This window comes from Mustelus asterias, chromosome 9 (genome assembly GCF_964213995.1).
Source record: "Mustelus asterias chromosome 9, sMusAst1.hap1.1, whole genome shotgun sequence".
NCBI lineage: Eukaryota > Metazoa > Chordata > Chondrichthyes > Carcharhiniformes > Triakidae > Mustelus > Mustelus asterias.
Genome location: NC_135809.1, coordinates 109,242,248 through 109,502,863, shown reverse-complemented (window position 1 = coordinate 109,502,863; position 260,616 = coordinate 109,242,248). Strand labels below are relative to the sequence as shown.

At 43.6% G+C, this 260,616-nt stretch overlaps 4 protein-coding genes, 1 long non-coding RNA gene and 1 pseudogene across 8 annotated transcripts; 2 read left to right on the top strand and 4 right to left on the bottom strand.

Annotated features, from left to right (window-relative positions):
- Positions 1-63,010: 63,010 nt before the first annotated feature.
- Positions 63,011-93,862, bottom strand: LOC144498908 (uncharacterized). The gene is made up of 10 exons (XM_078220795.1): positions 93,724-93,862; positions 86,791-87,144; positions 84,810-85,136; positions 81,876-81,992; positions 78,409-78,828; positions 74,385-74,747; positions 70,698-71,006; positions 69,103-69,429; positions 66,217-66,531; positions 63,011-65,135 (listed from the first exon to the last, which is right to left on the bottom strand). The coding sequence occupies exons 1-10, from the start codon at positions 93,785-93,787 to the stop codon at positions 64,828-64,830; spliced, it is 2,904 nt and encodes a 967-aa protein (XP_078076921.1). The 5' UTR covers positions 93,788-93,862; the 3' UTR covers positions 63,011-64,827.
- A 12,161-nt stretch (positions 93,863-106,023) lies between these two features.
- LOC144498909 (uncharacterized) lies at positions 106,024-166,742 on the top strand. 3 transcript variants are annotated; one of them, XM_078220797.1, is made up of 8 exons: positions 106,024-106,532; positions 120,446-120,784; positions 130,533-130,862; positions 135,302-135,643; positions 155,993-156,418; positions 156,661-157,041; positions 157,278-157,765; positions 162,793-162,901. In XM_078220797.1, exons 1-7 carry the CDS (start codon positions 106,421-106,423, stop codon positions 157,634-157,636), a joined length of 2,289 nt encoding a protein of 762 aa, XP_078076923.1. In that variant the 5' UTR covers positions 106,024-106,420; the 3' UTR covers positions 157,637-157,765; positions 162,793-162,901. The 3 variants fall into 3 exon arrangements, with proteins under 3 accessions (XP_078076923.1, XP_078076922.1, XP_078076925.1); XM_078220796.1 differs by lacking the exon at positions 106,024-106,532 and adding an exon at positions 112,079-112,476; XM_078220799.1 differs by lacking the exons at positions 106,024-106,532; positions 157,278-157,765 and adding an exon at positions 112,079-112,476 and having other exon boundaries at positions 162,793-166,742.
- Positions 145,632-145,781, top strand: LOC144499397 (U2 spliceosomal RNA; annotated as a pseudogene).
- Positions 146,063-158,559, bottom strand: LOC144498911 (uncharacterized). Its single transcript, XR_013498775.1, has 3 exons — positions 158,277-158,559; positions 157,520-157,609; positions 146,063-146,843 (listed from the first exon to the last, which is right to left on the bottom strand). It is a non-coding gene; the product is annotated as an uncharacterized LOC144498911 (long non-coding RNA).
- Positions 166,743-170,284: 3,542 nt separating the features above from the next.
- LOC144498907 (uncharacterized) lies at positions 170,285-199,849 on the bottom strand. 2 transcript variants are annotated; one of them, XM_078220793.1, is made up of 9 exons: positions 199,730-199,849; positions 195,222-195,584; positions 191,915-192,235; positions 186,095-186,211; positions 184,085-184,516; positions 180,469-180,846; positions 178,755-179,066; positions 175,052-175,375; positions 170,285-173,007 (listed from the first exon to the last, which is right to left on the bottom strand). In XM_078220793.1, the coding sequence occupies exons 1-9, from the start codon at positions 199,794-199,796 to the stop codon at positions 173,000-173,002; spliced, it is 2,322 nt and encodes a 773-aa protein (XP_078076919.1). In that variant the 5' UTR covers positions 199,797-199,849; the 3' UTR covers positions 170,285-172,999. The 2 variants fall into 2 exon arrangements, with proteins under 2 accessions (XP_078076919.1, XP_078076920.1); XM_078220794.1 differs by having other exon boundaries at positions 199,608-199,827.
- A 16,122-nt stretch (positions 199,850-215,971) lies between these two features.
- LOC144498906 (uncharacterized) lies at positions 215,972-260,021 on the bottom strand. The gene is made up of 12 exons (XM_078220792.1): positions 259,600-260,021; positions 253,018-253,356; positions 248,033-248,365; positions 245,408-245,521; positions 239,228-239,653; positions 238,605-238,985; positions 237,365-237,673; positions 233,142-233,462; positions 230,034-230,345; positions 225,134-225,445; positions 221,128-221,175; positions 215,972-218,074 (listed from the first exon to the last, which is right to left on the bottom strand). The coding sequence occupies exons 1-12, from the start codon at positions 259,874-259,876 to the stop codon at positions 217,734-217,736; spliced, it is 3,513 nt and encodes a 1,170-aa protein (XP_078076918.1). The 5' UTR covers positions 259,877-260,021; the 3' UTR covers positions 215,972-217,733.
- Positions 260,022-260,616: the final 595 nt, after the last annotated feature.

Below are 260,616 nucleotides of genomic sequence, written 5' to 3'. Positions count from 1 at the left end.
CCTAACCCACACATCTTTGGACTGTGGGAGGAAACCGGAGCACCCGAAGGAAACCCACGCAGACACGAGGGGAATGTGCAAACTCCTCACAGACAGTGACCCAAGCCGGGAATCGAACCCAGGTCCCCGGAGCTGTGAAGCAGCAGTGCTAACCACTGTGCTATCATGCCGTCCAATGCTAACTACTGTGCCACCCACAAAATAGATGTAGGTAAAATTGCCATAGTCTCGGGCGAGAGGTAAGGTTGAGAAGGCAAGCCTCCAACATGCAAACTCCACACAGTCACCCAAGGCTGGAGTTGAACCAGGGTCCCTGGAACTGCGAGGCAGCAGTGCTAACCACTATACCACTGTGCTGCTCTTATCCTTCCAGAGTTTCAGACAGTTCTCCAAGTGAAGAGCTTAGAGATACAGACACAGGAGCGGTTACTCAGATATTGTGTTGTCTTCTGAAGCAGTCTTGTTCTACAAGCTGAGGTGGAGAACTCCATCTTCCCAGGAACACTCGGAGTCAGTGTCCACTAAAATAATGGCCTGGGTCGTCAGAGCTCTTGTCACTGGCAGAGTCCGTCTTACATTGGCTGCATCCGTTTGTGGAATCACCATCACTGACCATGACTCGAAGGCTTGTGTTGAAGCTTTGCCTCTTTAGCATGGAGAGTTTTCCATGTGCAGTGGTTTCCAGCCCTCAGCCATTCCATTGCACTCCCATCAGAATTTCAGTGGCTAAGCTATAGAAAGGGTGTTACTAAACTAGAAAGGTTTAGTAACTGAAAAAAGATTTACAAGAATGTTAATGGGACTGGAAGGTTTGAATTATAAGGAGAGGCTGGATAGAACCCATCTAATCCCTACAGTACAGAAGGAGGCCATTCGTGTTTCTTCGGAAGGAATTCTTCAAATGCAGACAATAGAAATATAACAAAACTTACTCCAACTTATAAATCAAAGCAAGGGTCTAATAAAGAAACTTCATTACTCCAAGCTTGGGGCCTCACCCTGGGTCACTCCAAGCTCACCACAATTCCCAACAGGTTCTTATTTATAGTGAGTCGGCTGGCCAGCTGACCATCACATCATTCTGTAATTGGTTCCATGGTTACTAGGTCAGCTGACCCTTACAGCATGTTACCATTGGTCACATTGCATCCAATATGAAGTTGTCACCGGTTACATTCTAACAATTCAGCCCATCGAGTCTGTACCGACCACAATCCCACCCAGAGCCTATTCCCGTAACCCCACACATTTACCCTGCTAATCCCCCTGACACTAAGGTCAATTTCAGCATGGCCAATCAACCTAACCCGCACATCTTTGGACTGTGGGAGGAAACCAGAGCACCCGGAGGAAAGCCACGCAGACACAGGGACAAAGTGCAAACTCCACGCAGACAGTGACCAAGGCCAGAATCGAACCCAGGTCCCTGGCGCTGTGAGGCAGCAGTGCTAATCACTTTGCCACTCTGCCGCTAAGGAGGATGAGGGGTGACCTTATAGAGGTTTATTAAATCATGAGGGGCCTAGATAAGGTGAATAGCAAGGTCTTTTCCTCAGGGTAGGGGAGTCTGAGGGCATAGGCTTAAGGTGAGAGGGGAAATATTTAAAAGGGACCTAAGGGGCAACTTTTTCACAAAGCGGGTGATGTGTATATGGAATGAGCTGCCAGAGGAGGTGGTAGAGGCGGGTACAGTTACAACATTTAAAAGACATTTGGACGGGTACATGGCTAGGAAAGGTTTAGAGGGATATGGGCCAAATGCAGGCAAATGGGACTCGTTCAATTTAGGAAACCTGGTCGGCATGGACGAGTTGGGCCGAAGGGCCTGTTTCCATGCTGTACATCCCTATAATTGTCCGAGGTGGGAAACTTGGCTTTTGTGCATCCGTACTGGAAATCTGGGCAAATGTGTATCCGAGACTGGAATCTCAGCAGTTGCTTATTTCTAATTACAGAACATAGTGAATTAAACTGGTACTAAACACATCAACGATCAGACTGAAACTCTGTTCCCACCGGAATTCAAGTCTTGGCTATTCAATTCAGGAATTTCAGTTTCAAAATAAAGTAATTGCGCAAGAATCCTAAAAAAAAAGTCTAATTGCGATCAGTAAAAGTGAGAAGCCTGAACATTAGGAGCTGGATGAATCGTTGTGGTCAGAAGTTGAGGTTGGTATAAGTGGGCCCCCACATAATCGTCAAAGCGTGGAGATAATTGCTTCAGTCAGTCTGGCCTCCAGCCACTCTGTCTCGATGTTTACTCGCTCTGCATGCAATGGAAAATTCCATTTCTTCAACTAAATATGTTTAAAGGCTGCAGTTCCCACTCCCTCTTTCCCACACACTCCAGGAGGAATACTGCTCCCAGATGCCACTAACCTCGGCAACATACAAATTAGGTTCCTTTTCCAGACCGACAGAGAGGGAGAGAGGGGGAGGAAGAGGAGAGGTGAGAGAAAGGGAAAAGGGCACGAGAGAACGAGAGGGAGACAGAGAGCTTGAAAAAGAAAGCGAGTGAGACAGGGAGAGAAGGAGTGCGAATAAGAGGAAGCGAAGAGGGAGGTAGAGGGAAAGTGAGACAAAGAGTTAAAGGGAGAGAGAGCGAGAGAGAGCGTGAAGGAAAGAGGGAGGGGGAAAGAGAGAGGAAGAAAGGGAAAGTGAATGGCTGAACCAGTTGTCTCCTATTTCCTTTCACACCTAGCTCATGTTGCTGAACTTGCAGTGATGCCTTGGCTCCATCAAGTGGCAAACTTTGGTTGGTGCAGGTAGCCAGGATTTCAGCTGCGACCAGCACTGACTAATTCCTGCAACTAAATAGTGCATGATCAATCTAAAAGCACGGCTGCACTGTAATTCTTGTAAACATGTTACACTATAGTACAGTTTTGCATATTGTATTTAATGGGTGGGTTTCCTCCGGGTGCTCCGGTTTTCTCCCACAGCCCAAAGATGTGCGGGTTAGGTTGATTGGCCATGCTAAATTGACCCTAGTGTCAGGGGGATTAGCAGGGTAAATATGTGGGGTGACAAGGATCGGGGCCTGGGTGGGATTGTGGTCGGTGCAGACTCGATGCTCCGAATGGCCTCCTTCTGCACTGTAGGATTCTATGATTTTTCTATGATTTGATGATGTGTTTTATTTTGTAATTTATTTCAGCTAAGAATACATATTGCTGCACATGTATGGTACAATATTTCAATTTGTGCATTGGTTTTGCCAGGCAAGAAATGCCTAAAGGAACCTAACTCTGGCTTTAAGATTAATTCCTTTGGGAACGCCATGATTCATTTAAAGTCATCCAACACTGCCTGCTGCCTTGGAAAAGCAGCCAGCATAATCAAGGACCCCATGCACTCAGACGTACTCTCTTCCACCTTCTTCCATTGTGAAAAAGATACCAAAAGAGGTCACGTACCAACCAACTCCAGAACAGCTTCTTCCCTGCTCCCATCAGACTTTTGAATGGGCCTACCTCCGATTAAGCTGATCTTTCTCTACATCCTGGCTATGAATGTAGCACTACATTCTGCACCCTCTCCTTTCCTTCTCTATGAACGGTGTGCTCTGTCTGCATAGCGCGCAAGAAACAATACCTTTCACTGTGTATTAATACATGTGGGAATAATAAATGAAAACAAATCATTTCACCTAAAGCTGCAATTTTCAGGAATACAACCACAGCTTTGATTGAGGATTCCCTGCACCGAGGGATTAGCCAGGGAAGAGAGGTGGTAATGGTTTTATTCGGGACTAGGAAATCAAAGATGGGGCAAGGGTGGAGATGAACAAAGCAGTAGCTGCAGAAATGACATGGTTTTTTTTCACGGGTTTTGGGCATGCTAAACAGCATTTATTGCCTCTTCCTAAATGCCCCTGGAAGGTGGTGGTGAGCTGCCTCCTTGAGCTGCTGCAGTCCATATGGTTTCGGAACACCAACAGTGCTGTTGGGGAGGGAGTTCCAGGATTTTGGCCCAGCGACAGTGAAGCAACAGCAAAATATTTCCAAGTCAGGATGCTGAGTGACTTGGAGGAAAACTTACTTCCTGGTGGTGGTTTTCCTGTGTTCTCTCCTCTGAGTTCTCTACCCCCTTGCCCTCATTAAATCTCTTTCTCCGGGTGAACTCCCCAACCCATCTCCACAGCCATCTCTTTGACCCTTTCATCTCTTTGATCTTACTACCCATTGTATTAATCACAGATAAGGCCATCACTAAATGGTGGGTTTGGAAGGTGCGATCTACCAAGCCTCGGTGAGTTCCTGCGGCACATTTTGTAGACAGTACACACAGCTGCCACTGTGCATCAGTGGCGAAGGGCGTGAATGTTTGTGGATGGGGGGCCAATCAAATGGGCTGCTTTGGTGTCAAAGGTCTTGAGTGTTATTGGAGCTGCACCCATCCAGGCAAGGGAAAATATTCCATCACACTCCTGACATGTGCCTTATAGACGGTGGACAGACTTTGGGGAGTCAGGAGGCGAGTTACTCACCGCTAGATTCCCAGCCTCTGACCTGCTCTTGTAGCCACTGTATTTATATGGTTAGTCCAGTTCAGTTTCTAGTCAATGATAACTCCCAGTATGTTGATAGAGAAAAAAGGCTAGACAGTTTTGAAAGTAATTAACTGCCCTCAGTCCCCACCCTTGTGAGGGTGGGGGTGGGGGGGAGGGGGGGGGGGGTGCTGCGTCATGTGGCCTGCTGAGGCTCAGAAGGGTCGAGACCCTTCTGTCCGGCAGAATTGAGAGGGCCAATTGTGGATGACTGGCCATTGTGTGAGAAGAGAAGGAGTGAGGCTTTCCCATGGGAGGATGCCCCATATCCTGAGAGGGCTATGGGTCAGCTCATTGTCAGGACTCCTCATTGCTCACTTTTAGGTTCTCTTCCTTTCAGTTATTGATTTGAGAGAATCATGGGGCCAGTCTATCTGGCAGTTCTGTTGATAGCTATGGACCAGCAGCAGAGATATCAGTGTGCGGCTGCACACCGCCAGAACCAGCACTCTGCAAAAGGGGGAGGCAGGGTCCACTGACCCACCCGGTGTAGGACCACAGATGGAGGTGGCTCAGAGCAGACACTATCACCCACGAGTCTACTTCCTACCTCCAGATGCCAGAGGTTCAGTGCCGGAGAAGGCTGCGTCTGTCACAGGGGACGGTGTACCACCTGTGCCGCAAGAGTTGGCACCACATGGACTGAAAGGTCACCCATTGCCTGTGGCCTTAAAAGTCACTGCCACTGTGAACCTTTATGCCAGCAGCGCGTTTCAGAGCTGCACGGATGATTTGTGTGGCGTCTCCCAATCTGCCACGCACAAGTGCATAAGGGAGGTCGCAGTTGTGCTTTTTGCGAGGGCCCAGCTATTCATCAACTTTGACCAGGACAAGGTGAGCCAGGACGCCAGGATCATGGACTTCACCCACATAGCAGACCTACCCCAGAAGCAGGGTGTCATCAACTGCACCCACGTGGCTTTGCATTCCCATGGCAGTATGGGGTGGTGTTTGTGAACTGTAAGGAATTCCACTCCCTCACTATTCAGATCGTGTCTGACCACGCCATGCACATGATTCAGGTGTGTGCCCGTTTTCTGGGGAGCGTCCTTGACAGCCACACCCTGGGACATTCACAGATCCCAGCTGTTTTTGAGGGAGAGCAGCAGCTGGAGGGATGGCTCCTTGAGGACAGGGGGTACCCCCTTAGGAGGTGGCTGATGACACCAGTGTGGAGGCCTCACTGAGGCTCACCACTACGAGGTTCATGCATCAACAAGTGTGCTGGTCGAGCAGGCAACTGACCTGCTCAAGATGCGGCTCCGGTGCCTGTTGTGGCCTAGGGATGCCCTCCAGTACAGCCCCCAGAGGATGTCCTACATCACAATGGTCTGCTGTGCCCTGCACAACCTGGCACTGCAGTGCGATGAGCAGCTGAACCAGAGCAGAGGAAGGAGTGCCACTTCTCCTTGGATGAGGAGGAGGGCGGTGAGGGGCAACCTGCAAAGGAGGTGGACGGAGAACATCAGACGATGGCCAGGGCCTACATGAGGTGCAGGTGTTGGGGTGCCCTCATTGTTGGTTTGGGGACGACCAGAACTAGGCCATTAAGATCTCTCCCAACATGGAACCCCACATCTTGTCACTACTGTGGGTCCTGTGGGAGGTCATCATCATGGTTGAACCATTCATAGGCAGGGTGTTAAGCAACTGACCACCTCTGCCTTTGCAGCTCCAGCAGCTCTGGGATGAGTGGACCCAGGGGCACAACATGGGCCAGAGGCCAGAAAAGTCCTCGCCTCCGACATCTCTCCAACTGCCGGTTCCCTGGGACGCCCCTTCCTCCTCCACCTTGCTGTTGATCTTCAGCTGTGAGGTGCTCACCAGCGAGAGACCCAGAAGCATGTCTACTCAGTGAACGCACCGAGGTGTGAGTATCTGAGCTGGGGTAGGGCGCGGGCAGGTGACAGGCGTGACGCCTCTTCAATGCTGGTCTCCGACATGTCTTCCAAAGAGCTGCTCCGGTCTGTGGTGTTCAGGGGACTGCGAGGATGAATTGGGTTGGTAAGCTGATAGATCTGCAATGGACATGAGACGGCATTAGCACGGGACAGTGGAACACTGAAAGGGAAGAGGTCACTCACGTGAGGCTTGCACAAGGCTAGACATGTTTAAGGTTCTCACTTGTGTCTCTTGCCCCCAGCTTGCCTTCTACATGGGTGTCGTCCTGTTCCTCACTGGCCAGCTCAAGGGTTCGTTTGTCAAATGGGATTAGCCATTCAGGCGGGTCCTAAACTCGGGCATCACTCTGGCCAGCTGTGCCTGCTCACACCAGTTGTGCTTGTGTTTGTCCTGCAATGAAACAGATGGGGAGAGCGTAGGCGGGAGACGTTCTCTGTCAGATAGGAATGGAGGGGTGAGGGAGAGCAGGGGTACTGGGGGGAGTACGGAGAGTGAGAAGGCGGGGGGGGGGGGGGGGGGGAGAGGGTGTGCATGACCAGTGCTGTGACTTCATGAGGTGGGTGAGAGTGAGATCACCATGGTGATGTGAGGGGTGTGTGAAGGGGTGCTGCAGGAGACATGAGGAGTCGGACTTATCCTGGCTGCATGAAGAAGATCAGAAAATTCTTCTGGCACTGCAGCCCCATCCTCATATAGAATGAGCTGGCACTCACTATCGTGTCCATAGCCTCCCAGCTGAGGTGGTCACTTTGCTGGCTGGGTGTCTGGTCACTCGTGGGTACACGGTTTCCCGCCTCTGCTGGACCCCATCCAGAATCTTGCTGAAGGCTCTCTTGGTAAAGTGGTGCAGTCTTTCTGTCAGTCATCCGCCCAAATCAATTTGGAACAATTGCTGGGAAGACATTTAAATGGTGTGCTCCATTGATTGTAGAGATTAGGCTGATTAATTCCTGAAAGAGGCTGAATACATGGCAAATTTTCTCACTCATGGCAGGATTATCTCTGTTTTGTTTTGCCGAGATCAACACTTAGCTGCTCTGGTGCATTCCTTACCACTAGATCTAATAGTGAATCTTTCCCTGTTGGATTTATTGGATATTGGATTGGAAAGGAGTCTGTACGCATTGTAGGAACTCGATTCCCTTATCCCCTTTACCTACTTTTGCTGTCCAATTAATATCAGCTGAAGTTCCCTCATGGCTATTATTCTATTTTTCACTCAATTCCCTAATGTGCACACATATCTCTTCCTCCACCGCTCATCTGCTATTACATAGAACATAGAACATTACAGTGCAGTACAGGCCCTTCGGCCCTCGATGTTGCGCTGACCAGTGAAACCAATCTAAAGCCCATCTAACCTACACTATTCCAATATCATCCATATGTTTATCCAATGACCATTTAAATGCCCTTAATGTTGGCGAGTCCACTACTGCTGCAGGCAGGGCATTCCACGCCCTTACTACTCTCTGAGTGAAGAACCTACCTCTGACATCTGGCCTATATCTATCACCCCTCAATTTAAAGCTATGTCCCCTCGTGCTAGCTATCACCATCCGAGGAAAAAGGCTCTCACTATCCACCCTATCTAATCCTCTGATCATCTTGTATGTCTCTATTAAGTAACCTCTTAACCTTCTTCTCTCTAACGAAAACAACCTCAAGTCCCTCAGTCTTTCCTCATAAGACCTTCCCACCATACCACGCAACATCCTAGTAAATCCCCTCTGCACCCTTTCCAATGCTTCCACATCCTTCCTATAATGCGGCGACCAGAACTGTACGCAATACTCCAAGTGCGGCCGCACCAGAGTTTTGTACAGCTGCAACATGACCTCCTGGCTCCGAAACTCAATCCCTCTACCAATAAAAGCTAACACTCCGTACGCCTTCTTAACAACCCTATCAACCTGGGTGCCAACTTTCAGGGATCTATGCACATGGACACCGAGATCTCTCTGTTCATCCATACTACCAAGTATCTTATAATTAGCCCAGTACTCTGTAATCCTGTTACTCCTTCCAAAGTGAATCACCTCACACTTTTCCGCATTGAACTCCATTTGCCACCTCTCAGCCTAGCTCTGCAGCTTATCTATGTCCCTCTGTAACCTGCAACAACCTTCGGCACTGTCCACAACTCCACCGACTTTAGTGTCATCCGCAAATTTACTAACCTATCCTTCTACGCCCTCATCCAGGTCATTTATAAAAATGACAAACAGCAGTGGCCCCAAAACAGATCCTTGCGGTACACCATTAGTGACTGAACTCCAGGATGAACATTTCCCATCAACCACCATCCTCTGTCTTCTCACAACTAGCCAATTCCTGATCCAAACCGCTAAATCACCCTCAATCCCATGCATCCGTATCTTCTGCAATAGTTTACCGTGGGGAACCTTATCAAACGCTTTACTGAAATCCATATACACTACATCAACTGCTTTACCCTCATCCACCTCTTTGGTCACCTTCTCAAAGAACTCAATAAGGTTTGTGAGGCACGACCTACCCTTCACAAAACCGTGTTGACTATCCCTAATCAAATTATTCCTTCTAGATGATTATAAATCCTATCTCTTTTAATCCTTTCCAAAACTTTGCCCACAACAGAAGTAAGGCTCACTGGTCTATAATTACCAGGGTTGTCTCTACTCCCCTTTTTGAACAAGAGGACAACATTTGCTATCCTCCAGTCTTCTGGCACTATTCCTGTAGTGGAGATGCCGGCGTTGGACTGGGGTAAACGCGATAAGAAGTTTAACAACACCGGGTTAAAGTCCAACAGGTTTATTTGGTAGCAAATGCCACTAGCTTTTGGGCCCCTGGGCAGCGCTCCGAAAGCTAGTGGCATTTGCGACCAAATAAACCTGTTGGACTTTAACCTGGTGTTGTTAAACTTCTTACACTATTCCTGTAGACAATGACGACGTAAAGATCAAAGCCAAAGGCTCTGCAATCTCCTCCCTAGCCTCCCAGAGAATCTTAGGATAAATCCCATCCGGCCCAGGGGACTTATCTATTTTCACACTTTCCAGAATTGCTAACACCTCCTCCTTATTAACCTCAATTCTGTCTAGTCCAATAGCCTGTATCCCTGTATTCTCCTCGACAACATTGTTTTTTTCCTGCGTGAATACTAACGAAAAATATTCATTTAGCGCCTCTCCTATCTCTTCAGACTCCACGCACAACTTCCCACTACTGTCCTTGACTGGCCCTAATCTTACCCTAGTCATTCTTTTATTCCTGACATACCTATAGAAAGCTTTAGGGTTTTCCTTGATCCTACCTGCCAAAGACTTCTCAAGTCCCCTCCTAGCTCTTCTTAACTCTCTATTTAGGTCCTTCCTGGCTAACTTGTAACTCTCAAGCGCCCTAACTGAGCCTTCACGTATCATCTTTACATAAGTCTCCTTCTTCCTCTTCACAAGAGATTCAACTTCTTAAGTAAACCACGGTTCCCTCGCTCGATCACTTCCTCCCTGCCTGACAGGTACATACTTATCAAGGACACGCAGTAGCTGTTCCATGAACAAGCTCCACATTTCAATTGTGCCCATCTCCTGCAGTTTCCTTCCCCAACTTATGCATCCTAAATCTTGCCTCATCGCATCATAATTTCCTTTCCCCCAGCTATAACTCTTGCCCTTCGGTATATACCTATCCCTTTCCATCGCTAAAGTAAACGTAACCGAATTGTGGTCACTATCACCAAAGTGCTCACCTACCTCCAAATCTAACACCTGGTCTGGTTCATTACCCAGTACCAAATCCAATGTGGCCTCGCCTCTTGTTGGCCTATCTACATACTGTGTCAGGAAACCCTCCTGCACACATTGGACAAAAACTGACCCCTCTAAAGTAATCGAACTATAGCTTTTCCATTCAATATTTGTCAAGTTAAAGTCCCCAATAACAACTACCCTGTTACTTTCGCTCCTATCCAGAATCATCTTTGCAATCCTTTCCTCTACATCGCTGGAACTTTTCGGAGGCCTATAGAAAACTCCCAACAGGGTGACCTCTCCTTTCCTGTTTCTAACCTCAGCCCATACTACCTCAGTAGACGAGTCCTCATCAAACGTCCTTTCTGCCACCGTAATACTGTCCTTGACTAAAGATGTTCTGTACACCACAGCTATTAGTTTGATTGATCCTTTATTGTATTTTATCTCTGTCCATTTGGATTCTATTTTGATAGCTGTGTCCCTTTTTTTCTACCGCCATTATGTTATCATGAATAATACAGCTTCTCCACCTTCCCACTTTATTTCTTATAAATGTTATACACTGCAATACAAATTTCCAAACTTGATTTTCTGCAGCCACATGTCATAAATCCCTACTGTGAATGGTTTCTCTCAGTATAATTGCCTCCAGCTCCTCCGTTTTATTACTATTACAGATATATTAACTCATTCTAAATGGAATTTCCTCTTACTTTATATTTAACCATCTTTTTAGACATGTGATCTATTAGTATATTTATTCCCTGTCATCTATGTCCTCCCTTACTTCATTCTTTCCTGCACTCCTACTGTATTATGTTCATATTTAAAGTGCTTACATTTCCTGTGGCTCCCTCTCCCCTTTCTAGTTTAAAGCCTTTGCCATCTCCCTGTTTACCCTTTCCACAAGGACACAAGTCTTATCCTGCCTCAGGTGGATCTTCCCCCATCGGTACAGCTCCTTCCTATTCCATAGCTCTTGTGTCAGTATCCCATATGCAGGATTCCCAATCAGCCACATGTTATTTCTCCTAATCTGTCTGCTCCTATTCCAAATTACATGTGATTCAGGCAAAAAAATTAAGATTATTAACCTTTTTAAGCCTCTGATTCCACTGAAAGTCAATGGACTTTGAGTTGTCCCACCACCTCCCCCCCAGTGGATCTTACCATGATGTGGTAGGAAAATCCTGGCCTTTATTTCTCCTTCTCACACAACCTCCCACCCACCCCCACTTCCCTCCAAGTTTCTACCCTCCCCAATAGCAATAGAAAACAGCCCCATGAGGATATTGGTCCCAGAACTGTTCAGGTGAAATCCATCCATCCTGCTCTTGTTCCATCTACCCCAAATCATTTCTGATGTCCCAGGAATCTAAAACTTTCCTTCCTGCACCATCCTTCCAGTCATGCATTCATCTATTTTATCCTCCTATTCCTATACATGTGGCACTGGGAATAATCCAGAGCTTCCGATCTTTGAGGTTCTGCTTGCTAGTTTCTTCCTAGTCCACTAAATTCTGCCTTCAGGGCCTCATTTCTCTTTCTACCTCAATGATTGGTATCAATATGGACCACAATCTCCAGTTGTTTACTTTTCATTTTCAGGGTGCTCTGCAGCCCTTCATTGATGTCCTTGATCCGAGCACCAAGGAGGCAACATACAATCCTGGATTTACATCTTTGGCCAAAAGTATGCCTGTCTGTTCCCCTGACTATACTACCCTAATACAATAGAACCCTATAATATCCCTATCACTATAGTACCCCATAATACCCCCCAGCACTATGGTACCCTATAATATCCCCAAGCACTATAGTATCCCATAATACTCCCAGCATATAATACCCTATAATACCCCTAATACTACAGTACCTTATAATACCCCCTATCATTATAGTATCCCATAGCAGGAATTCCTAAACTTTTATATGTCATGGCACACCACTATACTCGAAAAATGTTTTGTTTGTGTTCTTCCCTTAGTGGAAACTTCGTTTTAACTTCTCCCTGTCCCCTAACCTGTTTTTTTTTAACATGGATGGATCGAATTTACTGAAGACTGGCGCTTGTCATAGACCATAGAATCAGTGCAGAAGGCCATCCGGCCCATCGAGTCTGCACCAATCACAATCCCACCCAGGCCCTATCCCCATAATCCCATGCATTTACCCTAGCTACTTCCCCTTACACTAAAGGCAATTTAGTCTAGCCAATCCACCTAATCGGCGCACATCTTTGGACTGTGGGAGGAAACTGGAGCACCCAGAGGAAACTCACACAGACACAGGGAGAATGTGCAAACTCCACACAGACAGTGACCCCAGACGGGAATTGAACCTGGGTCCCTGGCGCTGTGAAGCAGCGGTGCTAACCGTTGTGCCACCGCGATGCTGGAGACCTCAGAAGGAGAGTGAGATAGCTTATCTACATAGCTCCTCTGGCTGAAGAGTGTTGCAAATGCTTCAGTCTTGTCAGTTGCACCAATGTTCTGGGCTCCCTCTTCACTGAGGGATTTAATTATCCACCAGCATTCCCGATTGGATGTGACAGGACTGAAGTGCTTTGATCGGATTAATTGGTTGTGTGAGTCCTTAGCTCTGCCTTTAGCATACTGTTTCAGCTGTCTAACACACATGTAATCCAGTGATGTAGCTTTGCCAGTTTGGCATCTAATTTTTAGGTATGTCTGGTGTTGCCTCCAGCATATGTTCTTGCACTTGACGTTGAACCTGGTTTGATGGTACAAGTAGAGAGAGGGATAGAAGTCATCGATTGTAATTGAATACAATTGAATCCGATGTCCGGTTTTGAACTGTTAGATATGTCGTGTCCCATTTAGCACAGAGGCGGTGCTACGCAACACAACACTTCCCATCCTCACCAACCACGAGTTACTATCAGATGAGCTAAACAGATGGCCATTAAAATGAATTCTTGGCAGGAATAATCAGTTGTAAAAGCTTTGCCACAGAGTCTAATACTTAATACAGTTGGAGAAATTCATGAACTGGTTCAGCTCCACTGCGAGCTGTTTCCCTATAATTGTCCTGCGTGGCTGGATTTTAAAACCAGCTGCAAGCAGTTTTCTCATCATTCTGAAACTTTCCAGATGTGAAGAGTTTTGTTTTTCCCCAAAATCTATGTCTCAGTTGGTGTCTGAACTTTACAATTTGACTGGTTTTGTCATGCTTTGGTCACAAGGGATGGTTAATAATGTGCCCCAGTGAAAGGTTTTGATTGACTTAAAATGTATTTTACAATTGGCTACGGCCCAGGAAAAGGAATATAGTTGTAGATTCCAGTAATTTCAAAGAAAGCTAACAGGAAGCTATTGTTGTCACGAGGGTTTAGATGCCAATTTCCTCCCACGCATCCCAATCGCTTACAGGCTTAGCAGTTTTTTAAAGCCAGTGCTTTATCGTGTTTCTGACTGTACTTTCAAAAAACTCCTTCCTGGGAAAGAAGTGTAACACTCTGTTTTCAAAAGAGAGGAGGAAGCAGAAAACAGGGAGCAACAGGCCGGTTAGCCTGACATCAGTTATCAAAGAAGTGCTGGGAGCTATCATTAGGACATCTTAATCATGCACTAAGGGAATCATAGAATGACCAGGCAAACTCAACATGGCTTTACAAAAGGTCTATGCGGAGAGCTTGGGACAGTGGGATTAACTTGGAATCATGGGAAGAGAATGGGGCACTGAGATTAGTTTGGGATTCATATAACAACATGGGAAGAGAGCAGGACACTGGGTTTGTTTTGGGATTGATATAGGGTTATGGAGAACGTGTACAGGCAGTGGGGTTAGTTTGGGGTTGATACAGAGTTATGGGGAGAGCATGCAGGGCAGTGGGGTTCGTTTGGAATTGATGTACGTTTATGGAGAAAGTGTGCAGGGCAGTGGGGTTAGTTTGAGGTTGATACAGGGTTATAGCAAGAACATGCAGGGCAATGGGGTTAGTTTGGGCTTGATACAGAGTTCTGGGGAGAGCATGCAGGGCAGTGGGGTTAGTTTGGAATTGATATAGGATTATGGGGAAAGTGTGCAGGGCAGTGGGTTTAGTTTGGGGTTGATGCAGGGTTATAGGAAGAATATGCAGGGCAGTGAGGTTAGTTTGGGGTTGATGTATGGTTATAGGAAGAACATGCAGGGCAGTGAGGTTAGTTTGGGGTTGATGTATGGTTATAGGAAGAGCATGCAGGGCAGTGGGGTTAGTTTGAAATTGATGTACGGTTATGGGGAAAGTGTGCAGGGCAGTGGGGTTAGTTTGGGGTTGATGTATGGTTATAGGAAGAACATGCAGGGCAGTGGGGTTAGTTTGGAATTGATGTACGGTTATGGGAAAAGTGTGCAGGGCAGTGGGGTTAGTTTGGGGTTGATGTACAGTTATGGGAAAAGTGTGCAGGGCAGTGGGGTTAGTTTGGGGTTGATGTATGGTTATAGGAAGAACATGCAGGGTAGTGGGGTTAGTTTGGGATGGATAGAGGATCATGGGGAACAGAGACGGACTTACACTTTTGTGGGCTCCGCACTCTGCCTCTATGTTGGGTCCCCCCATGACGTCAAGCCCCATCCCTCTGGTGACATGGCCCTTCCCTCGGTGATGTCAATCCTCACCCACCAGTGATGTCAAGGCCCGTCCCAAATGACATCAAACCCACCCCAAATGATGTCAAGCCCTGTCCCCAAATGACATGATTGCCTCCTGACCATGCCCAGCCTCAGCTCTCACAATGCAAGCTACAAAGATACAGAAAAGTACACAAATCACTGCTTTAGTGCTGTTTAACATATGAAAACAAGCCTGTAACTGATAAACTCAAGTCCACAATGCAAGTCACAGGAACCCAAAAAAGTACAAGTACACAAACCACTGCTCACTGCTTCAGTGCTTTGTAGCTGATGAAAACAAACCTGTAATTGATGAATTCAAATTCAAATCCACGATGCAAGCCACCAAAATAACAAAAAAATACACAGATGACAAATCACTGCTTAACTGCTTTAGTACTTTTTAACTTATGAAAACAAGCCTGTAATTGATCAATTAAAATCCAATCTAACCTGCTGTCAACATGATGGTAGAGATGGTTGATATTTCAATCTATATGTTTTGAGGCAAGCAAACATGGAACTGGCTAATGAGCAACGACATGGAGAAATCAGCCAATTTATATAATTGCGACACAGCACAGACCAGTGCAGGACAGAGTGAGCCAGAAAAGTCTGGTTCAGGACCAAATACTCCAACCAAGTGAAGTGCAATGAGTCTAAGTCCAATATCAATGGCTTTGCTGGCAACTGCCTAGCAGGATTCTGTTCTTTGTCTAAAAGAGACTTTCTGAAGGCCAGTGTTGAGAGTGATGGGGGAGGGTGTTTACTCATTGGTTATAACTGTTTGCATGTAACAGCCATGATACCCAGATGGGAAAATAGTGGTCCTGTTTGAAAAACAGAACTTAAACAAGAGAATATGGAAGAGGGACGTATTTTTAATATTTTCTTGCTTCATCAGTTGTTTGAAATCCATGGCAATTTAGGTAGGTTTTCTTCTGCACTTTTTCTTCACAAAATCATCAATAACATCATGATAGATAAAATCTTGTAAGGATGCGTTTTCAATCATCAGTATTGCTGAACTTGTTAAATGTCCCTGACTCATTGCATTTCACAGATAATTTTTCACTTTTTTTAATACAGGGAAAGAACATTCACCAGAAGCATTTGTGACAGGAGTTGGTAAAACTAATTTCACAATGGTTTCCACGTTTGGAAAGATTACCATCATGTATAAGCCAGTACAAATCAGCTGGTGCTCTCAAAGCACAGAGCTCATCATTATCAATGAAATGAACAAATTGTTTCACCTCATTTTCAAAAAGATTTATATCTTTATCCTCCCAGTAGAATTCAGTTAATTTCTTATTGCAATGGCGCTTAGCATTCTCATCCAAACTTCTGTCAAAAAGCACAGAAAATAATTCAGAGTTTTCTTCAGAGATTCACTTCCACTCTGCAATAGCACCATTATTATGGAACAAATAACATCAACTGTCTCAACGATGATCTTCTCTTTCCCTTTTAAAGTAACTTAATTATCTCTAGTTTCGTAACTTCCTGCATCTTGTATGCTTCTTATCATGAGAGGGACCTGTATTCTTTGTTAATGCTAATGTCTCTGCTTCCACTTTTGAACTTCCATGACAAAACTTCAAAAGCATTCAATAAAGGTATATCAATATTTTGCAACGATTTGCTGAGGATGCTGATTCTTTGAAGTAAACGGTTCCACAAAACAGTAAAAACTGCAATGTTGTACCTTGCAAACTTCTCTGCTAAGGATTTGCTCCAGTCTTCACAGATGGTTTCTCTGAATTTGATGTGGCTATGTCTGATAAACATTCCTTTATATGGACAAACTTCAGTTTCAAAGCCAAAACAGCATCTGCAAAAGCAGACCACCTGGTGTCACAAATTCTTTATCCATCAAATGTTTTCCATGGGCCTGCTCCAAGCGTGATTGCAGCATATTCCACCAATGCGTGGAAACCAAAAAAAAACGACATTGAAGTCTTGAACAAAGTCAAAAAAATGTACGGCAGCCTCACACTATTCAGTTGCGACATTGCAGATTAAATTCACGGAGTGGCTGTAATATGGGATGAATACTGCACTGTTGCATTGTTCAGTCTTGCTTGTAGACCTGATTCCTTTTCTGCCATATTTGCAGCATTATCGAAGATCTGCCCACAACAATTTTTGATGTCCAAACCTAAATTTGCAGTGATTTCCAAAGCCGTTGTCTCCAGATACTCAGGAACACTGGACAAAACAGAGAAATCAGTCTACAACTTCATCATCACTGGTGATATATCTTAAAATGAATGTTAATTGGCCCATATGGCACACATCTGGTGTTGAATCATCTATTATGGAATAGTGTTTGGCATCTTTTACTTCAGTAGTGAATTGATTTCTGAGCCGCTCTGCCATTATAGTGATAAATTCATTTTAGGTTCTATATGTTAAAAAATTGGTCTCATCATGTCCTCTTAAAGGAAATCCCAAGGAAGACAACAGTTTGATTGCAGCAACAACACATCTCAACATTTTCCTCCAGTGAGAACACTCCTTTTTAATCTGAGCTAACAACGCAAAACCAATTGTTCCTGATGATTTACCCATTTGAACGAACAAACACAGCCTTAATATGACTTTTGGAAGTTTCATGATCAGCAAGATCTCTACCAACATTTCTCCAGTTAGTCTGCACGTCGATGAATGCTTGTTTCCCTTTACTAGGGTCATGAAATAATTTGCAAAACATAACGGTAGACTGCCTTAGAGGTTTCTGAAAAAGAAATCAACCAATTTCTCCGTTCTGGCATGCCATTTCTTTTCACTTTCAGAAAATGGACTCACAAAGACTTCTAACCTGCTTTTGGACTCCAACATCAAACTTTTTTCTCATTTTTTTCAAATTAGCTATGTTCTCTGGTCTATTTATTACAAATTATTCAATCATACCCAGTGGGCCAGATTTTGGCTATGAGGCAATATCTTCAGGGTAGGTTCCTTTCCTCACTTCAGCTGCAGAAGAATGAGCTACAGCAGCATCGTATAGTTCCATTCCCATTTCAGAGTCAAAGAACAAAGAACAAAGAACAGTACAGCACAGGAAACAGGCCCTTCGGCCCTCCAAGCCAGTGCCACTCCTTGGTCCAACTAGACCAATCGTTTGTATCCCTCCATTCCCAGGCTGCTCATGTCCGCTGCTTCTTGTCCCTGAACTTCTTGTTCAACTTTTTCAGGCGATGTGGTATCTCCAGAAATCAGCAAGTTGAAGTCATCAGTTAATTCATCCATACTTCTGGTGGATGAGGATGAATGTGCAGTTTATGCTCTGTTCAATACTTTGAACTTTCTAATGTGAAATGACAAACTACCTTTTTGCCGAGCTTCAGCCTCTTATCTTGCCTTCAATATTCTGTGCTTTTTCCTGCCAGGTTGATAATGTCGCTTCATGTTGACTGATCTTTCTTGATTTTAATTGAATTTTCTGAAAGAGTGGGCTTCTTATGCCATCCTCGGCCCTGGGGCTCAAGTTGTCCAGGCTCGCTGATTGTCTGGCTATGGTATGGCCTCGGCCTTGCCCTCAGTTGCCAGGCCTCCTTAGCCTGCCTGGATTTCAGGTTGCCCCTGCTCACTCAATGACCTCGCTGTTCTGCTGGCTCACTGGCTGCCTGCCTTGATATGTTGTCTCCTCACCTAACTTCCAGCTCGTTGCCCAGCCCACCACAGCCCTGCTGGCCAGGTCGAGTCAACCGCTGCTCCCCTTGACAACCACCTTTGCCTCCTCAGTCCTTGCACCTCGCCTTTGCTCAACAATGACCGCGGGAAACATGCTGGCTTACTCACTGGCTGCCTCACCTGCTGCCTGTCCTGGCTTTTCCTCGCTTTTCCTCGCTTTTACCCTCGGTTCATTGCCCATCAGCCCTTCTCTGGGCTGGTCAAGTCACCCCGCTGCTCCCCTCGACAACCAGTGGCATCTCCTTGACCCTCGCACCTCACCTGTGTGCAATGATGACCTCGGGAAATGTGCAGGCTCACTCTCTCACGAGCTGCCTCACCTGCTGCCTGCCTGGCCTCCTCGCCTCAACTCACCTTCGGTTTGTTGTCCACCAGCCCCCTCAGCCTTCCTGCTGGCCCGGTTGAGTCACCCCACTGCTCCTCTTGATGACCCCTAGTGCTTCCTCCTTAGACCTTACACACGAGGCAAAATTACTGCTGGCTCAGGCTGCTCTGGCCTCATTGGACCCCTGGCCGTGATCAGAAATTGGCTTGCTGTTTTTTTATACTCTCCCACCCTCCTCAGCCCTGGTGTGGGTGTCGAGAGTTGCCCTGTTGCTCCCCCCAACAGCTGCCGGACAGCCCCTGCCCTCCTCGTTTGGCCCTTGCAAGCTCACATCCCCCCCAAGGTAAGCTCACGACCTCGCTGTTGGTTCAGCTGCCTGCCTGGCTATCTGGTCCTCTCAGCCCTGGTTACAAAACCTGAGCTGCTGCTGTTTTAAAAAAATATTGTTAAAGGTTCTCGTTACTGCTGCTCTCTCCCCCAAAGTCGCCAATCTCTCAACGACCTTGCGCACTGCTTTCCCGCTCTAAGGGGTCTCCACAAATCAGAGTCCAATGTTGCTCTGCATTGGTTGCTGATAAGATCAAGGAATACAAATGAGCCAATCAGCAAATTCAGAGCTCTGAGACTCTGATTAGTGCCCCACGCTCACTGGCCAGAATGGGACAGTAGTGCCAATGTGTGTTTTTTTCCCTTTTATTCCTATGTTTTCCTCTTTTCCCTTCATTATTTCTGCCTTTTGTTTCTAACCCAGCTTCCATCTCCTCTAACCCTTGCCCATCCCCTGCCATACTAGTTTAAAGCCTCCTCAACAGCACTAGCAAACACCCCTGCAAAGATGTTGGCTCAGGTTCTGTTGGAGTGTAACCCTTCCAGTTCGTACGCGTCCCATCTTCCCCAGATCGTGTCCCAATGGCTCAGGGATGTGAAACCCATCCTTCTACACCACCCTTCTAGCCACTCAGCCATCCTACCTATCCTCCAACTTCTGCTCTGCATGGCAACTGGGAGTAATCCTCACATTACCACTGTTACATATTGTAACCAATGAATCCCTGCGTAGTGTGTCACATGATTACATGGTGACATCATCAGAGGCATTTGGGAGATTTTCCCACTCTTCCATCAAGGACTGCAAACAAAGAACACCTATTTAATAAAGCTCCACAAACTGGTTAAGTAGCCCACTGTGTGACAACCTTTTCATTCTTTTATCTTTGCTGTTAAAGTGAGCTGACTGCTTTAGTACATAACAACTATGTTGGAGGTCCTGCTTCTTAACTAATCACCCAAATTCCGTATTCAGCTTTCAAGACCTTATCCCTTTTTTTATCCTATGTCATTAGTACTAATGTGTACCATGACTGCTGGCTCTTTGCCCACCCCCTCCATTCTGCAGCTGCTCTGTGACATCCTGGATCCTAGCACCAGGGAGGCAACATACCATCCACAGAAATACCTCTCTGTTCCCCTTACAATTGAATCACCTTTCACTATAAGCTACTTTTTCCTCCCTGTCTGTGCCGTTGAGCCACCCGTCATGTCACGGGCTTGGCTTTCATTGCATTTCCCCTGAAAAGTCATTACCTCCAACTGTATCCAAAGCAGCATATCTATTTGACAGGGGACTCCTGCACTACCTGTACTCTGTCTGGCAGTCACTCATTCCCTTTCTATCTTTGCAGACTTAACCTGGAGTGCGACCACCTCTCTGAACAGGCTATCCATGAAAATCACAGCCTCAACGGATGCTCCAGAGTGACTCCAGCTGTCTCTATAGCTCCATGGATTTCCAATAGCTGCAGGTGGATACTCTTCCTGCACACATGTTCATCCTGGACACTGGAAGTGTCCCTGACTTCCCACATAGCACAGGAGGAGCATTCCACCTGACCAACTTGTCATGACTTGCCCATCCATTGTTCCCCTTACTACTTCCAAGTTTGAGAATATTAATAATATTAGAACGGAGATGGGAAGGAATTTCTTTAGCCAGAGAGTGGTGAATCTATTGAATTCATTGACACAAAAGGCTGTGGAGGCCAGGTCATTGAGGATATTTAAGACAGAGATAGACATGTTCTTGATTGGTGAGAGGGTGGGGGGAAAGGCAGGAGAATGGGGGTGAGAAACATATCAGCTATGATTGAATGGTGGAGCAGACTTGATGGGCTAAATGGCCTAATTCTGCTCCTATATCTTGTAGTCTTATGGTCTAAATGTGCTCGGTGGCTGTTTCTTCCTGGCTGTTTTCTCTACTCACATGTGAAAAGAGTGAACCTTCACTGCAATGTTGCCTCTTTATTCTGGCAGATGGTTATAGTTCTCTAGACTGGGGACATATCAGTCTAGCTGGTGCTTACACTGATGACAACAGAAAGCACTGACAGAGTGTAATTGGATGGTCCTAGAAAATGCCAGGAAGAATCAATGGGGCAGCACGGTGGCACAGTGGTTAGCATTGCTGCCTCACAGCGCCAGATTCGACTCCTGGCTTCGGTCACTGTCTGTGCGGATTCTGCACGTTCTTCCCGTGTCTGCGTGGGTTTCCTCCGGGTGCTCTGGTTTCTGCCCACAGTCTGAAAGATGTGTTGGTTACGTGTATTGGCCATGCTAAATTCTCCCTCCGTGTACCCAAGCAGGCACCGGAGTGTGGCGACTGGAGGATTTTCGCAGTGACTTCATTGCAGTTTAACGTAAGCCTACTTGTGACTAATAAATAAACTTAAAAAAATACTTTAAACTTAGATGCCTGTGACCTGGGAGAGGCAGTCTCTGGAAAGGGAAATCAGATCAGGACTTCTGTCACAAAAAAAAAGGAGACCAGGATCAAAGCATCACAATATCTTACTGGAAAACAATGGATTTAAACCTGCCTCCGGATAATAGTGCACAGTCGCGTGAGGAAAAGTGATTATTTAGGAAAGACAATCTACCCTCTTCCTTCTATTTGGGTGAATTTGTTTTAACAGGTTTCTGATACAATTGGGCTGAACATTAAAAAAAATACAAAAAGAAAACACATCTGGAACCCTCTTGATTTGAAGGATGAAATCCAAGCAGGGATTGGCATTATGCCCGTGTATGGAACCGCTGCCAAGTAATTGTGGTGCCCTTTGCTCTACATGCAGTTTAGAAGAAAATGATCATATCATGGAATGTCTTTGCGTGACTGTGAACACTGAGAAAACAATTCAATCTGGGGAATGTGACAGGAAGATCTCATTTATTCATTCACATGTTCGTGTTGATTGCAAAGCCGGCATTCATTGCACATCCACAAGCGCTTTGAGATGTTATGTATTAATTTTGGCACATTCAATGGGCTATTCAGCCCATTGAATCCATGCCAGCTCTTTGTACAGCAATCCAGACAGTCCTATTACACTGCTTTATCCCCAGTCAGTCCTGCAAGTTTATTTTTCCAGAGTCTGTATGTTTTAGGGTTCAGAAGTTATAGGTTACCCAAAATAGATGGCCGAGAATTCATAAGGATTATGAGATAATTTAAGTTTATTAAGAACAACAGTTTAGATATGATACATGGGCTAAATAGACGGGCGTAGCAGTGACAAGCAGTGACAAGTAAGAGTGGAAGACGAACAGACAAATGGTGCGGAGTGTCTTGATCTCTGTTTCTTGTGGTGACAGCATTCTTTTCTCCAGCCAAAGTGTTAAGAAACCAGAGTCTTCCTCGCTGTTCCCCATCTTCCTCCATCTTCGCTGGTCCATCTTCCAGGACTGCCACCTGTCTCCGAACATAATGTCATTTCCAGGGACTGGTAGTTTACCCCATGTCAATCTCTTGTTCTAACCCTTCTGATCAATAAATGCAGGACAAGTATCCAGGATGTATCCAGTGTGGTCACCTCCCCTCTTGTCCATCACTTTAGCTGGATGTCACCTTTAGGTTACCTCCTGCTGAGGATCATCTGTTAGCCCTTACCAGACACTTGTATAGATCAGAGCATACAGGATGCAGTCCTGTCGATTTAGGAATGTCAGATGGAAGCCTGAACCAAGAGAACATGGCATTTCTAAGGGCTGTTTTTGTGTTTTCTCAGAGAGAAAGGAAATAATAATAATAAGCATTGCATAAGGCTAAGATGGTCTTATCCAATGCTTATCAACTCCATAAGAATTCTATCCTGATTCTGAAAAGTATCACTTATTAAAGTCTATCCAATTCCGCTTTGAAATCATTGATAGCAATTGCTTTCACAACACTCATAAGTCTTCACCACATGTTACATAATAAAGTCCTTCTTCACATCTTTGCAATTGAGAAAGCTGTAAATCTGTGTCTTCCTGGTCCTTATATCAGCAGCTAATGTAAGCTGCTGTTCTTTGTCTACCTAAACTAAAACTCATAATCTTGTGCATTTCTTGACACTGTCTCTCCCAGCACCACGGCTCACAGACATCACCCTCGCAGTGTATACCAGAGGCATTGCACAGGGCCTGAGCGAGGGGGTTATGCACAAGGTACAAATCACCAGGTCCTGGGGCTAGGCAGACCAAGGTTAGTCTTTGTAAATGGTGCCCCCTTCGTTGACCAGACCAAACAATGAGAGGTGATGCAGAGTGATTGGCAGCACATCTCTTCTCATCCAGCATCTCTCCTCCTCCTCTTCCATTGTCATTGTTACTGTTGCTCAGTCATCCTTCATTCAATCCGGTGATCTGATTGTATTTGCAGCACGTTGATGCATACATAAATCATAAACCAACAAGTGCAACTACCGTGCTTACAAATGTCACCATGCTGCATGTTTTCCTGTCAACACTGAACTTTGACCTCGAGGAGAGAAGTGAGGTAAAGCTATGAGCAAGCGCTTCTGCAAGGGCAACTAGCTGAACTTTCAAGTGGCTGGAAAATTCACACCTAGTCCAGAACTTTTTTTTTACCCCATGCTCAGAGTCCCAAGACTCAAGGTAAGGGAACTTTGTCGTCCATTGTTGGGTCAGAAAAGTTACATTAAAGCTACTCACTCAAGGGAAAGTCTCGCCTTGGAGAAATTCCCAGTCAATCAGATTGGCAGGTAGTCTTTCAGTCCCTCCATAAATAGCAGGAAGAGGTGGTGCAAGAAGATTCCTGAGCCAAGATCCAGGGAATGGGAGGCAAAGGTGTCAGGAATCCAGGTGCCAAGGTAGGGAAGCATCGTTTTTGCCAACCAAATAAACTAAATCAAATAAACGGAGGGACAAAGTAAAAGGGGCGGCCTCTTAAAAAGATGGAGAACCGCCCCAAACAAAATAAACCAAAGTGCAAAGGAAACTTTAAAAATCAAATCAAAACGAGATTAAAAGGTTCAATAATACACCCCAGCCCCTGCGGAGCCCAGCGGGCACGGAAGGCCTCAATGGTGCCCATGGACTTAGCATGCTCCCTCTCCGGAGATACCCCACTGCGAGTGTAGCCGTGATAGAGGGGCAGACAATTGGGTCGCTTGGCCCCGTCAGTCGCCTGCTGTCTGGACCTGTTTATGGCGAGTCTGGCCAGGCCCAGGAGCAGGTTCATGAGGAGGTCCTCTGCCTTCCCCACCCACCCGCCCTCCCCCCCTCCTCCACACCTGGTGTCCATTGATCAGGAGCCTGGGGCTGAAGCGCAAACAGAAAATGGATAAAAGGATTTTCAGGTAACAAAAAAGGGAGTGCAGCTTAAAACAGTGAACATGGACATGGTCCACAGTCTCCACAAGGCCGTAAAAAGGGCAGGTTTCTTGGGAGCCTGTGAACTGGTGCAGTTTAGGGTTGCATAGTACTGCTGTGTGCACTAGCCTCCACCCCAGGTCCCCGATGTATTGTGGGAGGGTCCCTCCATCGAGGGACCTCCACTGGGGACCTCCGCGCCGGATGGCAACAAGGCGCGCCAAGGCATATCTGGGCGACGGGCAAGGACACGGCAGTGGAAGGTGTGCAGCAGCAGCCCATACAGGAAATCTCTCCATACAGTGGCAAAGGGCACAGAGGGCATTTCCACGAGGCGGCTCAAACTGTGGGGCATTCGACCCAGAAAGGGGGGTCTGGGCTGAGGGCCAATGTGAAATTCTGTTCGAGTAGGGATACGCTCAGATGGGATCCCCCGCACAGTTAACTTCCTCAAGACCACGTATGATGTTGGGTCCGAACACGATCGTTCTAAGGACATGGATGGCATTGGTCGCGAGCTGAACGTCCATCGCCGCATGCTCAGCAAGCTCGTAGGGTACCATTCAGCCCACTGCTCCACCACCTAGCATGTCTCCCATCCTGGTCACCCCGGCAGCCACAGCCCTCCTCTCCATCAGCAACCTGAAATGGTATTGGTGGAGGTGCAGATGCCTGAGCTCCCGAACGACAGCCACTGCTTCAGAAGGGGAAGAGCTGCGGCGCGAGATGACTATGTCTCAGACTTTCAGAAGGTCCCAAGGTAGGGAAGGTCTGGACGTGTGCAAGGTGGGTAACCGGTGTCTTGGGGGATAGTGAGGCTGGCAGATCACTGGGTCATAAGGAGAGGGCACCCCCAGTCAGATAAGGACTTCTGATGCAGGTGCGCCACCCATTCCCACTAGGGATCTAACTCCCTTGCTTTCCAGCCTTCCCCCACTGAGCTATCAGCCACCCACCAGCCTAAAAACTGAGACTGGGCAGGAAAAGGCTCTTAAGTAGCAATTAAGTGGCCACTAGAGGGTTTCATTTGGGCAAGGGTGAGGTTCTTCTCCCAGGCCCTGCCTGCCACAGCGTAAAATCACTCCCAGGTTGGGGCAAGTGGAAACCCAGAGGGAATCCCCTCCATGCCTCAGACCCACCCGTGGGGTGGAGGGTGTAAAATTCTGGCATTTATCATTTGGACAGAAGCTGATCCTAATGGGACTTTATTTTGAATGGAGGGAAACATTGATCTTCATGGGATTTTAATCCAGTCAGGAACTGGAACTTGTTTTTCTGGTTTCCACATTAGGACAAGATGAAGCTCAGAGCGAGTAATTGAAATTGTGCATTATTGCTAATTTACACAAAGCTGTGTTAAATTCTTACGTTTCCTGGGTATATGAGGCATTTATTTCCCACTCTGTAGCGCAAACGAGGACATTCACAACAGGAAACTTTCTTCAGGGATTTGTAACATCTTTGCATTATTGCTAATTTACACAAAGCTGTGTTAAATTCTTACGTTTCCTGGGTATATGAGGCATTTATTTCCCACTCTGTAGCGCAAACGAGGACATTCACAACAGGAAACTTTCTTCAGGGATTTGTAACATCTTTGCAAGGTTTGTAGGAGCTGTTACTTTACCTGTGTTCACATCTATCTAATGCCAAATAAATAGGTTAAAATTTATAAAGATAGATTCAGTCCGAGCTGATTTATTTTTTAAAAACGAACCTATCGTGCGTACTGGTGAGAATTTATGCAGGAACTTTTAGCTGGCATGACATGGACCTTTGCAGTGGGTTTAATAGAGGCCTTGGCGTGTTTTCCTCTCTAACACTCCCTTCGAACCCCTCGCGCTACACCCTGGCTTTCTGTGACATCGCCTCCACCAACATCGCCCAGAATATTTCCAGTCAGAGTGGGCAACCCTAGCTGGATGGCCGGTTCCCCTCTCTCTCTCTCTCTCTCTTCAATCAATGCAACCCATGCCATCAGCCACACAAAGGCTAGTGAGAGCAAAGGAAGCAGCAAGCCACCTCAGTGACTGCTCCTTCCCAGGGAGGGAGGAAGGAGTTCAGGCAGCATCGAGTGAGTGGGACCATACCCTCCACTCCTCCCTCTCCTACCTCTCTCCCTGTTCCCTTCTACAGTTCTCCAACGATGTAACAGTGCCAGCTGCAAGATGGAGCCAACCTTTCCTTTCTCTACAAAGCAGCAAGTCAAATATACATGAAGCAAAATCTTATGAATCTTATTGAATCTTTCCCCCCCCCTTTTCTGATAAAAGGTCATCGACCTGAAACTTTAACTCTGTTGCTGTCCGTAGATTTTTCCAGCATTTTTTGTCTTTATTTCAAAGTTCCAGTATCTGTCACGTTTTGCTGATGAATTTACTGTCACCGTGTACGATGCAACGTACAGAACATGTTAACCAGTCATAGCCATCAGTGTTGACTTTTGCAGTATTATAAATAGCTAATGGGATATTCTACTGTCAAAGTAACAATATTGCACAATGCCGTTAAGATAAAACTTGTACCCCCCCGGTATGTTTAATTATTACAGTGGGATCCATGTAGGGCGCACAAAAACTAACACCACCCTTAATATTAATTGCTTATTATTGCTGCTCTTAATATTAATAACCTATGCTGCACATATCAGATATTATTTGTAACTCGATGTCAGCAATGGGTGTAACATTTTACTAGGACCTTTCTGTGATTCTTTGGTGAATTGGTCATGAACCTTGAAATGGGGAGAAAGTAACATGCATGTTTGAGGGCTTGGATTTCGGGAGGGTTCCAGGAATAAGGGAGCTGGAAACAGGAGAAGCACCGGGGCCATGATTCCTCTCCCTGGCCTTGTCTCCATTCCCCAATCTCCACTCTCAGTCCCCGATCCCCAGTCTTCAGGCCCTATTCTCCAATCTCCAGTACCCTGTGCCCAGCCTCCAGTCTGCCATTCCTTTCTCTAGTCCCCAGTCCCAAGTCCCTATTCTCCACTGTCTAGTACCCTTAGCCCAGTTGCCAATCTTCAACCCTAGTCTTTGTTCTCCAGTCTCCAGTTTCTAGAACCAATCCGCAAGCAATTTTACAGTTTCAGGATTTATCATCATTTCCTAAGGGCTAAAATTTTGATTCATTCTCAATTCCAGGTGAATATATTGACAATAGTTTGCAAGTGCAATTGAGTATTCACAAAGTCCAAAATGTCCAGAATAAAAGAGTTACAGGCAGAACATAAAACCATGGTATAAAAAATATTTTCACTGTGAATTTGCACAGTGGGTGCAGTTTGCTTTGAGTGCTGACTCAGTCACAGAAAGTTTGTTCGGCAGCAGAATCTGTGACTTCTATTTCGAAACGTTCTTCCTTCTGGGTTTTCCAAGTGTCTCTGGTCAGGGGGTGAAATGGGCCACAGTCACATACAGGTAATAGGCTACACCAGCCGCTAGCAGGATCAGGGAGAACAAGGTGGCAGCGATATTCAACCCCCTGGCAGTAGAAGCCAATTTTCTTGCTTTCCGCATGTTGTTAGCAACTTTGTAATCCCGAGCCTGGAAAGGACAAATGGAGAGGTTATGTGCTGTGAGAGATGATTTGCAAAACAAACGTAATACTTAGAAATTGTTAAAATATCATCTGTCATTTGAAAATTCCAAGGAACATAGAGGAACAAGTGGAAAGGAGCCTCCTTATGCCGATTATAATTACTCCTGTGTGAAGCAACGTGTAACATTTTGCTTCCTGCAAAGCCGCAATATAAAAGTCATTGCTGCCATTGGAGATGTTGTCACATTGATGGGTACAACAGAGGCTTAAACCCCTGATGGCAAACACTGAATGGTCAGAGAGTTTTTCAAGGACTTCGAAAAAAGGGATGAATAAACTGAGTGTGAAATTTCTGGGCCTGGTCTCCTTTTCTTTCTGTAGGGTTACTTTGATTCTCCTATTTCACATCAGTGTTCAGAGAAAAGTCCAACTCTCTGGAGTTTTTAGACAGTCAGTCAAAAATTTATGCCTCTACTAAATTGTGGGCGGCACGGTGGAAACAGTGGTTAGCACTGCTGCCTCACAGCGCCAGGGACCCAGGTTCAATTCCAGCCTCGGGTCACTGTCTGTGTGGAGTTTACACATTCTCCCCAGTGTCTGCGTGGGTTTCCTCCGGGTGCTCCGGTTTCCTCCCCCAGTCCAAAGATGTGCGGGTTAGGTTGATTGGCCATGCTAAATTGACCCTAGTGTCAGGGGATTAGCAGGGTAAATATGTGGGGTTACAGGAATGGGATCTGGGTGGGATTGTGGTCGGTGCAGACTCAATGGGCCGAATGGCCTCCTTCTGCATTGCAGGGATTCTATGATCTATAACATCACTTAAAACAGATGATATGCTCATTATCACATTCCATTTTTGGAAACTTGTGGTGTACAAATTGGTTGTCATGCTCCTCACATTACAACAGTGACTACAATTTATAAAATTGTTTGACTGGCTGTAAAATATTCTGTGACTTCCTGAGGTTGTGAAAAACACTGCAGAATGTAATCAGTGCAGCCTTGACAGCGACACACTCACCCTGGGTAAAGATTAAATACTTCATTATTTCCCAGCTGTATCTTTTTTTTCCTATTAAAATTTATTCTTGAAATGGATATGTCACCGAAAGACCAGCATGTATTGCCCCCTCCTAATTGCCCTTGAGAAGCTGGTGGTAAGCTGCCTTCTTGAACCGCTGCAGTTCATGTGGTGTAGGTACATCTATAGTAGGAAGGGTGTTCCTGGATTTTGGCCCAGTGATGATATTACCAAGTGATAGAGACAGAAACAGTCTTGCTGTGTCCCTTCCTTGTACTCACTTGGAATGCACAATGGAAAATTCCACTGTGTGTATGATTTCCAAGCGCTTGCATTCAGAAAGCAGCTTGACTGCAGGAAACATCCAAGGAGGTAGAGAGGGAGAGAGCGGGAGAGAGAGCGTGAAAAAGAGTGCGAGAAAGAAAGAGGGAAATGAAGAAAGAAAAAGAGTGAGAGAAAAAAGAGGGAGATAAAGAAAGAGAGAGAAAAATGAAGAAAGAGAGAAATGAAGAAAGGAAGAAAGAAAGAAGATGAGAGAGAAAGGGAGAGAAAAAAAGAGAGAGAGGAAGGGTGAGAGGCAGGGAATTTATTTGGACCACATAATAGCCTCGGGACATCGCAAAATGTTTAAGATTAATGATGACAGTATTGCTTTGCTGTTTATTTAGTTGCAGGAGATTGGAACTGTTTGTTACAGGGACACAATGGATGGATTGTGAGTGGTGCTACAACATTGGAGCTGAATGCACCTGTGGGTGAAGAAACAGAAGGGAAGTTTGTAAATGAGAAAACCAGGCAGGTGGCAGCTTGAAATTGAGGTTGTCAATGACTTGGGGGAATAGTTTTTTTCATGGGACCTATGCAAAAGAGTTAGAATGGGATAGTGTGGCAGTGTGGATGAGTAGCGATGCAAGTTTTACAAATAAATTTGTCGATTATCAAGATCGCAGGGTGTGGACCAAGGAGAGTATCCAAGTATTGCTGACAATGCAAGCAGCTGAGATATGAGAAAACATTGCAACGAGAGCAGTGAAGGAATGAAAGGTTATCTGGTAGAGGGATAAATGATTAACGAGAAAAGAGGAAATGCACAAAATGACTTGAAAGTAAAATGTGCAAAAGAGACAGGGATTCCTGCTAATATGAGGCAAATTCAGAAGAGATTTTCTCAGGGAAATTTTCTTCACAAAGTGATCAGTGCCAGGAACACTTGAACAAAACTCCTGGAATCATTAAAGAAAAATTAAATGCAGCAATGGGGGAGCCTCAGGGATCTTCTAAGAATGAACAAATGAAATTCCTTCCAACAGCACTTTGCACCGTCTCAGGACCTCCCAAAGTGCTTAAGAACCAATGAGGGAGTTTTGAAATATAGTCACTGTTACAAAGCAGGAAATACAGCACTCAAATTGCAAACAGCAAGCAACCTCAAACAATAGCCTGAAAACAAGCAGCTAATCTGTTTGACAGGTGTTAATTGAGGGACAAAGGTAAAAACTCCCTTGCTCTTCTTCAAAATGGTGCCATGGATCTTTTACAGCACCTAAGGGTGCAGACAGGACTCAAATTAAACTCTTGTCTGATAGGCAGATCCTTTGATATTCCCTCACTACTGTCCCCCAACAGTACAATGTCCCTCAGTATTGATCCCACCGACAGTGCAATGCTCCCTCATTACATGCTGTCCAACAGTGCACCACTCCTTCACTACTGACCATCCAACAGTGTAGTATCCAGTCCTTTGACAGTGCCGCACTTGCTAAGTACCGTTCCTCTAACTACATAGCACTTTATCAGTACTGCCCCTACAACAGTGCTGCTCTTGCTGGCCCTCCAAAAATACAGTACTCCCTCAGGACAATTTCTATAACAGTACCTCGGTCTATCTGTACAGTCCCTCTGAAAGTGCAGCACTTCCTCAGCACTGCCCCTCTGACAATGCATTACTCCCTCAGTGCTTTTCTTGCAACAAACAGCGCTCTCTCAGTACTGCCCAACCAACAATGCAGCATTTCCTCAGTAGTACACCTCTAATAATGCAGCACTTCCTCCATTCTCGCCCTGCAACAATGAAGCACTTCCCCTCTGACACTGAATCATTCCCTCACTACTGTCCCTCCATCAATGAAATGCAAACCTCCTTCAGTACTTGCCCTCCGAAAGTGCAGTGTTCCCTCAGCATTGTCCATCCAACAGTGCAGCACTGACATAGTCCTGTCCCTGTGAAAATGCAGTGCTTCCTCAGTCCTGAGAACAAGAGCACCATGTGTTCATGGTGTTGCAGTTTCTCGTAAAGATTCGTATATCATTAGACAATTCCATAGCTTTAGCCTCAGATTGTGTTGACCCAGGATCCAGTTTTAAATGACCACTTTCAATCACAGGATGCAAAGGGGTGAAAAAAAGGATCCTTTGTTTCACTTATTCGTGTCACATATAGGCGTACATTAACACTGCAATGAAGTTACTGTGAAAATCCTGATAAGACATTGACAGGTATCACTTCCTGCAGTGTAGGATTTTGACCATTGACCATTTATTGCAGGCAGAAGTACAACAGAAGGACAACTTACTCTGATTGAGAAGGTAAGTGCGAGGAATCCAAGACAGCAGGCATTCAAGTAGAAGGCATTGAACAGGGACCAGATGATGTGGTCGTGTGGAGGTCGGGACTGTGGACGAGGATGGGGTTGACCAGGAACTTTCATGTTCACGACGGTGCTATTGGATGGTTCAGGCTGGTTGGGCCCCATTGCCTCCTCGACTTTGGGCTGCAATGCCAAGTCCCCAGTCTCCATCTGAAGCTGTTAATCCGGAGCCGCAGAGTGAAGAAGAAACTCTGATTTGAACTGATCCATTTATATAAACCATGTTAAGGAGGAGTTCCATGATTCCATGCTTTAGTCTCTTCAAAAGTGGCACTTAGTTAGCAGCTGCTGTACATAATGTGGACTTACTATTATTGGAAAGAGACAAATATATGTTCTCTTGGGTAACTAAAAACATCTGCAGATTGCCTAGATGTGGATAATGATCTATGTGTGTATCAAAGCAATTCCTAATGACTAACGTTATGACATGGAACTTATCAGCAGCTTCTAATTTTGTAGATTTACGGCCACAGTCACTGCTGAACTGCATCGGTTAGTGTAGATTGAAGGAAGAACAGTAATACTCCGCTATTGTCTCATTCAGGTGTCTCACTTCGGATTTTCAATTATTTTCCACAAACAGGTTTGCAAAAGCTTTATTTTTCACACAATGTGGAATTTCGCGAGCTTTAAAAATAGATACTCAGTTGAAAGGGGTCGATACAGTGAACAGAAACTATTTTTCACAGACTTTAGACAAATTCTTAGCTTATTTGTGTATTCAGAGAGACTGAAACTCCTTTGACTTTGGTCTTTGAGAAACAGGAGGGGAACCTGGTCCTCATGTCTTCGACTGCACCTTCCAAACTTGGCGACTACTACAACCGAGAAGTAGGATACATCAGAACACCACCACCTCAGGTTCCCCTCAAGTCACACACCATCCTGACTTGGGACTATATTGCCATCATTCCTTCACTGTCACTGGGTCGAAGTCCTGGAACTCTCTCTCCAACAATATTGTAAGTGTATCTGCACAACATGGATTGCAACAGTTCAAGAAGATAGTGCACCACCAACTTCTCAGGGGCAATTAGGAATGGGCAATAAGTGTTGGCTTTGCCAGTGATGCCTTCATCTGAATAAAAAGAAGAGGCATTATGTTATGCGGAGAGATTGAGCAGACTAAGCCGATATTTAGAACAAAGAATAAAGAACATAGAACAATACAGCACAGAAACAGGCCCTTCGGCCCTCCAAGCCTGCGCCGCTCATGTGCCCAACTAGACCATTTGTTTGTATCCCTCTATTCCCAGACTGTTCATGTGGCTATCTAGATAAGTCTTAAACGATCCCAGCGTGTCCGCCTCAATTACCTTGGCAGTGCACTCCAGGCCCCCACCACCCTCTGTGTAAAATACGTCCCCCTGACATCTGTGCTGAACCTTGCCCCCCTCACCTTGAACCCGTGAGCCCTTGTGTTCATCACCTCCGACCTGGAAAAAGCTTCCCACTGTTCACCCTATCTATGCCCTTCATAATTTTATACACCTCTATCAGGTCGCCCCTCATCCTCCGTCTTTCCAGGGAGAACAACCCCAGTTTACCCAATCTCTCCTCATAGCTAAGGCCCTCCATACCAGGCAACATCCTGGTAAACCTTTTCTGTACTCTCCCCAAAGCCTCCACGTCCTTCTGGTAGTGTGGTGACCAGAACTGGACGCAGTATTCCAAATGTGGCCTAACCAACGTTCTATACAGCTGCAACATCATATTCCAACTTTTATATTCTATGCCCCGTCCAATAAAGGCAAGCATGCCATATGCCTTCTTCATCACCCTCTCCACCTGTGCTGCCACCTTTAAGGATCTGTGGACTTGTACACCCAGGTCCCTCTGTGTGTCTATACTCCTGATGGTTCTGCCATTTATTGTATAGCTCCCCCTTACATTAGATCTACCAAAATGCATCACTTCGCATTTATCTGGATTAAATTCCATCTGCCATTTCTCCGCCCAATGTTCCAGCCTATCTATATCCTGCTTTATTCTCTGACAATGTTCATCACTATCCGCAACTCCAGCAACCTTTGTGTCATCCAAACATACTGATCACACCAGCTACATTTTCCTCCAAATCATTTATATATATCACAAACAGCAGAGGTCCCAGTACAGAGCCCTGCGGGACACCACTAGTCACAGACCTCCAACCGGAAAAAGACGCCTCCACTGTTACCCTCTGTCTTCTATGGCTAAGCCAGTTCTCCACCCATATAGCTAGCTCACCTTTTATCCCCTGAGATTTAACCTTTTGCACCAGCCTGCCATGAGGGACCTTGTCAAACGCTTTACTAAAATCCATATAGATGACATCCGTGGCCCTTCCCTCGTCAATCGTTTTTGTCACCTCCTTAGAAAACTCAACCAAATTTGTGAGGCATGACCTCCCTCGTACAAAACCATGCTGTCTATCACTAATGAGATTATTCAGTTCCAAATGCGCATATATCCTATCTCTAAGAATCTTCTCCAACAATTTCCCTACCACGGACATCAAGCTCACCGGCCTATAATTACCCGGGTTATCCTTGCTACCCTTTTTAAATAACGGGACCACATTTGCTATCCTCCAATCCTCTGGGACCTCACCTGTGTCCAGTGAAGAGACAAAGATTTCTGTTTGAGCAATTTCATCTCTTGCCTCCCTGAGGAGTCTAGGATAGATGCCATCCGGCCCTGGAGATTTGTCTGTCTTAATGTTTCCTAAAAAACCTAACACTTCCTCCCTTGTACTTGAGATTTTTTCTGACGGGTCAACACATCTCTGAGACACTACCAGTCAACATGTCCCTCTCCTTTGTGAATACTGATGCAAAGTATTCGTTTAGATTCACTCCTACTTCCTTTGGTTCTAAGCATAATTCCCTTCCTTTATCCCTGAGAGGTCCGATTCTTTCCCTAACAACCCTCTTGTTCCTAACGTATGTATAAAATGCCTGAGGATTCTCCTTAATCCTGTCTGACAAGAACATTTCGTGACCCTTTTTGCCCTTCTAACTCCCTATTTGAGTTCTTTTCTACTTTCTCTGTATTCCTCCAGTGCTCCAACTGTTTTTAGCTGCCTGGACCTCATGTACGCCTCTTTTTTCTTTTCGATTGGACCCCATGTATGCCTCATTTTTCTTTTTGATTTCCTGGAGTTTAGAAGAACGAGAGGTGATCTCATTGGATTGTGTATGATTGTTCGAGTGCTTAATAGGGTATGGAGGTCATTTTAGTTCAGTTGGCTGGACAACTGATTAGTGATGCAGAGTGATGGCAACAGCATGGGTTCAATTCCTGTACCGGTTGAGGTTGTCCATGAAGGTTGTTCTTGTCAACCTTGCCCCTCACCTGAAGTGTGGTGAGTCTCAAGTTAAGTTACCACCAGTCAGCTCTCCCCCTCAAAGGGGAGAGCAGTCTATGGTTGTCTGGGACTATGGCAACTTTACTGATAGGGTATATGCTGAGAGGCTGTTTTCTGCTTTCCGAGAAGTCTAGAACCTGGTCTAAAATAAAGTCTAGAATAGTCCCACAAAAATGACTGAAATAAGGAAAATATTTTCAGTCAGATGGTTGTGAATCTTTGGAATTCTCTATCCCCAGGGAGCTGTGGATTCTTAATCATTGAGAATATTGAACTTAGAAATGAATAGAGATTTTCATGCTAAGGGAATGAAGAGGTGGAAGGATAAGGTGGGGAAGCATGGCTGAGGTAGAAGATCAGCAATGACTTTGAATGGTGGAGCAGGCTCCCAGAAGGAAAATCAGCTGCAACCAGTCAAAGACTGTAGCTGTGTTTAACTGGCCTCTAACTAAAATAATCAGCATGCATGTGGAGTAACCGGAATACCTGAGAAATCCAACCGGATATCACTCTTTGTCAGCCTACCTTGGCTGTGGCTTACTTGGCTGACGTCTTCACACAGTTGCTCTCTGTTTGATGCTGTGCATTCTTTATCTCACACATTTCTGATCCGACTAGTGCTGACTTGGGACCAAATTGCCATCATTCCTTCACTGTCACTGAGTCGAAGTCCTGGAATTCCCTCTCCAACAATATTGTAGGTGTATCTGCACCACATGGATTGCAACACATTCATGTGTGTTATCAAAAGGGCAGAGTTTGTAAACCCTTGCCCACATGCTGGTTATTGAATTTTGCCAGACAGTTCTGTGGCATCAGATTGCACAGTCTCATTCCTGAGCCTCCACCTGAGGTGACAAACCATCCTGTATTTTAGATCAATTGCACCTTCTTAAACTCCACCTATCTCCACGGGGTTCACTGAATCCTTTTCAACTAATTTAGCCCCAACTCCCAAACCAAAACCTCTCTCTGGACTGCGCCTCTTTGCAAACGGTATAGATATCACATCTCCAAGCTCTCCCGCTAACTAAGCCCACCTGCTGTTATATGGCTCCATCTCTTCTATCCTGATTCCATTATTTAAACAGGAATAATCGTCTGAACCGCCATTTTCTTTTAGGTGTTCTGGAAATTTCTAAAGCCCAGCAATTAGTGGCACAGCGGTTAGCACTGTTGCCTCACAGTGCCACGGACCCACGTTTGATTCCCGGTTTGGGTCACTGTCTGTGTGGAGTCTGCACATTCTCCCCGTGTCTGTGTGGGTTTTCTTTGGGCGCTCCGGTTTCCTCCCACAATCTGAAAGACGTGCTGGTTAGGTGCATTGACTCAAACAGGCGCCGGAGTGTGGCGACTCGGGGAATTTCACAATAACTTCATTGCAGTGTTAATGTAAGCCTTACTTGTGACTAATAAATAAACTTTTTAAACTTTAATTAATTACCTTACCTTCACAACGTTAAACTTCCCAGAAATAAATAGTAATTCTAAAATGTTAAAATGAGTCATGAACCGGATAATTATTACACTGTTTAGAATGGCACAGTCTTCACATGCTTTCATTTTAGTCCTCGAAGACTATTTAGTCTCTTCCCATTCCTATTTCCCTACGTTCTTCCTTCCAGGCAATGGATATTGACTCCTTTCTCCTTTCAACCCCTTGTAGAAACAACTCCAGTCTTGTTCAGAAGCAGGGGCTGGTGTGTGGGGTCTAGTCTGAAGTCAAGCAGGTAATAGTACTTCAGCTCTTTCAGTCAAAGAATCACCACAGCCATTCATGAGCAAAACCTCTTCCAAAGCTCTAACACTGCATTACGACAAAGAACCTCAAAGCAGCTCATTAAGGTCTGATAATACTCCCTAATTTCCCATGCGTCTACCAGAAGCAACCAGTCAGAAGGCTCAATTTTCACTACTGCTGTGGTCTTGCATGCAAATGAGAAGACAAGAGGTTCAGGACCAATCCATGGTTTTAGATGATCCCTGGATTATCTTCTTATCTAACAGATGGTGATCTCAGTGATGCACCGTCATTAGTAAAGGATTAGTGATGAATTGTATAATAGGGCAGTTACTAAGGTTTTCATACCTCCTACTCATAACACGATAGAGTTTTGCTGTGGCAGAAACAGCACTTACATAGTTGAACATCTCTGATTATTGATTTCTATGCTTGCAAATGAGGAATGGTCACTTGAGCAAGATACCGATGGTTGCTGAACTGTAGAATTGCACCTTCAGAAGGAAATGTTTCCAGTGGGATTCTGTAGGGGTCAGTACTGGGTCCCTTGCTGGCTGTGTTATGTATCAACGATGTAGTCGTAAATGCAAAAGGGACATGATTAAGAAGTTTGCCAATGATATCTAAACTGGAGAGTGGTTTATGAGACTAAAAGGCTGTTTCAAGTGTGGTTCCACAGAGTTCGGTGCTGTGTCCCTTGTTTTCTGTGGTGTTAAATCAACAATTTAGATTCAAATTTAGGTGGGATGATTAATTGAATTGAAGTAATTGAATTAATTAAATGATTAATTGAAACTCACAGAATACTGAGAGGCCTAAATATCCATGGAGCGGATATTTCCACTAGTGGGAGAGGCTAGAACACGAGGGCACAACCTCAAGTGAAGGGACGCTCATTTAAAACTGAGATGAGGAGGAATTTCTTTAACCAGAGGGTGGTGAATTTGTGGAACTCATTGCCTCAGAAGGCTGTGGAGGCCAAGTCATTGTGTGTCTTTAAGAGAGAAATAGATAGGTTCTTGATCAAGGAGAGAATCAAGGGTATGGGAAGAAGGCAGGAGAATGGAGATGAGAAAAATATCAGCCATGATTGAATGGCGGAGCAGACTCGATGGGCTGAATAGCCTAATTCTGCTTCTTTGTCTTATGGTCTTAAGATGTTTTCAGATGATAAGTGTGTGGTTGATAGTGAGGACAGATGCTGAAGACTATGGGAAGATATCAATGGACTGTTCAAGTGGGCAGAAAAGTGATCATGGAACTCAATCAGCAGAAATGTGAGGTAAGATATTTGGGGAGAACAAACAAGACATGGAAATAAACAATACATGTAGGATAGTTCATCAGACCGATACCTGGAATGAATGGGTTGTCTTATGAGGATAGGTTGGACAGGTTGGGTTTGTTTCCACTGGAGTTTAGAAGAGTGAAGGGTGACTTGATTGAAGTGTATAAGATCCTGAATGGTCTTGACAAGGTGCTCATGGAAAGGTTGTTTCCTTTTGTGTGTAGGTCCAGAATCAGGAGGCACTGTTTCAAAATTAGAGGTTGCCCTTTTAGGACAGAGATGAGGAGAATTATTTTCTCTCCGAGGGTTGTGTGACTTTGGAACTCTCTGCCTCAGAAGGCGGTGGAGGTGGGCTCATTGAATATTTTTAAGGCAGAGGTAGATAGATTCTTGTTAGGCAAGGAAATCAAAGGTTATTGGGGGTGGATGGGAATGCAGAATCAGAAATATAAATGGATCAGTCATGGGCCAGAATTGTCCGACCTCGCCAGCGGCTGGGATTATCCAGTCGTGCTGCTGGGAACAGAGTTTTGGATGAGTGCCAAATTCTCCATTCTCGCTGGCAGAGGTAGAGGGGCATGTAAGATCAGAGAATTCCAGTCTTGATCTTAATGAATGGAGAAGCAGGGTCAAGGGGCCAAATGACCTAGTTCTGATCCTATTTCATTGTGTGCATTGATAGGTGTAGAGGATCAGAGGGACCTTAGTGTGTGCTACCTGAAGGATAGGTCGATAAGGTGGGATCAGAAGGCTTATGGGATGCTTTCCGATATTAGTTGAATTAGTTGAAATTAGTGCAATAAAGTTATGTTTGAATACAGCACACTAGTTAGACCGCAGCTTGAGTACAGCATACAGGAAGAATATGATCGCACCAGAGAGTCTACAGAGAAGATTTACCAGGATGTGGCAAGAAATTAAGAATTTTAACTTGGAGGAAAGATTGGATAGATGGAATTGTGTTCTTCGGCTAAGGGGAGATTTAATTGAACTAATAAATGGGCGGTACGGTGGCACAGTGGTTATTACTGCTGCCTCACAGCGCCCAGGACCCAGGCTCAATTCCGGCCTCGGGTCACTGTCTTTGTGGAGTTTGCACATTTTATGATAAAATTACAAGGGGCCTTGATTGAATGTATAGGGAGGATTACTTCCCTTTGCAGAGAGGTCAATAACCACGGAGCATAGGTTTAAAGTAATTTGTAACAAGATTAAAGGGAAATTGAGGGGGACATTTTTCATGGTGAGGGCCTGGAATTCTCTGACTGAAAGGCTGGTGGTGCTTCATCGCAACTAAAACCTTACAGATTTTAGTTCTGTAAAACTAACCTTACAGATGGTAGAAAGTGGCTCCTGCTCTGACCAAGTCCCCAAGGAACTACAAATTGTTGTGAATGTGGCCCAGTCCATCACGCAAACCAGTCTCCCATCCATTGACTCAATCAATCATGACACCTCAGAAGAATAGCCAGTATAATTAAGGACCCTATGCACCCCGGACATACTCTCTTCCACTTTCTTCCATTGGGAAAAAGATACAAAAGTCTGAGAACACGTACCAACCGATTCAAGAACAGCTTCTTCCCAACTCCATCAGACTGCCACCAGGGTGGCACGGTGACACAATGGTTAGCACTGCTACCTCACAATACTAGGAATCCCAGTTAGATTCCCGGCTTGGTTCACTGTCTATGTGGAGTCTGCACGGTCTCCCCATGTCTGCGTGGGTTTCCTCCAGGTGCTCCAGTTTTCTTCCACTGTCCAAAAGACGTGCTGGTTAGATGCAATGGCCATTCTAAGTTCTCCCTCAGTGTACCCGAACAGGTTCCGGAGTGTGGCGACTGGGGGATTTTCACAGTAACTTCATTGCAGTGTTAATATAAGCCTACTTGTGACACTAATAAATAAACTTTAAACTTTTGAATGGACCTATCATATATTAAGCTGATCTTTCTCTTCACCCTATCTGTAACTGCAAGACTATATTCTGCACCCTATCCTTTCCTTGTCCTCTATGTGCTCTATGAACAGTATGTTTTGCCTGTATAACGTGCAAGAAACAATACTTTTCACTGTATTCCAATACATGTGTCAATAATAAATCAATTCAAATCAAAGTGGGATTGGGCTGGATAGCTCTTTTCAGGCTGACACAGGCACAATGAACAAAATGGCTTCCCTCTATCCCTCCTATGTTTCTATTAACGAAACATCATCCTATGTGCAAAGAACAATAATAAGTAGCAAGAATAGATCAAAAAACCTACGGGTTATTGAAACTTGAGCAATGGTCTATAATTCACTAGGATTCAGTCATAGAAATGAAATAACAGAAGACACTCCTCTGGTCCACTTTAATCCAGGCCAATAATGATTAGAAATTATCTTTTCTTTGAGAGTCATTTTATGTCTAGAAATCCTTAATGAGGCGCAGTCTCTGTTTTATTGAAAGAAGGTTTTTTTCTAAGAACTCATCTGAGGGTTAATTGATGTGGCATTAGTGAACCACACCAAGGGGTGGCTGCTTATAGTGAGCCTCTTGCAAAAACTGAAGGGAGAGGAAGGAAAGCCACGATGAATGGTTGCATTTTTCTGAGTGAAGTCAGATTACTGAAGTGGTTATGTTCTCCTGCACGGGAATATTTTGCATCAAGTGTAATTTTGGTATCCACTTTTATCCTTTCCTCGAAAAAAATCCGTGTTTTGCCAATGAAAAATGTGAGACTGCTTTATTCTAAGCGCCATTTACTTGTTTCAAGGTTGATAACTGGAATTGGGGAAATTAATGTTCCCCGGATCAGGGAGTCGGTGACAAGAAGTCATGAATTTGGAGACAACATCTGCATATAAAAGCTTGTTGGAGCCCCAAAGGTTTTGCCACGGCAAATGGTTGAAGTAAAGACCATTGCATTTCGCGAGGGAAAACTGGATAAATGTTTCAATTAGGGGATGGTAAAGGATTGAGAAGAGAAAGCAGGGATAGGGGAACCAATCGGGGATTGTTCTAGCACAGAGCTGGTTTGGAAATGATGGGCCGAAAGCTCTCCATCCATTCTGGAATATTTACAATACACAGAATAGCCCTTGTACAAGCTACTGTAAAGGCAAAACACCTATGTCGGAAATTCTAAATTAAAAAAACCTGAAAATCCTGGACATACTCAGCAGGTTGCACAAGGTTAAATCTCACGGGATCCAGGGTGAGGCATCTAAATGGATACAAAATTGGCTTCTTGACAGAAGCCAGAGGGTGGTTGCAGAGAATTGTTTTTCAAACTGGAGGCCTGTGACCCGCAGTGTGCCTCAGGGATCAGTGCTGGGCCCACTGTTATTTGTCATTTATATTAATGATTTGGATGAGAATATAGGAGGCATGGTTAGTAAGTTTGCAGATGACACTAAGATTGGTGGCATAGTGGACAGTGAAGAAAGTTATCTCTAATTGCAACGGGATCTTGATCAATTGGGCCAGTGGGCTGACGAATGGCAGATGGAGTTTAATTTAGACAAATGCGAGGTGATGTATTTTGGTAGATTGAACCAGGGCAGGACTTACTCAGTTAATGGTAGAGCGTTGGGGAGAGTTACAGAACAAAGAGATCTAGGAGTACATGTTCATAGTTCCTTGAAAATGGAGTCACAGGTGGACAGAGTGGTGAAGAAGGCATTTGGCATGCTTGGTTTCATCGGTCAGAACATTGAACACAGGAGTTGGAATGTCTTGTTGAAGTTGTACAAGACATTGGTAAGGCCACACTTGGAATACTGTGTGCAATTCTGGTCACCCTATTATAGAAAGGATATTTTTAAACTAGAAAGAGTGCAGAAAAGATTTACCAAAATGCTACCGGGACTTGTTGGATTGAGAGGCTGGATAGACCGGGACTTTTTTCTCTGGAGCGTAGGAGGCTGAGGGGTGATCTTATAGAGGTCTATAAAATAATGAGGGGCACAGATCAGCTAGATAGTCAATATCTTTTCCCAAAGGTAGGGGAGTCCAAAACTAGAGGGCATAGGTTTAAGGTGAGAGGGGAGAGATACAAAAGTGTCCAGAGGGGCAATTTTTTCACACAGAGGGTGGCGAGTGTCTGGAACAAGCTGCCAGAGGTAGTAATAGAGGCGGGTACAATTTTGTCTTTTAAAAAGTATTTAGATAGTTACATGGGTACGATGGGTATAGAGGGATATGGGCCAAATGCGGGCAATTGGGATTAGCTTTGGGGTTTTAAAAAAAAAAGGGCGGCATGGACAAGTTGGACCAAAGGGCCTGTTTCTATGCTGTAAACCTCTATGACTCTAGGTCATGTAGCCTCCCGAGTCCCAGCCTTCTCTCAAAATCCTGAAGATCCCCCAGGATCACAGCAGGGTTATGGGAGGGAAATTCCAGCTGTTGATAATAGGGCTAGTGTTTTGTCAGAGGTCCTCTCTCTCCAACCAATTTAATTGCCACACCACCTCTACATCTACTAAAATAAGTCAATATTTTTTCTTTATTTGAATCCACTAGAGCAACAGGCTTTAACCTGCATCCTCCATTGTTAACCTCATACAGCTGAACATATGCTCCAGTGCTATTCTTCCCTCACCTCCAACCTTTACTTAAAGTAATGGTGGACAACTTGCAGCTCAGGGGCCACATAAAGTTTTAAAGTTTAAAGTGTATTTTTAAGTGTCACAAGTAGGCTTACATTAACACTGCAATGAAGTTACTGTGAAAATCCCCTAGTCACCACTCTCCGGCGTCTGTTCGGGTACACTGAGGGAGAATTTAGCATGGTCAATGCACCGAACCAGCGCGTCTTTCGGACTGTTGGGAGGAAACTGGAGCACCCGGAGGAAACCCATGCAGACATGGGGAGAACGTGCAGACTCCGTACAGACAGTGACCCAAGCTGGGAACCGAACCGGGGCCCTGGCTCTGTGAGGCAGCAATGCTAACCACTGTGCCACCCTAGAGAGGGGGAGAAGAGAGAGAGGGGGGATAAGAGAGAGAGAGAGAAAGAGAGAGAGGGGAGAAGAGAGAGAGAGGGGGGGATAAGAGAGAGAGAGAGAAAGAGAGAGAGGGGAGAAGAGAGAGAGAGAGCGAGGGGGAGAGGAGAGAGAGGGGGAGAAGAGAGAGAGGGGGGATAAGAGAGAGAGAGAGAAAGAGAGAGAGGGGAGAAGAGAGAGAGAGGGGGGGATAAGAGAGAAAGAGAGAAAGAGAGAGAGGGGAGAAGAGAGAGAGAGCGAGGGGGAGAGGAGAGAGAGGGGGTGAAGAGAGAGAGAGGTGGGGAGAAGCAAGAGAGAGGGGAAGAGGGGAAGAAGAGAGAGAGGGGGAGAAGAGAGAGAAAGGTGGGGAGAAAAGAGAGGGGAGGAGAGAATGGGGGGGGAGCGCGAGAAGAGAGAGATTTGATTTGGATTTGGATTGTTTGTGGTCTGCAGAGGAGCAAGGACCACTGGCCTCAAAGAAAGCTATGCTGAGAGATCCAGTGATCGTCCTAGCTGGATTTTACATGGCCTTGCCATGCAGTGGGATGTAGCGTAGATTAATGGGGAGTTCAGGACTGCCAGCAAGTTGTCCAAGCAGCCAATCACATCAAACAATTCTCACAGACAACCAATCAGGAAATGAAAGGTACTAAAATCAAATTTCTTTATTTAAAAAAAAGTTACTGAATGCAAAATAAAGCTTGCATCATTGACATGGGGTGACAGTGGAAGGTGAAGTAACATGCAAAACGCTCTTTCAAAATTATGATTTTAAAAATGTAGTTTCAAAACATAGTAATCATAACGAGGACATTTATCGACACTCCACAATTATAAAATTCTGGTTTTCAACATTCATTATTTTTTGCATTGCCATTAAAAATCCAGTTACACCCGACTGGTTGCTGGTTTGGCAGGAGAGTGGGAGGAGAAGGGGGAGGGGGAGTACACAGCACAGCCTGTGATGGAGCAGCGAATGACAGGAGTGGAACTTCAGGATTCCTGCGTTAAATGTCAATGAATCAAATAGTGAAGTTACAGTCAGTTTCAGAGGGATGTGGATGGCGATTGTTGACAGTCTACCATCAAACCTCCCAGCAAAATCCAGACCATTGCATCTAGTTTAAAATTTTATCTTCTGCATTTTCACTTCATTTTCATTTCGTGAATGTGTGGTAATCAGACATATACCCAAAGATAAAGAACCTACAGCGTTAAGACTAGGATGTGGACGTATGTTCCCTATTAATTTCTCTTTGGTAAGTGTGGCCTATCTATTGCATTGCCTGTTCCTTTTAAGGTTTCCAAATGGCCACGCACACACACACACATCTTAAGGGTTTAGTATTATGGGTTGGTATCTGGGGTTAGTATTGTGAGGAGTGAGTAAACATTAGGGTTAATGTGTTAGTTTAGGTTTTGTATCAACTTTGGGATATCTGTGGCAGTTGCATTTAGGATAGGGGTTTAGGGTTAGGCATCATTTCACGCAGCAGATTTTGGGCACTTTGTTTTTAATTTTGGGTCTGAACAAGATATCTCCTCCTTTGTATTTGAGTAGAAGAAAGAAAAGAAGGAAATCAAATATTGTCACATGCATTAGCATACTGTGGAAAATATTGTTTCTTGTGCGTTGTGGAGACAAAGCATACCATTCATAGTGAAGGAAAGGAGAGAGTGCAGAATGTAGTGTTACAGTCATAGCTACGGTGTAGAGAAAGGTCAACTTAGTGCGAAGGAGAGCCATGAATTCTTGATGGGACCTTGTTTTTAAATGATTGTTTTAAAAACGCATTTTAACTGAAATGCTTTGGAACATGATGGCTGAACATCAGATGTGCATTTTTAGAGATGCCAGGTTGATTGCGGTAAATTGGAAAATAGCTTCTTTAATATGGTTAATATTTGGTAACAAACAAAGTCTGACGGCAGCAGGGAAGAAACTGTTCTTGGGTCGGTTGGATTGTGAGCTCAGACTTTTTTATCTTTTTCCTTTTGGAAGAAGGTGGAAGAGAGAATGTCCGGGGTACGTGGGGTCCTCAATTATGCTGGCTGCTTTTCCGAGGCAGCGGGAAGGGTAGACAGAGTCAATGGATGGGAGGCTTCTTTGCGTGATGGATTGGGCTACATTCACGATCTTTTGTAGTTCCTTGCGTTCTTGGTCAGATCAAGCTGTGATACATCCAGAAAGAATGCTTTCTATTGTGTATCTGTAAAGGTTGGTCAGAGTCATAGCTGACATGCCAAATTTCCTTAGTCTTCTGAGAAAGTAGAGGTGTCGGTGGGCTTTCTTAATTATAGTGTCGGCATGGGGGGAACCAGGATAGGTTTTTGGTGATCTGGACAACTAAAAACTTGAATCTCTCGACCATTTCTACTTCGTCCCCATTGATATAGACAGAGGCATGTCCTCCACTATGCTTCCTGAAGTCGATGGCTATCTCCTTCGATTTGTTGACATTGAGGGATGGATTATTGTCATCGCACCAGTTCACCAGATTCTCTATTTTATTCCTGTACTCTGTCTCATCATTGTTTGAGACCCGACCCACTATGTCATCAGCAAACTTGAAAATCAATGAGTGCCGTTTGGTAACTGGGTTTCTAAATTTGCAACCACTGGCTCTCACTCTCCTTTTGTTTAGTGATGTTGTCTGGTTCCTATTGGCTTCAAGCACCAGAATCTCCCATAGTGCATGAAATGCCTGACAAAGGCTTTGTCTTAATTTCCTTTATTAATTGCACTGATTTCCGCTGGTAATTCTGGACCTGAAAGAAAGGTCTGTTTGTCCTATATATATAAAACATGGCGTTGCAAGCATCAGATAGTGTAGATAACATTATATTGTTTACATGTCTATGTTTATTAAGGCTCCTGTTTTGTATCACTTGCTGAATTTTAAGTGTTTACACGCCATTGTGCAACTTTTTATGACTAATTAGCATTGCTGCGGCCCTGCTTCCTGGCTGCGGATCATCTAATTCCTTCGTGATACTTGACAGGCCTGAGCAATCATTTGGTGCATCTTCTCTCTCTCTTGGTGCAGTGAGAATGCTGGCAGATGTCTGGTTAAAGTCTTCAATCTTTGTGCATACGCAATGGAATCACACCAGCTGTGACTACACGAGCTGCTGGGAGGTGCGTTTAGGGTGGTGGCTTTTTCTGTGTAGAAATGTGTGTCAGTTGCTTTGAAAAATACTATAGCTGCTGGTTTATGATTGTCGATTTCATGTACTAATCTGAACACTGTGATATCCAGAAAATCAGTGTTTTCCTTGTGGAAATGTGGTGTTAAGTCTAACGGAAGCTGTTTCCCTGTTGTGAATGTTAGTTATTCTAATTCTGCTTTAGTGTGGCAGAGTTACTGTGTTCACCCCAGTCCAACGCTGGCATCTCCACATCATGAGTTACAGTTGGCAGGGCTGTGTTCAGCTTCACTTTTGCGCCCCACCCTGGCACCCGAAGGTCAAAGCCAAATTGATCAGAGCTTCTTCTCATGTTAAAATATACCTGCTTGAATAACCGCCTTTTCCGAACGGTTTACCTCTTCTGCGAATGCAAATTGGTAAATATTGCGAGTTCGATACTGCCAGAACAAGTAACACATTGCGTAGACCGCAAGTCGAGAAACAATGTTTTGCAATTAGAAAATATGTCATCTAGTTTTGCAAGCTGCTGACAACTGATAGACCCGCATTCCGGCATTGAGTGGGGGCTAGGAGAGTTCAAAAGTAATAAATGCAGCTTCTTCCAAAGAGACGCCATTCCCACTGCTCACTTACCCACAACACGTAAAAACTTGTTTACAAATGGGTATGGTGCCCATTTTCCTCATAATATAACCCAACTTTCAATTTTGCCAGCCGTACTATACACAGCATTATCAAATGCACAGCTGTGTATCACGATCCTTTCCCACATGCCCATATGAAAACACGTATTGTGGCTTGAAAATCAGAAATAAACTCGTTATACCTGAATGTAACTTTTGGAAGCTTAAGCAATCTGCACGTGATGCATCTGCTCATTTTCACAAATACACAACTAACAAATCAGACGATGCACCATCCGACTGAGCAACAATCAAAAATCATCTTTTATGGCTGCAAATTCCTTTAAAACGTAAGGGATTTCGGAGTCAATATAAAAAACAACACTTGGCTTTAATGGTCGGAAATGCAATTTCTACTGGTGAGGAGAAAGCGGACACCATGGTCTGGATGACTTTACCACACAACCAATATATCCATCAATCCCAATGTGTCTTGGAAGTTTCAGAGCAGCATCTATATCAAGACTCTGCACCAACCCTTCCCCAACTGCTTCCAGGGGGCAGTGCCCGGGATGGTGCGTGAGGGGAGGGGTGTGCTGGAGGGGGTTTTCTGGTAAACCATTGTGCACTGGGATGCCCTTTAAAGAAGGCTTTCAGCTGGGACTAAAGTATGGAACCAGCTTTTCAGGGGTGTGATGCTCCGTGGACTGTAACATGTACTTAGGCAAGGCATCCTGGGTGGAAGGGTCTTCATGGACAGTAGGAGATGAGGTAGGCAATGCACTGGTAGATTCGGTGAAGCTAAGTTCTGAATGCTGCTCAGCCACTATAAAAACATAGCTGGCTCCTCTAAATAGATAACAGAGATCTCATAAGGTGCATCTATCAATGGGATGTTTGGCTTTCTGGAGGGGCCATCTTAACAATGCTGTGAAAGATTGTTTGTCTATTGTTAGGGTGTCAGAGCAGGAAAACCAAAGTATGTTATGAAGCCCGACTGAAAAAGTAATAGAAAAAAATAGAAAAATTGTTGGGGTCTATCAGACCATTAGATATAGGAGCAGAACTAGGCCTTTCGGCCCATCAAATCTGTTCTGCCATTCAATCATGGCTGATAAGTTTCTCAACTCCATTCTCAAACCTTTTCTCCGTAACCTTTGATCCCCTCACCAATCAAGAACCTATCTATCCTATCTTAAATGCGCTCAATGATCTGGCCTCCACAGCCTTCTGTGGCAACGAATTCCATAGATTCACCACCTTCTGGCTGAAGAAATTTCTTCTCATCTCAGTTCTAAAGAGTCGTCCCTTTACTCTGGGACTGTGCCCTCGGATTCAAGTCTCGCCTACTAATGGAAACATCTTCCCCACGTCCACTCTATCCAGGCTTTTCAGTATTCTGTAAGTTTCAGTGAGATCCCCCTCATCGTTCTAAATTCCATCGAGTACAGACCCAGAGTTCTCAATTGCTCCTTATATGTCAAGCTCTTCATTCCAGGGATCATTCTCATGAACCTCCACTGGACCCTCTCCAAGGCTAGCACATCCTTCCTTAGATACAGGATCCAAAATTGCTCGCAATATTCTAAATGTGGTCTGACCAGAACCTTATAAAGCCTCAGCAGTACATTCCTGCTTCTGTTTGTAGTCCTCTCTCTCTTTCATATCCCTTGACATCCAGGGTTCTCTGGACTTATTGGTTCCACCCTTTACAGGAATGTATTGGCTTTGTACTCTATATCCTTTTTGGATGACTTCTACTGCTCTGACAAAGTAAAGTTTATTTATTAGTCACAAGTAAGACTTACATTAACACTGCAATTAAGTTACTGTGAAATTCCCCTAGTCGCCACAGTCCAGCAGCTGTTCGGGTCAATGCACCTAACTAGTCTTTTAGAATGTGGGAGGAAACTGGAGAACCCGGTGGAAACCCACGCAGACACGGGGAGAACGCGCAAACTCCACACAGATAGTGGCCCAAGCCAGGAATCAAGCCCAGGTCCCTGGCGCTGATAGGCAGCAGTGCTAACCACTGTGCCACCCGTGGATGTGGATTTTCCTACAAGTAGTTGTTCCCAGACCACTTTAGCCAGGTCCTGTTTTATCCGATTACAATTGGCGTTCCACCAGTTCAGAACCTTTATTGCCTCCCATCTTTGTCCTTTTCCATTACTACCTTGAACCTTACCGAGTTATGGTCACTATTTGTACTCTATATCCTTTTTGGATGACTTCCACTGCTCTAGATGATGGATGGTAACTGTTACAGCAAGAGTTTCAACTCATATATGTGTCAGAGATTGAACCCATATTGAACAAGTCTGCAGGAAGTCATGCAAGGCCCCATTCTCTGGGGGTGGAAAATGCCAGAAGAGGTTGGAAGGACGTTACTGTGGGGTACCCACCAGTGACAGTGGAAGCAAATCTTTCAGTTTGTTTGCTTACTTTGGCTAATTCTCTCTCTTTTGTTGTTGCTACAGCTTCGTCAAGGAGACAGGAGAGATACTTCTCAGAAATTTGGCTGGCTTTTCCATGTGTTATGTCAACATTGAAGGATTTTCATCTCCTCCCCCAAGCAAACCAACCGCCCTCTGACTTCAACAACAGGATCTTGGTCTGTTTTTCGGTTTGTGTTTTTTGCAATACAACACTGCCACCCACAGGATGTGGCAGGTACCTACAGGGTTGTACTTTCCCAAACTGCAAATGAGTGGCATTTTTAAAAAAATTGCTTGCCTATCTCAACACCTGGAACAATTAATTCATTGAAAATAGTATTTTACTCACTGCATTTTTATTTTCATTTTGGCACTCAGTGTGAATTGAAGTTCTGCCCCAGGATAAGAAGCAAAGGCATGTAGACCTAAGCAAGCATGTGAGCCTGAGATGATTCCCCAAAGTGAGTTAACATAGGCTGTTGTTTCCCTTCCTTCAGCTAATGGTGCACAACAAGGCAGACTTTCATCTGTTCCCACAGTGATGTCCTCCCCCACCCCCCGGGAATAGTTCACTAGCAGCTTATAGCTTGAGGAGCACCACTCCGCAAGCACGGCTGACAGGAGTCTCTCCCGCCCTTACCACCTGTTAGCGGCACATATTGGAAGGATTTTGGAGGTTGATACTCAACCTGTTGATCATATTATAAATGTACCTTCCTTGGCCATCAAGAATTGGGTGTCACTCGAAGCCACAGCTTCTGGCTCAGAGGCAAAGACGCCGCTACCCACTGCACCACAAGCCCTTCAGCACAATAGCTACAATGGGCCAAGTGGTTTCCTATTGTGCAATGAGTTCATATGATTATATTAGCCCTCATTTGATGGCACAAGATGTCCTTATGCATAATTGTAACGTAGGAAAAAGTACACATAATGCATAAAGATTCCAGCTCAGTGATCCACAGGCAATGAACATATATGTACATTCTCGAAAGTTGCTTATGGTGGGTGACTATTGCGCAACACCCCAAAACACTGGAAAACCATTGAGAGCTCAACTCCTTGTTTCAAGTCAGCGTTGATTTAGTTATTAAACAGTGGGAGCCAAAATGAATGAAGGCTAGTGATTGCAAAACTTTCTCTTCAATCCCTTATTCACACCCTTTGCAAAATGGGATTGGTCTTAAAACTAGACTCCAAGCAGAGTGAAATAAAACAAAAGTTGAGAGCTCATGGCATTCCTGTTGCAAGTTCCCCTCGAACACTTGAGGCTGGATAGCTTGCCATCTAGGCGGTACCTCAACCATCTTGGGGATTAATCAAACTTGGGGAATTTTGTGTGGTCCTTTTCCAAAGTGGTTCCCCTTCTTCCCATCCCTTCTTGTGGCACTAAGCTCTGCTCCTTCTTCAAGCCGGCTAAAAACTGCTCCAAAGCCCAGAAGAACCCAGGATGCACACCCAATCCTGCGCCCTCCGCACCAAACCTGGCTGACAACCACAATGGCAGCCGCGGGGCTCAGCACTGAGGCCAACCTCCACAGCTGCACTCACTCTGAAGAACCCCACAGAGGTCAGGGAGACAGCCCAACTCCCCCCACTACACTACTGACTCTTTAAAGGAAAATACCCTGGATGCTGGAATTCTGAAATGAGAACAGAAAATGCTGAAAACACCGAGGACAGCTCCACCTTCTCTTTCGAGTGTTATAGGTTGCAGCAACTGCTGGTGATTAACTCAGTTTTCACATTTCACCTTCTCTCAATACTTTATTTCTTCATTTGTCCTATTACCAGCCTCTATGGCCTTTCACCATAGTCCCTTTAATTATTTAACCCCTCCATTGCATTACTGAGTTTCCTTTTTATTCTTTTCCTCTTTCACTGTCTCAATACTTATTCCCTAAGCATACCAGCCCAAATCTTCCAGTCTCTGGATAGCCAGAGATCATAATGTGGAGATGCCGGTGTTGGACTGGGTTAACACAGTAAGAAGTCTCACAACACCAGGTTAAAGTCCAACAGGTTTATTTGGTAGCAAAAGCCACAGTGGCTTTTGCTACCAAACAAACCTGTTCGACTTTAACCTGGTGTTGTGAGACTTCTTACAGCCAGAGATCAGACATATCTTTCCCCTCCAAGATCCAGTAAGGGACCCCTCGGAAGTCCGCTGTGGGAATTGACTGGGAAGTTTGAACTTCAGGTGGGTAATTCCCCTGTTCCTCAGCACCCTCCGAGGAAGTATCAAACTCCGAGTTAGAGTCTGATGTACTTGTTTGAATACCTCCCCAGAAAACATTACACATAAATGACATTACACATTACACATAAACATTGCACATAAGCACATACACAAACATTGCACATAAATTCCTGGATGAGTACCTGGGACTTAATAGGATGGAGGGTTATAGGTAGGCCTAAAAGGTAGGGATATGTTCGGCACAACTTGTGGGGCCGAAGGGCCTGTTTTGTGCTGTAGTTTTTCTATGTTTCAATGTTTCTAAATCTGAGACTAACTCCTGGGTAATCAAATAACTGACCTCAAACTCCACCCTGATCTCTCGACTCACTCGCACCTGAAATGACCTCACCATTCACCAAAACCTCGACATCCCCCCAACTCAACCTCACCACCTTTACCTTCTTAAACTCTTACCTGCTCTCTCTGTAGCTTTGGGACATTTAAACACTTTACTTAATGGAATATGGCAGCTCATACAGTAAACAGGGGGACATGTCTTCTCCAGGGTTTTGCTTCACTGCTCCCTCCTACGTTTCCTCCACTGCGTCTATTTGGATGCATCCCCCATCAGAACAAAGAACAAAGAACAATACAGCACAGGAACAGGCCCTTCGGCCCTCCAAGCCCGCGCCGCTCCCCGGTCCAGGATTGAATCCTGAATCCAGGATCCCCGCCCAATTTTCCAGCCTATCTACATACTAATATCCTATCCACCGAGCTGTCCCTCACAGCTACGATGCTTTGTTCATCACAACCTATTAACTATCCCCCACCCCCCCATTTCAGACCATGTGATCTCCAGGGAGAGGCGAAAACCCAGAGTGAAAACCCCAGGGCCAATATGGGGAAAGAAAATCTGGGAAATTCCTCTCCGACCCCCTGAGGCGATCGAAACGAGTCCAGGAGATCACACTGGCCCTGATCGGAAAATGCTTCCCAACCCTAGTCATTTCCACTTCCACGAACACCATATGAATTCCCTGCCCCCGAGACAGGTTCCCAACTATCCGCAGTCTCGCTCTGTACTGGCACCAGCAAGATGATCATAGAATGAAGCCTTGAAACGAGAAACAAAGAACAATTAGCCCGCGCCGCTCCCTGGTCCAAACTAGACCACTCTTTTGTATCCCTCCATTCCCACTCCGTTCATATAGCTGTCTAGATAAGTCTTAAACGTTCCCAGTGTGTCCGCCTCCACCACCTTGCCCGGCAACACATTCCAGGCCCCCACGACCCTCTGTGTAAAATATGTCCTTCTGATATCTGTGTTAAACCTCCCCCCCTTCACCTTGAACCTATGACCCCTCGTGAACGTCACCACCGACCCGGGGAAAAGCTTCCCACCGTTCACCCTATCTATGCCTTTCATAATTTTATACACCTCTATTAAGTCTCCCCTCATCCTCCGTCTTTCCAAGGAGAACAACCCCAGTTTCCCCAATCTCTCCTCATAACCAAGCCCCTCCATACCAGGCAACATCCTGGTAAACCTCCTCTGTACTCTCTCCAAAGCCTCCACGTCCTTCTGGTAGTGTGGCGACCAGAACTGGACGCAGTATTCCAAATGCGGCTGAACCAACGTTCTATACATCTGCAACATCAGACCCCAACTTTTATACTCTATGCCCCGTCCTATAAAGGCAAGCATGCCATATGCCTTCTTCACCACCTTCTCCACCTGTGACGTCACCTTCAAAGATCTGTGGACTTGCACACCCAGGTCCCTCTGCGTCTTTACACCCTTTATGGTGTAGAAGTATTGCCCAGAAAAACCAGAGGAAGTTCGTGGGCATTTTTCTGCCTGACCAGGGTTGGAAATGGGGATTCCAATCCCAATCAGAGGTTCAGAGCTCAGTTTTAGTGCCTGGGGTTCACGGTTCAGGATTGGAGGTTAGGGTTCAAGACTACCCCAGAGACTTGAGCTTCCAGGTTGGGTTAGGTTAGAGTGAGGCTAGGGTTATGGGTAGGGCTGGCTGTATTGTGTTAGGATAATAGTTGGGGTTTGGGTTCGCAGACAGGAGATTGTATTGTCTTGTTTATAAATTCCCATTTGAGTTTAATAATCTATGGAATCTGCCACTTTTGGTTGTCTCATGTTTTCTATTGCCTTTTGTCCAGGTTAGTTTGCCATTATCCACCTCCAGATAAGGTGTTACTAAATGCTCAGACAAGTCAAAATATGCATGTAATTTTCTGCTGATGGGACAATCTGCCCTATCCTTTATCCATCTCAGAACTATACTGCTAATGTACATAGTCCCAAACACTTAAAGTTTTTGATAAGTTCTCACTTTAATTGTTTTTGGATCTAATTTAAATCACCTGGCCAAAAGGATGGGCCGTGGATGTCGTCTATATGGATTTCAGTAAGGCATTTGACAAAGTCCCACATGGCAGGTTGGTTAAGAAGGTTAAGGCTCATGGGATACAAGGAGAAGTGGTTAGATGGGTGGAGAACTGGCTTGGCCATAGGAGACAGAGGGTAGTGGTCGAAGGCTCTTTTTCCGGCTGGAGGTCTGTGACCAGTGGTGTTCCGCAGGGCTCTGTACTGGGACCTCTGCTATTTGTGATATATATAAATGATTTGGAAGAACGTGTAACTGGTGTAATCAGCAAGTTTGCGGATGACACGAAGATGGCTGGACTTGCGGATAGCGAAGAGCATTGTCGGGCAATACAGCAGGATATAAATAGGCTGGAAAATTGGGCGGAGAGGTGGCAGATGGAGTTTAATCCGGATAAATGCGAAGTGATGCATTTTGGAAGAAATAATGTAGGGAGGAGTTATACAATAAATGGCAGTCATCAGGAGTATAGAAACACAGAGGGACCTAGGTGTGCAAGTCCACAAATCCTTGAAGGTGGCAACACAGGTGGAGAAGGTGGTGAAGAAGGCATATGGTATGCTTGCCTTTATAGGACGGGGTATAGAGTATAAAAGCTGGAGTCTGATGATGCAGCTGTATAGAACGCTGGTTAGGCCACATTTGGAGTACTGCGTCCAGTTCTGGTCGCCGCACTACCAGAAGGACGTGGAGGCGTTAGAGAGAGTGCAGAGAAGGTTTACCAGGATGTTGCCTGGTATGGAGGGTCTTAGCTATGAGGAGAGATTGGGTAGACTGGGGTTGTTCTCCTTGGAAAGACGGAGAATGAGGGGAGACCTAATAGAGGTGTACAAGATTATGAAGGGTATAGATAGGGTGAACAGTGGGAAGCTTTTTCCCAGGTCGGAGGTGACGATCACGAGGGGTCACGGGCTCAAGCTGAGAGGGGCGAAGTATAACTCAGATATCAGAGGGACGTTTTTTACACAGAGGGTGGTGGGGGCCTGGAATGCGCTGCCAAGTAGGGTGGTGGAGGCAGGCATGCTGACATCGTTTAAGACTTACCTGGATAGTCACATGAGCAGCCTGGGAATGGAGGGATACAAACGATTGGTCTAGTTGGACCAAGGAGCGGCACAGGCTTGGAAGGCCGAAGGGCCTGTTTCCTGTGCTGTACTGCTCTTTGTTCTTTGTTGATGTTTGGGTTTAGGCTTAGAGTTGAGGTTAGAGACACAGCATTAGGGCTATTGTTGGTTTATGGTTAAAGTTTCTATTATTTTTTCATGGGGTGTGAGCGTTGCTGGCCAGTATTTGTCATTCATCCCCATTTGTCTTTGAGAAGGTGGGGGTGAATCACTTTCTCGAATTGCTGCTTTGAATCTGGTGTAGCTACATCCATAGGAAGACAGTTCCAAGATTTTGACCCGCTCACAGTAAAGAATTGGCTTTAAAGCTCCAAGTCAGTCTGGTGTGTGGCTTGGAGGGGGTCTCACAAGTGGTGGCATTCTCATGCAACTGCTACCCTTGTCCTATCCAGTAGAGATCATTGATTTGGAAGGTGCTATTGAAGGAGCCTTGGTGAGTTACTGCAGTGCATTTTGTAGATGGTGCACATCGCTGCTATTGTGCGTTAGGGGTCTAGCAAGTGAATGCCTAAAGTGGTGGATGGGGTGCCAATCAAGCGGGCTGCTGTACCCTGTTGAGCTTCTTGAGTGCTGTTGGAGCTGTACTCGCCTAGGCAAGTGGAGAGTAATTCATCACACTCCTGACTCATGTCTTGTAAATGGTGAACTGGCTTTCGGGGGTCAGGAGGTGAGTTACTCGCCACAGAATTCTCAACTTCTGATCGGCTCTGGTAGTTACAGTATTCATGTTACTGTGGGATAGCTACTCGTAACCACAAACATGGTGGTGTCTCTGGTGTAGGTTCAAAAATACTCCAGCGCAGTCTCCTGTTTTTTCTTCAAACCTGCTTAAAATTAAATGATAGATTTTCCCGTTATTTTAGCTTGGAATCAAATCCCATTAGTTTTCCTGTGAGCAGCACACGATCCGATGGAAGATGCCAGAAGAATCCTGGAAAAACTGACTCCTCCCATTTGTTGTGATAAGTGGAGAATTCACATCCCACACTCAAACCATTACATTTTAAATGTGTTATCGTCCATTTGTAAGCGTTTATGCATTCTGGCGACATTGAATAATCTTCCCACTTTTAGAAAGACACATCTGCCATCTAGTGGGTCTGTATGCTATCCATAGAAATCATAGAAACCCTACAGTGCAGAAGGAGGTCATTCGGCCCATCGAGTCTGCACCGACCACAATCCCACCCAGGCCATACCCCCACATATTTACCCGCTAATCCCTCTAACCTACACATCCCAGGACTCTAAGGGGCAATTTTTAACCTGGCCAATCAACCTAACCCGCACATCTTTGGACTGTGGGAGGAAACCGGAGCACCCGGAGGAAACCCACACAGACACGAGGAGAATGTGCAAACTCCACACAGACAGTGACCCGAACCGGGAATCGAACCCGGGACCCCGGAGCTGTGAAGCAGCAGTGCTAACCACAGTGCTACCGTGCCGCCCATACTATCCATACTATTTGTATATGTAAAAATTTAAAACCTTGAAATAAAATGATGTTTGAATACTTGTAAACTTCCTTTCTCAGCTACCTAACAATACTGCTAATGTTAAATTTAAAATTTTATTTATTTACTGCATTAATAGGAATTAGAGTAAGCAGTAATGCTAGGGTTAGTGTTTAGGATTTAAGGATAAGGTTAGGGCTTGGGCTTAACAGTTAGGGTTAGTGCATTGGAGTTAGGCTTATAGTTAGGATAGGGTATTAACAGACTCAGGGTGAGTAGTAAACTCTCACAATCAAATTCAAACTTATCTCAAGTACTAAACTTTTCTTCTCAAATTTTCACAGTTGAATTTACAACCGGAATCAAAATCCTGAAATAATTGTGGAGAATTGATTCCATTTGTGCTTCTTTTCAATAGGAGGACGTGCAGAAGATAATGAGTTCAGTTCTTACATAATTTATAGTATATAAAATAAATTGTCATGCAATTTAATAAAACTTCAGACATCTTTGAAAACAATTTTTTGTTCTTGTTTTGCATTTAACATGGGGCGGGGGGCGCTGGGGGAGAGGAAGGGGGCGATTCTCCCAGCCTGTTGCACTGCTTTAGGGAGGCACAAGTGGAAGCTATGTAGTGGACATCCCGCTGGGCGCCATGGCCTCCGTGAGTCTGCGGCTGCCGGATTTCCGGCGTCGTCAGCTCCACACCAGTAATCGGCATGGAGTTGTATAAATTACATACATGGGCATTTGGATGTCATTAGTGGGCCCTGGACTGAAGTCTCCGGGCCCGCTAACCTCCACCCCGCCACTGCCACCCCCAACCCCCCCTCCCCGCCCCGGACAGGAGCATTTCACTCCAGCAGGCTTTACAATAGGTCCCCATTAGCAGGGAAATGGTGGCCCGACCCCATTGGAGTGAATGGCAGGGGGGGGGGGGGGGGGGGCGGTGGGGGCTTCCAGAAGTCGGGGGTAAGGGGATGCCCCCTGGGCACTGCCAGCTTGTGGAGATGCTGGCGTTGGACTGGGGTAAACACAGTAAGAGTTTTAACAACACCAGGTTAAAGTCAAACAGGTTTATTTGGTAGCAAATGCCACTAGCTTTCGGAGCGCTCCTCCTTCGTCAGATGGAGTGGATTTCCACTCCATCTGACGAAGGAGCAGCGGTCCAAAAGCTAATGGCATTTGCTACCAAATAAACCTGTTGGACTTTAACCTGGTGGTGTTAAAACTCTTACGGCACTGCCAGCTTGGCAGTGCCAGCCTGGGGCCCAATCATTGCCCAAGGGGCAAAGTGCCAAAACTCAAGGGGCATCTTGGCACTTCCAACAGGCATCAGGCAGTGCCAAAGGGGTGGGATGTCCTGCTGCCACTCTGCACTCAGTAGTGACAGAGGAAGGGTGGACAGCGATCAGGGTTGGGCGGGAGGGGGGGGGAAAAAGAGGGGGTGGATGAGGCTGGCCTGGACATGTCCAGGAAGCCAGCGATCGGGCCGTGAGGAGGTCGGGGGGGGGGGGGGGGGGGGGGCAGAGATATAGAGGTTGCTGTGTGCTGGCCAGCGGTCTAGCTATCGGGAGGCCGGCACTGCGGGCCACTGCTCATGCCCTGATCTCGGCGCTAACAGATCGGCGCATGCAGTGGCCATCTCAGCTGCTGGCCTCTCCAGTGGGAATAAGCCCTGCCCACTGATCTTTCGTGATCCACAGTGCACAGAGTGTGGGAGTTTCATTTTGAAAATCTAGCATGGTTTACTCCATTTTTTTTTAACGCGAATTCGACACTTTGAATGTTTTGGGGAGAATCCCACCCAAAATGTCAGCTTGAGATTTTTATCAGATAATCAGAATTCAGTTTTTGCTGTCACTTTTTTAATATTACCAGAGGATAAAAGTTATGGTATAAGAAAATTATATTAAAACTTGAAAATTTTGATCATGTTTACTCTTAAGGCAATTTTCTGTTACAAACCAAAGCAAACTTGCATGTATTTTTTTTAAAAAGAGCCAGAGAGAACAAAGATCAGCATTTAAGATGTGAATTAAAACTAGTCTGTGGAATCTTGCAGCTTGTAGCTTCTTGCAAACCAATATAATGGAAATACCCAGGCCAACTAACTGTGCCAGCTTGAGAACAGCAGATTTTCAAACATGCAGCTTGCTGGTTTGATGATAAGGAATGGCATGTTGTGGACAGAGCTCTTTGATAACATAAAGCAAATAGAACTGTTTTGAAATGCACTGCGAGTTTTTTATATTCAAATCCAAATGCAATCATATAATAGTCTGTGAAAGTAAAGCGCTCTGGGACTATTACTTTTATGTAGCTTCACTTTTGTTGCCTTTCGCCTGTTTAAGTGTGACCGGGCTCCTGGGTTATACTACTGATTTTACTGGCGCCCAAGCTGTAAAGTCCTCAAACCTATCACAACAGTCTTCATTGATTGAAATACTAAAGTTCATTTCAGAAGGTTTAAAGTTTGAACTCTCCACAATCTGACCCTGAAGATCAGTTACTGAAACAGCAATGCAAACAAAACTGCTGCTAAAGTTTCACTTGCAATGCATGTTTGACTATCTTCTAGAATCAGGAACAAATACAATAAAATAATTTAACTGCGGGAGGAGTTACATTGTCAATGACAAAGCAAAGTCATACTGTGCCCTGTACTATAATTAACACTAATTTATAAATCTATACATTTTAAGCCTGTATGTTCAGTTCTCAAATTCTTAAAAACTATATTAAATGACAACTACAAAGTCACGAGTTGCTGTTTGAGACATCTTTATATTCCTTAAATCAGAGCACTGTACATAGAATTTGTATATAACAAAACACCAAAATATTAGTTTGGACATCTTTCATCAATTTACATTCATTCACAATATCTAATACATTTTGTAAAAACATCAGAAAATATAATTACATAGTTTACATGTTTGTGAATATACAACTTTAACACCTTGGCACGGTAGCACAGTGGTTAGCACAGTGGTTAGCACTGCTGCTTCACAGCTCCAGGGACCTGGGTTCGATTCCCGGCTTGGGTCACTGTCTGTGTGGAGTTTGCACATTCTCCTAGTGTCTGCGTGGGTTTCCTCCGGGTGCTCCAGTTTCCTCCCACAGTCCAAAGATGTGTGGGTTAGGTTGATTGGCCATGCTAAAATTGCCCTTAGTGTCCTGAGACGCGTAGGCTAGAGGGATTAGTGGGTAAATATGTAGGGATATGGGGGTAGGGCCTGGGTGGGATTGTGGTCGGTGCAGACTCGATGGGCCGAATGGCCTCTTTCTGTACTGTAGGGATTCTATAAGACATGACAGACATCAGAATCATTGTTGCTTAAAGTTTCAATGTTAAGAAACTTTGGAACAACGCCAAGTGTATTCAATCTAGGCAGATAGTAAAATAGAAAAGATAAAAGTTTTCTCATACTCTGAGTAAAGTTGTAAAATTACAAAACGCAACTTCTTCCACTGGACTTGCGGATAGCGATGAACATTGTCGGACAATACAGCAGGATATAGATAGGCTGGAAAATTGGGCGGAGAAATGGCAGATGGAATTTAATCCAGATAAATGCGAAGTGATGCATTTTGGAAGAACTAATGTAGGGAGGAGTTATACAATAAATGGCAGAGCCATCAGGAGTATAGACACACAGAGGGACCTAGGTGTGCAAGTCCACAAATCCTTGAAGGTGGCAACACAGGTGGAGAAGGTGGTGAAGAAGGCATATGGTATGCTTGCCTTTATAGGATGGGGTATAGAGTATAAAAGCTGGAGTCTGATGTTGCAGCTGCATAGAACGCTGGTTAGGCTACATTTGGAGTACTGCATCCAGTTCTGGTCGCCGCACTACCAGAAGGACGTGGAGGCTTTAGAGAGAGTGCAGAGAAGGTTTACCAGGATGTTGCCTGGTATGGAGGGTCTTAGCTATGAGGAGAGATTGGGTAAACTGGGCTTGTTCTCCCTGGAAAGACGGAGAATGAGGGGAGACCTAATAGAGGTGTACAAAATTATGAAGGGTATAGATAGGGAGAACAGTGGGAAGCTTTTTCCCAGGTCGGAGGTGACGGTCACGAGGGGTCACGTGCTCAAGGCGAGAGGGGTGAGGTATAACTCAGATATCAGAGGGATGTTTTTTTCCACAGAGAGTGGTGGGGGCCTGGAATGCGCTGCCAAGTAGGGTGGTGGAGGCATCTTTTAAGACTTACCTGGATAGTCACATGAGCAGTCTAGGAATGGAGGGATACAAACGAATGGTCTAGTTGGGCCAATGAGCGGCACAGGCTTGGAGGGCCGAAGGGCCTCTTTCCTGTGCTGTACTGTTCTTTGTCAAAAAACATACTTCCCAAAACCATTTAACTATTTACTCTTAACATATGATAGAAATTAATTAATTTCATTTCAGAAAATAAACTTATTGGGCTGTTAAAAAAATGATTTTTAGGAAACGTTATTCAAAAAGAGAAGATCATTCAGGTTATCAACAACTCCTAGTGTTCAGGAGAATTTTCAAAGTGGTTTTCTGATCAATTCAGTTCAGATCCTCTTTACCATAAATTGGAATACCTCACATCATGGTCATAATTCATGACAACTACCACCTAGAATGGCCCATTAGTATTGCAATATTCTACATTATGGCCAATTTCCAAATAGATCCATCAGCTCTAATGCTGGGCGGCTGCCAGTGTTAGAGAAGCATCTAGACATGACGGCGACCTCTTGCTCACGAGACCACATTTAATATCAATTCTTATTTTAATCTACTTGCCAGGCCACTTCAGAAGGTACTAAATGCATCGAGGGAATACTAAGTGATTAGAGAGACCAAAGATCTTCTGAGACCTGAAACTGTTAGTATGAGTCACCTAATGTGGGAATGCAGTCACATGGAGGCAAGGCTGATTCCCTGTTAATGTGGCAGCTTCTATGGTGGTGCTTCTTTTGGTGCAAGACTTAAATGATTAGATTTGTTGAATTAAATCTCATAGCTTGCATCATGACATTTACAGAATTCCTGCTGAATTGGGGTTTCAGGGGTTCGAAAGCATCACCCAGCCCAAGGTATTTCAGGAAAAAGGCATTCTTAAAATGCACACCTCAATGTAAGAACAAGCAGCCCATTTCACTACAGAGAATATCTTTCAAGTCGATGTGTGTGTCGGATAGAAAATATGTGAAAATAACATTGAGATGAGTTCATATTTTACATAAATAAACCACATTGGAGTAACTTTTCAAATTTTGTGAATAGAATAGTAAAGAAAGATTGATTCAATGTTGCAATAATAAAACTGCAAAAGTATATAAAATTATAGGAGGCAAGAGATTGTCTATAAAATTAATCCGGAAGTTTGGACTGCATCAATCCAAACGGATATGACCGACACCATTTCTTTTTAAGGCTTTCTCCTCAGATTGTGTTTCAGAAAAAAAAACTTGATGCTACATTATTATTCAGCTGTAGACAAATGTGAGAACAGCTCAGTGATGATTTTCCCTCAAAAGGGCTTCATTTCCTGTATGCAACAATTCACTTTTACACTGCTACCCAAGATCAACATCTTAGTGGAGGTGGATTTTCTGCACAGCATGAGATTCTATCTTCAAACCGCAAGTTTTAATGTATCTAATGCCATTTCACAAGAACACAAGAACTAGAAGCAGGAATAGGCCACCAGGCCCTTCAAGTCTGCCCCACCATTCAATACGTTCATGGCTGATCTATGCTGGCCTCAACTCCTTTTCTGTGCCATTTCCCTAGAGCCCTCTATCTATCCCTTGATCTATCAAATATTTATCCACCTCCACTTTAAATTCTTCTCATGACCCAACCTCCACTATCTTTGCGGCAGAGAATTCTGGAGATTCACCATCCTATGTGAGAAGAAATGTCTACGCACCTCAGTTTTAAGTGACCGGCCCTTTATCTTATAGCTATGTCCCCTTGTTCGAGACTCTCCCACTAATGAGAACATCTCACCATATACCCTGTCAAGCATGTTTGAATAAGGTCACTCCTCACTCATCTAAACTCAGAGGAATGAAGACCCAGACTTTTAGTCTCTATTGATAGTACAATCATCTCATCCCAATAATTAGCCTGGTGAATCTCCTTGGGACTGGCTCCAATGTTACAATATCCTTTTTTAGGTAAGGGGACCAAGATCGTCTGCAGTATTCCAGGTGAGGCCTCACCAACACCCTGTACAATTGCAACAAAGCCTCCCTATTTTTACACTCCAACCCCTTTGCAATAAAGACCAAAAATGCCATTTGCCTACTTATTGACTTGTTGGATCTGCTTGCTAGCTTTTTGGGATTCATGAACTAGAACACCTCGATCCCTCTGTACTTCACCCACTTGCAGTCTCCTCCATTTAGATGATAATCTGCTTTTTGATTCCTCCTAGTGAAGTGCGTGACCTCACATTTCCCCACATTACACTCCATTTGCCAGGTTTCCACCCAGTTACCCATCTATTTATATCCCGTTGCAGATTCACAATACCCTCACAACATGCCCTTTCATCCTCTTCGTATCATCGTCAAATTCGGAAACCTTTACCTCCCACCCACCCCACCCCCAGGTCATTAATGTTAATAGTGAACAATTACACACACCTAAAAGCTGTTGTATCTGTTAATTATATTACATTTTGTAATAGAGGAGACTTTTAAATTGGATGAAGACCACAGTGACAAAATCTTTTAGTGCTTTTGAACTAGTACCATGTTGTGCCTTTGTTTAAAAAGGGATGCAGGGAAAAGCCTGGGAACTACAGGCCAGTGAGCCTCACATCTGTGGTGGGTAAGTTGTTGGAAGGTATTTTGAGAGATAGGATCTACAGGCATTTAGAGATGCAAGGACTGATTAGGAACAGTCAGCATGGCTTTGTGGGTGGAAAATCATGTCTCTCAAATTTGATTGAGTTTTTTGAAGGGGTAACCATGAAGGTAGATGAGAGCAGTGCAGTTGATGTTGTCTACATGGACGTTAGTAAGGCCTCTGAAAAGGTACCGCATGGTAGGTTGTTGCACAAGGTTAAATCTCACGGGATCCAGGGTGAGGTATCTAAATGGGTACAAAATTGGCTTCTGAGGGTGGTTGTAGAGGGTTGTTTTTCAAACTGGAGGCCTGTGACCAGCTGTGTGCCTCAGGGATCAGTGCTGGGTCCACTGTTATTTGTCATTTATATTAATGATTTGGATGAGAATATAGGAGGCATGGTTAGTAAGTCTGCAGATGATACCAAGACTGGTGGCATAGTGGACAGTGAAGAAAGTCATCTCTGATTGCAACAGGATCTTGATCAATTGGGCCAATGGGCTGATGAATGGCAGATGGAGTTTAATTTAGATAAATGCGAGGTGATGCATTTTGGTAGACTGAACCAGGGCAGGACTTACTCAGTTAATGGTAGGGCGTTGGGGAGAGTTACAGAACAAAGAGATCTCGGGGTACATGTTCATAGCTCCTTGAAAGTGGAGTCACAGGTGGACTGAGTGGTGAAGAAGGCATTCAGCATGTTTGGTTTCATCAGTCAGAACATTGAATACAAGAATTGGGACGTCTTGTTGATGTTGTACAAGACATTGGTAAGGCCACACTTGGAATAATTTGTGTACAGTTCTGGTCACCCTATTATAGAAAGGATATTATTAAACTGGAAAGAGTGCAGAAAAGATTTACTAGGATGCTACCCGGACTTGATGGTTTGAGTTATAAGGAGAGGATGGATAGACTGGGACTTTTTTCTCTGGAGCATAGAAGGCTGAGGGTTGATCTTTTAGAGGTCTATAAAATAATGAGGGGCACAGATCAGCTTGATAGTCAATATCTTTTCCCAAAGGTAGGGGAGTCTAAAACTAGAGGGCATAGGTTTAAGGTGAGAGGGGAGAGATACAAAAGGGTCCAGAGAGGCAATTCTTTCACACAGAGGGTGATGGGTGTCTGGAACAAGCTGCCAGAGGTAGCAGTAGAGGCGGGTACAATTTTGTCTTTTAACTGCATTTAGACAGTTACATGGGTAAAATGGGTACAGAGGGATATGGGCCAAATGCGGGCAATTGGAATTAGCTTCGGGGTTCAAAAAAAGGGCGGCATGGACAAGTTGGGCTGAAGGGCCTGTTTCCATGCTGCAAACCTCTATGACTCTAGTAGTGCTTCAATGAGCTTCCGAGGTACACAATCATTATTGCTCTCCATCGCTGAAGAGTCACACCGACTCAAAAAGTGAACTGTTTCACTCCCCACAGGTGCTGCCAGACCTGCTGGGCTTTTCCAGCATTTTCTGTTTTTATTTCAGGTCTCCACCTCCTCAAGCTGGATCTATCTTGTTTAATTGTTCAAAAATGGCTAGTATTAAAAGCAAATTATTAAGGAGCACGGAAATTGCAGAACATACCTAAACATGCAGAATGAACATCTTCTCTATAATATCATTGGTTTTTGTGTGCCGAACTTCACAGCTGTACTCTGCTGAACCTGTATTTGCGACGATAGACAACTTCGTAACTGTGGAGTAAAGTCCCTTGCTGTCAATTCTGGGTGTTTCGACACTTTGCTTATCCTTGTATTCCGTCCATCCCTTGCTCCAAAGAATATGTATGTCCACTGGGCAAAAATGTTGAACCATGCAAGTAAGAGTAACATTTTCACCATTTTTGGGCCGAGCAGGATGACACTTGATTTCTGATACTTTGGGAGTCACAGCTGTGAAAAATGCAGAAACAAAATGTAACAAAAATATCAACTGCAATGAGACTCCTAAAAATACATTTATTTTTATGGTTTTAAGGACTTAAAAAGCTTTCTCAGTAACTATTCAAGTTGAACATTTATTTTAAGTTCCAAAGAGTGGTATAAAATAATAAAAATTCACTTGCACAAACAAATGTTATCTGTGATATCCTGCCCCTCCTTTGGCTTCGCCAATGGAATCTGCACAGAAATCACTATCACGGTGTAAGCCTTGAGTTCATTTATCCATTATTCTCACTTTAAAAATGAATGAAAAAGTTGGCCTGCTCAATCAGGATTAACCACAACTTTAACAGCCCTGAAAAATTAATTTTGACAAGTGTGGAGTCTCAGTCCTTCAGAAGAAATATGAAAATTTAATGATATTTTTATATAGCATTTCTGTTTTGTACATTTTTCATATTTCCATTGATCCCATGTGGTTTATTTAAGCTTCTTGTATGCTTTTAATGTGAATTATCTTTATTTTTGTTTTTACTTCCAGCTTTGATATCTGCATGCATCAGTGAAGAGTCTTCAATCTTGTTGAAGTCTGCAGGCTACTAGACCTGTTCACAGATGTCACAGATTCCCTGCTAATAAAGTCCATCTAAGATTATAGAATCATAGAAGCCCTACAGTGCAGAAGGAGGCCATTCAGCCCATCCAGCCTGCACCGACAACAATCCCACCCAGGCCCTATCGCCATAACCCCATGTATTTACCCTGCAATTCTCCCATTAGCCTGTTTTAGTTAATGGTGAGATTCTTCATTGTTGCTGAAGTGCACCCAAAGAGCTACACAGACAGATATTGCCCCAGCTTCATTTAAATTGGAGCAATTTAGATGAAGCTGGAAAAACTCTCCTGACAAACCCACTAAAGGTTTGTTCGCAACTGTACGTGAGGCGAACAATGAAAACGATTCCTTTGTTGTTCAGCAAAACAGGGTGATCATCTTCAATGCTGTATTATATATTTATTTTCATATGCATTATCAACAAAACCTGCTTTTCCAAACATATATAAAGATAAATGTATGAGATACACTCACCTTTAAGTGGCAGTTGAATACGTCTTTTGAATTCAGGTACATCAGTTTTAGAATTGTCTTTGTACAGAAAGTATAAATCTCTTTCAAAGTCTTCTGCAGTCACTGTAAACTCCAGATGACTATCTATTTTGTAAGTGTTTTCACTGCTAAGCACAGGATTTGAATTTTTGACATATTTAATACGCTCAGATGCTTTATACCATTCGACTGTAACATTGTTATGGGGAATTTCATACACTGAAGTCGACACAGATAAAGGCTGGCCATACAAAGGGTTCTCTGGCTTCATTTTGATCTTTGAAAATTTTGGCGAGCCTATAAACAGAGAAATAATATTTAATTAATACAAAAGACCAAACTAAGCCACATCCTATCTGCCAAGATGTCATTTTAATTATTTTTTGGATGGGTCTTACTGACAAGGCTGCCATTTGTTACTCACCTCTATTCACCCTCAGAGAGGTGATAAACTGCTGCATGCAGGTTCCCGTAGTGTTGTTGGGTAGGGAATTTCAGGAATTTGGCCTAGGTGTAGAAGGAATGGCATTATATGTCCAAATCATGTCCTTCCAGGTGCTGAAGATCACAGGTTTGGGAGGTTAAGCGGAAGATGTTTTGACAACTTGTTGCAGTGTTTCCTGTACATAGTTCACATTGCACCCACAGTACACCACAGGTGGAATAAGTGAACATTTATACCAGACAGGGTGTCAATTAAGGAGCCTACATTATTTAATGGTGAGATTCTTCATTGTTGCTGAAGTGCACCCAAAGAGCTACACAGACAGTAATCAATCACAGCTTTGTAGAAGTGGAAAGGCTCTGGTGATTCAAATGAGCCACTCATCACGGAGTGTCAACCTAACTTGCTCTAGTGGCTGAGACATTTATGTGGTTTATCCAATAGAGTTTCTGGCTATTGGTGACTCCAGGATATTGATGGTGGGGATTCAATGATGATAATGCCATTGAATATCAAGAGGATGTGCTCAGGTTTTCCTTCATACTGTTATGAAGATATGTTATCTAAAATATTAATCTATAACACGATCGGCTGAATTTTTTTTTCTAACCAAAGGATACTGGCTACAGCAGCCACTACGCTGAATTAGTGGAGGATAACAGCTGCTTTTGTAGAGACCCTGAATCTATGCAGCTCTCAGAGAGGGGTCACGTGTTCCAGCTCTTGGGTGAAAAAAATATGCTGGGTGTAAGATAGTTACCCCATCTCTCTTCTGAAACCTCTCTCAGAGTCATAGAGGTTTACAGCATGGAAACAGGCCCTTCTGCCCAACTTGTCCATGCCGCCCTTTTTTTAAAAACCCCTAAACTAATCCCAATTGCCCGCATTTGGCCCATAGCCCTCTATACTCATCGTACCCATGTAACTATCTAAATGCTTTTTAAAAGATAAAATTGTACCCGCCTCTACTACTACCTCTGACAGCTTGTTCCAGCCACTCACCACCCTCTGTGAAAATATTGCTCCTCTGGACACTTTTGATTCTCTCCCCTCTCACCTTAAACCTATGCCCTCCAGTTTTAGACTCCCCTACCTTTGGGAAAAAATATTGACTATCTACCTTGTCTATGCCCCTCATTATTTTATAGATCTCGATAAGGTCACCCCTCAGCCTCCTACGCTCCAAAGAAAAAAGTCCCAATCTATTTAGCCTCTCCTTATAACTCAATCTATCAAGTCCCGGTAGCATCCTAGTATGCAAACATACTAACCATGCCCCCTATATTCTCATCTAAATCATTAATGTAAATGACAAATAACAGTGGGCCCAGCACTGATCCCTGAGGCGCACGCTGGTCACAGGCCTCCAGTTTGAAAAACAACTCTCTACAACTACCCTCTGGCTTCTGTCAAGAAGTCAATTTTGTATCCATTTAGATACCTCACCCTGGATCCCGTGAGATTTAACTTTATGCCTACCATGCGGTACCTTGTCAAAGCTGAGCTGTTTGTAATTTGAGACTTTATTGCTACAAATGAAGAGTTCTCGAAGGAGAATTTGGAATCAACCAGCCATGATTGCAGGTGACTGCTCCAACGTGGAAAGGGACTCTTCAGCTCTAAAACAAAAGTCCTCTTGGACGATTTATGAATTTTTTTTTCTGACTTGCTACTTGGCCAATTTTATTTTAAGATCTGGCAGTTAGAATTTTTTCTCATTTTGTGCATGTTTGGAGTGTTTGTGTGTTGTTTTTGCAACAGGACTATTAAAACATATTTGCACATTTTAAAACTTTTGTGAATTTTTTTCCGCACGTTTACCTGATTAAGCTTCAGCAACTAAAAAACTAACTTCTGTAAACTTGAGGAACCTGGCTGGCTTATTTCTTGCACCGAGCTATACACAGTTAAATATATAATTGCATTGGCCACAACAGCTTCCGTTAAAATTCAAATTCCGTCACAACTAACTCAGGAATGGGATAAAGAAAGGAGTCAGTTCATTCCTGCTAACCTCATTGTAACAATATTCAAAAGTTAAACATAGTAAGCAGACCTTTCATTGTCGTACATGTTTATCTTAGGCTCCACAGGCCAAGATGAAGCAGAAAATGATACTAACATTGGCAAATTTTGTATAATTAGGAGCGGCCTCAAGGGGCCTACGCCTGCTCTTAATTTGTATGTTTGTACGTATATTTTTCAATAATGTTAATTAAACAGTGGCAAATCGAGCCACTCATTCAGAACAAATAAAATGGAAGGGAAGACATAATTGCACAATTAAGATGATGTTTTAGCATTTTAAATACATTTTTATGCATTTTTAACCTCCCACAGAGCAAGACACAAATCCTGTTATCATTAAGATCTTTGAAAAATTGCCAACACAGCTCGCTTCGCCAAACAGAAAAATAACTCACCTTTAAGAAATAGCTGGTAACATTGTTTGAAAGGTTTGGTTGAAGATTTGGAATGACAAACTTCAATTCTATACTCAGCTTGATGATCATCAGAACTTGGAGTCATGGTTACTGTGGAGATGTTGTTGTACAGACCATTTTCACATTGTGATGTTCCCTTAACTACTCCGTATTTTACATCGTCATTTATTCTCACCTCGTTTCTGAGCCATTCAACTTGAATATCCTCTGGATAAAAGTCACTTATCTTACAGGTTAAAGTCAATTCTCTCCCTAGTTCAGGGGTGGCAGGACTGCAGGTAATTTCAGAGACTTTAGGGAAAGATACTGAAATAAAAAGAAATACATCAGGAAAAACTGAAGTACATCGTTCCAATATTTGTTGCAGACATAAGTACCAAAAATTGTGTAACAAACTATGTTGAATTTATTCAGGGCCTGTAACTGGAAAGCAGCAAACAAGTAGGCTATTAACATTCAGTCCTATATTTAGATAGCCCCACATATGCAAACAAGTTTTATTTTAAATTAATGTTATTCTCTAGGTTAGTTTATCATTGCAAAACTCCACAGAAATACTCAGTCTTTCTTTCCAAAAAATAACTATGTTTTATCACTAGAACATTATGCAGATCAGGAAAATTGTAGCTTCAACTGAGAATAACTATCGTAAGATTGTCACTAGGATTTTGGTACATTACCTGAACTTGCAACAGAGTAATTGGGTTATATATAATTTCAAACACTGGGAATAAAGACAATGTAATAATCGTGCTGCTGATTTGTCATTCCACAGTAGAAATAGTTTGTTTTTCTAGTAAAATTTACAAAATCAAGGACTTAGGCCCTAATTTTACGGGCACACCCGCCTCGAAACCGGGGCGGGCGAGGCTCATAGAATGGCATTCTCCGTTGGCCTTGGGTGCGATCTTACGAGCCCCGGGCGGGCGTGCCGGTAAAATCAGGGCCTAATGTCTGGTCAAGCATAATTTCCTGAACACTGTTCATGTTTTTGAGAAATAAGACATTTTAATGGACAATACCATTTCACCAATACCAGATCTACTTTTAATATGCCTAGTAAGAATGTAACCCAATTTCTTGCACCCAGTTTTGTGCAGTTTCCTCTCCTCTTCACTTGGATTATTTTAAGTACAGCACGCCAAAAATTTATAAGGCCCGAGGAACAAAAAATTCCCGTCAATGCACCAATAACTTCAAAACTGAATTTCATTTTGATGACAGTAAGCTGATTTTACCACAGCCAAAATAAGATAGCTACCAGCATAACCTGTGTCTCAGCTGAAATCTGCCCTGAATAATTACATGTAGTAGTGAAATTCTCTTACAAACCTATTTGGGGTACTATGAGGTGCACTTAACCATTTTGTACCATTAGAGCACTTTTAAATTCCAGTAGTGCAAACAACAGAAACAGCTGACAACTACATTCAAGCATGAAAAGTGAAAGATTTTACCACCATTAATTTCCCTGAATCCATTTTGTGAAATTAGAATGCAAGATAATTTGATTATAAATAAGACATCCTCATTTTTATATTGTAGAAATGTTTTTAAACTAAGAATAAACATACCTAAGCTTTCAGTTATATATTCTGCAAACCTTGGATACATAAGACTCTCATGATGAACCTGGCATTTACATTTACTGTTTAGGTCTGATAATGTTGCAGTAAATGTGCATGAACTGGTAAGTTCATACAACACATTTTCAGAATTAACTATTTCAGATGTTTCTGTATCCGTAATAACATCTTCATTTTTCAGCCATCGAACAGTAATATCTTTAGGGTAAAATGAATGCACTTTGCAGGTCAAAGTCAATTGTTTTCCAATCACAGGATTCCTTGGCTCACTGATGATCGCATTAAGAGTAGGAAAAGCTGCAAAACATAAATCAGTAGATCATTAGTACAGGTACACATAAATTTACATATATATCTCCAATATTGGCAATATGGAACATTGGTCGAAGGTTGGTAAAACCCATCTGGTTTACTAACATTCTTTAGGGAAGGAAATCTGCCATCCTTACGTGACCTGGCCTACATGTGACTCCAGAGCCATAGCAATGTGGTTGACTCTCAACTGCCCTTGGGTAACTAGGGATGGGCTTGCCAGTCAGCAATGCCCATGTCCCACGAATGAATAAAAAAGAAAAGAGCTCTCCAGTTTCAATAATGGCCAGAACACTACCTTTCTACTTTGAAATAGAATAGTCTCTTTAACATCCACCTTAAGAAGAATGAAGCCTCGCTTAAATAGTCCATTCAAAAGAAGATGCGCCAGTAGTGCAGTACTCATTACTGTACTGAATCTCCAACATTCACTACCAACCAAGCCGAGAAGATATTGGAATAGGAAATGGTAAATTTGTATAAAATGTCAAACAGTGTCCATGGGCATGTGTAGAAAAGGTTAGTCATGGCACGGATCAACTCCGGCCTTCCAGAAAGTTAAAGTTTATTTGTTAGTCACAAGTAAGGCTTATATTAACACTGCAATGAAGGTACTGTGAAATTACCCTAGTTGCCACACTTCGGCACCTGTTCGGGTCAATGCACCTAACCAGCACGTCTTTGGACTGTGGGAGGAAACCGGAGCACCCGGGAGAAAATCCCCGCAGACACGGGGAGAGTGTGCAAACTCCACACAGACTGTGACCGAAACCAGGAATCGAAGCCGGGTCCCTGGTGCTGAGAGGCAGTAGTGCTAACCAATGTGTCACCGTGCCACCCAATTGACTGGATCCACTACAGTTAGTCTATCACTGCAATAGGTCCAAAGCAGACGCCATCTCCCTAGCCCTACACTCAACCCTGGTATACCTGGATAACAAGGACACTTATGTCTGACTCCTATTTGTTGACTACAGCTCAACCTTGAACATCATTATTCCTACAAAACACATCTCCAAATTCTGTGGCCTCGGGCTCAGCTCCTCCCTCTGCAACTGGATCCTAGACTTCCTAACTCACAGACAGTTGGGGGGGGGGGGGGTGCAGGAGGAGATAAATTATTATTCAGAATGGGAAAGGAATTTTTTTTCAAAGCATCAAAATGCTTTCCAACTGATTATTGTAACTGGGAAATACGGCAACCAATTTGTGCACAGCAAGTTCTCACAAACATCAATGCAATAAAGACTTGATGGTATGTTTTTAGTGATGTTGATAGAATAATTTACAACAAAACGTAAAAGAGATGGCATATTGGAATTGAAAGTAGAAAACACTAGGAATAAACAGCAGGTCCACTAGCAGCTGTGAAAAGAAGAGATGTGATTATTTCAGGTTTGGACTCTTAATGATGAAGGGAGTAGATTCTGCAATACCATTTTCCACTGTGTTCCATCAACATTAACCATTCTAAGTTAAGGTATAGAATCAACTCTATGTAAGGGCATTAGTTCCAACTCAATGAGCTTTCTTATCACAATTTTTCATTTTTTTCACTATTACTACTCTTGTATGACGAGGACAGCTTATAATGAGATGTCTGGTTTTACTATCCATTCTGTGGCTTCTGAGTGAAGAAATGAGATGCCTCCTGCAACAGATATTAGTGGAAAGGTTATTGCAATGCGTTCCATTGTCAGGAACTGATGGTCACAATCGCACCCCAGATTGCCCCTTATTGGGCACTCACAATGTTGAGTGCCATCCACTGTCTTGTTGGAGGTCGAAGCCAGTGACCTCTGCTGTTGGATCAGTGATGATATATGGGTTTATGTTGCACGCGCCCACAATTCTGTCCTTCAGGGTTGCACAACAACAGTTGCATGGATATTAGCTGCAGTTTCCCAGAAAGGTCAGCACACTTTTAACATTCTTTGATGTTTTTCAACTCCTTATGGATGGCAGGCTGAGCAATGTGAACTTAAATGTCCAAGATCACCGTGTACACAGCAAGTTCTCACAAATATCAATGCAATAAAGATCTGACGAAATGAAAGAAAGTAACTAATACTAAGAACAAGCCGTCAAAAAAGGAGCACAAGGCTAATGTATCTAATGGAACAGTGAAGACAGAAAGTGGAACCTCACCACGTGCAAGGAAAGCAAAAGCTTCATGAAGCTGGATTATTAAAAAAATGGGAAATCTGAATAGAAAAATATGTGATAGATAGTAGAATAAATTACAATAAATTGAAAAAGAGCTGCCTTACTGGAATTGGAATTTTGAGCAACTGCAGGGCCAGGAGGCAGAGCAGTATTCTGCAGCACTACCTTTTTCACATCTATACAGCGACATGCCTTCCACCAAATTCCAGGATGTCCATCTACATCCATGACATTTCACTGCTGATACAGACATCAGCACTGAAGGAAGCACGTAGGATACACACAAGCGACCTGCACATGCTGGAATGCCACTTCTGACCTCCACCACGAACAATCTGGCTTTCATCCTGGACAGAACTCTCACTTACCAACTTTTTCTCATCAACATCATCCTTTAAATAAAACTCTGGGTGCGCCTGTTGTGAAAATTCACTGCAACATCAATAGACGTTATTCTTAAGACTGTGATCCCTCGTTCTGGACTTCCCCAACATCGGGAACATTCTTACTGCATCTAGCCTGTTCAGTCCCATCAGGATGTTATATGTTTCTGTGAGAACCCCTCTTATTCTTCTAAATTTCAGTGAGTACAAGCTCAGTTGATCCAGTCTTGCTTCATATGTCAAGGGTAAACACTTCACACCCCAAGTGTAGCATCAGCCCTTTTCTTCCGATGATGTACAAAAGTACTCCATATGTTGTATTTACAAGGATAATTCTTTATGAAATTTGGACTAAATTTTTTAATAAACTTAGATTCATACAAATTTATGGAGGTTATCTGCAATCTAAAAGTCTAGAATACGGTAGTATCATGATTTAGCACATTATGCTTTCATCTCCGGATTTAAATACATTCAAAGAAAAAAACAGATGATCATCTCCCCCTTTTAATGCCCTATACATCCTACACAAGCAAAGTTGGAGTCAGCTCAACACCTGATGGTCTAGGATCCAAGGAATACTTTCTCACAGAAAGGCCACAGAAGGTTAACATAAGAAGTGGTCAAATTTGCAATAGTTGCTCACATCCATTCAATTAAACATTTGGAAATGCTTAATCCTGACAACAGATGCCCAGAATAGATGTTTGTTCTATCCCCTCATACTGAAATTCATCGTAGCAATGTTAGAGAAAGGAAGGCACCAATACATTATAAAAGAGAATCAGCAAATCAAGAACCGCGTTTCTGTTACCTTTTGCATTCAGTTGAACAAACTTCTCCACTGGATCTTTCAAACCAATGTGTCCAACTTCACAGGAATACTGACTGTTTTCATCTTCTTGGATTGTTGCAGTAAAGAGCAGCATGCTGCAGACACTGTGAGTGTAGTCAGGATAATCAAATTTAATCATTGAATGGGTATATTTGTTCAAATAGAAATTCTCTTCAGCTCCATTATTGTGCTTCAGCAAAGGGATTTTCTCTCCATCTATTATTTTATACCATATGATCTTCAGAGGATGTGGCTTGAAGAAATTTATCGGACAAGTCAGCATCACAGAATTGTTATGGTGCACGACTGGAGGTTTAATTATGTTCGCCAACTTAGGAGGAACTGAAAAAAAAACCACAAAGCATTCAGTTTTAATGGTACAACTTCTCAAGATAAATGTTATTGGTTCATCTTTTTATAATTAAAGGATATTATCTATTTATGTATTAAGCAATGTTGTGTCCATTATCTTAAGCGTTTTCAGTTTTCTGTAAGTTATACAAGTGATCAGCTCTCTGTTCTATCTTCTGCATCCTAACCCATGCTGCTGCTCTTGTTTGTTTTTACATGTACCAATCCCCCGACCCGCCACCAATGCTATTCCAAATTCAGGACAGGCATAACAAAAAGATAATGTCACTCAGAACGGAATTGGAAATATGGGACCAGCAACGTAAGCCTGTTCCACCATCCAATTAGATATCGGCGTTCTCCAGCTTAACTCCATATAGGAGAAGTTGGCCATTCAGCCCCTTAAGCCTGTTACGTTTCACATTTCATATTCCCATCTACGCCCAATAATCTTTGGTTTGATTTCCTTACCTAACAAAAATCTATCAACCTCCATCTTAAAGACATTCAATGACCCAGCTGTGGCTTTGGTACTCAAGTTGGTACTCAATGACTCTTCTGAAACAGAGTTCAAAAACACACAACCCTCAGAGAAACAAAATTCTCTTCATCTCACTCCTAGAAGGGCAACCCCTAATTTTAAAACTGTGCTCCCTAGTTCTAGACTCACCACAAGAGGAAACATGCTTTACACCAACACCTTGTCAAAACTGTTTAGAATCTTCAGCTCACTTCTCAATCTTCTAAATTCCAGGGGAATTAAGTCCAGTCCGTCTAAACGTTCCGAATTGCACATCCCACTCATTCCTGGTATCAATCTAGTAAACCTCCTCTGAACACATTAGTTGTGATGAGGTCTCATCAATATCCTTTACAGCTGAACCATAAAATCCTTATTTTGATGTTCAATTCCTCTTATAATAAAGGATATAATTCCATTAACATTCTTAATTTCTTGCTGTACCTGCATATTAATGTTTTGTGACTTATGTGCTAGAAAATCTAGATCCCTCTGTATCTCAGGATTTTGCAGCCATTTAAGTAATGAACGGGGTGGATTGGTGGCAAAGTGCTTAGCACTGCTGCCTCACAGCGCCAGGGACTTGGGTTCAATTCCTGGTTGGGTCACTATCTGTGAGGAGTCTGCACATTCTCCCGGTGTCTGCATGGGTTTCCTCCGGGCGCTCCAGTTTCCTCCCACAGTCCAAAAGACGTGGTTAGGTGCATTGGCCATGCTAAATTTTCCTTCAGTGTACTCGAATAGGCGCCGGAGCGTGGCGACTAGGGGATTTTCACAGTAACTTCACTGCAGTGTTAATGTAAGCCTACGTGTGACCTTAATAAATAAACTTTAAACTTAACTCTCTGTTTTTTCATTCTTTCTGTCATAGTGAACAACTTCACTTTTCACATAATATACTCCATCCACTTGTCTTGACTCCATAACTCATAACTACTACAGAGACTATAGTTCAATTGTACTTCATTGGTTGTAAAGAGCCTTGGCATGTCATGAGATTGTAAAGGACATTATTTAACAATGCTTTCTTTCAATAATCCTGCCCAACAAAAATCTATCAATCTCAACTCTGAAATATTCAAACCGACCTAGCCTCAACAGCTTTCCCAGCCCGAAATTGCTCCAAAATTCTAGACTCCTTTGCTAATGGGGAAAAGAATTGGTCAGAATCTCGTCTCTGACTCCAGGGCAGTGACAGAAACAGGAGATTGTAAGTGTGATGGAATACAAGGAGAGAAGGGTGAGGCAGGCAAAAAGGGGCAGTTCCAATAACTCAATTGCATTATTTGCTGAGAATCACCTCGAGCAGATTAAAATCAGATAAATAACCTCATATTCGTTTATATAAAACACCCAACAATCCAGTTATTTCCTAGTCTATCAATAAAATAGCTTTTTATTTATGGCTAAAAACCAAAGCCAATAGGTTTGAAAACGGACAGCGTGTCCAACTTGAGCACCAAAGCCACAGAAGGGAGCAAATTGAAGCCAAGGAGCCTTCATCCCATCCAAAGTGACACCAACGTCCTTGTGAAGAGGGTAAATAGATCAGCAGGAAGAATATAACAAGTATGTTGAGGAAGTGGTAAAAAAAATAAACTTGAGATTAGAGGGGGACAAGCTGTTGGAGTAGAAGTAGAAGGCTTAGTTGGGAAAATGCAATGATAAAACGTTAGACGAGAAAGGGACTTTGAGGTAATGAGAAGCAAAACGAATAAAAAGATAACAAAAACTTATAACTAGGAAAAAGAAAAAAGGCCAATAAACCAAGAGAAAATTGGACTCAAGATTGAGTGGTATGTAGACGAATGGACGAAGTGGTCAAAACAAACTGAATGAACTGGTAGCTTATGGATATGATATAGCAGCTATAATCAAAATAATTTAAGGTTTGGACAAACTGGGAACTTAATATTCCTGGTTAAACTTCTTCAGGAGAGATGCAGAAGGAACAAAGTGAGGTCAAGTGTGCATTAAGCATTCTATCCCACTGTTAAAATGCAAGGATATTTTAAAGGCTGAGGTTAGAACAAAATCTATATGGATACAGTTAAGGAAAGGAAGACAAATGCTTCTGTGTACTGATGTAGGCCACCAAATAGTAAAGATAAGCCAGCAGATGAAATATGTCAACATCTCAGAGAATTAAGAATAACTGGGTAATACGATGGTATGATTTTAAGTTGGTAAATAGATCAGCAGTGAAGATTTTTCAAAATGTTACATGAGGCTCAAAACAATGCAACAAAGGAAGGAGTGGAGGTAAAAGATAAACTGAAAAGGTGTATGACAAAACTAGAGTTAGAGTGTGATAGAAAATCAAAATATTTTTTAAATGAGCAGGTGAAAAGGGTGCAAGGGCCAGAAAAGCTGCAAAATGGTTACAAAATGATATTGAAGTCTATACTATTTCCTTTTAAAAATATATAATTAAAGGTAGAACACTCCTTTCCTAATTTGTGTCATTAATTAAAAAAATCATAATGCTATTAATGGAAAAAAATCTATAGGACTGTGTTTTGGCATTAGGGTTAGAAGAGTAAACATTGAACTATAAAGGGACTTGTTTTATACCATGTCTGTGTTAACTGTTGACTAAAGACTTTTCTTGAGGCCCCATTCTGTTCTCTGCTGAATTGCTATAATTCTCCCCCACTCCCTCCACAATCTTTCACAGCCTTGGTTCCAGATATATTCTAGTCTATTGATGCTATATTGAACATTTCAGTGCAGCTGTCCCTCCATTTTACCTTTTCAATTTCACACAGCTTTATTTCCTAAGTTAGTAATCATATAACTTAAAAACACTCGGACAGAATTCTAGATGGATAATTTTACAGCAACATGTAATTTTAACACTGTCATCTCTATGAGGAGGTCAAACTTTGTCAAGAGGCCCACTCTCAGGTAACTCACTGAAACACCATGGCAACATTCAACTCAAGAAGCATGTGGACATCCATAAAAGGTTGCTGCAAATATCATTAATCATTAATTTGAAAACTCAAAAGTGGCAGATCTAGGATACATGTCTTGGGCTTGCAACATTTAATATGATCACAAAACAGCGGAGGCTGGAAAGTGCCCAGATGTTCTACCTAACGGAATAGTGGATTTTGATTAAAAGCTTACCTCCCTTAATTTGTAAGTCAATCTTTCTAATGATGCCTTCACTGTCAGATGAATGCATCACTTTACATATGATTTGTGCATTATTGTCCACATTGATGTCAGGATAAACCTCAAGAACGCTGGAAATGCTGAATGTTCCATCATCATTTTTCTGAAAACTGACTGCCTTGACTTTCCATTCCACATCATTTTCATTCCTTTCACCAGTCCTTTCTCGTTTCCTGTCAGTGATGAAAGGGAAAAGGAATATGTCGTCTTCTTGCCATTCAGCGATCAACTTTTCACTGTCATTGCGTCTCTGCAAATACCAGCTGATAGTAATAACATTGGGTCGATATCCAGACACTTGGCATGCAAACTCTGCAAGTTCTTTGTGTACAACTTGCACAGGTCTTTGAATTTGTGACACGTTTGGTGCAACTAGGAATAAAGAAATAAAGCATTTTCAAGTTGGATCATTCAGAAAGGTTTTTCCAGCATTTTATTTCAGATTTCCAGCATCCACAGTATTTTGCTTTTATTTCAGAAGCTTCAAGATGTGGAGGATAAATTTAAAGAGCATCAGGAAAGGGTGCTAGACAGGCAGATCAGATCTCTGGTAATGGAGCACAGAGGAAATTTCAAAATATAATAGATCATTAAAGAACAAATGGGAAACAACAAAAATAATGATGGTCGCTGGCCAGGAGCATTGTTGTAAAGGCTTTTCATCTTGCACTCATCAGGTCTTGTTAATCTTTATGAAGGTGAAGTATTTATCGCGTATGCAGAAAATTCACTCAGGATTGGTCGCAGCAACTCACTTAACCATTTGGCCAATTCATGTTGTGCTGAACCAGTCAAGATAACGCATAAAGCTCTAAATCTCCTACTAACATTCTGGGGGTTGCAATTGACCAGAAACTAGAGTAGCCATTTAAATACAGTGACTTCAAGGGCAGGTCAGAAGCTAGGAATCCTGTGGCAAGTAACTCACCTCCTGACTCCCTAAAGTCTATTCAGCATCTACAAGACACAAGTTAGGAGTGTGATGGACTATCTCCACTTGCCTGATAAGTGCAGCTCCAACAACACTGAAGAAGCTGGACATCATCCAGGACAATGATTGGGATCCCTTCCACAAACATTCATTCCTGCCACCACCAACAGTGGCAGTGGTGTGTACCTTCTACAGGATGCACTGCAGAACACACCCAAGGTTCCTTAGGCAGCACTTTTCAAACTCACAACTGCTACCATCCATAAGGACAAGAGTGGCTGCCACATGGGAACATTGTCATCTGGAAGTTCCCCTCTAAATCACATCCCACCCCGACTTGGAAATATCACTGTTCTTTCACTGTAACTGGGGCAAAATCCTGGAATGTTCTCCCTAACAGCACTGTGGGTGTACCTACATCAGAGACTGCAGCGGTTCAAAAAGGCAACTCATCACCACCTTTTTGAAGACAATTAGAGATGGGAAATAAACACTGGGTTAGCCAAAGCTCACTTCCTATAAATGAATTTTTAGAAAATGCACAAGATTTTTGTGCATCTTGGGCAACCTATATAAACGTGGATGCAGTGAACCATGGGGAACAACGGTCACAGGATCATTTTTCACTAAAAAGATTTGTCCATGCAATGAAGCGAAAAATAGAAAAATTTCTCAAGAATCGTGCAGTCATCAAGACATATCTGAAGGTCAGAGATATTCAACTTATTAGATGGAATGTATCTCAAACTTAAAAATACATATTTATGAATTCAATAAAACCCCCACAACATTCATTGAACTTATAAACCCAGCCACTTGTGCATCTGAGTTCAACTTTATCACTTCCAGGCCCAGCTCTTGCTAACATTTTTGTTGGTTTCCAGGAGAAATGCTTCTTTAAGAGAATGACCCCTAACTATCTACCACATTCATACTTCTGAGAAGTAGATGATACATTTGCTATATTTGAAGCTGCAGGTAAGAATTTCCTTAAACATCTTAATGGGCTCCATGCCACACTCAAATACACCTTTAAAGTAGAACATTCTAATGAGCTTCCTTTCCTCGATTTTCTAATTGAGAAATCTGCCAAGAGTTGTCTACTACCTACTTTTACTACTACTTCTACAAGCGTACTTTCTCTGGTGAATATCCACGTTGATACACAACAGCTCTGGACCCTACAAGATTTGTCTTCTTGGCAACGTCAGTAATAAGTCCCAAGCCATGTGCTCAAGAAATCTTGATGCCAAGAAAGGCCACATCAAAGCTTTCCTGCAGGAAATTGGCTACCCTGATCACGTCATTGCTTGCTGACAAACTCATGAATAGGCCCCAGGGTTAACAATTCTGGTGCCCTGGAAGGACAAGGTATCGCAAGAATTTGAACAACAGGTGAAGCTAGCTGTTTCAAGCCACTACCATGCAGTAGCAACGAGTGGTATTCACCACTAACAGGATGCTGCCGTCAAGCCAAAAAGATCAATGAGTAATGTGACTTGAGTTCCTGTGCCAGTGAAATGCCAGGAATACAGGCCTTACATTCCAATATCTGGTGGATCATATCAAACAGCACATACCTTTGGCTGTTCTCAAAAGGCAGAGTATGGACTGCACTCAACCAGCCAGTGCTTGCAGGACTCAGAAAACAGGGTCGAACATTAAATATAATTCCGGAATCGGGCAGCACTTATTTAACAATCCAAACTGTGCTATTTCAACCATTCATAACAACCATTTCAAGGTTATCTGTTGGGGGGGGGGGGGGGTGGAGTTTACAATGGGGCTCACTTATGCTTACCAGAAACTACAGCTATTCACACAATCACAGAGGGTCATGTCCTCTGTAAACAAAAATAACATGTCCAGGCATTGCACTTTTTTCAACAAAAGAAAAGCTTGGGGGTGAGGGGTGCAACATTTCTCTGGGGTATTCTCATGGAAACGCCGTGAGCAGAATCAACTTGGCTAGTTTCAATTTAACTGAAAACTTGCAAACTGTTAATCGGTGCATTCTCCATGGCGACACATCCAACAATCAACATTCACCTGCCAATCAATCGGCACTCTTTCTTCATGATAAATTATAGTTCCCTTTGAAATTTGGCATTCTTGAGATTTTATCTTGATGAGTGCAAGACAAAAACCTTCAACAGTTTCTCTTTTCTTTGTAGCAATAGCGAAACAATTATGTATCTGTATTCCAAGCCTACGGAGTGATTTCAAAGCCAATGTGCCTGCAAACAAATTTGACTGGAACTGCCACAAGCGGAAGCAAAAAAAAATCCTAGCAAATTTGAGATACCATTGGTTAACCAGAAGATGCACAAATTTGTTGCAATAACAGCAACCAACCAGCAGTAAAAGTTCTCAACGCACAGCTTCCCTCCCCAGTCCATAACCCAAATTTCCTTTGGTGTCATCTTACTCTCAAGGTTATTCCCTAAACTGTCCAAAGTGGCACACAACCCCCAAAATGCAGCCTTACCTTTATATCTGAACCGCATAAAGAGGAAAATTATGAGTGCTATTACGGCAACAGAAATAATAATGCTTGCAATCACGCTTCCAACTATTGATGATGTTGACAGACGGATTTCTGCTTCTGTAAAAGAAAAGTTTCATATTTCTCACACAACTGGTTTCAATTGTACCACTACTCACCCCGTGTAATATTGTAGAATAGGATAAAGTATAGTAGATAAATACTTAGCACAGCTCTGGGTCAGCCAGTGCTCACAACTAATTGGCATTTATTTTCACACCCAAACATCTTGTATTGTTTGTACCCCAGTTGTGTTACTTAGAAAACTGGTTACTTGTAACATAAATGCAGTGCTCCACAAGGATGAGTGCTGAGACCACTGTTATTATCACTGTTATTCATAATTTACATTCATGTTTTGGGATTGGGAACAAATAACTTAAGATCAAAACTTGCAACTGATACCAAACATCGAGAGGGCAAAGCTAACACTGAAAAATACTGCAACATAATTAGAGAAGATATTGGAATATTTGCAGACCAGGTAGTTAAAAATAAACTTTAGCCTCAATAAATGAGGTACACTTGCGAAGAAAAAACAGAAACGTCATCCGCACTTTACAGTCATAGAAACACAATGGAATAGAAGTACAAGGGGATCTCAGGAAACAAATCGCTCAAAACAGCATTGCAACAAAAAGCATTTAAAAAGTAAGGAAAACTCTGGGATTTATTTCTAGAGGTACAGAATTTGTTAAACTTGTATAGGAACCTGGTCAGGTTGCATTCCGTGTACTGTGTACAGTTCTGGTCATGTACTAGTAAAAGAGACATACAATTATGGGAGAAAGTGTGGGGAAAAAAAGGTTTACAAGGATGGTACAGAACTAAGAGATTATCGGGGAAATATTGAATAGCTTGGGGGCCATCATCTTTGGAAACCGGAAGACTTATACGTGACCTGATAGAGGTCTTCAAAATTACAGATCAGTTGGACAAGGTAGAAATGGAGACACTGGGGGCAATTCTCCCACCCTGCCATGCTAATTTTCTAGCGCTGCGTGGTGGGAGAATCTCACATCAAGACATGTGTAGGATTCACGCATGCATTCCCGCCGCGTGCGCATCTCCCAGCGCTGGATTTCTGGCGCCATCTGATTCACACTGGAAACCGGCAGGAACACCAGGTAAATACTTTACATCTTATTTTAATGTCATTTTTATGCTATTAGAGGGCCCATTAGCATCTCCCACCCCACAAGAAGTATTTAAAGTTAAAGTTTTTTTTATTAGTCACAAGTAAGGCTTACATTAACACTGCAATGAAGTTACTGTGAAATTCTCCTCGTCGCTATATTACAGCATCTGCTCGGGTAAATGCACCCAACTAGCATATCTTTCAGACTGTGGGAGGAAACCGGAGCACCCGGAGGAAACCCATGCAGACACGGGGAGAACATGCAAACTCTACACAGTGACCCAAGCCGGGAATCGAACCCGGGTCCCTGGGGCAGCTAATCACTATACCACCCCAGTATTTCACTCCAGCAGGGTTCAGTCTAGCTCCCCACTTTCGGGGAACTGGCGGCCCAACCCCGCAGGAGGGAAGTGGGGGGCAACTGGGGCCCCCCCAGGGGGTCGGGTGGTGAGGGGTGGTGCCCCCTGGGTATGGGCACCCTGGCAATGCCAGCCTGTATTCCCTGGCACTGCCCAAGGGGCAAAGTGCCCATGGGAAACCTTGACACTGTCCACCAGACATCGGGCAGTGCCAAGGGGATAGGGCCTATAGGGGGGTGTGCCCTGGTGGGGGGTTCCGCTGCCACTCTGCATGGGGATTGATAGGGGCCGGAGGGAGGCCAGCGATCAAGACTGACTGGGGCAGGTCGGGACTGCTGGGGGGAGGTGGGGGTGAATTTGTTTTGGCGGGGGGGGGGGGGCTGGAGATCGGGCGGGCTGGGGGGTATTGACACTGCGGGTGGGGGGTTGGAGATCGGGGCCATCCAGGACGGGAAAGGGGTTCGAGGCTGGCCTGGGAATTGCCGGAGGGCCCACGATCGGGCCGTGGGGGGGGTTGGGGGGGCAGCACTGTGGGTTCCCAGGGCTGGCCAATGACTGAGCTGGCTCGCAACAGGAAGGCTGACAGTTTGGAGCCACTGCGCATGCGCAGAGGCACGCTGATTTCAGCCACTCAGGCGGGAATAGGCCCCGCGCCCTGAAATCTAATGATATTCACGCTGGTGGCCTCTGCATTGCACAAAGTGTGGGAGATTCTAGTGTGAACTCCCACTGAAAAAACCAGTGTGAATTACTCCAGTTTACAACCAGTGTGGTTATAAACACCAACGGAATAGTTGGCTGAATGGCCTCTTTCAGTGCTGTATATAATTTGCAACTTTATGTAAAAAATCTTAGGTAAGATTGGAGCCAAGTCTCGGAAACAATGGTCACAGGATCATTTTCCACTAAAAAGATTTGTTCAGGTAATGAAGGGGAAAATTGAAATCAATTAAACTTTCTCTAGATCATGCGGTCATCAAGACATATCTGACGGTCAGAAATAGATGCTTGGATGGAAAAAGTGTTCAACTCATTAGATGGAACGCTAATCTTATTTTTAAAAAATACATATTTATGAATTTGATAAACCTCCCAAATGCTTAGAACTGTAACAAAATATTCATAATATATAAGTAATCTAATTAGATCACATCAATAGAAAGAAGTTGATTGAGTTACATATTAACATTTTTGTAAAAATGTATCTTAATAAACACAAGAAATTTCAAAATTCATTAGCTGTCGTTATCAAACAAATCCACCTAAAAGTTTCTGATTTAGTTGTTTCCCCAAGAAGTAAAAACTGCAGTACATTGGATAACGCTGAAGTGTTTTTCAATAAAAAAAATGTTATACTTTGCATTTGTCATTGCAACTGACCTTTCAAAATCACCGAAGCTTTTACAGAGAGAGGCTCGGAAAACGTCTTATGTGTGACACGGCATTCGAAAGTGCTGCCAATGTCTTCTACACGAGGTTCCAACCTAACTTCAGTGGTTATGTTACATGTTCCATCAGGGTTTTTGACTGGCGGGGCAATGCAAATGTCCTTTAATAATTTTGGCTCTCCTTGTGATGGGGTTGTCTGAAACCATTCAGCACTGCTGTCACAAGGATAATAATCACTTAACTGGCAACCCAAGGCCATCTCTCCCCCTGTGCCAACTTCCACGATATTTTCTGAAATCACAGTCACTGTAGGACGTGCTGCCAAAATAAAGGATACAGTTAGTGTCACTAATAACTGTGGCTACACTTGAACAGTAATGCATTAGGTTGGATATGAGCGTGCTAAAATAAATTAGTGAAGAAATAGCAGAGGCACTGTTGGCTATGTATATTAAAAAAATAATTTGTAAATGGAATGTTGCCAGAGAAATAGAGCACAACTGGCGTGATTCCTATATTTAAAAAGAGAGTTGAACACACGGCCGAGCGGATGGCCAAAGAGAACATATTGTGTAGGGCTTAGGGGTAGCTAATCAGACTGGCAAAAGATGGGAAGTGGTGCTCGTCACTGCTGGGACCACTTTGTTCACCATTTACATTAACAATTTGGACTCTGGAACCAAAGTACAATTCCAAAACTTGCAGAAGGCAACAAAGTGGAAGCTGCAGACATCTCAGTGAAGAAGTGACAAAAATATATGACATCAATAAACTATTAACAAAATAGATCACTGAAATTAATTTGCCTGCAATAGTGGGAGCTGGTGCATTTTGGCAAGAAGAATAAGGGGGCCACATACTGGCTGGATAATAAGTGGAAATGAGGTAGAGAAGAAGGAATCTATGGGGTTCAGATACATTAATCACTAGAAGCAACTCTTATAAGGCTATTAAAAAAGGCAAATCCAGTACTGGGATTCATTTATAGAAGAATACAGTTGAAAAACAGTCTTAAACTTCCATAGAAATGTGATTATACCCCACCCAGAGTACCGTGCACCGTTCTGGTTTCCATATTATAAAATGGATATACAGCCATCAGAGAAGGTGTCAATACAATTCATAAGGATGGTACCAGAACTGCAAAATTATCAAGAAAGATTTAACAGGTTGGGCTTTTTTCTCTAGAAGCGAGAAGCTAAGGGTGATAGTTGTCTTCAACATAACAAAAAGGTTTCATGACCAGGTGGACCAAAAGGCCTGTTGTTATGTTGCAGACTCAACATAACTGAATGAATGACATCTTCCAGAAGTAAAAGGAACTATATAAATGTAAGCTCCTTCTTTCTTCATAAAGAGCAACATTGAAATTTCAGAGAAGCCTTACTATGTATGTGCAGGCTTTTAATCTGTTTCAGTTCCAATTGTGAAAAATACTTCAATGGCTCTTACAGATAATTAATCATATTTAACAGTAGTTAAGTGTTTATCCCTCGGCAACAATGTGCTTATTTGAGGCAAGTGCCACTTCCTCAACCAAACATACACTTGTTCTTTATTTCCTTCTCAAAATGCTGTCTTACACAGCCAATACTTCCAATTTTAACTTTTACTCTTGCTATTGATTCAACTAATTGATGTACAACATATTTAAATTACATAGCTTGATATCAACACGCATCAGGTCAGAAAGCATTAAACGCTAGGTAAAAATTATTTATTTTTTAAACCATTCTGATGAAAAGAACTCTGCTTCTCTCTCCACAGATTCCACCTGACCTGCTGATCATTTACAGCATTTTCGTTTCAGGATTTCCAACATCTGCAGCAGTTTGCTTTTATAACTAAGGGCATTCCCTCCACCAGATTACGTTTCCAAAAGCTATAAAGACAAACTTAAATGTGAAACTGCTGGCATTGGGTTACACTGCAAGTTATAAAAATTACAGTTACTGCACATAATTCAGCTTACCTAAAATCTCAAGCTTCACTATCTTAAAGGCCTTATCATTTGGTGGAATAACAACTTCACATTTATACTGTCCGGTGTGTTTAAATGTGACATGTCTTAGCAACAGTGACATGTTTCCATTTAGAATGGAGCTTTCCAAAAGCTCAGCTTCTGGCCATGCTTCCTTTATATTTCCAGAAGCGTAGGAAAAGGCTGTTGATGTTTCAGTGCCACGAGTGACTGTCCATAATACGCCCAAGTTCGTCGAGTTCAATGTCGCCCCAGTGAGTTTAGCGATTTCACACAGCAGGAGACCATTTTCATTATGATTTACTTCCACAGGACTTTGACTCACTCTCAATTCCAACTTGCTTTCTGCAGATTTAATAATAGAAGGTTGTTTTTGTTAGTGTCTACCAGACAAGACCGTGTCTACATTTATTTCAATGTACTAAAGAATGTAAAAAGACCATCCCAGCTTAACAGCTCTACATCAGCCTCTTCGCACATTGCTTCATCTAACCTCCTATTCCTTCCACCCTCATTTGCTTATCCAATGCTCTCTCCTGGTCATTCTCCCACCTCCCAACCTCCATAAACTTCAGCTCATTCTAAATTTCACTGCCCTTTTCCAATCCCGTTTACCCTTTGTCTCACCTGATCCCTGTGCTTGCTGACACTGGTTCAACAAGGCGAGGTATTCTCATTATTTTCAAATCCCACCAGGGCCTTCCTACCTCTCTGATCTTCTCCATCCCTGAAACCATCTGAGATCGATGCAGCCTGCCAGATCTGCCCGTTTGTTCAGCCCCAATTTTAATCACCCCATCAATGGTGGCCATGCTTTCAGCTGGCTAAGCTTTAAGCTCTGGAACTTCCTTCCTAAACCTCTTCTCTTTCCTTCTTTAGATGGTCCTACAAACCTGCATCTTTAGCCAAGCTTTTGGTCAACTGTCCTAACATCAACTAGCTGTTTGGCAGGACAGAACTTGAGTATCAATAAAGAGAGAGACATGTTGCTGAAGCTTTCTGTCTTGCACTCACAGGACAAACACAAGAATGGCACATTTCAAATAATAATCACAATTTATACTACAAGAGAATAGGGTGCTGATTGGTGGGCAAGTCGATGCTGCCATGCAGAAAGCAACCAGGGAAGCATTTTTGTCCTGAGCTTTTGGGCAATTCAATAAAGGCACAAGGCTTGACCATACTCCTCTGGGAGGAGTGGGTTTCGGTTCGTGGGGCACTGGCATCAGTACTGGGGAAAATAGGGCTGTACCATTGGAACAGCCTGCATCTGAACCGTGCTGGGACCAGTGTTCTTGCAAACCACATAACTAGGAAGGTAGAGAGGACATTAAACTAAATGTGTGCGCGCGGTGGGGTGGGGGGTCTGGGAAATCGTTCTGGATAAGGGAGGCTTACAAAGCAAAAGGAAATGGCAGCATCGCAAGGTTGCTATTTAGGTAATGATACCTAGAGTGGGACAGGAAGGGAGAGGACGTACAAACATAACAGCAGCAGCAAATAGGGTAAGGGGGGTGTGGGGTGGTAAAAAAAAGCAAAATTAATGGTTCTTTAGTTAAATGCATATAGTATTCATCACAAAATAATGAATGAATGGCACAAATTGAGGTTAATGGGTATGATCTTATATCCATTACAGATATGTGGTTACAAGGAGATCAAAGCTGGGAACTAAATAATCAGGGTATGTGACTTTTCATGAGGACAGACAGGAAGGAAAGCTTTGTTAGTATGAGATGGAATAAGTACAATAGCAAAAAACAGATCTTGGATCGGAAGATGTAGAATCCATGTGGGTGGAGGCAAGAAATAACAAGGGGAAGACAGTAGCTATAATGTAGGACTGAGAAAAATCAGAAGATAATGCAAAAAGGGTAGTACTTTAATCATAAGTGACTTTAATCTTCATGGGGATTGGGAAAATCAAATTGGCAGAGGTAGCCATGAGGAAGAATTCATAGAGTGTATTCGGGACAGTTTTGAAGAATATGTTGTGGATCCAAACAGGGATCAGAGTATTTTGGATCTGATGTGTAATGAGACAGGTTTAATAAACAATATCAGAGTAAAAGAACTCCTAAGAAACAGTGACCATAGCATGGTAGAATTTACCATTCAGTTTGAATGTGAGAAACTTGGGTCATAGAAACATATAAAGTAGATGCAGGAGTAGGCCATTCAGTCCTTTGAGCCTGTAGCACCATTCAATATGATCATGGCTGATCATGCACTCTCAGTATCTCATTCCCGCTTTCTCTCCATACCCCTTGATCCCTTAGCCGCAAGGGCCACATCCAGTTCCCTCCTGAACATATCTAACGAACTAGCCCCACCTGATTTCTGTGATAGAGAATTCCACAGGTTCAGAACTCTCAGAGTGAAGAAGTTCTTCCTCATCTCCGTCCTGAATGGCTTACCCCTTATTTTTAGACTGTGACCTCTAGTTCTGGACTTCCACAACATCAGGAACATTCTTCCCACATCTAGCCTATCCAGTCCCCTCAGGATTTTATATGTTTCAATGAGATCCCCTCTCATTCTTCTAAATTCCAGTGAGTACAAGCCTTGTCGATCCAGTCTTTCTTCATATGTCAGTCCTGCCATTCCAGGAATCAGTCTGGTGAACCTTTGCTGGACTCCCTCAATAGCAACAATTCCTCCGATTAGGAGACCAAAATTACACACAATATGCAAGGTATGGCCTCACCAAGGCCCTGTATAACTGCAGCAAGACATCCTTACTCCTATATTCAAATCCCCTTGCTTTGAAGGCGTGAAACAACTGTGCTAAATTTAAATAAGGGTAATTAACAAAGGAATAAGGGCAGAGTTAGTTGGAGCGGACTGGGAAAGGAGTTTGTCAGAAAAGACTGATCAGCAATGGCAGACATTTATGAAAATAGTTCGTGACTCGCAACAAATATAAGGAAGGAGGATTCTACGAAGGATATAAATCAGCTGTAGTTAACCAAGAAAGTTAAGAATAGCATTAAACTGAAAGAAAAAGCATGCAAAATGGCAAAGATTAGCGGTAAGTCAGAGGATTGGGAAAGTTTTAAAACAAACAAAAGATGATCAAAAAAAGAACAAAAAGGGAGAAGATAAACTATTAGGGTAAACTAACAAGTAATATAAAAATGGACAGTTAGAGCTTCTTTAAATATATTAAAAAGAAGAGAGAGACCAAAGTGATCATTGGCCCCTTAGAGAATTAGATTGGGGAAATAATAATGGGGAACCAGGATATATTCTGCATCAGTCTTCACGGTAGAAGACACTAATAGCATTCCAAAAATACTAGATGTCAAGGAGCAAAAGGGGTGGTGGAAATAAAAAAAAATAATGATCACTAGATAATTACTAAGGAAACTAATGGGGCTAAAGGCCAATAAATCCCCTGGACTTGATGGGTTGCATCCTAGGATATCATAGGAAGTAGCTACAGAGATAGTGGATGCACTGGTACTAGAATCTTTAAATTCTGGAAAAGTCCCAGGGGATTTGAAAACTGCCAACGAAAGCACCCTTATTCAAAAAGGTAGGACGATGACAACAGCTAACTATAGCTCGTTAGCTTAACATCTGCCATTGGCAAAATGTTAGAGTCCATCATAAAGGTTGTAATAGCAGAGCATTTAGGAATACGTAATATTATCAAGCAGAGTCAACATGGCTTCATGAGGGGGAAATCATGCCTGACAAATCTATTAGAATTCTTTGAGGTGGTATCAAGCAGGATAAATAAAGGGTAACCAGTAGATGTAATATACTTGAATTTCCAAAGACATTCAATAAGATACTGCACAAGAGGCTGTTTAATAAGGTAAAAGCCCATGACGTTGGGGGCAGTGTATTAGCATAGGTAGTGGGTTGGCTGACAGAAGACAGAGAGTTGGGATAAGAGGGACATTTTCAGGATGGCAACCTATAACTGGTGGAGTGTCACAGGGATCAGTGTGAGGCCATAATTATTTACAATATATATCAATGATTTGGACAAGGGAAGTGAAGGTACTATTGCCAAATTTGTCAATAACACAAAACTAGATGGGAAGGCAAGTGGTTAGGATGACAAAAAAAGTCTACAAAGGAATATAGATAGAGTCATAGAGGTTCAGAGATGTTTACAGGCCCTTCGGCCCAACTTGTCCATGCCGCCCTTTTTTTTTTAAAACCCCTAAACTAATCCCAATTGCCCGCATTTGGCCCATATCCCTCTATACCCATCGTACCCATGTAACTATCTAAATGCTTTTTGAAAGATAAAATTATACCCACCTCTACTACTACCTCAGACACTCACCACCCTGTGTGTGAAAAAATTGCCCCTCTGGACACTTTTGTATCTCGCCCCTCTCACCATAAATCTATGCCCTCTAGTTTTAGACTCCCCCACCTTTGGGAAAAGATATTGACTATCTACCTTGTCTATGCCCCTCATTATTTTATAGACCTCTATAAGGTCACCCCTCAGCATCCTACGCTCCAGAGAAAAAAATCACAGTCTATTCAGCCTCTCCTTATAACTCAATCCATCAAGTCCTGGTAGCATCCTAGTAAATCTTTTCTGCACTCTTTCTAGTTTAATAATATCTTTTCTATAATAGGGTGACCAAAATTGCACACAGTATTCCAAGTGTGGCCTTACCAATGTCTTGTACAACTTCAACAAGACGTCCCAACTCCTGTATTCAATGTTCTGACCGATGAAACCAAACATGCCGAATGCCTTCTTCACCACTCTGTCCACCTGTGACTCCACTTTCAAGGAGCTATGAACATGTACCCAGAGATCTCTTTGTTCTGTAACTCTCACCATTACCTCAGTAAATCCTGCCCTGGTTCAATCTACCAAAATGCATCACCTTGCATTTGTCCAAATTAAACTCCATCTGCCAATCGTCAGCCCACTGGTCCAACTGATCAAGATCCCGTTGCAATTGGAGATAACTTTCTTCACTGTCCACTATGCCACCAATCTTGGTGTCATCTGCAAACTTACTAACCATGCCTCCTATATTCTCATCCAAATCATTAATATAAATGACAAATAACAGTGGGCCCAGCACTGATCCCTGAGGCACACCGCTGGTCACAGGCCTCCAGTTTGAAAAACAACTCTCTACAACCACCCTCTGGCTTCTGTCAAGAAGCCAATTTTGTATCCATTTAGATACCTCACCCTGGATCCCATGAGATTTAACTTTATGCAACAACCTACCTTGCGATACCTTGTCAAAGGCCTTGCTAAAATCCATGCAGACAACATCAACTGCACTGCCCTCATCTACCTTCTTGGTTACCCCTTCAAAAAACTCAATTAAATTTGTGAGACATGATTTTCCACTCATAAAGTCACGCTGACTGTCCCTAATCAGTCCTTGCCTGTGGATTCTGTCTCTCAAAATACCTCCCAACAATTTACCCACCACAGATGTGAGGCTCACTGGCCTGTAGTTCCCAGGCTTTTCCCTGCAGTTCTTTTTAAACAAAGGCACAACATTTGTCACTCTCCAATCTTCAGGCACCTCACCCGTGACCATCGATGATTCAAATATCTCGGCTAGGGGACCCGCAATTTCCTCCCTAGCCTCCCACAACGTCCTGGGATATATTTCATCAGGTCCCGGGGATTTATCTACCTTGATGCGCTTTAAGACTTCCAGCACCTCCTTCTCTGTAATATGTACACTCCTCAAGACATCACTATTTATTTCCCCAAGTTCCCTAACATCCATGCTTTTCTCAACAGTAAATACTGATGAGAAATATTCATTTAGGATCTCACCCATCTCTTGTGGATCCGTACATAGATGACCTTGTTGATCCTTAAGTGGCCCTACTCTCTCCCTTGTTACTGTTTTGCCCTTTATGTGTTTAGATAGGTTAAGTGAGTGGGCAAAACACTTGGCAGATAGAATATAATGTAGGAAAATATGAAGTTACGTACTTTTGGTAGAAGATTAAAGGAGCTGAATATTATTTAAATGGAAAAAGACGACAGAAAGCTCCAGCTAGAGGGGGTCCTCATGCATAAATCACAAAAAGCTAGTACGCAAGTTCAACAGGTCATCGGGAAAGCATGTGGACTGTTGGCCTTTATTTCAAAAGGAGCAGAGTATAAAAATAGGAAGACTTGCAAGGCACTATACAAGACACTAGTTAGGCCACACCTGGAAAACTGTGAACAGTTTTAGTACCCTTATCTAAGGAAATAAATACTGGAATTTGAGGCAATACAGAGAAGGTTCACTCGGTTGATACCGAGGATTTTCTAATGGTCGGCGCTATACTCATTGTAGTTTTGACAGAGAGGCAACCTTACTGAGACATACAGGATTTCCATGGGGAAAAATCCAACATATCTCAGTACGGTTGCCTCTCAATGGGTGACCACCCACCCGATAACCTTTTAACACCCTTATAGATCAAAAGTCTATCTTACATTCAGTGACCTCCACTGCTTTGTGGGGAGGTCAAATTTACAACCCTTTTGGAAAGGGAAAAAACTCTGGGAATCCTCTTACTTTGAAACTGCAAACGACATTAAAGTTGACCCAATAATAACTGTCCAAAGGAAACTGGCTAAATAGTTGAATTGGGGAGGGGGGGGGGGGAAGTAGAACTCTGTTGGGAAAAGGGGCTAAATGGGTAGAGTGGGACTAACTGGAGGGGCTGTACCAGTCACGATGGGCCGAATGGCCCCCGATCAGGGTGAGCTCAACGTTTGTGGCTTTCACTTTAACCTCGTCGGCCGCTGTCCTCAACCTGCAGCCTCGGGGAATCATCAGCAAGAGGCCCGGGTACAAACCCCACCCTGGGCGGGCTGCGGTTCCTGATCGCCCCGCGCCAGGCCCGGCCTGAATTCGCCGGAATGTGCGCTCCCGCCCGTTCCCCGCCTCCGCCGCCCGTCTCGTCCTTCACCTGAAAGCTGTGCCAGAGTCACCAGCGCCACCACAAACGGCCACAAGTTCCCGGTCCGGCCCATTGCCCCTCACTCTCTCGGTCGCTCGGTTCCAGAAGCATTAAGCGTCTCAGCGAGGCCCAAGTTTCACTTTCCCCGGATGCCGGCCGCCTCTGCCACTGGAGGGCGCTGCTGTCACTTGTCCAATTCCGGGTGGGCGGAATGAGCAAAGATGCTTCTCTCCCAAACAAGTGGTTTGATTTATTATTATCACATGTATTGGGATACAGTGAAAAGTATTGCTTATTGTGCACTATATAGACAAAGCATACCGTTCATAGAGTACATAGGGGAGAAGGAAGGGAGAAGGTGCAGAATAGTGCTGGTGTTATAGTGATTTGATTTATTATTGTCACATGTATTAGGATACAGTGAATAGTGTTGTTTCTTGCATGCCATACAGACAAGGCACACCGTTCATAGAGAAGGAAAGGAGAGAGTGCAGAATATAGTGTCACAGTCATAAGATGTAGTGAAAGATCAACTTAGTGTGAGATAGGTCCATTCAAAAGTGGCACAGTGGTCAATACTGCTGCATCACAGTGCCAGGGCCCTGGATTCCATTCCTGGCTTGGGTCACCATCTGTATGGAGTCTGCACATTCTCCTCGTGTCTGCATGGGTTTCCTCCGAAAGCTTGTGTGGCTTTTGCTACCAAATAAACCTGTTGGACTTTAACCTAGTGTTGTTAAACTTCTTACTGGGTTTCCTCCCACAGTCCGAAAGATATGCTGGTTAAGTGCATTGGCCAAGCTAAATTCTCCCTCAGTGTAGCCGAACAGGTGCTGGAGTGTGGTGACTCGTGGATTTTCACAATAACTTCATTGCAGTGTTAATATAAGTCTACTTGTGACAATAATAAATAAACTTTAAACTTTAGGGGGCAGAGAAAGATCAACTTAATACATGGTGGGTCCATTCAAAAGTCTGATGGCAGCAGGGTAGAAACTGTTCTTGAGTCGGGTGGTAAGTGAGCTCAGGCTTTTGTATCTTTTTTCCCAACGGAAGAAGGGGGAAGAAATATGTCTGGGGTACGTGGGGTCCTTGATTATGCTGGCTGCTTTTCTGAGGCAGTGGCAACTGTAGACAGAGTTAATGGATGGCAGGCTTGTTTGCTTGATGGACTGGGCTACGTTCACAACCTTTTGTAGTTTTTTGCGGTCTTGGTCAGAGCAGGAGCCCTACCAAGCTGCGATACATCCAGAAAGGATGCTTTCTATAGTGTAACTGTAAAAGTTGGTGAGAGTTGTAGTGGACATATCAAATTTCCTTAGCTTCCTGAGAAATTGGAGGCATTGGTGGGCTTTCTGAGGATGATAAAGGTACACGAAAAACAAACACAGGCCAAGCTAATTCATTGATTCATAAAATTAAATACATAAATATCTCTCTAATTTATTATATATTTGCCCTCAATATTTGATTTATCTGATTTTATAACTTTTCCTTTAAAAATCACATAGGGTATACATTTAGAAGGGAACAGTTTGTTATTTGTTTAGCTATTCATGAAGGTCAATACCATATAGAAAAGATCAATCTAAATCAATCAGGAAATGCTGCACCTGTTGTAGGTATGGATTCTCAAAAAGCATTAAAAGGCACAACAGTTGTCAGCCTATCCACTTTGGTAGTGTAGAAAGTAGTGCATTCGCTAAATCATCCATAACAAGGACTTCCAACAATTCCTGAACTGAATAGCTATATTACAATATTTATGATCTGCCCGCACTCCTGCCACATGAAATCTTTTGTATGCCATTACGTTTTCACATGACCACTTGGTCTACATCTTTCCTGTTTAGTTGGTGGCATGAGATATAATAGTGAAATAGGAAATTACGTACAGAGCATTGTATTACATGCAATTAAACAAACTGACAATGCATGACTATTTACATATGTTGGAGGCATGGATTAAGCTGTAGCAACTAGTGCATAGCCAATCGCATCTCTACCTCTCTCCCATTTTTCTGTTGAAAGTAAATACTGAAATTCAAAAGTCTGCAGTAAAAAAGTCATGAAATCTTGTGTTCGGCTTGCTCAGGCTCCCCGAGTGTGTGATTACACCAGTTGGTGGTGCTGTTGTCTTTTTGTGAACAGCGTCCTCACTGTTAGCAACACAGGATGTTTTATCTGTGTGTTTATCAGGTGCAGGATTCACTGCATTGGCCTCTGCAGGAATCTACATATCCGCTTGATGCGCTATCAATAAGGCGAAAGACTACCGGTGTGCCAATACAAGTGTAGGCTTTTATTCACAACAGAATCAGGAGCAGATCCCAACAAATAACCGACCTGGACTGAACAAGGGGGAGGAGACAGCCACCTTTATACTAGGTGCCGAGGGGAGGAACCAAACCGGAAGGGGATGTGTCCAGGTATGACAAACACACACAACGGTGGTCCAAATAGGACAAAGGCACAACTGAGGTCCACCACACCACTGGTGCAGGGGGCTGGTGCCATAGGCCAGACGACTGAAGTGCTGTGCTACCCATTGGTGCTGATTGTACTACTTGCAGAATTGACCCCGATTGCATACATAGTGGGCATCATCTGAGACTACTTCGCAACTGTTCAGTTATGGGCACTACTGTGAATCCCTGCCAACTGGTGATGGCCACATGTAGACTGAATCCTGACCTTTTGACCTGGTGTTAGAGGACCAAGTCTGTAGGCTTCTCAATCTGCATTACAGGAGGGAATCATTCACATTGGTTTCAAGTTTAGACTGCAGCAGAGCTTTAACAATAGAAATCATGGTCCTGGTGTGCCTGTAAAAGTTTGTTGTGCTGATGAGAGTAGGCCCTGTCGTGGTAGATTTTGCAGGCTGTGGTGTGCAGCGTAGTAGTCTGTGAAATCCCGTACACATTTCTTTAGAAGATGCTTAGTGAGCTAACTGCCCATTCCACCAAATGGTTTAACTGTGAATAGGAGACTGTTCATGATATGTTCAAAGTTCCATGTGAGTGCAAAATTGCAAACTTCATCAGCGATGAATTATAAATCATAGAAAAACTCTACAATGCAGAAGGAGGCCATTTGGCCCATCAAGTCTGCATTGACAACAATCCCACCTAGCCTTATCCTCGCAAACCCCACATATTTACCCCTCAATCCCTCTAACCTACGCACCTCGGGACACTATGGGGCAATTTAGCAGGGCCAATGCACCTAGCCTGCAAATCTTTGGAGTGTGGGAGGAAACTGGAGCACCCGGAGGAAACCCACGTAGACACGGGGAGAACGTGCAAACTCCGCGCATACGGTGACCCAAGCCGGGAATCAAACCCAGGTCGCTGGAGCTGTGAGGCAGCAGTGCTAACCATTGTGCCACCATGCCGCCCCATATTGCCAACAATTGTCTGTCATGGGTCTGGGTAGGATACTGTGTGTGACAAAGCGTCTCTCAAGCTTGATTATTACTGCTTTGCTTGTCATGTTTGAGGGATTAAATTCCACCCTAAGTTGCTCTTCAATCATGAGATGTCCTTAACTCTGGCACCAAACAGGCAACATAACCTTGAGGATTCTCTCTCAGCTGCAGAGAAGAGTCTCTATCTTCCTAACTGTACAGTCAACAACTACTACATTCGTTTTCACTCTCCCATTTGAATGGCCAACCCTCAGTGCTTTGGGCAGCTGTTTGTGTTACCTGCAGTCCTTGTTCTCATCCACGCAGGCTGCTCTATCCCCCGTCAACACTTTGGCAAATCAAACCACAAAGCTGTGCTCCTGCTCCCAGCTTACAAGCAAAAAGTGAAGCAGGAGAATCTGATAAAGAAAGTCGTGCAATGTTGGTCTGAGGCAACGGATGATCTCCTATGGGCCTGCTTCCAATTAATGGACTGGTCAATATTCAAGAACTCAACGACCAACCTAAATGTGTATGCCACTACAGTAACAGACTTCATTAGTAAGTGTGTTGAAGACGGCCAAAGAAGCCAATCTGAGTGTTTCCCAACTGGAAAACATTAGCAGGGACATCTGAAGCATTCAAGTCGGGTGACCCTGACCGAGACAAGAAATCCTGATACGATCTACAGAGAACCATCAAAGATGCTAAGAGACAATACTGGAGCAAGCTAGAGTCCCAGGCTAGCCACACAAACACCCATCGATTGTGGCAAAGTTTACATGACATAACAGGCCACAAGGTGAAGACGAGTAGAATCACTGACAACAAGGCACCCCTCCCCGATGAGCTCAATGCATTCTATGCTCACTTTGAGCAGGAGGCCAGAGAGAGGATGTCACCTGCCCCGACAGCCTCCGTCAAACCGGTATCCAAGGTCACCATCACAGACATCAGATGTTAACCCACAAAAAGCGATTGGCCATGATGGGGGTCCCCGGACAAGAACTTAGCTCCTGCGTGGACCAGCAGACAGGAGTATTCTCCGACATCTTTAACCTTTCTTTACTCTAATCTGAGGTTCCTATCTGCTTCAAGAAAACGACCATAATTCCTATACCAAAGAAAAGCCAGGCAGCGTGCCTTACTGACTACCACCAAGTGGCTCTGCGATCCATCAATATGAAGTGCTTCAAAAGGTTAGTCACGGAATGCATCAACTCCGGTTTCCCAGATTGCCTGGATCCACCGCATTTTGCCTATCACTGTAACAGATCCACAGCAGACACCATCTCCCTGGCCCTGTACTCAACCCTGAAACACCTGGTTAACAAGGACACTTATGTCAGACTCCTGTTTATTGACTACAACTCAGCCTTCAACACCATTAATCCAACAAAACTTATCTGCAAACTCCGTGGCCTCGGGCTCTATTCCTCCCTCTGTGACTGGATCCTCAACTTCCTAACACATAGAACGCAATCAATGAAGATAGGTAACAACACCTCCTCCATGATTATCCTTAACATCGGTGCCCCACAAGGCTGTGTCCTCAGACCCTTCCATACTACTTGTACACCTATGACTGTGTGGCCAAATTCCCTTCCAACTCGATTTTCAAGTTTGCTGATGACACCACCGTAGTGAGTCGGTTCTCAAACAATGATGAGACAGAGTACAGGAAAGAGATAGAGAACCTAGTGAAATGGTACAATGACAATAATCTCTCCCTCAATGTCAGCAAAATGAAGGAGCTAGTCACCAACTTCAGGAAGCATAGAGGAGAACATGCCCTGTCTATTTTAACAGTGATGAAGTGGAGTTGGTCGAAAGCTTCAAGTTTCAAGGTTTTCAGATCACCAACAACTTGTCCTGGTCCCTCATACCATCGTTATTGTTAAGAAAGCTCAGCAATGCCTCTACTTCTCAGGAGGTTAAGGAAATTTGGCATATCCACGATGACTCTCACCAGATTTTTCAGATGCACCATAGAAAGCATCCTATCGAGATGTATCACAGCTTGGTATGGCTCCTGCTCTGATCAAGACCGCAAGAAACTACAAAAGGTTGTAAACGTAGCCCACTCCATCACGCAAACCAGTCTCCCAACCATTGACTCAATTTACACTTCCCACTGCCTTGGGAAAGCAGCCAACATAATCAAGGATCCCTTGCACCACGGACATACTCTCTTCCACCTTCTTCCATTGAGAAAAAGATACAAGAGTCTGAAAACACGTACCAACAGACTCAAGAACAGCTTCTTCCCTCTGCCATCGGACTTCTGAATGGTCCTATCATATATTAAGCTGATCTTTCTCTTCATTGTACCTGTAACTGCAACACTAAATTCTTCACGCTCTCCTCTCCTTCTCCTCTATGTACTCTATGAACGGTATGTTTTCTCTGTATAGCGCGCAAGAATCAATACTTTTCACTGTATCCCAATACATGCGACAATAATAAATCAAATCAAATCAAAGAATTTCAAACCTGTTAAAAAAGTGGCCTGAGGCTCCTTCGGTGCTACCGTCTGTATCCTGCCTCACCCAGTCACACCCTCCTATCCCTGACCGCAGACTTAACCGGATTTACTTAACACAAGGGTTCTGACTGCCTGTAGGAATAAAGTGCCCAGGTAAATCTCTCCCTCCCTCATGCATTGCAGTGCGTGATGCTCAGACTCTAGCTCATCGATTTTGAGCCAAATTTCCTCTGCAGTTGAAAGCCTGGGGCACAAAATGGTCACCATCAGCGGCAGGGTCCAAGACATGGCTGAGTCACAGCGGCCCATGGCCGACTTCCTGCGGGCCACAGCTGAGAGCCTCAGGACCCTTCTGAGTCACTGCGGTCCATGGCTGGAGGAGCTCAGGAGCATTCTGGAGACCCAGCCAGCCATGGCCAAAGGCCTCGAGAGCATGGCCCAGTCACCAGCGGAACATACTGAGAGGCTGTAGAGCTTTGCCCAATCTCAGGGGACACCTACTGTGTGCAGCGAGATGCTGGCCCAGACTCCGAGGGCCATCGTCGAGGACTTGCACGTTGGGGCTTCTGGAGTTCAGTCCAGCTGCTCCGACATCCCATGGAATGACCCAGGGGCCATTGGCACCCAGAGGGAGGAGGAAGGCTGGAGCCTGTGCCAGGGCCTTCCACCCAGGAGACTCAGGTCATCGCAAGACCTTACGAATCCCACTTTCTGACACTGGTGCATCTCAAGGGCAATGGGACGAAAAGGGTGGCATGGATATGTCCATGACACCAGAAAGTCGGTCGGGGTCCAACAGGTCCTGGCCCTTCAGGGGACGCTATCCAAAGGCATCACAGGCAGTAGGGTGTGGAACCCAGCTGACTGCCTCCACCTCTGATGTGAATCCTGGGGAGACAACATAGCGCTAGGCCACGTAAGATAAAGAAGTTGTAGGGTCACCAAGAGGGCATGGGTGAAGGACGGCGCCAGTTAGGTTAAGGAAGTTAGGCACTACCAATGATCACCTCCAACTGATTTATAGCACTGTTAACTATCAGAACCTCAAGTTATTGCACTGTTAGTTTCACCAATAAATGTTATTGCGCCCCACAGCTGTGATTAATATGTTTGTGATTATCCTCCAACAGGGATGACCGTACCCCAACCTGTTCCAGAGGGGCTCTGAACATCGTTATGCACGGGGGAGGCCCTTCGGCCCACCAGTAATGCGATCACCAAATCCAAGTGCCTGTGGTATATGCGTGACTGCTGTGGAATTCGAAGCACTCAGGACGAACAGTACCAGCTGCGGGTGCCCTGCACCCACTGGGTTGCACAAACTAGCATGGTATCTCCGGAACACTGTGGATTCTGGGACCACGCCACAACCCCCCAACTCCCACTGTGCCCCAACCCCCCCGCCATAGGCGCCAGTGTGCATGCAGAGATCAGGTAGGGGTCAGACTTGTTTTGCACCAGGGCAGCATCACACTGTGCCGCATAGCAAGTCGTCATCACACCCCTGCCTGGACCAGTAACTCACTAACATGGCCAACCGAGGCCCATCACCCTGGTGCTATCAGTGCAATGCATGGGAGAGTGAAAAGGGTTAGTGGGGGGAAAGGTTGCAGGCAATTGGAGGTGAAGGGGTGAGGTTTGCAACTGCAACACCCCACGCCCCATGGTCCGAGAACCTTGTGGCAATGAGCGCCTCCCTTGCCGCCCTGCCCTGCCAGACCCTTGCCGCTCGCCGCCTGTCCTCCTTTGGTTCCTCCTCAGCCTTCTGTTTTTCGTCCTCCTCCTTCACATCCCCCTGGGCTGCCTTCTCCCCAGGGCTGGTTGCCCTCCTCCTCCAAGAAGTCTCCCCGCTGCTGCGCCAAGTTTTGGAGCATGCAGCAGAACCATGATGCGGGAGACTGTCAGGGGACAGTACTGAAAGGCCCCACCAGAGTGGTCCAAGCAACAGAACTGCATCTTTAGGAGCCCAATGCATCGCTCCATAATAGGCCGGGTGGCAGCGTGTGCCTCATTGTATTGGGCCTCCAACTCGGTCTCAGGCCTCCGCACTGGTGTCATCAACCAAGTACTTAGCGGGTCACCCTTGTCCCCCAGGAACAATCAACAGCCTGGACTGGTTCTCAGAGCTCCCCAAGATGAAGCTGTCATGGATGCTGCCTGAGGATTGTGCACAAACATTCAGCTGATTTGTGACCAGAGAATATACATCATACATGTGTGAACCCCTTCCTGTTCACAAACCATGATACATGGCGTTGTGGAGACTACAGGGCGACATGCATGCAATTGATTAACCCCGACATATTTAGCATCTCGGTGATTGGGAGATCCCACAGAAGGACATGGTAACGTACAAGTTGAAGGCTGCCGTAACCTTCACCATGAGCGGGTATCCCCCTGTCCCTCAAGGTACCAAATCTACAAGGACATGGCACTGGTGCCACATCGTCTCCTGGCTGAGGCGGAGTCTACGGCGACACAAACTGTCAGTTGTTAGCTCATTGAAGGGCATGCATGCCCTGAACCGCCGGAGTCTCTGTCTCCTCTGTGCCCTCCTTCCCCACCTCCCCTCCCCCTCCCAGGCCGATGGGTACCCGACTTCTGCCCCCGATCAGCACCTCCCTCTCCTGCGGCATCCTCTGGCCTGGGTTGGCCTTGCAGTGCACATACTTCCTCCTTCTTCTCCTCCTCCTCTTCCACAGCAGCAGCCACAAGAATCACCACCAGGTCAATGGGCTCCCTGGTGAAATCCATCATTGTTCTGGAAGATGGGGGGGTGGCGGTGGGGTGGGGGGGGGGGGGGGGGGGGGGGTGGTGGTTGGGGGAAGAGAGAGAGAGAGAGAGAGAGATCAATTTCAACAGGTTCTCCATCCCAGAACCTTCATTCCCTCCCAGCAACCCTTGCCTCAACTGAGTGTGAATGGTGGCAAGCCAACATCTTGGACGGTGCCATGCTCCACCTGGACGGAATGGCAAGTGTCACTTTACCCTCGCAATGGGGGGCATGGAGGGAATACTGCTGACTGTGCGAGTGTACCCATTGGGAAGCCTTGAAGCATTGACATGAGTGCACCCACTTGGATGTCTGGTGCAGTGCCTTCCAGGAATGGCTAGCAGTTCATACAGATGGTGGAGGGGCACCCTCATGGGATGGGTTCCCATGGAGGACAGCACTGACGAGTCCATGCTATGTGAGGAGCCATGTTAACACTTGCACAGCTCCCTTGCTTGGAGCAGCAGCTCAGGGATCTGCTTGTTGTTTGTGTTAGTGGGGTTACCAGGATGAAATTACAGCAGTCAGCCACTGAGCCTGTGTAGCTGACAGTTGGAAGGGGTGGGGGGGTGGGGGGGGGTGGGGGGGTGGGGGGGGGGGGGGGGGGGGCGGGGGGGGGGAGTTGGTGTCTATACTCAGAGAGCGAGCCCTTGGAGGTTCGCTCAGCAGCCAGGGGGAATATGCTCAACACTAGCCAGTGACGACCCCAAGCTCTTTCCCCAGACAGGCCCAGCTCCCCCTCCACCCACGAGCTCTGCACCCCCAGACTGCCCCTAACCCCCAACCCACCTCCGGGCTCAGGAGCCCCAGACTGCCCCTAACCCTCATCCCACCCCCGGGTTCAGGAGCCCCAGACTGCCCCTAGCCCCTCCACCCCCCCCACCCCCACCCGCACATCCCTGGGCTCAGGACCCCCAGACTGCATCTACACCCCCCACCTTAAAAATCTTTCCAATACTCCACACTATTTTCCCCTTTTGTGAATGATGTTAAGTCAGGCATAATAGCAACCTACAGGACATAGGAAAAAACTTCAGTGAGTACACCAGGGAAAGAGCAAAAACAGGACAAATCAGGGAGTTGTAGAAATTATAGGGCAGTGGTTCCCAAAGGGTGTGGCGCGCCACACTGGTGCGGCAAGAGAGGATGGCAAGTGTGGCGGGAAGATTCAAGGATAATCGAAGAAACATTTAAACATGGATTAGATATTTTTCCAAAGTGATTGTTTTATACTTTCTGGATGTCCCATGATCATATTATAAAGTAGTTGTGTTCTATGTTATGAATCAAGCACTGCTAGGAGTTGTTTTTTTTTTGTTTTTGAAAGTATTTCTTATCAATAAAAATTTCGGTGTGGCGCGAGCAAATTTTTATTCCGAAAGTGTGGCCCAGTGAAAAAAGTTTGGGAACCACTGAGATAGGGAATACTCAGAGAAAGAGAAACTACAAGAAAATGTGCAGTGCAGGTAAGAGGGGCTGAATGTCCTACATCTGCTGATGTTTTATGTCCTCACCATCAGCACACTGACTGGAAGTAAAATGACCTGATCATATCAACACTGACTGCTAGAACAAGACAGACATTGAATACACTGATTGCTTACCTCACCCTTCAAATCCTCTCCACTACCGACAAGTTCAGCAGAGGGAAGGAAGGATGTTCTCGTCATTTGCCTGTCTGGTTGCAGTGATAACAATACACAAGAAGACAGGTCAGAGCAATTTGTTTGAACAATGTCCCTGCCATTGATCTCAATATCCACCCTCTCCATCACTGTTGCACCATGGTTACAATATGTATGATCTTTAAGATAAACTAAACAGTTATAGGCTACTTGCACCACAGCTGGGGAATACCTGACATAAAGTTTCTTTACAATCATATCTATGCTGACAGCATTCAGTGTTTTGTTACATATACATTTTATATCAGAAAATGCTCAAAAAGCTCGGAGGATCTGGCAGCATCTGTGGAGAGAGAAACAGAGTTAATGGGCCAGATTTCCCGGCCCCGCTGCTCCTGCGGCAGATTGTGCCGACCTTGGAAAATAGTGCATGTGGTGCCAAACGGTTTGCAATCGTCCTGGTCTCTTTCGACAGGCGCAAGCCAGATCGCGCCTATCGAAAGGGCTCAAGGTCGATTAGCATATTTAAATAGTATTTATAAATATGCTCAGCCCATTCGAAGCCGGATTCTCTCGACTCCCGGGATCTTCCAACCCTCGGGCACAGTGTGAGCCTGGTGAGAATCTCTACTGGTCTCCACTAGCAGAGACCAGGCATGATGGGCACACCAGGGGGCTCAGAGGCCATTGAGCCTTCAAGTGGTTGGGGACATGGATGGGCAGTGCCCACCTGACACATTGGCAGTGTGCAAGGGGCAGTATCAAGGAGGTGGGGCCTGGATGGAGCTATAATGGGAGGTGCTATGACGAGAGGGTTTGTAAAGGGGAGGGTCGTGATGGGAGTGTCATGAAGGGGTGGGGCATGAAGGGGTGGCATGTCGGAGGTCATGAAACGGAACCCATTAGGATGACCCCACTGCTCCAATGCTGGCAACCCATGTCAGCAAAGGGGTGGTGAAACGTGCTGCCGCCGATGGGGGGAGGGGGTCTTCCAGTACACTGAGGTTGGGGCGCACTTCCAAAATGGCGCATGATCGCTTTGCAGCTTTGTTCAACAGCGTGCTGATGCCCGTTCCAGAACCAGCACGCAACTCACCACTCCAAAAAAATGACTGTGTGTGGGACGCTTGCAGTCTGGACTGCGCCATGACACTTAGTCATTTTTTGGCTGCCAATACTTTGAGTCCGTATGACTGAATATTTCAGATTCTAGCACGTGGTATTTTGCTTTTACATTTTCTATCAGATTGGCCACCATCCTCAAGACATACTGCATCTCTTATCACCATTTAAAGCTTCCTTGAAGAGACACCTTGAGACCACTTGACCAAGCTTGTGAGTATCTGAGCCTCCTTTTGTGGCTCAGCATCAAGCTTTGTTTCAGAATACTCTTGTGAAGTGTCTTGAGACATTTTATTAAGGCAAAGCTAAGCTATATAAACAAGTTGATGTTGCTTAAAATCCATGGCATTGTTATAATATTGAGCCTTTTGTTGTATATGACATTCCACGCTGGTCCAAAAACAGCTTGATCTTCATGTGGTACCATTTTAGGATCATCACTCTACCAAGCGAATGCTTTTGGAAGTAAACTGATTCCTCTGTAGTCGCTGCATTTATTCCTGTCACTTTGGTTTTTAAAAATTAATTCATTGGGGGCTTGGGCCAACATTCATTGCCCATCCCTGAGGGCAGTTAAGAGTTAATCACTTTGCTGTGAATCAACAGACCTGGTAAGGACAGAAGATTTCCCTAAAAGAAAGAGGTAAGGACAGAAGATTTCTTTCCCCCATGGCTTTTTACGACAATCGTAACATTTAATTGTCTAATTTTTATTGAATTCAAATTTCATCATGTCATGGTTGGATTTGAACCAGGGGCTCCCCAGAGAATCACCATTGAGTACTTTTGGATTGGTTGCCCCGAGACAATACCACTGCCTCCCCATAATATCTGCTTCAGCCGCCTGCAACAACTCAGCAATTCACCCTCATCAACAATTCAAGGATTTCTGGTTCTTATGGTAGCAAACAAACTCTGAAATGCAACAGAAATAAAATGGCCTTGGTTATGATTAACAGACAAGAAATAGGATTGATTTCATGATGGTAAATGGAAATCCAGTGACATGTCCTTCACATCATTTGAGGCTCTGACCACAGGGTTGTTTTGGAGTATAGACAATGTTCTGGAGAATCTCTTCCTGAAACATCTTTGTTGCACTAAATACTATTCACCACCAAGAACATGTTAAGATCGCCGTTGCGAAACGGTGACAGAGCTTAAATTGTGGCGACAGGAATGAAATATTCAAACAGGAAAGGAATGAAATAGCGCAGCACTACGGCTGGAGGAACCACGTGAACAAGGAGGAAACAAAATCGAAACTAAAATCGTTATCTTCTTTATTTTGTGAAATGGCTGCCCCGAAGCTGCTGGATAAAATCCACGTCCAGTGGAGGTTTGGGGCTGGTGGCCGCTTCTTCCTGTTTGGGGCTCTGTTCACGGTGTGGTTTGTCTCTCTGACAGGTAAAGGAACAACCTGGTGTGCGGTTTCTGTTCTGTAAATTGTCTTGTTTCAAAAAGAAAAGCCGACCCACACAATGGAGGCTTGACAATTAAAGCAGAATGATGAACTCTTCTCCGGAACTGACTATTTTAAACAACTTTAAAACTTGTGTATGTGTGTATTTATTAGACATGATGTGGAGATGCCGGCGTTGGACTGGGGTGAACACAGTAAGAGTTTTAACAACACCAGGTTAAAGTCCAACAGGTTTATTTGGTAGCAAAATCCATAAGCTTTCGGAGCGCTGCTCCTTCGTCAGATGGAGTGGAAATGTGCATTTCCACTACATTTCCACTCCATCTGATGAAGGAGCAGTGCTCCAAAAGCTTATGGTATTTGCTACCAAATAAACCTGTTGGACTTTAACCTGGTGTTGTTAAAACTCTTACTGTGTATTTGTTAGAGTCAGCTCTTGTCATTGACAGTAGATCTGCTTGTGTGCAAAAGGTTACGAAATTATATCTTGTCCAGCCCCACCCATTGTCTTCTTGTGGGGCCGTTGTTTAGGTTTAAACAAAATGAGTTCAGGTTATTTTTAAAATTTGTTTTAAGTCAAAAGTGACTGTGAATGCCGTCATGAGAATATTTGCTGAATCCTTTAGTGAGAAAAGCCTGCCCCAGTCGGAGTTCCAGTCCTACCGTAAGTGTCATATCTGAAATGATCTAAAGCACTAATTCAGTTATTGGACCCGCCACCAAAGATAGTGAAGTAATTAGGATCAGCAGTAAATGCTGTTCTAGCTGCTGACAATCTCAATCTGCGAATTACTTGAAACCCTCTTTCAAATGAAATGCATGTGTTAAATTGTGTTAGGTTCTGTGCTTCCCAGAGTTCCAAAATATATCTCACTTTAGACACAAACTGTGCATCGTGTATAATTTCTCACATCACTTCATGAGAAGCAGAATATATATCTAATACAATGTATATTTGGTCCACATGCAGTAATAATGAGTTATGTGTCATTATGGATTATACAGTAATTTCTCGCTTAATGGTGTAAGATGCTTTCCTGAAAAGTGCAACTTTAAGTCAAACAACTTCGAGTGAAGATTTTTCCCATTGCAACCAGTGTAAAAACTGCAGTCAGGTTCTGTAGGACTATTTGTGTCAAAAAGAAGTTATACCCTGTAAGCTGAAATACTGTACAGTACATTCCTAAATTTGCAAATAAAATAACCTTCAAAATATAAAAGAAATAGGCTAACTTCTACTTGCCTCACGCAGACTGACTCCATCCCACAGGCTTCTCAAGCTTCCCCTAGACTCATCATCTCTCCTCATAGGATCATAGAAACCCTACAGTACAGAAAGAGGCCATTCGGCCCATCGAGTCTGCACCGACCACAATCCCACCCAGGCCCTACCCCCATATCCCTACATATTTGCCCATTAATCCCTCTAACTACGCATCTCAGGACACTAAGGGCAATTTTTAGCATAGCCAATCAACCTAACCCGCACATCTTTGGACTGTGGGAGGAAACCAGAGCACCTGGAGGAAACCAACGCAGACACGAGGAGAATGTGCAAACTCCACACAGACAGTCACCCAAGCCGGGAATCGAACCCAGGTCCCTGGAGCTGTGAAGCAGCAGTGCTAACCACTGTGCTACCATGCTGCCCCCTACTTGCCACTTCACTCTCCTCAACCTTTGCTGTGAGTGAGGACTCAGGAGAGGGTTGGTGAGATGGAAGGAGGGGGCAAGAGGGGCTCTGGATGGGAAAGTCAGGAAGGGAGGAGAAAAATGGGAGAGGGTTGGGCAAGAAAGTGGTGAGTGGGAGCGTCTGGATGAGGGAAGGAGAGTCACAGTGAGCGGGAGAGGCTGCTCATTGGGTCTCACCTGCCACTTCCACCAATACAGGTTCATGTGACTGGCAGAAGAGAGGGCTTGGACTGCCCAGGTGACCAGAGTGGGGGGAAAAACTAAACTGTGGAGGAGTGGCTGGATGTCACCAGAAGTGCCATGTGATGTGAGTCGGTCAATGTCCAGCTCACAGCCAAATCCCTCCGGAGTCTTAAAAACATGGTGCTCAGCCCCGACTGCACTTCTTGTGTCGAAGCGACTCTGGCATGTGAAACACATGTCTGAATTGACCCCATTTTGGACAGAACTTCTCATTGGCCTGGCCCAAATCTGCCCTTGGCGGCCATAGCCCCACAGTCTAAGCCATCTTTTAGAGGGGTTTACTGTATTGGCTGTCGCTGCGCAACCTCCACTTGCACTTACCAGCTGTCTGGACACATTGTGGTGTTCCATCCTGCCTCTAGAGGAGGCAGAGTCACAGCGGATGGCTTTCTACAAGGGAATCCTCCATTTCACCATCAGGGGAATGTTGTAACCAGCAACCCCATATAATGGAAAGTAAAATCAGTTCGTAAACTCCCAGTCTGCCTGCATTTTCTGTGGCCTTGTGGAGTCTGTGTTCCATGTTTATGTTGAGTTCAGAGGATGCAGCCCATTTTTCATTATCTGAAAGGGCTGCTCCGCAATTTTTGGTTGCGCTTCAATCCCATACTCCAGATCCTGGCCACACAGGAAAGGAGGGGCATTGGCATCTGCAAGAGGAATTTTCCAGGGTATCCACCGGGGGGCCTCTTGTACTCAGCTGAACTCACTCAACCAATGCAGAGACCATGAGAGACAACATGTAGTCAAGGAATGAAAGGAAGTTTCGTTTATTGCTAATGCATGCATCAGGAGAGAAAATAGTCAGTGAATGCTGACTATCCTCTCTGGCGTAACAGTACATGTGTGAGATTGATACACTCTGCTGAACACTTGATTGCCGCACCCAGCTTGTCACCCACACTGGAGGGTCCAATTACAATGTTACACATTATTACCTCAGCCAATAACGCTCTACCTGTCAGCAGGATTAGGAGATCATTGGTCCATTGCACCTGAAAGTTCTTCCCTCATTACTAGGAAACCTAACTACGTAAATGCAGCAAATTCAAGAATATTTTCTAACATCTGCAAATTTTAATTGGTAAGAGGAGTCATTCTCTTGCCAAATCCTCCTCGCTTATCAGCTTCAGAGACTACACCAGCCTCACCAACCATGGACCAATGTACTTCCATACATTCCAAGCTCTGATTAGCTTACAGCTGCCTCACTCAAGCTGATAAGCAAATTCCTTTGACCCAAAAGAATTTGGTCTGTCTCATACTGTCTATGTGCCATCATGCTGAGCGGTTAGTGTGCTTGTTGGCCAAGATTCACAAGAAACACGTTAATAATACAGTTTAATTTCATAATACTTGGTTAAATTGTGGTTATTCAGACAATACCTTTGCATATATTGTATTAGGCACATGGTGAATCCTTATTCTATATATAAGGCACCTTGTAATCTTCACAACCTAGTTTACTTATTATAATTTTAAAATGAGGGGCTTTTGTACTAAGAGTTTTATATAACCCTTCTTCAGTCCCTGCTTTTGGCCTTTGGCTAGCCCAAGATAAGGCCACTAAATAGAGGTGTCCGAACACTTGTTCCTACGTCCTGGAGGGCAACTGGTTCCTTCGTATTCTTTCTTGCTCAACTTAACTGCCGTCACTGATGCTATCGCACAGGCACACTTAACTACATTGACAAGTGCCATCAATGCCAAAATCACCATGAAAAATATTGCAATCAGTTGTAGGATTGATTTTCCACAGCACCCAGCCATCCTCACAGCCATTCACCCAAGGTAGACAATGGTGGTTGTTTAATTTTCTTCACCTCTTTTCTGATGTGAGCAGCCAGATTAGTTATGTTTCCTGAACTAGTTTTTCCTACGAGTGGAAATATCCTCTCCACGTCCACTCTACTCAGTCCTCGCAGTATCCTGTACGTTTCAATAAGATCCTCTAAACTCCAATAAGTACAAACCCAGAGTTTTCACTGTTCCTCATATGACAAGCTCTTCATTCCAGGGATCATTCTTGTGAACCTCTTCTGGACCCTTTCCAAGGCCAGCACATCCTTCCTTAGATACGGGGCCCAACACTGCTCACAATACTCCAAATGAAGTCTGACCAAAACTTTATACAGCCTCAGAAGTACATCACTGCTTTTGTATTCTAGCCCTCTCCGACATGAATGCCAACATTGCATTTGCCTTCCTAACTGCCGACTGAACCTGCATGTTAACCGTAAGAGAATCTTGAACAAGGACTCCCACTCCCAAAGGGAGAACACTCCCTTTGTGCTTCTGATTTCTTAAGCATTTCCCCATTGAGAAAATAGTCTGTCTCCATTCCTCCTTCCAAAGTACATTACCTTCCACTTTTCCATCTGCCATTTTTTTGACCACTCTCCTAGCCTGTTCAAGTATGTCTGTAGCCCCCCTGCTTCCTCAATACTACCTGTCCCTCTACATATCTTTGCATCATCTGCAAACTTAGCAACAGTGCCTTCAGTTCTGTTTTCCAAATCGTTAATGTATATTGTGAAAAGTTGTGGTCGAAACACTGACCCCTGAGGCACACCACTAGTCACTGGCTGCCATCCTGAAAAAGACCCCTTTATCCCCACTCTCTGCCTTCTGCCAGTTAGCCTATCCTCTATCCATGACAGCATCTTACCCTTAACACCATGGGCTCTTAACTTATTGAACAGTCTCCTATGCGGCACCTTGTCAAAGGCCTTCTGGAAATCTAAATAAATCACGTCCACTGGTTCTCCTTTATCTAACTTCCTTGTTACCTCCTCAAAGAACTCCAACAGATTTATCAAACATGACCTCCCTTTGACGAAGCCGTGCTGACTCAGTCCTATTTTATCATGCACTTCCAAGTACTCTGCGATCTCATCTTTAATAATGGACTCTAAAATCTTGCCAATAACCAAAGTCAGGCTAACCAGCCTATAATTTCCCATCTACTGCCTTCCTCTCTTCTCAAACAGCGGTGTTACATTATTTACTTTCCAGTCCTCTGGGATCCTCCCTGTTTCCAGTGATTCCTGAAAGATCACCACCAATGCCTCCACAATGTCCTCAGTTATTCCTGTTAGAACACTGGAGTGTATTCCATCCGGTCCAGGTCATTTATCCATCTTCAGACCTTTCAGTTTCCCCAGAACCTTCTCCTTGGTGATGGCCACTATACTCACCTGGCCCCCTGATTCTTCTGGAGCTGTTGCATCCCACTGGTGTCTTCCACCATGAAGACTGATGCAAAGTAACTATTCAGTTCCTCTGCCATTTCTTTGTTTCCTATTGTTACTTCTCTAGCCTCATTTTTCAGTGGTCCAATGTCTATTTTTGTTTCTCTCTTACCTTTTATATATTGAAAATCTCTTCCTATCTTCTTTTATGTACTAGTACGGTGACGTAATCTTCACCTTAACCTAGTCTACTTATTATAGTAAATTTAAAATGAGGGGCTTTTGTACTAAGAGTTTTATATAACCCTTCTTCAGTCGTCTGATCCTCACTCAGCCTCTCCGGAACCGGAGCTGTTCAGCACCATTTTGTGGCTCCTCAGCTCACTATCACTTCTGATCTCTCTCTCTCTGCGACACACAGCAAGCTGGCTGCCAGTTTCTTTTAATCCTTAACTCCCCTCATTGGTCTGTGGCTCTCCAGACCAACTAATTTCACTATGTGTCTCTCTCTCACCACCAAGAACATGTTAAGATTGCTGTTGCGAAGCGGTGACAGAGCTTATTGTGGCGACAGGATTGAAATGTTCAAACAGTAAAGGACTGAAATGGCGCAGCAGTTCATCTAGAGGAAGTACGTGAACAGGAAGGGCACAAAACTGAAACCAATACTTTTCTTCCTTATTTTGTGAAATGGCTGCCCCGAAGCAGCTGGATAAAATCCATGTCCAGTGGAGGTTTGGGACTGGTGGTCGCTTCTTCCTGTTTGGAGCTCTGTTCACGGTGTGGCTTGTCTCTCCGACAGGTAAAGGAACAACCTGGTGTGCGGCCTCTGTCCTGTAAATTGTCTTGTTTCAAAAGAAAAGCCGACCCACAAAATGGAGGCTTAACAATTAAAGCAGAATTATAAACTCTTCTCCGGAACTGACTATTTTAAACAACTTTAAAACTTGTGTATGTGTGTGTGTGTATTTGTTGCAGTCAGTTCTTGTCCTTGAGAGTATATCTACTTGTGTGGAAAAAGTTAGAAAATTATATTTTGTCCAGCCCCACCCATTGTCTTCCTGTTGGGCAATTGTTTAGTTTTAATCAAAATGAATTCAGGTTATTTTAAAACTTGGTTTAAGTCAAAAGTGACTGTGAATGCCGTCTTAAGAATATTTACTGAATCCTTTAATGAGGAAAGCCTGTCCCAGTCGAAATTCCAGTCCCGTAAGTGTCATATCTGAAATAATCTAAGCTACTAATTCAGTTATTGGACCCACCACCCAAGATAGTAAAGGTAATTAGGATCAGCAGTAAATGCTGTTCTAGTTCGTGACAATCTCAGTCTGCGAATGAATACTAAAACAAACTTGAAACCTTCTCTCAAATGAAATGGATACTTAATTAAATTGTGTTAGGTTCTGTGCTTCCCAGAGCTCCAAAATATATCACACTTTAGACACAAACTCTGCATCGTATATAATTTCTCACATCACTTCATGAGAAGCAGAATATATATCTAATACAATGTATATTTGGTCCACATGCAGCAATAATGAGTTATGTGTCATTATGGATTATACAGTAATTTCTCGCTTAATGGTGTAAGATGCTTTCCTGAAAAGTACAACTTTAAGTCAAACAACTTCGAGTGAAGATTTTTCCCATTGCAACCAGTGTAAAAACTGCAGTCAGGTTCTGTAGGACTATTCTTGTCAAAACTATGTATACCCTATAAGCTGAAATACTATACAGTACATTCCTAAATTCCTACATTTGCAAATAAATTATAAAAGAAATAGGCTAACTTCTACTTGCCTCACGCAGACTGACTCCATCCCACAGGCCACTTCCCTCTCAAGCTTCCCCCAGACTTACCTATACTCCTACTTGCCACTTCACTCTCCTCAAACTTTGCTGTGAGTGAGGACTCGGGAGAGGGTTGGTGAGATGGAAGGAGGGGACAAGAGGGGCTCTGGATGGGAGAGTCAGGAAGGGAAGTGACAAGTGGGAGAGGGTTGGGCAAGAAAATGGTGAGTGGAAGAGAGTCACAGTGAGCGGATGAGGCTGCTGCAGGACAGCACTAATTGAGTCTCTCATGCGACTTCCACCAATATAGTTTCATGTGACTAGCAGAAGAGAGGGTTTGGGGTGACAAGAGTGAGGGTATACTGGACTGCGGAGGAGTGGCTGGATGTCACCAGAAGTACCATGTGATGTGAGTCGGTCAATGTCCAGCTCACAGCCAAATCCCTCCGGAGCCTTAAAAACATGGTGCTCGGCCCCGACTGCACTTCTTGTGTCGAGGCGACTCTGGCATGTGAAACACTCATGTCTGAATTGACCCCATTTTGGACAGAACTTCTCATTGGCCTTGGGGTCCGTAGCCCCACAATCTAAGCCATCTTTCAGAGGGGTTTACTGTATTGGCTGTCGCTGCGCAACCTCCACTTGCCAGCTGTCTGGACACATTGTGGTGTTCCATCTTGCTGTCCAGGGGAGGTAGAACAATGACGGATGGCTCTCTACAAGGGAATGCTCCATTTGACCATCAGGGGAATGTTGTAACCAGCAGCCCCATCCAATGGAAAGTAAAATCAGTTGGCAAACTCCCAGTCTGCCTGCATTTTCTGTGGCCTTGTGGAGTCTGTGTTCCATGTTTATGTTGAGTTCAGAGGATGCAGCCCATTTTTCATTATCTGAAAGGGCTGCTCCGCAATTTTTGGTTGCGCTTCAATCCCATACTCCAGATCCTGGCCACACAGGAAAGGAGGGGCATTGGCATCTGCAAGAGGAATTTTCCAGGGTATCCACCGGGGGGCCTCTTGTACTCAGCTGAACTCACTCAACCAATGCAGAGACCATGAGAGACAACATGTAGTCAAGGAATGAAAGGAAGTTTCGTTTATTGCTAATGCATGCATCAGGAGAGAAAATAGTCAGTGAGTGCTGACTATCCTCTCTGGCATAACAGTACATGTGTGAGATTGATATACTCTTCTGAACATTTGAATTTCCCATCCAGCTTGTCACCCACATTGGAGGATCCAATTACAGTATTACACACTATTACCTGATCTAATAACGCGCTACCTGTCAGCAGGATTAGGAGATCATTGGTCCATTGCACCTTAAAGTTCTTCCCTCGTTACTACGAAATCTAACTACGTAAATGCAGTAAATTCAAGAATATTTTCTAACGCCCGCAAATTTTAATTGGTAAGAGGAGTCATTCTCTTGCCCAAATCCTCCTCGCTTATCAGCTTCAGAGACTACACCAGCCTCACCAACCATGGACCAATGTACTTCCATACATTCCAAGCTCTGATTAGCTTGCAGCTGCCTCGCTCAAGCTGATAAGCAAAATTGCTCCTCTATGCTCCTTTGTCCCAAAAGAATTTGGTCGGTCTCATACTGTCTATGTGCCATCATGCTGAGCGGTTAGTTCGCTTGTTGGCCAAGATTCACAGGAAACACAATAATACAGTTTAATTTACTAATACTTGGTTAAATTGTGGTTACCATGATGTGGAGATGTCGGCGTTGGACTGGGCTGAACACAGTAAGAAGTCTCACAACACCAGGTTAAAGTCCAACAGGTTTATTTGGTAGCAAATACCAGAAGCTTTTGGAGCACTGTTCCTTCGTCAGATGGAGTGGAAATGTGCTCTCAAACAGTGCACAGACACAAAATCAAGTTACAGAAAACCAAGTTACGTTCTGTAACTTGATTTTGTGTCTGTGCATTGTTTGAGAGCACATTTCCACTCCATCTGACGAAGGAGCAGCGCTCCGAAAGCTTATGGTATTTGCTACCAAATAAACCTGTTGGACTTTAACCTGGTGTTGTGAGACTTCTTACTAAATTGTGGTTATACAGACAATACCTTTGCATATATTGTATTAGGCACATGGTGAATCCTTATTCTATATATAAGGTGCCTTGTAATCTTCACCTTAACCTAGTTTACTTAAAGTAAATTTGAAATGTGGGCTTTTTATACTAAGAGTTTTATATTATCCTTCTTCAGCATCCAGTTTAGAGGACTTCCTCATTGGTTTGCTCTTGGGTCTGACCAAGGTGGCCATAATGGGTCTCGGTATTGGGCAGTTGAGAGCACTGTTTATTCTGACTGGCTTGCTAGTTTGGCAAGATGTAACAAAGAATTTGCCCCAGGGATCAGTGCTGGGACCTCAACCATTTAGAATTTAAATAAATTATTTGGATGACTGGATGGTTGCCAGATTTGCTGATGATACAATGATAGGTAGAAAAGCAAGTTGTGAGGATGACATAAGGAGGTTACAAATGGACATAGCAGATGTTTGCCGAGTGACTTAACATATCTAAATGTGGTGTAACATTGGAAAATGTGAAATGGTCCATTTTGGCAGGAAACATAAAAGAGAGGCGTATTATCTAAGTGGTGACAGATTGCAGAGCTCTGAAATGCAGAGGGACCTGGGTGTCTCAATGCACAAATCACAATAGGCTAGTATTCAGGTTCAGCAATTAATTAGAAAAGCTAATAGAATGTTTTGATTTGTTGAGAGGACAATTGAATACAAAAGTAGGGAGGTTATGCTTCATGTATACAGGGCACCAATGAGACCACGTCTGGAGTGCAGTGTGCGGTCTTGATTTCCTTATTAAAGCAGGCTAATGGAATGTGCATGTTGTCTTATAAGAGGAAGGGCTGGACAGGCTAGACCTATATCCATTGGAGTTTAGAAGAGTAAGAGGCAACTTGATTGAAACATACATGATCCTGAGCGGTCTGGACAGAATAGAAATGGAGAAGAGGGCGGGATATTTTGGCCGCACTCGCCCTAAGGCTGGAAAATCCCACCCGAAGTTAACAGCCATTTTCATGGTCAGTGTTTGATTTGATTTATTATTGTCACATGTATTAGTATACACTGAAAAGTATTGTTTCTTGCACGTTATACAGACAAAGCATACCGTTCATAGAGAAGGAAATGAGAGAGTGCAGAGTGTAGTGCTACAGTCATAGCTAGGGTGTAGAGAAAGATCAACTTAATGCAAGGTCGGTCCATTCAAAAGTCTGATGGCAGCAGGGAAGAAGCTATTCTCGAGTTGGTTGGTACGTGACCTCAGACTTTTGTATCTTTTTCCCGACGGGAGAAGGTGGAAGCGAGAATGTCTGGTGTGCGTGGGGTTCTTAATTATGCTGGCTGCTTTGCTGAGGCAGCGGGAAGTGTAGACAGAGTCAATGGATGGGAGGCTGGTTTGTGTGATGGATTGGGCTACATTCACAACCTTTTGTAGTTTCTTGCGGTCTTGGTCAGAGCAGGAGCCATAAAGAATCAGAAAGAATGCTTTCTATGGTGCATCTGTAAAAGTGGGAGAGAGTCATAGCTGACATGCCAATAGTTTTCTTAGTCTTCTGAGAAAGTAGAGACATTGGTGGGCTTTTTAAACTATAGTGTCAGCATGGGGGGGGGGCGGGGGGGGATGCCGCTACGATTCCTGTGGAGGGTGGAATGGGAATATTCCGCCCGATGTTTCTTCTTGTGGGAGAATCCAGAACTAGGAGTCAACTGTTTTAAAAATAAGGAGTTGCCCACTTAAAGTGGAGATGAGGTGAAATTTCTTCTGAGGATTGTGTGTCTTTGAAATCTCTTCCAGAAAAGGTGGCAGAAGCAGAGTCTTTGTATATTTTTAATGGCAGAAGTGGACAGATTCTTGGTAAACAAGGGATGATAGGTTATCAGGGGGAGGCAGGATATAGATTTGAGGTTACTATCAGATCAGCCACCATCTACAAGGCACAAGTCTAAAGTGTGATGGAATCAAAAGATAAAATGCAGGAAAATCTCAGCAGGTCTGGCAGCATCTGTAAGGAGAGAAAGGAGCTGACGTTGAGTCAGATGACCCTTTGTCAGCACTCCCCACTTGCCTGGATGGGTGCAACTCCAATGACACTCAAGAAGCTTGACACCATCCCGGACAAAGCAGGCCACTTAATTGGCACCACATCTACAACATTCAATCTCACTACCGTCGACGCTCAGTAGCAGCAGTGCGTACTATCTCCAAGATGCACTGCAGCAATTCACCAAAGATTCTTAAATAGTACCTTTCAAACCCATGACCATTTCCATCTAGAAGGGCAAGGGCAGTAGATACGTGGGAACATCACCACCTACAAGTTCCCCTCCAAGCCACTCACCTTCCTGACTTGGAAATATATCGCTGTTCCTTCACAGTCACTGGGTCAAAATCCTGGAATTCCCTCCCTAACGACATTGTGGGTCAACCCACAATGGACTGCAGCAATTCAAGAAAGCAGCTCACCACCACCTTCTCAAGGGCAACGAGGGATGGACAATAAATGCTGGCCAGCCAGCGACGCCCATGTCCCACAAATGAATTAAATAAAAGCCATGATCTTATTAAAAGGCGGAGCAGGTTCGAGGAACCAAATGGCCTACTCCTGCTCCTTGTTTGAATGTTCTCTCTTCTGTGGTTGCATTTTTGCCCAATCGTCGCTGGAGATGGTGCACAGGTTATCCACCAGTAAGCTGGCGGCACAGTGGTTAGCACTGCTGCCTCACAACGCCAAGCACCTGAGTTCGGTTCCTGGCTTGGGTCACTATCTGTGCGGAGTCGCACGGTCTCCCAGTGTCTGTGTGGGTTTCCTCCAGGGGTTCTGATTTCCTCCCACAGTCCGAAAGAACATGCTAGTTAAGTGCATTGGCCATGCTAAATTCTTCCGAACAGGTGTCAAGAGTGTGGCATCTGGGGAATATTCACAGTAACTTCATTGCAGTGTTAATGCAAGTCTACTTGTGGCAATAATAAATAAACTTTAAGCTTAAAAAGATGGAGGCCTTGCGTGACTGTTGGTGCTGGAGGGGCTAAAGAGCATCATCACTCCCAAAGTGCTATTTTAAGTTGCTAAGTTTCTGTTAAAGCTTAATTGGTTGCGTTGAAATAATGAAGATTACCCCATAAGGGGTCGATCAGAAATATATTTGTTTTACTCTCTAATTTATTTTTAAAGAGTATATAGAGAGACCTCTGGAACACTGGCAGGAACTTATTACATTGTATTCTGTAAATAATTCTATTAAATAAATCTAGTATTAAGTGAAAGATTGGCATCTGGTTTCCTGTTTCACCATTAGGCTTCCAAATGAACATTCCTTCCCCCCCCCACCCCCGCCGGCCCGCCCACCCACCAAAACTTGAGATGAGTGTGATTGCCCTTGACATCAAATCAACATTCAACTAACTGTGGCAAAATTGAAGTAAATGAAAATCGGGGAAAACATTCCACTGGTTGGAGTAACACCAAGATCCTGTTTTTGTTGTTGGAGTCTCAGGACATTGCGACAGGAATTCCTCAGGGTAATGTCTTAGGCTGTATCGAATTCAGTTTCCACATCAATGATCTTCCACCCACCCGGTGGTTAGAATTGGTGATGCTTGCTAATGATTGTGCAGTATTCAGTACCATTTGCAACACCTCCGCATCCATATGCAGCAAGATCTGGATGACGGTTTGGGATGATATTTGGCAAGTAATGTTTATGTCAGGTGTGCAATGCAATGGCCATCTCCAACAAGACAGAGTCTAATTATGTCCCCCTAACATTAAACAGTATTACCATCTCTGAATCCCCCCACTACCAACGTGCCGGAATTGCCATTGACCAGAAACTGAACTAGTCATATAAGTATTGTAACATCAAAGGGAAGTCAGAGGCTGGGAATTCTATAGTGGGTAACTCCTCTCCTGGCTCCTCATTTGCATCAGATCATAAGACGTAGGAGTAGATGTAGGCCATTTGGTCCATCAAGTCTGCTCTGGCATTGATTGACTGATCTAATGTGATAATCCTCAATCCCACTTTTCGACCTTACGACTCTTTGCGGTAAGTAAGTCTACAGATTCACTACCCTCTTGAGAAAAAAAAATTCCTCCTCATCGGTCTTAAAAGATGAATCACTCTTTCTGTGATTATGCCCTGTGGCCCTAGACTCTCCCACAGGGGGGAAAACAATCTCTCCTCCTCTACCCACTCAAGTCTTCTGAGAATCCTGTATGTCTCAATAAGGTCACCTCATTCTTCTAAACTCCAATGAGTACAGGCCCAAATTACTCAACCTCTCCACATAAGAAAATCCCTGCATGCTTGGGACCAACCTAGTGAACCTTCTTTGGATTACCTCCAATGCCAGCATATCTTTCCTTAGATAAGAGGACCAAAACTGTTTCCAGGAATTCCCTGCCCAGAGAGCTGTGCCATTGTATATATTCGAGGCTGAGTTATACATGGTTTTGACTGACAAGGAAATCAAAGTTTTGAGGTCAGGCAGGCAAGTGGAGTTAAGGCATGGCTTTCCAAACTGGAGGGGTTAAGAGTCGTGACCATGGGGTTGCAAGCTCTTCAGCAGCAATGCGTGCTGTCGAAACTATACCAGATCAAAATCCGTAAATCCTTCTCTCACAACATTATGGGTGTACCTACACCAGACACACTGCAACAATTCAAGAAGGTGACTGACCACCACTTTCTTGAGGGAAATTAGGTATAGGCAGCTAATGTTGTCTTTGCCAGGGATTTCCATATCCCATTAAAGTATTTCTTAAAAATCATGTTAGGGAATCATAGATACGATTTGCGTATAATTGCTTCATTGCAGTGTTTTGAAGATGAGTATCTGAAGTGCTACTGTTCCACTTTCAATCGTATATTTTGAATCTCCTTTATTTCTAGCTTTGACAATTGTACTAATATTTAATGCTCTGTTTATTTAGAAACTTTGGAAGTGACAATATTTGCAAACCCAAAGAGTGTCTTAGTGAATGAAGATATTTCCCTGGAATGTAAGTTTACTGGCTATGATGCAGCAGGCTTCAACCTAAACAATGTAGCTGTCAAGTGGACTGGGCCCAACGGTCAGGATATCTATGTCTTTAATGGAGGAAGTGCTTTTCCAAAAAGAAATGGAGCAAAAATGTCAAGAGCCAACTTACAGAAAGGAGATGCTTCACTTCATCTTCCGGACATACAGCTTACTGAAGAAGGGCAGTACACTTGTATTGTGTTTGTCACGCCTGAAAAGACAGAAAAGAAATCGGGATTGGAAGTCTCAGGTAAGACCCTTTATAATGCTATCTCTGGTGTTAGGGAAATGCTAAGCTAGAGCTGTAAAATAAGCAGGCTCCAATTGGATTCAGTGGTTCCTTGGATTGATACATTACCTTTTCATCTGTGAAGCCTGAGGGCATGATCTTATTGTCTCGCCACAATGATCAACCGCCGCAGTGAGCCAGTAAGATTGTGTGCAGGACGAAAAATCCAGTTTGTGCTGCCAATTTAAATATTAATAATCATTAACAAGTCCTGCACAGCATTGTCCCAGCTCACCAAAACTTAACCTCCTCACCGGTTGGTCCACATGCCGGCAACAATCATAGCTGGTCTCCACCAGTAGAGACCAGATGCCATGGCCTCACCGGGGGGAATCACGCGGCCATCTGAACACCCACGTAGTTGGGGCATGGCCAGGCACGGCCTGACGGGCACCCTGGCATTGCCCACCAGGGGTAGTGTCAAAGGGGTGGGGCAAGGGGGAGGGTTTTGTGGGGGGGGGAGGGGGTGGCTCGTTTGGTACTACTTTTGTAATATGTTTCTTTTGTAATATGGCGTCCTGAGTCTTAATGCAGCCCTCGCTGGTGGAATGATGCTCTGCTCCATCTCCTAGCAGTGTATGCGTGTGTGTGAGGAATTAATTTGAAGAGTCTTATTTTTGGTGTGGAATGACAATTTCACCTCTTACATCAGCAAAGTAGACAGTGTGGGAAAATGGAAACTCAGAATAGTGCAGTCGCGATATTTCTCTTAAGGTGAAAAGTGAGGTTGAATGTTAGTGGAGTGGACGAGTTTTATGTGGTAACAACACAAACTACAGCATCTGTTTGATGACACTAGATTAAAGCAATTGGAAAATCATCTGATGCCCGACTGTGATGAGCAATAAAATGCCCAAACGTTTCATCAAGCAGAGTACTCTGACAAATTTAACAGCTCAGAACAGAAAACATAGAAAATAGGTGCAGGAGTAGGCCATTCGGCCCTTTGAACCTGCACCACCTTTCAATATGATCATGGTTGATCATGCACTTTCAGTATCACACTCCCGCTTTCTCTCCATACCCCTTGATCTCTTTAGCCGCAAGGGCCATGTCCAGTTCCCTCTTGAACATCTCTAACGAACTGGCCCCAACAGCTTTCTGTGCTAGAGAATTCCACAGGTTCACAACTATGAGTGAAGAAGATCTTTCTCATCTCAGTCCTGAATGGCTCACCCCTTATTCTTAGACTGTGACCCCTAATTCTGCACCCCCAACATCGGGAACATCCTTCCCACATTTTGCCTGTCCAGTTCCATCAGGATTTTATATGTTTCTATGAGATCCCCTCTCATTCTTTTAAATTCCAGTGAGTACAAGCCTAGTCGATCCAGTCTCTCTTCCGATGTCAGCCTTGCCATTCCAGGAATCAGTCTAGTGAACCTTCGCTGGACTCCCTCAATGGCAAGAATGTCCTTCCTCAGACTAGGAGACCAAAACTGCACATAAAACTCAAGGTGTGGCCTCACCAAGGCCCTGAATAACTGCAGCAAGACATCCTTACTCCTATACTCAAATCCTCTTGCTATGAAGGCTTTCCTCACCACCTACTGTACCTGCATGCCAACCTTCAGCAACTGTTCCACCATGTTACCCAAGGCATGTCGCACTTCCCCTTTCCCTAAACTGTCACCATTCAGATCATAATCTTCCTTCCTGTTTTTGCCACCAAAGTGGATATCCTCACATTGATTCACATTATATTGCATTTGCCAAGTACTTGCCCACTCAGCCAGCCTGTCCGAGTCACCCTGCAGCCTCTGAGCATCCTCCTCACAGCACACACTGCCTCCCAGCTTAGAATCATCTGCAAATTTGGAGATATTGCATTCAGTTCCTTCATCCAAATCATTAATGTATATTGTGAATAGCTGGGATCCCAGCACTGAACTCTGCATTATCCCTCTAGTCACTGCCTGTCACTCTGAAAAAGACACATTTATTCCCATTCTCTGCTTCCTGTCTGCCAACCAGTTCTCTATCCATGTCAATACATTACCCCCAATACCATGAGCTTTAATTTTGCTCACTAATCTCTTGTGTGGGACCTTATCAAAAGCGTTCTGAAAGTCCAAGATACCCAACATCCACTGGTTCACCCTTGTCCACTCTACTGGTCAAAAAATTCCAGAAAATTTGTCAAGCACAATTTCCCTTTAGTGAATCCATGCTGACTTGGGCCGATCCTGCTCAATCATTACATCCTTAATAATTGACTTCAGCATTTTCCCCACCACCGATGTCAGGCTAACCGGCCTATACTTCCCCATTTTCTCTCTCCCTCCTTTTTTAAAAAGTGGGATTATGTTAGCCACCCTCCAATTCACTGGAAATGAATGCTGGAAAATGATCACCAATGCATCCACTGTTTCTAGGACCACTTCCTTGAGTACTCTGGGATGCAGAGCAGCAGGCCTTGAGGACTTATTGGGTTTTAATCCCAGCAATTTTCCCAATATAATTTCCTGACTAAGAAGAATGTCCTTCAGTTCCCCCTTCATGCTAAACCCTCTGTCCTAGTATTTCTGGAAGGTTATTTGTGTCCTCCTTAGTGAAGACAGATCCAAAGTATTTGTTCAGCTGGTCTGCCATCTCTTTATTGCCCATTATGAATTCACCTGATTCTAACTGTAAGGGACCTGTATTTGTCTTCACATGTCTATAGAAGCTTTTACAGTCAGTTTTTATGTTTTCTGCAAGCCCACTCTCATTTTCTATTTTCTCCTTTCGAATTAAACCCTTTGTACTCCTGTGCTGGATTTTACATTTCTCTCAGTACTCTGCTTTTTCGGGCCAGTTTATATGTCTCCTCTTTGGCTTTAAAACTATCCCTGCTTTCCCTTGTTAGCCATGAATGAGCCGCCTTCCCCATTTTATTCTTACACCAGACAGGGATGCACAGTTGTTGAAGTTCATTCATGTGTTCTTTAAATGTCTGCCATTGCCTATCCACTGTCAACCCCTTAAGTATCCTTTGCCAGCTTATCCTAACCAATACACATCTCATACCATCAAAGTTAGCTTTCCTCAAGTTCAGGACCTAGTCTCAGACTTAACTGTGTCACTCTCCATCTGAATGGAGAATTCTACCATATTATGGTCACTCTTCCCCAAAGGATCTCACATCACGAGGTTGCTAATTAATTCTCTCTCGTTACACAATACTCAGCCTAGAATGGCCTACTCTCTAGTTGGTTCTCCGACATATTTGTCAAGAAAACCATCCCTTTTACGTTCCAAGAAATGCTCCTCCATTGCAGTTTGGTGAGCCCAGTCAATATGCAGATTAAAGTCACCCATCATAACTGCTGTACCCTTACTGCACGCATCTCTAATTTCTTGCCTGATGCCATCCCCAACCTCACTACTGCTCTTTGTGGTCTGTACACAACTCCCACTGGTGTTTTTTGGTCCTTTGTTGTTTGGCAGCTCCACCCATACAGATTCTACATTGTCCAGGCTAATGTCCTTCCTTACTATTGTATTAATCTCCTCTTTAACCAGCAACACAACCCCAGCCCTCTTTCATTTCTGTCTATCTTTCCTGAATATTGGATACCCCTGGATGGTGAGTTCCCATCCCTGGTCACCCTGGAGCCAGGACTCCGTGATCCCAATTACATCATATCCATTAATAACTTCCTGCGCAGTTAGTTCATCCATCTTATTACAAATGGTCCTTGCATTGAGACAGAGCCTTCAAGCTTGTTTTTTAGGCATTTATTGCCCTCTTAGAATTAAGATGTAATGTGGACCTTTTTGATTTTTGTCTTTGGTTTTTCTGCCTTCCACTTTCCCCCTTACTGCCTTTTGTTTCTGTCCCCACTTTACTTCCCTCTGGTTTCCTGTATCGGTTCCCATCCCCCTGCCACATCTGTTTAAAACCTTCCCAACAGCACTGGCAAGCACTCCCCCAAGGACATTGGTTCCAGTCCTGCCAGGTGCAGACCATCCGATTTGTACTGGCCCCACCTCCCCCAGAACCGATTCCAATGTCCCAGGAATTTGAATCCCTCCATCTTGAACCATCCCTCACGCCACGTATTCATCTTGGCTATCCTGACATTCCTACTCTGACTAGCACGTGGCACTAGGCAATCCTGAGATGACTACCTTTTGAGGTTCTACTTTTTAGTTTAGCTCCTAATTTCCTAAATTCAGCTTGTAGGACCTAATCATGTTTTTTACCTATATTGTGGGTGCCTATATGCACCAAGACAGCTGGCTGTTCACCCTCCCCCTCCAGAATGCCCTGCAGCTGCTCCGAGACATCTTTGACCCTTGCACCAGAGAGGCAACATACCATCCTGAAGTCTCATTTGTGTCCACAGAAACGCCTGTCTATTCCCCTTACAATTGAATCCCCTATCACTATTGCTCTGCCACTATTTTGTTCTGCCCTCCTGTGTAGCAGAGGCAGCCACGGTGCCATGAACCTGGCTGCTGCCACCTTCCCCTTGTGAGCTATCTCCCCCTTCAGTATCTAAAACGGTATATCTTTTTGGAGGGAGATGACCGCAAGGGACCCCTGCAGTCCCTTCCCATTCTTCCTCTGTCTGGCCGTCACCCATTCCCTATCTCCCTCAGTAAATTTTATCTGCGGTGTGACCAGCTCACTGAATGTGCTATCCACAACTTCCTCGGCATTGCGGATGCTCCAAAGTGAATCCATCTGCAGTTCTAGAGCCGTCAAGCGGCCTAACAGGAGAAAAAGTAATACACAGCACAAGAAATGTCCTCGCACAGCTACAAAGGAACTGCAGCCAAGACAAACAATGAGAATACTGCTAATATTGAATAAATCAAGTGGGGAAAAATTGTAAGTTATGAACACAATTCCAAGAGTGTTACTATGAAACATAATTTTTAAAAGTTACTCAAGAAATTGATATTATGCTAGATATACTATTGGATATCTGAGGGGGTTTTTTTAACCACCACTCTCACTCACTCAGTGTGCATTCTTTCCATAACCCTGAAGAATCTGTGTTCACTGAAGGCAAATTTCTGCAGCAATTCTTTTCAAAATTCTATTTCATGAAGATATTGTCTACTTCCTGCTTGTCCAGGATTTAGAAAATGTCACTATGGAAAACTGCAAGGATCAGTGTTGGGGCCTTAGCTATTTACAATCTATGTTGATGGCTTAGATAAAGAGATGGTGAATAATGTATAAAGCTTTGCTGATTTTATAGAGCTAGGTTGGAATGCATGCTTTTTAAAAGGCATGAAACTTGACTTGAGTTTACTCGTATAGGTGACACAAAGCTAGCATGCAGATACAGTAAACAGTTAGGAAAGCAAACAGCATGTTGCCCTTTATTTCATGGAGAACTAGGAACAGGAGTAGGCCATCTGGCCCCTCGTGCCTGCTCCGCCATTCAATAAGATATTTCATGGAGATTGGAGTACAAGAATAACAGTCTTGTCACAATCGTACTTTGGAATACTTTGAACAGTTTCGGTCTCCGTACTTAAGGAATGATTTTCTTTCATTGGAGGTGGGACAGCATGTGAAAGGGTTAATAATCACATGAGTTTAAAAATCACATAAGCTGCTATGAGAAAAACCAGAAGTCTTTATAAAAGTCGACACAGATAAGCATCAAGGCCTTTAGTCTGAGAGAATTAATTAAATCAGATATCTGGACATGGGAAGAGGGAATGGTATCCACAGACACAAACTGGGACATCAATGATAACTTGTAACAATGACATCAGCTAACATTGATCAAGTCTTCACACTGATTGAATATTATAATTAAGTAGGCATGAATGATTGTGATTGGCTTTAATATCTGCATCTAATGTGTGATGAAACCTTAATCAATAGCTGTGAATGGATAGAGAGAACCCCTATACCTCGATTGGAATATGTTAATTACTTGTAATTGAATTTGAAAACTATAACTGCTTGTGTATTCCTGAATTCTGGCTACATACAGTCTGTGACCTATGACTTCACAGGGTCCTTGCTATAGCTTGAAATGAAAACAGCTGTTTCAGGGAATTATGTGACTTGATCTGGTTACTTGAAGGATCAAAGTTGTGATCAATTTAAAGGCTGAACATCAAAGCCCGCAACAACAAGGGTTCACTTGATTGTTCCCTATGATGAGAGGGTTGCCTATGATGTGAGGCTAAATACATTAGGTCTGTATTCTCTGGAAATACAAGAACTCAAGAGGGTGATATTGAAACATTGAAGATTATGAAGGGACTTAATAAAGACATAAGAACTAGGAACAGGAGTAGGCCATCTGGCCCCTCGTGCCTGCTCCGCCATTCAATAAGATAATGGCTGATCTTTTTGTGGACTCAGCTCCACTTACCCACCCGCTCACCGTAACCCTTAATTCCTTTACTGTTCAAAAATTTATCTATCCTTGCCTTAAAAACGTTCAATGAGGTAGCCTCAACTGCTTCACTGGGCAGAGAATTCCACAGATTCACAACCCTTTGTGTGAAGAGATTCCTTCTCAACTCAGTCCTAAATCTGCTTCCCCTTATTTTGAGGCCATGCCCCCTAGTTCTAGTTTCACCTGCCAATGGAAACAACTTCCCTGCTTCTATCTTATCTATTCCCTTCATAATCTTTTATGTTTCTATAAGATCTCCCCTCATTCTTCTGAATTCCAATGAGTATAGCCCCAGTCTACTCAGTCTCTCCTCATAAGCCAACCCCCTCAACTCCAGAATCAACTCAGTGAATCTCCTCTGCACCTCCAGTGCCAGTATATCCTTTCTCAAGTAAGGAGACCAAAACTGTACACAGTACTCCAGGTGTGGCCTCAGAAACACCTTATAGAGCTGCAACATAATCTTGCTGTTTTTAAACTCCATCCCTCAAGCAATAAAGGACAAAATTCCATTTGCCTTCTTAATTACCTGCTGCACCTGCAAACCAACTCCTTAAGTCTTGCACAAGGACACCCAGGTCCCTCTGCACAGCAGCATGCTGCAATTTTTTACCATTCAAATAATAGTCCATTTTGCTGTTATTCCTACCAAAATGGATGACCTCACATTTACTAACATTGTACTCCATCTGCCAGACCCTCGCCCACTCACTTAGATTATCTATATTCTTTTGCAGACTTTCAGCGTCCTCTGCACACTTTGCTCTGCCACCCATCTTAGTGTCATCTGCGAATTTTGACACACTACACTTGGTCCCCAACTCCAAATCATCTATGTAAATCGTAAACAATTGCAATCCCAACACTGATCCCTGAGGCACACCACTAGTCACTGATCGCCAACCAGAAAAACATCCATTTACCCCCACTCTTTGCTTTTTGTTAGTTAACCAATCCTTTATCCATGCATTACCCGTAACACCGTGCACCTTTATCTTATGTAGCAGTCTTTGGTCTGGCACCTCGTCAAATGCCTTCTGAAAATCTAGATACAACACACCCACAGGTTCCCCATTATCCACTGCACATGTAATGTTCTTAAAGAATTCCACCAAATTAGTCAAACGTGACCTTCCCTTCATGAACCAATGCTGCGTCTTACCAATGGGACAATTTATATCCAGATGTCTCGCTATTTCTTCCTGGATAGATTCAAGCATTTTCCCTACTACAGAAGTTAAACTAACTGGCGTATAGTTACCTGCCTTTTGTCTACCTCTTTTTTTAAAAACAGTGGCGTCACATTTGCTGTTTTCCAATCTATGGGAACCACCCCAGAGTCCAGCGAATTTTGGTAAATTACCACTGGTGCATTTGCTATTTCTCCCGCCATCTCTTTAAGTACCCTGTGATGCATTCCATCAGGACCAGAAGACTTGTCTACATTTAGCCCCTTTAATTTGCCCAACACTTCCTCTTTCGTGATAATAGTTTCTAGGTCCTCACCTGCCATAGCCTTCCTGTCATCAATTTTTGGCATGTTATTTGTGTCTTCCACTGTGAAGACCGACACAAAATACCTGTTCAATACCTCAGCCATTTTCTCATTTCCAGTTATTACATCCCCCTTCTCATCCTCTAAAGGACCAATGTTTACTTCCGCCACTCTTTTTTGTTTTATATATTTGTAGAAACCTTTGCTGTTTTTATATTCTGAGCTAGTTTACTCTCATAATCCATCTTCCTTTTCTTTATAGCTTTCTTCATGACTTTCTGTTGACCTTTAAAGATTTCCCAATCCTCTAGGTTGCCACTAATCTTTGCCACTTTGTATGCATTTTCTTTCAAATTTGATACCCTCCTTTATTTCCTTAGATATCCATGGCTGATCATCTCTTTTTCTACAGTCTTTCCTTATCACTGGTATATAAGTTTGCTGAGCACTGTGAAAGATCGCTTTGAAAGTCCTCCACTATTCCTCAATTGTCCCACCATAAAGTTTTTGCTCCCAGTCTACCTTAGCCAACTCCTCCCTCATCCCTTTGTAGTCTCCTTTGTTTAAGCTTGGCAGAATTGACACAGTTTTCTTTCCCCTGGTTGGGGATTTGGGAACGGGGGGGGGGGTACAATCTTGGGTAAAAGGGCGATTATTTAGAACAGAGATGAGGAGAGATTTCTTCATTCAAAGGGTTGTGGACCTTTGGAACTCCCTACCCCAGAGAGTTGTGATGCTCCATCATTGAATACGTTGAGGTGCACAGAGTTTTGGTGTCTCAGGGAACAAAGATACGAGGCGTGGGTAAGACAGTTAAGTTGAAGGAGCTTCAGCTATGATCATATTAGATGGCGGAGGGTGCTCGACAGGCCGGATCGTCTCCTCCTGCTCCTCTTACATTTCAAAAAAAAGCATTGTGCTACAAATAATTATAAACTATGGTTCCTAAATTTTAAATTGTTTAATAAACCCCTTTGTAATCTTGGCCTTCCATATCCCTGTAACCTCCTCCAGGCTTTACTAACCCCATCCAGAATACACCATTCCTTTGGCAGTGGCCTCCCCAATTCCAGCATTCCTTCAATAATCCAAATCCTTTTCTTTTGGTATTTCCTACCAAAGCATCTTACATGTGTTAATTCAGACTCATTTGAGCACTTTTATCTTTGTCAGAAGCTTGTGGTTTCGTGTCCCACTCCAGAACTTAAATCAAACAATTAAAAGCTGATACTGCATTGTGCATCACTGAGGGAGTTCTGTACTGTCAGAGGTGTGGTGTCTCGATGAGATACTAAACGAAGGCCCTGTCGATCTCTCGGAGATAGTGTTGTCCCATCTTTTAAATCCACCTGAGAAGAGTGGGAGAGTTACCTTTAAGAAAACTGATCTTCTGGTCATTGTCAATCACATTGTTTGCTGGCTGTGTGAAAATTGACTGCCATGATTCCTACATGACAACAGTTACACTTCAAAAGTACTTAATTGATTGTAAAAATCTTTGGGATGATCTTTGATTTTTAAAAGGTGATTTATAGACTGCATCTATTTTTTTCTTCCACTTTCTTTTCCTCCTTTTAGAGATTAGGTAAAGATGTTTTATCCCTCTTCTCCAATTTCTCCCCATCCTTGTTGGTGACGGATGAATCTGGAATGTTTCCATCCAAATTTGAGATTAATTTACTCTGGGTATAATTGTGCACCATCTTGTAGAAACCTGTATGAATGGAATAGCTGAAGAGAGACAAAGTGTTGTTTTTGGTACATGGTTGTATGGAATAACTTAGACCTGGGTTTAGATCTTTCTGGGAATGCCTTATACCTATCTGACCTATTCCCACATTTGTCTTTAATGCAGCTCGACCAGTGGTCAGTTTATCCAAAGAACACATCAACATTTTGATTGGATCTGAGGGAACCTTGAATTGTGATGTTACAGGATTTTACCCGAAGCAGCATGGACTCATCTGGCAAAAGATCCCAAACAAAGGATCTAAGGAACCAAAAAACCTAACAGATATCTGGACCACAGCCACAATTCTCAATAATAATGGAACCTTCAGTGTTTCCAGCAGAATAACAATTGTACCAACATTGGATGATGATGGAGATGTGTACAGATGTTTTGTGACTCACCGGTCAGCTCGTCCTGATGGCATTTCACAAGAAAGTACACTCACAGTGGAAGGTATGTTCCTTTCTTTGCAAAAGATTTTTCAGTGCGTTTTTATTAAAGCTTACAAACATTTAAGCCGATTTATTACCATTGGATTTCTACTTCAATTTGCATCTGACTTAAATCAGGAATTCATCCTTTATTATTCCACAATTAAATGACTATTGTATGCAATAATTATTCAAATTAACCAGACAAAATTTATCTGCGTTTAATAGTACCACATGTTGGAATTTTATTAAACTGCTGTCAACACTAGTTAAACAGTGTTATCTTCAAATAATCTGTACAGTGAAATTTGTTTGTGCCCAGATATGGTGACTTAATTTCCAATATTCTCAAATTGATTCAGAGAACAATGAATACCGTGAGATCCCACTTAATGGTTGCATTCCTGAAAATTCCGACTGTGAAACAACCTTGATTCCTATGGGAACCCATGATTCTCACAATGTTCAAGCTGGAGTTTGGTTTTTCTGGGTGAGAAGCTTTACCATACGTGTAGTGCTGTGCATTCCCAGCTGGAATTATTTGAAAAATAAAATAAATCACTGAATAGAACAGAAATATTGTACAAAATCAAATTAGAATCACTACAGTGCAAAAGGAGGCCATTTAGCCTATCGAGCCTGTACCAACAACAATCACACTCAGGTCTTATCCCCAGAACTCCACGTATTTACTCTGCTAATCTCCCTGGCACTAAAGGGCAATTTAGCATGGCCAAACAAGCTAACCTACACACCTTTTGGAGTGTGGGAGAAAACCAGAAATAACACTAAATCAACCAAACAAACCCTGGGTAACACAGCTTCCATGTCTCACCCACTGAAACGCAGATCAACTCTTTGCTTGCTTACCTTTTGCACACTGTCTCTGTCTCCTTTCCCATTCTGTTTGTCTCTCTCTCTCTCTCTCTCTCCTTTCTTAACCCCTGTCTCAATTCCATCTCACCCCCAACCCAGGGCAGTGCTCTGACTAACTCCCAGTCCAAGGCTGAAGCTGAGCCCACTGCTTGAACCTCTTCCTGACTATCTATATAGGCAAAGTCCTGGGCAATGGATTGAGCAAACCTTCCACCGTGACCACCCCCGTCCCCACCTAAGTTGTTGAATTGATAAGAAATCAACTGAAAGATGCACTGAAGGCTAGAAGCGCACATGATACTCTGGCTGATGGAGTTCCATGACCATCATCAAAAGTGGCTCGGTATCATCACTCAGCATTTGGCTTGCTCAGTCAGTAAAGACATAGCTGCTAGACTGAGTCAGCAGCAGGTGATGAGATAACCAACGAGGGAGAAAACAACTTCTTGACCTCTCACCAATCCACCTGTAACAGATGTCTCTGTCCAAAGTGTGGCATCAAGGATGCCCTAGCCAAACTGGAATCAATGGGTATCAGGGGGCAAACACTCCACAGGTTAGAGTCATACCTGGTGCATAAGATGGTTGTGGAGGGTCAGTAACCCCAGCTCCAGGACATCTCTGCAGGAGCTCGTCAGGGTAGTGTCCTAGGCCCAACAATCTTCAGCTGCTCTGACCTTCCCTCCATCATAAGGTCAGAAGTGGGGATGTTCATCGATGATTGTGTCCAGCATCATTCACGACTCCTCAGATACTGAAGCAGTCCATGGTTAAATGCAACAAGATCTGGACAATATCCAGGCTTGGGCTGACAAGTGGCAAGTAACATTCGTGCCACACAAATGCCAGGCAATGACCATCACCAATAAGCGACACTCTAACCACCGTCCTTTGACATGCAATGGTGTTATCATTACTGATTCCCCCACTGTCAACATTCTTGGGGTTACCATTGACCAGTAACTGAACTGGACTCACCACATAAACAAACACAGTAGCTACAAGAGCAAGTCAGAGGCTAAGAATACTGTGACGAGTAACTCACCTCCTGACCCCCCTACTGACCCCCCTAAGCCTATCCACCATCTACAAGGCACAAGTCAGGAGTGTGATGGAATACTCCCCACTTGCTTGGATGGGTGCAACTCCAACAACACTGAAGAAGCTTGACACCATCCAGGACAAAGCAGTCCGCTTAATTGGCACCACATCGATAAACATTGAATCTCTCCACCACCGACGCTCAGTAGTAGCAGTGTGTACTATCTACAAGATGCACTGCAGCAATTCACCAAAGATCCTTAGACAGCATCTTCCAAACCCATGGCCACTTCCATCCAGAAGGACAAGAGCAGCAGATACATGGGAACCTGCAAGTTCCACTCCAAGCCACTCACCATCCTGACTTGGAAATATGTCGCTGTTCCTTTGCAGTCACTGGGTCAAAATCCTGGAATTCCCTCCCTAATGGCATTGTGGGTCAATGTACAGCACATGAACTGCAGCGATTCAAGAAGGCAGCTCACCACCACCTTCAAGGGCAATTAGGGATGGGCAATAAATGCTGACCAGCCAGCGACGCCCGTGTCCAATAAATGAATTTTAAAAGAGACACTATTTGTAGGAGTGACCCCCACACAGTCATTGTAAAGATGAAGACAATAGGCTTTGCTGATTCAACACCAGAGATGGGGAGGGGGTGGTCATGTTGGGAGGTTTCCTTGTCCATGTTTGACCTGATGCCATGAAACTACATGAGGTCAGGAGGCTGTGTTGAGGATTCCCAGGGCAATTCCTTCCCGACTGTATACAGACACGTTGTCACCTCTGGTGGGTCTGTCCTGTCCTGATAGGACATACCCAGAATTGGTGATAGGGGTGTCTAAGACACCGCTGTAAGGTATGATTCTTTGAGAATGACCATGTCAGGCTGTTGCTCTACGAGTCTGAGAGACAGCTTTCCCAATTTTGGCACTAGCCCCCAGATGGTAGTAAGGAGGACTTTGCAGAGTCAACAGGGCTGGTTTTGCCATTGTCATTTCCAGTTCCTAGGTCAATACTGGGTGGTCCATCCGGTTTTGTTCCTTCTGTTCCATTTGCAGAAGTTAAATACAACTGAGTGGCTTGCTTGGCCTTTTCACTGGGCATTTAAGAGTCAACCACATTGCTGTGGATCTGAAGTCACATGTAGGCCAGACCAGGTAAGGATGGCAGGTTTCCTTCCCTAAACGACATTAGTGAACCAAATGGGTTTTTATGACAATGTTTTTATGGTCATTTTTGGACTTCTAATTCCAGTTACTTTTATTTCATTTTTAAATTCCACTCAGCTATAGTGGGATTCAAACCCAGGTCCCCAGAACATTGACCCTGGGTGTTCAGATTACTAGTCAAGTGACAATACCACTGCCACCACCTCCCTGAAGACTGGTGCTCCACAATTTGCCATGTCCCTAGCCAAGCTACTCAGTATAACAACAATTCTGGCATGGATGTCAATGTGATAAATTGCCCAGTTAAGTTCTATCCACAAAAACAGGACAAATCCAACCCAGTCAATTACTGCCCCAGTCTACCCTCAAAGATCAGCAAAGTAATGGAAAGTGTTGTGGTCAGTGCTATGAAGCACCACTTCACCCGCAAAAACTTGCTCACTGATGCTCAGTTTGGGTTCTACTGGGGATACTCCGCTCCCGACTGCATTACAGCTATAATTACTTCAATAAGGCACAGGAGGTTGGCCTTTTGGAGTAGGAACTCCCTGATTGAGGTCAGAATTGTCTGCCCAATCAGAGAGTCTCATGTGTGTATAAAACCGGGGGTGTCAGGTATTCTGGCACTCCGGATTCTGATTGTGTGCCAGAGGCACTCTATGAATGAAATAGAGTTTGTAAGTAAAGGGGAATCTGGTGAAGAGACGCCGGCCTCCGAGGAGATATTTCAACAGCCTCGGTCCAAGCATGAATAGCAGAATTGAAGTTGAGGGAAAGTGAGAGTGACCATCCTTGACATCCAGACTGCATTTGCCCAAAGTTCATCACCAAGAAACTCTGGGAAATCTGGGACGGGATTTTCCGGCCTCTTGGGCGAGAGTGGAAGATCCTGCCCGAGGTCAATGGAGATTTCTATTGTGGGACCCTTGTCTGCCCAGTTAGGGCCCTGAAGTCAATGGGAATCAAAGGGTGCAGGAAAGCTTTGCATGGGTCAGAGTCTAAGCAGTAACCATTGTGGTTGCGATTCTCCCAAAGGTGAAGAATTGGCGTGAAAACTGGTGTAAATCACGACTGTTTTTTTCAGTTCAACTTCAGACTCGAATCTCCCACACTGTGCAATGCAGAGGTCACAATCGTGGATCTGATTAAAAGCATATGAGGCGAGGCCTATTCACGTCAGAGTCAGACAGTTCCAGGCCTCTGCGCCTGCGCAGTGGCCCCAATCTGTCAGTCTCCATGTTTCCTGGCCAGCTCCCCCTTCCTGGAACGCCCCGATCTCCAGCACCACCACCACACACGCCGCCCCCCACCGCGTCCGCCCGCCCCGGCAATTTTAGTCTAAATGCTTCTGTATTTCTTTTTCAACTTTCAGAATCTGGGGAATATTCAGTAGCAGCAGTAGCAGCAGTAGCAGCAGCAGTAGTAGCAGCAGTAGTAGCAGGAGCAGCAGTAGCAGCAGCAGCAGCAGCAGCAGCAGGAGCAGGAGCAGGAGCAGGAGCAGCAGCAGCAGGAGCAGCAGCAGGAGCAGCAGCAGGAGCAGGAGCAGGAGCAGGAGCAGCAGGAGCAGCAGCAGGAGCAGGAGCAGGAGCAGGAGCAGCAGCAGCAGCAGCAGCAGCAGCAGGAGCAGTAGCAGGAGGAGCAGCAGCAGGAATTTTAATGGTTATACTGCTGACATACGCACTCGCATCTTTCATTTGGCGCAGACGTAAAGGAGGTAATGTATATACTGGTGAAACCTTTTTATTGTGCAGTGACTATGTATTTGTGTGAACCTTGTTCTTGTCATTAGACTGCTAACTGCGAGCACTCTGTGTCCTGCAGTTAGAGTTTGGAAAGAAAGGGATTTTTGTGAAGGGACTTCTGCCTCCCTGGCAGTTTTGGAGGAAAAACTATCGCCCCCAACCTTCAGCCACTGGGGAGTGCTCGCTCCTTGGGAGAGAGAGGAGGAGAGGAGAGGGAAAGAGAAAGGCCCAGAAGACAGGAGGTCTTGGGCCTGGAAGCTCAGGGTCCAGCTCCCAGCTGCAGGAGGGTGGACAGATACCATCGAGGAGAGGAAGGGAAAAAAGGGGCTGCTGCCCCAACCCACCAAGGTCTGTGACTGAAAAAGGAGGCGGAGGGGGGGTGAAAAAGAAATAATTTCCATCTACCGGAGTGGGAGGTGAAAATATACCTGGACTTTTTGTTGGGCCCAGATTAAAGATTAAAGTCCCCCCACCCCCCCGGACAGGGCACCAGCCCACCTCAATGCCCTGTCCCTTGTCCTCCCTCCTGCTCCTCCGTCCCCCTCTCTGACACCAGGGGAAGAGAGCACCTGGACCCCGACCTTTCCTCTGTCCCCCAACAACAGGAAGGAGTCTAACAACACCAGGTTAAAGTCCAACAGGTTAAATTGGTAGCAAATGCCACCAGCTTTCGGAGAGCTGCTCCTTCGGCAGGCAAGTGGGAGACCTGCTCATAAACAGCAAACAGGGCATATACAGACAAACTCAATTTACTGAATAATGATTGGAATGCGAGTCTTTACAGCTAATCAAATCTTAAAGGTACAGACAATGCGAGTGGAGAGAGCATTAGCACAGGTTAAAGAGGTGTATTGTCTCCAGACAGGACAGCCAGTGAGATTTTGCAAGTCCAGGCAAGTTGTGGGGGTTACAGATAGTGTGACATGAACCCAATATCCCGGTTGAGGCCATCCTCATGTGTGCGGAACTTTGCTATCAGTTTCTGCTCAGCAACCCTGCGTTGTTGTGTGTCGTGAAGGCCGCCTTGGAGAATGCTTACCCGAATATCAGAGGCCAAATGCCCGTGACCGCTGAAGTGCTCCCCAACAGGAAGAGAACAGTCTTGCCTGGTGATTGTCAAACGGTGTTCATTCATCCGTTGTCATAGCGTCTGCATGGTCTCCCCAATGTACCATGCCTCGGGACATCCTTTCCTGCAGTGTATCAGGTAGACAACGTTGGCCGAGTTGCAAGAGTATGTACCGTGTACCTGGTGGATGGTGTTCTCACGTGAGATGATGGCATCCATGTCGATGATCCGACACGTCTTGCAGTGGTTGCTGTGGCAGGGTTGTGTGGTGTTGTGGTCACTGTTCTCCTGAAGGCTGGGTAGTTTGCTGCGGACAATGGTCTGTTTGAGGTTGTGCGGTTGTTTGAAGGCAAGAAGTGGGGGTGTGGGGATGGCCTTGGCGAGATGTTCGTCTTCATCAAATGACATGTTGAAGGCTCCGGAGAAGATGTCGTAGCTTCTCCGCTCTGGGGAAGTACTGGACGACGAAGGGTACTCTGTCCACTGTGTCCCGTGTTTGTCTTCTGAGGAGGTCGGTGCGGTTTTTCACTGTGGCGCGTCGGAACTGTCGATCGATGAGTCGAGCCCCATATACTGTTCTTATGAGGGCATCTTTCAGCGTCTGGAGCTGTCTGTTGCGATCCTCCTCATACACATCGGATGAGGATCGCAACAGACACCTCCAGCTTGGAGGAAAAGTCCACCTCCGACCCCCCCTCCAACACCATCTACCTGGCCCGTGGGCACCTCAGCGCCATGTGCAGGGCCCGGTGTTGCGGGTGCCCAGGTCCGGGCGTGGGGGGCTACGTGACCCCGAGCCGGCAGACATAACACCTCCCGGGGTGGAAAAAGAGAAGCCCAAGGGGTGGGACAGGAAGGAGAGGGGCAGAGTGCGAGGGGCATTCCCTGCCAGGGGGTTGCCTCTCAAGAAGAGGCGCTACACCTCAGGGGTGGGGGAATCTGGGTCCTGTGGGGCTCCCCACACCCCCTCCCCTAGCTGCGGAGGTGGTGGCGCCCACACCCCCTCCCAATTTGTGCCATCCCCTGCCCTGCCCCCACCCATCTTCGTGCCTTGCCCCCAAATCGGAGGCAACAGCGCGAAGAAAAAGACAGAAGAAAAACGTGCTGCCGCGGTCCTCCAAGTGGAACTCCCCCGGGGCCGGGTGAGCGCGGGGCCCCCGTCGATCTGTTCCACCCGGTGCAATTTAGCACCCCGGAGGAGTTCCTTTTCAGCCTGCTGGAGGACTGCGGAAACACCCCGTCATTTGGATCCTTGGGTGGTAGTGGAGAGGAGGGCCCCCCTCTCTGTCCAGACCTTTGATGCTGGGCGCCCCCCACATCGGACCGGAGGATTCTCTAGACCTGTGGGATGCCTAGGCATCTGAGGCAGAGCGGGGGACTGAGCTGGTGCCACCCTCGGGCCCAGAAACCAGGCAGGTGCCCGGGAGGAACCCCTCCTCCGCCGATCCTGGGGGTGGGCAGTTTGGACTAGTTGGCGGCTCCATGTCACCTGCTGTACCCCCTGCGGCAGGAGACTCGGAGTCGCAGGATGACTGCCCTCAGGAGGTAGGCTGCTCGGTGGTGGACACGGGGACAATTTAAGAGTCCTACACGGTCCCGGGCAGGTCGATGCACGACAACTTACATCTCGTCCAGGACCTAATCCATCATTCCCAGAGGGCTGGTCTGTCGAGCGCCTTCAGGAGACGGCGTTCGACAGGGTGGAGCACGAGTACCTACCCCGACCCCCACTACCCCAGTCACCCCAGCAGCCGGCTCAGGGAGAAAATCTACCTCCGGCCCCCCCATCAACACCATCTACCGGGCCAATGGGGGGGGGGGGACACGTGACCTCGACCTGGCAACAGAGACACCTCCCGGGGAAGGGAAAGCCGAAGGGGCAGGGCAGGAAGGAGAGGGACCGAGCGCGAGGGGCATCGCCTGCCAGGGGCTGGCCCTCAAGAAGAGGCGCTACACCTTAGGGGAGGGGGGGACTTGACACCTGTGGGACTCCCCACACCCCCTCCCCTTGCTTGGAGGTTGTGGCACCACGCTCCTCTCCCAATTCATACCATCCCCTGCCCCGCGCCCAGTACGGGGGCAAGGGAAAGAAAAAGGGAAAAAATAAACATGTGCTGCCGCGGTTCTCCGCACCCCCAACTCAGACTGGAGGATTCTCTGGACCTGTGGGGTGCCCAGCTGTCTGGGGCAGGGCGGGGGACTGAGCCGTTGCCACCCTCTGACCCAGAAACTAGGGAGGAGCGGGACAGGACCCCAGCTCCGCCGATCCTGGGGGTGGGAGAGTCCAGACTAGTTGGCGGCTCTATGCCGCCCGCCATACGCCCTGTGGCGGGGGACTCTTAGTCTGACTGCCGTGAAGAGGCAAGTTGCTCGGTAGTGGGCATGGGGACAATTTCGGAGTCTGCCTGGAGCGAGGCGGGGGACTGCCTCGTGCCCCCAACTGAGTCGCCCTCATCCCCTCTGGGGAACTTGGGGCCTTTATCAAAGGCCACTCTGGTCACCCCAACAGCGTCCAACTAGCCCTTGACCATTGGTCGGACCTGGCGCTGCTCGTCCGGTCCACACAGGCCGCGTCAGGCCTGGCTGGAAAAGTGGCGTTGGGAACAGAAGGTCCTCTGGGCTCATGGGGGAAGTGGACTGGCGCGTCTTGCGCCAGCGCTCCCCCACACTTAAAGTGGTGACGGTGGCACTAAGCTACTGACATGACGGTCAGCCTCAACATCAACAGCAGCAGTGAGCCACTCCACAGGTTCCAGAACTTCTTGGTCCTCCGGGACGGGAAGTATGCGGTGCGTTTCCTGCATTCCAGGAGATGACGCCCGATGGCTCCTGGAGTGGCGAGGGGGGGGGGGGGGGGGGTCTACATGAGCCACTTCACGCTCGCTTCTAGTGGGGTGGCTATCTTGTTGGCCCCGCATTTTCAGCCAAAGATCTTGGGGGTTAAGGACCCTGTGCCAGGCTGCTTGCTGCACTTGATGGTCCGCGAGGGGGGCGTGGTTACTCACTTGCTGAACGTCAATGCCCCGACCGCAGCAAATGACTTTCTACAAGAAAGCATCCGCTTGTCTCGACACCATCAATGGGGGCGAATGCATCATCCTCGGGGGTGGGGGGGTATTTCAACTGTACCCTCGAGGCACGGGTCTGCACCGGCTCCTGGCTGCGCACCCTGGCGGTGGTAAAGTTGCGGGACCTGCTCGGGATCCACGACTTGGTGGACGTCTGGAGACATCTCCATCCTGGCTCCAGAATTTTCACTTGCGTGAAGCCTGGAGGCGGAGCGTCCAGACTCGACCGCCTTTACATTGAGTGCGCACGTGTCCAGCGTCCCGTCAGCCTCCATGCGGCAGGTGCCGTGCATGGACCACCACCTGGTGAGGGCGGAATTTGTTCCGTCTCGCGTCCGGGGGCGTCCGCGTACTGGCACTTCAACAACACGCTGCTGGAGGACGGAGCGCTTCCTGGATTTGTTTCGTCGATTCTGGGCCAGCTGGAGAAGGAAGCGGGGAGGCTATCCCTCCTGGAGGCTATTGTGGGATGTGGGCAAGACTCACATCCGTACCTTCTGTCAGGAGTACACGAGGGGGTCGACAAAGAAGCGGAAAGCCAGGCTCGAGGAGTTAGAGAAAGAGGTTTGACCTGGAGGCACGCCTCAGTCAGCCCGACGCGGACCCGGCCCTGCGGCTGGAGTACAGGGAGAAGAGCGCGCTGCGGGACGACGACGGTTCCCCCGTCTCGGATCCGGAGGGCATCCGGGCTATTGCCCATGATTATTATACTACCCACTTCTCTCCGGATCCGTCCAGCGAGGATGCCTGCAGAGTTTTGTGGGAGGACCTGCTGCAGGTCAGCCCGGAGGACGTCGGCATGCTTGAAGCCCCAACATGCCTGGCTGAGCTGACCGGTGCCCTCGACGGCCTCCAATGGGGCAAGGCGGGCTGACCGTGGAGCTCTTCAGGGCGCTCTGGGACTTCCTGGGGAACGACTACGCGGTGGTGCTGGGGGAGAGCATAGCCACTGGGGAGATGCCCCTTTCATGGCGCAAGGCCATTATTGCCTTGTTGCCAAAGGGGGATCTCCGCCATCTCAAGAATTGGCGCCCGGTCTCCCTCCTCAGCACAGACTACAAAATCTTCGCCACGGCAATGGCTTCACACCTTGGCTCCATGCTGGACCACATGACCACGCTGACCAGTCTTACACGGTCCCGGGCAGGTTGATACACGACAATTTACATCTCGTCCGGGAACTTATCCACCATTCCCAGAGGGCTGGTCTGTCGAGCGCCTTCTTATCACTCGATGAGGAGAAGGCGTTCAACAGGATGGAGCACGAGTACCTACTTGGAACTCTGCAGGCATTGGTGTTTGGGACACATTTTGCCGCCGGGATCCGATTACTGTATTCTGCCGCAGAGTGTCTAATTAAGGTTAATGGGTCCCTGACAGCGCCCTTTCGATTTGGGAGAGGAGTACGGCAGGGCTGCCCTTTGTCCGGCCAGCTGTATTCGATTTGCGTGGAGCTATTCCTGTACCTCTTGGAGGAGGTAGTCAGGTTTGGCTCTGCGCAGCCTGGGCATCCGGGTGGTCCTGTCCGCTTACACCGATGACGTGCTCCTCATGTTCATGGACCCGACTGACCTGCGGAGGATACGAGAATGCCAGGCGGCGTACTCCACCGCTTCCTCCGCCGGGATTAACTGGGCCAAGTGCTCTGGACTCCTGGTCGGTCCGTGGGAAATGGACCCTCTTCTGGAGGAGCTCAGGCCTTTTACCTGGAGCAGGACGAACCTCCTCTACTTGGGGTTCCATCTCTGTCCAGCTGAGGAATCCTGGCCGGCGAACTGGCAGGAGTAGGAGGCCAAAGTCTCCGCTCGCCTGAGTCGTTGGACAGGACTGCTCCAAGTGCTGTCCTACAGGGTGCGAGTTCTCGTCATAAACCAGCTGCTCACCTGCATGTTGTTGTACAGGCTGGTCACTTTGACCCCTCCCCCTGGCTTTGTCACCAATATCCGGAAAACCCTCGTGCAGCTCTTCTGGGACAACCGACTGCACTGGGTTTCTGCGTCTCCCGCTCGGGGAGGGAGGTCAAGGTCTGGTGTGCCTCCGCACAGATAGTGACCTTTCGCCTCCAGAATGCTGTGCCCTGGTGATGTCTTTCTTCCGCCAGTTACACGGCCTGAATTATGACATGCAGCTCCTGCATATAAATCTGGGGTGTGTTCCACCCTCCTTGCAGGCATTGCCCGTCTTTTACCAGGACCTTCTCAGTCTCAAACACGGTCGCCTCGCAACGCAGCTCTCCGCTGTCAGGAGTAGCAGCTCTCGTGCGACAGCCGTTGCTCAGGAATCCAGCCGTACAACTTCAGGTGGCTGGCGGAGAGGAGGGCCATGGACGCCGGGGTGATCAGGATCGGGGACGTGCTGGATGGTGGAGGAGTGGGTTGGATGAGCCCCCATGTGCTGGCTGAGCGCGCGCGGGGATGGCCATCCGGCGCGTGGCCAAAGCCATCCAAGACCTTAGGATGGTCGTGCTCGGCCCCGAGTGCACACGCGGTCTCGAGGCGGCACAGGCATGCAGTGGGATCCCGCCGAGCAATCCCCTGCTCGGATGGAATTTCACATCGGCCCAAAGCCTAGACCCTCCCTCCTCCTCCCCCCCCCCCCCCCCCCTCACCCCGTCAGGTGCCCCTCAGCATGAGCCGCCTCATGCGAATGTCCTCTGTGTCCTTTTCCACTGCACGGAGGCGTTTCCTCCACTGTTGTGGCACGTCTTCCACTACCGCATCCTCGCCTGTCACCCAGATACACCTTGGCGGGCCTTGTTGCTGCCGGAGGTCCACAGTTGAGGTCCAAATACGGAGGGATCTCCCCCAATTATCTTGGGGACCTGGGGTGGAGGGTGCTGCATGCAGCAGTCCCGTACAACCATAGGTTCTTTCGGTTCACGGGCTCCCAAGCTTGCCCCTTCTGTGGTCTTGGAGTCCGTGGACCATGTCTACATTTTGTGTCTTAGGTTGCATTCCCTTTTTGCTTACCTGAAAAACCTTTTACTGATGTTTTGTTTGCACTTCAGTCCCACGCTCCTGATCTACAGGCACCTGGTGCGGAGGGGGGGGCGGGTTGGGATGGCGACCTCATTGTGAACCTGCTCCTGGGCCTGGCGATGCGAGGCGAGCCATCAAGAGTTCCAGGGGCGATCGACAGGGTCGTCCATCCTGACTGTCTGCCCCTCTGCTGCGGCTATATTCACAGCCAGGTGTCCCTGGAGAGGGAGCATGTGGTGTCCATGGGCACAGATGATGTCTTCCATACCCGCTGGGCACCGCAGGGGCTGGGGTGTATTATAAACACTGAAAATCATATTATGATTTAATGTTTTAAGTATCCTTTCGACTTTGTTTTTTGTTTGGGCTGTTCCCCCCTCCTTTTGGAGAGCTGCCCCTTTTAATTTGTCCCGAAGTTAATTTGAGTTTGTTTATTTGGTTGGGGAGCAAAAAAAAGAGTTCCCTGATTGAGGTCAGAATTGTCTGCCCAATCAGAGAGTCTCATGTGTGTATAAAACCGGGGGTGTCAGGTGTTCTGGCACTCCGGATTCTGATTGTGTGCCAGAGGCACTCTATGAATGAAATAGAGTTTGTAAGTAAAGGGGAATCTGGTGAAGAGACACCGGCCTCTGAGGAGATATTTCAACAGCCTCGGTCCAAGCATGAATAGCAGAATTGAAGTTGAGGGAAAGTGAGTGTGACCATCCTTGACATCCAGACAGCATTTGCCCAAAGTTCATCGCCAAGAAGCTCTGGGAATCCTGGGACGGGATTTTACGGCCTCTTGGACAAGACTAAGATCCTGCCCGAGGTCAATGGAGATTTCTATTGTGGGACCCTTGTCTGCCCAGTTAGGGCCCTGAAGTCAATGGGAACTAACGGGTGCAGGAAAGCTTTGCATGGGTCAGAGTCTAAGCAGTAACCATTGTGGTCGCGATTCTCCCAAAAGTGAAGAATTGGCGTGAAAACTGGTGCAAATCACGACTGTTTTTTCAGTTCAACTTCAGACTCTAATCTCCCAAACTCTACATTGCACAGAGGCCACAATCGTGAATCTCATGAAAAGCATGTGGGGCGAGGCCTATTCACATCAGAGTCAGACAGTTCCAGCCCTCTGATCATGCGCAGTGGCCCCAATCTGTCAGTCTCCCAGTTTGCTGGCCAGCTCAATCGCTGGCCAGCCCGGGACCCTTGTACTGCGGCCCACACAACCATCCCACTTCCTGGAACGTCCCGATCTCCAGCACCCCACCCCACCCCCAACCAAGCAGTAGCGATTCCCACAGCAGACCACTCCCCGGGAGACAAACTCCCCCCACCCCGATCACTGGCCTCCCTCCAGTCCCGACCAATCCCAATGCAGAGTGGTAGCTGGACCCCTCACCTCCACTGATTGCCCCTAGGTCCTGTCCATTATAGGCTCCGTCCCTTGGCCCCACCCCTCCCCAGGCCCCTCCCCCCAAGCCCCGCCCTGTTGGGGCTGCCACTTGCCCTCTCGGTCACACCCCTAAGCCCCACTGGGCAGTGCCATGATGCCTCCTGGACAGTGCCAGAGGGCACAGGCTGGCACAGCCAGGGTGTCCATGCCCAGAGGGCACCATCCCCCCACTGCCCGACCCCCGGGGGGGCCCCCCAATTGCCCCCCCCCCTTCACTCTTCCGGGGTCTCCCGCTAGTTCCCCGCACGTGGGGAACTACTCTAAGCCCTGGTGGGGTGGGAGATGCTATCCCGGAGAATTCTGTGTCGGGCCCGATAATCACATTTAAAATACATTAAAAATAGATTGAAATTACTTACCTCTCTTCCCGCCGGTTTCCAGCACGCTCTCGACTGCGCCTGTTCTCCGGCTGTGGGAGACACGCATGCATTCGCGAATCCTGCAAAAAGGCAGTCCGTCGCACGATTCTCCCATCCCAATGCGCCAAAATCATGCGAGCTGCTTCAGTTAACCCTAGATGTTCAATATGGGACCTGTCTGCACCTCCGCCCCACCCACCCTACCCTACCCTGCATGAAAATGCCACATTTGGGGGCAATATTTTCAGATCAGGAAGAAAGGATCTCTGTCACTGTGCAAGTTCAGGCCGAAGTTGACCATAGTTCCTTATTTGCCTGCTGCAGTCTTTGGTTAAAACTGTCTTTTAAAAATCTTTACTCTAATTTCCATTATTCTTATTTTCACCACTCCAATATGCATGCAAATGAACTGACCTATGAAATTACAGTAAATACCTCTCTGGGTCATGGGTAATTGCAGCTTATTTTCATTGGTGCTAAAGGAGTGTGGTTCACCGCATTTCTGGGCTATTTAGAGAGTTTGTTAACAGCACAGGTCTGTCATTTCAGATTCCTTAAAGACTCGAGTATCTTAAATTATGATTTAAAAGAAATGGAGCAAACCAGACCACGTTTTGTGCAAGTGACAGTTTATTGTGGCAATTTTAGTCTAAATGCTTCTGTATTTCTTTTTCAACTTTCAGAGCCTGAGGAATATTCAGCAGTTGTTATAAGTATAATTGATACACTGCATCGCTTCTCGGCCTTTTGGCTAAGATCAAGTGTAGCATGGAGAGGATGCTGCACTTGGTTGAGGTCATTAGGTTACGCTGAGGCTTCATATGTTTCATATGAAGCAATTTTTAAAAGCTAAGATGCAAATGAGCCCAAGTCTTGGAGGAGGAACCAATCAGCTTGGCTCATGTAGATCGGGCCCAGGACAGGGTGGTTTAGTCGCCCGCCCTGTCTTGTCAGCCTGGATCGGAAATGTCTCAACTTGTTGAGACTCTGAATTGGATTTGATTTGATTGAATTGGAAAAGTATTAAAAAAAAATAATTGATACACTGCTGGCTTCTTGGCCTTTTGGCTAAGATCAAGTGTAGTATCGACATGCTGTACTTGGTTGAAGTCGTTTGAAGCAATTTTTAAAAGCGGCATCTCGGCCTTTTGGCTAAGATGCAAATGAGATCAAGCCTTCACAGAATCACAGAAACCCTACAGTGCAGAAGGAGGCCATTCGGCCCATCGAGTCTGCACCGACCACAATCCCACCCAGGCCCTACCCCCACATATTTACCCACTAATCCCTCTAACCTAAGCATCTCAGGACTCTAAGGGGCAATTTTTAACCTGGCCAATCAACCTAACCCGCACATCTTTGGACAGTGGGAGGAAACTGGAGCACCCGGAGGAAACCCACGCAGACACGAGGAGAATGTGCAAACTCCACACAGACAGTGACCCGAGCCGGGAATCGAACCCGGGACCCTGGAGCCTTGGAGGAGGTGCAATGCCTACCCCAATCAGCTTGGATCATGTAGATCAAGCCCAAGACAGGAGGTGAGAGCCCTGCCTTGTCAGCTTGGATCAGGAATGTCTCACTTGTTGAGACTCTGAATTGGACTTGATTGGATTAAAAAATAATAATTGGTACACTGCACACATGTACCCTGTTTCTCACTGCAATTTGCTGTTGGCACAAATTTCGACAAGGTAATGTATATACTGGTGAAACCTTTTTATTGTTCAGTGACTATGTATTTGAGTGGACCTTGTTCTCGTCATTCTTTGGCTGCTTATTGCATGTTTTTCCCGTAATAATCCTTGTGTTTGTGTACCCAGCACGTTGTCCAGCACAGTTAGAAAAAGTAACCTGGAGTTAACATTTAGCTCTGATGGGCAATCTGGCTGCAAATCACACCCCAGTGTTCTGACAGTAATGAATTTTCATATTGTCAAATGTAAAGCGCTGTCATTAACCAGCACAGTTTGGCTTTAATATTCCTTCATGTTACGCATAGTAGTTTAGCAACACCACTAACAGGATGCTGCCATCAAGTCAAAGAGACATTCTGCCCATCACAAATGAATATCATGGTATATGAATTTCTGTGCCAGTGCAGTGGTGCTTGGCAGTCACCATTAACTGATGCATTCTCCATGGAAGTGTCTCTACCGGTCAAGAGTCCACTTGTCAACCAATCAGCATCTCATCTCATTGTGGTTCACTTTACATTTGGTATTCTTGAAAATTATCCTGATGAGTGCAAGATGAAAATCTTCAGTAAAAATGTATTTCTTTTTCAGCAACATGGAAGTTCAGTACTGCCAAATGACTAACTTAATTATAAAATGGTTACAATATAGAAAAGATCTGGCTTATCGGGTCCATTCTGGGTCTCTACAGGAGATAGTTCCACTCCCTGCTCTTGCCCCTTGAGCCCATTCAGTACCATCATGTCTGGTCTGATTGTGGCTTGAAAACCCATCACATAAATTGGTATAGAATGCATCACTATAAACTGAGTTTCAGGTGCCTAAGATTCCCCAAAGATGGGAACCTGAAAACACACTCCTGCATTTTAGTTTGGCCAACGTTTTGTTTGCTCTCATTATGTCTTCCACCATAGGGAGATTCATTTTGATACTCAACTCTAGGACATCAAAACTAAATGTCCAGTCTGGTCTGACTACCTAGCCAATTCAGTTGCCCAAACTTCGGAGCTCCTCTTTCCATTTTAGAAACCACCATATCCTTTTGTGAAGCCCTACTGCCACTAATTGCAATTGGGCTGATACTCTCCAAATAAGATTGCTAACGTAAAGTCTCACCTGACTCAGTCTGTCCAATTTCCAGCCCAATATATCTGAAAGCCCTTGAAACCTGACTTCCAACCTTGGATTCCTTCCTCAGCCCAGAAATCACAATAGCTTCTAAAATCACTACTACTACCACCCCACAAAAAAAAAAATCGACATGCATCATAAAGATACCAGAAAGCTTTCCTCCATAGTGCCAGTAAAACATCGCAGGGTCTGTTTTCAGCCTAACTTTAACAAAACTGACTGTACCAAAAAATATACACATCTATTTAACTTCCAGAGTATCCCTTCAGTGTTAGCTGCCTCTTTGGGAGGATGGAGAAAAATGTCTCTCTGAAGCTGCTGCCCCTGCTAAAAGGCAACTTTGATATCAATAGATTTGCATTCCCAGGCCTTTGTAGCTAACAGAGCCAAGAAGATCTTTAAAATAACCTTTCCTACCATGGATGAAGCCATCCTTATCTCCTGGTCTAAATTTTCTTCAAATCCCCTTGCTACAAGCCTGGCCTTTTGCCTTACAAGCTCCATCAGGAAGCAGCTTTTCCATGCAAATCCATCTGTGAGATAGAGCTCTTTGTCCCCTGTTACGATGTGGAGATGATTTTTTCCCCTCTGCACAATTTTAGAACCACCCAAAGGGATATACCTCGCCTCGTAATCTTGTACATGTATGTGTGAGGTAGTAGGAAGTTATTTGTTTTGGTAAATTAAAGCAGGATCTGATACTCTACGAACAATTAACAGGTCTTTATTTTTAAAGCTGGTGACAACCTTAAAACAAATTAACAAATGGAATAAAATCCCAATAGAATGCTGTTCAGGCACAAGACTCCCTCAGCAACAATGAAATAAATCGTTACAGAATTCAGTCACTCAACTAAAATACAAACAAGCGTCTTTTAGAAGTACAAACTTTCTCCGGTAATGCTCACATCTAGAATACTTTGAGTTGGTCTCTCTCTCTCTATTTAGATAATTTTGTGAAGACATATGAAACTGCAGGATTTACATGCCAGTTTTGCCTACCCTCCTTCTGACTCAGTAGGTAGCAAGCATACTCTGACAGTTACCCCTCTTGTCTGGGTTTATATGCCTGGAATTACCCCAGTATTCCTGTGATCTGAGTGGCTTGAGGCTGTCAATTCTCACATTTGAATTCCATTGGTTGTGTCACTATGTGCTTGCTTTAAATTCATTGGTCCAATTCAAAAGCCTGTTTTGGTTAGGTTGGAACCCTGACTGCGAGGTTTTGATACAATTGTTGCAACGACCTGCTTCTGCAGCCTGCAATTTAAAATCCACTCAAAAGATACCATTTTTTTTAAAAAAGGTGACAATGCTATATGATTCCTTCTTTTGATTTTAGCATTTCTTTTCACTATTTACATTTGTCAAACACCACATTTTAACCTTACATATGCAACTTCACAACACCCCTATCTGGTATCTCCGTGTATACCCTAAATTCACTCCAACTATGCAGTTCAACATAGTTTGAAACATTTTCATACAATTTATTGGAAGCCACCAAAACCTCACGAGCATGCGGGCTTCTACTCCTAGTAGCGTTCGTAGTCTTACCCATACTCCAAGACCTTGTCAAGCTATGTCCCCTATCCTTCTTGATATCGCGTTCTGAACTACCACTGCTTGATCTTTCCCTCCTGTTGAGAGGTTCTCAATCTCTTCCTGTGATCACATTCACTATCGTCTGAACTGACACTACGTTTCTATGCATTCCATTTTTGAACTTAGTGTTCCCAATCCATGGTCCTGACATCCTCCCCTGTATTCTGTACATTCAGCCAATGTTTATACTTTCCAGTGGTCTTCCCTGCTCTACTAATCACAGTTGCATCCTTCCATTGACTGAACCCTTCAGGCAAGTATGTCACTTTTGCACCAACTTTTGGAAGTTGTCCTTTAGGAAAAATGGCCGGTTCTATTTCATCAGAAGTATTGTGTTCCTCTACAGATAGCCTGTCTGTTTCAGCTAACTTACACTCATGTTACAGAATTATGTATCAGATGATCCTGGTTCCTCATCATGTTGGCCTACTCTTTCTAAATTTGCCAATTTGTAATCTGTACCCATTATTCTTGATGAATGTACCCCAATAGTTTGATTACCATGTTGCAAAACAATTGTTTTGCTATCTATTGTTATGGGCATAGATTTCCATTCATTGAAATTATCCCTTATAGTATACTATGTCCCCTTGCTGAAAAACAGTGTTTGATGCCCATACATTGTGCCTTGATGCTCTGCAAATTCTTTCAGAGACTTCTGCTTCCAAAAATGCTCTTCTACTTGTATGCAGTTCATTTAAATGCTCAGCAAAGGCAGAGCTAATTGTAATCCCTTCCCAAGCTGGAGGCTGGTCATTCAAAATAGATGGAATTTTCGGACTTCTACCAACCACTAATTGATACGGACTATAACCCCCAGCCATCTGCAACAAATTCTTTGCATGTACCTCTCATGCCAAGGCTGAATTTAACTTGCAATTTGGTCTATCTGCCAAAATTTTCCAGAGCATGGTGGATAGTCATATCCTGACACTTTTACTCTAGGTTCAGTCATTTTGTTGTCTCCCAGTCACTCCTTCATTAATTGGAATGCTGAGTCAAGGCTTTCTTTTCCCTTGAGAATGTCAGAACTTGCAGCCCTTTACTTGGAACCAGCAACCATTCTCTGCTACCAATGTTGAGCCTCTCACTTGCAGTCCAGTAAAAGAAAATGCAAGTCCTGCTTCTTCATAAACTAACTTTATTTTCTGATTCAACTCCACATACACATCCAATATCCAGTGCCACCTGTAACCCCCTTTATATATCCCAGTGACTACTATTAAACAATTAACATACAAATTAGGTCTCAAGTGGAAGCTTGCTGTTAACCCATTCCTAACACTGACAATTATACATTGTTCATTCGTCATTAGGGGTACTTCAAGCAATAAAACTAACTTCAGAAAGTAAATGAAAGAAAAAAGTTTAATAAAGAAACTTCAACACTTGGGGCCACACCATCTTCCCACAATTCCCATCTGCTTCTTATTTATATTGGGTCAGCTGACCACATCATTTTGTTATTCCACATTATGACAGATTCCCCTTTTTTTCCCCTTCTCAAATTAATTTAAAGTAACCATCCTCCTGTATCCCTAACAACTTTCCAGCACCTGCACCTCTTAGTAAAACAGTCGGATAACTGTAGATTTGCACCAACCCAGTTGAGATTTGAAACCTTCTTGTTTAATGCTGGCCAAATCAATTCTCAGTCACTTTTCTGTTCCATTTTTTGTTCAGTCAACATTGTCCACATAACACTCAATTGGCACCTTTTTTTCCCAATGTTGCCATGAAAAATAACTCTTAATGTGTCAGACAAATATATCCCCATATCCAACACCTCCACTAACACGTACAACATACTTTTGTCGACCCTTTTTATTTTCTTTACTTCCCAGGCCAAGGGGCAACATTTTCCTTCGTTACCTACGAAGAATATTATGAATCTGGCACTGCTCGAATGTCCATCTGGTGGATTGGCAGGTGAAGCATCATCAAACACAACTAACTTTATGTCCTCTGGTTCTCCCAGGGCTGGGAATTTAATTACACATTCCTCAAAGCTTTATTTGCCTGCAAGATGTCTCGGACTGAAGTGTGCCTCAACATATTACTTAGCTCTAGGACATTATAGCTTCCATCCATTCTTGTCTGTGTGCGTTGCCAATTTAACTGTCCTCAACAATTCTGTTTCTTTTTCATTGGCCGGTTCCTATTTTTCCATTGACCTTTCTCTGGTTATGGGAATAGGATCAGTCCCTAATGATTCTTCATTAACTCAGATTTGCTTTGTCAGACATCAAGACTGAGATATCGAAAAGCACCAGCTGCTGGACTCCCTACTTTAAATTCTGTCTTCAGCCTATTAATTACCCTTTTTTCAAACTCTTCTGTGCCACCCCATTGGAAGACATCAATACGCATCACAAGAATTCCAGCCACTTTTCCTTCATACTTCCAATAGAACATTGCAGGATCTGCTTTTAGCTGGACACAGCCAGTTTTCAGCAGTGCAGATCGTACACAAAAATACCAAACCCTTGATGCATCACTTAATTCATATGTGCATTTATTCAGTATCCACAACCATCCCTGTGTATTACCTGCTTCTTTGGGTGGCTTCAAAAAACTTTTCCTTGAAATGTTTCACTCTGCAGAAATGCTGCTTTGGTCAGTGTCACTTTCCCTGCTGTGGGTGAATCAATCCTAATCTTTCCTCTCCAAGTGTTCCTCATACCCACAGGCTACTAATCTGGCTTTTGCTTTATAAGTCCCATCTTGCAAAATTCTCTGTCCAAACCCACCAATGGATAAAGTAGACTGCACTTCATCTGGTACCTTGGTGTACACCCCAAACTCTTTCCAACTGTCCAATTCTCTTTGGCCTCGTATTTCCATGAGCTCCATTTTATTGGCAGCCACCAACACTTCTCTATCATGGGGACTTTTGCTCGTATTACTGTTATTGTTTGATTCCTAGCCTTCCTCATTAAGCTCCAGCCTCTACTATAGTGTCTGTCCCTGTCAGGGCTGCTACTCTTCAGGCCGCCATTCTCTGTGAACACAACTTCCGTCACAGATTCGTGACTCTTTCCTGGGTTTACAAGTGCTCACTGTCTCATACTCAGAACTTAAATCTCACTTTTCTGGCTTCCATCTTTCCAAACTATAGCTTTCACTTTTTGCCTTTGCTCTTGGATGTTGCACCAATGTTTATACTTTCCTGCTCTTCTGATTATGGTGGCATCCCTCCACTCACTTGACCCTTTGGGTATGTATGATACCATTGTGCCCACTTTGGGTAACTGAACCTTTGAAGTAACCGCTTCATCCTCTGCTTCACTGTTACTTAGCTGATCATCAGATTCCTCCTCATCTATAGCCGTCTGATCATCATAGTTGCTCAAGGTGTGTGTATGTGAGGTACAAGGTACTTCTTGTATTTCCACATCTTGTTCAGATGCTCCAAATTCATAATCAATTTCTACTACTCTCAAAGAGTGGGTTTGCACGTCTGGTTACCATGTTGTAGTATGACTACCTTGCCATCCATCCCTATCACTTTCCTTTGCCCATTCCACTCTTTTAGGCCCTCTCTCTTTTATAGTAGACCATATCACCTTTTTCAAACTGTACCCCCAACGGTCTTATGCGATGCCTTAGGACTCGTCTTATCCATTCTGAAACCTCAACCTTAATGAAGGCCTTTCTCTCTGCGTGCATGGCATTCAGATGTGTAGAGAAAATGGAGCTAATGCTTGTCATGAATCCTTAGACATTTTCAGTTCACGTAAGGGAAGGCAATTGTGACCTGATCTCGTAAAATGTAGATCTACACATCTTCCAAATACCACAGCTTTGTCATGCTTCAAATCAATGCTACCACTGATCATCCAGCAATAGGGGTACTTCAGTTGCAAGCAATAAAAGAACTAACTTCAGAAAATAAATCAAAGAAAAAGGTTTAATAAAGAAACTTCATTACTGTAACACTTGGGGCCACACCCTGGATCATACAAGCTTCCCACAATTCCCATCAGCTTCTTATTTATACTGGGTCAGCTGGTCATATCATTCTGTCATTGGTTACAATGTCTACCTGGTCAGCTGACCCTCACAGCATGTTACCATTGGTTACATTATAACAGATCCAATGTTATCACTGGCTGCATTATAACAAGAGCACCTCCATTCCTTTCATCAATCCTCTCCGTCTTCGCCTCAAAATAAGTTAGTTAAACCGTAATTTGCCTTTACCAATTCCGTGTTAGTTTTTCTTGATTAATCCACATTTATCCAACAGTTTTTGTCTTGGAAAATAATTTCTAAAAGTTTCCTTATCACTCTGGTTGAACTGACTAGACTGCAATTGCAGCATTTATCCGTACACCTTTTTATTGACCAAGGGCATATCATTTGCAAATCCTCTGTTCTCTAGCACCACTTTCATATTTCAGGATATAACTAGGAAACTTACTGCAGTTCATGTAATTACAGCTGTCTGCTGTGAATTTCAAAAAAATATGTATTTTTAACGTGTCCTGCAACTGAAATGATTTGAAATAACTGAAAAATACTTTTAAAACATACAGAACTGTTTGCTAGTTTTATTGATGTACAGTAATTGTTTACATAGACGATAGGAGCAAGAGGAGGCCATTTGGCCCTTCGAGCCTGCTGCGCCATTCACTAAGATCATGGCTGATCATCCAACTCAGTAACCTAATCCTGCTTTTTCCCCATAACCTTTGATCCCATTTGCCCCAGGTGCTATCTCCAGCCGCCTCTTGAATGCATTCAATGTTTTGGCATCAACTACTTCTTGTGGTAATGAATTCCAAAGGCTCGCCACTCTTTAGGTAAAGAAATGTCTCCTCACCTCCATCCTGAATCCTCAGACTATGACCCCTGGTTCTGGGCTCCCCCACCATCGGGAACACCCTCCCTGCGTCCATCGTGTCTAGACCTGTTAGAATTTTATAAGTCTTTATCAGATCCCCACTCATTCATCTGAACTCCAAGGAAAACAATCCTAACCTAGTCAATCTCTCCTCATACATCAGTCCTACCATCCCCAGAATCAGGCTGGTAAACCTTTGCTGTACTCCTCCGAGAGCAGGAACATCCTTCCTCAGGAATGGAGACCAAAACTGCACACAATACTCTAGGTGTGGCCTCACCAAGGCCCTGTATAGTTGCAACAGCACATCCCTGCTCCTGTACTCAAAACCTCTTGCAATGAAGGGCAATATGCCATTTGCCCACTTTGCCGCCTGCTGCACCCGCATGCTTGCCTTCAGTGACTGGTGCACAAGGACACCCAGGTCCCACTGCACTCCCCTCTCCCAATTTACAGTCATTCAGATAGTAATCTGCCTTCTTGTTTTTGCTTCCAAGGTGAATAACCTCACACTTCATCCAAATTATACTGCATCTGCCATTGATTAGCCCACTCACCCAACCTGTCCAGATCATTCTGAAGGATCTCTGCATCCTCGTTATAGTTCACCCTCCCACCCAACTTGGTATCATCTGCAAACTTTGAGATGTTACATTTTGTCACCTCATCCAAATCATTAATATATATTGTGAATAGCTGGGGTCCCAGCATCGATCCCTGTGGCACCCCACTAATTACTGCCTGCCAATTTGAAAAGCAACCATAATTCCTACTCTTTGTTTCCTCTCTGCCAACCAGTTTTCTATCCATCTCAATACACTTCCTCCAATCCCATGTGTTTTAATCGTGCACGATAATCTCTTTTGTGAGACTTTGTCAAACGCTTTTTGAAAGTCCAAATATACCACATCTACTGGTTCCCCCTTGTCAACTCTACTAGTTGCATCTTCAAAGAATTCGAACAGATTTGTCAAGCATGATTTCTCCTTCATAAATCCATGCTGACTCTGTCTGATCCTTGATAAAGGATTTGAGAATTTCCCCCACTACCGATGTTAAGCTTACTGGTCTATAATTCCCTGTTTTCTCTTTACCTCCCTTTTTGAATATTGGAATGACATTTGCTACCCTCCAATCTGCAGGGACTGTTCCAGAGTCTATAGAATCCTGGAAGATGACCACTAATGCATCCACTATTTCTAGAGCCACTTCCTTAAGTACTCTGGGATGTAGATTATCAGGCCCTGGGGATTTATCCGCCTTCGATACCTTCAACTTTCCTAGTACCATTTCTCTACTAATTTTGATCTCCCCCTTATTAAATTAAAATAAAAATACTATTCAAAACTTTTAAAATGTGACTATTGGTGTTCTTGTGGCAAAATAAGGCTAATTTTAAAAGAAAAGCAATATACTGTGGATGCTGGAAGTAGAAACATTAAAATGCTGGAAACTCTCAGCAGATCTGGCTGATTTGGAGGGATCACTGACCTGAGGCACTGACTCTCCCTCCACAGATGCTGCAGGACCTGTTGAGTTTCTATTTATTCTTAATTTTAAGATCTTCCTTGAAGCCAAACAGATGACTGGTAGTAGCGGAGCTTGGGTGCGGTGATTAACTTGATCTTGGGCCATAGCCAATTTTGTGCCTGGGGCCAGCTTTAACACATAACTTTCTGAACGAGCACAAAAAGGTCACAGAAATTCAATTTCCACTGATTGCAATTTGCACGGCTTTGGTCGTCTTTGGCTGAAATGCCTTACAGGGTAGGGGTGTAATAAAGCAGCACAACCTAACTGAAATCCCTGTCCTGTGTAGATATGATGTGGAGATGCCGGCGTTGGACTGGGGTAGGTCCAGAAAGAAGTCTCACAACACCAGTTAAAGTCCAACAGGTTTATTTGGAATCACGAGCTTGAGTACCACTCACCTGATGAAGGGGCAATGCTCCGAAAGCTCGTGATTCCAAATAAACCTGTTGGACTTTAACCTGGTGTTGTGAGACTTCTTACTGTGTAGATACACAAAGTATAATGTCTTCTATATATACTTCACTCAGCCTGTGGCCGAGCAAGAAAATAAGAGTCAACAAATGAGTGTTTAAATTAAGTTTTATTTTGTTTTATTAGATCCTCCAGAAATTATTATGAGCAAACCTTCCATCATTCGCCATTCAGAAGAAGTCATCACCAGTTACCTAATTCATCGATTTAAACCTCGGAACATTGCAATTCATTTATTCGTGAAGAGGATGGGGGATCAAACAGAAAAAAAGATTTTTGAATGGCATAGCCCAGAGAACAGAACCAGTTCAGCACCCAGAGATACAACCAATGAAGTGCAGCTTCTTATCAATGGCAAAGAAGAAGACCCATCCTTTCGGCCATTGCAGCCAGTATTTTCTGATAACGGAGATGGAACCTTCCAAGTACAGGGCGATATCAAAATGTATCCTGATGTATTCAGAGATAATGGGGCTGAATTAATTTTCCACGTTCACCATAAAACCTGTGCACAACCTGCTGTGAAATCTGTAACACTGGATGTTAGAGGAGGTAAATCATGAACATTATTATTAATGCTCTTTGAATCCAGTCTGGATTTATTTTGTTAACTTGTGTCTTTGAATATATGAAGTGACATGTGCTGAATAGTAATAAGGCAGATCTGCCATCTGTGGTCTCCAAATTATGGAGGATTTCACCTGTGAAATAGTATTTTCTCACTCTTATTAATGCTGAAAATTATTTTGGATTAAATAGTTGACTGTTTTCTGTTTTGTTTTTTGTTCCCAAAGTCCCACCAAAAGTTTCAAACATTGTGGTGCCACTGCACACTCATCATAATGAACTTATCTCCTTGGCTTGTTCAGTCATTGGATTTAAACCAAAACCATTAACGATAATATGGCAACAAATGAGGATGAATGGTGAGTTGAAAGAAATTGTTCGTTTGGATCAGAACAACAGAACAATAGTTGCTCCTGACCATGGGATGATGCGGAAGTGTGACCATCAAATAAGTGAGGTTGAATATGAAGACAAATCATATGGCATCACCAGTATCCTAACTATTATGCCAGATATACTTCAAGACCAGGGCACAAAGTATATCTGTGAAGTACAACACGAATGCACTAAGAGTGTGGAGAAGAAAGAAATAACTCTAGACATTACTGGTATGTAATATTTTCAACATCTTTAATGAATGAAGTGTCCTGAGCATGATGTTTCTCTAATTGAGCTTACTGTGTAACTTTTTATTTTACACTTAGCCCCATTCTGAATTTTCAGAACACAATGGATTAAATTATGTGGCCATTGGCTACAGATAGGGTAGAATCTAGACCCCAATATCTCTAATCTGCCTCCGTTAAAACCTACAGTAAGTTTGTTTTTCCTGTTTCTTATTCAGCCCCTCCAAAACTGGACATAATAACATGTACAGAAAAAATAATGGCCGGAGAACCCATGACTTTATACTGTCGAATACATTCTTTCTACCCCAAGATCATCAGAGTTACTTGGCTCAAAAGTGGTGAAATAATGACAGAAGAATCTGAAGAAAGTGAGCCAACTCTGGGAAGTGATGGACTCTATTGCTTGACAAGTAGTGTGAAGAGTCTACCTACCAGGGCTGATGTTGAGAAGACGTACACGTGCCAAGTAGAACATGAAAGCCTAATAAAGCCATCGGAAGTTAACTGGGTGCTCGATCGACTGGATAAGCAACCATTACCACAATCCCTGTGGGGAAACCACAAATCAAAATAACCATGTTTACTGGATGAAAATCAAATGAGAAAATGACCCATGATTATACTTTTGTAGCTTTCTCTTTATCATGAATCAGAGCCAACACAAATCGCACATTAATTAACAAGTAAATGATATGACTAATAGGTAAATTTTACTTTAGACAGTAGTGGCGGAACTCTACTACCTCCCCTGCCACGGAATTGGAGCTGGCGGGGTTCCAACAATGAAAATCTCCGTTGACCTCAAGTGGGAATTTCTGGCCTCGCTCGAGTGAGGCCACATAATCCCCCCCTCGATCTTGCACAACGACAAGCATTGATTTTCACTCTCTCATAAAAGTGACACTGCATAGCTGCACAGTTCCACAAAATGTTGTCCTTTATTAATACAGGGTAAGCCAGGAGTCCTATCTGACAACAGCTTTCGCCTTCATGTTTCATGAATATCAGCACCAACTCATATGTCTATGAACCCTCTCCGGTCATGACAGCCCTGATGGTGTAGCTTTCCAGATGCCAGAATTCCCTTTCAACTGACCAACTTATACCACTTAGCAGTTTGGCCACTTCTGGGAAAACATTCAGTACTTAAGCATCCCCAAGCTATTTGCACAGCTTTCCAGGATTTGGACACTCTTAGAAAGTTTGCACAGTACCTCCGAAGAGCTCCCATCTCCTTTGTCCTGTGAAACAAGAACAATTGATCTTTTCCTTGGGGTGATTTGCTTCTTCTCTGCACAAGAAATCACTTGTGTTCCTCTTTCTGTGTCTGTCTTTTTTCTCTTTGTTTGCATCCATACACCAATCACATTCACCCTCCAACTCATCTGCTTGCAGCTCTCCTTTGAACCCAGCTGTCAGCCACACAATTTGTTTATTAACTTCCTTCCTCTTAGTACTGCTTCCAGGTCAAGGGTTGCCAGGTCACATGGACCTGCATTTCTTATTATCGAAGGAAATTTCAATGAATTCTTTTACAACTGATGCAGCTATTTAAAACTCTTGAAAACAATTACAGATTCCACATAATTTTCAAGGAATTACAATTTTGTTTTGTGTTCTGCTTCTGTGTCAAAGGTCTGTTTGAAAAATAGCAGAGCATCTGACAGGCATTAGTTTGAAGTGTTCTTGCTCATTCAGGGATTTATATTGTTTGTGTGGCAGGTTTCTGTGAGCTGATAACAATAGCCTTGTTTATTAGTCACAAGTGGGTTTACATTAACACTGCAATGAAGTTACTCTGAAAATCTCCTAGATGCCACACTCCGGCGTCTGTTCGGGTACACTGAGGGAGAATTTAGCATGGCCAATGCACCTAACCAGCATGTCTTTGGACCGTGGGAGGAAACCAGAGCACCCGGAGGAAATCCACGCAGACACAGGGAGAATGTGCAAACTCCATACAGACAGTGACCCAAGCCAGGAATCGAACCCGGGTCCCTGGCAGCAGTGCTAACCAGAGAAAATCTGGTGCCTGAATGTGCAGGAAATGCAGTTATTTATCTCCTTAGCTTTTAACAAATTGAAGGTTTTTCACTTGTTCACAAGACGTGAGTGTCACTGAACAAGGTCAACAAAAGTCCATCCCTCATTGCCCTTCAGAAGGTGGTGAGCCACCTTCTTTAACAGCTGCAATTTGGGCTAGGTAGGTACTCCCACAGTGCCATTGGGCAGAAATTCCAGTAATCGAATGGCAATGTATTTCCAGGTCAGGATGGGAGAGTCATTTGGAGGGGAAATTGTGTAGTGTATTTCCATGCACCTGTTTTTTTTTATATACTTTTCCAATTCAATCAAATCAAATCCAATTCAGAGTCTCAACAAGTTGAGACATTTCAGATCCAGGCTGACAAGACAGGGCGAGCGACCAACCAAACCACCCTGTCCTGGGCCTGATCTACGTGAGCCAAGCTGATTGGAGAAGGGAGAGGTTCCTCCTCCAAGACCCGAGCTCATCTGCATCTCAGCCAAAAGGCCGAGATGCCGCCCCCAAAAATTGCTTCATATGAAACACACGAAGCCCCAGCGCAACCTAATGACCTCGACCAAGTGCGGCCGACCATGGGCTGCCGTCCATACACTTGATCTTAGCCAAAAGGCCGAGAAGCGATTTCCATGCACCTGTTACTTTTCTACAGGCAGGTTTGGGGGTTATTATTGAATGAGCCTTGGTAGTTGCTGCAGTACCTCCTATAGGAAGTACACATTACTGTCACTGTGCGCTGGCAGTGGAGGGAGTGAATATTTAAGAATAGGGTATCAAATAAACAGGCTGTTTTGTTGTGGATGGTGTTGAACTCATTGAATATTGTTGGAGATGCACTTATCCAGGCAAGTGGAGGTTATTCCATTATTATCCTGTCTTGTGCCTTGTAGGAGATGTAAAGACTTTAGGGAGACAGAGTAATGAACTTTTAACCAGTTCCTGTCACCACAGCATTTTTGTGGCTGGCCTGTTAAATAACCAAACACAAATATGATTAAAGCTTTGCAAAATCCTTATTTCTTCAGTAATTTAGTATTTTTGTTTGCCGTTCCTAATGATTCATTCTCTGCCATTTGCCTTCAGACAAGACAGGACATACATTTCTAATTCGTATGCTCCCTGGAAGGGAAGGGAAATCAGGCTGGTGAGATTGCGCTGGAAGCTCTTGACATCTACCCATTAGTAGCCCACACTTGAGGATTTATTGGAGCAGCAGCCTAGGCATGCGGATAAAATAGAGCTCAGCGATTTCCTAGCTGCAGAGCATATTTCTGCCACATTAAGATAAAACTGCCACATCTGGTCATTGCACAAACTTTTCCCTGAGTGCATCAACTAATAGGATGAAGAAAAACTATCTAATCAAATCCAATTTCAACACATCTTTAGTGCAACCATATTTTTAATCAAAATGTGAATAGTGTGTGTGCACATAGCTTGTGATTTTCTTAGGTGCCTTCTAATTGACAAGATGATATGAGTTGACTGGATCTTGTGCCATTTCCTCAAGGCAGGAGAGGTGGACCTGCTGTTGGCTGCTGAGAGCCTGCACTCTTTCCTTCTTTATGCTGGCAACTGGGGCTATCTTTGCACATAAAAATGATTACATTGAGATAAACAAAGAGCCATGAGACATTCCTCCTCAGTCTGACACACAGTCTATGGCGGCAGCTGGAGAAACTTTGAACGAACTGCTGACTATTCTCGTGGCCTCCGATGGGTTGTCCCCTATTCAAACGTTCGAAGGTGGATTACAGTGCACAGAGTGGACTCCAGTTTATCCATCAATTTCTGACTGTTCTTGGTTCTGTATATAATTAAAAACAGAAACCTTAAATCATAATGTCACTGTTTGAGAATGGGCAATGCATCTTGATCCTTCAGTCAGCAACTTGTTTTACTGCATCTCATCAGTATTACATTATTCATGTACCAACCCTTTGGGCGTGTGTGCGCTCACATCTCTGTCCTGGTCGTTGGGAGGGGAGAGAATGAGTGCTAGTTCTCACTCTACAAGACTGGATGCACTGAGCACAGCCTCACTGCATTCAGACACACTTAGAAAAAGAAGAGAAATAAAGCTTAGAATAGAAATTCAGGAATGGAGCTTATGTTAATTTTAATTGAAATAGTAATCAGGATCTCATGCTGTGTTTCACTGAAGATTAATGAAAGGTTCCACAGGACAAACCCTATGTGGCAAATACCTTTTCTGATTTCCTGTCTGTATCACCCAAAGTGCTTGCCTCAATCCACATGGCTCTCTCCACATTGAAATGTTATGTTTCAGTTTTGGGGTCTACCAAAAGTTGCCATCTTCTGATTTTAAGACTTCTTCCTTGCAGAAATCATGCAAAAAGTGCAAACGATCTGTTGTCCTTATGCACAGGAAACCTGATATATCAGAATGCAGACAATAGTGGATACAAGGGCAACCTTTGCATCATTCAGACACCGGCCCCTGCCTGAGCTTGGCATTCCCCAACTTAGCTTTGCTTCACCTGGGCAGGCAGCCCTCGACACATTCGCCACCACCGGTGATCGCTGCTCCTGCACTGTTTCTCTCCCTCATTTGCTTCTGATCACTTATCAGCAACAGATATGGGAATAGAATGGCCTGTGATTGGAAGATCAGCCCTTTGCAAAATCTTGAATTTCATTTGCCTGCATTTGAACTGACCGGCCTGTGTGCCAGCTTTTGAGCAGTAGCTTTGGGGACCACATAAAAGGCCTGCAGCCCATGGACCTTCAGTTGATGAAGCCTGGTAGCAGACAGTCAATAATGCACTGGCTTCTTGAATCTTAGTAAGAGTTTTAACAACACCAGGTTAATGTCCAAAAGGTTTATTTGGTAGCAAACACCATTAGCTTTCAGAGCGCTGCTCCTTCGTCAGATGGAGTGGAAATGTGCTCTCAAACAGGGCACAGAGACACAGAAATCAAGTTACAGAATACTGATTAGAATGCGAATCCCTACAGCCAGCCAGATCTTAAAGTTACCAGATCTGCTACGGTGTTCAAGCTTTTTGTAATATGGAGTGACTTGGTGCTTAATAGTTGATGTCATGCTAACTGTTCCACTTATCTCCTGTGGCTCTCCCTTTGCCAGTTGCCAGGATGTGATATGTTTCATAATTGTTTCAACTTTAGTAAATACCTCTGAACTGGAAACATGCCCATTCTGATAGTGCACAAATATTTGCCCAGAAATGAATAAATTGTATCAATTTGGCTTTTCTGTGTAACTGGTATATAAATTACTAGTATATAAACTATAAAACCTTTTAGTATTTGTGTATAGCACTTTAATCTCGCAGTCAAAGTTCCCGGTGTGAAGAATAGAATTCCTCCTTGTATCTCACTCTTGAATATTTTTGTTTCTTTTATGGCTCCATTTCCATTATTCCTTTAACTCCACATACACTCAATTGAGACAGAGGATGGCTAGACTGTCTCTGGCTGTTGTCCTGCTTATTTCATTTCAAGGCTCGTGATTCATGCAGGGACTTGGTGACAAATGCCTCACTTCTTGTAGAATATTAGAAGCAGTTGAGACTAAAATGAAAAGGCCCCTAGTGTAGGAGTGCAGAGCTCTACTGCTAGAATTTTCCTTGTATTAATAGAATTAAATCTATATCTATGTCACATTTTTAAGAGTTTTATTGTTATTAATTTTATTCCAACAGATAATTTCCAGGAGGTATCACAGATCACTTGCCGGACTGAATGTCCTAAAGCTGGCCAGCCTGTGACGGTTTCCTGCACAATTACAGGATCCACCATAGAAGACACCCACATCACTTGGTCCAGAGAGGTTTACCCTTTTGAAGATATGATCTGCATTACCAATACACCGTTTAAAACTGGTGTAGGTTTCACCACTGCACTAACTTATGTACCAAAGCAAGAGGATGGCAATTGTAAACTCCAAATTGAAGTGATCACTGAGATGGACCCAATTTGCCGAGACTTCCAACTGAAATTAAGTGGAGTTGGTATTTCAGGAACAGGAAGCAGCTCATTGTGATTTTGATGTGAAAGATGGAAGCAACCCCATTGTTTTTATCTTGCATTACCTATTCCATTGGTGAATGAAATTTCATCATTTATGGTCTAACGTTTTCTACTCACTAACACATTTATCCTTTATCTTTGTAAGATATGTGTATCTAAGATAATCAATAATACAGACAGCTGAATGATTAATGGAACCAAAAGAGAAAATGCTGGTCTGGCAGCATCTGTAAGGAGAGAAAAGAGCTGACGTTTCGAGTCCAGATGCTCCTTTGTCAAGGCTAAAAGGCGTAGAAAGTGGGAGATATTTATACTGTAGGGTGAGGGAATGAAAGATGAGTCATAGCCATAAAAACAAGGGGAAAGGCTGCTAATGGCAGTCCATAGAGGGAATAGGAAGTGTGAATGGCCAAATGGCAGAGAAGCTGAAATCAGAGGGCAAACTGTGACAGATGAAGATGTGGGGGGGAGGGGGAAGATGGGTGGGAGGAGGTAATATTGAGAAAAAGAGGGGAAAAGGGTAAGAGAAGGGGATAAAATAGGGGGAAAGAAAAATAAAGAAATAAAAGGCAGAGAACAATTAAAAATTAAATGATTAATGGATTTTCCCCATGTTTCTAATTAGCTATTTATATAGAAATTGAAAGAATGAGCATTGAGGACAGGCCTTCAAATGCACTGTTTGTGAAAACAGAATAACTGCATAAAATAGAGGAACAAGGGATATAAGTGAGGGAAGAGAGGAGATAATGAATTAACTGCTAAAATGATCTCTACACACTATTGTGCTGGCTGCATAGGGTGAGAATGAGAGGACACAGTGTCATCTCCTGTGTTGTCACTCTTCAAGATCATAACTGGCCCCATTCCTGTAATGTTCCATATGTTCTCTTTGTGTGGGGTAAAGGTATGCAGGTGGCCTCCAGTGTCTATAGTCACCATCTTCTGCCTAACCTGTGTGGAACCTTTTCCTGCAGGATAAAGTGTGACAACCAGAATGTGCTTGTTGTGACTGAATAGTTATGGTGTTACATGAGTAAGTGAGGGGTGCATGTGTGGAGAAAGATGGAGTGGTGTTGTGATTGTAGGAAGTGAAGGAAATCAGTGGAGGATAGTGCCTGTGTGCTTGCAGGAACGGACCATTGAGATGAGAGGTAAAATTCTTGGGAACATTGAGGACGCTCTTCAGGATTGCAGCCATTTCCTGTGAACTAAGTTAGCATTGACCTCCTTGGTCACCTCTTCCCACTGACTATAAAAGAGTTACCTGGTGAGCTTTCTGTTGTCTGTTTCAGCTTAATTGTTTGGAACATGAGGGCAAAATTCTTTGTATTTTCTTTCTTTGGTTCATGGCGATTGAGTAACTTGCTTGATTTATAAACTGGCAACACGTATGAAAGTCCAAGTGGTTTTGTTTTCATCCCATGGCCATGAATTTGAGAAGTAAATATGCTTTGTGTATCGTACAAAGTCTGTTAAACAGATGCATTTTATCTATTTTTAAAGGAAGAACCAGACTGATAAATTTAGCAGACTCCGAGGTGCTGAGGTTTTCTACAAATGCCATAATTGAAAATCCAACTCCCTGTCATTGCAACATGTACATCTGACACTGTAGGATTACAGAATTCCTTCCCCACCCCTAATATTTTATTCCTTTCATTATCACTTAAAACAAGTAAGCAAAATACATCTGCTTTATAACAAGATTGTTGTATCTGCTTTAAACTGGAGTCAGTTTGTTTTATTTGAAGGCTGCTATTTCTTCTGTGTATATTTATAAAGCAGAAGAATATTAATATTGGTTTCAAATTTGGAAGATATCTTTACCAACTTTTATAATTTGACAAAACATTTTGTTAACTATGTAAGTTTTCTTTTAACAAATGAGTGCAGGAATAGTTATTTCTAATTCACTCCACAGCATACATTATTTCTTAGTTGGAAAGATACTTCAGAAACACTTTTCAGCCTTGACCCAGAGGTGGCTCTCATTCCTCTTAAATGTTTAGAATGCTGTCATTTGTATGACATATGAAGTGGAGACCCCACTTGCTCTCTTGGTTAGACATAAAAGATTCTGTGACTCTTCAAAGAAGAGCAGGGAAGTTCTCTCCATGTGTTACACCATAATTTTCCCTTTAACTGAAACACTCCTCATTTCTTCCCTTTTTTTCTCCACTTTCCCTCAAGTTAGTACTGTCTTTCCCTACGTTCAATAGAATTGTTGCTGAGATGAGAAGATGGCCTTATGAGGTGCGGTTGAGTCAATTAGGCTAGTATTCTCTGGAGTCTAGAAGAATGAGATGTAGTCTCGTTGAAACAGACACGATTCTGATAAGATAAACTCTGAGAGATTGTTCCCCTTGGATGGGGAATCTAGAACATGGGGGCACAGTCCCACGATAAAGAGGACAATCATTTCAGACTGAGGTAAGGACAAATGTTTTCATTTTGGAGGGTTGTGCGCCTCTGGAATTCTCAATTCCAGAGGGTTGTGGATGCTCCACCATTGAATCTACTCAAGGCCAGATGTGATAGATATAGATAGATAATTTTTTAGTCTCAGAGAGTGGAAGGATTTAGGGAGCTTGCAGGAAAGTGGAGTTGCCTCATTCAGTGCCAGCTTGAAGGGCCATACAGTCTTTATGTTATTTACATACATTTACCAGAGACTCTTAGTCAACAATCTCATGTGAATTCAGAAATCTGTGAACTTTATGCACTTGAGCGTAATGATGGGCAACCTAGGCAAGTGAGTGGGCCACAACCTCCTCCATCTCAGTGGGCCGCAAGATTGAAATCAGGCTTGTTCACTAACCATGACCTCATTAATAAGATTAAACACATTTAATACGTGCCAATATTTCATAATGATGTTATAGAAAATGCTTAATCGTGTATATTAATGGAATTATCATCAACTTCAAATGGAAAAAAGCAAATTGTTTACATTTTTGACATAGTGGGAGCACATGTCTTACAATCAATGTGTGCAAACAACAAGCATCACATTTCATTTGCCCTTGCTTTACGTGCGCATCACTTCAGTCATACCGGCAGGAAAAAAACCTATGCAGATGGAAATCAGTGGATTGTGGCAACCCTCTGCATGGGAAGTGGTCAATAAAATGTTTCATGGGCCACACATAGCACCCAGATGGATGTCATGTGCCCCCCCCCCCCCCCAGCCACAGGATGCCCACCACTGTTTTGATGCTGCATATCCTATGTAAATCTATGTATAGGAAAGCATATTACTATTTCATTCATTTTTTAACCTGATGCAGGATTTCTTGGTTCAGTTTGTTTTGTAATCATAAAATTGCACATTTATGATCTCACAATCCAAAGAATTTTAATTGAGATGGCCCTATTGTAATAAATGTTAAACATTTGGGATTTTTACTAAGTACAATTGAGAGATTTAACTGTCAAGAATTTCCCTGTATATTCATGTTTTACTTACAAATGTTTTCTTTTTAAAAGGTGAATTGTATCTCTTCTGGTATCAACATAGTTCTGTATTTGATCAGCAAATGAAGTTATTCTGTTGTAGCAACTTTGTTTATTTCTACATACCAAAGGAACATGTAATAAAGATTTTGTATATTGGTTTAAACATGTATGAATTGCTCCTAATCTTTCAAACACTGGATGATCTTGTGTTGTTGCTTAAGGTGAGATTGGAAGATATTGAGTTAGAATCTGGATAACTTGATTTTTGGATGTGGTGATGGTGATTCTTGACCTGCCTGCACCCATTCTGATTGAGATGAGTATCACGCAAAATTACTGTTCCCAATTAATTGTAGCACAAGCCAGCACCCCACACCAACACCACTATCTGCTCATGAGTGCTGTTGGCGAGCTGTGTGTACAGCAGCAGGCCTTAGCAGCATTGTTTGTAGACAGCATGGTATAGCCAACTTGCTCTTTTTGAAGACACGTTGCACACTGCACAGTGACTGCAGCGTGTAACATCTAAAAGATAGGCTGCAGCATCTCACCAAGCTTCCTTCAACAGCTTCTTCCAAGCCCGCAACCTCTAACACTTAGAAGGACAAGCAGATGCATGGGAATTCGCCTGCAAATTTCCCTCCAAGCCACACAGCATCCTGACTTGCAACTATATTGCTGCTCCTTCACTGACAACAGGTCAAAGTGTCAGAACTCCCTCCTCAATAGATAAAAGAAAAAACTGGATTACGGAGCTCTGACGAAGGGTCATCCAGACTTGAAGGGTCGGCTCTATTCTCTCTCCACAGATGCTGTTGAACCTGCTGAGATTTGTTTTAGCATTTTCTGTTTTTGGTCCCTCCTCAGTAGTGCTGTTGATGTATCTACACCACATGGACTGCCACAGTTCAAGAAGATGGCTCACCGCCACCTTCTCAAAAGTAATTAGAAGACCAATGCTCATTTTATCCATCCTCAGGAAATAAACAAAGAACTCAGTGGGTAAGGTGGAATTTATTTGGGTTGGACAGCCATAAAAGGATTGACGAGGAGAGCAAATAGGTGGATCAGCAAGCACTTTGGACAGGTAAGTGAACAGGTGGACCATGAAACACTAGGGTGTGAGACATGCTGAGAAACACCTAGTTTGGTGAACAGGTGACAAAAATGTGAGGCACATAGCTGAGTTTGTGAGCTAGGAAGCATGCTGGCAGTGAGCATGCTGGTGGGCAAATAGCAGAAATGGAATACACTGCGACTAGGACAGTGGAGAAGTATTCTGGACAAGTGAATGAGTAGGCAAATTAGAAACATTCAGGTTGGCAAATGAATAATCTTGCAAAGAAAAAGTTTTTTTAGGTGAGGGACTTTCACAGTTTAGTCTTCCTGCTTCAACATGAATAGAATCATTTCCAACTCAATACTATGTTTGTGGTACCGTCATCATATTAATAGCATTGGTTGGGGGATAGGGGCAGTCTGGGGTTGCTGAGCTTGGGTGTGGGTCATGTAGGAGCTGTCTGGAGGTACAGAGCTCAGGATGGGGAGGGTAATGGCAGTTTGGGGGTGCAGAGCTCGGGGGTCAGGGGGTATCGGCAGTTTGGGGATCCAAACTTCAGGGGTGGCTGGCAACAGCAGCCTGGGGTTGCAGGGCTCGGGGGTGGGTAGGGTTGTCTTAGGGTGCTGAGCTCGGTGATGGGGGAGGATAAAGGCAGTGTAGGTCCAGCCCCTACACCCCTACCCCCACCCTCACCCTCAAGCTCAGCACCCCCAGACTGCTCATACTCCCCACCTCAGCACCCCCAGACTACTTATTCCCCCCACCCCCAAGTTCAAACCCCCAGACTGTCCCTCCCCCTCCCCACACCAGTAGCAGCTTCCCCATCCCCCCACTGCTGGCCCCAACCAGTGCTGAGCCCAGCAACCACATGACCAGCATCACCCCCCCCCCACCCCCACCCCCACCCCGGAAGAAAAACCACCCATGCAGCCACCCAACAAGGAAGCCAGTGGTCAGAGCAACTTACCTCCTCACTCCCCTTCGCTACTGCGGCACCTGCAGCAATCTTTTATGGAGCAGATGTTTATCTCACTGGCCTGATGTCTCTCTGACGAGGTTATAAAGGTGAAAGGGAACGAGTACCGTGTTAATGATATTGAAATTGTGTTATTTCAAGAAGAAATTAGATAGAACTCGTGGGGCTGAAGAGATCAAGGGATATGGGAGAGGCACTGGGGTTTGTAACACTGTTTCTTCACTGTCACTGGATCAAAAAACTTCTTTCCTAACCGACTGTAGGTGTACTTGTACCAAATAGACTGCAGAGGTTCAAGGCAGCAGCTCACAAGTCTTCTCAAGGGCAATTAATAACGGGGATGGACAATGGTCTTGCCAGTGATGTCCATATACCAGGAAAGCATTAAAAAATCTGAGATAGCAGAAGGGGGTGACTAAAAGCTTCGAGAAATAATATGTTAAGGAGGGTCTTAAGAGGGAGATGAAGAGGTTTAGAGAGGGGAAGATGTTTGAGTAGAGAATTCTGAGCTTAGGGTCAAAGTGGATGAAGTCACAGCTGCTAATAGTGGGGGAAAGAAATGGAGGAAAATGCAAGAGGTCAAAACTGAAGGAGCAAAATCATATGAGGATTCATATATAGTGACAGGGAATAGTCGATATGAAGAGATATGACCTGTCCGATGGGAATATTTCAAATTGAAGATATTGGGAATCAGGAGCTAAATAGGTCAGAAAGCACACAAATGAAATGTGATGGGGATCAGTGAAGAATAGAATATAGCAGCAGAGTTTTGGAAACACATGAAATTTATTGACAATCCTACATAGGTCAACCAGGAGAGATTGGAATAACTAAGTCTGTGGGTGGCACTAACACAAAGTGAGGCTCAGCAGTTGATGGACTGAGGCAGGGATAGATTTTCCATGGAGTTGAAATGGGTTCAGAAGCTCAAGTCCAGATAAATAAGGCACAATGAATCATATTGAACCTGTCTGGTTGCTGGAGATGGGATGGAATCAGTGGAAAAGGATTTTGGTTTCTACTGGGGAGGGGGCATAAGAGGACAACTTTGGTTTTCCCAACATTCTACATGAGGGAGTGGTAACCCCTCCAGGAGATGGATGTTAGGATAGGCAATCTAATGACACAGAGGCAATGGAGGGATTCAGTGCATTGGTGAGGTAGAGCTGTGCTACATGTGAAGTTTGACTTTGGATGATGTTGTCAGGAGGTAACAGGCAGATGAGGAAGAGCAGATAGATCCCCTTGGCAGACTGCATAAGTAATTTAGTCAGAAATATGAAGAAATATATTCCGATTGATAAAACTTTACTTCAGATTCTCCACTTAATCCCTTTTAATCGGATGTATAAATTGTTAAAATTGAAAGCCAAAAGTTAAAAAGAGGATAATAAGAAACCAGGAAAGCACTTATAAATAGATACTGCATAAAAAGCAAAGTTGATGCAAAACCAATGCAAGGCATTGTATAAACCATAAGTGTAATAGTGTCCAGTTTTGGCTGCCTTATTTTAGGAAAAGCGACACAACCATGACTAGGATGCAGACAAAATACACGAGGAGAACCAGTTTACCCAACATTTGGTGATTCTAAAGACAATTATAATTACATCTCTGAAGTGGCTCTGGAGGCACACAAACAGTTGTCAAGAAAGTATGCCAGTAATGAAGCAAATTTAATATTTATTAGTGAGAAAGACTTTACTTACACATCACTGTTTACCACATTTATATTTCAGCTCATTGTGATACAATCACTAGTTTAATTACGGAGATTTACAAACAGTACAATTTTGTATTTACTGTCTTGCGTATATAGTAGAAAATTAAGCTCCAATAACAATTCACCAGTTTATAAATATGATATGGGAAGCATTGCAACATTAAGTACAGTGGCATTTAAGTTGGGCAATAGTAAAGCATTCACATAATTAATACTGAAAATAACGGAAATGCACAATAGACTGATCAGTGTCTGAAAGAAGTGCAGATGTATTCCCACCATTTTTTGATTTAATTTCTGGTTTTCAGCATTTACAACACTTGAAAAAATTCTTACAGATAAAATAGATAATTTATTTTGAGTCACCATTCAAAGAGAGCATTAAATTGAGGTGGAGCATTTTCTGACCAATGCTGAATAAACATGGGTGACTAAAGGAAACAATGGAAGGAAGGAAGAAATTTTTAAAAGTCTGCCATTGTGCTGAATTCTGGCTATAATTTTCAAGTTGGTGAATCTCGAGCATCTTATGATTAACACAAATTATTGCATAAGGCAATAATTAAGTTCCAAAGTCCACGGATGCAGTGGAAAATGAGATTGCACCTGCAGCTAATTTTAAATCGTAATTTTAAAAAATTTGTTCATGGGATGCGGCCGTTGCTGCCTGGGCCAGCATTTATTGGCCATCCCTTAAAAGTCAACCGCATTGCTATGGATCTGGAGTCACATGCAGGCCAGACTGGGTAAGGACTGCAGATTTCCTTCCCTAAGGGGCATTAGTGAACCAGGTGGGCTTTTATGGCAATCGCCAGTGGTTTCATGGTCATTGTTAAACGTTTACTTAAGATTTTTATTGAACTCAAATTCCAGCATCTGCCATGGATTCGAACCCGGGATCCCAGAGCAATACCCTGGGTCTTTGAATTACTAGTCGAGTGACAATATCAGTAGGCCACTGCCTCCCCTCATTTGGTTGCATTCCACCACGCTAAATAAAAAAAATGACTCAAGTAATGTACGTTAAACATTTTTTTTTTTACAAGCAATAGTTATTAGAAGCATTCCATCATGATCATAATTGAGATTTGATCTCATACAATAATTATCCTTAGTGACATCAAGGACATGACCTGATACATTGGGAGCCAGGACTTGATTGGATATGCCAAGTAGAAGAAAAATTAACACATGCGATACCGTGAGCTAGATGTTTTACTTTGCAGAATTGGGATGTGCCCAGTGCCTGGTGAGACTTCTGTCCAGCATGATGTCTCCCAGACCTCTGCTAATCTTCAGGCTTCTTTTAATCTCCTGGATAAACCCCTCTAACTGGGCCGTAGGGCCTTTTCTGCATTGAGCGACCAAATTGGACTTGGGAGCCTGCCTGGTGTAGCTCAGAGATTAGTTACAGAAGGCTTCCAAATCCACTTACATTCAACAAAGTTTCTTTCTTTCAAATCTGGCACTTAATGCTTACAGGTTTTTGAGGCACTTTAATTTTAAATGGCCCCGATGCTGCTATTGGAACAATGTAGCATTTAGCACTCATCTGATGAAGGGGCAATGCTCCGAAAGCTCGTGCTACCAAATAAACCTGTTGGACTTTAATCTGGTGTTGTGAGACTACTTACTGTGCCCACCCCAGTCCAACGCCAGCATCTCCACATCATGGTGCATGTTTTGCACTCATTCTGGTAGTGACTGTTGGTCGACTTACTTGCTGAACGGCAGACCTATTCTTATGCAACAGAACTGTTTAATTATCTCCATTCAGCAGGCACGAACTTAAGCTCGTCTATTTAAAACGTGGTGAACGAGATCCCAAAATGTTTGTCCTAATTGATATAAAATCCTTATATTCATCAAAATCTTAAAATCCCACCTCAGGGAAGATTATTGATACTGGTTCCTCTCAAAATCTATATTTAATCTGAATCTATGTTGTGTTCCCAGGAGGGCAGTCATATATTCTCTTCATATATCTGAGTGGAACGATCAAACCATTTACAATAATTATTGAATCGCAACCAAAGTGTGTGCTACCACTTTAATCCAAGGTGCTATCTTAATGTTCAGACTAAAGTTAACCAATGTCTCGGACCTCCAACCTCAGGTATTTTTTCTTTAACTTCTGCATTCCGTTCTCGCAACAGATGAAAGTCAGTTGAAGGAATTAATCCAGTGTATCAGTTCCATCAGATGTTCAGGCAATGGGGAAAATATCTTATCCAGATCTGCTCATGTACTCAGGTAAGTGTTCCTTCACACCATGCCCAATAATGATGCCTAACTGCAGAGGTTGTACAGACTGCGCAAAGTGCATGTCCACATCTGTACTGACAGGGTGGGGCTCAAACAAAAGGTACCTGAATCAATCGGGCAAGTCAGATTACTATATAGACATTCTTGGAGGTCGTGGTTATATAGTATTCACCTTTCCCTTCGTAAGCTGAATGTACAGGAAATTCTCTTCCTCAGTGGCCATCATAATGCAGTTAGGTTCTTTTTGGTCCCAGGTATATCCACAAGTTTGTGTTGAGGAAAATGTGGTATCAGGTCTGAGAATTGTGCAACAAAATCTTTAACATAAACAGTGGTCAGGGACAGGTGGATCGATAATAGTATCAGGCAGGGTTCCACATTTTACACCTTCTTTCAGTGGTCTGTAAGACAAGAACAGTATTTAGTTTTATAGTTTTCAGCTGATAAGATACCACTTTGGCTTTGTTACATTTTCCAATGGCTTTGTCAAGTACTTCAATAAGGTAGACTGCTGGGTTCAACTTGTCCATTTCATGGTATGGTCCCTTCCATTTGTGTTCAAAATAGTGTTTGTTCTTACCCATAATTCATGATCATGGCCTGATCACCTGCTTGGTATTCTGCAAGGTGTACCTTTCTGTCAAATTGCTTTTCAATCTGTTTTCACTTTTCCAAATTCTTTACTGCAATCCTGTTCAGTGTCTATGTGCCGTAGCAATTGTTCAAGCCAATTCATGGGTTGAAGCACTGAAGTCAAGGTTAAATGACGTGAAATTCTGATCAATCTGCCTGGCATGGCTTCATAGGGGGACACTTGTGTAGTGTGGTGTGGACTGAATCAGTATGAAACACAAATGTTGGGTGGCACAGACAGGATGGGCTGAAGGTCCTCTTTCTGTGCTGTAAAGCTCTATGACAAAGATAACATGTTGATCCAGTGAACGAACAGACAGAGACACATACACACACACACCTTGCAGGGAGTACAGTGTAGGTTTACCTGAATTCCAGGGGTTACAATGAAACAAGAATACATGAATTAGGGCAGTGTCCATTGGAATCTGTTCCAATAATAATCTTGTCTGATTGGGGTCTATGCTTATAAATATTCATTCTCTTCTGTTGCTGTTCTTGCAAATGCTTTGATTCAAATACATTTAATCAATTTGAATTATAAGTATTAAAATTTCAAAATAGTTCTAAATTCAACTAAGATGCCATGTCATGCTAATTGTAATCTACTTTTTAAAAAAAGAGACCAGATACAGGAAATATTAGCACTACGTATTTGTTTTTCATACGCAAGGACACATCAGCGCTTTCTAGTGAAATTTATTTTGATACAACACATTTTTCATAAATGTACGTTTGTTTGGTATTTGTTGGTTTTTAAGGATGTAAAAATACAACATTTGAAAATTTGGCATTGCTGGCTCACAGCACCAGAGCTCAGGGTTCATTGCAGCCTAGGATCACTGTCTGTGTGGAGTTTGCACATTTTGCCGGCGTCTGCATGGGTTTCCTCCAGATTCCCCAGTTTCCTCCCACATTCCAAAGATGTACAGATTAGGTGGATTGACCATGCTAAATTACCCCTTCGGTGTCCAATGGTGTGTAGGCTAGGTGGATTAGACAAAGTAAATGCATGGGGTTACGGGGATGGGGTCTGGGTAAGATGTTCTTTCAGATAATCAGTGCAGACCTGATGGGCTGAATGGCCACCTTTAGCACTGTAGGGACTCAATGGGGGCAATTCTCCCATACCGACCTGCTAACTTTTTGGCGTGTCGAATCGGGAAATGCGTGCGTGTGCCAATTCGCGCATGTGTTCCCGATGCATGCACGTCTCCCACTGCCAGAAATCCGCGCGGTCAGGATCACGCAGGAAACCGGTGGGAAGACCAGTTAAGTAATTTTAATCTATTTTTAATGTTATTTGAATGTCATTATCAGGACCGGGACTGAATTCTCCGGGCCCGATAGCATCTCCCATCCCGGCAGTATAAATTTACTCCGGCAGGGTTTACAGTAGCTTCCCACTTTCGGGTAACTAGCGGGAGACCCCGCTAAAGTAGAGGACAGAGGCATGTCTACGAAGTGCCTTGGATTGGTCCAGTCATGTCTAGATGCGGAGTTGGAAAGAGCCCTGTACCTGTTGGGGTGGGAGGAGGGGTGGGGGGGGGGGGGGGGGGAGAAGAGTCTGTACAATAGTTACTTGACAGTTATCAGTGATTTTATTTCTTCTAACCTTCTCTGTGTAACTATTGGTGTAACCCTATCGTAACTATCTGAAGTTTGAGATTTAAATCGCATTTTACGGCCCATGTTACAAAGATGTGCTTTGTCTGTATAGTGTGCAAGAAACAATACTTTTCACTGTACATTAATACATGTGACAATAATAAATCAAATCAAGTATAGGGAAAATATGCACTAAATTCATACCTCTAAGTTGCATGGTAAAACAGGCCCTCGAAGGCCTGTGTGAGGTTGGGAAATGAAGAACCTCAGTCTTGAATGCCATCTGATCATATTCTGGCTTAATTAACAATTTCCATTGGCTTTCACAGTAGAAGAAGCCAGTCGTTTCATCCAATTGGGAATCAGTAGAAGTAATTCCTGGATCATCTGTTCTTTCATCATCTTTGAACCACATGAACGTTGTTTCCTTTGGAAAGAAGCCATGTGCTCGGCATACAATCACTGCTTCTTCTCCTACCTTTGGGAATTCTGGTTCGCATCTTATGTATTTTACTAATGGAGGAGATACTGTAACAATGCAAACAAAAAGTTAGATGGAGTATCATCTTGCAAGTTACTTCAATAACTGACAGAAAATAAAGTTTAAGAAAGCTAGTAAAGTTATTCGTCACAAGCATTTGGCTACAGGATGAGGTTACACTAAATCTCAAATTTTGATCATTCAAATTCTATCATACAACTTCTAATTTAGTGAATACAATGTGTGCCAAAATTATATATAATGCACAAATTCAGACGTTTAAAAAGTTTACAGAATCTGTAGTTTGTTTGCATCAAAACGTTATGCACAAAAATAATTAAATTGATGGCCTGAAAAATACATTACCAGCAGAATTGTGAGATAAGTCAATGAATGGGACGATGCAGTGATTTTACCAGGCTTTGGCACGAATGTACTTCTAAACCCTCAGCATAGGCAATACATTGGGCAAACAAATGTTTGTATTACGACAAATTATACTATAAACCATATTTTACATTGTGCAATAACAGAAATGAAAGTACCAAACATGTTAATATATGATTACAACAACTTATATTTATGTAACACCTTCCCGACCATACAATGTACCCTAAAGCACTTCAAGAACATTGTTAAACAAAATTTGACACCGAGTGACATAAGGAGGTATTCAGGCAGATTGATTAAAGAGATAGGGTTTAAAGGAGCATTTTAAAGCAAATAAGATGGGTAGTGAGATCGAAAAAGGGGATTCAAGAGTTTAGGCCCTCAGTAGCTGCAGACAGGGCTATAACTGATGGGAGTAGACAAAATCAAACCATAATCAGAGGGGTTCCATTATCTCTGTTGTAGAAACGACACAAAATATGCATTTCAGTAAAATCCAATTGATGACACAAGTCTCCCCAGTTCACAGGCACTTTTCCTTTCCCTCACATATCTACAGCCTAACGAGGGGCTCTTTCTACATACCCACTCCGTGGCTAGCCACAGGTCACAAATACACTTACTCTTCCCCTTTAATTTCAGAGGTACTCCTTTACTCCCTCTACTTCACAGAAGCATTTTTGTCTCTCCTCAGGTACTGGTTAACATGAGCTATATTGTAGGTCAGGAGTACAGATCAAGATGTAATAAGGACTTGCAACAAAAAAAAGTCCTGCAATAATCATGGGCAACTTTGATCTTCACATAGATTGGACAATTCAAATTGGCAAAGAGAGCCTTCAGGATTTCATACAAGTCTATTCAGGACAGTTTATTAGAAAACTATGTTGTAAACCAGGGAATGGTCTATTTTAAGATCTAGCAATATGTATTAGACAGAATTAATTAATGATCTGATCCATGGCTAAAACAAACGTTGATCCCTTGGAGAATGAGATGGGGAATTATTAATGGAAAATTAGAAAATGGCAGACTTTGAACAAATATTTTATGTTGGCCTTCATGGAATAAGACATGATAAATATCCCAACAATAGGAGAAAATTAGGAGGCAAAACGAAAGGACGAATTTAAAACAATTGTTACTGGTGGAAAAAGTACTAAGCAAATTGATGGGATTAAAGGCTGAAAGGTCTCCTGGACCTGCATCCTAGGGTCTTAAAAATATGGCTACAGAGATAGTAGATGCACGGGTGGTAATCTTCCAAAATTCTCTAGATTCTGAGGCAGAATTATCAGGATGGGAGCACTCAGGGCTCGACATCCCGAGAGTTAGCGTACAACACATTCCCACCAACTCTCAGAAGCCCACTACCTTTTCACGCTCACTTGAGGTCCAATTGACAAGTTGAGAGAATTCCATTCACCCTTGGAAGGAAGTCCAGCCTCGGCCAATCTGATAGCTCCCTAACCCATTCAGGCACAGCGCTGCAATGGCCAGAAGAGTTACTGCAATGCTCTACCTGGAACTAAGTCCAGGGAGTGTTCTTATGGTAAGTCCCAGGGGTCGGGGGGGAAGGATCGGAACTTGCAAATCCCAGAGGGGAGGGGGCCCCAAATCTGAAGGGGCCTTAAGTGGCCACTTAATAGGGGAAAGACAGGCCTCTCACCAAGGCTGCCTGGCCCACTGTGAAATTGCATCTAGGTCAGGGCAGGAAGGCAGAATTCCAGAGGGAATCAAATCCATGCAATTTCATATTCACCCTACCTCAGAACCCACCTAGGGGATGGGGGCAGGGTGGGGTAGGGTGCGTGAGCTTAAAATTCTGCCCCTGGAAAAGTCCCAATGAATTGGAGAAACCCCTAATTCAAGAAATGAGGGAAGCAGAGAGTAGGAAATGATTGGTCAGTTAGTCTAACATTATTAAGAAAGTTGTAGCAGGAGATTAAGAAAAGCAGATTCAACATAGTTCTATGAAAGGCGAAATTGTGTTCAATAAATTTATTAGACTATTTTGAGAGTGCATGGAACAGGGTGGATAAAGGGAGATGAGCAGATGTGGTGCATTTGGATTTCCAATAGGTATTCAACAAAGTGACACATAAAAGGCTACCACACAAGATCAAACCTCATTTTGTTAGAGCCAATACATCAACACAGGCAGAGACTGATAGAAAACAGTTGTAAAAATGGGTATTCAAGGTAAAAGTGCGAAGGATGAAATTGATTTTTCCAACTTAGTCTCCGGTGTCAACATCAAATATTCCCAAGTCAAGTCTAGTAAAGCCAGCTACTGAGCAAACCTCATTCAATCTGTCCCGGATTGTAGTTTGAGCCTCAACATCAGTGGGCAGTATGAATTTTTCTGCTTTCATAGAATCATAGAAACCTTACAGTGCAGAAGGAGGCCATTCGGCCCATCGAGTCTGCACCGACCACAATCCCACCCACGCCCTATCCCCACATATTTTACCTGCTAATCCCTCTAACCGACGCATCTCAGGACTCTAAGGGGCAATTTTTAACCTGGCCAATCAACCTAACCCGCACATCTTTGGACTGTGGGAGAAAACCGGAGCACCCGGAGGAAACCCACGCAGACACGAGGAGAATGTGCAAACTCCACACAGACAGTGACCCGAGCCGGGAATCGAACCCAGGACCCTGGAGCTGTGAAGCAGCAGTGCTAACCACTGTGCTACCGTGCCGCCCATGTTCATTCTGGCATTTCTGGCTAGATTTCCGATTTTGTAATGAATCATTTTGAGGGCTAATTTTACACTGATGTCAACTAAAAACTGGCTGAACTTTCCCAACAAGGGAAAGGAGATGTTCATTTCATTAATCTGGCCAAAATTGAACCACGATCTAGGGATTAAATACAGGTCACGAACCCAGTATCTTATCCATTTCATCAAGTTGGGGTTTTTTTTGCAAAAGGTTAACAAATTCCACTATATATGGTGTTGCTGTTCTAAGGTGAACATTAGAATATTTGAAAATAGTACATTAACAAATATAAAACATCTTTCTTACTCAATGGAGCCAGTGAACAAGCAGTTTTTCTGCATTTTTTGATACTTTCATGTTGGAATTCACAAGTTAATATCTTCCCAAAATCTTCCCTCACAGGAATGAATTTCAAACGACTGGTGAAACACCAAAGACCATCCCTTCCAAAGACTGCTTCAGAATCAGCATTCATTTTCTCCAGTATGATGCCATCCTTTCTCCAAATAACTTCCAGATTTTTTGGAAAGAAGGAATATATTCTACATGATGCATACGTAAGTTCATCTACTATTGGAACTTCTGGTGACAGTCTTATGTTATCACATTTTGGGATAGCTGAGGAAAAATGAGAAAATAAATTGTGGAACTTTGATAGCAATGACAATAGTGAAACAGACCACAACAATTTTTTAAACTGATTTTAGATTGAATCATTTAAAAGGATACAGATAATCGCTAATTGTTAAAACAGAAGCCAATTTCAGCTCGGTAACTTTGATACAAACCTATGACTTTAATTATGCATCTGCATTGCTGGCTCTTCACAGAACGCAACAAAGCAAAATAAAAACAGAAGGCTACTATCCATTCTAACCCTGGATAGGTCCATTAGCTATCGCTCCTGATCTTTTCTGAAATGTACCCTGACTGGAAAGGATATACTAATTTCACAGCCCTGGTCTGCATGCTTTGAAATTCTCTCCCTCAGTTCCTATCTCCATCTCCTTTTGTTCTTTCAAGTTCTCCTTATCTTCCCAATGTCTACATCTCTGACTTGTTCTGATTAAGCCTTTATGAAGCACCTTTTCTTCAATATAGACACCACAATATCCACAAGGGGAATTGGAGACTAGAAAAGGTGTAAATAACCATAGAACCACGACAGTGCAGAAAGAGGCCATTCTGCCCATTGAGTTTGCACCGACTCTCCAAAAGAGCAGGCCCTCCCTTCCTGCCCTATTCACTTCACACCGCATATTTACCTTGGTTAATCCACCTAATCTACACATATTTGGACCCTTAAGGGGCAATTTAGTGTGACCAATCCACCTAACCTGTACATCTTTGGACTGTGGGAGGAAACTGAAGCACTCAGACAAAACCTACGTAGACACAGGGAGAATGTGCAAACTCCACACTGTCACCCAAGGCTGGAATCAAACCCAGGTCCCCGGCGCAGTGAGGCAACAGTACTAACTACTGTGCCAGAAAAGAAGTCAGGAGAAAGTAACTCCTGTCACAAAGTCAGCCTGATATCAAAGTAAAATTCAGCATAATTTGAAGCTAAAACAGATTAGCTCCAAATCTAAACAGAAATTCAGTAAATTAAAATCAACATAAAAAGGACCCACTATATTTAATAACCAGAAGCTCTTGGTGACAATTTTCCTTTCTTCACTTGATTACTTTATTGCAGAAAGATAATCTACGAGAAGTACTTCACATTGTAGCAAATCTCCTTCTCGCCCCCAGGGCGAAATGTTGCACTGTTCTAGGTTATTCCACCCATCACCTTATCCAAGATCTTAAGGGGCAATCAGTCCTGGGTTTGCATCGCCAGCCATATTAGGTAATCAATCTTATTGCTAATCAACTACTTATCCAACCCAATATTCTTTTTACCTCTTCAGAAATGCATTTCAATTATTGATTCAATGCTGATTTTAAGAGAACTTAAATATTGCAGCTAAATTTGTAGAAAAGCATCTTAACTAAAATGGAGAAATGCCGACAATACCTTTTACATTTAAGATAACCTCTTTATATATTGTGGAATCTGTGGCTGGATGTTTTACTTCACAACCATATGTTGCTTCATGGTCTTCCGCAATGGTTGGTATAAAATGCAGAACGCTGGCAACACTGTACGTCTTGTCTTCATATTCGAGCTCAGTTATACTGTGAGCATATTTGGGCTGCTCTGTTTTGCTCCCTTCAATGAACTCTGCTTTCTCTGGTTCAAGTTTCACAATTTCTTTTATTACATTGTCCTTCCATTTGTACCAAGTGATAGCCAGCGGTCGCGGTTTAAATCCATTAATTGGGCAGGTCACGGCCAGCACTTCTTCATGAATAATACAAGGAGGTATCACTATATCAGTTATCCTCGGTACAACTTTTTGTTAGGAAAAAAAAAGGGAAAAATAGAATGTTTTAAAAGTTCTTAGAATGTGTAGAAGAAAGACTACCTTAAACCTGAACGTTTATGATACCTACGACCTTATTAACAGATATAACAGGCACTTCTGCAATGCTGACAATGAAAAGTTGTTAATTCTACAGCGCAAGGTTCAAACTGTGTGCTGGCAGACTTGTAGCATCTGACAAGGCCAGAAACACTCGGAATATAATTTTAAAACTTCAGGCTTATTCAAAAAATGTAACTATGGGAGGTCATTCGAAAGGGGAGGCGGTGGCATAGTGGCATTGTCAGTGGATTAATAACCCAGAGACCAGTACAATGCTCTGGGGACCTGGGTTCAAATCCCACCACGGCCGATGGTAAAATTTGAATTCAATAAAAATCTGGAATTAAAAATCTAATGACTACAACAAAACTATTGCTGATTGCCGTAAAAACCTGTCTGGTTCAGTAATGCCCTTCAGGGAAGGTAATCTGTTGTCCTTATCTGGTTTGGCCTATGCGTGACTCCAAATTCACAGCAAAGACTTTTAAATGCCCTCAGGGCAATAAATACTGGCCCAGACAGCCAGTATTATTGCCCACATCCCATGAACAAATTAATAACAAAAATGCAACTGTGCAGTTTTTAGGCTCAGATGTTCAAAAACCACTGGTTTTTAAACATGTTAAGCTTTACTAGTGTAGACAGAGGTAAAAAGCAAGAGTTAATCTGTAGGATCCAAGAACAAATGTGGACGAAGACTTCAAAGAGTCTCATGAGCTAAGTGATCCCAACAGTACCATATATCTGCAAAACAGCCCAAGGTTCCAAGTCAAGATGGTAAAATGGGTATAGAGGGATATGGGCCAAATGCGGGCAATTGGATTAGTTTAGGGATTTTAAAAAAAAGGGCGGCATGGACAAGTTGGGCCAAAAGGGCCTGTTTCCATGCTGTAAACCTCTATGACTCTCAAAGCGTTGTGCTATGCAATCCAGTACAAAAGGAGATTGTTTGTTTTTAGATTAGATACAGGGATGAGCAGTGGGTGTAAACGTTGAGTGGACTGTTGACTTGATCTCCCATTAGGAGATATGTATGTTGTAAGGTGTCTGCAACTTCCCTTTTTGTAGATGATACAGCCCTAGAACTGATCATTTGCGAGATTGTGTGCCATGGTGAATATAATGATCTGATTCCCACTGATCCCTGGTCATGATGTATTTTGTCTGTCAGTTCATTCAAAAAAAATAGCACATGTAAGATAATCAGTTCAACATTACAAATAGTATAGAGAGTGGGCTCCCAGAAATTGCCCTAAAATGGGTAATTAAACATTCCCATAACATGGAATCAAAAATGGTCCCATCTGCAACCAAAAGCCCTTTGCTTGCATCTTGCTCTTATTCTCATCAGTTCAGAAAAGGAAAATGAGCAAATCTAGCATAAAAGTTACAGAATTATGTCTGATGCTTGTTTAAATATTCTTCCATTAAACCTTGGGCATAAATGACACTAGGACATAAAATCTGCACAAGTACTTCCTCTGTCTAAATTGGGGATTTGGCTCTGGAACCACATGTGGCTGATTAACGTCTCATTGTCAGCTCCCAATCCTTGTCAGATTAATGAAATTAACATTTTTTAAAAAGCCTTAAAACGTCAGGAAAATGACAAATCAAAGAGTTAGAAAGCAAAATAATGTTCCATTGAGTAGTTCATTTGATTAATCAAGAATTTAGATTTTCGGGTTTCAAAATGGCATCTTTAGAAATTATTCCGGAAACTATATGGTAATTGCCATCTTAAAAATAACATGCTCAAACTATCTTAAAATTGTGGTCTCCAAGTTGTTGACTGTTTATCTCATAATTCAATTCTGAAATGTTAACAACATTAGCATTCACAAGTATTTAATGCTGGAATTTACTGAACTTTACAAATATCAGGAGAAATAGCATTCTTAGGGAATTTGTCTTGTTTGCTGAAGAGCCATTTTTTAAAGATGGGGATTAAAAGTTAATTAGGCTGTACCTTATGGTTTCAAATAATCATTTTAACAAAACCCAACACTGTGCTCTAAATAAACTGTGTGGTATAGCTACAACTGCATGATGCTTTTGATTCGAGGAACTGGTTTTATGGTTGCTATCATTATTGTTTCGAGCATAGGTAAAATAATAAATTAAATGACCTGTTGGTTTTTTATCATTAAAATCAAGAGCTTTCGGAGCGCTGCTCCTTCATCATCACTCACCTGAGGGAGGAGCAGCGCTCCAAAAGCTCGTGATTCCAAATAAACCTGTTGGACTTTAATCTGGTGTTGAGAGACTTCTTACTGTGCCCACCCCAGTCCAACGCCGGCATCTCCACATCATTAAAATCAATAACTCAGGGGAAAGAAAAAGTTGTTGCAATGCTATGTGAAGAGAAACATACACTATGATTCTCTAGGAAATTACTGACAAAGTTGAAGGCAAATGTAAGATCTGTGTAGCATTAAGATTCAACTTTGAAGGCAAAAATAACTTTTTAACCTATCCGAGGGACATAAGAACTGGATTTTTGCCCGACTGGATTGAATTTATTTGAAATTTGTATAGTAATTATCATTCTTATAAGCATCAGAGAGAGATTAAAGCAAATTATTCTTACAGCATCAAATATGCAGATAATATTCCCTAGCTTCTGAAGGAACAACTATTTTCCTCTAAAAGGTATGGTTATGCCTTTACTCCATTGTTTTTGTTTTGTCCCAATAGTTTGAATTTTTTTTTGAAAATGTTCTTCAGCTCAACAAAATTTGCCAACCCCTGATTTAAATGCACAAGATTGATGAATTACAGACCTATGAGAAACGATAAAGTACCTGCTCTCCAAATGTTGCAACACTGTTGCATGCATTTCACAACTGCACCTAATGTAAAGTTAATTCTAAACACAGGGGCTGTGGAATTGAAGGGCGAAGTGTAAAATTTACAGAAGGACTTAGATAAAATGGACATAGCAATTTGTGGCTTAATATTCCGGTGACATGTGTAGTTGTGGATCATTTTATCCATATAATTCTGGAAACCATTCTTTAACAAGGTAGCTTAATCTGTGTCAAACAAAAAAAGATGCACTTCATAAACAAGATTTCTTTAGTTATGTTCGCTTGGCATCATTGGTACCTCTTTGTGTACCAACCAATTAAACAAAATCAAATTAACTGAGGGATTTATACTTACTTCCTTCAACTTTCAGCTTGATTTTCTTAATTATAGGCTTTCCGAGAGTACTATGGTCGATTTGAACCTGAAGAATAGCTCCATCATCTTTATACATGTCAGGCCAGAACATGGCTTTGCAATTGACACTGGAGCTACCATCACTGTTGCACTCAACAGCAGGCTCCTCAAATTTGAAGGATTCATCGTGTTCACCATATTGAGGTTCACATGTTGAAATAAGATTCTGGCGGACAACTGATGCAGGATCCTGCATGTTGCTAAGGGTATGGGTCCACTGAAAAATCACATTTGGTTTCTTGTCTTTTCGTTGTAGGCACCACTTAACAGAAATATTCTCAGGCCTATACCCAGAAATCTGACAATTCAGAAGAGCTTCTTGCAAATGTACAATCCGTGGAGGTTTGCTGATGTCTGAAACTTTCGGAGGGACTTTAAAACAAAAACATTTAGCACTTTATCCATTCTTTATCACAGGGTCTGTCATTTCAAACAAATAACAGCACAAATCCATCCTATGACTGACTATTATTACTGGAATAATAAATAGTAACAATAATAGAACAGGAAGATTAATATTTAGCCAAAATAAAATCAAATGAGGACATGTTTCTTATTGAAACAAATTTGCCTGGACTAAAATGATTAGCATCCCCAGGTTAAAATAAAGAGAGAGAGAGAGAGACAGCCAGAGACAAATTACACAGCAAGTATGAAACTAAGGCAAAATTACTGAAACATCAGGACACAAGGACAGAAAGCAGCAATTAAACAAAACAGCAGAGGTCAGTAATGCATGAAATAAACTAGCATTCCGCATTATAGTGAGGAACATCAGCAAAGAAGAGGCTACACCCAAACAGAACACAGATCTGGGAGAAAGATCAGTGGACATAAAAAGAGCAGGCAACCACCATAATGAGTGTCAAAAGAAGGGAGGGAGATGGCAAAATAGACACACGGGATGTGTGCAAAAGACAGGCAGAGTATGGTGGACTAACACAGATCAGCACAATCAAATCAAAAGCAAAGACAAAGGAGAAGAAATCAGAACACACTATCAGCAACATCACAGGAGATCCAAAACAGGTTTTTAAAAACTTGCATGTGCAAACATGCTGCCTGCCCTTTGACTTCCTGCTATCACTATATTATTGCTATACCCAGGTTTAAATTGGTTGTGCTGATGTAACCAAGTCATTCTGTGAAATATGGGAACTAAGTTCCCACAAATAACTCAAAATAATTTGGAAAATAGTTTTTTGCATCCAATTACAAAGTAAGGGTTTAAATGAGATGTATAAATCTTTTTAATTACATACATAATTTCAATATTATTTAAATTCATGTCTTTTAATGAATTTATTAAAGTTTTTACTAAAAGCCTCCACATCTCCCAAAGCCTTGTTTTCGAATTGATGCGTTTGCTTCAAGCTGTGACTTTAAGCTGAATTTATTCTTTGCTGTTTCGACTGTGTGGGGCGCAGAGTTTCTCCAGATACATCAGTACCAATTAGCTGCATGATTTTCATGAGCTTCTGGCACATAGACCCATAACTATTTTTCAGAGGAAATTAACTAGTGTAAATTTCAAAGAAGTGCGGTAAGACACTTAGGTATGGTCAGGGGGGTTGGGAATCCTGTGCAGGGTCTGGGCATTTAAAATGATTACGCTGAAGTTATTTCTTCTAACTCTTTCAGAGGAACTTTTAGCATAACACTGGCAGAACCATCCAAAGTTAGCAATTAAAATCGTTTCGTCAGACAGGGTCCCAGCGCAATTGCCCAGAGGAAGTTAGCGTTTCTGGACAATTGCCGAGTCAACCTTTACCTGGAAACTTCCCAGAGGGATTCCCCAGTACATCTTTGTGCTACCCCCAAAAACCGGCACTGGGGAGCCAAGAAGCTATGGGCCAAATCTCCAACAGTGATGAGCCATCACAGTACAGATCAAGAATAATCTGACAGTTTATATATACTTCCTGTCAAGTAATTTGAAAGCTATTTTACCTTTCCTGAGATACTTCAAATACATAAAAAATCCAATGCCAATGATCGCTGTACATATCAGTATGCTCAGAATTACACATCCAGTTATTATCCCCACTGGTACAACCACCTCAGGCTCTGTAGATAAAATAAACATTTGTTTCAATGGCAAATAGCAAAATGGAGCAATATCTGCAAATTGAGACTTATTCCAGGGCAATGGCTTATATTAAACAGTAAAACATTACAAATGGACAGCAAGTTAGTGGAGAATTTTTAACATTTCACATTAAAGGTTGCTCAGCAGTCTGATTAACATTAACTTCCACCTCTGAAAAGTTAGTCAGCCTTTGCAGCATTACAGCATTCCTCAATTTTACTTGAGCCCCAGAATTACAGTGGTTAGCACTGCTGCCTCACAGCGCCAGGAACCCAGGTTCGATTCCCAGCTTGGGTCACTGTCTGTGTGGAGTTTGCACATTCTCCGTGTCTGCGTGGGTTTCCTCCGGATGCTCCGGTTTCCTCCCACAGTCCAAAAGATGTGCAGGTTGGGCGAATTGACTATGCTAAATTCTCCCTCGGTGTACCCGAACAGGCGCCAGAAGGTGGCGACTAGGGGATTTTCACAGTAACTTCATTGCAGTATGCATGTAAGCCTACTTGTGACTAATAAATAAACTTTAACTTAAAGTTTTGAAAAAATCTTTCACAATATTTATGTGAAATGAAAATGTTACTATGATGTAACTTTCTTAGCTCATTATACATGGCACAACAGTAAATCACAATGAAAAGAAAACAGATACTAGAAATTGGAAACAGGAAACACTACAAGCATTCTGCTAGTCAGGTGATATCTGTGGAGAGAAAGCAAAAGTTAATTTTTTGGATGCTGAATCAAAATAAAAGCAGACAGAGCTATTTGTATAATTAGATGGAATGGGGAAAACATTTTTAAACAGCTGCCAAACCCATTAATGAATCATAAATTCAAAAGATCATAGAATCATAGAATGCCTGTAGTGCAGAAAGAGGCTATTCGGCCCATCGAGTCTGCACCGACAACAATCTCACCTTGGCCCTATCCCCGTAACCCCACGTATTTACCCTGTTAATCCACCTGACACTAAAGGGCAATTTAGCATGGCCAATCAACCTAACCCACACTTCTTTGGAGTGTGGGAGGAAACCAGAGCACCCGGAGGAACACATGCAGATTTGGGGAAAACATGCAGACTCTGCACAGGCAGTCACCCGAGGCCGGAATTGAACCCAGGCCCCTGGCACTGAGAGGCAGCAGCGCAAACCACTGTGCCGCCCCAATCATAAATCATAGAACTGGATTACAACATTAAAGAAATAAAGAATGTGACAAATGAACAGCATTTGAAAAGGAGCATCTAAAAATGCAACAAAAGGAAACCCAAGATATATGTATATAAAAAAAAACAAGGAATATACATCACATAGAGTATATTTAAACAGCTGAGGCATGGTGGCACAATGGTTAGCACTGCTGCCTCATAGCACCAGGGATCCGGGTTGGATTTCAATCTTGGGTGACCGTGTGGATTTTGCACGTTCACCTGGTGTCTCTGTGGGTTTCCTCCCACAGTCCAAACATGTGCAGGTTAGGTGGATTGGCCATGGTAAATGCACAGGGTTACAGGATAGGGCAGACGGGAAGACCTGGATAGGATGCTCTTTCAGAGAGTAGGTGCAGACTGGATGGCCTCTTTCAGAACTGTAGGATTCTACGGTTCTGCGGGAGGTTAGGCAGATAGAATTACAGCACAGAAAACTGACAAAGTGGGGTAAAGTCCAGGAACCCTAGAACCTGGGAAAAGAATAAAAGCAGGTTAACACCAAGGATGTAGGCTGCTTGTTAACAGCATTTTCTAAGCTGATAGCACAAATGCATCGAACCCAATCACCATTAGCTCCTACCAGAGACAAAGTGGCAGCCAAGTTTATAAAGTCAATATTAAAATTAAAAGATCGAACAGTACTTAATAGAAAGGTAAAGTGCTGTACCTGGAGCTGATCTTGAGCTTCACTAGAATGATACAGAAGGTTGGAGACAGGAAGGTCAGTGTGGAAATAGAATGGAGAAAGAAAGTAACAAGCAATAGGAAATTTAGAGCCACATCTGTAGGCAGATTGGTGGTGTTCAGCAAAATGATCACCAAATCTGATGCTGGTTCTGAGGGAAAAGGAGGAAGATCATCAACTGAATGTGGAACTTTCCACTATGAGAGATGTTGGGTCATACAGTGGGACTTTAGTTTATTTATTAGTGTCACAAGTAGGCTTACATTAACACTGCAATGAAGTCACTGTGAAAATCCCGCATTCCGGCACCTGTTCAGGTGAATGTGCAGACTCCACACAGACACTGACCCAAGCCAGGAATTGAACATGGTTCCGTGAGGCAGCGGTGCTAACCACTGTGCCACCATGCTGCCCATGAGTGGGTCCAGCAAGGCTTAAGAGAGGAGGAGCAAAAGCAGATTCAAAATCTAAATTTGAATTTTTCAAAGCATTTGCACCGGAGCTAAAGGAGAACTGATAAAATTCAAATTAAATACACGCTTTACTGGTTGCTCCTTTCAACTTTGGATAAGTACTGAACATCGGAACTTGAAAACTGTCTTAAAGGAGAAAAAGTGGAAACGAGATTTTTGAAAGATTCTGGTTCTTTTCTACGGTTGGTCTGTATGGTTAGGGTGCTGTCTTTTTAACTCTTTTAGTTTTAAAATCTTGGTTGCACCAAAAAAATCATCTTGGGTGGGAAACTTCCCAGAAAATGCTAAAAGATCAAAATCTAACTGTTTCAAAACCAGAGGACTTGACAGGGTAGACACAGAACTGTTTTCCCAGGCTGGGGAACCGAGAACACTGAAACACAAGTCACAGAATACCACAGCTATATGGTTAACATTAAAGTTACATCTAAGTATTAAATCCAGGTTAGATTAAGTTCGGCTAGACAACGCATGACCAGTCACTTAGTATCTGTTTAAAAGTAACAGCAGAAGTTATTCTAATGATAACCACCATGAGAAAGCCCATTTGAAAAGACCAAGAGATTGTCTACTTTCTTGCGGAGTGCGCCTTTGCAAAGAAAGCCCAGAGAAAGATGCAACGGTTTATGTAGAGCTTTTTCCCCAAGCAGATCCATGACACAGGACTTGGTGCTCTATGGCAGTGGTTCCCAACCTTTTCAGTAATACAGCACACTTCAGTGAGACAAACAATTCTACTGCATACCCAATTTATTTCAGTAGAATCAATTGCTCATAAACATCATATTTACTATGGTCACAGTCTTACCAGAGAGGTTTACAACATAGTGCATACAAGGTAAACGAGAATCAAATGCATTTATGTTTCAGATCCACCACAGAATACACCATCTTTGACAGTGAGCATAGGCACATTTTCAAAATCTGCTCAACTCAACTATTTCTAACTATTCATAGCCCTAAATCTGTTCCCCACACAGCATTCAATTCAGGTGCCTGAATTTCATCTTTTTGCTTTATGAACTGAGTAAGCAGAGGAATCAAACTGATCCATTACTTCTTAGATCAAGGGATATAAAATTGATCCGGTAAAGAAATGCGGATATGGCTAATTTTGCCGTGTCTGTTAGCTTTTTTGGTCTTGTTTTACCATCAATAAAAAAAGCACGCAAACGGCATTGCTTGGTTTCTATGGTGACTAGTAAAAACTATCACGTCATCTCAATTTCACCATTTGGCCACTGCGTTTAGAATGTCCACATTTTAGAATTGAAAGACTGATTCCTCACTCTTGAAGTATTTTACGATAAATTTTCACGAGCTTTACAAGTTGTAGCTTTTGTTGGATTGAATATTATTTAAGATGAAACAATACGCTTGGTTTACATTGATTTTCATTACCTTTGTACATAATTTCACGGCACACTTGGACAGTTCTGATGGCACATCAATGTGCTGCTGCAGCACACCGGTTGAAAACCACTGTTCTATGGCCGGTTTCCAGCAACACACACACACAACTGCAAGACCATCAACTTGGTGAAAGACCCTCATTGGTCTGCCCAAAATTTGCTGTCTTTCAGTTCAAAGAGTGGTCGTCAATCAAGTATTGCAGGCTGCACAATCTAAGGCCCAGGACTATGAGCTTGGATCAGCCGTTACACAGACACAGTGGGAAAAGGCTGCTGTCTAGGGCCTTTCAGCCATAGTACACTGAGGGGCTGGAAACTATGTCGAATTTCTCAGGTTGCATGTCTGACAAATAAACCATTATGAACATCAGGTGCATTGAAATTGTATTGAGGGACCACAGAGTGGAACATGCAGCACCGAGAAAAGTTGAATTCTATTTCACTTTAAATTTGTAATGTTTTGCCTCAAAGCTGAATTCTTGACATGGAATATATATTATAAATATCAAGAGTATTACTACTGTGTAGAGGCACCCAAGAATAGAATATGCAAAGATGAACTTTATCACACTTTCTGTAATTTCCAAGTCAAAATGTTTTGTAATATACTTCTACCAATTATATGAATAAAGTATATTCTGGGGAAAAAAAATCTGTAAAGCCATTGGACCAGCTGTAAGACAGCCAAGGTGAAACGGCAATACTTTGAAAGAGGGGAAAGGAATCTCCCTCTAAACCTTCCCATCTTCAAGTTCACCAGACAACTGACCTCCTGGCAATTCAACTGTAAGAACTGCACAGATTATTGAGAATCCTCTGCTTTTATCCAAACTCCAGTCCAGCTACAGATCAATTCAGCTAAGAAATTACAGACCTGCTACAAAAGTGACTGAAATCATTATAACTTGCAATTGTGCTGTTTTTATCCATGCCCTGTCTGTTGTGTGTGTGTGATAGCGTGAGAGATATTGGCCAGAATTCTCCAGCAGTTTGCTCGTGGCTGATTCTCTTGTCCTGCTGGGCGTGCACCCCCCCCCCCAACAGGTTTCCGGTGGCGTTGAGTGGGGACAATGGGAAATCCCATTTACAGCGGCAGGACCAACTGATCCCACGCTAGCTAACAGCGTGCCACGTTTCGCTCCAGAGAAATCCATTGATGGGAGGCCAGAGAACTCCAGCCATTGTGTTAAAACCTCAGGGTAAGAGTAAGCTAGTAAATAATCTTTAAATTTACAAAAACTTGCTGCTGGAAATTATTTAAACTAAGACAATTCACTGAGTATAAACAATGCACACACCTCACAAATAAAAGTCACTTTGATCACCGGCAACAATAAAACACAAATTTTGTCTGTGAATTAATATAATCAGAATTATTGAACTGCTCTGCACACTTAGTTTTTTTCCCTCCTCAAGTTTGTACAGAAAGTTCCACAGGCTCTAGTTATCATCTAATGCATCAGTAAAGCAGCCATTGCTGATATGACAAACTTGACACTCAGTTTGGATCGGCTGTTTAATTGTGGAGAACTTCAGTCAGACTCGATACTGCCATCAAACTCCAGAAGCACAAACCTTCAACAGAGCTCATTTAGTTCAGATTAGTAACTGTGATAGGAGCCCAAAACAATCGGGGCATTGTATTTTCAGTTTAGAATATATGAACAAAAAAACGCTTCCGCCTGAAGTTAAGGCAATAAATACTTATTACATTCATCTAAAATTCGCATCTGCCATTTTCACCAGCATCATTCAACCCAAAATATAGAAGAGTCTCTGATTAATACGTTAAACTTAAATGTACATTTCGATGATCTGAGTAAAATTTTAGCGTTCATTTTGTATCTGAACTTTTCAATACAAAGCATAGTTCATGTGCAAGTACTTAAAAACATTTAACTTACCTTTGACAGTCAGTTGAGTCGTCAATTGCAAAGCTTCACTAAGTGATCGGTGGTTTACGTAGCATATATATGTATTGCCATTGTCTTGGAGAGTTGGACGCAACCTCAAGCGACTAGAAACACTGTAGGTCCCATCATCATTTCTAACTGGGGATTCTGTACAGATGTGTTTTGAAAGGATTTGCTCCCCATCTTTTGTTTTCTGTTTCCAATTCATTTCAATTAAGACAGGATAAAAACCAAAACTGACACACTTCACTGACTTCTCTGTACCATTCTCAATTGTGATTGCAGTTGAGGATAAGTTCACCTTTGGTAGGGCTGTGAAGATCAATATAACAGATGTTTAACGCAGGCATATTTTTTCACTCTTTCACATAATATGGCCATGTAATGACTGCACACATTGAAATAAACAAAGTTGCAAATGTCCTTTCCTCACAAAAGGAGAGAAACGCAATGTGTGGGGAAAAGCAGTACCTCGACAAAGCGTAGGATATTTAGGGCTCTCTACCCTAAGAAAACCCAACACTTCATAATGCTCCCATTTCATTGTTTTATTCAAAAGAAAAATAATGCAGTAAAACAGTGCACAGCATGTCGCTGTTAATTAACAAGCTTTCTCTTTCCATGTTATGCTCAATTTAACTATTTGCATGCAACCATTATGTATGAGGATAACATTTTTCTAACCTGCAGTAAGAAGTCATTTTATTTCCCATGCATGAATGAAAACACGATTATTTCGCTACTTGACCTCAATTCACACAATGTCCTCTCAAAATCCTTTGGAGGATCTTGTGCACCCCTTTCCCTCTGTATCAAAGTACCTCTAAATCAGCAATATGGGTAGCCTGCTGGTGCATTAATAGTTTTGCTAAATAAACTTAATGACAGAACACACCAAGTTTGAAATGCTACCTTGATTTTAGAACTGAGCATGTTGACATATGAACAATTTTGGACAGGAAAAACCCCATTAGCCCATCAGCCAGTCTCATCCGGTTATGGTGCCTTGTGTATCACAATATATAACAGTCCCCAATCCACACAAATTCATGGAATCTCCTGGGAGAGTTGAGAACTCACAAAAATCCTCTCCAATCTTCTTGCACAATTGAAAATAACCGTGCAGACCACCTTGGCCCCGATAAAATTTATGCTGTATGCTTTTGTATAAGGCGGTCTTCATTCTAGCCAAAAACAAGTCCTGTCTCACTTGAAGAAATTCAACACATTGGCTGAGTATATTTAGGAGTGCATTTAGCTTCAGGATGATGGTGCCAAATCTGGGGGTGGGTGGTGATGCAGAGGGGAGGAGGGAAAGGAAGGTGCTCACAACACATAACAGTTGCATCTATAGGTGTGGGGGTTGTATCGTATTGTTTCAACATGGGTTCCTCAAATATCCATACAAATAATTCAAGTTCCATTTTTAGCAATCAAACAGCAAAAGATCTGATCCAATTAAAAGTGTGGCATTTTTGTTAATGCTGATGCAATAGTTTTGTTTCTTTCTAATTAGTAAATTGAATGACTTTTTCAAAAAAAATTAAGTGCAGTGATTCCAGTAGATCAATATTGTCCAAACGAATTTTGGTGTTTGCCAAACTTGTGACGATCAGATCACTATATTTGAAAATTGTATATTTCATATACAAAATATACACAGCAACAATATTAACCAAATGCATAATCTTTTGAAAACAGGCTTCAAATTTTAAACCATCAGCAATCAAGGCCAAGTTAGGTACTGTCAAAGCCAGGGAAATAGCATTGAAATCTTTTGCAATCCAATTGCTCTGCAAAGCAAGTTTCCTTCGTGACAATGACAGTGATCTGTTTCTGACAATATGCTCCAGTTTACTTAAAAAAAAGAAACATTTTTTCAATAGTAAACAGTATCTATCTTATTGGAATTGATATTTTAGGAGACTCAGTGGCGAAATAAATTCAACAAATCTCCATGTATTGGTTTCTGTGCTGACTCTTGCCTTGCTTATGCCATTTCTGCCATTTCTGAACACAGCATCTGACATTGAATAGATCTTTGGTTCATCGCCAGATTCCTGCAATCTCTCCTTATACTCTAATAGCAGCCTATTCTTTTCAATCACACATTTCAACAGATCTATTAACATGAAGGCGGAACACATTTGATGATTGCGGCACCACCTCAGCTTGCCAAAATTGCACATTTCAATCAACATTGGTAGCCATGCAGTGCTATGTGTCAGTCACAATGCAATCGTTCTGTAAATCTTCCAGAATCTAAACACCAGTTAGCATCCAGCTTTACGATTCCCAAAGAAAATTTCACGAGGAATCAGGTTGTTTTTCTTCCTAAGTTGGCCCTACTTTCAAAGCACTATAGATCTGAATGTATTGGCATTTAGGAGGCATGATGCGGAGATGCCGGCGTTGGACTGGGGTAAACACAGTAAGAAGTCTCACAACACCAGGTTAAAGTCCAACAGGTTTATTTGGTAGCAAATACCAAATGGACGAAGGGGCATCGCTCCGAAAGCTTATGGCATTTGCTACCAAATAAACCTGTTGGACTTTAACCTGGTGTTGTGAGACTTCTTACTGTATTTAGGAGGCACCCAGAGAGAATAGAACCAATGAAGGTAACAAATGGCCAATGATTTTACTCATTTCCTTGAGCAATTGGTCCTTCAGTTTCCAGGTCACTAGAAATCCAACCTGCATCAAAACTGGCACCCAGGAGCTGTGCTGAAACAGGCCTTAGTGTCTTTGCAGCTACCAATAGAAGGTCTAATTCCTATTTTATGCTCCCCCTTCCCTTTTTTCAATTGGTTTGCCCCGAAGGCAGCAACCAAGGACGACACACAGCTTAAACAACAGTCTTTAAAAGAGACCAGTCAGCCTCTACCAAAAAAATGTAAAAATGTATACAAAACCAGGAGGTGAAGGAGTATTGTGAAAACACAGGCTGCCGTTGGCCACTGGCTGTCCCCATTTCTGACCGCTACCTTCTTGGTTACTATACCCATTTCCAGGCTACCCCTAGTCTGCCAACACCTGCTTGAGAGTCACAGTCGCTCGCATTTAAAAGTCTTTGCCGAGCCGCTTGTGGGTACCCCCAGCATGCACAGTTTGACTACTTGTCCAGGAAAGCCTGAAATCCCATAGTCTCAATCCCAGAGCTGCTGGATTTTGGATATCACACCAGTGTGTGTGGAATGTTATTGACTATTCTTGGCTGACCGGTATTAACTTTAATGCAGTCGCAATTCAACAGATTACACGAACAAAGAAAGAAATCATTGTTAGTGACTCCTACCTGAAACAGTCATTGATGATTTTCCACTTCCGGTATCTGGGGTTATAAAAACAACACAAGTGTAATCTCCTTCTTCAGCAAACTGCACGCTTGGAAGAAAAAGGGAAGCAATTCCCTTCTTCAGCTCATCATCAAATATTATTGCTCCTTTTCTATACGGCGTATGTTTTCCACTGGTGAATTGATATACCTCTCTTTTTTGCATATCCGGAGCACCTAATCTTTGGTAGAACCACTGGACTCCCACATTTTTAAGGTCAATTTCTCTCGTGTAACCAGACACTCGGCATTCGAGAAGAACATCTTTATTTACGATAGCTTTCTCACTTCTCGAATTCATTGACACAATCAAGTCCCCTTGCTCTGCAATAATTAAGACCAAAGTTATCAATATATAAAATTCATAACAGTAGGGCAAAACAAAATCAAAATGATCACTTGTTCAGTTGTTGTAAATCAGTGACGCTGAAGTTATTCCTTTCATAAACACACATATCATTCTAAAGAAGTGTATCCTTAACTGACTAAACAACTCCATTGGGAGATTTCCTAATATTTACTTAAGAACATAGGAATTAGGGGTAGGAGTAGGCAATTCAGCCCTTCGAACCTGTCCCACCATTCAATCAGATCATGGCTGATCTCTTCCTGGTCTCAAATTCACCTCCCCACATCCCTTTAACCCATTTTTTAAATGAAGATCTTGATAAAGATGCTATGGATCTTTAATATTTAGTCTTGCACATAACACTCACGAGCAAAGCACTTCCTGTCACTTCAGCCATCCTAACACCATCTAGCATTTATCCCATAATTCCTACAGTACAGAAGGAGGCCATTCAGCCCATTGAGTCTGCACTGACACTCTGACAGGATACCGTACCCAAGTCCTATCCCTGTAATCCCATGCATTTACCCCACTAATCTACCTAACCTACCATCTTTAGACAGTAAGGGCCAATTTAGCATAGCCAATCCACCTAACCTGCACAGGAAATCGAAGCACCTGAAGGAAACCCATGCAGACAAGGGGAGAATGTGCAAACTCCACACAGACAGTCACCCAAGGCTGTTATCGAACCTGGTCCCTAGTGCTGTGAGGCAACAGTGCTAACCAAAATTATATAACACCTTCAAAGCAGTACAGCATTCCAAGTGCTTCACAGTAGCAATATCAAAATTTAATCCAAGACAAAGAGGAGATATTTGATAGGGTGAACAAAAGCAGTAGGTTTTCACAAGCTATTTAAAAGGCGAGAAAGCGCAAGGAGTTCAGGCGCAGGAAGCACATTCTAGAAGCAAGGGCTTAAAGAACTGAAGATTCAGTTGCCAACAGTAGGGCAAAAAGAGTGGCGGGTGCACAAGGGCAAAATTGGAGGGACACAGAATTGTCTAAAGGTTTTAGGTTAGAGAGTTGAGGAGGGGTGACACTATGAAGGATCTGATGAACAGGAATTGCAAATTAAGGGTTTTGGGGAGCCAAGGACCAAAGTAGGTCAGTGAGCATAAGGATAATTAGTTATCTGGATTTGGTGGTAGAGGACGCGATGGCCGAGTGGTATTACTGCTAAATATTAATCAGGAAACTCAACTAATGTTCTGAGGACCTGGGACCATGGCAGATGGTGGAATTTGAATTCAAATAAAAAAATATCTGGAATTAAAATCTACTGATAACCATGAAGCCATTGTTGATTGTCGGAAAAATCCATCTGGTTCACTAATGCCCTTTAGGGAAGGAAATCTGCCATTCTCACCTGGTCTGGCCTACATGTGACTCCAGAGCCACAGCAGTGTGGTTCAACTCTCAACTGCCCTCCAGGGGCAACCAAGGATGGGCAATAAATGCTGGCCAGCCAGCGATGCCCATGTCCCACGAATGAATTTTTTTAAAAGTTGGATTATGGGCAACAGAGCTTTCAATGAGCTGTGAGCAGATAAGGAGTGTTTTTAGAATAGTTGAGTATGGAAATTGACAAAAGCATGGTTGAGGCTTTTGATAACAAATGACACTCAGTTAGAGATGGGGAATATTACAGGTATAGAAGTAGGCAGTCTTTGGAATGAAAAGATGTGGGTCCGAAGTTCAGCTGAGAATAAAATAGGATACTGCAATTATGAACAGTCTGATTCAACCCAAAACAGAAGGTGTAAAGAAGATTCAATTGAGATAAATGTACCTCCGCATGGTTTTACTGATGTCCAATTTGAACAAACTGCAACCTATCCCTGACTAGATGTGAGACAAGCATGCTGACAGCGACAGTGCAAGAGTTCAGAGAAGTGGTGGTGGTGTACAGCTGGTTGTCATTGGTGTACATGTAGACAAAAACATGTCCTTAAATGGCATTGCTTAGGCAACATATAGATGAGGAAAAGATTGTGCCCAGGATAGATGGAGTAACTCCAGAGGTAATGGTGCACAAGATATCATGTTTTAATATATTTAATGACTATTTTGAGCCGAATTCTTGGTGACAGATATTTGCTAAAATACATAAAGAGGTGCTTAAATGCGAAAGGTGGTTGCTTTCCCAACAGACAGTAGACAATAAGAAATGAACAGAATTCAATAAACATCTGGCAAAAATTGCACTTGGCATTGTCAAGTCCAGATCACATGACAAGGGAACTGGCAGGCTTTCCCTTCATGGAGAGACAAAAATCAAAACAAAAATCATGCATCTCGTCCAGCAAAGGATGCGGGATGTTACTTTGTAGTGAAGTATTTGATTTTGCTTAAGCCAAGTAAAATGATATAATGATGTGAGGAAAAATAGTGCATTTATTATTTTGTTTTACGCAAAGGCAAGTGAAAACAACTGTTCTGTGTTTATTTTACAGCTTAATTATTTGCATCTAATCCTCATCTCAGCAACTGTTTGCTTCAATCCCTCCAAAAATGGACTGAATGTACATGCAAAGATAAATTATAAATCATAGGATACTTTCGCCAAATCCATGTCCCAAGCCATCATATGGCTAGATACCGAGCAGACATGCCTCTAAACACAAGCCACTCCGACCACAGGTTTGAGATTGTGTAAAGGAATTTTAAAGGCCTAAATTCTAGATTAAGGAGCAGAGCTGCAGAGTTTTACTTCCTCAATTACCCCTAGTACCATGCATTAAACCAGCCAAACTACAAAGTATTTTGATTGTCAATGTGTTACTGAGGGAAAGTTTTCTGATTACTTTAGCATGATGCTTCATTTGTAAAGCCTTGGTCAAAACCAATATGGAGTACTGTGGTCAGTTTTGAGTGCTGAATCTCAGGGAAAGTAAATTGACTTTGTAAGGGGTTCAATCAGATCATCAGAATGATACAAAGACAAAGGTTTAAGTAAAGTGAATTGTTTGTACTAACCTGATTTGTACTCCCTTGAAATTAAAAAGGTGTTAAAAATGGCAGTTTCACTAGGGTAGATAATTCTACTTTTCTAGTTGGCAAACCCAGAATAAGAGCTTTTTTTAAAAAAAAGATTTAAAGTTGAAGTTTATTTATTAGTGTCACAAGTAGACTTAACACGGCAATGAAGTTACTGTGAAAATCCCGTAATCGCCACACTCCGGCACCTGTTCGGGTTCACGGAGGGAGAATTTAGTATGGCCAATGAACCTAACCAGCACGTCTTTCGGACTGTGGGAGGAAACCGGAGCACCCAGAGGAAGCCCACACAGACATGGGGAGGACATGCAGACTCTGCACAGACAGTGACCCAAGTCGGGAATCGAACCTGGGGCCCAGGTGTTGGGAGGTAGCAATGCTAACCATTGTGCTGCCTTTTGTGAGTTAACCAAGGCAGCAATATGGAGTTAAAATCCAAATAAGCCAAGAGCTGACTGAATCCCAAAATAGGATCAAGGCTGAATGGTGTATTTCCATTCCTATGTTCCAAAAAGTAAACAGCAAAACAGGCCCGTGCCTGGTGCAAGTTTTACTTGATTGGAAGTGGAACTGTATCTGTGCAGCTTTGCCTGGTGAAACTCGAGACTTTCACAAGCAGTACAAATGCTGAGCCTCGCCGGGCTAAATAGTTTGGTGAAAAAAATTAACGAGAAAATTAAAAGGAGGGAAAGAAAGCAATTCATTAACTTGGTTGCCTTCCATCTTTGTGGCCGTGGCCCTGACACAGGCTGTGTTGAGTTAGCCAATGCCACCTGGTCCAACCACTGGGACACCACATCATCACCCATTGCTCACCCAGGGAGACCAGATAGGACTTTCAGACACTACCCAACTGCCAAACTGACCCCTAGGCAGTCAACATTTGGGCGCAGTAACACAATATAGTTAAAATCCATACAATTTCAACGCAAGTAACAAAATAAAAGTGGAAGTCAGGAATAATTAATGTACGTTTTTTTTAAATTGCGCTAACTTACAATCCAAAAGGCAACACCAGTTACAGTCTGTTCCAATGTCACTCCAAACCCCCAGAAAATCCACAGTCAAAATACAACCCCAGTTTGGAATCGGCGGAATGAGAGCCCGTCTGGTCCTTTACCTGAAAGCGGTGCCAGAGTCACCAGCACTGCCACCAAGGGTGGCCACAGGTTCCCTGTCCGGCCCATAGCCCCGACTCCGTCTCTCTCTCTCGATCCCAGAAGCAGGAAGTCTCTCCTCCGCCCGGGTTTCACTTTCGCCGGATGCCGGCCGCCTGAAGCTGAGCGCACCCTCTGTCGGCAGCCTGGAGACTGACTACTTGTTCAATGTGAATCCCTCCACATCAATCCCCCCCAAAACACATCAAACATATTCAGATACACTGTTGCAATAAGGAAATGTACAGTTGTCTAAAACTCCCCCCGGGGTAAAACAACTTAATTTAAACCCACTAAAACAAAATGACAACTCCAACCTAAAAGAAGTCCTTCAAGCTCATTTTGTCCCGCATCGTTTCAGACCATCTGTACTTGCGCTCATATCATACTCCTTACAAGGTGATTTACTCCTGACAGTGCAATGGTTACACCTGACAGCAGAGGCAACACTAGAATCATAGAAAGCACAGAAAGAGGCCAGCCACTTGGCTCATGGAACCAGAGAATCCCAACTGTGCCATTCGGCCCAACGAGTAAGCACCGATTCTCCGAAACAGCACCGCACCCAAGCCCTGCCCATCCTGTTAAGAGAACAAGGGTGTTAAAGCCAAGTCATGCTATGTTCTTTTAGAAAATAGTTTGAATCTTGACTGCGTACAGGACACCACCCATTACCTATAATGTTATGACGGTCTCTGATTCAGAGAAGCTTGGCCATGTGAGAGACAGTAAGCTCATTCTGGAGTGCTAGGATGGAACTTCAATTATTGGGTTTAGATTTGTTGAATTTTTGTTTATCTAAATAGCAGATTCTTCCCCAAAATGGTTTCAGTCTATATTCAATTGCAACAAGCTCCTTCTTACATTTTAGTTCCTCCCATCATCGTACTGGAGTTTGGCATGTGGCACAGTGGGTAGCACTACTGCCTCACAGTGCAAGAGACCTGGGTTCTATTCCCAGCTTGGATCACTGTGCAGGTTTCCTCCGGGTACTCCGCTTTCTTCCCACACTCCAAAGATGTGCAGGTTAGATTGATTGGCTATGCTAAATTGATCCTTAGTGGTCAGGGAGATTAGCAGGATAAATATGTGGGGTTACAGGGATAGGACCTGGGTGGGATTGTTGTCCCAGCTGGCTTGATGGGTCAAATGGCCTCCTTATGCATTGTAGGGATTCTATGCCCTTCCTGGCATCATACCCAATGAACTTTGAATCATTCCCATAAAGTCATTTTTCATCCACAGTTTTGTCAGCTGAAATTAGTTGTCCCAAAGTAACTGATATTTAAAGATGTGACCACAAGCTGTCATCAAATACAATTGGAAAGTCAAATGCTATTAACATGATGACAATATCACGAATGAGGCAAAAAAAGTTGGAAATGATTCTACTCATGTTGAAGCAGGAAGACTAAACTGTGAAAGTCCCTCACCTGAAAAGTTTTTTCTTTGCAAGACTATTCATTTGCCAACCTGAATGTTTCTAATTTGCCTACTCATTCACTTGTCCAGAATACTTCTCCACTGTCCTAGTCGCAGTGTATTCCATTTCTGCTATTTGCCCACCAGCATGTTCACCTGCTTTGCCAGCATGCTTCCTAGCTCACAAACCCAGCTATGTGCCTCACATTTTTGTCACACATTCACCAAACTAAGTGTTTCTCAGCATGCCTCACTGCCCCGGTGTTTCTTGGTTCACCTGTTCACTTACCTGTCCAAAGTGCTTGCTGATCCACCTATTTGCTCTTCTGGTGAATCCTTTTATGGCTGTCCAACCCAAATGAATTCCACCTTACCCACTGAGTTCTTTGGTTTTTATCCATCCTCAGGATCTAAACATTGCTGGCAAGATGAGCATTGGTCTTCCAATTACTCTTGAAAAGGTGGTGCTGAGCCATCTTCTTGAACTGTGGCAGCCCACGTGGTGTAGGTACATCAACAGCACTACTGAGGAGGGACCAAAAACAGAAAATGCTAAAAAATCTCAGCAGGTTCGACAGCATCTGTGAAGAGAGAATAGAGCCAATAGAGTCAAGTCTGGATGACTCTTCATCAGAGCTCCATAATCCACAGTATTTTGCTTTTATCCAAAGAGCAGGGATTTCTGGCATTTTGACCTATTGTCAGTGAAGGACCAGCAATATAGTTTCAAGTCAGGATGCTGTGTGGCTTGAAGGGGAACTTGCAGGTAGTGGTGTTCCCATGCATCTGCTGCCCTCGAACGTCTTGGTGTTTGAGGGTGCAGGTTTGGAAGAAGCTGTCAAAGGAAGCTTGGTGAGATGCTGCAGTCTATCTTTTAGATATTACACACTGCAGTCACTGTGCATTGGTGGTGCAGGGAGGAAATGTTGTGGTGGAGATATCAATTAAGTAGTCTGATGATGTCAAGCTTCTTGTGTGTTGGAGCTGCATTCAACCAGGCAAATGAAGATGGTTGGATTCCCTCTTGTGGGAAGTGGTCATTGCCTGACACTTGGAGATGTTACCTGCCACTTATCAGCCCAAGCTTGAAAGTTGTCCAGATCTTGTTACATATGGGCACAGACTGAACAAAGAACAAAGAACAGTACAGCACAGGAAACAGGCCCTTCGGCCCTCCAAGCCTGTGCCGCTCATTGGTCCAATGAGATACTGCTGCCATATCTACAGATTATTGAATGGTACTGAACATTGCAATCATCAGCAAACTTCCTGAGACCTTATGATATAGGGAAAGTCATGGATGAAGCAGCTGAAGATGTTTGAACCTAAGACCCTTCCCTGAGGAACTCCTTCAGCAAGACCTGAGACCAAAATGGTTGGCTTCCAACAACAACCTCACCTTCTTTTGTATGAGGTATGTCTCTGATAACTTTCCCCTGATTCAATTTACTTCAATTTTGCTAGGGTGCCTTGATGTCATGCTCTGTCAGATACTGTCTTGATGTCACAATTGATCACTCTCACCTCAGCTCTGGAACTTAACTCTCCTGTCCCTGTTTGGGTCACGGCTGTAATGGGTTCTGGAGCCAAATACATCTTGAGTGGAATCCATAATTGATGAACAGGCTATTGCCAAACAGGTGCCACTATTTTGCACTGTCAATGGCACCTTCTATTATTTTGACCATGCCTGAGACTAGGCTGAAGGCAATTGGCTGGGTTGGATTTGTCCTGCTTTTTGTGGACAGGAGATACCAGACAATTTTCCACATTGGCTAATAGATGCCATTGTTGTAGCTCCACTGGAACAGCTTGGCTTCAAGCACGGCTGGTTCTGGACAACAAATCTTCTGTACTAAACCCAGGATGTTGCCAGACCCATAGCTCTTGCTATATCCATGAACTGGTTATTGCCAAATCAGTGCTACTTGATAGCATTGCCAATTACACCTTTTCGAACTTTATTGATAATTGAGTGTATACTGATGGAGCAGTGTTTGGCCATCTGACCAAAAAGTGCTGCTTATAATTAACACCAACTGGAAATGATGGACATGCTGAATAATGTCAGTATTTATAGTGGTCTGTAATCTGGACATTCTGAGGGCACTAAAATCGGAAAGAGAAATAACCTGCTCAATAATGCTCATTTTGGGTTCCACCAGGTCCACAAAGCTCCTGGCCTCTTTACAGCCTTGGTACAAACACGGACAAAGTAGCCAAGCTCAAAAGGTGAGGTGAGAATGACTGCCCATGACATCAAGGCAGCATTTGATTGAGTGTGGCATTAAGGAGCCCTGGGGGAGTTTAATGGGAATCAAGGCTAAACTCCCCACTGATTGGAGTAGTACCTAGCACAAAGGAAGATTTTGAGTTGTAGGAGGCAAACCCAGGGCATTGATCCAAGAGTTCTCCAGGATAGTGTCCTATGCCCAACCACCTTCAAGTGGTCCCGCCATCATTAGTTCAGAAATGTGGACATTTGCTGCTGATTGCACAGTGCTGAGCACCATTCACATTTCCTCAGATACTCATAGAATCATAGAAACCCTACAGTACAGAAAGAGGCCATTCGGCCCATCGAGTCTGCACCGACCACAATCCCACCCAGGCCCTACCCCCATATCCCTACATATTTTACCCACTAATCCCTCTAATCTACGCATCCCAGGACACTAAGGGGCAATTTTTTTTAGCATGGCCAATCAACCTAACCCGCACATCTTTGGACTGTGGGAGGAAACCGGAGCACCTGGAGGAAAACCACGCAGACACGAGGAGAATGTGCAAACTCCACACAGACAGTGACCCAAGCCGGGAATCGAACCCAGGTCTCTGAAAGCAGTTTGTCTGAATATACAGCAAAGACTGATTAACATTCAGGCTTCAGATAACATTTACAACATTCGTGCCAATAGGGCATTGATTGACAGCAATCATGACTTGCATCCACCCTTAGAAGGAAGTCCCGCCTTGAAGATCTGTTGGCCAATCAGATTGGCTAAAACCTCTCCAGCTCCTCCAAGCACAGTGCTGTAGTGGCCAGGAGAGGTACTGCAGCACTGCACCTGAGCCCAAGTACCCTGACCGCAATGCAGCTAGGTACTGGGGTCCCAGAGCTGGGAGTGTAGGGGATGCCGTGGGGGAACTTCTTATGTTGCACAGCTCAACTGGCTGATGTAACACTAGGATCCCAAATTTGGGCAAAAGAGTATGCAGGCAGCAACTGTTGTTTAGTTATGATAAGAAGCATTTAGCTGCCAGTTGTATTATTTAAAGTCAGTAGGCTGATTTAGGCAAGTATGAAGCAGGCAGTGTGAAAACGTATGAAAAAGCACATATAATGTAATCAGTTGCGGTGGACAACGGGAAACCAGTGGATGTGGTGTATCTGGATTTCCAGAAGGCATTTGACAAGGTGCTACACAAAAGGCTGTTGCATAAGATAAAGGTGCACGGTCTTACGGGTAATGTATTAGTATGGATAGAGTATTGGCTAACTAACAAAAAGCAAAGAGTGGGTATAAATGGGTGTTTTTCTGCTTTGCGATCAGTGACTAGTGTCGTGCCTCAGGGATCAATGGAATTTTGTCCTTCATTGCTCGAGGGATGGAGTTTAAAAACAATGCGTTATGTTGCAGCTGTATAAGGTGCTGATGACGCCACACCTGGAGTACTGTGTACAGTTTTAGTCTTCTTACTTGAGAAAGGATATACTGGCACTGGAGGGGGTGCAGAAGAGATACACAATGGTTGATTCCGGAGTTGAGAGCGTTAGCTTATGAGGAGAGACTGAGTAGACTGGGACTATACTCATTGGAATTTAGAAGAATAAAGGTGGGGGGGGGATCTTCTAGAAACATATAAATTGTTTCCACTGGCAGGTGAAAATAAGGGGGAGCAGATTTAGGATTGAGTTGAGGAGGAACTTCTTCACCCAAAGCATTGTAACTCTGTAGGATTCCTTACCCAGTGAAGCATTTGAGGCTACCTCGTTGAATGTTTTTAAGGCAAAGATAGATTTTTGAACAGTAAAGGAATTAAAGGTTATGGTGAGCGGGTGGGTAAATGGAGCTAAGTCCACGAAAAGATCAGCCATGATCTTATTGAAGGGCGGAGCAGGCCCGAAGGGCCAAATGGCCTCCTCCTGCTCCTAGTTCTTACTTTCTTACAATAGAATAACTTCATTTGGTGATCAAATACAAAACTGTGTTGATACTAAAAGAGACGCAAATATCATCGTTATAAAAATAAAACAGTAATGTACAGGGAAATTCTTGATAGTTAAATCTCACAATTGCACTTAATAAAAATCCCAATTGTTTAAAATTTATTACAATAGCACCATCTCAATTAAAACCCTCATGATCAATCTTACAAGTGCAATTTTAAGGCTACAAAAGAAACTGAACCAAGAAACCCTGCATCAGGTTAAAAAATGAACTAAATAGTAATATGCATTTCCATACATAGATAGAATATACAGCATTAAAACAGTAGTGGGGAACCTGTGGCCCAGGGGCCCATGAAATATTTGTTGACCACTGGCCATGTGGAGGGTTGCCACATTCCACTCACTTCCGTCTGCACTGTTTGAGCCCCTCGGTTGCTGTTCAGTAAAGGAGACACGAGTTCCGCTTCTTCATAAAAAAATACCTTTATTTCTTTGATCCAACTCCACACACAATTCTCCACCAACCAACAGTTCCACCTGTGGCCCCTTTATATATCAGTGATCTCTACTGAATAATTAACATCAAATTAGGACTTAATTGGAAGGTCTGTTAACCCATTCCGAACAGTCTTCCCTTCCTTGGAGAAAAAACATATTTTGATGAATATTGTTTTGAAATATTGAAAAACACAAAACACTCTATTTCCCCTTCCCTTTTTCAAATACATTTCTCAAAGACATGTACGGACATTAGCAGTTATCACATCGTTATACATTTATGCCCCCCCCATCAACGACTGATCTCATTACCAAAACTCATTGTTTTGGTTTTGCTTTATCTCAAGCTAAGGTGATCATCTGGGCCTCAAGGTCTGATTTATTTCCTGTAGTAATTAGACACTAACAGGATTTAACTCGTTGTGCAATGTCTGTGCCTAAGTCAGCACATCTTAGTGCCTTTTCACAGAATCCATTTTGTGCCAGGTAACCATCTTGTATCTTTTAATTTTGAATTTACTCCAACAATTCCCCCTTTTGGTCAGGATTATGCTCTAATAATCCGATGGACCAACAATAGCAGCATCGTGGGTTCCGGCAATTGATCTGCCTGACCCGTAACCAACAGATCACGCGTTCACAGGTAGACTTCCACCTTCTCGCCCTTTCCTTCATTGTCGTCATCTTCCTCGGTGTCTTCGGGTGTTCCCATCAGGTGTTCTTCTTCGGTGGCCACACTAGCCCCTGGCACAATCCGAGTCATCATTACTTTACAGCAGACATTAAGACATCCGACAATCAGGCAACAGACAATTATTATTACAATGAGAATAATTAGTCCATGCATGAAATAAGACCCCCAGGATCCCCCCAATAACCATTCGAGCCAGCTATTCCCCTTCTTGGGGCCTTGTCTAAAGTCATCAAGCTGCTTTCTTATATCATTAATGGCTTGGGTGATGTTGTAAGATTCATCCGTAACATGCGTTATACATTTGTCTCCTATTATTGTGCATACTCCCCCCTGTTGGGCTAACTGATAATCTACGGCATAGCGGATCTGCTGCGCGTATAATCTTAATTCAGCCAGTTCTTGGTTGACGGCCTCCAGTGCCTTTGATGTGCTGTTTCCCAGAATGGTTAATCCACAGATAAGATGGTTTCTATTTTTGGCACTAATTACTCCTGCTGCTCCCCCCAGAGACAGGGCCCCAATGAACCCGTAGCCGAGTGACGATCCCAGTGCGACCGGGACCTCCCAATCGGCACAGAATTCCTTGCTGATGGCCCGGGTCACTATCTTTCTCCGGGTATGCCCTTTTTGAGAGCATGGGACAGTGAGGGGTCCTGCTGTTCCTACTGCAAAGAGGACCGGAAGGGTTGGTGTTGCCGTCGTGAAGGTGCCGTTGGGGAGAAACACAAATCCCTTCTTGGCTCGGTAACATTTAATATCCTGGTTATTGGTCTGTACGAACTGTATATACCGCCAATTGCTCGGTTCACTTGACTTTCTGCCCGATCCTACCAATTGGTAAGTATCAAACGGGTATGTCCATGCGGCTGAGCTGACAGGAGTCCCATTACACTGACCACAAATGAGTTGCCTTCCCGCGGTCACGTTCAGGCATCTTTGCTCATTACAGGTACAAGTAAACTGGCCTCTGTTTACCCGACAGTGCAGACAGGCACACTGCGTCTGTACACAGGAAACATTCTTGGGGACCAAGGCATATGCACACCCCCATCCCTGCCCCGAGAAGCAAAGCGGGTAGCTTGCATCATCTGAGCATACTCTTCCTCCCACTCCCTGGAACCCCCTGCACACAGGATCTGTGGAGTTTATTAGTTCCACACATCTTCCATGTATACCCCTTTTATATTTGCCTGTTTGTCCTTTACAGGGTGCATCCGAGGTATCTGCCGTATATAAGTCATGAGGGGTCCACCCAGGGGTGGCCACAAATAGGGCCTCTACAGATTGGGCTAGCGGGTAACACACGGTTCAATTACCGTGTAAATGTACATGAGCCTTGTAGAATAAGTTATCTTCTAGCCCTGTCAATCTTACAATCGTGACAACATATAGTGATGCAATTATATACGCGATCTTAGACATGTTCGCAGCAGGCAAATATTAATCTTATTACTCTATATTAACAACTTCCCAAAGGCTGTATTGCCAACCCGAACGCGTCAGTTAATCTTGCTTGTCCTCACCTGTTTTAGGAAGGCACTCTGGTCACTTTATGGCTTACTTGTTAATATCACTCATTCGTTTCTTTGTATAATTTCAGCTGGGTCCAATGTTTCCATACACCTTTCCCCCTTATGTCCAGACAGGCACAGGTATCTCCACTAATTATGACCTCATATGGCCCATTCCATTTTGGTGCAAACCCCGGTTTTTCAGGTAATGTTTTTACCAAGACTCGACTTCCTGCTGTTGGGACGTCAGGGAGCATTTCAAGCTCTCTCTGTGCGTCTCTTTCTTCCTGATTATCCCTTACTAATTTATGTATCCCTTTTAGTTGGGCGCTTAGTTCCAAAACATATCGTTTAATTTTGTCTTTTAGTGGGCCTACATCGGTCCCACCTGTTATGATGCTTGCTGGTAATTGCATCGCCCTTCCTGTCATTAGTTCATAAGGGGTTAATCCGGTTGTCTGGTTTGTGGTGGCTCTTAACCTCATTAATATAGTAGGTAATACTTCTGTCCACGTTTTTATGGCCTTGGCCAGGGCATTCTTAAGGGTTCTGTTTACGCGTTCCACCATTCCAGAACTCTGCGGTGGTAAGGGATGTGGAATTTTTGTTTTATCCCCGTCAATTGGCATACTGTTTTACCACCTTACCGGTGAGGTGCGTCCCTTGATCCGAATCAATTTGTATGGGTATTCCCCATCTAGGGATTACCTCCTCCGCCAATATTCTAGCCACTGTGGTAGCAGTACAATTCCTGGTAGGGAACATTACCATCCACCTGGTAAACTGGTCTATGACAACTAAACAATAGGTTTTGCTGTGGGATTGTGGTAGTGGCCCTGTGAAATCTATTTGCAGATGTTCCCAGGGCCCCTTTGGTCAGGGCTGGTGTCCCATCTTAATTTTTATGGGTCGACCAGGATTGTATTGTGCGCATGTCACGCATCGGTGAAAATGTCGGGCTATGTCCCTCCCCATTCCTTTCCACCACCATTCTTTTCCTATACTAGTTGCCATGGCCTCTCTTCCCGCATGTGAGAGTCCGTGGTGTAGTTCCAAGAGGGTGTTTTGTATGCACTCCGGTGCCATTACCTTGTCATTTCATCTCCAAACGTTATCAGTCCCTCTGCTCGTTCCTTGTGCTTCCCACTTACCCTTTTCCTCTTTTGAGGTATCCTCGTGTAAGTCCCGAGTATCTATTTAGTCTCCTGTCTGGCCCGTTACTGCTATTGGTAGCTTGCCAACTGCCTCCTGTTCTAACGCTAGTTGCGCTGCTCTATCTGCGGCTTGGTTCCCTTTGTATTTTAGCCAATTGGGGTTATCCCTTTCTGGTTCCTTCTGATGTGCTTTGATTTTTATTACTGCCGCTTCTCGGGGTTTCTCACTGGCCTTTAGTAATGCCTCGATTCTTTGTTGGTGTTTAATAGGAGTTCCTCCCGTGGTTACAAACCCCCTTCTACCCCATGCCATCATATAATCGTGTATTACCCCGAATGCATACCTACCATCGGTATGTGGGCGGCACGGTAGCACAGTGGTTAGCACTGCTGCTTCACAGCTCCAGGGACCTGGGTTTGAATCCCGGCTTGGGTCGCTGTCTGTGTGGAGTGTGCACATTCTCCCTGTGTCTGTGTGGGTTTCCTCCGGGTGCTCCGGTTTCCTCCCACAGTCCAAAGATGTGCGGGCTAGGTTGATTGACCATTCTAAATTGCCCCTTAGTGTCCCGGAATGCATAGGTTAGAGGGGTTAGTGGGTAAATATGTAGGGATATGTGGATTGGGCCTAGGTGGGATTGTGGTTGGTGCAGTCTCGATGGGCCGAATGGCCTCTTTCTGCACTGTAGGATTCTATATATATTTACCGTCTTTCCTTCGGACAATTCTAGTGCCTTTGTGAGTGCCACTAGTTCCGCCACCTGCGCAGATAGACCTCCGTCAATTCTTTCTGACTTTACCGTTTCCAATCTGTCATTTACTACTGCCCACCCTGTCTGGGGTGATCCTTCCATGTATTTACATGAGCCATCTACAAAAAGGATCTCTTCAGCTGTTGCTAAAGGTACATCCTTTACTCTACCTTCTATATACATATCTACGTCTCCACAGTTACGTGGTTCTCCTGTACCCAAAATTCCTTCTGCTGGGCTATCTCCTGTGTCTCTTACTATTATAACTAATTTGCTGGGAGGTAGGAGGACGGCTTCCCATTTAGCCCTTCTCATGTTCGAGACGGACCTTAACTTTCCTGTATTTAGCATTTCCACCAGTGTATGTGGAAATCTTTTATTGGAATCTGGTAGTCCCAGTCCGGGGGCTGATCTCAGTTCTGCCTTTAACTTATTATAGGCCTCTTCTTGCTCAGGTCCCCATTCTATGGAGTTTAAAGCTGGCTTTCCCCCTTTAACTAGTCTCGGTATAGGCTCTGCCAATTTTGCGAATTCCGGGATAAAACTTCGGCTATAATTAAACAGTCCCAGCACCTCCCTGACTCCTCTTACGGTAAGAAGTTTAACAACACCAGGTTAAAGTCCAACAGGTTTATTTGGTAGCAAAAGCCACACAATCCTCTTACGGTGACATTTGTTGTACCGCCTTCTTTCGGTCTGTTGGCATTTCTTTAAGCCCTTGTGATATTAAGTGTCCCAGGTACAGGACTTGTGCTTTCCCGATTTGTGCCTTTTTGGGGCTCACCTTTAACCCTGCGGTTTTCAGTTCATTTAACACTAGGTATAGTGCTCCCTGATGTCCTGACTTAGATTCTGAGGCTATTAATATATCATCCACGTATTGTAGAATCGTGCTATCCTCTGGTAGTTCTACCCTTTTCAGGATGTCATTCATTACTCGATGGAAGATGGCGGGGCTATTGTGGAATCCCTGCGGTAGGCGAGGCCAAGTGTACTGTTTATCTCCCACTGTAAATACGAATTTGTCTTGGGATTCGGGATCCAAGGGTAGGGACCAGAATCCGTTGGCTATATCTAATACGGTAAAGATTTTATGCTCCGGTGACAATCCATTCAGGATTGTCGAGGGGCTTGCTACAATGAGGTGCAATTTGGACGTGACTTTATTGAGGGCAGTGTAGTCTATGGTGAGTCTGTAACTTCCGTCGGGTTTGCTCACTGGCCAGGTTGGGGAGTTAGTGGTACTCGTAGTTTCCCTCGGGATTCCTTTCTCCACTAACCCTTTAACTATTTCTACTACAGCTGCCTTTGCTTCCGGTTTTATCGGGTACTGTCAGTGTGGCTTATGCTCCGGTCTAGGCACCTTTAATCGGGTCAGTTTTGGTTAGGCCAGTGTCTAATTTCATTTCGGCCCATACTCCAGGGATGGAGGCACAGATGGCTCCAAACCCCTTTGTTTCTAGTCACCAATCTCTGGTGGTGGCTGTGGTCACCTTTAGTCTCGAGGTGACTCGTGAGTTTTCCTACTCCGGTTTTCCGGCCGTCCCGTTTTGGCCAGATTAATTCTCCCCACAGTCAATCAACATCTTACTTCTTCATTAAATCATTTCCCATTATTGTACCCTCATTATTTTTACATACATAGAATCTCATAGGTATATACAAATTATTTATTTCGACTAACGTGGTCTCGCTCAGGTAGGCGGGTGTTTTGTTCCCTCCTATCCCTGTTAGATAAATCATCCTACTTGTAGTGGGTAAGGGAAGGTCGGTGACAGATATGGATGCTCCTGTGTCCACCAGCATCTCACATTGCCTGCCCCCTACTAGTGCAGACACATAGATCCTTCCCTCCTTCTTACCCTTATGAATGGGGGCTGCAGGGCGTCATTCTTGCTGATCTCAGAGGTTCCTTAGTTCCTCCAATTCTGCTGTGGACATGGATCGGGGCGGGGGTCTCCCATGTTTGTCCGACCATATTGCTTCCATGTGTCCATTTTTATTACAATAATTACAATGACTCCCACTGTTTCCAAATTTATTTCCTTTCCTTGGGACCCGGCCCTCCTTTGCAAAGTGCCCTTGGCAGCCACAATTGTGACAGGTCAGTTTGGGCTTAGTTCCGCTCCCACTACCGTAGGTGGCTACTCTTTCCTGTTTTATCTTCGTCTGAGATTTCTCCTCCCTGCCTCCAAGTACACCGCTAGCCCATTCCATCAGTTCATCATAATCCTGGGACATGATCACTCCCATTTTTAAGATGGTTTGGTGAGCACTGGAGAGCCCATCCTTGAAAGCCTGGATGAAGGCTCGATCCCCACGGCCTGGGTTTCCTTGCCCTGAGCATTCCTGGTATATTTGGAACAACCGTTCCCCATATTCAGAGGCCCCTTCCCCCTCTTGTTGCTTGGTCGTTGCGATTTTACTCCAATTGGTAGGGGCATTTCCTAAAACTCTCTGGACTTCTGTTTTAAACAGGGTGAAGAGTGCCTGTTGGGAATCTATTTCTGCTATTAGGGCTACTGCGTGTGTCCAACATCCCCCACTGTAGTCTTGTGCTGGGGGAATGGCGGGCCCTCCGGCTACCTGCCTCCATTTATCTGCTGGACATGCGGCCCTAACTATTTGATGTATATCCCTTAAGTGCAGTTGGTGTCCTACCCAAGCTGTATCTAATTCTTCCCAAAATTTCATATTTGCGTTTCTAGGTTGTAGGTTACCCAGGGAGGCCATTATCTGTTGTCTTTCGCCTGGGGTGAATGGTTTGTAATTTGCTGTTGGCTGCGCATCCGTTCCCCCTCAGGTTACTGGCGCCAAGTTCTGTTCTAGCGCTTCCCCTTCCTCTGGAGGGGCGGTTGGTCCCTGTTGTGTGGACTCATAAGGGGACAGAGGAACAGTTTCCCCTCCCCATTGTTTCTCCTCTAATACTCGATTCCTTTTCTCCACTTCCCTTACTCTGGATTCTAATTTTTAAATTTTATCCTTATCTTCATTTCACTTTTTAGTGGAGGCGACTACTTGTTCAATGAGTCCAGCTAATTGATGTACTAATAATACCCCTGCCTTTTTTGTTTTGTCTCTCTTTTCCCCATCTGCCCACTTTCTCTGTTGTTCTAAGGTCTGAGAAATATCCCAGCCATCCCTTTGCATCTTCTTAATCAACGAGTGTCTGTCTCTCATATATTTATCAATAAGGGAACCTGCAGGTCCCCACTTAGTTTCTTTACCTGCCATCTTGCAGACTTCTATGCCCTAGCCACGATTACCTCCTCGGCAACGTGTTTCCTCCACCAGAGTCCGGCTCTAGGTCAGGGTGATCAGTTCCTTATCGCACCGCTTTACAACGTGACAGACAAGTACACAAACTGTTATGCAAACAGATGGCAAACTCTGCATTTGTTCGCCATGTAAGAAGTTTAACAACACCAGGTTAAAGTCCAACAGGTTTATTTGGTAGCAAAAGCCACACAAGCCATTTGTTCGCCATTACAGAGTTTGATGCTAAATGACCTTTATCACTTGTGCTTCACGATCCTAAGTGCCTTGGTGCCTCTGCGCCCACTTCAGGGTCCTGACCTTGACGTGGGGGATTTCCCCTCTTAACAACCGGTCTAAGGCTGCGCGTTTGAGACAGGCACTTCCTTGTCCTTAGTCGATCAGCACAAGCAATCAATTCCTGTTTCTATCCGATAGTCCCAAAAATTCCCCTAATTTTCACCCGTTTTTAACTGCATTCTTGGCTCAGTCCGACTCCCACAGGTTCAATAATCTTTACTCCAGTTCGCCGATCGAGGCCAACTGATCAACTCACCAGCAGTGAGATCCTTGTTGACTACACCAATTTGTTGTGGGAAAATCACCACTCGGAGTCAGATTTAAAGATTCAACATGCAGTTTATCGGACAAAGCTTTGGGAGAAGCGCTGGGCTCTCCGCAGTGCACGCAGTCACCTTCTCAACTTTAAAATGGCAGCTGAGCTTCTTTTATACATTTTCAAATAGTGGACAAGTAAGGACATTTGCAGTTATCACATCGTTATACATCAATGCCCTCCCATCAAAGACTGATCTCGTTACTAAAACTCATTGTTTTGGTTCTGCTTTATCTCAAGCTAAGGTGATCATCTGGGCTTCAAGGTCTGATTTATTTCCTGTAGTAATTAGACACTAACAGAATTTAACTCGTTGTGCAATGTCTGTGCCTAAGTCAGCACATCTTAATGTCTTTTCACAGAGTCCATTTTGTGCCAGGTAACATCTTGTATCTTTTAATTTCGGAGTTTACTCCAACACCATGCCTCTGTAGCTAACACAGCCAAGAAGATCTTTAAAATAAACATTCCTGCTGTTGGTGAATCCACCCTTAAATCCTGGTCTTTTAATTTTTCTTCAAATCGCCTTGCCACAAGCCTGCCCTTTGCCTTAAGTTCCATCAGGAAACACCTTTTCTGTGCAAATCCATCTGTGAAATAGAGCTCTTTGTCCCTATCTGGTACCTCCGTGTATACCCCAAATTTACCCCAACGATGCAGTTCTTGCTGTCTGGCATCTTTTATAACTTTTTCATCTAATTTATTGGGAAGCCAGCAAGATCTCAAGCATTTGGGCTTCTACTCCTAGCAACATTCGTAGTCTTACTCATATTCCGATACCTTGTCAAGCTACGCCCCCTGTCCCGCCTGATATCTCGTTCTGTACTACCACTGCTTGATCTTTCCCTCCTGTTGTGGGATGTTCTTTCTATAGTTTTCGATCTCTGCCTGTGAACACATTCACTATCGGACTTCCTGTCTGAACTGACACTACGTTTCTGTGCCCTCCATTTTTGAACTGTGTGTTCCCAATCCATGGTCCTGACATCCTCCCCTGTATTCTGTACATTCAACCAATGTTTATACTTTCCAGTGGCCTGCCTTGCTCTACTAATCACAGTTGCATCCTTCCATTGACTGAACCCTTCAGGCAAGTATGTCACTTTTGTACCAACGTTTGGCAGTTATCCTTTTGAAACAAATGGCCTGTTCTATTTCATTGAAAGTATTGTGTTCCTCTACAGATACCCTGTCTGTTTCAGCTAACTGGTCTTCATAATTCTCTGACACGAGTTTCAGATGACCCTGGTTCCTCATCATGTTTGTCTACTCTTTCTAAATTTGCAAGTTTGTAATCTGTACCCATTATTCTTGATGAATGTATCCTAATAATCTGATTACCATGAAGCACAACAATTCTTTTGCCATCTATGCCTATAACCTTCCCTGGGCCTTTCCATTCATTGAAATTGTCTCTCTTATAGTATACTATGTCCCCTTGCTGAAAAACAGTGTTTGATGGCCATACATTGTGCCTTGATGCTCTGCAAATTCTTTCAGAGACTTCTGCTTCTAAAAATGCTCTTCAGAGCTAATTGTAATCCCTTCCCAAGCTGGAGGCTGGTCATTCAAAATGGACAGAATTTTAGGATTTCTACCAAATACTAACTGATATGGACTATAGCCCCCGACCATCTGCAATGAGTTCTTTGCATGTATCGCCTATGCCAAGGCTAAATTTAACTTGCAATTTGGTCTATCTGCCAAAATTTCCCACAGCATGTCATCTATTGCTGCATAGTTCCTCTCACACACTCCATTACTAAATGGGCTTTCCGCAGCTGTATTCACGACTAGGATATTCATATTTTCACACATATCCCTAAACTCGTTAGCAAATTCCCTGCCAGTGTCTGTAAGGAACTTTGCCGGTGGCTCCATTTCTGTCCCTATCCATTTTTCCATGATCTGATCCAGGATTACTCTCTTTTCTTAACTACATACAACGGTTGATTGTAGATGTAGCGACCAGATTTAGTCAAAGTGTAAAATGAATATATTGTTTGCTTTATCCCAGATCTTAAGGTCTATGGCCACAATATTGTTATTCCTGCACCCATTTGTTTCAAAACTTATAGTTAATAAAATATTTTGTCAAAGTATAAATACCTTCCAAATTTGAAACAGATATTAATATTCTTCTGCTTTATAAATATACACAGAAGAAACAGCAAAACAATAACCTTCAAATTGAACAAACCGACTCCAATTTACATTAGATACAACAATCTTATTGTTCTAAAGCAGATATATTTAGCTTATTTGTTTTAAGTGATAATGAAAAGTATAAAATATTAGGGGTGGGGAAGGAATTTTGTAACCCTACAGTGTCAGATGTACATGTTGCAATGACAGGGAGTTGGATTTTCAATTATGGCATTTGTAGAAAACGTCAGCACCTCGGAGTCTGCTAAATTTATCAGTCTGGTTCTTCCTTTAAAAAAAGATAAAAAGCATCTGTCCAACAGACTTTGTATGATACACAAAACGTATTTACTTCTCTAATTCATGGCCATGGGATGAAAACAAAACCCCTTGGACTTTCATACATGTTGCCAGTTTATAAATGAAGCAAGTTACTCAATCACTATAAATCAAAGAAAGAAAATACAAAGAATTTTGCCCTCATGTTCCAAACAATTAAGCTGAAACAGACAACAGAAAACTCTCCAGATAATCCTTTTATAGTCAGTGGGAAGAGGTGACCAAGGAGGTCAATGCTAACTTAGTTCACAGGAAATGGCTGCAATCCTGAAGAGCGTCCTCAATGTTCCCAAGAATTTTACCTCTCATCTCAATGGTCCGTTCCTGCAAGCACACAGGCACTATCCTCCACTGATTTCCTTCACTTCCTACAATCACAACACCACTCCATCTTTCTCCACACACGCACCCCTCACTTACTCATGTAACACCATAACTATTCAGTCACAACAAGCACATTCTGGTCGTCACACTTTATCCTGCAGGAAAAGGTTCCACACAGGTTAGGCAGAAGATGGTGACTATAGACACTGGAGGCCACCTGCATACCTTTACCCCACACAAAGAGAACATGTGGAACATTACAGGAATGGGGCCAGTTATGATCTTGAAGAGTGACAACAGGAGATGACACTGTGTCCTCTCATTCTCACCCTATGCAGCCAGCACAATAATGTGTAGAGATCATTTTAGCAGTTAATTCATTATCTCCTCTCTTCCCTCACTTATATCCCTTGTCCCTCTATTTTATGCAGTTATTCTGTTTTCACAAACAGTGCATTTGAAGGCCTGTCCTCAATGCTCATTCTTTCAATTTCTATATAAATAGCCAATTAGAAACATGGGGAAAATCCATTAATCATTTAATTTTTAATTGTTCTTTACCTTTTATTTCTTCATTGTCTTTATTTTATTTCCCCATTTTATCCCCCTTTTTCTCAATATTACCTCTCTCCCACCCATCTCCCCCCCACCTCCATCTGTCACAGTTTACCCTCTGATTTCAGCTTCTTTGCCATTCGGCCATTCACACTTCCTATTCCCTCTATGGACTGCCATTAGCAGCCTTTCCCCTTGTTTTTATGGCCGTGACTCATTCCCTCACCCCACAGTATAAATATCTCCCTCTTTCTACGCCTTTTAGCTTTGACAAAGGATCATCTGGACTCGAAAAATCAGCTCTTTTCTCTCCTTACAGGTGCTGCCAGACCTGTTGAGATTTTCCAGCATTTTCTCTTTTGGTTCCATTAATCATTAAGCTGTCTGTATTGTTGATTATCATATCTTACAAAGACACAGGATAAATGTGAATAGAAAAAGTTAGGCCATAAATGATGAAATTTCATTCACCAATGGAATAGGTAATGCAAGATAAAAACAATGGGGTTGCTTCCATCTTTCACATCAAAATCACAATGAGCTGCTTCCTGTTCCTGAAATACCAACTCCACTTAATTTCAGCTGGAACTCTCTGCAAATTGGGTCCATCTCAGTGATCACTTCAATTTGGAGTTTACAATTGCCATCCTCTTGCTTTGGTACATAAGTTAGTGCAGTGGTGAAACCTACACCAGTTTTAAACGGTGTATTGGTAATGCAGCTCATATCTTCAAAAGGGTAAACCTCTCTGTACCAAGTGAGGTGGGTGTCTTCTACGGCGGATCCTGTAATTGTGCAGGAAACCGTCACAGGCTGGCCAGCTTTAGGACATTCAGTCCGGCAAGTGATCTGTGACACCTCCTGGAAATTCTCTGTTGGAATAAAATTAATAACAATAAAACTCTTAAAAATGTGACATAGATATAGATTTAATTCTATTAATACAAGGAAAATTCTAGCAGTAGAGCTCTGCACTCCTACACTAGGGGCCTTTTCATTTTAGTCTCAACTGCTTCTAATATTCTGCAAGAAGTGAGGTATTTGTCACCAAGTCCCTGCAGGAATCACAAGCCTTGAAAAGAAATAAGCAGGACAACAGCCAGAGACAGTCTAGCCATCCTTCTGTCTCAATTGAGTGTATGTGGAGTTAAAGGAATAATGGAGATGGAGCCATAAAAGAAACAAAAATATCCAAGAGTGAGATACAAGGAGGAATTCTATTCTTCACACCGGGAACTTTGCGAGATTAAAGTGCTATACACAAATACTAAAAGGTTTTTAATAGTTTATATACTAGTAATTTATATACTAGTTACACAGAAAAGCCAAATTGATACAATTTATTCATTTCTGGGCAAATATTTGTGGACTATCAATCAGAATGGGCATGTTTCCAGTTCAGAGATATTTACTAAAGTTGAAACAATTATGAAACATATCACATCCTGGCAACTGGCAAAGGGAGAGCCACAGGAGATAAGTGGGACAGTTAGCATGACATCAACTATTAAGCATCAAGTCACTCCATATTACAAAAAGCTTGAACACTGTAGCAGATCTGGTAAGATTCAAGAAGTGGAGATGTCGGCGTTGGACTGGGGTTAGCACAGTAAGAAGTCTCACAACACCAGGTTAAAGTCCAACAGGTTTATTTGGTAGCAAATACCATAAGCTTTCGGAGCACAGCTCCTTCGTCCTTCGTTTGCACTGTTTGAGAACAGATAACCACTCCATCTGACGAAGGAGCTGTGCTCCGAAAGCTTATGGTATTTGCTACCAAATAAACCTGTTGGACTTTAACCTGGTGTTGTGAGACTTCTTACCAAGATTCAAGAAGCCAGTGCATTATTGACTGTCTGCTACCAGGCTTCATCAACTGAAGGTCCATGGGCTGCAGGCCTTTTATGTGGTCCCCAAAGCTACTGCTCAAAAGCTGGCACACAGGCCGGTCAGTTCAAATGCAGGCAAATGAAATTCAAGATTTTGCAAAGGGCTGATCTTCCAATCACAGGCCATTCTATTCCCACATTTGTTGCTGATAAGTGATCAGAAGCAAATGAGGGAGAGAAACAGTGCAGGAGCAGCGATCACCGGTGGTGGCGAATGTGTCGAGGGCTGCCTGCCCAGGTGAAGCAAAGCTAAGTTGGGGAATGCCAAGCTCAGGCAGGGGCCGGTGTCTGAATGATGCAAAGGTTGCCCTTGTATCCACTATTGTCTGCATTCTGATATATCAGGTTTACTGTGCATAAGGACAACAGATCGTTTGCACTTTTTGCATGATTTCTGCAAGGAAGAAGTCTTAAAATCAGAAGATGGCAACTTTTGGTAGTCCCCAAAACTGAAACATAACACTTCAATGTGGAGAGAGCCATGTGGATTGAGGCAAGCACTTTGGGTGATACAGACAGGAAATCAGAAAAGGTATTTGCCACATAGGGTTTGTCCTGTGGAACCTTTCATTAATCTTCAGTGAAACACAGCATAAGATCCTGATTACTATTTCAATTAAAATTAACATAAGCTCCATTCCTGAATTTCTATTCTAAGCTTTATTTCTCTTCTTTTTCTAAGTGTGTCTGAATGCAGTGAGGCTGTGCTCAGTGCATCCAGTCTTGTAGAGTGAGAACTAGCACTCATTCTCTCCCCTCCCAACGACCAGGACAGAGATATGTGTGCACACACGCCCAAAGGGTTGGTACATGAATAATGTAATACTGATGAGATGCAGTAAAACAAGCTGCTGACTGAAGGATCAAGATGCATTGCCCATTCTCAAACAATGACATTATGATTTAAGGTTTCTGTTTTTAATTATATACAGAACCAAGAACAGTCAGAAATTGATGGACAAACTGGAGTCCACTCTGTGCACTGTAATCCACCTTCGAACGTTTGAATAGGGGACAACCCATCGGAGGCCACGAGAATAGTCAGCAGTTCGTTCAAAGTTTTTCCAGCTGTCACCGTAGACTGTGTGTCAGACTGAGGAGGAATGTCTCATGGCTCTTTGTTTATCTCACTGTAATCATTTTTATGCGCAAAGATAGCCCCAGTTGCCAGCATAAGGAAGGAAAGAGTGCAGGCTCTCAGCAGCCAACAGTAGGTCCACCTCTCCTGCCTTGAGGAAATGGCACAAGATCCAGTCAACTCATATCATCTTGTCAATTAGAAGGCACCTAAGAAAATCACGAGCTATGTGCACACACACTATTCACATTTTGATTAAAAATATGGTTGCACTAAAGATGTGTTGAAATTGGATTTGATTAGATAGGATGAAGAAAAACTATTAGTTGATGCACTCGGGGAAAAGTTTGTGCAATGACCAGATGTGGCAGTTTTATCTTAATGTGGCAGAAATATGCTCTGCAGCTAGGAAATCGCTGAGCTCTATTTTATCCACATGCCTAGGCTGCTGCTCCAATAAATCCTCAAGTGTGGGCTACTAATGGGTAGATGTCAAGAGCTTCCAGCGCAATCTCACCAGCCTGATTTCCCTTCCCTTCCCTTCCCTTCCAGGGAGCATACGAATTAGAAATGTATGTCCTGTCTTGTCTGAAGGCAAATGGCAGAGAATGAATCATTAGGAACGGCAAACAAAAATACTAAATTACTGAAGAAATAAGGATTTTGCAAAGCTTTAATCATATTTGTGTTTGGTTCTTTAAATGTGTTTTTTTTGTCTTTTGCTCAGCAACCCTCAATGAGCATCTTTACAACTCTGTAAATCAGGCAGTAATGATGGAAAATAGGATGCAGAATGTCATCATGTCATTAACTGCCTTATACTTCTACCACAACCGAAAGCAGATCTAAAAAGGAATATCTGGTTTATTCTGTATAGTAACCTGAAATGCTACACTGATCCATTATGGATTACAACAAACATGCACAAAACAGGAACTTCTCAAAGTGAATACTTTACCTTCATCATTTCCTTGGATTTCATAAACTGCATCTTCACTGCCAATACCTTAACAGAGAAACTTGGTTAAATACATGGAAATGTTTATTTCATTTGACCAATGTTAAGAGTATTAAGTAACTCATTCAATAGTATTGAAAGAAACTGAATTTACCAAAAATTAACTATTCCCAGTCGTAAAAAAAATGTTTATCCAATATGAAGTTTCAATGTCAAATAAACATGCAAATGAGTACCTCCGAGTTCAACAAAACCATCAATATTGCAATTATAGCAATTGTAATGAAATGCTTTATTCCGAATTCAGATGAAAACAGATGGGTGACGGTGAGAGGGGCTGGGAGGAAGCAGTCAGTGCAGGGATCCCCTGTGGTCGTTCCCCTTAGCAACAAGTATTCCGCTTTGGATACGGTTGAGGGGGATGACATACCAGTGGTGAGCCGCAGTGAGAGGATCTCCAGCACTGTGTCCGTCTCTGTGGCTCAGGAGGGTAAGGGGCAGAGCGGGAGGGCAATAGTTATTGGGGACTCGTTAGTTAGAGGGATAGATAGAAGGTTCTGTGGCAGCAAAAGAGACTCACGGATGGTATGTTGCCTACCGGATGCCAAGGTCCGTGACGTCTCAGACCGTGTTTTCCGGATTCTGAAGGGGGAGGGGAAACAGTCACAAGTCGTGGTACACATTGGTACCAATGACATAGGTAAGAGAAGGGATGGGGATTTAAAGCAGGAATTTCTGGACCTGGGCTGGAAGCTGAGAGCCAAGACAAAACATGTGGTCATCTCTGGTACGTTGCCGGTGCCACGTGATAGCGAGTTGAGGAACAGGGAGAGAGTGCAGTTAAACATGTGGTTGCAGGGATGGTGTAGGAGGGAGGGTTTCAGATACGTGGATAATTGGAACACATTCTGGGGAAGGTGGGACCTGTACAAACAGGACGGGGTGCACCTGAACCAGAGGGGCACCAATATCCTAGGAGGGAAATTTGTTACGGCTCTTCAGGGGGGTTTAAACTAATAAGTCAGGGGAGTGGGAAAAGGAGTTGTAGTCTAGAAGTCAGTGAGAGTGGTGAGGTATTGGGGAAGGTATCAGGGTCAAGGGTGGGTACCGGTAGACAGGAAGGTGGGTTGAAGTGTGTCCACTTCAATGCAAGGAGCATCCGGAACAAGGTAGATGAACTTGGGGCGTGGTTTGGTACTTGGGACTACGATGTTGTGGCCATTACGGAGACGTGGGTAGAACAAGGACAGGAATGGTTGTTGGACGTTCCGGGGTATAGACGTTTCACTAAGTGTAGGGAAGCTGGTAAAAGAGGTGGAGGAGTGGCATTGTTAATCAAGGATAGTTTAACGGCTGCGGAAAGGCACTTCGAGGGGGATCTGCACACTGAGGTAATATGGGCTGAGGTTAGAAATAGGAAAGGAGCGGTCACGTTGTTAGGAGTTTACTATAGGCCCCCAAATAGTAATCGAGATGTGGAGGAAGAAATTGCTAAGCAGATTATGGATATGTGTGGGGGTCACAGGGGGACTTTAACTTTCCAAATATTGATTGGAGCCTTTGTAGGTCAAATAGTTCGGATGGGGCAGTTTTTGTGCAGTGTGTGCAGGAGGGTTTCCTGACACAATATGTGGATAGGCCGACAAGAGATGAGGCCACATTGGATTTGGTACTGGGAAATGAACCGGGCCAAGTGTTAGATTTGGTTGTGGGAGAGCACTTTGGAGATAGTGACCACAATTCGGTGTCTTTTGTTATTGCAATGGAGTGGGATAGGGCCGTACGGCAGGGCAAGATTTACAATTGGGGGGGGGAGGTAATTATGATGCGATTAGGCAAGAATTAGGGGGCATAAGTTGGGAACAGAAACTGGCAGGGAAAGGAACTAATGAAAAGTGGAACTTTTTCAAGGAACAAATACTGGAAGTCCTTGATAGGTATGTCCCTGTCAGGCAGGGAGGAAATGGCCGAGTGAGGGAACCATGGTTCACGAAAGAGGTGGAATGTCTTGTGAAAAGGAAGAGGGAAGCTTATGTAGGGATGAGGAAACAAGGTTCAGATGGCTCGATTGAGGGTTACAAGTTAGCAAGGAATGAGCTGAAAAAGGGGCTGAGGAGAGCTAGGAGGGGACATGAGAAGTCCTTGGCGGGTCGGATCAAGGAAAACCCCAAGGCTTTTTACTCTTATGTGAGGAATAAAAGAATGACCAGGGTGAGGTTAGGGCCGGTCAAGGACAGTAGTGGGAACTTGTGTATGGAGTCAGTAGAGATAGGCGAGGTGATGAATGAATACTTTTCTTCAGTGTTCACCAAGGAGAGGGGCCATGTTTTTCAGGAAGAGAAGGTGTTACAGGCTAATAGGCTGGAGGAAATAGATGTTCGGAGGGAGGATGTCCTGGCAGTTTTGAATAAACTGAAGGTCGATAAGTACCCTGGGCCTGATGAAATGTATCCTAGGATTCTTTGGGAGGCAAGGGATGAGATTGCAGAGCCTTTGGCTTTGATCTTTGGGTCCTCGCTGTCCACGGGGATGGTGCCAGAGGACTGGAGAATGGCGAATGTTGTTCCTCTGTTTAAGAAAGGGAATAGAAATGACCCTGGTAATTATAGACCGGTTAGTCTTACTTCGGTGGTTGGTAAATTGATGGAAAAGGTCCTTAGAGATGGGATTTACGACCATTTAGAAAGATGCGGATTAATCTGGGATAGTCAGCACGGATTCGTGAAGGGCAAGTCGTGCATCACAAATTTGATAGAATTTTTTGAGGAGGTAACTAAGTGTGTTGATGAAGGTAGGGCAGTTGATGTCATAATCATGGATTTTAGTAAGGCGTTTGATAAGGTCCCCCATGGTCGGCTTATGATGAAACTGAGGAGGTGTGGGATAGAGGGAAAGTTGGCCGATTGGATAGGTAACTGGCTGTCTGATCGAAGACAGAGAGTGGTGGTCGATGGAAAATTTTCGGATTGGAGGCAGGTTGCTAGCGGAGTGCCGCAGGGATCAGTGCTTGGTCCTCTGCTCTTTGTGATTTTTATTAATGACTTAGAGGAGGGGGCTGAAGGGTGGATCAGTAAATTTGCTGATGACACCAAGATTGGTGGAGTAGTGGATGAGGTGGAGGGCTGTTGTAGGCTGCAAAGAGACATAGATAGGATGCAAAGCTGGGCTGAAAAATGGCAAATGGAGTTTAACCCTGATAAATGTGAGGTGATTCATTTTGGTAGGACTAATTTAAATGTGGATTACAGGGTCAAAGGTAGGGTTCTGAAGACTGTGGAGGAACAGAGAGATCTTGGGGTCCATATCCACAGATCTCTAAAGGTTGCCACTCAAGTGGATAGAGCTGTGAAGAAGGCCTATAGTGTGTTAGCTTTTATTAACAGGGGGTTGGAGTTTAAGTGCCGTGGGGTTATGCTGCAACTGTACAGGACCTTGGTGAGACCACATTTGGAATATTGTGTGCAGTTCTGGTCACCTCACTATAAGAAGGATGTGGAAGCGCTGGAAAGAGTGCAGAGGAGATTTACCAGGATGTTGCCTGGTTTGGAGGGTAGGTCTTATGAGGAAAGGTTGAGGGAGCTAGGGCTGTTCTCTCTGGAGCGGAGGAGGCTGAGGGGAGACTTAATATAGAGGTTTATAAAATGATGAAGGGGATAGATAGAGTGAACGTTCAAGACTATTTCCTCGGGTGGATGGAGCTATTACAAGGGGGCATAACTGTAGGGTTCGTGGTGGGAGATACAGGAAGGATATCAGAGGTAGGTTCTTTACGCAGAGAGTAGTTGGGGTGTGGAATGGACTACCTGCAGTGATAGTGGAGTCAGACACTTTAGGAACATTTAAGCGGTTATTGGATAGGCACATGGAGCACACCAGGATGAGAGGGAGTGGGATAGCTTGATCTTGGTTTCAGATAAAGCTCGGCACAACATCGTGGGCCGAAGGGCCTGTTCTGTGCTGTACTGTTCTATGTTCTATGAATTCGATCCCATGAAACAACACTCACCTTTAAGGAGTAATTTGAAATTTTTATCTTGAATTTCGTTTGTTGCTATGTGAAGCACTTCGCATCTGATCAAACTCTCATGATCATTCTCATTCGCCATAAATTGTATGCTTGCGACTGATGAAAAGAGACCATCATCAGCAATCACAGGGCGAGTGTTAACTAGTCCTGAACAAGATTTCCCATTTTTAAACCACTTCATTTGGACAGCTTCAGGAGCATAGCTTGCCAGTGAGATACTGAATGTTACAAGCTGACCAGCTTCAGGGTGTGTTGGATCAACTTTAATAGAAGACAAGGCAGGAGAATGAGCTGAAAAACAAACAAAAATGGGCATGAATGTTTAGCTCTTGAAGCAAATGAATTAATCTTTTCTTCTAGTTTGAATTATACACAAATTTATTAAAGTTAAGATCACATGAACTTGCTCAAAGGTTACCATCAGAATTATTGTAATATCTTCTGTGAATGTACAACTTACATAGGTACAGAAAAGGTTCTTTTGAAAATAGCACTGATCTGGTGGAGTACTTTGGAGGGTAAGGAGGGTAAGGAGGAGAGCGGGAGGGCAATAGTTATTGGGGACTCGTTAGTTAGAGGGATAGATAGGAGGTTCTGTGGCAGCAAAAGAGACTCGAGGATGGTTTGTTGCCTACCGGATGCCAGGGTCCGTGACGTCTCGGACCGTGTTTTCCGGATTCTTAAGGGGGAGGGGAAACAGTCACAAGTCGTGGTACACATTGGTACCAACGACATAGGTAGGAGAAGGGACGGGGATTTAAAACAGGAATTTCGGGAGCTGGGCTGGAAGCTGAGAGCAAAGACAAAACATGTGGTCATCTCTGGTACGTTGCCGGTGCCACGTGATAGCGAGTTGAGGAACAGGGAGAGAGTGCACTTAAACATGTGGTTGCAGGGATGGTGCAGGAGGGAGGGTTTCAGATACGTGGATAATTGGAACACGTTCTGGGGAAGGTGGGACCTCTACAAACAGGACGGGGTGCACCTGAACCAGAGGGGCACCAATATCCTGGGAGGGAAATTTGCTACGGCTCTTCAGGGGGATTTAAACTAATTTGTCAGGGGAGTGGGAAAAGGAGTTGGAGTCCGGAAGTCAGTGTTGAGGGTGGTGAGGTATTGGGGAAGGTATCAAGGTCAAGGGTGGGTACCGGTAGACAGGAAGGTGGGTTGAAGTGTGTCTACTTCAATGCAAGGAGCATCCGGAACAAGGTGGATGAACTTGGGGCGTGGATTGCTACTTGGGACTACGATGTTGTGGCCATTACGGAGACGTGGGTAGAACAAGGACAGGAATGGTTGTTGGACGTTCCGGGGTATAGACGTTTCACTAAGTGTAGGGAAGCTGGTAAAAGAGGTGGAGGAGTAGCATTGTTAATCAAGGATAGTTTAACGGCTGCGGAAAAGCACTTTGAGGGGGATATGCACACTGAGGTAATATGGGCTGCAGTTAGAAACAGGAAAGGAGCGGTCACGTTGTTAGGAGTTTACTATAGGCCCCCAAATAGTAATAGAGATGTGGAGGAAGAAATTGCTAAGCAGATTATGGATACGTGTGGGGGTCACAGAGTAGTTGTCATGGGGGACTTTAACTTTCCAAATATTGATTGGAGCCTTTGTAGGTCAAATAGTTCGGATGGGGCAGTTTTTGTGCAGTGTGTGCAGGAGGGTTTCCTGACACAATATGTGGATAGGCCGACAAGAGATGAGGCCACATTGGATTTGGTACTGGGAAATGAACCGGGCCAAGTGTTAGATTTGGTTGTGGGAGAGAACTTTGGAGATAGTGACCACAATTCGGTGTCTTTTGTTATTGCAATGGAGAGGGATAGGGCCGGACGGCAGGGCAAGGCTTACAATTGGGGGAGAGGTAATTATGATGCGATTAGGCAAGAATTAGGGGGCATAAGATGGGAACAGATACTGTCAGGGAAAGGCACTGATGAAAAGTGGAACTTTTTCAAGGAACAAATACTGGGTGTCCTTGATAGGTATGTCCCTGTCAGGCAGGGAGGAAATGGCCGAGTGAGGGAACCGTGGTTCACAAAAGAGGTGGAATGTCTTGTGAAAAGGAAGAGGGAAGCTTATGTAGGGATGAGGAAACAAGGTTCAGATGGGTCGATTGAGGGTTACAAGTTAGCAAGGAATGAGCTGAAAAAGGGGCCGAGGAGAGCTAGGAGGGAACATGAGAAGTCCTTGGCGGGTCGGATCAAGGAAAACCCCAAGGCTTTTTACTCTTATGTGAGGAATAAAAGAATGACCAGGGTGAGGTTAGGACCGGTCAAGGACAGTGGTGGGAACTTGTGTATGGAATCAGTAGAGATAGGCGAGGTGATGAATGAATACTTTTCTTCAGTGTTCACCAAGGAGAGGGGCCATGTTTTTCAGGAAGAGAAGGTGTTACAGGCTAATAGGCTGGAGGAAATAGATGTTCGGAGGGAGGATGTATTGGCAGTTTTGAATAAACTGAAGGTCGATAAGTCCCCTGGGCCTGATGAAATGTATCCTAGGATTCTTTGGGAGGCGAGGGATGAGATTGCAGAGCCTTTGGCTTTGATCTTTGGGTCCTCACTGTCCACGGGGATGGTGCCAGAGGACTGGAGAGTGGCAAATGTTGTTCCTCTGTTTAAGAAAGGGAATAGAAATGACCCTGGTAATTATAGACCGGTTAGTCTGACTTCGGTGGTTGGTAAATTGATGGAAAAGGTCCTTAGGGATGGGATTTACGACCATTTAGAAAGATGCGGATTAATCCGGGATAGTCAGCACGGATTTGTGAAGGGCAAATCGTGCCTCACAAATTTGATAGAATTTTTTGAGGAGGTAACTAGGTGTGTTGATGAAGGTAGGGCGGTTGATGTCATATACATGGATTTTAGTAAGGCGTTTGATAAGGTCCCCCATGGTCGGCTTATGATGAAAGTAAGGAGGTGTGGGATAGAGGGAAAGTTGGCCGATTGGATAGGTAACTGGCTATCTGATCGAAGACAGAGGGTGGTGGTGGATGGAAAATTTTCGGACTGGAGGCAGGTTGCTAGCGGAGTGCCGCAGGGATCGGTGCTTGGTCCTCTGCTCTTTGTGATTTTTATTAATGACTTAGAGGAGGGGGCTGAAGGGTGGATCAGTAAATTTGCTGATGACACCAAGATTGGTGGAGTAGTGGATGAGGTGGAGGGCTGTTGTAGGCTGCAAAGAGACATAGATAGGATGCAAAGCTGGGCTGAAAAATGGCAAATGGAGTTTAACCCTGATAAATGTGAGGTGATTCATTTTGGTAGGGCAAATTTAAATGTGGATTACAGGGTCAAAGGTAGGGTTCTGAAGACTGTGGAGGAACAGAGAGATCTTGGGGTCCATATCCACAGATCTCTAAAGGTTGCCACTCAAGTGGATAGAGCTGTGAAGAAGACATATAGTGTGTTAGCTTTTATTAACAGGGGGTTGGAGTTTAAGAGCCGTGGGGTTATGCTGCAACTGTACAGGACCTTGGTGAGACCGCATTTGGAATATTGCGTGCAGTTCTGGTCACCTCACTATAAGAAGGATGTGGAAGCGCTGGAAAGAGTGCAGAGGAGATTTACCAGGATGCTGCCTGGTTTGGAGTGTCGGTCTTATGAGGAAAGGTTGAGGGAGCTGGGGCTGTTCTCTCTGGAGCGGAGGAGATTGAGGGGAGACTTAATAGAGGTTTATAAAATGATGAAGGGGATAGATCGAGTGAACGTTCAAAGACTATTTCCTCGGGTGGATGGAGCTATTACAAGGGGGCATAACTATAGGGTTCATGGTGGGAGATATAGGAAGGATATCAGAGGTAGGTTCTTCACGCAGAGAGTGGTTGGGGTGTGGAATGGACTGCCTGCAGTGATAGTGGAGTCAGACACTTTAGGAACATTTAAGCGGTTATTGGATAGGCACATGGAGCACACCAGGATGGTAGGGAGTGGGATAGCTTGATCTTGGTTTCAGATGAAGGTCGGCACAACATCGTGGGCCGAAGGGCCTGTTCTGTGCTGTACTGTTCTATGTTCTATGTACTTTGGTGTACCATTTTACAGCAGCATGTTGTAACAGGCACTCATAGGTGTCAAAGGGACATCCCAGACAACAAAGGTCATTGAATTAATACTCAGGAAGGAAATTGTATCACACAAAAGAAAAAAGTCCAAATCCTATTCAACAGATTTGTTCTGAAAGTTTGATATTTTAAACAAGCTGAAGAACTGATGTCCTCAGGCAAGAAAAAGGTTCAGAACTTCCAAGATGCATTTAATTGGAATGTAATATTTTACAGTGAATATAACTGCCTTAAATCAAATATCCTTCCTTTAAGTAACTTAAATTGAAGTCTTCTTTCTCCAATTTATCGAATTCGAATTTGCTTCACAGTTATTTAATATGAAATGGCTCATAATAAATGTGTGTTCTTACCCCCCAACCCCATATCTAGTCGGATTCTGCCAGATTAAAGTAAAGTTAAAATAAAGTTTATTTATTAGTCACAAGTAAGGCTTACATTAACACTGCAATGAAGTTACTGTGAAATTCCCCTATTCGCCCCAATCCGGTGCCTATTCGGGTCAATGCACCTAATCAGCATGCCTTTCAGAATGTGGGAGGAAACCGGAGCACCTGGATGAAACCCACGCAGGCACGGGGGAGAACATGCAGACTCCACACAGACAGTGACCCAAGCCGGGAATTGAACCCGGGTCCCTGGCGCTGTGAAGCAGCGGTGCTAACCACTGTGCTACCATGCCACCCCACCGTGCCATCCCACTTATTTGTGCGTGGCCTAGTGAATGCATTCACTTAAATCACAAATATTTAAATATGAAGTGGAACTTTTCAAACTTGTAGATAGAAGGATCAGGACAAAACCTACCTGGAAGTGTTAGATATGTCTGTTTTACAATTGGAGCTTTTAATTTCACGTGATTCACATGGAAGGAAAATACTTCATCATAATCTTGTGCAGTTGGTTTTACTTGCAATTGGGAAGTCAACCGATAACATCCGCTTTCGTCCTTCACAGGTCCTTTAATTGTGATCCCTTTGATTATCTGGCCTCCTTTATTTCGCCAAACTGTTTCAATAGTTTGTGGGTAAAAGTTAGAGATGCTGCAGATCAAAACAAGATCGGAACCATATGTGGCTTCTGGTGGGTCAAATTTGATTTCTTCAACAGATGGAATTCCTGTAAAAATAGCATGAAACTACAGTTGACTACTATACCAAATAGTCATCAGGTTGAAGTATCAAAAAGGAGATTCAAAAGATGGCTTTTTTCCCCCCACATGTTCAACTTTTATACAAGCCATAGACTTTTATACAGGAGCAGTCATCAGATTTACCATTGTGCAACTTAGGCTTTTTTCAAAGACTATGACAACTTAAAAAAAAATCTTACTTACAGAACATTCATGCTACTGATTTGATAATTGCAATTATGTTGGAATAGCACAATTTAGTACTAATTCTACTGCTGAAAGCAAAGCCCACAAGCAAAGCAGGAATGTAAGTGACATGGCACAGTTTCTGAAGGCACTCCGAAGCAGGTAGCTCATCCCTTCATACTTAAAATTATCTACAAAATAAAGGCAATGCCAGCATCCTGTTAGAGGCAGCCATGGTTGGCTCCTGAGATCCTGGGAATCAATGGAAGCATAGCCCTGAGTGGAGGATGCCCCCTGTCTGAAGCCCAATAAGTGAAGCTCGGTGGGAAAGGGTCCTTAAGTGGCTATTTAAGGAATTATTCAGGGGCAAGCATCGTCAGAGGCCTGGTCTGCCCCACCGTAAAATTGCATGCATGCTCTCCCATCTAAAGACCTGCCAGCAGGGTGTGTGTGTGAGGGAGAATTCAGGTTGAAAGGTCTTACAGCTGCATGTATAGCTCAGCTTTATTTGTTGCAAGCGTGTTGCATTAGAGAATTGATTCAGGAGGCATTCTAGTTATATCAATGTAATACGTATCAATCCAAGTTTGATCCTCAACAATTTTTGCTATGCCATCAGTTTAATACTATGTTGCAAATATCTAGTCCACATTTTATATGTTTTAGAGTATGGCTTTTTGATTTTGGGAATGAATGTCTTAACTATAGAAAATGGTGCAAATGCAATTAAAACAAGCTTAGAGTCTATTATGCTAAAGTTTTGAGGCCCTTTTATGATATTGTCTTTCAAGCTATTAACATCAAACAGCAGGTGGAGCATTCAGGTTTATCTGGCTGTTCCCAAGAGTTAGCTGCAATTTGGACATCATGTGGCTTGCAGCTCACAGAAAGGAGAAAGCCAAAGTGAATGGCAGTTAAATAGACCTGCACTATAAGCAGAGTAAAGGAAAGTCACTATTCACCATATGCAAGGCAGATGAGGATTAATCACAGTTTGAATTTTGTCAGAAGTTGGCAGACTGCTTACTTTGAAACTAGTGAGAGAATTTACAGTGTTCCCATAAAGATAAAATCACCATAGACCCAAATGACTATAGGCTGCTCTTCCCTTTCAGCCGGAGAGCTGACTGGTGATTTAACCTGAGGATTACCACACCTCAGGCAAGGGGCAAGGTTGAGAAGGCAGGCCTTGATGAATAACCTCAACTGGTCTGGAAAGTGAACCCGTGTTGTTGGCATCACTCTGCATGATGAACTAACCAGCCAGCCAACTGAGCTAACCGACTCCCCAATGGTCCCTATAGTCTTTCAGCAAATAAAGCATCCAAAACAGATTAGCTTAGAAGTATTTGAAAGTAACTAGAGCAAGGGACTGGGGCATCCACTGTCCAGAGATGGTAAATAAAGTTTTTTTGGCTACCTTTCTTCATTTCTAATCAAAAAAGCCAATTCAAATTAAGTCCAAACCATGGTCCCCAGATGAAGGACAAACAAGATCCAAGTTGACAAGACAAGACTTTGCATCGGGGGAAGTGATGGCCTAGTGGTATTATCGCTAGACTATTAATCCAGAAACTCAGCTAATGTTCTGGAGACTCAGGTTCGAATCCCACCAAGGCAGATGGTGGAATTTGAATTAAAAAAATAAAATAAAATCTGGAATTAAGAATCTACTGATGACCATGAAACCATTGTCAATTGTTGGAAAAATCTATCTGGTTCACTAATGTCCTTTAGGGAAGGAAATCTGCCAAACTTACTCGGTCTGGCTTACATGTGACTCCAGACCCACAGCAATGTGGTTGACTCTCAACTGCCCCCATGCAATTAGAGATGGGCAATAAATGCTGGCCAGCCAGCAATGCCCATTTCCCATGAATGAATGATCCTATCTTGGGCTCGATCAAACAAGATCCAAGCTGACAGGATGAGACATTGCACCCCCCTCCCGGGCTTGATCTAACACTCCATCTTGGCCAAGATGGCTTTGAAAAATTGCATCAGGTAGAGTCTCGGTTTAACCCCATTGGCTATGCTGATCCTTTACTCTACCCTGGCTTAGGCGAACCATGATCGCAGGCGTCAGCACACCCCTAGTGCAACGGGCTAGCCTTGTCCCTAGCCTGATCACAGTTTCACCCCTATCAGGTTTAAGTATTTTTCCCTCTGAGAATAGTTGAAGCAGAGGAGAATTCTCCCAAGACTGTGGCACATTTATGGAGGTCCATACAGAAGTAACTAACTTTAAGATTGATGTGTTTTATAAGGGAATTCTTTGGGGGAACTAAGTAGTAAACCAGAGTGCATAATATATGTATGTAGTTAATCGTACTCGCTTTAATTTGTTCTCGATACAATAAAGCTAGTTCTTACTTTTTTTTAGAAACTGAAATTTTGTGGCATATTTCTATTGGTTAGAATGTGTTCAGATTTCTCTTTCAATGTCTCTAAAGTGATTGTAATGGCTGTTTTCTTTGTCTAAACAGCCTCTATTAAAACATGTCACTTTCATGAATTTGGAACATATCTGTCCATTTCCAAATACTTTTTTCAATATTCGATAATTGGTACTATGAGGTTTCTGGGATCTGGCTTACCCATTATTTTCAGAAAATGGCTGGATGAGATAGGTTTGTTTGAAGTTTCAGAGTGAAGAATTTGCATTTTGAACTCTTTTCCGTGGTCCAAATGAGTTGGAATAAATGTCCTTTTGGACCATCGAGAGTATAAACCAGTTGCTCTATCCAACTGAACGTCATCTGTTTGAACTCCATCTTCAGTTTTTTCAAACCCTTTGAACCAGAATATTTTATTGTCTTCTGGGAAGAAGTTGAATGCTTTGCAGGAAAGTGTTACAGATTTTCCCACTTCTGGGTGGACAGGATCTGCTGTAACTTCTGTTACCTTTGGCACGGACACTGACATATGTAAAATAAACAGAGTGTTAATGGGGTTGCATAACTGAATGAATACCACAATTTAAAACAAAAGTCTAGTGCACCTTGATAAACTTTCAAACATTGATGTCTTGAACAAAATATTATTTTTCTCTGCTTTGGGTTTTACTCCCTCACAATGTCCCAGACCACAGTTGCTCCGGCATCTGCTGGACATTTCTGAGATTGAACAATGAATGCTCACAGGCTATTCAACCCTAATCTTTCATTCACCAGATAAAACACTCTCAATCTTTCCAACCCAGCATCAGTAATTCGTGATAATTCATCTAGTTCATCGGGGCCAAGGCAGATTATAGCGCTCCACCAATGGTTAACTCGGGGATTGAACTTGCAATCTTATCATTTTAAATCACGAGTTAAGCCCCAGTTGGAGTGCGGTCTTCAATTCCTGGCACGCTGCATTGGAAAGGATGTTTAAGGCTGCAGCAGAGATTTACTATAACAAAGGATTGAGGGGTGTGGAGAGACTAGAAAAGCTGCAATCATTCTGCTCAGAGCAGGGAAGATTGAGAAGGAATTTGATAAAGATGTTTAATATCACGAGCCGCCGGAGAGCATGGTGGAGGCAGATTCAGTTGTGGCTTTCAAAAGTGAACTGGATAATTATCTGAAGATCAAAACATTGGAGGGCTCAGGGAAACGGTAGGGGAATGACAACAGCAGGTTGCTCTAGCAGATTTTGGCATGGATATGGCAGGCCGAATGGCTACAGCACAGAGGAAGCCATTCTTCGTGCTTTACTTTTCAATTGCTCAGGCTGAAATCAGATGATGCCTTCTCCCTACGAGCTAACATGGGGCTGCAAACAACGCTTTCCAACACCACTCAGCTTGGTTCACCAGTGCTACTCTCGCCTTTGAAGGTGGTCTAGTTGGTAAGTGCCATTCCAGAGCTTGAGGGAATAATTCACAGGAAGTTAGGTCATTACAATGCAGAAATAAAAAGTCGCTGGATCCACCTCTTCCGGCAAACATAAAAGATCTCACTGAACCTATTCCCTAGAGCAAGGAATTCTGACCAACATTTCACATTCAAACACACTCAGCAAAAAAAAAAAAACAGATGAACTGGTTGTCCGTCACATCGCTGTTTGTGGGACACTGCTTTGCACAAATTGCCCTGTTTGTCCAGAAAACCAAAGATTACACTTCAAAAGAAATTCATTAACAATCTAGTGTTTACCGACTTAGATAAGAGTTGCTGTCTGAGTTGCCATCACATTTGTGAAAATAGCAGTTAGGTCTCTGGCTCACCATTTAAAGTTTGCGGTCTGGTGTTGTTAAACTTCTTACTGTGTTCACCATTTAAATGCATTGAAAGGAATAACATCGCTGTTTTTGTACAGTAGATACTGAACTAAACGTGTCATAAATCGTTTGGGTTGCCCTGAACTCACCACAAAAAATCACAGAGTTTATCCTAAGTAAGACATGGCATTATCTTTAATTTAAAAGCTCAATTAACAATGTGTTGATTACTCCCCATCATTACCTCCAGCATGGAACATTAATAACTTCCACAAATATAGTGTTTTTAACATGAAACATCCTGAAGTACTTGCAGCAGAGTTCTGTATGACTCAATTTTACAGAGGGTAGAATGTGTGATACCTGTGAGGCGTGCGATGTAATAGTCAAGGCTCGAGTTAACAAAGGCATGAATGAGGATTTCAGCAGATGAGCAGAGACAGGGGTGAACTAAATGTGCAGAGTTCTATTTGGTACTTTATATTTTTTGCAAATTTTAGGAAAGTAACATGTTTAAATGTAATTTTATATAAAACTATTATTTTGTTTCTTTTGTGTTCTTTCTCTCGGACATATTTGCTGGAACGAATTTATATCTCCATCAAACACCGCACTGTTGATTTCACCACCTGATGCACCCATCCCAGCCAAGACTGCAAACCCTTCTGACTAACATCTGGGAACTAGTGCCAAATTGAATGAGCTGCTGAATAGACTTTCAAATAATAGGCTGAACTAGTTATACTCAGAATAATACCTCTCAATGAATGTGTCAGAATCCTCTATCACTATTCCTGGATATGTCCTGAACTAGGACATGATAACTACTATAATGCCAGACCCCATTCAATGCTCACATGCAGCAGGACATGAACAGCATTTAGACATGGGTTGATAAACAAAGTTACATTCAGACCTCACATATGCCAGGCAATAATCATTTCCAACGAAGAGAGTCTAACCACCAACCTTTGACACCACCTCCACTGATATTCAAGGGCATTATAATTACCAAACCTCCCCCATGATCAACATCTTCGGGTCACCACTGACTAGAAATTTCGTGGGTTAGCCACGAGAAGTTCACTACTCTGTCTCCCTAAAGACTTTGCACCAACTACAGGGCACAAGACAGGCTAATAATGGAATAATCTCCACCTGTCTGGATAAGTGCAGCTCCAACAAAATTCAATGAGTCCACAACAAAACAGTCTGTTTATTTGATACCCTATCTACCTCCTTAAATATTCGCTCCCTCCACCACCAGCACACAGTGACAGTAATGTGTACTTCCTGTAGGAGGCGCTGCAGCTACTTACCAAGGCTCATTCAATAACAAACCTGGTAGTAGAAAAGTAGAGGTGAATACATCACACAATTTCCTCTCCAAATGACACTCCCATCCTGACTCGGAAATATATTGCCTTTTGATTACTGGAATTTCTGCCAACAGCTCTGTGGGAGTACCTACCTTGCACAAACTGCAGCCGTTAAAGAAGCTGGGTTTTTGTTGACCTTGTTCAATGAGACCCACGTCCCGTGAACAAGTGAAAAACCTTAAATTTGTTAAAAGCTAAAGGAGATATATAACTGCATTTCCTGCACCAGATTTTCCCCAGGCTATCAGCTCACGGAAACCTGCCACACAAACAATATAAATCCCTAAATGAGCAAGAGCCCTTTAAACTAATACCCGTCAGATGCTCTACTATTTTTCAAAAAAAATCTTTGACAGAAGCAGAACACAAAAAAAAATGTAATTCCTTGAAAAGTATGTGGAATCTGTAAATGTTTTGAAGAGTTTTAAATGTCTGTCTGCATCAATTGTAAAAGAATTCATTGAAATTTCCTTCGATAATAAGAAATACAGGTCCACGTGACCTGGAAGCAGTACAAATAAAAAGAAAGTTAAGAAGTGTGGCTGGCAGCTAGGTTCAAAGGAGCGCTACACGCAGATGAGTTGGAGGGTGAAGGTCATTAGTGCATGGATGCAGACAAACAGAAAAAATACAAACACAGAAAGGATTAACACAAGTGATTTCTTGTGCAGAGAAGATCAGTTTTGCCTGTTGTTTGGCAGAAAAAAAAGGAGATGGGAACTCTTCTGAGGTACTGTGCAAACTGGCTACGAATACACAAAACCTGGAAAGCTGCGTAAAGAGCTTGGAGATGCTTAAAAACTGAAATGTGTTCCCAGAAGTGGCTAAACTGCAAAGTGTTATAATTTGGCCAGTTGAAAAAGAACTCTGGGGTCCGGAAAGCTAGACTGTCATGACTGGAGGGGGAAAGAGGGTTCATAGAAATATGCGTTGGCGCTGATATTCATGAAACATGAAGGTGAAAGCCGTTGTCAGATAGGACTCCCTGCACTAATAAAGGACAATGTTTTATGGAACTGTGTAGCTATGTGCAGGGGGTGAAAATCAATGCGAGATCTACTGTCTAAAGCAAAATTTAGCTTTTTGTCATATAATTTGTTACTTAATGTGCGATTTCTTTTTGGCTCGATTCATGATAAAGAAAGTGCGACAAAAGTATAATCATGGGTCATTTTCTCATTTGATTTTCATCCAGTAAGCATAGTTATTTTGGTTTGTGGTAATGGTTGCTTACCCAGTCGATCGAGCACCCAGTTAACTTCCGATGGCTTTATTAGGCTTTCATGTTCTACTTGGCACGTGTACGTCTTCTCAACATCAGCCCTGGTAGGTAGACTCTTCACACTACTTGTCAAGCAATAGAGTCCATCACTTCCCAGAGTTGGCTCACTTTCTTCAGATTCTTCTGTCATTATTTCACCACTTTTGAGCCAAGTAACGCTGATGATCTTGGGGTAGAAAGAATGTATTCGACAGTATAAAGTCATGGGTTCTCCTGCAATTGTTTTTTCTGTACTTGTTATTATGTCCAGTTTTGGAGGGGCTGAATAAGAAACAGGAAAAAACAAACTGTAGGTTTTAACAGAGACGGGTTATAGATAATGGAGTCTAGATTCTACCCTATCTGTAGCCAATGGCCAGATAATTTAATACAGTAAGAAGTTTAACAACACCAGGTTAAAGTCCAACAGGTTTATTTGGTAGCAAAAGCCACACAAGCTTTCGAGGCTCTGAGCCCCTTCTTCAGGTGAGTGGGAATTCTGTTCACAAACAGAACTTATAAAGACACAGACTCAATTTACATGAATAATGGTTGGAATGCGAATACTTACAACTAATCCAGTCTTTAAGAAACAAAACAATGGGAGTGGAGAGAGCATCAAGACAGGCTAAAAAGATGTGTATTGTCTCCAGACAAGACAGCCAGTGAAACTCTGCAGGTCCACGCAACTGTGGGAGTTACAAATAGTGTGACATACTATGTCACACTATTTGTAACTCCCACAGTTGCGTGGACCTGCAGAGTTTCACTGGCTGTCTTGTCTGGAGACAATACACATCTTTTTAGCCTGTCTTGATGCTCTCTCCACTCCCATTGTTTTGTTTCTTAAAGACTGGATTAGTTGTAAGTATTCGCATTCCAACCATTATTCATGTAAATTGAGTCTGTGTCTTTATAAGTTCTGTTTGTGAACAGAATTCCCACTCACCTGAAGAAGGGGCTCAGAGCCTCGAAAGCTTGTGTGGCTTTTGCTACCAAATAAACCTGTTGGACTTTAACCTGGTGTTGTTAAACTTCTTACTGTGTTTACCCCAGTCCAACGCCGGCATCTCCACAGATAATTTAATCCATTGTGCTCTGAAAATTCAGAATGGGACTAAGTGTAAAATAAAAAGTTACACAATAACCTCAGTTGGAGAAATATCATGCTCAGGACACTTCAGTCACTAAAAATGTTGAAAATATTACATACCAGTAACGTTTAGAGTTATTTCTTTCCTCTCCACACTCTTAGTGCATTCGTGTTGTACCTCACAGATATACTTTGTGCCCTGGTCTTGAAGTATATCTGGCATAATAATTAGGATACTGGTGATGCCATATGATTTGTCTTCATATTCAACCTCACTTATTTGATGGTCACACTTCCGCATCATCCCATGGTCAGGAGCAACTATTGTTCTGTTGTTCTGATCCAAACGAACAATTTCTTTCAACCCACTATTCATCCTCATTTGTTGCCATATTATCGTTAATGGTCTTGGTTTAAAGCCATTGATTGAACAAGTCAAGGCCACAAGTTCATTATGATGAGTGTGAAGCGGCACCACAATGTTTGAAACTTTTGGTGGGACTTTGGGAACAAAAAACAAAACAGGAAACAGTCAACTATTTAATCCAAAATAATTTTTAGCATTAATAAGAGTGAGAAAATACTATTTCACAGGTGGATTTCTCCATAATTTGGAGACCACAGATGGCAGATCTGCCTTATTACTATTCAGCACATGTCACTTCATATATTCAAAGACACAAGTTAACAAAATAAATCCAGACTGGATTCAAAGAGCATTAATAATAATGTTCATGATTTACCTCCTCTAACATCCAGTGTCATAGATTTCACAGCAGGTTGTGCACAGGTTTTATGGTGAACATGCAAAATTAATTCAGCCTCATTATCTTTGAATACATCAGGATACATTTTGATATCGCCCTGTACTTTGAAGGTTCCATCTCCGTTATCAGAAAATACTGGCTGCCATGACGGAAAGGATGGGTCTCTTTCATTGCCATTGATAAGAAGCTGCACTTCATTGGTTGTATCTCTGGGTGCTGAACTGGTTCTGTTCTCCGAGCTTTGCCATTCAAAAATCTTTCTTCCTGTTTGATGCCCCATCCTCTTCATGAGTAAATAAATTGTAATTTCCCGAGGTCTGAACCTCAGAACTTGGTAACTGATGGTAGCTTCTTCTAAGTGGCGAATGATGGAAGGTTTGCTCACAGTAATTTCAGGAGGAACTAATAAAACAAAATAAAAGTTAACAGTTTAAACACTCATTTGTTGACTTGTTTATTTTCTTGCTAGGCTACAGGCTGAATGAAGAAGTATATATAGAAGACATTATACTTTGTGTATCTACACAGGACAGAGGTTTCAATTTGGTTGTGCTGCTTTATTCCCCAAGTCATTTCAGCCAAAGACAATGTAATGACTTTAATCAGGCAATTGAGGTTGGCCTGTTAGAACTGATGGGCTAATCAGGGAGCCTCTTGCTTTGTATTTAACCAGGAGTGTCAGTTCCTCTGGGACTCCGAGTGTAGACTGCTAACTGAAAGCACTCTGTATGCTGTTGTCAGACTTATAAATAAAGGGATCTTGGTGGAGGGACTTTTGCCTCCGAGGACTTATTACAGACGACCAAAGCAGTGCAAACTGCAATCAGCACAAATTGAATTTCTGTGACCTTTTTGAGCTAGTTTAGAAAGTTATGTGCTAAAGCTGGCCCCATCAACACAATTGGCCATGGCCCAAGGTCAAGTCAATCACTACACCCAAGCCCTGGTACTTGGACCCGTTTGGCTTCAAGAAAGGTCTTAAATAAATAAATTAAAAACTCAACAGGTCCTGCAGCATCTGTGGAGAAAGAGAGACAGTCAGTGCCTCAGGTCAGTGATCCCTCCAAATCAGCCAGATCTGCTGAAAGTTTCCAGCATTTTAATGTTTCTATTTCCAACCTTCTTTTAAAATTAACCTTTTTTGGCACAAAAACACCAATAGTCAAATTTTGTAAGTTTTGAATACTATTTTTCTTGAAATGGTTGACTGTACACCAATAAAATGAGCAAACCGTTCTGGATCTTTTATAAGTAATTTTCAGATATTTAAAATGCTGCCACTTGCAGGGCACATTAAAAATGCACATTGTTTTGGGAAATTCGCAGCAGACAGCTATAAGTTTCATCATTATATCCAGAAATGAGAGTGTGGTGCGAGAGAACGGAGGAATTGCAAATGCTGGGTGGCACAGTGGTTAGCACTGCTGCCTCACAGCGCCAGGGACCCAGGTTCGATTCCTAGCTTCGGTCACTGTCTGCGTGGAGTCTGTACGTTCTCCCCGTGTCTACATGGGTTTCCTCCTGGTCTCCAGTTTCCGCCCAAGCTAAATTCTCCCTCAGTGTTACCCGAAGAGGCGCTGGAGTGTGGCGACTAGGGGATTTTCACAGTAACTTCATTGCAGTGTTAATGTAAGCCTGCTTGTGACACTAATAAATAAAAAACTATGTCCTTCTTCAATAAAAGGTGGAAAGATAAATCCTGCAATTGCAGTCCAGTCAATTCAACCAGAGTGATAAGGAAGCTTTTAGAAATGATGTTCCAAGACAAAATCTGTTGGGATAAACGTGGATTAATTAAGAAAACCAACATGGAATTGTTAAAGGCAAATTATGTTTAACTTATTTTGTGTCGAAAATGGAGAGAATTTATGAAGGGAATGTTGTAGTATATATCAACGTTTATATAAATGTCACTTAATAGACCTGTCAGCAGAGTTGAAACCTATGGAATAAACTGGATAGTGGCACAGTGGATATGAAATTGGCTAAGTGATAGGAATCAGAGATTAGTGATGAACAGGTGTTTCTTGGAGTAGAGGGAGGCTTTTCAGTGCAGCTCCCCAGGGGTCAGGCAGAAAAATAGAGTTAAAGCCACAATCAGACCAGTCATGATTGTACTGAATTGGCTCGAGGGGCAAGAGCAGGGAGTGGAACTATCTCCTGCAGAGACCCAGAATGGACCCGATGAAGCCAATCCACTTCTATTGTACCATTTCCTGATTCTAAGTTAGTCATTTGGCAATACTGAATTTCAACATTGCTGAAAAAGAGGTACATTTTCATCGACATTTGCATATTACAGCAGTACAGAAGGTGGACAATATGGAAGGGTCGAGTAACGAGTCACTGTGGGTGGAGCTCAGAAACAGGAAGGGTGCAGTCACTATGCTGGGGGTATACTTCAGGCCTCCCAACAGCCCACGGGAAGCTGAGGAACGGATATGTAAGGAGATTCTGGTCAGGTGCAGAAAATATAGGGTTGTTGTAGTGGGAGGCTTTAATTTCCCTTGTATAGACTGGAAATCGCTTAGGGCTGGGGGCCTGGACAGGGAAGAATTTATAAAATGGGTACAGGAAGGTTCTTTGGAACAATATGTTGACAGTCCAACTAGAGAGGGGGCTATACTGGATCTAGTACTGGGCAATGAGCCTGATCAGGTCATCAAAGTTTCAGTAGGGGAACATGTGGCAAATAGTGACCACAATTCTGTAAACTTTAGGATAGTAATGGAAAAAGATGAGTGTTGTCCTCTGGGTAAGGTACTGAATTGGGGGAAGGCTGACTACAGCTGGATTAGGCAGGATTTGGTGGCTGTTGATTGGGAGAGGTTGTTCAAGGGTAAATCCACATCTGGCATGTGGGAGTCTTTTAAGAAGCAGTTGATAGGACTGCAGGACAGGCATATGCCTGTAAAGAGGAAGGATAGGAAAGGTAGGATTCGAGAGCCGTGGATAACCAGTGAAATTGTGGGTCTAATCAAAAAGAAAAAAAGAGGCATACATGAGGTCCAGGCAGCTAAAAACAGATGGAGCACTGGAGGAATACAGAGAAAGTAGAAAATAGCTCAAACAGGGACTTAGAAGGGCAAAAAGGGGTCACGAAATATCCTTGGCAGACAGGATTAAGGAGAATCCTAAGGCATTTTATACATACGTTAGGAACGAGGTTGTTAGGGAAAGGATCGGACCTCGCAGGGACAAAGAAGGGGCATTATGCTCAGAACCAAAGGAAGTAGGTGAGATCCTAAACAAATACTTTGCATCAGTATTCACAAAGGAGAGGGGCATGTTGACTGGTAGTGTCTTAGAGAGATGTGTTGACCCGTTAGAAAAATCTCAATTACAAGGGAGGAAGTGTTAGGTTTTTTAGGAAACATTAAGACAGACAAATCCCCAGGGCCAGATGACATCTATCCTAGACTCCTCAGGGAGGCGAGAGATGTAATTGCTGGGCCTCTAACGGAAATCTTTGTCTCTTCACTGGACACAGGTGAGGTCCCAGAGGATTGGAGGATAGCAAATATGGTCCCGTTATTTAAGAAGGGTAGCAAGGATAACCCGGGTAATTATAGGCCGGTGAGCTTGACGTCCGTGGTAGGGAAGTTGTTGGAGAAGATTCTTAGAGATAGGATATATGCGCATTTAGAACTGAATAATCTCATTAGCGATAGACAGCATGGTTTTGTACGAGGGAGGTCATGCCTCACAAATTTGGTTGAGTTTTTTGAGGAGGTGACAAAAATGATTGACGAGGGAAGGGCTGTGGACGTCGTCTATATGGATTTTAGTAAAGCGTTTGACAAGGTTCCTCATGGCAGGCTGGTGCAAAAGGTTAAATCTCACGGGATAAAAGGTGAGCTAGCTATATGGGTGGAGAACTGGCTTAGCCATTGAAGACAAAGAGTAGCAGTGGAGGGGTCTTTTTCCGGTGGGAGGTCTGTGACTAGTGGTGTTCCGCAGGGCTCTGTACTGGGACCTCTGCTGTTTGTGATATATACAAACGATTTGGAGGAAGATGTAACTGGTGTGATCAGTAAGTTTGCGGACGACACGAAGATTGCTGGAGTTGCGGATAGTGATGAACATTGTCAGAGAATACAGCAGGATATACATAGGCTGGAACATTGGGCGGAGAAATGGCAGATGGAATTTAATCCAGATAAATGCAAAGTGATGCATTTCGGTAGATCTAATGTAAAGGGGAGCTATATAATAAATGGCAGAACCATCAGGAGTATAGACACACAGAGGGACCTGGGTGTACAAGTCCACAGATCCTTAAAAGGTGGCAGCACAGGTGGAGAGGGTGGTGAAGGCAGCATATGGCATGCTTGCCTTTATTGGACGGGGCATAGAATATAAAAGTTGGCATATGATGTTGCAGCTGTATAGAACGATGGTTAGGCCACATTTGGAATACTGCGTCCAGTTCTGGTCGCCACACTACCAGAAGGACGTGGAGGCTTTGGAGAGAGTAGAGAGAGGTTTACCAGGATGTTGCCTGGTACGGAGGGTCTTAGCTATGAGGAGAGATTGGGTAAACTGGGGTTGTTCTCCCTGGAAAGACGGAGGACGAGGGGCGACCTAATAGAGGTATATATAGAGGTGGCACGGTAGCACAGTGGCTAGCACTGCTGCTTCACAGCTCCAGGGACCTGGGTTCGATTCCTGGCTTGGGTCACTGTCTGTGTGGAGTTTGCACATTCTCCTCGTGTCTCCGTGGATTTCCTCCGGGTGCTCTGGTTTCCTCCCACAGTCCAAAGATGTGCGGGTTAGGTTGATTGGTCATGCTACAAATTGCCCTTCATGTCCTGAGATGTGTAGGTTAGAGGGATTAGTAGGTAAATATATAGGGATATGGGGGTGGGGCCTGGGTGGGATTGTGGTCGGTGCAGACTCGATGGGCTGAATGGCCTCTTTCTGTACTGTAGGGTTTCTATGATTTCTATAAAATTATGAAGGGCATAGATAGGGTGAACAGTGGGAAGCTTTTTCCCAGGTCGGAGGTGACGAACACAAGGGGTCATGGGTTCAAGGTGAGGGGGACAAGGTTCAACACAGATGTCAGGGGGACATATTTTACACAGAGGGTGGTGGGGGCCTGGAATGCACTGCCAAGCAAGGTGATTGAGGCGGACACGCTGGGATCGTTTAAGACTTATCTAGATAGACACATGAACAGACTGGGAATAGAGGGATACAAAAGAATGGTCTAGTGGGCACATGAGCGGCGCAGGCTTGGAGGGCTGAAGGGCCTGTTCCTTTGCTGTATTGTTCTTTGAAGTTCTTTCATCTTGCACTCATCAGGATAATTTGCAAGAATATCAAATGTAAAGTGAACCACAATCAGATGAGATGCTGATTGGTTGGTAAGCGGACTCTTGATCGGTAGAGACATCACCATGGAAAATGCACCAGTTAATGGTGACTGCCAATTTAAACCAGGCAATGGGACTCTGGTCAAGGCATTATCCTGAAGAATGCTGTCACTTTTTTTTAGTTGAAACAGTCCCAATGCGTGTACCTGCTCGCAAAGAACAGGGCCCTGTGAATTAATATATCGCCTTCAGTACACGCAAAATTGCTTGTCAGCATAATCCTTAGTACATTGAGGCTTATTTAGCAAATGTCCAATTGTGGAATTACATTTAATGTTGACACTGTTTTTGAGTTTTGCAAGCACATCATAGTTGGATAAAGTCTGCACCTTTCCTGTTGCGAACAATGGAAGGGAACAGCTGTTTGATACAATCTGTCAGTCTTTGTATATACCAAACATTGCACTGGCACCGAAATTCATATACCACAGTATTCATTTCGGTGATGGGCAAAATGTCTTTTTGACTTGATGGCAGCATCCTGTTAGTGGTGATTCTAAATTACTATGCTTAAGAACATGAAAGAATATTTCTTAAACCAAAATTGCACTGGTTAATGATGGCACTTTACATTTGACAATATGAAAATTCATTTCCGTAGAAACACTGGAGTGTAATTTGCAGCCAGATCGCCCAGAGCTAAATGTTAACTCCAGGTTACTTTTTCTAACTCTGTGCTGGACACACAAACACACAAGGCCAAAGAATGACAAGAACAACGTCCACACAAATACAAAATTACTGCACAATAAAAAGGTTTCACTAGTATATACATTACCTCCTCTAAATTTGCGCCAATATAAAATTGCAGCGAGAACCGATGCTGCACATACCAGCAGTGTAACAATTATACTTGTAACAACTGCTGGTACTGCTGAATATTCCTTAGGCTCTGAAAGTTGAAAAAAAATACAGAAGCATTTAGACTAAAATTGCCACAATAAACTGTCACTTGCACCAAATGTGTTCTCGGATTACTCCATTTAAAAAAAAATCATAATTTAAGATATTTAAATATATAAAAGTCTTTAAGGAATCTGAAATTACAGACCTGTGCTGTTAACAAACTCTCTAAATAGCCTAAAAATGCGGTGAACCACACTCCTTTTGCACTAATGAAAATACCGATGACCCAGAGAAGTATTTACTCTGTAATTTCATAGGTCAGTTCATTTGCATGCATATTGGAGTGGTGAAAATAAGAATAATGGAAATTAGAGTAAAGATTTTTCAAAGACAGTTTTAACCAAAGACTGCAGCAGGCAAATAAGGAACTATGGTCAATTTCGGCCTGAACTTGCACAGTGACGAAGATCCTTTCTTCCCAATCTGGAAATATTGCCCCCCAAATGTGGCACCTTTCATACAGGCTCATCCAGGATTCACTGAGGCAGCTGCCCTCAAAGCAGCCTCCAGTCACATCTGATTTTTGTTAGCCACGAGTGGGAAACACTGTTTGCAGATTAGACTCTGACCCATAGAAAGCTTTCCCGCACTCCTTGATTCCCATTGACCTCAGGTTTCCCAGAGCTCCTTGGTGGCGCACTTAGGCAAATGTTGCCATGATGTCAAGGACTGTCACTCACACATTCCCTCTCAATTTCAGTTCTGCTATTCATGACCAAGGCTGTAATGCATTTGGGAGCCGAGTGCCCATGGTGAAACCCAATCTGAGCATCAGAGAGCAGGTTATTGTGGAGTAAGTGCCGCTTCATAGCGCTGTCCACAATGCTTTCCATTACTTTGCTGATTTTTGAGAGTAGACCGATGGAGCAGTAATTGACTGGTTTGGATTTATCCTGTTTTTTGTGGACAGGACATAACTGGGCAACTTATCATCTTGGCATCTATGCCAAAATTTATTATACTGGAATAGCTTAGCCAGTGGCGTGGCAAGTCCTGCAACAAAAGTCTTCAGGGAGGCGATGGACTAGTAATCCAGAGAGCCAGAGCTCTGGGGAACCGGGTTCGAATCCCACCATGGCAGGTGGTAGAATATAAAAACTCAATAAAACAACAGGAATTAAACATCTAAAAATGACCATGAATCGATTGTCGGAAAAAACCCACCTGGTTCTCTAATGTCTGTTAGGGAAACCTTGTTATTTTGGTCCTGCTTTTTCCAGTTGGCGTCATCATTTTCATGTTTACATCATTTGCACTTTGGCAGTCCCCACCCTTACCACGGTCCGATACCGGCCGTGCCACCACCTTCAGCAGAAAGCTACTGCAAGGCCAGGGAGCCGGGAGCAGGAGGGCAGGCCAGGGAGCCTAATACAGAGTCTCAGCCAGGACAATCAGCCAGAACTCAGAGCAGTGGCATGTTGGCTCAGTGTGGGAAGTTTCTGAGCATTAATTAGGTGGTGATGTGTGAGTAAACTTTGAGTGTGCAGGTGTGTGCGTGGGGGGGGGGGGAGAAAAGAGAGGTGTGGAGAAGGAGACAGCAAGGGAGATGCCCAGCTAAATCCACCTCCTTCCCCATCCAACACAATCCACGGCCCAGGGCTGGACTGTGCCTCTGTAGATGAGCAGGAAGAAGTCTAGGCAGTGGGCTCAGCTGCAGCCTCGGACTGGGAGTCAGTCAGAGCAGGATGGGGATTAGACAGGATAGTAATTGAGACAGGGATTAGGAAGAGAAAGAGACAGACAGAATGGGAAAGGAGACAGAGACAGTGCAAAAGGAAAGCAAGCAAAAAATTGAGCTGAGTTTCTGTGGGTGAGACACAGAAGCTATGTTACTCAGGGTTTGTTTGGTTGATTTAGTGTTATCTAATCTGAATTCATACAATATTTCTGTTAGGTTCAATTATTTATTTTATTTTTCAGGTTATTCCAGCTAGGAATGCACAGCACTGCACATGTATGGTAAAGCTTTTACATGGGTTCCTTCAGACACATCGCGCCTAGAAAAACAAAACTCCAGCTTTAACATTGAGTTCCCATAGGAATCAAGGTTGTTTCACATAGTCAAAATTTTCAGGAATGCAACCATTAAATGGGATCTCATGGTATTCATTGTTCTCTAAATTTCCGACATTCTCAAACTGATTCAAACATTATACCTGGGCATAAGCAGGTTTCACTTATTTGATGATAAGCCTGTTCAACTAATGTTGACAGCGGTTTAATAAAACTGACTTTAAAAGCAATGTGCACATAACTCTAGCATGTGGTACAATTAAACAACTTTTAAACACAGATATCATTGCTCAATTTTGTCTGGTTAATTTGAATAATTATTGCATACAATCGTCATTTAAATTGTGGAATAATAAAGGATGAATTCCTGATTTAAGTCAGATGCAAATTGAAGTAGAAATTCAATGGTAATAAATAGGCTTAAATGTTTGTAAGCTTTAATAAAAACGCACTGAAAAATCTTTTGCAAAAGAAAGGAACATACCTTCCACTTTGAGTGTACTTTCTTGTGAAATGCCATCAGGACGAGCTGACCGGTGAGTCACTAAACATCTGTACACATCTCCATCATCATACAATGTTGGTACAATTCTTATTCTGCTGGAAACACTGAAGGTTCCATTATTACTGGGAGTGGTGGCACCAGTGCAGATTTTATCTTTCAGTTCCTTTGGTTTCTTAGATTCTGTGTTTGGGATATATTGCCAGACGAGTTCATGCTGCTTAGGATAAAATCCCGTAACATCACAACTCAAGGTCCCCTCGGATCCAATCAAAATGTTGATCTGTTCTGTGGATAAACTGACCGCTGGCCGAGCTGCATTAAAGACAAATATAATAGATCAGATAGGCTAAACGCAGATCTAAGTTATTCCATACAACCATGTACCAAAAACAACACTTGTCTTCCTTTCATACAGGTTTCTACAAGATGGTGTACAATTATACCCAGAGTAAATTAATCTCAAATTTGGACGGGAACATTCCAGATTTATCCATCACCAACAAGGATGGGGAGGAACGGGAGAAGAGGGATAAAACATCTTTACCTAACCTCCAAAAGGAGGAAAAGAAAGTGGAAGAAAAAATACATGCAGTTTATAAATCACCTCGAAAACCAAAGATCATTTTTACAATCAATTCAGTACTTTTGAAGTGCAACTGTTGTAATGTCGGAATCATGGCAGCCAATTTGCACACAACCGTCTCCCACAAACAATGTGATAATGACCAGAAGATTGGTTTTCCTAAAGGTAACTCTTCCATTCTTCTCAGGTGGATTTAAAAGATGGGACAACACTATCTCCGAGAGATCGACAGGGCCTTCGTTTAGTATCTCATCGAGACACCACACCTCTGACAGTACAGAACTCCCTCAGTGATGCACAATGCAGTATCAGCTTTTAATTGTTTGATTCAAGTTCTGGAGTGGGACACGAAACAACAAGCTTCTGACTGAAAGATATAAGTGCTACCAAATGAGCCTGAACCAACACATAAGATGCTTTGGTAGGAAATACCAAAATAAAAGGACTTGGGTTACTGAAGGAATGCTGGAATGAGGGAGGTTGCAGCCAAAAAAAAAAGGTGCATTCTGGATGGGGTTTGCAAAGCCTGCAGGAGATTACAGAGATATGGAAGGCCCAGGTCACAAAGAAATAATTAAACAATTTAAAATTTAGGAACCATAGTTTAGAACTATTTGGAGCTCAATGCGTTTTGAGATAAAACATAAGAGGAGCAGGAGGAGACCATATGGCCTGTTAAGCCCTCTCTGCCATCTAAAATGATCATAGCTGATCCTCCACTTCAACTTAACCGTCCTACCCACTCCTCATATCCTTTAGTTCCCTGAGACACCAAAATTCTGTGTACCTCAGCCTTAAACATATTCAATGATGGAGCATCACAACTCTTTGGGATCGAGACTTCCAAAGATCCGCAACCCTTTGAATGAAGAAATCTCTCCTCATCTCACTCCTAAATGATCACCCTCTTGCCCCAAGACTGTACCCCCATGTTCCAGAATCCCCAGCCAGGGGAAAAAACGCTGCTAAGCCCCTTCATAATCTTGAATGTTTCAATATCACCTGTGAGTTCTTGTATTTCCAGAGTATATAGACCTAATGTATTCAGTCTCACATCATCGGCAACCCTCTCATCACAGGAAACAATCAAGTGAACGCTTGCTGTTGTGGGCTTTGATGTTCAGCCTTTAAATTGTTCACAACTTTGATCCCTTCAAGAACCAGATCAAGTCACGGAGTTCTCTGAAACAGCTGTTTTAATTTTAAGCTATAGCGAGGACCCTGTAAGGTCTGTATCTAGCCAGAGCACAGAATTCAGGACAAGCAATTATAGTTTCAAATTTGATTACAAGTAATTAACATATACCAATCAAGGTATGGGGTTCTCTCTATCCATTCACAGCTTTATTAAGGTTACATCATACATAAGATGCAGATATTAAAAGCAATCACAATCATTGCATGCCTGCTTAAGAATAATATCCAATCAGCGTGAAGACTTAATCATGTTAACTGATCTAATTCATCATCGTTACAAATTATCATTGATGTTTCAGTTTGTCTGAAGAAATCATTCCCTCCTCACATCTCCAGCTGTCCCATTTAATGAAGGCTTGGCGCTTATCTGTGTTGACTTTTATAAAGTGGAGTTGCTGGCGTTGGACTGGGGTAAGCGCAGTAAGTAGTCTCACAACACCAAGTTAAAGTCCAACAGGTTTATTTGGTAGCACGAGCTTTTGGAGCGTTGCCCCTTCATCAGGTGAGTGAAGAGTTCAATTCACAAACAGGGCATAATCGACACAAACTCAGTTACAAGATAATGGTTGGAATGCGAGTCTGAACAGGTAATTAAGTCTTTACAGATGCAGACAATGTGAGTGGAGAGAGGGTTAAGCACAGGTTAAAGAGGTGCGAATTGTCTCGACTACTTACTGTGACTTTTGTAAAGACCTCGGGATTTTCTCACAGCAGCTTGTGAGATTTTTAAACTGGTGCGATTATTAACCTTTTCACCTCCAATGGAAGTATATCCTTCCTTAAGTACGGAGACCAAAACTGCTCACGGTATTCCACACGGTGGCACAGTGGTTAACACTGCTGCCTCACAGCATCAGGGACCCAGGTTTGATTCCTGGCTTGGGTGACTGTGCGGACTCTGCACATTCTCCCCGTGTCTGCACGGGTTTCCTCCCACAATCCGAAAGACATGCTGGTTTCGGTACGTGGAGATGCCGGACTTGGACTGGGGTGAACACAGTAAGGAGTCTAACAACACCAGGTTAAAGTCCAACAGGTTTATTTGGTAGCAAACGCCACTAGCTTTCGGAGCGCTGCTCCTTCGTCAGGTGAGTGGGAGATCAGTGGTTCGGTACGGTGGCCAGGCTAAATTTTCCCTCAGTGTACCCAAACAGGCGCCGGAGTGTGGCGACTAGGAGATTTTCACAGTAACTTCATTGCCGTGTTAATGTAAGCCTACTTGTGACACCAATAAATAAAGTAACCAAAAACACAGTACAACTGTGAGAAGACTCTTTATTCTCGTACTCCAATCTCCATGCAATAAAGGGCAACATGCCACTTGCTTTCCTAACTGTTTATTGTACCTGCATGCTGAGCTTTTGTGTTAGCTGTACAAGTAAACATAAGTTTTATGCCTTTTAAAAAGCATGCATTCTAATCTAGCTCTTTAAAAATCAACAAACCTACATACATTTTTCACCATCTCTTTGTCTAAGCCATTAACATAGATTGTAAATAGCTAAGGCCCCAACATTGATCCTTGCAGTTTTCCACATTGAAATTTTCTAAATCCTGGACAAACAGGAAGTAGACAATATCTTCATGAATAGAATTTTAAAGAATTGCTGCAGAAATTGGCCTTCAGATTCTTCAGGGCTATAGAAATAATGCAGAGAGAGAGAGGGAGAGAATGGTGGTAAAGCAATCCCTCAGATTTCCAGTCGTATCTCTCAGAATCCCTACAGTGCAGTAAGAGGTCATTCGGCCCATCGAGCCTGACCCGACAACAATCGCACCCAGGCCCTATCCCCGTACCCCACCTATTTATCCTGCTAACCTCCCTGACAGTGAGGGGCAACTGAGCATGGCCAATCAACTTAAGGTGCACATCTTTGGACTGTGGGAGGAAACTGGAACAATCGGAGGAAATACACGCAGTCTCAGGGAGGACGTGCAAACTCCACACAGAAATTTCCCCGAGGCCGGGTCCCTGGCACTGTGAGGCAACAGTGCAAACCACTGTGCCTTTGTGCCAAGCTCAATCTACCATAATAATATCAGTTTCTTGTGCAACTGTTAAAAATTATGTTTTATAGTAATACTCTTGGAATTGTGTTCATAACTTGCCATTTTCCCCCACTTTGTTTATTCAATACTAGCAGTATTCTTATTGTTTGTCTTGGGTTCCAGTTCCTTTGTAGCTGTGTGAGCATTTCTTGTGCTGCGTATTACTTCACTGTTCTGAGCAGTTTAGGTTGTCAGAGCGCTCTGCTTGATAAATCTTTTGGGCATTTTTGTGCTCATTTACAATCGGGCATCAAAAGATTTTCCAATTGCTTTAATCCAATGTCAACAAACAAATATTATAATTTGTGTTGTTACCAAATAAAGTTCTTCTAGTCGACCCCAACATTCAACCTCACCTTTAACCTTAAGTATCCCGACTGCACCATTCTAAGTTTCCAGTTTCCCCACACTGCTTATTTTGCTGATCTAAGAGATGAAATTGCCAATTCCACCCCAAAAATAAGACTCTTCAAATGAATTCCACACACACACACTACTAAGAGATGGAGCAGAACATTATTCCATCAGCGTGGGCTGCATTAAGATCCAGGGTGCCATATTACAAAAGAAACTCTAAGTGCTGAACGAGCCTCCGCCCCCCCCCCCCCCAACAAAACTCTCCCCTTGCCCCACCCCCACTCAGGCTCCACCCCAAATCGGGCCCCACCCCCTTGGCACTGCACCTGGTGGGCAATGCCAGAGTGCCCATCAGGCTGTGCCCAGCCATGCCCCCAACTACTTGGGGACTTCGATGGCCTCGTGATTCCCCCCAGAGAGGCCATGGCACCTGGTCTCTGCTGGTGGCGACCAGCTGTGATTGTTGCCGGCGTGAGGACCAACCGGTGAGGAGGTTAAATGTTGGTGAGCTGGGACAATGCTGTGCAGGACTTGTTAATGATTATTAATATTTAAATTGGCAGCACAAACTGGATTTTTCGTCCTGCACACAATCTTACTGGCTCACTGCAGCGGTTGATCATTGTGGCGAGACAATAAGATCATGCCCTCAGGCTTCACATGTGAAAAGGTAATGTATCAATCCAAGGAACCACTGAATCCAATTGGAGCCTGCTTATTTTACAGCTCTAGCTTAGCATTTCCCTAACACCAGAGATAGCATTATAAAGGGTCTTACCTGAGACTTCCAATCCCGATTTCTTTTCTACCTTTTCAGGCGTAACAAACACAATACAAGTGTACTGCCCTTCTTCAGTAAGCTGTATGTCCAGAAGATGAAGTGAAGCATCTCCTTTCTGTAAGTCGGCTGTTGACATTTTTGCTCCATTTCTTTTTGGAGAAGCAATTCCTCCATTAAAGACATAGATATCCTGACCGTTGGGCCCAATCCATTGGACACCTACATTGTCTAGGCTGAAGCCTGCTGCATCATAGCCAGTAAACTTACATTCCAGGGAAATATCTTCATTCACTAAGACACTCTTTGGGTTTGCAAATATTGTCACTTCCAAAGTTTCTAAATAAACAGAGCATTAAATATTAGTAAAATTATTCAATTGCCAAAGCGAGAAGTAAAAGAGATTCAAAATGTACTATTGAAAGTGGAACAGTAGCACTTCAGATACTTCAGTTACACTGCAATGAAGCAATTATATGCAAATCATATCTACGATTCCCTAATGTGATTTTTAAAAAATACTTTAATGGGATATGGTGGTGTTGCCCTGTATCCGCTGTCCTTGTTCTTCTAGTTAGTAGCAGTTATACATTGGAAAGGTGCTGTCCAAGGAAGCTTGGCAAGTTGCTGCACTGTAAGCTGCAAATAGTATGCACTTCTGCTACTGTGTGCATGTGGTGGAGGAGAGTATGTGTACAAAGTCGGTGGACGGGTTGCTGATTGCTTTGTCCTGAATAGTGTTGAGCTTTTTGAGTTTTGCAGTCCTACTCATCCAGGCAAGTGAAGAGTATTCCATCACACTCCTGACTTGCACCTTGTACTTGGAGGACAGGCTGTGGGTCCATAAGAAATAGGGGCAGGACTAGCCCATTCTCCCACTGAGCCTCCTCCACCATTCAGTAAGATCATGGCTGATCTGATAGTGGCCTTAACTCAAAGATTCCCAAACTGCTTCCCATTTTGAGGGTTCAAAATTGTAATGATCCCCTAAGTGGGAGCTGAAGAAAATGGAATGGGGGGGGGGGGGGGGGGGGGGTTGTTGGCGGCAGTCTTTTCCATTCTCACATATCTTGAAAAATTTACCTTTCCAGTTGCTCTTTGGAGAAGTGGTCAGGCCTCAAGCATCAATCATTTAGGTCATGTCCACCATCAAAAAAGTGGGGATTTAAAGGGACCTCAGAGCTATTGATATTCAGTTAAAAGCTCCACAACAGACATTGCTGCTGAAGAGCTTGCAACCCCAGAATCACAACTCGTAACCCCTCCAGTTTGGAAAGCTATGCCTCAACTCCACTTGCCTGCCTGACCTCACAACTCTTGATTCCCTTGTCAATGAAAACCCTAACTCAGCCTTGAGTATACACAATGACACAGCTCTACAGGAATACTGGAATAGCTTTTGGTTCCTTATCCAAGGAAAGATATGCTGGCATTGAAGGCAGTCCAGAGAAGGCTCATTAGGTTCGTCCTGGCTACACAGAGATTTTCTTATGAGGAGTGGTTGAGTAGTTTGGGCCTGTACTCATTGGAATTTAGAAGAGTGAGGTGACCTTATTGAGACATATGGGATTCTCAGGGGGCTTGACAGGATGCTAAGAGGCTGTTTCCCCTTGTGAGAGAGTCTTGGACCAGAAGGCAAACTCTCAGAATAAGGGGTCACCCATTTAAGACAACCATGAGGAGGATTTTTTTCTCTGGAGGGTAGTGAACCTGTGGACTTACTTACCACAGAGAGCTGCAGAGGCTGGATCATTAAGTATATTGAAGACTGAGATAGACAGATATTTCACCAATATGGGAATTGAGGGTTTTGGAGTTAAGGATTATTACATCAGATCAGTCATGATCTCATTCAATGGTGGAGCAGAGTCAATGGACTGAATGGTCTACATCTGTTCCTATGTCTTATGCAAAAGTTACCAACCACAGAATTCCCAGTCTCTGACTTCCTCTTGAAGTTACAATATTTATATGACCAGTTCAGTTTCTGGTCAATGGCAATCCCCAGCATGCCAATAGTGGGGCAATTCAGAGATGGTAATACCATTGAATGTTAAGGGGACTCTGTCTTGTTGGAGATGGCCATTGCATTGAATGTTACTTGCCATATATCATCCCAAGCTGCCATCCATGTTTGCTGCACATGGATATGGACTACTGCAGAATCTGAGGTGTTGCAAATGGCACTGAACATAGCACAATTATCAGCAAGCATCCCCAAATCAGACCGTATGGTGGCTGGTAGGCCATTGAGCTTTGAGTTTTTAGGTGTCCAGATCACCAACAACCTGTCCTGGTCCTCCCATGCCGACACCATAGTTAAGAAAGCCCACCGACGCCTGTACTTTCTCAGAAGACTAAGGAAATTTGGCATGTCAGCTACAACTCTCACCAACTTTTACAGATGCACCATAGAAAGCATTCTTTCTGGTTGTATCACAGCTTGGTATGGCTCCTGCTTTGCCCAAGACCGCAAGAAACTACAAAAGGTTGTGAATATAGCCCAATCCATCACGCAAACCAGCCTCCCATCCATTGACTCTATCTACACTTCCTGCTGCCTTGGCAAAACAGCCAGCATAATTAAGGACCCCATGCACCCCGGACATTCTCTCTTCCACCTTCTTCCTTCAGGAAAAAGATACAAAAGTCTGAGGTCACGTACCAACCGACTCAAGAACATCTTCTTCCCTGCTGTCGTCAGACTTTTGAATGGACCTACCTCTCACTAAGTTGATCTTTCTCTACACCCTAGCTATGACTGTAACACTACATTCTGCACTCTCTTGTTTCTTTTTCTACGAACATCTGCTTTGTCTGTATAGCGCACAAGAAACAAAACTTTTCACTGTATCCCAATACATGTGACAATAATAAATCAAATCAAATCATTGATGTAGAAGATGGTAGAGCCTAGAACATCACCCTGAGGAATTCCTGTTACAATGTCCTAAAGCTGAGATGATTGGCCTCCAATAACCAAAACAGATTCTTTTTGATCTTGGTGTTACTCCAACTAGTGGAGTGTCCCCCCCCCCCCACAGGCCCCCCCCGCCCCCGAATTCCACTTGCTTCAATTTTGCTAGTTTGTTGAAGGCTGATTTGATGTCAAGGGCAATCACTCTCACCTCAAGTTTAGGTGGGGGGAGGAGTGGAAGAAGGGTGTTTATGTATTCAGAAGCCCAATGGTGAGATAGGAAAGCAGATGCCAATCTTTAACTAAATACTAGATTTATTTACGGAATACAATCTAATAAATTCCTGCCAGTGTCCCAGACGTCTGTCTTTATACTCTTTTAAAAAATAAATTAAAGGGAACAAAACAAATACATTTCTGATCCACCCCTAATGGGGTTACTCTCATTATTTCAACACAACCGATGAAGCTTATCAAATTAAAATAGCATTTTGGGAGTGATGATGCTCTTTAGCCCATCCAGTACCAACAGTCGCACAAGGCCTCCAGCTTACTGGCAGACAATCTGTGCACCATCTCCAGGGACTACAGGGCATGAACGAAACCATGGAAAAGAGTACATTCAAATAAGGGGTAGGGGTAGGCCATTCGGTTACTTGAGCCTGCTCCGCCTTTTAATAAGATCATGGCTGATCGGATAGTAACCTCAAATCTATATTCTGCCAACCATTGATAACCTATCATCCCTTGCTTACCAAGAATCTGTCCACCTTTGCCATAAAAATATTCAAACACACTCTGCTTCCTCCACCTTTTCTGGAAGAGAATTTCCAAGAAGAAATTTCACCTCATTCCCATTTTAAATGGGCAACCCCTGGTTCTAGATTCTCCCACAAAAGGAAACATCTTCTCCCTTCGACCATGTCGAGGCCCCTCAGGATCTTGTATATTTCAATCAAGTTGACTCTTACTCTTCTAAACACCAGTGGATATAGGCCTAGCCTCTCCAGCCCTTCCTCATAAGACAACCTTCCCCTTCCAGATATTAGCCTGGAAAACATTCTCTCAACTGCTTCCAATGCATTTACATTTTCCTTAAATGAGGAACTCAAGACTGTACACATTACTCCAGGTGTGGTCTCAGTGGTGCCTTGTATACATAAAGCATAACCTCCCTACTTTTGTATTCAATTCCCCTCTGTAATAAATCATAACTTTCTATTAGCTTTCCAAATTAATTGCTGAACCTGAATACTAGCCTTTTGTAATTGATGCATTGAGACACCCAGGGCCCTCTGCATCTCAGAGCTCTGCAATCCCTCATCATTTAGATAATATGCTTCTCTTTTATTCTTCCTGCCAAAATGGACAATTTCACATTTTCCAATGCTATACCACATTTAGCAGATGTTTGCCCATTGACTTAACATATCTTTCCTACCCATTTTTGTGTCACCAGCAAATCTGCCAACTACCCATTCATCCAAATAACTTATTTAAATTGTAAATGGTTGAGGTCCCAGCACTGATCCCTGGGGCACACCATTTGTTACATCTTAACAAACTGGCAAGCCAGTCAGAATAAACAGTGCTCTCAACTGCCCAATGCCGAGACCCCATTTATGGCCACCTTGGTCAGATCGAAGAGCAAATCAATGAAAAGGTCCTCTAAACTGCATGCCACTGCCCCTCCTTTCCTGCGTGGCCAGGATTTGGAGTATGGGACTGGAGTGCAATCAAAAATTGCAGAGCAGCCCTTTCAGATAATGACAAATGGGCTGCAACCTCAGCACTCAACATAAACATGGAACATAGACGCCATAAAGCCACAGATAATGCAGGCAGCCTATGTGACTGATTTTACTTTCCATTGTATGGGCTGCTGGTTATAATATCCCCCACATAAATCCCGGATGCCGAAATGGAGGATTCCCTTGTAGAGAGCCATCAGTCGTGGCTCTGCATCCTCTGAGCAACAAGATGGAACACCACAGCGTGTCCAGACAGCTGGCAAGTGCAAGTGGAGGTTGTGCAGCGACAACCCATCCAGTAAACCCCTCTGAAAGATGGTTCCAATAATGGGGCAATGGCCCCAAGGGCAGTTTTGGGCCAGGCCAATTAAGAAATTCTGTCCAAAAACAGGTCAATTCGGACACGAGTGCTTCACATCCCAGAGCACAACAAGCGCAGTCAGGGCTGAGCACCATGTTTTTAAGGCTCTGGAGGGATTTGGCTGTGAGCTGGACATTGACCGATTCACACCAGGTGGTATTTCTGGTGACATCCAGCACCTCCTCCACATTCCAGTATGCCCCCACTCTGGTCACCTGGGCAGCCCAAACCCTCTCTTCTGCCAGTCACATGAACCTGTATTGGTGGAAGTGGCATGTGAAAACCGGAGCTGCCTCTCCTGCTCATGGTGACTCTCTTCCACTCATCCAGACGCTCCCACTCACCATTTTCTTGTCCAACCCTCTACCACTTGTCACTTCCCTTCCTGACTCTCCCATCCAGAGCCCCTCTTGTCCCCTCCTTCCATCTCACCAACCCTCTCCTGAGTCCTCATTCACAGCAAAGGTTGAGGAGAGTGAAGTGGCAAGTAGGAGTAAAGGTAAGTCTGGGGGAAGCTTGAGCGGGAAGTGGCCTGTGGGATGGAGTCAGTCTGCGTGAGGCAAGTAGAAGTTAGCCTATTTCTTTTATATTTCGAAAATTATTTTATTTACAAATGTAGGAATTTAGGAATGCACTGTACAGTATTTCAGCTTACAGGGTATAACTTTTTTTGACAAGAATAGTCCTATAGAACCTGACTGCAGTTTTTACACTGGTTGCAATGGGAAAAATCTTCACTTGAAGTTCTTTCTCTTGCACTTTTCAAGGAAGCATCCTACACCATTAAGCAAGGAATTACTGTATAATCCACAATAACACAAATCATTATTGCTGCATATGTACCAAATATACATTATATATATATATTCTGCTTCTCATGGAGTGATGTGAGAAATTATACACGATGCAGAATTTGTTTCTAAAAAGGTGATATATATTTTGGAGCTCTGGGAAGCACAGAACCTAACGCAATTTAACGAAGTATCCATTTCATTCGAGAGGGGGTATCAAGTTCGTTTTAGTATTCATTCGCAGGCTGAGATTGTCACCAACTAGAACAGCATTTACTGCTGATCTTAATTACTTTGCTATATCTTGGGTGGCGGGTCCAAAAAACTTTTAGTGGCCTTGGCCATTTCAGATATGACACCCTACGGGACTGGAACTCCGACTGGGGCAGGCTTTCCTCACTAAAGGATTTAGCAAATATTCTCATGACGGCATTCACGGTCACTTTTGACTTAAAACAAATTTAAAAATAACCTGAACTCATTTTGTTTAAACCTCAACAACGGCCCCGCAAGAAGTCAATGGGTGGGGCTGGACAAGATATAATTTCGTAACCTTTTCCACCCAAGCAGAAAAACTGTCAATGACAAAAACTGACTCTAATAAACACACACACACGTTTTAAAGTTGTTTAAAATAGTCAGTTCCGGAGAAGAGTTCATAATTCTGCTTTAATTGTTAAGCCTCCATTTTGTGGGTCGGCTTTTCTTTTTGAAACAAGACAATTTACAGAACAGAAACCGCACACCAGGTTGTTCCTTTACCTGTCGGAGAGACAAACCACACCGTGAACAGAGCCCCAAACAGGAAGAAGCGGCCACCAGCCCCAAACCTCCACTGGACGTGGATTTTATCCAGCAGCTTCGGGGCAGCCATTTCACAAAATAAAGATAACGATTTTAGTTTCGATTTTGTTTCCTTCTTGTTCACGTGGTTCCTCCAGCCGTAGTGCTGCGCTATTTCATTCCTCTCCTGTTTGAATATTTCATTCCTGTCGCCGCAATTTAAGCTGTCACCGTTTCGCAACGGCGATCTTAACATGTTCTTGGTGGTGAATAGTATTTAGTGCAACAAAGATGTTTCAGGAAGAGATTCTCCAGAACATTGTCTATACTCCAAAACAACCCTGTGGTCAGAGCCTCAAATGATGTGAAGGACATATCACTGGATTTCCATTTACCATCATGAAATCAATCCTATTTCTTGTCTGTTAATCATAACCAAGTAAGAAGTTTAACAACACCAGGTTAAAGTCCAACAGGTTTATTTGGTAGCAAAAGCCACACAAGCTTTCGAGGCTCTGAGCCCCTTCTTCAGGTGAGTGGGAATTCTGTTCACAAACAGAACTTATAAGACACAGACTCAATTTACATGAATAATGGTTGGAATGCGAATACTTACAACTAATCCAGTCTTTAAGAAACAAAACAATGGGAGTGGAGAGAGCATCAAGACAGGCTAAAAAGATGTGTATTGTCTCCAGACAAGACAGCCAGTGAAACTCTGCAGGTCCACGCAACTGTGGGAGTTACAAATAGTGTGACATAAATTCTGATTCTAGGATCGCATGATAAAGACTCAGGAGGAAAAAAGCAGAAATATTTATGTGAAATAGTGTGACATAAACCCAATATCCCGGTTGAGGCCGTCCTTGTGTGTGCGGAACCTGGCTATCAGTTTCTGCTCCGCGACTCTGCGCTGTCGTGTGTCGCGAAGGCCGCCTTGGAGAACGCTTACCCGAATATCAGAGGCCGAATGCCCGTGACCGCTGAAGTGCTCCC

Excerpts from the sequence above, each read along its gene's own strand:
- LOC144498908 (XM_078220795.1), bottom strand. The coding sequence starts at position 93,787 with ATGGGCCGGACCGGGAACTTGTGGCCGTTTGTGGTGGCGCTGGTGACT. Across the intron at positions 85,137-86,790 it reads AGTGAAGCTTGAGATTTTAG|CACGTCCTACAGTGACTGTG; the intron begins GTAAGCTGAATT and ends TTATTTTGGCAG. Across the intron at positions 78,829-81,875 it reads TATGCGGTTCAGATATAAAG|TTGCACCAAACGTGTCACAA; the intron begins GTAAGGCTGCAT and ends CTTTATTCCTAG.
- LOC144498909 (XM_078220797.1), top strand. The coding sequence starts at position 106,421 with ATGGCTGCCCCGAAGCTGCTGGATAAAATCCACGTCCAGTGGAGGTTT. Across the intron at positions 120,785-130,532 it reads ATCGGGATTGGAAGTCTCAG|CTCGACCAGTGGTCAGTTTA; the intron begins GTAAGACCCTTT and ends TCTTTAATGCAG. Across the intron at positions 156,419-156,660 it reads AACACTGGATGTTAGAGGAG|TCCCACCAAAAGTTTCAAAC; the intron begins GTAAATCATGAA and ends TTGTTCCCAAAG.
- LOC144498907 (XM_078220793.1), bottom strand. The coding sequence starts at position 199,796 with ATGGGCCGGACAGGGAACCTGTGGCCACCCTTGGTGGCAGTGCTGGTG. Across the intron at positions 192,236-195,221 it reads ATCATCAATGACTGTTTCAG|CCCTACCAAAGGTGAACTTA; the intron begins GTAGGAGTCACT and ends TGATCTTCACAG. Across the intron at positions 180,847-184,084 it reads CAAGCTGAAAGTTGAAGGAA|TTGTACCGAGGATAACTGAT; the intron begins GTAAGTATAAAT and ends CCTAACAAAAAG.
- LOC144498906 (XM_078220792.1), bottom strand. The coding sequence starts at position 259,876 with ATGTTAAGATCGCCGTTGCGAAACGGTGACAGCTTAAATTGCGGCGAC. Across the intron at positions 238,986-239,227 it reads GACACTGGATGTTAGAGGAG|TCCCACCAAAAGTTTCAAAC; the intron begins GTAAATCATGAA and ends TTGTTCCCAAAG. Across the intron at positions 221,176-225,133 it reads TTTCAAATTACTCCTTAAAG|GTATTGGCAGTGAAGATGCA; the intron begins GTGAGTGTTGTT and ends TTCTCTGTTAAG.